The following is a 237374-nucleotide window of genomic DNA, read 5'->3' as shown; positions in this document are numbered from 1 at the left end:
GCTCCAGCTCATCGAGGTCGTATCATTAGGGAACGGCTGCAGGAGACTGGGGTACCTCAGATGGAGTGGCCTGCACTTTCTCAGACCTGAATCCCATAGAAAGCCTATGGGATCAGCTGAGTCGCCGTGTAGAGGCTCGGAGCTCTGTACCCCAGAACCTCAATGTCCTGAGGGCCGCCCTTCAAGAAGAGTGGGATGCCATGCCTCAGCAGACAATAAGTCGACTTGTGAACAGCATGAGACGTCGCTGTCAAGCTGTAATTGATGCTCAAGGGCACATGACAAGTTATTGACACTGACATTTTTTGTTGTGGTATACCCACCACTGTTGTTGGCTTTTGTTTCAAGAAATTGTTTGAGATGAGGAAATCACCAGTGTATGCTTCTACTTAAATGCCCTACTTTCATGATATAATATCACTGTAGCGTGAACTTTTTACATTTTCCATAAATTTCACCCAAAAGCCAAATATCCCTAACTTTTCGTGAGTAGTGTATATAATTTAAGTTATTATTTGTATCTATTGTGCCTTATATGTTAAGAGGTCATTATCTCTATATTTCATATACCATAATTCATATTTACAATCTGTATATTTCATATTATTATATTTTTTACTGTATATAGTCTTTATTGTATATATCTTTGCATTTACTATATTTAATGTATCTGCTTTATATCGTACAGTGTGCTTTTTTATGTTTCCATTGATGCTGCTGCAACATAATAATTTCCCAGTTTGGGATCAATAAAGTAAATCTATCTATCTATCTATCTATCTATCTATCTATCTATCTATCTATCTATCTATCTATTCCTTACTGTTTGTAAATTATTCATTTTTCAAAAAACAAACAAAAACAAACAAACAAACAAAGCATTACTTTCAATGTCCAGGATTTTTTCCCCTTTACATTCTGGGCATTTGTATGGATTTTAAAGGCATGTTTTCACCAAGTGCTCATCACGTTAACATTTACTCTTTATTTACGTCAACACATAAACTGGACAACAGAAAGGGAACTGCATGCGGCTCCTCAGCCCCCCTGCAGTGGCTCCTTGTAGCTTTGACATGGAAATAACTAACAGATATTTTTATTTAATTTGTGTTGCATGGTGGACAGTTTTCTTATGTTTCTTATGTTTGAGATAGAGGTGAGACTGTGACACTGAAATAAAAGAATATGCATCACATCCTGCTACATCTATGATCCAGCACCTTTCCCTGTAGGCGGCTCATCTGGACTTTCCGACCATGGATAAATCCTACAAAGAGAAAAGTCTCAGAGGAAAATAGAGTTTATTTCTGCGTAGACAGATTACAGATTTATTGGCTCTCACCACCAATGATGCTGGCTTACCTGCTTGATATGTGGCGTCATAATTAAAAACAAACGGCTTTATGTTTTATTTACTTGAAAGTGTGCAACATTTTATTTTATTAATTTTCCACAAACATGGGGTGGACTCACATAATTTATTTCAATGTTGGCTGACACACGGCAGTGTAATTTTTCTCCTCCTCATGAGAGTGGTGTTGGTGTTTTCCTTTGGTAGAACGGATAAAAATTGCAATAAAATGCCAACAGTTTTCTCTTTTGTCATTCTGTAATTTCCTAAATGCAACAAACTGTAGGTTTTGTATATACAGCATAATTATCTGTAAAACTTCATAAGCTGTGTTATCTAATAAGCTTTGCAGCTGCAGAAAAGTTTTATTGTGTGATGTAATATTATTCTGGCACTAGTTTTACATCATGTTACTCTATGTTATGTTTGTTATATTGTAAATATTGAAAAGGAATAAACAGAATTTTCCCCAAAAACTTCCTTCCAGCAGATGGTACAAAAGTGTGTCCTCCACTGTGGGATCCTCTGCCCCTCAGGAAGCGACGGGGCTGATGGGAAATGCAGTTTTGATGTGGAGAAAGGCTAACTAAACTAAACACTGACGACAGCACTGCTGGGCTTACAGGCAGCACACCCAGCTAGTGACTTTTAATTTGATAATGCTGTATTGATGTTTATAAATGACAGGTCTGAACAGCTGCTTGCTCCTTAAGCTGCTGAGCCAAAGTGAACAACTGATTTTTAATGTTGACCTGATAAATCAGCTCATCAGGATATCAGTCTAATGGAAGCTTTTTTTAACAAAACATTCACTGTATGCACTTTTAAAATGGCTCCCATGATGGCAGCATTGTGATTAGTGTGTGTGTGTGTGTGTGTGTGTGTGATGATGATTTTTAGATGGCCATGTTGACCCTGAATTATTAATTTGTCTGTACGGAGGCATTTTTAAAATTATTATTATTATACTCAAGATAGAGGAAACATCGGCAAGAATCCTATATATGGTAGTGTTGCTTATTCAAACAAATTACATTTCAGCCATTTTTCATTGTCTATTGTTTAAAAAAAAGAAAAAGAAAAGTGTAAAATCACAAGAAGTCCTAATATTGAATGGCAATAAATTTTGTGTATTATATCAGAAGCTCCCAATGCTAATTTTAATGATTAAGACATGAAATGATGTGGCTAGAAACAAATAACAGGATAACAATTTTAATAAATCATCATTACAATGACAAATGACAAACGTGAGCAAACTTCCCTTTGACTCCCTAGCGCTGCAGCACTGCGTCACACACACACACTGACACGGCAGCACATTTAAGATGAATTAGGCTTTTTTTTTTTTTCCTCTTCCTGTGTGAGTTCATGCAGGGGAAAAAGGCCCATTAGCCTTCCCACTTCAGGCAGGGCGGGTCTGATTTCAAGACAGCGTTATTACCACAAAGAGCTGCTGATGGAAAACACTTGGCCCGCTCCAATGAGCCATTTCCATAAACATTTACGCTGGAGTTGGAGCAAGAAAAAAAAAAAAAGATGAAGCCATTATTTCAGTGTTTGCAGAGAAAATATGAGATGGGATGAAGGGAAATATGATGCAAATCGCAGGAAAAGCTCGGTGGCTCACGGATTGGATCGCAGCGCTCAAACACAAACACCACGCAAGCTGTAATCTCGCTGAGACCTGACAGGGCCGCCACTGCATCAGGAGGGACGCTGCTCCTCAGGAATGTGCTGCCTTTTGTCAGCTGCACATGAAGCACTCGCTCCGTTCCTGGGCTTTCTCATTTCCATCAAAATCTGCAGAGGAAGCCCTCCAGCCGCAGCGAATTTCAACCGCAGGTGGAGAGTAACTGAGTGCATTTTGAGTTTCTGTCGCTGAGTACTTGAGTATTTCCATTTCGTGCAACTTTCTGCTTTTTCCTGCACCACATTTCAGAGGGAAATCTTGTATTTTTTTCATGTTCTACCTTGCAGAAGAAGCTTGTCCATGCAAAACATCACGTGTGCTGTATTGTTGAGCAGTTAAACATTTAAATACTTTTTGCAGGTTAATGCATCAATAATTTAACTCTCTTAAAGGAACCATTCTTTCACATTTCACACTGCAATACATTTTACTGAGAGTACTGCTGTGCTTTTGCAATACATTTACTTTGACTGCAGTATTTTTCCACTATCGCATTGCTACTCATGTTAAAGATTTGAGTACTTTCTCCATTTCTTTTCTTTTTTTTTTTTTTTTAATATAGTTGTGGTTCTGTTTTGGTGAGGTGGAAGGGAGAATATGTCAAACATTTCATTGCAAAACAACTGCAAACGGCAGCCGCTCAGGGCAAAGACCAAATAAAAACATGCCAAGTGCAGAGATGAACAAAACCACCCCGGTGAGAGTGTTTTGTCAGAGGAATCCCTCTCATCACTTGGTTTTCCTGCAAATGGCAGCCTTGTGAAAGAGGCAGAGGGCCCTCATCTGGCCGAGTCCTGCCATTAGAACCAGAGTGACGCCTCCAGGCTGCAGCTCTGTGGCGCCCAGCGAGCCACGTTTCTCATGTTTTCTCGGCCATCATGCAGACGTTTCATTGCTGCAGGCCCTTACACCAAAAGATTCACTTTAAAAAAAAAAAAAAAAACCTCTGGACATAAAAAGAAATGAGAGCAGCCAATGAGTTAAGTCAACTTTAATATATGCATATGAGATATAATTAATACTGGAAGAAGAGTGTGCCCTGGTGTCTATCTGGATGCATACATACAATTATACATTTTGCACGATACATCCATAAAACATACAACAGTAAAATGCACCTGTTAAACTTAGCTGAGGTGCCTTCTTGTCTTTTTCTTGTTTTTACTTTCTCTGCCGGTGTCTGTCCTTCTGTAATTTCCCTGTATTGCTTTATAATTTGCCCACCTGTCTGGCACCTGTTGCCCACCTGTCTGGCCATGAAGGGCTCTCCTCTCTCTCTCTGCTCCCTCTCAAGATTTCTTCCATTTTCCCCACTTCCATCTGTGGGTTTTTGGGGGAATTTTTTTTTTTTTTTTTTTTTTTGGTGGTTGTTGTTATTGACCCCTGAGAGGGTGAGGTCAGGGGCGTCGTCCAGTTTTGTTTGTTGTGGGCCGGTAAAGCCCTCTGAGCCTGCACACACAGTGATTTCAGGCTTTAAATAAACTTGAAACTATAAATAATCCATTAACATACATTTTTATAGACTTACAGGTATATAATCACCATGTGTTAATGTTTTTGACCTCCACGTCACGATTCTTTGCTTGTTTTTACAGGCGTTGCTTTGCTTTTATTGCTTTGTGCACACACACACACACACAAACACACACTTATGTTTCTTAACAAGGGCTGTTGCCTCTTTCCATTGGCTTACAATGGAGGAGAAAAAAAAACAATTTCTGAGCATAAATTACCCACAAAAAAGCTGCAACACATGCCAAAGCACTCAAGCAACACTTATTCAATGCACTGCTAAGAGATCCAGGGGTTGATTTAGTTTTAATGGAGCAGGTTCGTGTTCCCAGAAGCCGGAGGAAGAGGCTCATCCACTGGGAGCTCAGTACAGTGAGCGTTTTACTCCCAACACGTATGTAAAATGATCAATAGATGGCTAGTCAAAGAAGAGATTTTGCTGCACGGCTCCAATTCAAACTGATCTGTAGTTTCCGTGCCAACAAAGACGCTCGCTAAATGCATAACGTTCACTCCTCCCGCCTCTGATTAGCTGATCCCTTCAGCCTGCACATGAAAAGCTCAGCAGGAATTCACACGGCATAATAGATCAATTTGTGTCTCCAAGGTTATGATGTGGCCTCTGGGCTCGGAGAATGTCTTCACATCTGAGCCCTTTTGAGTCTGTTTCTTCCCATTGTGCCGCAGGAAGAAAGACCCTCCGGCCTTTATTGGGCTTTATCTCCGCCAGGCGGCAGCCTGGAGGGGATCACGTGTTCAGCCGTGTGTATCTCTCCACACATGCATGCATCTGCCTGTGTGTGTGTGTGTGTGTGTGTGTGTGTCTGTGTGAGTATCTGTCACTGTGTGTGTGTGTGTGTGTGTGTGTGTGTCTGTGTCTGTGTGAGTATCTGTCACTGTGTGTGTGTGTGTGTGTGTGTGTGTGTGTGTATATCTGTCTGCAGCTCATCTCTCACACCACTGGGTCCATAAGCCTAGTATTTTTTTGTGTTTTGGTTATGATATATGACATATCACCTCTGCCACAACTGGACTGAAAGATAAGAGTGGGCAATTTTATGGGAATTTTGTATTTTGCTATTTTGCACTTATTTTAACTTATTTTATCCCGTGTCTATTTCAATACCAATGTGCATTGCTGTCTAAGTGGAAGTGTGGTTGTTTTTATGTTTTGATGAGCTAATGGATATTTGAATTTCCCTTCGGGGGTTAATAAAGTTTCATCTATCTATCTATCTATCTATCTATCTATCTATCTATCTGTCTGTCTGTCTGTCTATCTATGACAGTGATTCAAAACCTTTGACAAACCTGTTTCACACTCCTCACTCCTCTGAACCAGCCGGTAAGGGCTGTAAGTGATCAACAGCTGCTTCAGTTTGGAATCTTTTTTTTTCTCATTTCTTTCCTCCAGGGACAACCGATCATGTTTCGTTGCCACAAATTCAAACGCGGTCACAATCGTATTTTCTTGCCAGAGATTCCAAAGTTAACGTACATCACGGGGCATGTTAGTGTCTTTTGTTGGCATTTTATCTTTGAAATTGATGTTTTACGTTTTAGGTTTTAGATTTTAGATTTTAGTTTTTTTTGGTTTTTTTTTTAGAATTTCTCCTGTCCAGATTTGCATGGCAGGGTAAGACAGCTGTGGCCTGTATTCATTCATTTGACAACATTTAATAATGTCGACCAGCTGCTCAAACGCCCTGGTCGGTTCACTTATAACTTATGGTGGCGTGATAACGTCCTCTGTCCCGCTGCTCCACCCGCACGCTGCCAGACCCACATTTTGCTTCTCACTCGTTCTCCTTCTTGCTCATGTTTTATAAACCAGCGTGACTCTGAATGTTTCTTTGTGGAAACGCTTTCGGCTGCCGCTGAGGTGAAGGGAAACTGTGCATGGTGTTGATTCTTGCTTTTTGGGGTTTTGTTTGTTTGTTTGTTTGTTTGTTTTTTGGGCTCACAACTCCAAAACCTGGAGAAGAAGTGAAAACGAGCAACTTAGTTCTTCTTTGTGGGCGAGGAGGCGAAGCTCAGCACAGAGGCCGCTGAGCTGCTGTAGGAAAAGGCTTATGTGACAATGCAGAGCCAAACTGAGTAATTAAAGCCATGATACTATTTTGTGTGCGTGCGCGCGTGCTTACACACACACACACACACACACACACACAGCAACAGGAACAATAACATAGATAGATAGATAGATAGATAGATAATGGGGCAAAATCAGTTTGGCCTCTTTATATTTGACTGGAAATTTGGACAGTAAGTATGATTTCAAATATCCAATACCTCACAATTTAATCTGTCATGGTCAAATTAATATTATCTCACAGTGCTGCCCCCTGCTGGTCCAAAAACTGGATAAGTTTCAACTACCATTCGCTGCATCCTACAGCTTGGGGGCGCTACTGCACATCAGGGAGGAGTTAAGATTTGAGACCACAATAATTTATATTGGATGACGACCATCAGGCTGCTTTTTGTTTCTCGTCCTGTCTGCTTCATGAACTCTGCTGTAAAGGACATTTTTTTATTTGCATTTTAAGACACCATGTTTCTTTCAGATCAGGCTGAAATCTGTGTGTACCATGTTCAAAGAAACAGACAGCAGTGGAGCCCATAGCAAAAATACCATTCATCTGATTATTCATCTGATCTCAGACATTTAATATTAGAGAACATAAATAATCACGTCTGTAAATAAGCCTGTTGTGTCTCGTGAACCCTGCTTTTTGTCACACCACTTGGTTTTCAGGTTTATTGCTTTGTTTGTTTTGCTGTCAAGCCATTTGGCACGTTTTATACATTTCCTGTGAAATCATCGAAACGATAAAAAGCATTTTTGATCCCCTTTTGCCCAAATTGTCACGGAAATCCAAGGCAACAGCAGCGGCTTTTATCACCCAGATCGTTTCACCGCAGCTAAAAACACTCAGTTACAAACCCAAACACCCTGTAATAGGATCGATGGTGAATCTCCTCACGGTGGCTAATTGAAAAGGCCAGTTTGCTGCATGGATGCTCTAAAACACTCTTGGCAGAGGTAAAGCGGTTTAATTGAGCTAAATTTATCTCAATTAAGGCGCTCACTTAAAAGCGAGAGACGGCAGTGGCGGCGTGCTCGGTGAGCCGGGGTGGCGGCGGGTCCTTACCTGCCCATTAGCACCCGAACACAGAGGGAGAGCCGGCGCAGAAAGCATTTTAATAACAAACAGTTCCCCCCCGTTAGCCTCTCACTGGAGTGGGACTCAATTATTGTTAATGGAAGTTTGCCACACATTTTAAATGCGAACCCTCGTGCGCTGCAGCTGAGCTGGCGTGCACGCAGGCCGCAGCTTCGGCTAGGAAAACATTTCTCAAAGCTGCGAGGAATCTTTCTGGCTCGGTTAAGGCTCATTTATGCTTCCTTCACACACGAAAACGAATACGTCCATCTCTAACGAGGTAACCGTCACTGCCCACACGCTTCCATTTCTCCTTTACATCGGCATGGATGTTAAGCTATAAATCCACTAGAGGGCAGTGAAGAGTCAAAAGTGTCTGTCCACCAACATGGCGGCGGTGGAGGAGGTCGTAATCATGGACTTGAGGGAAAAGCAGAGGCGGCGCTGTCGATGCTGGTGTGTCTGTGAGGTCATTAAACACATCACCACAGGAAGACGCACTATTCTTTTCTCTAATAATAATAATAATAATAATAATAATAAAACTTTATTTGTATAGCACCTTTCATACAAGAATTGCAGCTCAAAGTGCTTCACAATAGAAAGCATTAAATAAAACATTAAAAAGAATAAAACACAGCACAGGGTGGAATTAAAAAAAAAGAAAATGCTAAAAATTTAAATAAGATTTGAAATAAAACAAAAGATGCAAATAAAACAATAAAAGACAACAGTGTGGAATAAAATAGGAGCTAGTTAAAGGCTAAAGTGAAAAGTGGGTCTTTAATCTTCTTTTAAAGATGTCTAGTGACATCTTTAAAAGAAGATATCGTTCTTTAAAATTTCTTCTTCACGTCTCGCTCATTAACCGCTCTCTCTTGAACTATCCACTGCGCTGCCCCCGTGATTTCCGGTGCGTTTCGTGTGTATCCGTAAGCTTCCTGAAAACGTGCACAAATATGAAGAAAATGAGCGCAGAGAGCCGACAGAGGGCTTCATCCATATCTGGATGTGCATTTAACACAGAGTCTGCACAAGCCACACTTATTCAAACACAGGGCAGCAGAAAACGTGGAGCTGAAACTCTCAAGCACTGCAAACGTCTATTGCAAAGTAACACAATTCAGGTAGGGGCACGCTAAATCAAAATTTCTCATAAAGCAGCTGACCCTAACCCTGCTGACGATGAAGAAGACACAAGTTCACTTGTTAATAAAGAGCAATATTGGCAAATTTTAAACAGAATCTGGTAGAATCAATTAGTATCGTCTTCACAACGTAAAATAAATGCCAACCAGCACTTTGCCTGTAAATTGAATACAGCACATGTTAATTAGTCTGACAACAACAAAACAACACTGGGGCTTTAATATAATAAGAGACAAACTGAATCTGCCACCATTGCAGGACAGTTATGACCATTTATAAGAGAAACAAGAAAATACTGGCAGACCTTCATTTTGTAATCCAATCATTGTGGTGTTAAAAATCCAAGAAATTCAGATTTTACAAAAATTTAAATCCAGCACCTTGTGGTGCATTTGTACCCCGACAAATGCCTTGGGGACTAATTATGGGATCAGTTGCAAATGTGCCATAATAACATCTCTATTTACGGTTTATTCTCATGTTTTATAAAATTATAACTCACTGCTATCACTGACGGAAACACTTTTCTGTAATGTAAGAGTGGACAATTCATTTTGAAGCTCTGTTTTATGAGTATGAGCTGCTGATTTTCTATGTCTTGTTATCTGGTTTTCACTGTTGTCATTTTGGATTTTCAGTTTTTTTCCTTGCCCTTTTTCCTCCTTTCTGCATGGTGACGGGGAGGTTGCTGGTTTGGATCCTCAGTCTAGCTGGGAAAATGTGTGAGGGAGGTGAGGTGCCCTTGAGCAAGACGCTGAACCCCCCAACAGTTCAGTGTGAAATTACATCTAACCAACCCATCGCTTTAAGTATGAGGGGTTTTTTTTTCTTACTCAATTGACTTATTTTATAAAAGGAAGAGTTTAAAAGATTCTCATTCCAGTTGAAAAATGTCGTAGAGTTGAGTGTGTTTAACCCTTTTTGCCCTTTTTGCATTTTGCCAGAACCAATTTCCCTGCTCTCTCTTTCCATAGCCTCGCAGCTGAATACCTCTGATTTCTTTATTTAAACTCCAGTTTCTCTCCGTCAGTGTGAGAAAAAAATAAAAATAAGGCAAACCACCAAAAGCACTAAGTGATGAAAAATGATTTAGAAATGGCAGCAATTTACCCAACATGCCATCACCAACATTTTCCCAAACAGCAGAACTGCTTGTGACATTAAAGTGTAATACAGATTTGGTGGAAAGGGAGAGGCTACTTGAAACGAGAGCACTCATAAAAATCCAGAAAATATATAAAATGTTGGCTATACTTAATGTTTCTCTGGGCTCGGCCTCGGCCCCTCAGCTCCGCTCAAGGAAAATCTGAACGCTTCAGCTCACCGACACATTTTGGACAATTCTCTGCTTCCAGCTCTGTGGGACCAGTTTGGGGAAGGAAGGCCCTTTCCTGTCCCAGCATGACTGAGCACCAGTGCACAGAGCAGCTCCATAAAGGCATTTTTCTTTCATAGGCATTTCTTAGGCAGATTTTGGAGTGTGTTTCCCACAGACACACTCCAAAATCTGGTAGAAAGCCTCCCAGAAGAGTAGAAGCTGTTGATGGCTGCAAAGGGCCCAACTCCATGTTAATGCCTATGGATTTAGAATGGGAGGTCAGAAAAGCTCAACGTGGAGGTGGACCAATAATTTTGTCCATATAGTGTATCAGTAGAAAGATGGAAAATATATACATGTACAGACACATACACAAAGTGACAGTACACAGGCCTGCATACACCCTTTCATATGCCCATACATAAGGATACACACAACACATCACATTCTTTCTTTCTACATCCTGCTGTCAGGACTTGTTGAGCCATGCTGCCCCCTTCTGGCAAGCCGCTGCAGCAGCACCTGGTCCCAGGCCCCTCTGCATGGGGGTTAAAGGTCATGAGTCCAAATCCCAAGTTTGTATGAGAGGGATATTGAGCGAGCGAGTCCTTTTCAGCCACATCGTCTTCATGAAGCAGTCGACAGGAGGCGAAGAAGCCGCAGACTCTCCCGGTTTGTTTGAGGAGAAGCTTAAAGCGGAGAAATCACTCGGGATTAAAAAGCAGCGCTGCCGGTCAAGTGGAGGCAGTCAAACAGCAGCGTGAGCTTGTCTGTCTGCTGCCAGCGATGAGCTTGACCCGGGATCACACTGAAAAAAAAAAAAAAAAAAAAAAAAATGTGCACAGGTTGTAGCAGTCAGAGCAGAACAGGCCCTCTGCATGTTTACTCTGCAAATTCAGATTCAGTCAAAAATCAATAAATAAAGTTGCAAAATGCTCTGTCTCACAGGAAAGAAAAAGAAAAAAAAGAAAGAAATAAAAAGCCTTTATGTCATAATATGTGCAGCAGATCTCAGTCGACCGCAATGTTTAAATCTATTCTATCAAAATAAGAAAATAAAGAAATTATTTTTGAGTTTACTTATTACTATTATTATTATTATTATTATTGTTATATTTTTGTTTTTTATTTTTATGATTTTTTTATTTACTTATTTAGGCAGTGGAGTGTCCTGGACATTTTTATTTTTATTTTGGTTGATCTTCATACAGATTTACACAGACTGAAACCAGTGGTTCAATTAATCAATTCAACTGATCAATTAGTCCAGTGACTAAAATGATGAAAATCAATCTAATAATAATAATTTTGATAACAGAATAAATATTTTAGTCATTTATCTCGTAAAATTCTGTATGATTTAATTAAGCAGTTTTGGGCTCTGCTAACATGTGATGGGCATTTAACATTATCTCTGTTATTTGATAAACGACATGATGAATGAATTTAAAAACGAATTGATAATTTAACGAACAGTGAAGATAATCATTAGTTGCGGTCCTAGTTGATTTGTTGTGACTCAGCTGTTTGTTGGTTCTTCGCTCTGGGTCCAAACTGGGCCTGTTTCTGCCAGATTGTCCCGCTTTGCTCTTCATCCTGATGACTTTAATTGTGTGACAAGCCAAGTCTCCTCCTCCAGAAAGTGGAGCTGTGCTGGAAAACGAAACGGCAGCTGCTGCCAGGCAGCTAATGTCGGCTTTCTCTGCTGATTTCTACAAGCTTTAGAGGGATTTTCACTTACAGGACCACACCAGTGATTTTGAACGTTTGGCCTGTTTTACTTCAATTGAATCACTTTTTACATCACAACAAGTCATTTTGCAAATCATGTGTGGGACTTAAAGAGCATATTGCAGGTTAATTTTTTTTACAAAATTTATACTTAACATTGTGTGAATATGACCATGTGAAAGGTTAATGCAGGATTTCATATGTTTTACAAGATATTAGGGCACGTATTCAGAGGAAAAAGTGGCCGTTTTGAGCAAAGTGCCTAAAAACGCTCTTTTTTTCAACATCGCGTCATATGACGTAACAAGAGGGAGTCGGTCTCCTCAGCTCTGCTCCAGCTCAGTGCGCAGTGGTAGGTGGTTGTGAGTCTGAGCGGTCTTAGTCTAATGAGTTGGTCTGTTTTCAGTAGTTTTACATAGCATTTATTTATCATCATCATGGTAAATTATTGTGTTTGTGCTGGCTGCACAAACTCCAACCTGTCAGGACGTTGGCTCCACCGTTTTCGAGGAGAGAAATTCAGTGCGACCATAAATGACAGCAAAACACAGTAGACGCTCACACTGAGCCTAAATGAAACAAGTTCACATAAATTAGGTAAATAACATAAATAAACAGGCCCTATTGCATTTTACTGTCATTTATGATTAAGCTGAGTTTCTCTCCTCTCCTCTGTTTGACCGCGGGCAGAGCAGAGCGCTCCGTGTGTGTCCACTGAGCGAAGCAGAGCAGAGACAGTGAACCGGGTTGGGTTGACAACTACACTCGTTACTTTACTGTAAAGGGCTGCTCACACAGGGCAGTCACATTACCTAAAGCGATCGCCCCGGGAATGCACGTCATCACGTTGAAATACGACAACAGGCATGGTCCGATGTCATCATAAATCAATATAGTTCAAATACATTCATCATGTCTTCTTTTTAGCTAAAAGACGTTTCTGTTCCTTTTAATCAGACATGGGATGTTTATTTACCTTGACAGTTTCGGAGGTAACTTCCTCCTTCTTCAGAAAGCGTCCGACTGACAGGCGGAGCGGCACCTGTCAGATCCGGCAGACCGGGTGCCGCGGACCGGGGGAGCTCGGTGCCGGAGCGGCATGTCAGCTGGCTGCTACTTTAAACCGGGTGGTGGCTCACACCGGCCGGCCCACCTGATGCCAGCCAGCACCGCACACACCGGGTCAGGTCTGCCGGATCTGACAGGTGCGCGGCGCACACAGACTGCCATATATACCTTTCATCATAAATCAACTTTTGTTTATACGCGGCTGCAGCAGCACGACAGCGACAGACGACAAGGCGGGGCTTTAAAATCAGTTTATCGTTTATCAGGAAGCTGTTTATCTCTCTCTCTCCTGCGGTTACGGTAAAGCGCTATACGACGCCGTGTGGAGTTATAAGATGCAGTGTGAAATACGACTGATAGAAGCTCATTAGTTTCCGTTATAGGTAAGTATCAATACTCCTGCTGGTATTAGACGATCATTACTAGTTATAGCCTGATACGTGATAGCAAACTTTACAGTGTTGTGATGTGAACACAGTGTTAGATAACACTTGCTAACGTTCATAGATAAATGCTTATATATCTACAAGCTAACCCTGGTCACCTGCCCAGTCCTCCGCTGGTTCTCCTCGCAGCACAAGCTCTTTGACGCCTAACAGGCTTGTAATTATAAGGCTGTGGCCCATCATATTGATATGAATACACATTCACAGCCTCTTCAGTGTCACAACTAGCATTAAGATCCATTATATTCCTGTTGTTCAAACTGACCGCACTCCCTCTTCCTACGTCACTTCCGGTTTAGCTTTTTCAGATGCGGAAGTAAAATTCTGCCACAAAAACAACTCCAGAGGTCACTGTAGAATATATATATGCATATTTCAATGAAAATTCAGTTCCCACATCATTTTCCTACACATTGATTCACTGGGGTCTCCAACCTGCAATATGCTCTTTAAAGATTTCATAACATGTAATCAAAATCCCTCCATTTTCAAATGTGAGTTTTTGGTTGAAACAGCCGCCTTGTAATGTTCTGCTTCTGCGGCTAACAAAGCCCTCAACACTCATAAGAACTGATAATTGGCTCTGTGAAGCAAACGTTTCCCCGGGGACTATTTTCCCTGGCGGAGGGAGCGCTTTTATCACTCTGCCCCCAGTTTCAAAAAGTCCTGAAAACACAACAGTGGAGGACTTCATTTTGATTTGAAAACTGGAGTGAAGAAAGTCTGAAGTCTCTGAAAGTTCATTTTCATATCGTAGTGGAATGAATGGAAACCAACAGCTGGAGAAAAGGGAGGAGAAATGATCTGGCAGCTCTAAAACATCACTGCTCACTTCGGGAGAAGATCAGTATAAACATTATGCAGATATTATGATAAACATGCAGAATCACTGTGATGGTCCTTTAACTTGCATATAATAAAGTCCAGTCTGCACAAACTCACTTCCCCCCATCAGATTCTATCATACGTAACATTATCAGACCCAGAATAAATCTTTGATCCATCTTATGATCAGGAATCTGAACATTTATTAAAGGACAAGTTCGCTATTTTGGAATGTAGGCCCTGTTTACAGATTATCTGGCATCACCCTCTGATGTAGAGAGCAGCATTTCACCGTCACTTCAGTATTGATCCTGATATCAGAGTGCTTCAGCATTGATCCTGATATCAGAGTGCTTCAGCATTGATCCTGATATTGACGTGCTGCAGGTTCCCACTTGGCTGCAACAGCGGTCAATGGGGCAATCGTACATGACTTTGAAAAACTTTGATAGGGTTACTTTTCTGAAACAGGACGATCGGTGTATGCTCTCACAGAGTCCTCCTGCAAAAAAGGCATCGCAAACTGAGCATTTTGCCAACAGTTATGGGCTTGGACAGTCGTGCTCTTTTGGGACTTGTTTTGCCTGTTTCACATAGGACTGTGCCGGCTGGGCAGGGTCTAGCTACAGCGCGGAAGGTTACACTTTGAAAAGGCAGCGCGTGGTTTGTTAAATAAAGTAATTTCGTTCCACACAGAGCAGCTTTGTTGATTTAATGATCAGTTTGTGAAGCGTTTTTCAGGAGATCTGCCACGTGTTGGCAGGTCGGTGGAGCAGGAGGATCCAAATGCGCACAGAGGCAGGCCACGCTGAAGAAAACAAGGATTTAATAGCAAACTGGCAAAGACTGAACTGGACACAAGACTTAAAGACGCCAGGGCTGCGTTCCAAATCGCACACTTCTACTTTTTACTTTTAGCATGTACTGCAGCTGCCCTTACAAAGTATGTAGTGTAGTATGCAGTATGCATGTGTATGCATACTAGTGGGACATACTACATACGTTCTCCCTGAACTCCGCCCCTCTTGCTCACTTCCGCCGCCGTCCGTAGCGCCACGTGTCGTGTTGTCTTCCGTGTTTATGTGGGCGTGGCCTGTACACGCAGCTCAGACACGTGACGTAACTTCCACTGCGCAAAGGATTGTGGGTCAGAATGGCCAGAGCAGCATGCTGAAATCCATACTGCGAAATCTGACCAGATGTAGTAGAACATCCTGGTACTCTTGGCATACTGCATCTGACATACTATGTATTGGGACATACTAGTTCTTTTTCTTGCATACTAAATAGTATGGTAGTATGGGTGTTGGAACGCAGGGCAGAGACTAATGAGGAAACAAACACACCTGGGGACGGGGCTGGAACACAAGACTGGAGAACACAGGGGACCGGCAGAGGGAAACACTGGAGAGGGAACAGACCAATCAGGGCTGATTACACAGACTGAGGACAGGTGTGGGAAGCTGGGAAGGGCAAACAAGACTGACGCAGGGCTCAGGAAAATACACCAAAACACAAAGAGAACTGTGGGAGAAACAAACAGCCGAGTCCAAACCACAAAAACATGAGGAGAGCATTCTGCCTGCACACTGGGCGATGCAATTACTGCCCCTTTGGTCCGGCCTCGGTTTGGATGGAGGAAAACCAGCACATTGCTCTCTGCTGCTTTAGTCGCCCCCACACACAGACCGACAAATGTGCAATAAACCGGCCTTTAAGGTAGTTTTACTGCACCTTGGCCTCACATGTGATCTCACTGAGCTGCCTGCACATGTGCACCGGTGAACTTACCAAGCTTTCCTCTGGGTCCCGCTTTGTGGCAGCAGAGAAGCATGTTTTTTTTCTTTCTGTGACAATAGTTCATTCTGCGGGGCCTTCAGCTGCAGCGGGCTGGCCTTGCCACACAAAAGAGGCATTTTGAGCTGCTTTTAAACCCATTCCATCAGGTCGGCATGGCACACTGAACTGGAGAAATATCTAAATAACAGGCTTCCTTACATTTATCAACGTGACAAGTGTTTTCAAAGTTTTCTGTTTGCATGCTTTGTGCGTTTTAGCTCACATAAAGCCACTTTGGAGTACTGTGTGTGTGTGTGTGTGTGTGTGTGTGTGTGTGTGCCATAGGGAGCCAGTGTGATGTTGCGCATAAAAACCCCAAAGTCTCCAAACTTGCAGAAGTTCTCCGGGCCGCAGAAAGCTCTAATGACTGCTCCGAGGCCCCCGTGTTATTGCAGCGGCCCTCCGCCACATGCTGCGACATTCAAACGGAGCCCCGCGTCATTAGCCCCGGAGCCTTTGGCTGGCACATGAAAGTCGGCTGATCAGTGATGCGGGGCGGCCGCGGCCGACCCCCCTCCACGGGGGGCCGCATCCCCGCCGGAGGACATGCATAAGCTAACAGCCGCCGTGGCTTCTCTTGCTCCCGGTTTAACAGCCAAATCAGAGGCTGTTTAGCGGCTGACTCGAGAACGACGTGGGCTTGGCTCGTTAGAAGAAACACTGAGAGGGGGCGGCTTTAACGACGGCCGAGGCTCCGACCCTGCGCCGCACACCGCCTCATTACGCAGCCGGAGGGACGCGGCCGGGGGGATGAAAGGTGGCGGGGAGGAGAAGTCGGTAATGAGGAAAAGGGCAGTTTGTAAAAGGAGGATTTGTGTGATCCTCCTCAGCAGCTTTCCTCCGTCTGCCTGTCACTGCGACTCTGCGGCAGGAGGAGGAGGAGGAGGAGGAGGATGAAGGTCAGAGTCACCTGTGCCGGGCTGGAGAGGATTTCAGCCTCCACCGGCGGTGGGGTTTCACACACACACTCCAAAAATAGAAATCATTTTCTTTGTGCGACTGTGCATCTAAGACGACACACGTTTTTCTCCCCTTTTCTTTTTTTCCTGAACATATCTTGTGCTGAAAACAAATGTAAGAGGAGACGCAGATGTGGTAATGATCATGCTTGTGGAAGCTTTCTCTCTCTCTCCACTAAATATAAATAGCCTTCTCTCTCTCTCTCTCTCTCTCTCTCTCTCTCTCTCTCTCTCTCTCTCTCTCTCTCTCTCTCTCTGTGTGTGTGTGTGTGTGTGTGTGTGTGTGTGTGTTTGTGAAAATATGAAATATGAATATATTGTTTGTATTTTTCACATGCAAGTCCCAAGTGGTCTGCTCATGGTTTTCCTCAGATTTTTCTTCTTGTCATGGGGAAACTCTCCTCTGAAACCCAGACTAAATCAATTCTTTAGGGACACTTTCAGCTACTGACATTATGATTAATTCAGAAAACTTTTATTGAAGAATGGAATGAACAACTAAAAATGTTGTCCCCCACCTTGAGTGATGCGACACCCACTACCACGTCCCATTTCAGCCAAGGGGAGCTAAATTTGTGACTGTCTTAGCCCATGAACATCTTCACATCAAATTTGGTGGAAGCCCGGGCGTTTGGAAGTGACGCCTCTGTGTGATGGACAAACAGGCAAGATTCATTGTCCACCCCATAAAAAAATTAAAGGTTGGCTATGCAAAACAGAGGGTAGACAGAGGACAGGACTGTTTATGCTCAGCTGGAAAACAAATAGTGGAATAAATTCATCAAGGAGTCAGGCCTCGGGTGAGAACCATGTTCATTCAGCCATCACATTTTGAGCTTATTCCACTTAATTTGTCAGCTGAGTCTAGTGCATCCCGATTTAAATACAATTTTAACATTTTTAGTGCACCTTTAAACATCTAAAAAGAAATGTCAAAAGTCCTGACAGGGTTTCCACGCTGTTTTTCTGTAGCTGCAGTCAGAGAGGAACCTCCCGGAAGACACAGTTTAACAAAAAAGCAAATATCAGCCGGATATTTCAGTACAAACTCAGCATAATTATTTTAAAGGATCCATGCGCAAGGTTTTTGTTAACTGGCAAGACGTTCTGTAAACCACCTTGCATTTTTGTTTTAGACTCCAGATCGTCCTGAGCTCCACTATCCGATATAAAGATGAACGTCGAGCATGTGAAGCCGTCGCTGTGAAGGAACAGGAGTCTCTTTCTGACTCAAACGCCTCAAACAGTCGGCGGTGGGACCTGGATGACAGGCATCACCCGTGCAGACTTTGTGTGTTTTCAGTTCAGAAATGACGGAGCTGTTTCAAAGCCTCGTGTCAGCGGCCTCACTGTCAAAAGTTCAATAATGAATAAAAGTCATTTTTCTACTGTTTCCTTCTGTACGGTGGATGAAGACTGGGACTCTTCAGAGAGAGACTAAAAGATCCAAAACTGGGAAACTCACAGATTTCATCCTCAGCCAATCCCTGTCTGACATCCATGTAACTCACTGGAGCTGCAAGTTGCATTTAAACAGTTTGTTTGTAAAGCTGGAGGGAGTGACAGTGATCTGGTTGCAGGAGCATCACCTCAGATAATAATCTCAGCTCTGCTTTGGAAGGACAGCAGCAGCAACAAACAGGGTCAACTGGAAAAAATAAATTACCTCCAACAACAACGTTAACACAGTAAAAAGTGTGTGGTGTGTAGTACTACTGCTGTGAGGTTTTGTCCATGCAGCAGTAGCACTATTTTATCAGCAGCTCATAAAACCATGTATGTCAAAAAATATCCGCACTGTGCCTTTAAGTTATGGAGCAGAAGACAATGCTTCATGTTGCATTAGAAAATTTGTTTTCTTCTCTTGTTAATGTTGATTTTAATCTGCAGCTCGCATGGCTAGCAGCTCCTCTTTTCCCACTATGTCTAATTTCTACATTTTTTTTATTCAATTTTTTTTCTCCTAAAATAACAATGAATGAAGTTGAACCACCTTCTGATTCTGATTAGAGCAGCTCCGATTCCTCAGGATCTGATTTTCCAGCATAAAAAATCTGTTTGGTGCAGAGGGGAACCGAAAAAAAAAAAAAGAAAAACATGTGACTGCGCCCGTCCGATCTGAGTCACATGGGAGGGAAAAATGTGGAGATGGAAAACTCTGAGCTTCACTGTGAGCGGATCAAAAACACCCAACTGTAAGAACTTCACATCAGAAATCACAAATACTTTACTGATCCCCAAGGAGGAAATGGGTCTGCTGCAGTTACTCAAATTCTCAAAAAAACAAAACAAAACAAAAAAACTGTCTATCTATATGAAAGCATAAATAAAAGAGTAACAAATAGACAAGGAAAATAAGAAATAGCAAAATGTGCATTAGAAATTCATGAAAAAAATCCTACAATAATACACAGATATAATAATAGGTATAATGAACCAGATCGAACTAATGTGAATTTTAGAATATGTGTAATAATATACCTATATACACCATATATGTGCTAGTGAATTATTATAAAGTCCTACAAGTATAAATTATTGCACAGTTTAACAGTTAAAAAGTTAAACAGTGTGCAGTTAAGATGCAGTTTGTTAACTATCTGACTCTCCAACAGGAAGCATCACACAGTCTGATGTGTGATCTGAGTGTGTTTATCTCTCTTTGATGAAGGAGACAAAATGTGGCCCACAAGTCTTTGCCCAAATACGTTATTTAGGCTGCGCTGCATTTTCTCTGTGAGGAAAATCCATCATCGTCATCATCGTCCCTGTCATTTATGAAGCTGCTGTCTAAAACCACATTTCTCTCTTAAATGGGACTGAATCCACTGAATTCTGCCACTTTCCAACCTCACATCATTATCTTGCGAACACGAAGCTAACACCGCAACGAGCGTGAAATACGTCTTCACCCAATAAATTTACCACTAGAGGACAACAGTACACTGCAAAAACGCAAAATCTTACCAAGATTATTTGTCTTATTTCAAGTCAAAATGTCTTATTACTAGTCAAAATATCTCATTACACTGAAAATAAGACATGATCACCTCAGAAGTAAACTGTTTTTAGACAATTTTCACTTGTTTCAAGTGAAAATTTGCTTGTTTCATTGGCAAAATTTGCTTCTTGTTTCTAGCTAATTTTCACTTATTTCAAGTGAATTTTCACTTTTTCCACTGGCAAATTTTGCCAATGAAACAAGCAAATTTTCACTTGTTTCAAGTGAAAATTCACTTGAAACAAGTGAAAATTGTCTAAAAACAAGTTACTTCTGAGGTGATCATGTCTTATTTTAAGTGTAATGAGATATTTTGACTAGTAATAAGACATTTTTGACTTGAAATAAGACAAATAATCTTGGTAAGATTTTGCGTTTTTGCAGTGTATGAAGAGGAGAGTCACGGCCACGGCTCAGTGCGAGCAGTTTGTTCCTCAAAACCTCTCCGATCATAGTCACGTTCTAAAAACACATGAAATATTATTTATTTTTTCACACGACAAACAAACGCTCATAAATTATTTTTCAGGAATTGGAAAATTAGCTACGTTTGTTTCTACATTTTTTAATCCAGAAGTCTCGCAGATGCTCACCAACGAGAGATTCGCCACGTCTTCTGAGACTTATTAAAGCCACTAGTTGGTCCATGTGCTTTAGCTTTTCATCTGAAATCTCAGATCATACGTGACGGGGGGAAGAGAGAGAAAATCATAATTGGGCTGCGGTGTGAATGTCTCTAAACACTACAGAGGAGCTGATGAGACGAAAGGCGGCTCTCTCCGGTGGAAGAGCTTCACAGTGAAATGAAATCGGTGTGTCGTGGCGGCGGCGGCGGCGGCGGCGACGGCGGCGAGGCCGTACACACCGCGGCCAAACATCACCAAAGAAGAAGCATCACTCCTGAACTTGTTGTTCACAAAGGTTTCAAAAGAGGAGAACTCACATTTCCTCTGAGGAAAGAGGCGTCAGAAGAAGAGCACGTAGGCCTGAGCCAGTCTCTAATCACCTCTGGTGGACGAAGACGCCGCACACACACACACACAACCACACACACACAAAGCACTGAGGATGGTCTTCTTGTGTTTCACATCAAAAGCTGTTATTTCAAATCCACAACATCCGCTTTGGGCCGCCGCGCTTGCCATCTAATTTGTCACAAAAGGGAACTGAGCTGCTTAGTTGTGTGCGTATAGCCGCCTCCCAGGGGGCACTGGGGCAGACCACCAACGCGCTCGGCCACCATGCTGCGTCAACCCGGCAAAACAAAAGCACAAAGCCGCGGCGCCGGGTGCTTTGTAGCTCCGCTTTAATGTGCGACTGGCCGCCCGGCCGCCGCGCTGACGGCAAACTGCACAGAGACGAGCGCCGCTTGGAGTTTGCTGTCCTGATCAGCCAATCACCGAAGAGCCACGTTCTCCACATTATTAAAAACCAGCGAAATCTACAGGATCCATTCTGTGAAAGTGAGATTTTGTTAACAAGCTGCTGTCTTTTAACCCCCAGCAGACTGATTTCCCCCATGATTTCCTCTTTAAACTCATTTTAAAGTTAAAAAAAGAGAGAAAAACATGTTTGTGCACTGTAAAGTCTCAGTAATCCTCTGTAGCTGCTCGTTCCAGGATGCAAGTGATATTGAAGCCATGCCACGCTCAGTGTCAGTGAAATATTCAAACTCAACTCTGTTTTTAATGGCTGCAGCCGTGCATCAGATGAGACGAGATGCACATTTGATACACATTTCCCGTGTAGCTCAGCTTCACAGATTTCTCTGGATCTTGACTTGAGTTCTGTGAGCTGAATAAAGCTTTGCACTGACTCTAACGTGTGTGTAAAGACAGACAGACAGCAGCAGGGCAGGTGGGGAGGCAGTTCAGCGCTGCATGTCGTGTGAAATCCCCGGTCAAAGAGCATCTCTCAGTCGCCTTATGTTTCATTTAACATGAAAATGAATTTAGAGAAGTGTTCGGTTGAGATTTACAACGGTGTACCAGGGCCACAGGGTAAAATTCAAAGAAAAAAACTTGGAATACTTGAGATTAAAGCTGTAAATTTACTAGAAAAACCTTGCAAGTTTATAAGAAAAAAAATTCAAGTACTCTGAGATTATAAAGTCACAAACTTATGAGGAATAAAAAAGTGAAAACCAGTTTGTTCTCCTCCTGTGGGATCCAGTCTGAAGGAAATCCTGCTGGTTTGAGTCCAGAACCCCAACCTCCTCCTCAGCATGTGGACTCTGAAGAGACGTTGCTGTGACTTGGGCCGATTCAGAAGAAAACAATCTGCTGATTCTGGGCTCAGATCAGCAGGATCTCCTTGTTCCTGAATCCCATGTCAGAGTAGAATCTGCTGAGGGGATCAGCTGCAGGCCTGAGACACGGCCAGCAGCAGCAGCAGAGGCAGAGTTTACTCATAAATTTACACCTTTAGTCTCTGTGTTGAGTTTTTTTCTTTGAGTAATTTTTTTTCTGGCCCCACACGCCCTCGTAAAGATTGCACTGCTTAAGTAAGAGAAGTTTTCTTCCCTTGAGTGGCAAAGTTTTTGGAAAGTCAGATGGAAAAATTAAGTATCGCCAGCGACTCAAGTTGCCTTTGGCTTCAACGCTGAAGGAAGAAACATCTTTAATGGAACCGTCACTAAAAAAAAAACAGTGAAACAAAAGCAGAATCCTTAAGGCAGACACTTAAAATAGAGACGGGGACAGATAACAACACTCGCCGACATGGCTTTCCCAGTTTCGCTCCAGTAAACGAGCTCCTCGTGAACCCAGCTGACTTCAGTTTGCTGTGTAATTGGAGAGAGCGAACAAACTAAACAAACTAAATACATAAATGGAAGGTTTTTTTTTTTCCTTTCTGTGGTTTTGGCTAGTGAAAACAAACTGTAGGTGACTGCACACTCTTATTATTTTATTTTTTTAGCCAGTAATTGTGCTGTGAGCCGCCGTGTGCTCTCAGGCCAGGCTGAGTGCTGGTTTTCATGCCACCGGCAGAGCGATCATTCAAAGTGTGACTCTCCTCCCGGTTTTACTCTCCAACGCCGCGGCAAAGCACCGCACAGAGAGGGCAGGGTGGATCCTAAACCTCATGTTTTTCCTGCGTTTTGGCCTTCACACTGCAAAAACTCAAAATCTTACCAAGATTATTTGTCTTATTTCAAGTCAAAATATCTCATTGGCAAAATTTGTTTCTTGTTTCTAGCTAATTTTCACTTATTTCAAGTGAATTTTCACTTTTTCCACTGGCAAATTTTGCCAATGAAACAAGCAAATTTTCACTTGAAAGAAAATTGTCAAAAATTTTGAAAATTGTCTAAATTTTTTATTTATTTTTTATTTTTTTGCAGTGTTTGCACATGCAAAAACGGGGCCTTTCAAAAAATGTGTGGGGATTGAACCTGCGACCTTTTGCATGACAGGATGGTCTGTTCACCCGTGGCCGAAAAAAAGTGTTTAAATTTGAAGATGCCGCTCACACAGCCCGGGTGTGTGTTTGTTTGAGTATCACAGCTCAACAGGAGCCAGATGCATAAAACTCATAAAACACACAAAGCCAGAAACATGCACACACACACACACACACACACACACATGTTCGATTCTTTTGGTCATAGTTATAAAGCCATGCATGCCTCTATCTTATAAGCCTCAGTTTTTGTGTAATCGTTGGCACGTGCACGAGCCTCATGCACGCTCCCACAATCAGCCCACACATGGAGGTGGACACGCCCCTAATGAGCTCGTTTCATCTAAATCCCAGTTGCTGCTCATTTATTTATTTATTTTTTCGACATGGTGACTAAAAGCACAGCGAGCTCCTTTAACAGCCGAAGCCTCCATCACTGTCACTCCACACAGCTCAGCCTGTTTACAGCTCATCATAATCAATATTAACTGATGAGCCAATAAATCAATCCACCCATCAGTCACATCTGGATTATGTGTCACACACTGCAATACACACATTAACACTCAGAAATGTAATAATAATTAAAAAAAAAGAAAAGAAAAATGGGCTTGTGCAAAATTATAGATGCACTGTAATATAGTATAGTAATATAGTAGTATATAAGTAGTATATATATGTTCTCTTCCTGCTCTCGACGAAGGCGGACGCTTTTTCTCTAGCTCCCTCCTGCCCTTATCTACCCTGCTTTGCTCTCTGTCTTGTGCTGTCTCAGTCAGCTCTTCTCGGAGCCTCTCTCTGCATTCCTCTCCGAAAATCCACAACCAGCCATGATTGAAGGTTTGAGCCGAGCCACCAACACTCAGACTCATGCGTTGCTGGAATCAATTCGCGAATTGATTCGCAAGCAGGAAGAAATTCCTGGTCTTATACGCCAGTTGGGTGACAACTAGGAGAAGTTGGGAGCTCGTCTCTGAGGTTTGTGCCATATTTTGGACTATTCGGAATCACTGAGAGTACCACAGAGACTTAAGGCTGATGGAAATTGCAGAGTCAGTCTAACCCAAACAATCACCCTATCTACAATTCGGCGCCCATGCGACCTTGGAAGGCCGCTATCTTCGCTTTTCTCCTGGAGGGTTATGCAGACAGCTGCTCTCCCCCGTACCCTCTCCCATCACCTTCCTGGGAGTTTCAACTCTGTACAGACCCGCAAGGCCATCTCCTGGGTAACGACTGGGGTTGTCATCTTATCAGTCGCCAGAGACAGTGCTGTGTCTGTACAGCGAAGAAGCTCTTGGACTTACATCCCTGGAACTCAACGCCTTCGTTGGCCCCTGCCCCCTCTCCCTCCCGTCCTGGTGGCAGGTGGGCGGGGCAGTCGCGCCAAGTGGCAGCGGAGCCCCACGTCTGTGCTGGGACATCCCCCCCCTCCCCAATCCCTTCTTTCTCCACATGTGCATTGTCTCGAGTCATGTTGTAATGTTCTTGCATGTGCTTATTTGTGCTGGGGTGTTTTTTTCCAAATGCCATGTTGTACTCCCTTTTGGAGCCCAGTTTGACATTTGACCTTTTTTTCTCCCTTCCTTCCCTAATGTACCCCTTTCTCATCTGCCAAAACGGAGGCGCCACGTGGCTGCTGCCGAAGTTCTCCTGGTCCTGTAAACCCCTGTATTGTCATGTCTTTTGTGTTTTTCTTGGACGGGATGTAACTTAAAGAAATTTCGTTATACAGTTTTCTGTTATAATGACAAATAAAGGCATTCTGATTCTGATTCTGATAATGTGATATTACACTTTTATATCATACTTAGTGATAATAATAATAATTACAATGATAATAATAACAACAACAACAACAACCACAACAACAACAACAACAATAATAATAATAATAATAGTGTCAATAATGCCACTTCTCCAGCAGCCTGCAGCCAAAACTCTGTGTGTGCAGATGTGAAGTCTGAAGGAAGCTCATTCACACCACACCTTATTGTTTTTTTTTTTTTTTTTTTAAATAAATACTGATTTCTGCACAGAAAACAGCGTCTGCATGTTTCTGTTAATGCATGTGTCCCCTGGCCTCAGAGCACCGAGGCTGGAGCAGGACAGCAGCTGCAACTGAAGACTCAATCAAACAGCGACGAGTTATTATATAGTTTTGTATTTTTAACTAGTTTTTATTTTGTTTTTAATTTTTGTTTTGAGTTCAGTTTAGTGTCAGTTCAGTCTCCACAGTGGGTTCTCTGGTCCCAGCTGAGTTCTTCTTGTGTGAAAATGTTGAGTTGGAGTTGAGTTGTTCTTGCTGTCAGTGTCAGTGGGAGTCAGTTGTTTTATTCTATTTCTAACAGGCACTGACTTTGTGAAGGCAGTGACTCCCAGTCCTGTCCACATCCCAGTCTCAGTAACCAGCAGCACCAACACAAACTCATGCTAAAGATATTTTCTCTGCCCTTTTATTTTATTTCTGCTCCATTTGTAAGAACACAAAATCATTTCAGTTACTTTTATTTATTCATTTCTACCTCTAAAGTCTATTTTTTATTTTTATTTTGGTAAGCCTAAGTGTTTTTTTCCACACTTAGTTCCAGTTTTTATTTTAGTTTCAGGGAAATATAATAACTTTGGTTTGCTTCACTCTTATGCGTGAAAATAACTTTTTAATCTCCAGTGAAGACGCTCATTTAAGTGGAGAAATCAACCTGTCGGCCTCTCTCTGCTTGAAACAGACTTTGTGATGTTTTCTACACCCAAATGACAATTTAAAAAAAAAAAAAAAAAACATCTTAATGAAAAATTGCACCATTAAATCTTTGAGTGTCGACAGCACAGCTTAAGGTTTCTCCAGATCCTGCAGGCTGACAGACACCAGGCTCGGTTATTAGGAAGAGGGGGGCGAAAAGAAGAAGAAGAAGAAGAAGAGGAAGAGGAAGAGAGAAGGATGCAGCCTGGGTGTTTCAGCCGGAGCTGCAATTAAACTCCGTCTGTGTGAAGTCGACTCCATCAAAGGCCTGTTGCCACGCCCCCCTCCCCTCCCTCCGGCCCCCCTCCGGCTTTCTTCGTGGCGGCGGCCGTGACCGAGCGAAGGTCACCGCTAATCCTTCAGGGAGTTCCCGCATTGTGTCTCCACAGCTGATGTGTGTGTGTGTGTGTGTGTGTGTGTGTGTGTGTGTGTGTGTGTGTGTGTGTGTGTGTGTGTGTGTGGGAGGCGGTGGGGTCAGAGGCGCTGAAAGGCCGCGGCTTAGTTAAACATCTATTAGTGCAAAGCTGTGAACCCCCCCCTTCCTGTGTTTGTGTGTTGGGTGGAAACTCGTCTCCTGAAGCTGTTCATCATCGGAGGTATGATCACATCTGAGGCGTTGAGGTGTGTATCTCCGAGCCTGAAGGAGGAGGCGGCGGCTCGGTGTCTCCCTTCAGGACATGAGGGCGTCCTTTGGGGATTGAACCTGCGACCTTTTGCATGACAGGACGGTTTGTGCGCCCGTGGCCGAGCCTGTGATCACGGCTGAAACACACGTGTGTTACAGCAGAAAGCAGCTCCATGGGGTTTTCTGTTGAGCGGGCGTCACCTCACATCGACACACATCAGTGTTTTGCATCGTTTCTATTTAGCTGCATGCAGGTGAGGATGTGTTAACGTCCCTGTAACCTCTGAAACCTGGAACCGACGTCACATTTCTTGTGATTTCACCTTGAACACATTCACCTGATCTGCATCAACAACATGGGAAAAGCTGACGAGCAGCCGAACAAGAAAATTACCTGAAAATTAGAAGAAGTAAAAACAGTTACCAGAAAAATAACCGCACACGTTACCCCAAACAAATAAAAGTCCCAAAAAATTACAAAAATGTTAATAAATTACTAGAAATTACTAGAAGTTCAGAGAGTGAAACCTTTCAAAATAAAAGCCCTAATAACCACAGGCTCCTGGGTTTCAAAGGGTTAAGAATGATCTGTATTCATACAAAGTTGCAAGAAATTTTTTTAAAATGTAAAACAGAAGAATGAAGACGTGCAAGACGTGTAAATCAGAAAGCTTCACAGTTGGTTTAAGATTTATTTTTCCACTTTGACGGAGCCAGGCTAACGACTCCCATAGACTTCAAGTCTTTATGCTAAGCTAACAGGAAATGCTACCCACAGGGACTGAACCACTGGACATACAGAGGAGAAAATGGTGTCCAACATCTGTGATTTTGCCCAAAATGTTGGAATATTCTTCTAAGGGAGGCAACTTTATTTGTGTGTAACTCCTTTGTTTTGGAGTGATGTTGTAAAACCATCCAATGAAAAGCAAGAACTGGGTTTGCATCATCATTTGTGAAGTTCAGAATGAGCCAGGTGGCATAAATCAACAGTCTGAGTTTCATTTGCACTGAAGTGGTGACTGCAAAATAATCACTAATCATCATGATGGGTCTTTATCGGTTTTTATTATGGTTTTCATTCCGATCCAGGTGTGGTCAGTGCTCAGTCCTGCTGTGGGCGCGGCTGAACCACCAGCTCAGGGAAGCCCGTTTTGACGTCCATCTCTCTGGTGAACTGCAGGTCGGCCGCCTCGCCCACCACAACCTCCGCCGTGGTGAAAACCTCCAGGTCGCCCAGCACGTGCCCCCCCACCGTCCTGCCCTCCTTGTCGGCCAGGCAGATGTGGAGGTGGGCCTCCGGGTTCAGCGTGCCCACCAGGGACACGATCTCAAAGCGGCCGTCCAGGTGGATCACCTGACAGAGAGGGGTCAAGGGACAAAGTGAGGTTTATATTACCTTATCGGCTAAAGCGGCTAGATATTTTTGTCCAAACCCGTCACAGGAGGGGGGCATAGAAACCGAGCCCGACCTGAACCTGAGATTTGCTTGTCCTCCATCGCTGGCTTCCATTTACCACCTGAAATAGCCGACGTGTTGCCTTCAGTGTCGTAAAGGAAGTTGCCCAGAACAGACAGCAGCTCCGTCACTTTTCACTAAAATAACACCGATGTGACCGAACCCAAACACAATTTCTAAATTTTTGTCCAAACCCAGACCCACCTGTCAGGTCCCGACGGGCTTGGGTCGGGTATCCATGCTCTTATTATAGACTCCAGCAAAAACACAGACCGTAAAACTAATTACTGCAGGTTGTCAGTCAACACCAGTGAGATCATGTCTGCATTAAGGCAAAGCCCCACATTCACTCAAAGAAATCTGAAAACACTGTGTTCATGGCAAATTTTTTGAAAAGTTCACCAGCCACACCAAAAGGCCAAAGGTGTTCGTACTTCTGTAACAGACCTGTGCAGAACACTTACAGCGTTTACAAAAAGTTCTGTCCACTTCAATCTGGATGGAAGAGCGAAATAAGAATTGCATTTTCAGATTTCTCCTGATGTGCGTGGGCTTGGCCTGAGCCAGGTAAATCTGAAAACACCTGGATTTCTGTTTTGTTCACTTTACATAACATGAACTCACCTGTTTGATCACGAGGCAGTTTTTTTTTTAAATCATTTATTTTGTTTTGTTTATTCATGAGGGCGACGCCCAGTACCTCATTTGTGTTGGTCGCCGTGGCGTTGGCCAGCCGCAGCGTTGCCTTGGTAACGCTGCCCACGCAGGTGATGATGAAGGGCGCTCGCAGCCGCCGCTCCTGCACCAGGGCCTGCAGCGAGGTGAGCAGCTCCCGACCCGGACCGAACCGGACCGCGTGGACCCGCAGGGACGACCCGGCACCGGACTGGCAGGAGAAGAGAAGCCATTTTTACATTTAATTTAACTTCTGTAATCGTTTTCTTTTGATCATGTATTCCATCATTACAGTTCATTTTTTGTTTTATTCATATTCATAACATTTTATCTTATTCGTTATTCAGTAGTTGGTTTTCCTGTCACTGTCATTTCACATTCTTGTTAACATGTGAGGAAACTGCTCCGTTTAGTCTGACTGATGTTTTAACCCCTTTGATAAAGATTTGATCCAACTACAGGCGATGGAAAGAAGGTTGAAAAGAAGGCTGACATTTATTTACCATTTATTTATTTATAGTACTTATTGCAGGCCTTTTAAAGTATCTTTTTCTGATGTCTGTTATCTTTAATCTGTGGATACGGCTGGATGTGAATTTCCCTCAGGATGAATAAGGTATCTATCTATCTATCTATCTATCTATCTATCTATCTGTTGATATGTTTTGGTTCATTTAAATTTCTTTGCACCAAATTAATTCAAACCACAGCAAATGGACTTCAGGTGTGAAAACGCCCTCAGTCTTGATTCATATGTGATGTTAGCATTAATGAAAGTTTGCTTGTTCTTGTTCTGGCACAAACGAATCGGTCTGGGCCTTGAAAACGTTTCAGCGGAGCCCCGACATTTCAAACCGCTCTGAGCGCTGAAAACAACATCGTCTCCGTACGAGTCGGTGATAATTACAGCCCGGCTGCACCGAACTGGAGGCCATCAGAGAGGCGGATGATGAAGAGAAAGATGAAGGTGAGGTTAAAAGAGAGAGAGGGTGTGTGTGTGTGTTGCATCTTTGCTTGTTGCTTAGTCTGCATACTTTTCTCTTTGTTTCCTCTCAGGCGTGCATCACCTCTTGTTTTGATTTTTTTCTCCTACAACCGCCTCATTTCTTTGTTTTATCACTGTGCATGTAAACTGAACTGAGACAGAGATCAGTCGCCACCAGGAAATACCTGGCGAGCGTTGAAAAATAATCATCTTTGTTTATAAGGCACTTTTAAACACAGGCCTTAAAGGCATGAAAGAGTGCAAACATCCAACAATGAACTTTCATAACAGTCAATCTCATCGCTCCACTATACGGCAATGCCTTCGCCCTACAAACAACAGTCAAGTTTGACTCTTTAATAGTCAGTTTAATAGGCTTGAAACGGCTTGAAAGAGATCATTGTTTTTGACGCAGATCACCGCCAAAACTTTTGCAATTGTTCCTTGCGCCAAAGTTGATCCGTCCACCAAACTATCATAGTTTTTGATAAATGCTGCTGACAGACAAACTAACCACCAGGGGCAGAGGTACCCAACATCAGCAGACACAAAAACAGGGAGAGGTATTCAAGTTTGACAAAAGTCTAAACAGGTCAGAGAAGCAGAAGAGAAACAGTAGAGCAGTGATCCCCAACCCAGTCCTCAAGATTCCTCTGTCCTGTCCTGCAGGTTTTGGTTTCAGCTCTGCTCTTGCACACCTGACCCAATTAAGGCCCATGCACCTTCATGCACGCCCTGTTCAGGTAGATCTGTTTCAGCCAATCAGCATGAAGCCCTTAAATGGACGATCAGTTGTGAAAGAGTCGAGCTGAGATCTTCAGGACTGGGTTGGGGACCCCTGCAGTAGAGCGAAGACCTCCACCAGGGTCACAGCTGGATGTTGTGGCCCTGACTGGGATAAACCACGCCCCCTTTTCTGCAACGCTGTTGTGATAGGACACGCCCCTTTTGGTGGGCTAAAGTTCAGTGCTGCATTGACTTGGCCCAACCCCCTTGATGCAGATCAGCACTAAAATTTACTAGAATCTTGCGGTTTTTCAACACAACATGCAACTTTTGCGTCTTGAGACAGGAAGTGCTTCATTAGCCCCGCCCTCCTCCTCCTCCACAGTTCCCGCCCCAGCACCTGTCAGTGATGATGATGTCATCAATCCTGACGCCGTAAAGCCGCCATGGCTGATCTGACGCTGATATTCGCCGTGTCCCTGAACCTTTAGCTTTACTCTTCTTTCTTTTCTTACTGCTCCCTCACTGTTGTTGTTATTGTGACGTTGTGCTCGCTGGCCACGCCCACATGACACGCCCACAGGAAATTGCTTACTCTCCACAAAGCACTAAAGCAACTAAAAAAAAAAACAAAAACAATTTCAGGTAAACAGGAGCACGTAGGCCTGGGCACACAGATGGATGATTTGTTTACTGGCATTTTAATGTAAAATTTCTGAAAGTGAAATGAAAGTTGCATATAGGTTTTAAAAACGCACGTTATGTGTGTAAATGTACTGAGAAGTAACTCAAGTGTGTGTGTGTGTGTGTGTGTGTGTGTGTGTAAAAGATATGAAACCACAGTGCAGTTCACAGAGGAGAACCAGAGGGGCGGGAGGGGAGAGGGGGGGTGTGGGTGGTCCATTCAGATCCCTAACAGGATCACGATGCTTAACTAAATACCAGCCTGACCCCTCACCCTGCGGGGGGGCGATGGGGGGGTGGGGGCACGTGATCCAACATTACATACTAATGAGGCTCACAGCGGCTTCACACTGCTCTTTATTCCAGAGGTTTACAAAGAGCTTTCAAAAACAGCGGCGGGGAGGAAAACTGTCGCCCAGACAGCGAAATGCTCCCTGAACGTTCGTATGAGCGTTCTTTTGACAGCTGAGTATTAGCACATTTAACGATTCATTTCACGTAACTGAGTAGAATAAACAGAGAGGAATTAAGCTGTGCAAAATGAATCTTTAAATGCTGTAGTCTCAACCAAAGGCTCCCACTGACACTCGATGAACATTTTGATGATTTATACATACAAAAATAACTAAATAACTAACTTGATGTCCTTAAGCTCATTGCAGAAAATAAAATCTCCATCTTAACAAGCTGTTTAGTCTCATATTGAATCTTAAATTCTTGAAATCTTTCTGCCAGCAGGATGAGATAATCCCTCGTGCCTCATCATTGGCTCGTCAGTGATCCGGCATGTATCTTTCCCCGGGGCTGAAACCCTCTGCTACCATGGGTGTCCAGGTATCCAGCATGAACTCACTGCACTCAGTCACTGCAATCGAAACTCAGAGTTTTAACTCAAATTGGCCCAAATGACCTCAGACAACAGCGGTCAGCGACACTTCAAAATGACTTGACACTGTCCTGGGTGCTGGAAAGCAACGTACAGTCTCTGGTCCGCTGGAATGTCTTCACAGTTTGGTGATCTCAAGTTCAGCCGTGTCCGCCAGCTACATATCTGGCTCAAAGGTAGCTAGAACTCTGAGTTTTTATCCTTAACAAAAGGCGTTCCACAGGGCTCCGTTTTAGATCCAGTTGTTTTTTTTTTATTATGTACATCAATAATGTTGTTTAATCTTTGTCAAACTGTCAGGCCCACCTGTACGCCGATGACACAGCACTGTATTATATTCCTCATTCTGTACATCTAACAGTAAAAAACAGTTCCTTCAACATCCTGCAAGCTGCCTTTACAGACTGGTTTTGACTGCTGATAAAACAAAATTGATGCTTTTCTCCACAGCCAGAGCTATAGGCCGTACTAACTGTAATATCTCTACCATGAACGGACTTCTGATTGAGAGAGTCACATTTTACAAATGGTTGGCTATTTCACAGACCTAAAATCAACTTTCTGTCCGCCTCCACTCTTTAACGTCCAGACTTTGTCTTTCACTTCCCCAAGATTTATTACCAGTGATGTCTTTGGCACATATCATTGTATTTTACATGACATGGTTGGGTGGTCTTCTCTCAGTGAGAGATATGATACTCACTGGTATCCTTTATCTATCAAGCCCTGACCGGAAAACCACAGTATTTCCTCACAGAATTCCTGACTGGCTCCTGCTTCATGTTGCATGGGTTAGGATTAAGGTCTGTTTTTAATTTTAGTGCAGCTGACTCGTGCGACAAAATACAGCATATCCTTAAAATCAATATTCTTATACATTTTGGCCGTTCTAGAAATTTGAAATTTGATCTTAAATTTCTCAACCTTGACTTGTAATTGTTGTACTTGTGTTGCACAACTATACTTTATTTTACATTTTAATTATTTCAATTTACCTGCCAAATTGTCCTTCCTTATCAGAAAGTTTCAATGGTTTTTATCAGCTAACTGTGTTATGGCCTTTTTCTGTTTATATGTCTCTTTGTTGCTGTTTTTTCTCTTTTATCTTTTGTAACTGACTTGATGTAATTTTCAAGGACAGTCGACCCTCTATGATCTCTATCTAAATAAAGGTATAAATAAAGGCTGAATGAATGAATGAATAAATTTTACATTGCCATTAAGACTGAGGTGATTGTGTAACTAAGTAAAAAAAAAAAAATGCCATGTATGTTTTATATAATCAAGATGATTATTCAGATATATATAATCTATATGTATGGGTCATTTTTAATAAATCAGACTAGATCAAATACAAAATATTTTCCTCTCTGAAATATTTTTTCCAGTCCAGGCTGCAGTTCATGTTGGCTTGTTCAAACTGCAGATTCTGTGGCTTTTTACTTTGCTGAACTTTGGTAGCTTTGATTAGCGAAAAGATATGCAAATACAATTTTTTTTATTTTTTATTTTCTTGATCACTGGTGTACAATCAATGTCTTCCTCAGTGAAGGCAAAAGAAAAATCTGAGGTTGAACTGTAACCGTCGAGCAAAAATCACTTCATGTCATTTATTTATCTCTTACATATAAATATCCCTACAATTAAACCTATTATCTACTTGTTTAGTTTATTATCTTCTGCTTTTTATGGCATCTTGCTTCTTGCCTCTAGTGTTTCCTCAGTTCTCTCGTTCTGCTGTAGAGGCTTATTTATAGTAGATTTATTCTGTTTGTGTGAAGCACCTTGTAAAAATTAACAGATTGATTGATTGATTTACTGATTGATATGATTCTAATATGATGTTTTCAGCTCATCAGAGAGAGCATTTTGACACATAAACACTTGGTGGAAATTAGTTTTTTAGTTTTTTCCAACCCATATTGTGAACTGCCACGTGCACAGCTGCATTAGTTACAGGTCAAAAAATGCATCATATCCCATAAATTTCAATGAGACACGTGAGATCTTTGAGTCAGCACAACATTAAACTCATTGAGCGTTAAATGAAATAACATTGAGATCACGCTGTCATCATTTCAAAGTCCTTATTAAAAGACTTCATCTGTGGTTTTGATGATATAAAATTAATTGGAGGTGAATGGCTGCTCTGCTGATGGACTTTGATTCATTATAAAGCAATAAAACAACAGTAAAAAAAATGTCATGAAAATGTTTTATTGTAGCTACTGAGATTATTTCCAGCTATGACTGTGATTAATCCCACTCTTAGAAATATCAAATGTCAAACATGAACACAACTTTAATTTTTCATCATGTAAAGCCCAAGATCCTGTGACATTAAATCTGGACGACAGAGGTTTGTTTTCTATAAACTGTGGGCCTCTAAAGACAAGAACTGAACTTTTCCTGTTATTTAAATACAGTGGATTTTTAAGCACAATACCAGATTGGTTGGAAGTCACTTTTCTACTTCTGAGAACCTGCTACTGGCATTAAACACATTTTTTTTCCTAAATTTAATTATTTTCATACCCTCAAAATTGCATATATTCAGTGCATTTGTAGAATTTTGATAGAAAAAGCCTCTGAAAAAGCTTTTAGAGCATCATGGGATACTTCAAACTCTCCAGAGAATCCCAGAACAAAAGAGTTTGACCTCAAATATCAAGTACCAAGTGACACTGAATACTGTATAATTTATTCCCATGTGCTATTTATTAGCCAGCAGTTTAATGATGAAAAGCATTTAACAGTCAGGCCCTGAAAAAGACTTTATTTCCCTCTAGGTAGAGAAGTTTAATGAGGTAAACACCCAATAATAAAATAAAATATATTCAATGTCATGACTGAACTACTTCATTTCTGTTACCTGGTCATACTGCAGAGAGAAGTGAATTAAACTGTCAATCAAAAGTTAATATTCACTTATATATAATATATATATATATATATATATATATATATATATTTACAGTACAGGCCAAAAGTTTGGACACACCTTCTCATTCAATGCGTTTTCTTTATTTTCATGACTATTTACATTGTAGATTCTAACTGAAGGAATCAAAACTATGAATGAACACACATGGAGTTATGTACTTAAAAAAAAAAGGTGAAATAACTGAAAACATGTTTTATATTCTAGTTTCTTCAAAATAGCCACCCTTTGCTCTGATTACTGCTTTGCACACTCTTGGCATTCTCTCGATGAGCTTCAAGAGGTAGTCACCTGAAATGGTTTTCCAACAGTCTTGAAGGAGTTCCCAGAGGTGTTTAGCACTTGTTGGCCCCTTTGCCTTCACTCTGCGGTCCAGCTCACCCCAAACCATCTCGATTGGGTTCAGGTCCGGTGACTGTGGAGGCCAGGTCATCTGCCGCAGCACTCCATCACTCTCCTTCTTGGTCAAATAGCCCTTACACAGCCTGGAGGTGTGTTTGGGCTCATTGTCCTGTTGAAAAATAAATGATGGTCCAACTAAACGCAAACCGGATGGGATGGCATGTCGCTGCAGGATGCTGTGGTAGCCATGCTGGTTCAGTGTGCCTTCAATTTTGAATAAATCCCCAACAGTGTCACCAGCAAAACACCCCAACACCATCACACCTCCTCCTCCATGCTTCACAGTGGGAACCAGGCATGTGGAATCCATCCGTTCACCTTTTCTGCGTCTCACAAAGACACGGCGGTTGGAACCAAAGATCTCAAATTTGGACTCATCAGACCAAAGCACAGATTTCCACTGGTCTAATGTCCATTCCTTGTGTTTCTTGGCCCAAACAAATCTCTTCTGCTTGTTGCCTCTCCTTAGCAGTGGTTTCCTAGCAGCTATTTGACCATGAAGGCCTGATTGGCGCAGTCTCCTCTTAACAGTTCTTCTAGAGATGAGTCTGCTGCTAGAACTCTGTGTGGCATTTATCTGGTCTCTGATCTGAGCTGCTGTTAACTTGTGATTTCTGAGGCTGGTGACTCGGATGAACTTGTCCTCAGAAGCAGAGGTGACTCTTGGTCTTCCTTTCCTGGGTCGGTCCTCATGTGTGCCAGTTTCATTGTAGCGCTTGATGGTTTTTGCGACTCCACTTGGGGACACATTTAAAGTTTTTTCAATTTTCCGGACTGACTGACCTTCATTTCTTAAAGTAATGATGGCCACTCGTTTTTCTTTAGTTAGCTGATTGGTTCTTGCCATAATATGAATTTTAACAGTTGTCCAATAGGGCTGTCGGCTGTGTAGTAACCTGACTTCTGCACAACACAACTGATGGTCCCAAACCCCATTGATAAAGCAAGAAATTCCACTAATTAACCCTGATAAGGCACACCTGTGAAGTGAAAACCATTTCAGGTGACTACCTATTGAAGCTCATCGAGAGAATGCCAAGAGTGTGCAAAGCAGTAATCAGAGCAAAGGGTGGCTATTTTGAAGAAACTAGAATATAAAGCATGTTTTCAGTTATTTCACCTTTTTTTGTTAAGTACATAACTCCACATGTGTTCATTCATAGTTTTGATGTCTTCAGTGAGAATCTACAATGTAAATAGTCATGAAAATAAAGAAAACACATTGAATGAGAAGGTGTGTCCAAGCTTTTGGCCTGTACTGTGTGTATATATATATATATATATATATATATATATATATCGTATATATATATATATATATATATATATATATTTGTATTTGTTTGTACTTTTCTATTTTTTTATACTGTATATTTGTTTTTGGAAAGGTGTCGTACAAATACAGTTTATGTTTTTGGTATTATTGACTGTCTGGACGGCTGTGGCTGTTTACCAGGCCTGGATTCAGCTGAGGGAACAAAGTTTGCCAGAAGTTGCATAACTCAGAATGAAGTTTTGTTTTGAAAGAAGTTGAGACTCACCATAATGCAGCAGCTTGAGGCTCCAGGGGAGAGAGCTGAGCTTCACCGAGCTGCTCGAGGGACGAAGCTGTGTGCAGGACTCACTCAGGGTTAAACATTTAACTGAATCGATCCTCTGAGTGGAAACACACACACACACACACACACACACACCCTCAGAGGCTGGTCGCAAACATTTCACTTCCTGTGGGAGTTTTCAGATGGAGGATGCAGTCTGGATTGCTGGTCTCATACTGCCACCTGCTGGTGGATTCAGAGATCAAACTCACTCTCACAAACAGTTGTAACTGTGTTCACAATTATGTTACTTTCAAAATAATGCGCTCTGATTACAGATGCTTGGGGAACATTAGTGGATTACTTTTGGAAAAACGTTAAAGTGGAAGAAAAACTCAGAGCTCTTCAAAGTCTGCATTAAAACTACAGGAGGAAAATGTGTGAAACTTTGTAATTTTAAAACTTTTTCTTAGCTGAAGTTTTATTTTTTTCCACTAAAACCAATGAGAGGATAGCTCGAAGCGAGTAGTCGATGTTACAGCAGTTCAGGTAATCCCTTAGATTATGTTAGTTTCAGTTTTGATGAAACTAATAAGTGTTACATGAATACTTATACAAACTATTCTTATTCTTATTCTCGTCAGCTGCTCACATTCACACCAACATTAACAAAACAGATGCCAAAAAAAAACACCAATAATGAGGACACAATAAGAACATTATAAAAACATGAATAGATACTAAAAACAAACAAATAAATAAAAAATAAATACAGTGCAATAGAGTGTAATTGGGCTCCTACCCTCCCTCAACATATGGTTATATACGCTGATGGGGTGTAGTATATGTATATGTATATGTATATGTATATGTATCAGCATGTGGGCTATATGTTTCCCCTAGGAAATATGTGATACCACAAGCCACCACTGGTTCTACAAGACACGTTGTAGGCTTACATAGCACTATTATTAAGATTATTATTAGTTTTGACAGTCAGGCATCTGGGCCTGGTTTCTCTGAAACCGGATTAAGTTCCACCTTCACTTGTTCTATTTTTAATTGCTCTTGAATTCTGTCTGCTGTGATGTTGGAGAGGAGCTTATGGAGAAAAACCTACACATCTGAATGTACTGTGCATTAAAGCAGTACTTATTGACTGCATTTTATCAAATCAATAAAACCTTTGAAATAAAGTCTCATGCCAACTGCAATTACAATTATTATAATAATTAATATAAATAAATAATATAATAACAATTATTAATATTATTAATATTATAGCTCAGTTTGAATTCTGTAATAATTCTGGACTTTAAAAAATATTTATTTGTTTATTTATTTATGTATTCATTCGATATTTATTCAATCATCTTCAATCATAAAAAAAAAAAAAAAACTCTGTGACTCTGTAAGTCACTGTGCTTAACCCTAGGTGGCGCTGTGGTTTAAATAATGCCCACATGGCTCTTCTCTGCGTCCAACCTGGATGAGGTGAAGCTCAACAGGGAACAGCCAGTCACTCCGTCCAAATCTGGATGTCCAGTCTCAGTTTTGGTCAGCTTTTTTAAATTTTAATTTAATTTAATTTAATTTTTCTGCCATTGTGCTGTAGCCCCCTCAAGCTTTGAGGTCACTGCTCTGTAGGCAGCCTCTGACCTCTGACCTCTCTGTGGAGAACCCTGACCCTAACATGGAACAATAAGGCATCACATTATTACATTTTGTTTTAGCAGTGTAATTTTGTCAAGGAAAATACTTTTACACTTATTATCACTGCTATTAGGCTGTTTTATTATTATTATTATTATCATCATCATCATTAGTAATACTAGTAGTAGAGGTACCAGTAGTGACTATTATTATTAGTAGTAGTATTTACAGCTGCTACTACTACTACTACTACTACTGTTATTGTCATTATTATTAGTAGTGGTAGCAGCAGCAGCAGCAGCAGCAGTAGTAGTACTAGTAGTAGTAGTAGCAATAGTAGTAGTAGTAGTAGTAGTAGTAGCAGCAGTAGCAGTAGTAGTAGTAGTAGTAGTAGTAGTAGCAGCAGTAGCAGTAGTAGTAGTAGTAGTAGTAGTAGTAGTAGTAGTAGTAGCAGTAGTGGTTGTAGCAGTAGTAGCAGTAGTGGTAATAGTAGTAGTAGTAGTAGTAGTAGTAGTAGTAGTAGCAGTAGTGGTTGTAGCAGTAGTGGTAATAGTAATAGTAGTAGTAGTAGTAGTAGTAGTAGTAGTAGTAGCAGTAGTGGTTGTAGCAGTAGTGGTAATAGTAATAGTAGTAGTAGTAGTAGTAGTAGCAGTAGTGGTAGTAGCAGTAGCAGTAGTAATAGCAGTAGTAGCAATAGTAGTAGCAGTAGTGGTGGTGGTGGTAGTAGTAGTAGTAGTAGTAGTAGTAGTAGTAGTAGTAGCAGTAGTGGTAGTAGTAGTAGTAGCAGTAGTAGTTGTAGTAGCAGTAGTGGTAGTAGCAGTAATAATAGTAGTAGTAGCAGCAGTAGTGGTAGTAGTAGTACTAGTAGTAGCAGTAGTAGCAGTAGTGGTAGTAGTAGTAGTAGCAGTAGTAGTCGTAGCAGCAGTAGTAGTAGCAGTAGTGGTAGTAGCTGTAGTAGTAGTAACAGTAGTACTAGTAGCAGTAGTGGTAGTAGTAGTAGTAGTAGTAGTAGTAGTAGTGGTAGTAGTAGTAGATGTAGTTGTAGTAGCAGTTGTAGTAGTAGTAGTAGCAGTAGTGGTAATAGTAGCAGTAATAGTAGCAGTAGTAGTAGTAGTAGTAGTAGCAGTTGTAGCAGTAGTAGTAGTAGTAGTAGTAGTAGCAACAGTAGTAGTACTAGCAGTAGTAATAGTAGTAGCAGTAGTAGTAGTAGTAGCACCAGCAGTAGTAGCTGTAGTAGTAGTAGCACCAGTAGTAGTAGTAGCACCAGTACTAGTAGTAGTAGTAGTAGTAATAGTAGTAGCAGTAGTAGTAGTAGTAGCACCAGCAGTAGTAGCTGTAGTAGTAGTAGCACCAGTAGTAGTAGTAGCACCAGTAGTAGTAGTAGTAGTAGTAGTAGTAGTAGCAGTAGTACTAGCACCAGTAGTAGTAATAGTGGTAGTAGCAGTAGTAGTAGTAGCACCAGTAGTAGTAGTAGTAGTAGTAGTAGTAGTAGTAGCAGTAGTAGTAGTAGTAGTAGTAGTAGCAGCAGTAGTAGTAGTAGTAGTAGCAGTAGCAGTAGCAGCAGTAGTAGTAGTAGCAGTAGTAGTAGTAGTAGTAGCAGTAGCAGTAGTAGTAGTAGTAGCAGTAGTAGTAGTAGTAGTAGTAGTAGTAGCAGCAGTAGTAGTAGTAGCAGCAGTAGTAGTAGTAGTAGCAGTAGTAGCAGCAGTAGTAGTAGTAGTAGTAGTAGTAGTAGTAGCAGCAGTAGTAGTAGTAGTAGTAGTAGTAGCAGCAGTAGTAGTAGTAGCAGTCGTAGTAGTAGTAGTAGTAGCACCAGTAGTAGTAGTAGTAGTAGTAGTAGTAGTAGTAGTAGTAGTAGTAGTAGCAGTAGTAGTAGTAGTAGCAGTAGTAGTAGTAGCAGTAGTAGCAGCAGTAGTAGTAGTAGTAGCAGTAGTAGTAGTAGTAGCAGTAGTAGCAGCAGTAGTAGTAGTAGTAGTAGTAGTAGTAGTAGTAGCAGTAGAATTAGGCCTAATGTTTGTTAAACAGTCAACATTAAACACACTAACATCATCTTACCAGCTCACAGAAATATGATTCATTTGTAGCAGAAAGGCATGAAAAACATGAATGGGAAGCTGCACACCATCCTTTTCTAACTGCTCTGTTAACTATCAGATATTATGACAGCCTGTAGAGGGTCAGCTGACCAAAACATGGAAGAAACATGGAATTAGAGGGTCGAGTCTGTATTGTTTTTTTTTTTTGTTTGTTTGTTTTGTTTTGTTTTTTTGCGTAATGCACCTTTAACAGAAAAGCATGACATAGCATTCCTTTTAACATCACTAGTAAGAGCTAACCTCAGTGTTTTGGCCGCCTAAACATGGACAGCACTGTGAAGATAGACTGGACCATAGATTGTGGCGTTGTATTACACACACACACACACACACACACACACACACACACACACACACAGGGGTCTGGTGTGGCAGATGGGCTCTGGCAGTGTGGTAGTTTGACCTCGCTGCTCTCTGCTCGCTGACACAAACAGTCGACGGAGCTTCAGGGAGGTTTAGATTCCCAAAATATTCAGCAGTGAAACAGTCACGATGGGGTGAAGCTCTGCTAATGCCAAGACAACATTCAAGATGACAGTCGGCGGGACGGGACGGCGTGAAGGGTCACGGAGCGACACACACGGCAGGAAAATGCACAGGCCTTTCGGCTGAATAAAAAGTGCGGCTTTAGCATCGCAAGTGCTTCCCTTGGCCTTTATTTTTCTGCACACACGCTCGCTTTACCTTCACCTGCCCCGTGTGAACATCTACAAAGGAAAGAGGGAACAGGCCTGAATACAACAACAGAGAGAGATGAAGGGAGAAAGAAAGAGAGATCTGGAGAGAGAGAAGCTGAAAAGAAAACACAAAAGGATAGAGAGAGTCTCCATCTTCTACTATAATCTCATCTTCAGTGTTAAAATCTCATTTTTCTTCAACCAAGGTACGAAAAATCTGCCAGTAGGATGAGATAATCCACTTGTTTCCACTGCAGCTTCACCTGTTTCAAGTTTTTTTCCTGAAACAATGCAGAATAAGGCAGATTTTTTTCATTTGGTTTAAGAAAAAACGAGCCTAACGCCAAATATGAGACTAAATGGCTTGTTAGGATGGCGATTTTTCCACTGCACAAAACCTGTTGGTGTTTACTACAAATAAAGAGAGAGAGAGAGAGAAATCAAAATCACAGAAAAAAGGGTTGCACTGGCGTTTTTAACTGACTCATTTATGCTGAGTCACTTTTAACGAGCCGCAGCAGCAGAATGAGCTTCAGATCCTGGTGCAGCAACATCACAAGCAACTAATAGGAAGGAGGTCAAAGGTCACAGGCCAATTAACACTTTAATAATCCCGCATGCCCAGAATGATTTTGTATTAAGGAGAGATGTGGAAGAAGGAATGCTGGAGGTATTTTTCCTGCTGCCACAAAACAAAACCGCAGACAAAGACCACAGTTGCTGATTTATTCTGGCAGAAACACAAACATGCACATATTTTACATTGATTTACTGAGAATGAAAAAAAATAAATAAATAAAAATAAAAATAAAATCCCGCTGCCTGGTCAAAAACCAGGCTTTGCTTTCTCTTGTTAGCAGCTGAAGCGTGTATTTTACATCAGCGTTTTGAGACAGGATGCAAATCGCGCTGCCAAAAAGATAAATCCGCAGACCGGCTGATTTATTTTGTCAGTATTTTTCCATGTAATAATGAGCAGATTAAATCAGAGGAGGTGCAGGCAGCGGCGGAGTCGGGGCTCCTGGGAGCGGACCGGGCCCTGCTCCACTGATTATGCCAAGTAGAGGTGCTTACATGTATTCCCACCGCGAAAGCCCTGATTACTATCAGGTTACAGCAGCCATGACAACACAGGAGGCTGCCGGGGACTTAAAGCAACAGGACTGACACTGAGCCCCGGCTCCTGCAGCATCTGCAGCCTCCACGCCCTCGGTTTGGTGCCTCGGACAGGATGGACATGTCTGGTTGTTTGTTTGACCACTCAGGAGGCGGAGCAGTCGCCTGGCGATCAGAGGGTTCCTGGTTCGATCCTGTCAAAGTGCCCTTGAGCAAGACACTGAACACCTGACTGCTCCTGATGGGCGGCTTGGCACATTGCATGGCGGCCTTTGCCTTCAGTGTGTGTGTGAATGTGTGGCAGACATTGTAAAGTCCTATAAGGGGTCGGTATCTATAGAAATGCAGTCCGTTTACCATTTATTTCTCTGATGTTGAAGGAACACTCCAACATTTTGGGCAAAATACCATTTTTACAACTTCCCCAGACTGAGACCAGATGTTGGACACCATCTTCACCTCTGTACGTCCAGTGGATCAGCTCCTGCGGGTAGCTTTTCATGTTAGCTTAGCATAAAGACTTGAAGTCTATGGGAGTTGTTAGCCTGGCTCCGCCAAAGCAAAACAAAAAAACAAAAACAAAAAATTATAGCAACCCCATAGCGGTCTTATTCACACAATCTATCGTGGGGATTTGAAATACATGTCTTGGAATTTATAAACCAAACGTGCCGTGTTAGGAGCAGCTGATTAGAGGTGGATCTTCCTCGACCTTCAGACGGAGAGATAAATGTGTTCAGAGGTTACAGCTCCACCATCTGACTTCTCCAAAAACCACTCTCATTTATTAAAAATAATTCCAAGACGTCTATTTCAAATCCACATGATCCACAGTGTAAATCAGACAGCTTCAGAGCTGCTGTAAGGATTATGTTTTCACTTTGACGGAGCCAGGCTAACGACTCCCATAGACTTCAAGTCTTTATGCTAAGCTAACGGGAAATGCTACCCACAGGAACCAAACTACTGAATGAACAGAGGTGAAAATGGTGCCCAACATCTGGTCTCAGTCTGGGCAAAATCCCCTTTTCTTCGACTTCCCCAAAGTGTTGGAGTAACAGCTGAATGTGCATCAGTCCACATTTCATTTTGCCTCCTTCTACCCATGATGCCTTGTGGATTTGACTGGTTGATTGTGGCTGGTTGGATTCTCTTGTTAGAAGACTGAGCAGTTGTCAGGTTCAGGTGACACTGCATTTATTCTGATATTAACCCGATTAAGACATTAACACTTGCAACCAGAAATGTGCACGTAAACAGCCTTTTCTTCTTACCTTAACTTAAATAAGGTGATAGTCAGAGTCAGCAACACTGGGATGAAGACATGTATTTACTGAAGGCTATTTTGGCCGTGATGTTTACACCTGTATCGTATCATGACAGCCTGTTTGAATTTTTGCAGCACTGATTGATCTGACTTCCTAATGGCTCGAGCTCTTTTAGTCTTTTATGGTGAATCTGTGAATCTCAGAGGTGGAAACACACCGCACGCTAAATATTTTCTGTGAAATGGTCACATGGTACTTAGCGCTTGGTAAAGCCCAGGCTAAATCAGGCTGCAGCATGTAAACAGGAATTTGAACTAATGGAGCGATTGTATTATAATTAGAATAAAACCTTGTTGTATTATTTAGTCTGTGTTAACGTGGTCAACAGTGAACGCAGCATTCTGGACTGTGAAACACTGCAGGTTGGCAGTGTATTTCTGCTCCAGCGCCACCATGAGGAGAATCCAAAAGTCATGCACACTTGGTGTTTAAATTGGTGGTCACTCAATCAATCAATCAGTTTGACAGAAAAAGCGCATATTGTACATTAATTTGCAATGCAATGAGCTTTACATAGAGAAAACAAACCCACAAAGAAAATAAAACAGACAAAAAGTACAGTGAAAAATTGGAAAAAAGTAGGAAAATAAAAATTGAAAAGGATATATGAAAGAAAGAAAAACGAAAGGAATTGAAAGTAATGCGACAAATGTGTGTGACAGTCACGAGCGCTGATCTCTGTGAATGTGTACAAGTCAACTTCTCATCTTTTTGTCATTTCTGGGTGTGGAAAACCAGAACTCTGTTTTCATGGGAAAGCCTGTTTTGGTGACCCTCCCATCCTGCTGTAACTGAAAATTGATCTGTTATGGCTGAGGGTCCGGGGGCGGGGCGGGGGGCGTCCGGGGGGGTCGGGCTCCTCCCATCACAGATGTCCAGAAGGATCAACAGTCAGTGTGAAGGTGGATCCTGACGGCCTGAAACGGCTCCGTGGAGACGCTGAGAGACGAACGTGAGTCAAAAAAAAAACTATGATCTGCACCAGCAAACCTTAAAATCACAATAAAACAGCATTCGAGAGCATCTAGTCTCTTATTTTGAAATATTTCTGGTGAAAAATCAGTGTCCAGGGATCATGTATATCACATATAGGTGTATGTTATGATATGGAAAATTAAGTCTTTTTCGCTCCACGGCCATCTGAGCACTTTCGTTTGACTTGTGAAACCATCTGGACTCCCAACCCGAGCGTCACTGGAAGCCACCAGACGGCTGCACCAATCAGCATCCTCGGAGCAGCTGTGGGCGTGGCTTCACGTGACAGCAACAGAGAATTAAAACCCAGGAACGACAGCAGCTCCTGGTGAAGGCATGGGGCCGGAATAACAGCATGCCATGCATATGAAAAATAGATAAAAACACAAAAAACACATGGATTTAATCTATTTGCATGTCATTATTTGATCTGTGATGATGTGTTTTTGTTTTTACAAATTATGACCGACAATGTAAAACAATAAAAGGAAAAAGAAAACAGAAAATGATTGCCGCACCATCAACAGTTCATGTTTTGAACTTTGACATTTGAATACTGGTCAGTTATATATTTTTATCCAATTAACTCTGAATAGTTTGAGAAATAATAAGAAAGAGTATTAACAATTTTCATTTGCAGATAGCTCATTATTCAGGAGTAAATTGTAATAGTTTTCCTGCTGCATTTTACAGCTTGGTTTTTAACTATGTGCTCTATTTATTGCAGGCTTTTAGGTTATTTCATTATTTATTATAGGGCCTATCTTAGCTATTACACTGCATAACGTTATTTATTCTGCACACCGCTGGACCTGGGTGACAAATTTCATTCCTTCATGCTTTTAATATGTAAATGACAATAAACTAAACTCAACACAACTTTTATTGTTTTGTCTGTTATTAAACAAAATGTTGAGATGAAGCCGACGCCCTTGTTTGAAGATATGCAGTAAAGAGCCTTTTAAATGTGGATTTTCCTGACAAAAACAGCAAAACAGCAACATGCTTTCTCATCCCAGCTGCTGTTTGTTTAGCTGCGTCACATGACGAGTTAACTAATGACAGACAGATGGCTGATCCAATCACACGCTATGTATTTATTGTTAATGCCCGTTGCTGCTAAGAGCTTCATCCTCGCTTCGTTTAAAACTCAAAATGCCACTTGCAGGAATCTGACTCCTGTTTTAACATGTAGATTTGAACGATGTCAGTTTACCCTCTGTTTGATGTGCAAAAAAGTGTTTAGGTTTCCAAACACAGGCCAGGAAACTCCCTTCAGCGGCGTGCTCGTTAGCTGTCCGTCCTGCGTGTCGCGTCACGACCAGCTCGTTAAACGCTAAACCGAAGCACCGAGATAACGCTGCAACCGTCTGACAGAGAACAGAAAACCTCAAAAATCCACTTTACTTTTGTGGCGAAGTTCCCCTTTAATTGGATTGGCCATTTAATCAGTCGTCTTGGCGTATGTGTGTGTGTTTATGTGAGTGTGTGTGCTTGTGTGTGTCCATGTGTGTGTGAACTAATTAGGACCAGCAATTACCCCAAACTGTGGCTGCGTCTCCTCCTGAGCAGGGTTGGTGTGTGTGTGTGTGTGTGTGTGTACATGTGTGTGAGTGTGTGTGTGTGTGTGTGTGTGTTGGGGGGACAATAGCATGTCTGTCAGTGCCAGCGCTGCCCATGCATGATGACAGATGCATGTGGACACGCCAGACAATGGCACGGCTGGCCAAGTGGGTGCCCGAGTATGACGAGGGTGAAGGGAGGGGTGTGTGTGTGTGTGTGTGTGTGTGTGTGTGTGTGTGTGTGTGTGTGTGTGTGTGAGTGTTGGGGGGTTGCAGGGCGGACAGCAGCTTGTGTCCGATGCAGAAGTGCAGGAGCGCTGCTGGCGGCTCAGGCATCGTTCCACGGCACCAGTGGGTCCCTGCTGCCTCCCCTCTCTGCCCCCCCCCAAACCCCTCGCCCCCCCTGCCTCGCCCCCCCCCCCAGCCCCAGCGCCCCTTGTGCCCCCCCACTCAGAGCTGTCAAACTCCCAGAAGCCCCTGCTGCAGCTCCCAGGGTCCAGTCTGCTAATGGAGACTGACGGAGGATCCAGAGCTTCATTATAACATCATCTGCATAACGAGGGAGTTCTGCCGCTGCCAGTACTGCTAATACTACATACTGCATAGTACTACTACTACTACCACTACTACTACTACTACTACTGCTACTGCTACTGTTATTACTCACAAATCACTAATAATACTACCACTACTACCACTGCTGCTGATAATAATAATACTACAAATAATACTATTACTGTTACCGCTAAAACTACTACTGATAATACTGCTGTTACTGCTACTAATACCACTACTACTACTGTTACTAGTACTATTACTTCTACTGCTAATACTAATAATATTATAAATACCACTACTGCTGTTACTGCTAATAATATGACTAATAATACTACTACTATTACTACTACTGTTAGTGCTATTGCTATTACCAATAATACTACTAATAATGCTACTATTCTTACTAGCACTGTTACTACTACTACTACTACTACTACTACTACTAGAATAGAATAGAATGCCTTTATTGTCATTGCACAAACTGTTCAAGGAAATTCAAATGCAAACAACACACTAGTACTAGTACTTCTAGCACTCATAGTACTAATGCTAGTACTACTACTGTTAGCCTACTATTACTGTTACCACTACTGTTACTTCTACTGTTACTACTATTGTTACTGCTACTGTTAACGCTAATAATAACACTAATAATACTACAACTGTTACAACTACTGCTGCTACTACTGTTACTTCAAATAAATAATAGTACTACTGTAACTACTACTTGTACTGTTAATAATGATACCACTAATAATGCTACTACTGCCACTACTAGTTTTACTAATAATAATGTCAATAATAATACTGCTACTGTTACTACTAATAATACTCCTGCTGTTACTCCTGCTGTTCCTGCTGTCACTGTTGCTGCAGTGCATCATGGTTGTTTCTGTTACAGGTTAAAACAGCAGCCTGACCGAAGCACATGGCCCTCGATCTTCTGTTGGCTGCACAAGGAGGGACTTATAAATGTTGTTCCTGTGTTTCAGATGCAACATCAGATGATTCATGACGCAGCACGAGGCGTTCAGGGGCTGCACAGGACCCAGGGCTTTGAACTTGGTAACCTTGCTAACTGCTTCGGGTCATGGGGATCCGGTTCGACTAAATTCTTGATCGTCCTCCTGGGATGTGCGCTCCTCCAGAATCCTTTTTGTGAATCTATCTGGTGGGTTTGATTAAATGTGTAGTTTGTAAGGCCACATGCTGCCCTCCACTGACTACAGAGAGCTCGGAGGAAATATAGATCCTTCCTGGGTATCCACTCGACGGGACACCTTTCGAAGAGGATTTGATGACATCGCCATGTTAGAAGAGGATGATGAAGATCCATAGCACCATGCCTCGTGGTGACCCTGCCTGAAGCTTCTCTACAGCACTACACCTCATTATATTACTATTATTTTGTTGACGTTTTTATTATGCCATATTGTGTTGCTATAATTAGTTTTATTTCTATATGTTGAGGTTTTTTTCTGCTACTCTGTATTACCTCACGGTGGTATTATTGTTGTTTTACTTGATGTAACATGTTAATCTGCTCTGACTCCGTGGAGAACATCTATGACGAATTGTGTCTTCAGTATTTGCGGTTAACCGCTGTGTGGCGTTCACTTACACTATTAAATAATGTTTTATGTCAGCCGATTTGCTTTTGATGTGCTGTGAGTGTGTGCTGCCTCACTTCTGACGGCGCCGCTGTCGCTCTGTAGGCAGTTTTGACCTTTGGGGGGGGGGGATTCTGTGAAGGAATTTCCCCTCACACGTGTGATCCATATGTACCACCTTTAGCGGTCAGGGTCGGGCGCTGTAGCTGTCGGTCACGTTCAGGTCCCCCCGGGCTGCTCTTCGTCTTCTGTACTGACACTGTAAGGAGCTGCACTGATGAGACGTACCTTCACCTCGTGCTGCCAGCGCCATAAGTCTGGGGTTCGCCAGACGAAGGGAGACAAGGCCAGGCAGACCGACGCCTTACGTGAACACCGAGCTCCTGACCTCCAGCACTCTTAGGTGAGGATATCTCCTTTAAATAAGGCATGCCGCTGAGCAACCCTCACAGTCGCAGCGAGCCAGGTGCAGCGGAAATGTCTTTTCTAGTTTCCAAGCGGCTCAGTTGTCATCTTCACGTTTTGGAGGCAGTCTTGAGGCAGCTGAAAGTGACTGAGCAGCAAACAGCAGCTCTGAGGTCAGTGCTGCAGGTCTCTCTGCTGTCTGAAGCTCATTATCAGACAGTGATGGTGGCCTCCATAGATAGATAGATAGATAGATAGATAGATAAGTATACTTTATTGATCCCAAACTGGGAAATTCACATGTTACAGCAGCATCATCAATAAAAACATAAAATAAAATTACAATTAAAATTAAAAGTATATACAATTAAAAGTACAATTACTATTAAAATTACAATAAAAATAAAAATAAAAATAAAAATAAAATAAAATAAAATAAAAAATAAAATAAAATAAAATAAAATAAAATAAAATAAAATAATAACATAAAATAATAGGGGGCGCCGGCGAGCGTCCGCTCTGCTTGTCCCACACACAGGGCAGGGACGCTGCTTCACCTCAGGGAGCTCAGATGGAGTCCTGATCTGCTCGGGAGCTTTCACTCGTCTCCTTCCTTCTTACCTGGAGAATCCTCCATTAGAACAGCAGCCCACCAAGGTGGGACACACCTGGCTGTTAGAGGGGATGGGAGACGGCCTCTGATTGGTTCACTGCATGTTACGCCCAAAACACAGCCAGGATTCATGAAGAGACTCAGGACAAGCCTTTAGAGCCAGGAGCCTGGAGCAGACAGACTTTAGTCCAGAGTTAAAACAGGAAAAGTGGACTTGGACACGCCCTGAATGCACCTGCACCACGCTCTGCAGACTGTGCACTGACATCATTAAAATAGAGTCCTGAGACTTGACCAGAACTTCACTCTTTTCCATCACAGTATATTAAACAAAACCAGTTATGCTAATACGTCCATCAGTTAAGCTATTTTGTGAATTAATTAGCAGCACACACACTCTGTGTCAACACACAGCAACTATCTTCACATCACACATGGGCGATGTTAGAGTAATATAATATAAAGTCTGTGCTGTAAAATAATAAGGAGTCATGTAGTTAAAGAAAATCAGTGTTTCCTTATCAATATGCAAATTCATGCAAATATAATCAGTTCTTCTACTGTGCAGGAGAAGGTTTCTATTCTGTGTTGTTCTCACTGCAAAACTGTCAGTAGTCACAAGTCATTTCATTTCGTCTTTAATCAAAATGAGGTAAAAAAAAAAAAAAAAAAAAAAAAAAATCTGCCAGTGGGATGAGATGATCTCACTTGTTTCCAGAGTTAATTGTTTCTTGAATTAAGTGTCATGATCTTGATCCCAGTGGCTGATCTGTCTGATTCTGCCTTGTTTCAACACATTTATACTTATTCCCCGAAAAAAAATCCTGAAACAGTTGAAACTGCATTGGAAACATGATGGATTATCTCATCCCACTGGCAGATTATTTACCGTGTTTGAAGAAAAACAAGATTTTAACAATGAAGTTGAGGAAAAATTACCTTTTAAGAAAGAGATTTTTTTTTTTTTTTGCTTTGGTTTCTTCCAAAACACTTTCATGTCTTCAAGCCAAACTCATAAAAATACATTTTGCATCAGCAGATATCCACGTCCAGTTCCCAGTGTTTTCATATCTACCAAAATGCTAATTTTATAATTATTTATTGCTGAAGGTTTGAGCGTTTTGTCTCAGAGGAGCGAAGGGAAGGACGGAGAAGCAGCGCTGGATCTTTCGCTGCGAAGCCGATCTTGACATACAGATTAATTGCTCCTTTTAATTTGCTAATTTAGATCTAATTCCATGTCGTAATAAGAAAAAGTTAACTCTGGAGGCTGATCCGTGCCAGCGCGTGTTGGATTAATAGCGAGCAGCAGGAGGACAAATCCCGGCCAAACGCGCTAACGAGCTCATTGACTGAAGTCCAACCTCGTTAAGAATGATTGTTTTGTGTTTTCATTTTTTTTTTTTTTTTTTATCAGAGCTCATTTTGACACTAAATGCTCTTTTTTTTTTTTTTTGCCTGTAGGTTTTTTTTGACAGACATCAGCTTCTTCTCTGACAGTTTTCACACGTATGAAATTAGCAGCTGATCATTTCTATATGCACAAAATAAAACGAGATCTTTGTTGATCTTTGTTTCCGTCAGACGTTTCTTCGCGTCGCGTGGTGGATCTCTGTGGAGTGTGTGTGGAGTGTGTGTGTTGGAGTGTGTGTGGAGTGTGTGTGTGGAGAGTGTGTGGAGTGTGTGTGGAGTGTGTTTGCAGCGTCAGAGGGTTTTGTCCGACCTGGTGCCAGCAGCATGTTGGAATGACATGTATGAACATGTTGATGCTGTGGGCAGCTGCATGTGTCAGGTGCCTCATGGGAAATATGCTCTGTGTGTGTGTGTGTGTGTGTGTGTGTGTGTGTGAACTCATTAGGATTCTGTATGATGAACATTACTGGAACCATGTGTGTGTGTATGAGCCAGTGTGCTTGAGTTTGAGCATGTGTGTGTGTGTGTGTGTATGTGTAAAAATGCATCCATGCATATGTATGTATGTACAAGCCTGTGTATCTGTGTGTGTGTGTGTGTGTGTGTGTGTGTGTGTGTGTGTACGTGCATATGAGTGTGTATATAACTGCATGCACGTTTGTATAGTATATAAATTCATGTTTGTTGTATGAGTTTTACTATGCATATGGTGTCTGTGTGTGTGTGTGTGTGTGTGTGTGTGTGTCCCCTGGTGCATGGAGCTCATTACTGTCTCCTCCGCCCTCTGGGTTGAACCTGGTGGAGCAAGACGATGCCAGGAAACAGAGAGTGAGAGAGAGAGAGAGAGAGAGAGAGGGAGAGAGAGAGACACAGACAGACAGAAAGAGAGAGAGAGAGGGAGAGAGAGAGAGAGAGAGAGAGAGAGAGAGAGAGAGAGAGAGAGAGAGAGAGAGAGAGAGAGAGAGCAACTAAAACTACCACTATTAACTGTCAGTACCTACAGCACAAACCAGTAATAAGTTATACCGTTTCACATTCAGAGGAATTAATTGTTTTTCCTAAATCTGTGATCATGTGACTCATTTTGCTCGACATTCTCAGAGTGATGGTACAAAACCTGATTAGCTCCAATTTAACTTCAATTTCAATTTTTAATTACCTTCCTCTTTATCGGCTCTTGGGTTGGGTTATTTATTGACTATAGGCACACGAGGTCACTTTATGGTCCATAGAGCAATGTATTCTATCTTTTTGTCATGTGTGTGATTTAGAGCTGTGTGTAGAGAATGTAAAGCACGGCTGTCCAAGACAAATTTCCCTCAGGGGACAGTCAAGTAAAGTGTTCCTGAATCCTGAATCCTGAATCCTGTACAGAAGAGGTGGAGTGAGAACTGAACCATCGCACTTAAACAGAAGCACTTTCACTTTGGACGTCTTGGTGTAAAAACGTGCTTCAGTGTCTGTAAAAAATGATTTAAAAAGTAGTGGCAGTAAAAGTTGTTGAGCTGTTTTTAGGAAAAAGAACAGCGCTCCATGTGATGAAGGAAGGATTTTACAGACCAAACCTGGTGGATGTGTTACATCTGCACACGGCAGCAAATACTACTACAAAAACAAGTTATTTAATCTGATCTTCAGTATTTTTCTTCAAAAAAGATAAAACATCTGCCAGCGGGATGAAATAATCCCACTTGTCTTTGATGCCAATCAGCTTGTTTCCTGAATTTTCTTATATCAAGTGTCATTTTCTATCTTATTCTGCCTTGTTTCAGTACTTTTACACTTGTTCCAAGAAAAAAAATCCTGAAACTGCATTGGAAAGAAGTGGGATTATCTCATCATCACTGACAGATTTTTTTTTTTTAACCTCGTTTTAAGAAAAATAAGATTTGCTCACTGCAGATGAGACTAAATAACTTGTTTCGGTGGATGTTTTATTGTGGCTGTCCTTGTGCTCGTTGCAGTGTTGTGACCGAGGCAAATTCCTGTACATTTGTCGTACTTTGCACATAAAGCGAGTCTGATTTTTGATGTTTCACTCGGTCCTTGGATTTTTTTTTTTTCCCAACGTGGAAAGAAGGACAGAGGATGCCATCTCTATTCTGATTAAAGACCCGGATTAAGGAGCGGCGACCTTTCTGTTATCACGGATTCATCTCTCACGCCGTCTGAAATCAATAGACAGCTCTATCAGCTCTCACTGCTGCAGCACCACATCCATCTCCTCTCACAGATCAATCCCCACAATCCTCTCCAGTCCTCAGCAGGAGTGCCTCGGGCTTTTAGGGTGAAATTATGTGCTAGTGCTGCTGCTGGTGGTGCTGCTGGTGGAGAGGAAGTAATATGTAGACTTCAGGGCTTTCTCATCATACCAAATTGCTGGTGGTATTGATGCCACTATTAGCACTCCTCCGGCAAAGATTTCACCATCAAAGCCTGTGGTCTGTGCGGCGCTGAGATGAGGCTCCTGGCAAGTGAGATTGGCTATGATAATAGGCCTTCCTTCTGCTGCTGTGAGCCCATTATAACCCAATGTGCTTCAACTGCCTCCTCTGTAGGTGCACTGGGGGGCTGGAGGGCACGCGCTGCAAAAAATGATCATCTTACAAATTCATCTTGTCCAGCATGGAGGTGGAATTTCCTCGTCCTGATGAAGAAAAACTTTATCGCAACAGCCGAGGAGGCCTTTAACTTCCTCGGATCATTAGATTTTTCACAGTTTTATATTTTTCTACATGTTCATAGCTTAATAATATAATATTGATGATAATTACTAGAGTATAATACAATATATATGTAATATGTAGGAACTCAAGGGGTAGGATCGGATAAGTTTTTAACTTCTTCCCACTCCCTTTTGAACATGTGCTGGCCATCTAGGAAATGGCATTGAATTTATTGATCTCTTTTGTACTTTTCTTCTGTTGCCCTGTTGTTACATTGTCTGTTGTCCTTTATACAACATGTTCAAAATAAATAAATAAATAAAAGAATGAATAATAAATTAGCGCTGCAAATAAAATTAATTATCTCACCTAAATTGTAAATGTGCCACTTATGTCGAGGAAAAAAATTGAAAGCTTGAAGTCATTCGTGACCATTTGAGGAAAATTAGAGTTACTCCATCTCTGTCCCGTGCACATGAAGGATTTCTATCTGAGGAATGAAAGTTTTCTTGCAAAGGATGAAAGCTTGAATTAACTTCAGCGCAATGAGACTTTATTGTACTGATTTGTGCCAGAAACAAATGAAATGATCTCACTGAACTGCTGCTGCTCTTTGTTGCTCTTATTTCACTTTCTTTTTTTTTTTTTTTAAACATCTTTCAGGTTTGGGTTTATTCCTCTCATGCTTATTCCATTTAACATTATTCCACTGACGTCCTGTGCACTTGAAGAATTTCCTCATAAAGAATATGAACTGCACTTACTGCATGGTAAGGTATGGAAGAGGAAATTAAGAAAAAAAAAAAAGAGATTAATGTCAGTAATCTTTAATGTAATAATGACTTCAATCTCAGAATTCTTTTTTCTTGACTTCCCTTCGGCCAACTTTTTCCTCAGAATTATGAATTCTGAGATTGAAATCAGAATTCTGACTTTAATGTCTCAATTCTGAGGTTAATCTCTGAACTCATCTTTTCTAAACAAGAACTCATCTTTTCTCATCCCCTTCCGTGGGAAAGTGTGCGACTTGATTGTTGAAAATGCTGGAAACGAGAAACAAATGAAGTGATCTCACCTGGCTGGCAGGGACGAACAGGCGACCCCAGATTTGCTGCAGCTCCGAGACTCAGTTGTTTAACTTACATGAAGGACATTTTTTGCAGCGGGAGGTCGGCTGGACTGGGTAAGAAAAGGGCCTCTAAAGATTGCAAAATATTCCTCCTTGCAACAGATGGCAGTCAAATGTTATTTTAAGTTGTTGTGATTTTGCTGAGACTTCTCTAAGTGAATAATGAACGGGCTCCATCGAGCACGCTTAGTGAAATACTTCTTCATGTGTTCATTTGATGCAGCTGCGGCCCACAGAGCAGCAGACCTACACGACTGGAGTGGGAGCAGATTGTAGATTTAGTCGAAGCAGGATAAAGAAAGTGGAGACGGGGTTTTCTATCAGTTTGGAGAATCTGTAACGCAAGGCGGCAGATCTAAAAATTTAAGAGGTGTCATCGGCGAAGATGATGAACCGACATGTTTGCATAAAGAGAATCCGCCACTCCAGAGAGCGCAGAGGAAGGACATGTGGAAAAAGTGAAATAAATAAGTAAGTAGGTGAGTAATACATCAGGGACAGAGAAGAGATAACTCTGATCACCTGTAAATAAATAAATAAAGCGTGTAAATGTGGTGTTAAAATCAATTAATTTCCACATGCATGCATTTTGCTTAACTATTCTTTTTTTTCTTTTCTTTTTTTCTAAATTCCTTTTTAACATATTTGGCACAGCAATTCTTTACTATTTATTTATTTATACTATTTTATTTATGTATTATTTTTAATGTTCTTGCTGTTTTACTTACTGTTTTATTTCTGTATCTCACTGTCAAGTCCAACACTTTAACTTTTTTTTTTTTTTTTTTTTTTTTTTTTTTACCATGTATTCTTCTTTTATCTCTGTTTGATTTTAGTTGTGTCTCAGTGTTTTGTATGGAGCTCGGCACCAGTGAAAATGAAAATGAGGGCTCTCCCTAAGTTTGTTTTCTGAGGTTTTAAAGAAATGAAATGGCATGAAATGAACTTTCTTCTCTCAGATCCAGCCGTCGGCTCGTGGCTTGTTGACTGACTGTGTGAGGTAAACGCTCAGGTGATGATGTGATCTGAGTTTTTCTCCAGCGTTGTTTGAGTTTAATTCATTAATTCACTGCACATTAAACAAAGGTACAAAAGTGAGTTGACTGATTAATACATTACCATTATTACTGTTGTTATTATTGCTATCATAGTTTGTATAGATATCACAAAAATATCATTATTGTGAATTATTGTGAAACATTATTTTGGTCATGATAATCGTATAATGAAAATCTGCCCTAGTCTACATATAGACGCAAAAATAAATGTCTAGAAAATAAAATGATCATGTGTTCATTCGTAACACGACACTAACATGAAACTAAACCTCTGAAGCGGCATTTTCTCAGGTCAAATTCCCCAGAGAGTAACCTTCCCTCTCCAAACAAGTCGGCCGTCTTTGGAAACTACAGAAGCCCCACGGGGTCACATGGAAGAAAAAAATCTGTGTGCAAATTTATACGCTTGACAAAATCTGTATGCACAAATTCATACAGCGCTCCCTTGGATTAACAAATCTGTACACCGTCAGATTGAAGTTAGAGAAACTGAAGTTTACAGGACAAAAATAATGTTCAGTACAGATTTGCACATAGATTTTTTTTTTTTTTTTTTTTTTAAAGAAATAATGCTTTCCTATCTATATTTTTTCCCTGATGTGTTTTACAAAAGACTCAATACAAGATGAAGAGACTTTTTTTTTTTTTTTTTGCAGTGTATGCTCCACACTGGCAGGAACAGAGCTGTATCTGGATGGCTGGACCATGAAGCTTTGCACCATGTCATTGCTTTTTATGGATTACCTTTAAACTTTTCAACATTTTTTTTCTTTTTAAACCGCACAAACGCACAACTTGAAATTGGAAGTAAAACATACTGCTGAAAGGATTTCTTTCTCTGCTCTGAAAACAGCATTATGCTCGTCTCGGCATGACCGCTTCATTTTAATTAATCCGCTAAACGCTGATACAAACAGAAAAACAGGGAGCGCGGGCGGCGTCTTTAAAACCTTGCTCACCGGCATACCTGCAGTAGCCCGGCCCCACACTGTACAGTTATGGCTTTTTGGGGTGTTGGTTTATGGGATGGGCGTGTTGTGCAGAGTCGCCCCCCACCCTCCTCCCCCCACCTTCCTGCCCCCTGTTACCCCCTTATCCCCATCCGACACCCGCCCCCCTCCCCTCTCTGCTTTCCCTACTGCCTGGCTTAAGCTAATCCCATTATCAGTGAGGCGGCCTGACGCTGATGTGGCCTGCTAACTGACCAGCTGCTCCCGAGTCTGGCCACCTCAGATACACTGCAAAAAATGTCCGTCTCAACAAGTCACTTGAGATAATAATAACAACAATAACCACCATGCAGAGAGCTTTATGTAAATATCCAACAACCTGAGTGACAACTTTGACCCTGAAATGATCTGGTGTTGCTGTAGGGAAGTCTGCTTTACACAGGAGGTGGTGCATTGAAAGATACAAAACATCTCTAAAATGCATTAAAAAAAAAAATAAATAAATAAATAGGTTATAACCTCTAACTATTTAAGCATATATAGCTTATAACTGCCAGTGTATACTGCTATATTGTATATACCCTGAATACACATCAAAACAGTATGAGGGTCATTCATAATGCCTGAGGGTGATTAGATTGAGAAGAAATACATAAATAGGGGAAAAAAAACATTTTTAGTTTTAAAGGGGCAATAGAGCGCTACATGTAGGTGATGAAGTATGTCAGATTTGCAGATTTCATACAGCAGTTTCACTTGTTTCTGAACAAATTCAAGCTTTTTCAGCTGTTGGATTGAAATAAGAGCAGCGATCTGCCCCAGTCCAACAGTTTTCTTACAGGTGCTCCGCGGCAGGATGTCCCGGTAGGAAGTGAGGTCGTCTCACTATCGGAGGGCTGGGATCCTGAAGTGCCGTTGAATACTTATAGGCGCACTTTGCAAAAATGCTGCACAGTTTAGTTGATGGAAAAGGCGGAATATAAACATGTAATGAACCAGGACAGTTGGTTTGACAACGAGACAAATTAGTTCCATGTTTCTGGTCAGGGGCTTCACTTTTTTTGCGTGATGCACCTTTAAAATCCGACCTCCTCCTGGCTGCACCGGCTGGCTGCACCGGCTGGCTGAGCGACGCTTTTTACCGGAGAGAAAAACAAACCAAAGAATAAACGTTGGAGCCATCATGTAGTTTTTTGTTTGTCTTATTTTATCGTCCTTTATCCATCTGAAACCCTCACTGTGTGTGTGTGTGTGTGTGTGTGTGTGTGTGTGTGCATGCAGGTCAGACACTGAGTGATGACAGTCAGGTGTGTGAGATGGTGGGCAGACAGGTTTCTGAGCGTCTCTGTGGGCAACATGAGAGTTTTTTTTTTTTTTTTCTCATGTTTGAGTTGATGAATGGAAACATTATTTTCTGGACAGGATATGGACAGTTGTGTTATACCTGTGCTCAGGTGGGCATCTTCATTCATCACTGTGAATGAACGGATCTCGAATCCAAAGACAGACCCCGGACACTGGGTTATTTTTAGCCCCAGAACAGGCATCAGAATGAGTTCACCTGTTCGCCCCTCAGTGGTTTATTTCAGTAGATGGTTTGTTTGATTGAAGTCACTACAATAAATAAATGTGTAATTGTGAAATTATTTTATACTGCACAGCGAGCGTTTGACAGATGGTGACACGCAGGCAGTGGCCGGGATCAATGCAACTCAAACAAGTTCAAAATTATGATATTGCAATAAAAATTCACATTAAAACAGCTTTGGGCACCGGTTTGAACTGGTATCAAAGAAAGGCTGCTGTGGGCGATTACAGAATGAATCTAAACTTTCAATTCGTTCAACTTTAAAACATGTGCGGTGTATTTTCTAACCACTTCTCTCAGCAAGAGCCTGATTTTGAGAGTGAATAAATGCATTTTCCGGGGGTGGATATTTTTTGCAGTGTGCTCTGGCTCGGAGGCCGCTCGCCCTGCCAGCCCATCAGCCTCGACACTGGGTCCGCAGCCTGCTAGCTAGGCCTGCTAGCCTGGGACGCCATGTGGTGTGGAACCCCGTGGAAACGCCGAGCTGGAGTTCCACAACGCAACACAATAATGCAGAGTCAGTCGGAGCGTCGCTAATCCAGCTTCCCAAACAATGCGAGGGGCCCCGGGGAGCCTGCTGGCTGCGAGGAAACCTCCGAGGGCAGGTAGCAGAGATTAGCGCGACCTGGAGAGGCTTCTTTGTTTTTTTGTTCTCGGCGGCAGACGAGCTCCTCTCCGCTCATCTTAATCATCGAGTCTCATCTGAAGCCATCAAATCTGAATTTCAGGATTCATCCGGGAGAGCGAGTGGAAACAAAATGTCAGCTGGATGTTGTTTGAGGATTTTATTTGGCAAAAGTGTCTTGGTAGAGGGATCAGTTAATGTCATCACTGAAATCCAATGCAATCATCTACCACACTTATTTATTCTTAAAAAACCACGACAATCAGATTGAATTCCTGACTAAAAGACATAAAAATATGCAGATTTTTGCATTTAACTATTAGTTTGGTGAAACTTTCCTGCCATTTTTAAGTTGCACTGAAATGCATGCACCACTCCTTCATCATCAGGAAACATCCGGCTGAATTCATGATTATGATCAGATTAAGAATAATAAGAATAAGAATCCTTTATTGTGACTGTTAACATCGTCACCAACATTACTGTGAAAATTGGTTTAGCAGCTCTACAGGCAGAGAAAGCAGACAACATAAATAAAAACAGTGTAATAACAACATATACAGTAGGATATCAGATGATTTCATGACTAAAAGACGTACAAATATGCAGATTTTTGCAGATAACTATTAGTTTGGTGAAACTTTCCTGCCATTTTTAAGTTGCACTGAAAAGCATGCACCACTCCTTCACTGCAAAAACGCAAAATCTTACCAAGATTATTTGTCTTATTTCAAGTCAAAAATGTCTTATTTCTAGTCAAAATATCTCATTACACTTAAAATAAGACATGATCACCTCAGAAGTAAATTGTTTTTAGACAATTTTAGACAAAATTTGCTTGTTTCATTGGCAAAATTTGCCAGTGGAAAAAGTGAAAATTCACTTGAAATAAGTGAAAATTAGCTAGAAACAAGAAACAAATTTTGCCAATGAAACAAGCAAATTTTCACTTGTTTCAAGCAAATTTTCACTTGAAACAAGAGACAATTGTCTAAAAAACAAGTTACTTCTGAGCTGATCATGTCTTATTTTAAGTGTAATGAGATATTTTGACTAGGAATAAGACATTTTTGACTTGAAATAAGACAAATAATCTTGGTAAGATTTTGAGTTTTTGCAGTGTTCATCATCAGGAAACATCCGGCTGAATTCATGATGACTTTTCCTAAACTTGCTGGACATTTTTACAGTAAAACAGCACAAGGAAACTTTCGTGAACCCCCATTCCGGCTCGGAAGTGATAACACAGAGGCCGTCTCTGTCTCCTATAGCACAGAAAAGCTTTTTTTTTTTTTTTTTTTGGTACATCAGGGAGTTTGTGTGCACCGGTGATGTCAGCCATCCGCTGGGTTCAGCTCTGAACCACCACTGATTAATAATTTATGGATCATCCCATTATGCCACTTTACACAGTTCAAAGGCTGCACATTTGCATCCCAATTTGTTCACTCTGGTATAAAGACACGCTCAGCCTTTTTGCATCAGTATTTCTCTTATAAATGGAATTTGGGACGGTCTGTCCTCACATCAGCGGATAAAGAAGATTAAAGTGCGGGCATCCTGCGTTCCCTCCCTTCTCCTCTCTCCTCTCACCTCCTCCTCCTCCTCCTCCTCCTCTTCCTCCCCCCTCTCTCTCTCTCTCTCTCTCTCTCTCTCCTTCAATCTCCAGCCCAGCCTGAGGGCTTTGATGTGCCTCATGATGCTTCTGAGGAAGGCAGACATGAAATACATTTGAGTTACATCCAGTATGAGGGTATCACACCGAGGGTTTTTTTTTTTTTTTTTTTTTATTCAGCTGATGAAAAGGGAGCAAAAGAAAAAGAAAAACAGACATGCAACTGCAATAGATACAAGACAGATGCTGCTTATGGAAATATATATATAAGTGTTTTACAATTAAAATCTTATATCTGTGACAGAATCAGCTGCTGGATGGGGAATTTAATCCTTTTCTGTTGCGCTGAATGTAAACTGAGCTCCATCTGAATGCCTAAAATGTAAAAATATAAATAAAACTGAGGTTGCAATTCAATTATTAGTTCCTCATCTGCCAATTAACATGTGAATTAAAGAATAAAACCAACATAGTGTGGAATAAACGTTCATTTTAATGATGGAGCCGTGCAACAAACATTACAAATAAACAACTAAACACTAAAACGACCAAAAATCTTATTTGCTTCTTGATCCTGTTGGCCTTCTCCTAAACTACCCAAAATCCATTTCTGTGCTCACCACACTGTATGGAAATGAAGGGATCTGAAACGAATTAAAATAAATATGGTCAAACTATTTCCAAAGATTAAAAAAAAAAAAAAAAGAAAAGAAACACCAACAGCAGCAGAGCAACAGGAGGTAAAGCAGAGAAAAGGTCCCAGCCTGAGCCGCATTTAAACGTCAGCACATATATCTCTCCCTTCGTCGTGCAGGTTGTCGCCACAAACCGCTATTGATTGCAGGCCTGACACATTTGTCCAAACTCCTTTATTTACTGCTTTTGGTTTTCAAGCTGTTTAGTGTGATAACGCATTAGCGGGGGACAAACAAAAGCCCGACGCAGGCATCGCTGCTGGCTCTGCCCTCGCTGCGCCCACTTGGTTTTTGTTTTTTTTGTTTTTTTTTTTCTCCTTTTTTTTTTTTCTGTGTGTGCATGTGTGTGCATGTGTGTGTGTGTGTGTGTGTGTGTGTGTGTGTGTGTGAATCCCTCCACATTGCCAGCAGTATCCGGGCAGATATGTACAGTGCCTGGCTGTCTCATTTCAATTGGCGTCCATCTGTTTTGTCTATCCATGAAAAGGTCTATTATGATCCTCTGCTCTTTGTACAAATGGACTACTAAGCGGATAGGGAACCCCCCACCCCACCCCACCCAGCACCCAGCACCCTGCCTCACCCCCCCACCCCCCCACCCCACACCCCCGACCCTCCTCCATGTGAAACATTAGCCCTGGATTCCAAGGAGCCCGTCCTTCCCGGAGTTTAATTATCCAGCGCCGGCGGAGGAGGGATCTTAATTTTAACGAGTTTTAAAATGCTCTGCCTTCAGATTCTCTACAAGCAAAGCCCCGAGTGTGTGTGTGTGTGTGCACCGTGTGTGTGTGTGTGTGTGTGTGTGTGTGCACCGTGTGTGTGTGTGTGTGTGCACCGTGTGTGTGTGTGTGTGTGTGTGTGTGTGTGTGTGTGTGAGGAGGCTGGCCGGCCAGGGCTCTTTATTAACCCTACAGTGACTAGCTAATGTGATTGAAGTGGAACCACCTGGCAGGGGGACACTGTACAGTCAGCTGCCACTGAAGGCCAGCGAATGGGGAGGACCAGGTGCTGCGCTCCAGCCTCTTAATTGTTGCCATGTAATAGCCTGCTTCACTGCACAGTACGGCTTGGGGCTAGGATTAACAAAAAAAAAAAAAAAAAAAAAAAAAAAAAAAGCTGTTGCTGCTAGCTAACACACAGAAGTCCATTTTCTTTCACTCTATAGCCTCCATTCCTCCCCCGACCCACACACACACACACACACACACACACACTCCTTCAGTGGTGATGAAAGAGAAGGGAAGGGACTCGGGGAGGGCAGCAGGGAGTGAGAGCTGGTTTTATTTGGTGGTTTCTCCGCTCGGGGTGGATATCTAAGGTGAGCAGCCACGGCGTCTGGGGCCTCGGACGCGTCTCCATCTGCTCGCCGACGACAACAAAGCTTGGAGGGCTGCTGGCCGGACAGAGGATCTGCCTTCAAACACACTCAGCACACACACACTCACACTGCAGAGAGCCTTGGCGGTGTGTGTGTGTGTGTGTGTGTGTGTGTGTGTGTGTGGTGGGGGGGCAGCGAGCTCATGGCTGTGAAGCTGCAGGTCTGAATCTCTGCAGGAGGAATCTGGGCTCAGGGAAAAATCAACCAATAACATGTTCCCCTCCTGTATGAACCACTGCCGAGGTGCCTGAGAGCAAGGCACTTCAGGTGTTAATAGATGGGGGCCTGTCGGAAATGGAGGCTGAATGTGTGGCATTTTGTGTTTCCCAACATTGAAAAAAAAAAAAAAAAAAACTCCATCTTAGCGAGGCGTGTAGTCTCATTCTCAGTCTTCAGGTCTTGTTTATTTCTTCGAACACGGAATGAGATACTGAGATAATCCCACTTTTTTTTTTTTTTTTCCAACGCTGATCAACTTGTTTCCAGAATTTTCTTGAATCAAGTGTCATTTTCCAGATCCTAGTGGACTGATCTGCCTTATTTCAACAGATTTATACTTTTTCCCCACTAAAAAAAAATCCAGTCAAATCAAGTGAAACTGCACTGGAAACAAGAAGGATTATCTCATTTTACTGGCAGATTTTTTTCAATCTTATTTGAGGAAAAAACAAGATTATAAGGCTGAAGATGAGACTGACAGACTTGCTGAGGAGTTAAAGCACTGAAATTGCTATTTCCACTCTGTAAAACTGATTTAAAATGGACGGAGGATAGATTCATGTTTCCACAGAATGAAGCTTCTCTGTTGTCGCTTTCATGAGACTTTGGGAGATTATCCTGCACACGCATCAACTTTGCATGCTTTTTTACTTTTTGTCTCTCAGTCTAGTTTCAAAGCATCACTTCCTGTCGCCCCCGGTGAACACGCTCGACAACAGAATTTAATCTTCTCAGTTGCAGCTGCAGCCCGACTCCCTGATTGAAGCCGATAAGATAAAAATTTTGGATTTTGACATAAAAATCCGTCCCTGTTTCCGTTATTTTGTCCACCCCCTGCATATCACACGTTTAAAGTGTAAGTCAGACAGTAAATACAACAAAAACAGCTGTGATGGTGTGTCAGATGGCTAATCCTAACTCTATTCTGATGTAGCTTTAGACCCGTCACTCTCTGCAAGGGTCAAAGTCTCAGCGCTCTGAAAACAGATGTAATAAAATCCTGAGCTCGGAGGGGATCGGGGGGGGGGGTTGGGGGGGGCGGCTGGTGCAGGGAGCCCTCCTCAGCCTCGCCGCCGCCGCGGCTGCCTGGTAACCGTCCACAGGGCCCGGCTCAGCCTCAGCTCCTCTGAGGACTGAGGCTGAGCCGTGCAGAGGAGCGGCGGTATCTGCAGGACGCCAGGCGTTATTATTATTATTATTATTCCACCGGCGTCTCAGCATGGCTCGCTGCAAAGAAATCTCCATCTGAACACGTCATTTGATCTCATATTCAGGGTTAAAATCATGTTTTGCTTCAAATAAAGTAACAATTCTGACAGTGGGATGAGATAATCCCACTCGTTTCCACTGGAGGTTCAGGGATTTTTCTGGGAACAAGTACAAACATGATGAACCAGGGCAGAAGAAGGCAGAATTATGCAGATCAGGTGCACGAGGATCAAGAAAATGACTCTAGATTAGTTTGTTTTCAGGGATGAAACGGTTTGTTAAGATGGAGATTTTCTTCGGTGCGCTCTGAAAAGCCTGAAATCCTCAAATGTAAAAAAGCCCGAGATGCAAAATGTGAATGAGAATGACTGAACGATATTTGTCCGTATCTTAAATGTAAGGATTGAGATTTTGCAGATTGGAGTTTCAGTCATGCAAATGTTTGTCAAAGGAAGAAATAATCTCACTGATTGAGTTAAACCTCAGTGGGCGGAGCCAAAGAGCCTCCGTTGGCTAAGTAATGGCCAAGTAATGTTAAAGGAAAACAGCGCTTTGGGCAAAATAGTCTTTTCTCGACTTCCCCAGACTGAGACCAGATGTTGGACACCATGTTGGTTCAGTTCCTATGGGTAGCATTTCCTGTTAGCTTAGCATAAAGATTTGAAGTCTATGGGAGTCGTTAGCCTGGCTCAGTCAAAGTGAAAAAACAAACCTTCCAGCAGCTCTGAAGTGTCGGAGTCACACAGAGGATCATGTGGATTTGTGATGCATGTCTTGGGATTTAAAAACAAAACAAAACAAAAGAGTTGTAACATCTTAGAAAAAGGGTATGAAAAAAAATGTGCAGCTGTTAGTCATACTAAAGTTAGTTAGCCTGGTTCAGTGGTTCTTAAATTCTTTTCAATAATATTCCCCTTTTTAAAATATTTTTTCAGCCAAGTTCCCCCCAACCAGTGCAAATAAATAAATAAATAAATAAATAAATAAATAAATAAATAATGACATGTGACACCTTCAGGAACCCCAGAGGAAGAACTGAAGATAAAATGTGCTTTATCAAACTTACATTTACATTTTTTTATTGAACCTATTATAGCATAGGCTAATTATTTTAGGATATTTTTGAAATTATCTTTTTTTTTTTTTTTTTTTTTTTAATCTCACATACTCCCTGCAGTTCTCCAATGTACCCCTAGGGGCACATGTACATTATGCCACCGGCCTAGTGGGCTGTGCTGCTGAAAAAAAGAAAAGAAAAAAAAAAGAAAGAAAAAAAAACATTATAATTAACATTTGTATTTATGAGTTATGTTTTGATCTTTGTTTAAGTTTGTTTAAGCTTGCTTAACTTAGCTAACTCCCGCTCTGAAAAACTGTCTTTAGCTCCGCCCACTGAGGTTTAACCCAACCAGTTTCTGCAGCTCTGCCTCGGAGAAGCTAAAACTGCAACCTGCTGAAATTTCCCAGCAGTCCAGACGTCACACGGCACACATGTGGCGTGATGGGGAACTCATTTCCTCACCTGTCCTGCACTGACGCAGATGAAAGCTTTTAATCAGAGGAAGAGCAAAACACGAGAGCAAGAATAAACCGGAGAAACGGAAGTTCAGCTCCTTGCACGTCCCGGCTTGTGCGTGACTTGTATTCGCGCGCGCTGACAAAATGAATGCATGATGAGTGGGAAGCCGCGCGGCTCCTGCTAATGCTCTGTGAGCCCGGTTCATCTCGCCGGTGCTCAGCTGCCTTTGAGGGGAATGTATCTATAAAACGTCTCGGGGAGCCGTCTATCCATTTGACAGCCCTCGGGAGAACAAAGGCTCAGCGCTAATGCAGCAGAGATCAACCGCCTGCTTTCTATTGAGCAAGGTGCCAAGACGCACAGGCTTTTAATGCTGAAGCACCCGCCGCCGGCCGCCAGGGACCGTCTTCAAAGCCTAATGCAAAGTGAGTCATCCACCAGCCGCCTCGTAATAAGTCCGCCTTTAATTCAGCCCCCTTTGGTTAATTATTTGCTATTGTGTTTTACCCATCTGAGCCTGTGTCAACAATCAAAAAATTAAATGAAGTTCGAAAGGCAGCTTTTGTGACGGGGCGGGGGGGGGGGCGGCCCCCTTAAAAAGCACAGCAGCCCCGGCAAAATGTGGGACGGCGCGGGGGTCGCGCAGCCATCTGTGACCCCGCGCCTCGCCAAGCGCCGGCGACGAGCAGGTCCCATATGGTCGACCCGGTCCGCCGGGTGTCACCCTCTTGTTGCTATTTTGTTGTTGTTATTTATTTACAGAAGCAGTCAGATGAGATGAGTGAGGGGAGCGCTTTGCCCCGGGTGCCAGGGGCGAGGAGGAGGAGGAGGCCCGCTGGAGGCGCGCTGGCACGGAGCGGCGCCGCGGCGACGGGAGCGGCGTCCAGCGGAGCGGCGGCCAGCGACGGGCCAGCCAGCGGACAGAGGGAGAGCAGGGCCGGGCCATCTGTGAGGCAGACGCGGTGGACGGCCCTCACTTGTGTCTTTTTGTCTCAGGCGGTGCCAGGATGTGATGTGTGGCCCCGCCCCCCGCCCCCGCCCCGCCCCCGCCCTGCACTCACTCTCTGCAGAAATGTGCATCTTAGCAAATCATCTCACATCGAGCTAAACCGCAAAATCTTCCTTCCCTGAAAACTACACTGCAAAAACTCAAAATCTTACCAAGATTATTTGTCTTATTTCAAGTCAAAAATGTCTTATTTCTAGTCAAAATATCTCATTACACTTAAAATAAGACATGATCACCTCAGAAGTAAATTGTTTTTAGACAATTTTCACTTGTTTCAAGTGAAAATTCGCTTGAAACAAGTGAAAATTTGCTTGTTTCATTGGCAAAATTTGCCAGTGGAAAAAGTGAAAATTCACTTGAAATAAGTGGAAATTAGCTAGAAACAAGAAACAAATTTTGCCAATGAAACAAGCAAATTTTCACTTGAAACAAGAGACAGTTGTCTAAAAACAAGTTCCTTCTGAGGTGATCATGTCTTATCTTAAATGTAATGAGATATTTTGACTAGTAATAAGACATTTTGACTTGAAATAAGACATTTTGACTTGAAATAAGACAAATAATCTTGGTAAGATTTTGAGTTTTTGCAGTGTATAAAGAAATAATCCAGCAGCAAGGGGAAATAACTCCAATCATTTTCTAGAAACGGCCCTTAAGTCTCATATTCAGTCTTAAAAATCTTGTCTTTCTTCAAACCGGTGAAAAAAATCTGCTGGTGCGACGAGATAATCCCACTTTTTTCACTGTTTATCGACTCGATAGCTGAATTTTCCGGAATCTAGTGTCATTCTCTTGGTCCCGGCGGCTGATCTGCCTCATTCTCACTCGTTTCAACACATTTTGTTTTTGTTCCCTTAAAAAAAATGAAACAAGTGAAACCGCATCAGAAACAAGTGGGATGATCTCATCCCACTGGCAGATTTTTTTTTTTCATTAGTTTAAAGAAAAACAAGATTTTAAGAGACTAAAACGCTAAAAAGAAAAAACTTAAAAAATTGGATGTACATTCAAAGAAATTCACGTCTGCTCTGAAGAAAAAACATCAACATGTCCGTCATTTATTTCTTCCACTTTTGGTCGCTGGCGGTGAAAAGAGCCCAGAGGAGTCGGTCAGGGTCTGTCATCTCTCTTCTGGTCAAAACACAGAGACAGTTCAAAGGTCAAACTAGAGAAGACTGACACTATTTTTTGTTAATTTTTTTTGCCAGCTGAAAAATTATTATTATTTTTTTTTGGCAGCCTTCATTTGAATTTCATTTAAGTTCAGCTGTCATCTTGTTCATATCTTGAAAAAAAAAAAAAAAAAAAAAATGTGACCAGCCTCAGCCTCAGCACCAGGGCCGGATCTACACAAATACTGATGAGGGGGCCAAAGGGGGGCATGGACATTTTATGGGGTGGCAGATAGATAGATAGACAGATAGATAGATAGATAGATAGATAGATAGATAGATAGATAGATAGATAGATAGATAGATAGATAGATAGATAGATAGATAGATAGATAGACAGATCACTTAAGCTAACAGTCAAACACCATAAACCGTCCAGAGCCTCCAGCTGGACTCAGCTCTGATTCCTCTAATTTGCTCGGAGAGTAAAAGTCAGACTGATCTGGTTCTGGTTGGATCTGTTGGTTCTGTTTCTGTCTCCGCTGAGATCCAGACAGAAAAATGAGAAATGGTTCCTGCCGCTGGTTCATCATATGACACATTCACTTGCACTCAGACAGCAGAGTTTCAGTCACCACCAGCGACCACATTCACACTTTGTTCCTATCAGACTGTCCAAACTGGGGTGGCACGGCCTGTTTTTGGGGTGGCACGGCCTGTTTGCCCCCCCCGGTAGATCCGCCCCTGCTCAGCTCGCCTCACACTGAATCAAACGGTTGGCCTCCAGAAAAGCCGCGGCCCTTCAGCCGGCACGCTGAACATGCCTGCAGTGGCGGCGTGGAGCTGCGTGTCTCCTCAGAAGGAGAGAGAGGCTGTGGACTGAGGGAACGTCCCCGAGGTTCAATTAGCCGCCTCCACAGGTCCTCCCAGCCTTCATTAGCTGCCTGCTGGAGCAGACGCTCCCTCCACGAGCTGTTGTGCTGCTGCATTGTGCCGAAGCTCGGGGAGATGCCTGCTCGCCTCTCGGCTCTCTAATGATCAGAGCAGAAAGCGTTCGCAGAGCTCGGAGGCCTTGTTGTTGTTGTGTGCTGTTATGTGGTTTGTTAGTCCGGCGGGGAGGCTCTCTCAGCCGCCTCGCCGCCGTCCTGCCCGCTCCGCTCGGCATGCCAACGTCTGCCATCAGAATGGAGGACGAGCCGGCCGGGTTTCAGCGTGCCCAGACAGGACAGACTAACACACACACACACACACACACACACACGTCAGTCTGCCCAGACTGTCACGTCGCCGCTCTCTCAAACAGCCGCCTGTTTTTCACGCCTCGGTGACGTAAAACACGGCGCTGCCATGTTTTCCTCTGCTGGACCGGCGGCTGTATCACGCGCTGTGCCTCGACACCGGCCCGTACAGGAAGTCTGTGCGGTGTCACATCGTTGGTTTGATGTAGTTTCATATCATAATGTGTGTGATATGAAGACATGATGACGTGTTGATGCGTTCTCTCACCACAACAAGCAGAGTCAGCCTCTAATGAGGACTTAAACCTGTTATTAGCAGAGCTGGGTGTCAGAATTTGTGACCTTCATGGCACCTTATGGCAGCCCGGGACTCTTCTGGGCGTCGGCCTTTGGGTGTGTAGCTCCCAGCCAATCACAGCGCAGCACGGTGCCAGATCCACAGCGTGACATCCAATAGGAAGATGTGAAAATGACAGTAAAAAGGAAATTGAATGAAGCGAAACGCCGAGCGGACAAAGATCCTTTTACAGCGAGAGAGAATCTGAGGTTGAGCTTTCACCTGCTGGAGACATTTTTTTTTTCCTAGGATGGTGATGTTACATACTGGACAGGTATTTCATTCCAGTGCAATACTTGGAAATGAAAACTCACATACGGCGGTTTGCTTAGCCAGCGAACAACCAACACATCCCACTCACTCTGCCTTTAATTCAGTGTTTAAATGTGTGATAAAGAACAACGCACCACCAACAGTAAGGGTTTGATTTTGTCAGCTTCAAAATATCCTCGTGCAAAACAGTGAATCTGCCTCTCCTGGTGCGTTTGTGTATCTCAGACGAACGAAAGAAAGAAAGTAACTCATATTTACAGCTAATGAACTGCTCAAACATCCCTCAAAAAAAAAAAAAAAAAAAGATAAAAATTGGTTTCACATTTGCAACTCCCAGAGAAAGGCTGAACTTGGTCTCTGAGCATCTCAGTTTTTCTCCAGTATGTGCATAATGAGGCACTTTGTGGACTCTGGATGCAAAAAAAAAAAAAAAAAAAATTATCCTAATTCTCACTGCCGCTGTATAATGTCATCCATGAGTAACACGGCACTGACAATCACATTTAGCAGTAATCAAGCCTCATCTCTGTTACAGCGCCGTCTTAATTTCCTTAACCCCTGATGCAGATGAAAATTTAATCTGCTCACTTATTTGGGTAATGGAGATGGAAATTGGATTATGCCATCTCCCAGCGCCGAGCCATCTGGGACGAGAGCCACGCAGGCTGTTTGTTACCTGACTTACTTTTCACCTCACTTTTTGTTTTTGTTTTTGTTGGGGAGCCGGGGAGTTTGGTGAAAACACCCAGTCGGTGTAAAAGTGTAGATTTGATTAATTAACGTGAAGTGATGCCGTCTTTTCAACCTGAGTTTGTCCACATGGCTGCAGCGTGTTTTATTATCATCTCTGTTCTGTGTCTTCATGTTTTATTTTTTTAAGGTTACAGCTCATTCAGTCTCATGTTCACTGCTCAAATCTGGTTTTTCTTCAAAATCTGCCCGTGGGATGAGATAATCCCCACTCAGTCTAACTCATCTGCAATGCTAAATGAACCTGTTCCCAGAATCTTCTTGGGGCAAGTGTCATTTTCTTGATCCTAGTGGCTGATATGACTTATTCTACCTTGTTTGGACAGATTAATACTTTTTTTTTTTTTTTTTTTTTTTACTATTTCCCAGAAAGAAATCCTGCAACTGCACTGGAAACTGGCAGTATTTATTTATTTATTTTTTTTTTTTAAAGAAAAGCAAGATTTTAAGGCTGAAGATGAGACTGAGTGAAGGGAATTAAAGCACCTAACAGTGTGTGAGGGTGCAAATTAGCGCTAAAATTGCTAGTTACATGCTATAATTGGATTTTAAATGGAGTGAAGAAATATTCCTAGAAACTGTAGAGACGCTTCTCTGTTATCGCTTTGGAAGATTATTCTGCACAAGCACACAAGAATCAGTTCTGTCTACCTGGACTTAATATCTAGGGAAGTCAAAATTGGTCATGTTTTATTTTTTCAAAGTAGCAAGTCTTTTAATCTCATCCTCAGTGTTCAAATCTTGTTTTTCAAAATCTGCCAGTGGAATGAGATAATCCCACTTATTTCTGGAATTTTCTCATTTTCTTGATCCTAGTGGGCCGAAATGCTTTATTCTGCCTTGTTTCAACACATTTATTCTTGATCCCAGAAAAAAATAAATAAATAAAAATCCTGAAACAAGTGAAACTGCACTGGAATTCTGTTGGATTATCTCATCCTACTGGTAGATTTTTTTTTTTTTTTTTTTTTTTTTAACCTTGTTTAAAGAGAAACAAGATTTTAAGTCAAAATAGGTGACAGAATATCTGGTTAGGATGGAAATTATTATTATTTTTTTTTTACAGTGTAATTTTAAAAAATGAAACTTGAAGACATACAGCCCGTCGTAGGGACTGAAACGTTTTGAGGACATTTGCCTGTCTAAGTGATTGTGAAGTCATTGATATTGATTATTGACTAACCACAGATATATTATGATCATCACTTCGCGTTATGTTGCTTGAAAAGTCGAGCAGGTCTAGACCCACATCCAGTGCCTGTTTAGCGCTCAGGACTCTGATTTTCCCTTTAGGTTTCCCTTAAGTAGCCTCAGTGTTAGAGAAAGGATTTTGACACTGAGGGAAATATCCAAAGCCAAGATGATGCTGTTTTAATGGCTGCAGAATCACATCACATAGAAAATATCTTCATGTCCTGTGCATCATTTTAGACACATCTCCCTGGGACTCATGTTTGGGAAACCTCAGGATCGCCGCTAGAATTTCAAAATAAAGGTCCTACTACAGGTTTGAACCATGCAGGATGTGTTTGTAGCGACTGGATCAGCAGGTGGCGGTTAAAGAAATGCGATGAAACTGATCTCCCCTAATTCCTTAATTCCATTATCGCCTCGGTCGCATTCCAGTTTCACTCCCGCTGCATTAGGACGGATTAATTAACATGAAGTGATGCCGTCTTTGTCCATATGGCTGCAGCGTGTTTTAATATCGCATCTGTGTCTCCATGTTTTATCTTTTAAGGTTACAGGTCATTCAGTCTCATCTTCAGAGTTCAAATCTTGTTTTTCTTCAAAATCTGCGGTGGGATGAGATAATCCCACTCGTTTCCAACGCTAATCAGCTCGTTTCTAAGTTTGTGCATCATTTTGTAGACGTTTCCGTGGACTCCAGTGGGACATGTTTGGGATCTTTGGAAACCTCAGGATCTCCACTAGAATTTGAAATTAAGTTCTTATTAAAGGTTTGAACCACGCAGGATGTAATTGCACCGTTTGGACCAGCAGGTGGCGATTAAAGAAACACGACGAGACGGATCTGTGTTAACTCCTCGGCTGTTCATTCTTCTTGTGCCGGTCAGGTGTGTTTCTCAGGGAGGAGGGGGTGTGTGCCGTGCCGTGCCGTGCCGTGCCGTGCCGTGCCGTGCCGTGCCGTGCCGTGCCGGTCGGTGGCAGCGTGCCACCAGCCGCCATCCGGCGCCCCCCGCGAACAGCTTCATATTTACAGGCCAATTATCTCTCTGAGGGAGGGTCGGCGTGACTGCAGGCCTCTCGAGCGCGTTTCAGGAAGGTCAGCGCAGCGGATGGGGGTTAATTAAGCAACCGTTGCTCAAGAGGCGGTCGAGTGTGCGGCGGCCCGTACTCTCCCCCATCAGAGGAATGTCTCGTTCCTCGAATTCAGGGACACACTGGCGGCGGCGGCGGCGGATCTTCGAGCGCGTTTGACCTCCTTCTGAGGCACTCGAGAAACGCCCTTGGTGCCATCTCCTCCTTGCACGCGAGCACTTCTGTTTACTCGCGTTGGCGGATAAAAAGCGCACTGAAAGGATTTCAGGAAGAAAAAAAAAAATAAAGAAGAAGAAGAAATAAACCAGGTTCAAGAAAACAGGACAAAAAAAATCACCAAATGCCAGGAGCTGCTCTTGATCGTTGTGGCTGAAAATGATGAAATGTAATAACCTGCTGTGGGCCGGGAGACGCTTGTTGTTGCTGTTGTTTTTATGTTGGGTTTTTTTTCCCCCTCACATCGTCTTTGAGGCGAAATTCTGCAGTGCTGCCTGCAGCTCCATTAGGCAATGAAACAAGCCGTCCCACTGCGGGGCGTGAGGGGGTTAATCCGTCAGCGGCTCCGCTTTGAAAGGCCTCAGCTGCCACCACCCAAACCCTTTGAAACCTCTGTCAGTTTAGAGGGACTTCAGATGACCCCCTTCCCCGCCGCCCTTATTGATTCGAGTCCGCAGCGAGGCCCTCCACAGCTCCCCCACCAACCGACACACACACACACACACACACACACCAAAACACACTGTCTCCAAAGAGCCTGAGCCCTCAAGCTACAACGCCGGGGCGCCGTAATGTTTCAATTACGGCTGCCTGTCATTGTCCGGGGGTGACAGGAGCAATCCATCTCCGACTGAACCGTTTGAGCCGCCCTCTTCTGCGGCTTCGGCCCCCCAAAAAAATCGTTATCCGAAGTCGTTAATCACATTTTGAGATATCACTTAGTGTCTCAGAAAACAGGGGGAGGACGGAGGATGTGGCCTGTTGGCATTTTTTGAACAAAATACGCAAATCACCGATCACGGATTGATTTTGCGTCACTTTATTATTCCCCTCTTGATTTCTAACATAAAGACAAATATGGTGTTGACAGGCCTGCAGACTCTGGCAACCGACACACGTCAGGTAAATAACAACCTTATTTGTCTTTATTTAAGAAATCATGAAATTAAATCACTAATAAACAGGTTTGCAGCGTTATCACAAGCTCCCTGCTCCGTGATGCTGCGTCTGACAAAAAAAACTTTCTCAAATCTTTTTTTTTTTTTACAGCCCTACTTTCTTGTCAAGTGTCAAACTGCTGCAGCAAAACCAAACAAACCAAAATGCAGAGATCTCAAAGCAATGTGACGTCAGAAGAAGCAGATACCAGGAGACAGATACTGAGCACGGATTGGTCGATTGCTCTGTCAGTCGTTAGTTTGCAAATGGTTTGTGGTGAGAGCAGGCGTAACTCAATATGCTCTTTAAACAGTGCGTATTAAAAAATGGATATTATGTAGTAAAACTCCAGTGAACTGCATTTCGCCGCTATGCACCTTAACTGCTCATGGAATAATTTGTCCAAAAACATGTAAAAATAGAAACAAACATATCCGCTGATGAATTTAACTTCATCGTGAAGATCGAGGTGGTGGAGGCACGTCTGCACTGCAAAAACTCTTACCAAGATTATTTGTCTTATTTCAAGTCAAAATGTCTTATTTCTAGTCAAAATATCTCATTACACTTAAAATAAGACATGATCACCTCAGAAGTAACTTGTTTTTAGACAAATTTCACTTGTTTAGAGCTAATTTTCACTTGTTTCAAGTGAAAATTCACTTGAAACAAGTGAAAATTTGTTTGTTTCATTGGCAAAATTTGCCAGTGGAACAAGTGAAAATTCACTTGAAACAAGTGAAAATTTGTTTGTTTCATTGGCAAAATTTGCCAGTGGAACAAGTGAAAATTCACTTGAAACAAGTGAAAATTGTCTAAAAACAAGTTACTTCTGAGGTGATCATGTCTTATTTTAAGTGTAATGAGATATTTTGACTAGAAATAAGACATTTTGACTTAAAATAAGACAAATAATCTTAGTAAGATTTTGAGTTTTTGCAGTGTGTGTGCGAAGAGCTGCCTTCCTGTTTTATTATGAAGTTTTGTAGATCGTGTCGTGTGTGTTGTACTTTTAATCTGGTGTGGTTTTGTGCGGCTGCTGCTTTGGCCAGGTCGCTCTTGTAGAAGAGAGTTTTAATCTCAGTGGGACTTCCTACTAAAATAAATTTTAAAATAAAATAAAATAAAATAAAATGTTGCGAGATGATGAAAACAAACGTGCAAAAAGAAAGTCATTTGAATTCACCTGTGGGTTTTCACATGCAGCTGTGGTGACACTTAATAATAATAACCATCAGTAATAAATGGTAAATAGTAATAAATTAAACTTTAGTTAACAGGTATTCACAACAAACAAACAATGAAAAGATACTTAATTTAATAATTTACCTATTACAGCATAAACTGCTTCTGATCAGTTTATTGTTGCACAGATTATAACATTTTATACACTATTTAAGAATTTGTTAACTATTACCAAATGATTTGTAACAAAGTGTTACAAATATCTGGTCCATATATCCATATAATATTTGTACAAATCATTTCTTAAAGGTTTACAAATCATTTGGTAACCAAACACTTGTTATGGTTTATAAACTGTTATTAATGTGTGCAACAATAAACTGCTAATAACTAGTTTACTGTGTGATGAGTAAACATTATGAATGATCATTTCATTGTTTGTTATGGTTATAATTATGGTTATTTTAACCCTTTGATGCATGAATTATGAAAGCCTGAGTCCAGATTTTTTTCTCATGTGTTTTTACTCTTCTTAGGGCATGAACACTTTTGTGATTCTCCATACTTCTTTAAGGATGCAGGACTGGTATTACCATGTCATGATACTGGTATTAATATGTTTTCAGCAACAAGAGCTGACAGTCTCTGCATAAACCTCAATGGGGGGGAGCAGCAGAGAGCACTCGAACAGCTGATATGCAATTCCACCATAGAAACCACTGCATTTAGGAGAAAATGACTTTAAACAGCTGTCCACTGTAGTGAGCGCTATGCGCCAGAGGGTTAAAGTGTTACTGTAACTTTGTTGACTGAAGCAAACGCACACACACTGGAGCTGCTGGAGGCTCAGGGTCTTGCTCAAGGACACTTCAGCAGGGACAGACACAGGAGAAGCTGAGAGCGGGTGGAGCTGCACCGTGTGGATCTGCTGGACACGAGGAATCAAAAACAAACAAACCCACCGGCTCACCGCTGCCTCGGTGAGGATCAGGCTTCAAACAGACGGACGGGACCCGACGCTCGCCTGACGGAGCGGCGGGCGTCACATCGTCTCCGTCCGGTCTCTGGGAGTTTGGAGAAAAATCTCACATATTTCCAAAAACACAAAAGACTCAATCCTGAAAAAAAAAACAAACAAACATCATTTTGTTGATCCAAGCTCTCACCGTGACCCTTACTGCACGTTAATGCCAGCACTCGTCTGTTAACACGGCTGCGTCTGAAACGGTGGACATGTTGGACGTGTCCACTCATAACAAACGTCTTCATTTAGGCAAATGTTCACAGATACATGGCACATGGTAACAGGCCTGATTTGGTGATGGGGCCCTGGTTGCCATGGCAGCTAAGCCCGTGATGCTCTGTTAGGACCCAAATTAACCCCGCGAAGCCCAAAGAGACCGATTATGAAGCCACCGAGGAGCGGACTCACGGAGCCACAGAGGAAACACACGACGGCAACAGGCTGCTGCTTTTCCTCTCCAAACCCTGCAGCTCAGAATCTAAGGATCATTTTCTCTCACATCAACGCCACAAGGCGACCGGTCAGCCACGGAGTTACAGTCATAAATAACCTACAATATGTTCATTTGCTTCTTCCCAACATGACACGCTTTCATTCAAATATTTATTGGCATTTTCATTCATATAGATCTACGTGAGAAACTCCTCTGCTGTCTCACTGTAATATTAGAGATATTCTGCTCTTCTTTGCTGCATCCTGGTGCATTTAGTTGCTGCAAAACCTCGGTTTCCTCGGTTTCCTCAAAGCACATTGACCTACCTCTATGCACATTTTATACACCCATGCACACGTTTTTTTTCTGTTGCACATTGCTTTTTGCACACTGGGTTGTACTTAGGTTATTCTGTTGTACTCAGATCTTGTTCTGTTATACTTAGATCTTATTCTTTATTTCTATTTTTTTATTCACTTAATTTGTAATCTGTGGATACTGCTGAAGAAAATGTGAATTTCCTGCGGGATGAATAAAGTATCTACCTACCTACCTACCTAAGTCCCTCCTCTCTCCTTGTTCTGTCGTTTGATAACTGCAAGGCCTTTTTTTTTTTTTTTTTTTTACCAAGGACTCTCATGAGAAATGACCATCAGCAGCTCAGAAAGTGGCCACTGTGAAAACGTCTCAGTGCCTCAGTTCATCAGCATCTGAAAAGCTGAAACGAACGACAGATCTCATGTTGAAAGAGCTGCATCCTGCTGCAGTTTAAAGGATCGGGCTGCTGTTTGTCAGCGGTGACGTCCATCATTTACAAAATCCCGGCGAGCTTTAGTGAGCAGGAACTCCCCCCTCGGCTCGGCTGCAGCTCCTCGCCAGCCGTCCTCGCCGTCCGGCAGGGCCAAACACATCACACACGTCCCCTTTTTTTGAGAGCAGGAAACTCACGGCGCAGCCAAACATGTCTGGAAACTGCAGCCGCACTGTGCTGCTGATAAGCCGACTGTGTTCCCAGGACTCTGGATTTTCCATCTTGTAAAGTTCAGACCTGCAGCAGCAGCAGTGTGAGCTCAGGAAGAACGAGAGCGGCGCAGAAGGAAGAACATGTGAATTTTCCTGCTCGGGCAAAACCAAAGAGAAGAGCATCGATTTTCACTGAGTTGACGCCGTGGAGGCCATGTTGGATTTTGATGCGATTTCATGCTCCACTCACTTGAACTGGGAATTTCTGTCTTGTAAATTTCAACAACGACAGTGTTCACAGTATCAGGATTGATAGATCATCTTTTCTTTGTTATTTCTTATAGAGGAAAAATCAGAGTTTCTTCTTCTTCTTCTCGTGGGCGTCACCGATCCTGAGTCGACACCGTGAACGCCATGTGGTCGCAGGAAACCCACAGGGCGCTCGAACACGTCTTGAAATCAGTTTCTGCCATCAATACAGTAAAATTTCACCTCAAAGTCTTTCTGAGTTTGGATGCAGTTCTTTACTGTAAGTTCACATTTGAATGTGTAGCTCACAGGAGAACCTTGTTCAAACTGACAGCTGTATTTTGTATTCTGCTGTCAGCTGTGTTACAGTACAGTAGAGCTGACTGAAGGAATCTACTCATTTGGCCATAAGTTGAGTTGTTTGAGGGAAATATTGGCTTTTGCTACTTGCTTTACAATATGTAACTACCGTATTTCACCAATTAATCGCCCGGCCGCAAATAGCCGCCGGGTTCTTATAAACGCCTGGGGTCTGCACGCATTTTGCGTATTAAACGCCCACCCGAATAACCGTCGGGGCGATTATTTGCATCATAATGAGGTAACCCAAAATAAGGCTACTCACCTTATTTTTGCAGAAGTAAACAGTTAGCCGCATAATAACAGTGCGGCACTTCCGTTTTCTGTCAAAATAAGAGCGCTAGCTAACGTTAGAACAAAAGGGTGTACCGTAATATTAAACCGACAGACTGAAAATATGTTGGACAGTAGCTGTCATCACGATAATGTCCTGGTGCAAACATAAATAAAGGCCTGCAGCGAATAGCCGCCTGGTTCTTTTAAACGCCCGAGGTCCAAGTCGATTTTGCATATTAAACGCCCGGGCGATTAATTGGTGAAATACGGTATGTAAACTGTCAAAAAAAAAAAATGACTGCAATACACACAGGAGAAAGTAAGGTTGAACCTGCTCAGACTGAAAAGGGTGTGTTGCATTTTGGTGTTGAGTATGAAGTGAGTGAGTGGATTAGTTGTATTGGTGGTGACAAAATGTGCTTTTGCTGCATGTTTGAAATGTTTTGTCATGGTAAGAGCCTTTTGCAAACAAAATGTGTTATTTTGGGCAGAGCGCCTCTCATCAGGCCTGTGGATCAGCTGTTTTGATATCATGGCGTCTGAGCGGACAGAGGAGGTGAAGCCACTGAGAAACCCTGAAGGAGCGCCACAATCCAAACTCTCACTTTAACATGTTCGGCGTTTTGGAATGAAGCCCTTGACTCGTCCGTCGCAGTGTGTCCCCACCCCGCCCGACCCAACACGACCCCCCCTACACACACACACGCGCGGCCTCGCCCAGTTGGATGTGGTTGGGGTGCCTGGGAGGCTCAGGTGCTGCTCTGCCCGGAGTTGCGGAGCCTCCTTTCAGCGATTCGTCACGCCTCCGTCGGGCTGCTGCGCCGCCACGTGCCAGCTCGGCGGCGGGGGGCCGGCGCTGGCCGCCAGACGGCCGCTCGGCCCGACAGCCTGCCGCTGTCACCCAGGGGCCCGGGAGTCACCGTCGGCCCTGGCAACCGGCCGGCCGCCCCGCCCCACTCAGGGACAAGAATAGGCGGCTCGGTCCTAAAGCCCCCCCCCCTCCTCCTCCTCCCTCCTCCTCCTCCCTCCTCCTCCCTCCTCCTCCTCCTCCTCCTCCTCCCTCCTCCTCCTCCTCCTCCTCCTCCTCCTCCTCTCTCTGCAGGCTATTCATTAGCTGCAGTCATCAGGAGGTTAGCACTGAATGAGACAAGTGGAGGGGTTTGAATGCACACACACACACACACACACACACACACACACATATACTCACACAGTCAGCATGCAGATATACATGCACTGTCAGCACACAAACGCACAGTGAGAATACAGATGCACACACACACACACACACGCATGCACATTCACAATCAGTGCACACACAAACACATACAGTGCACACACACACTCGTGGACACACACACACACACACTCACACACAATCAGCATGGATGCACCCACACAGATTTGAACAAACACAGATACAGCCGTCACCCATGCACATATGAAGACACACACACACACACACACACACACACACACACAGAGAGAGTGAGCAGGAGTGTGTAAGTGTGTGTGAGCGCTGAGGAAAGGCGAGTTGTGTGTTGAAGGTCACCGCAGCGTCGACAGCCGCACGCCTTGGCCACTTTCAATTTAATGTTGTTTTTTTTAACTTTTCTTTTTAAATCCATATTTCCGTTTCTCCACTCGTTCTTTATTCATCTTTTCCTTCCTTTTCTTCACTTCCCGCCCGCTGACGTCTCTTCTCTTTGCTCGATTCCTCGTCACGTCTCTAAAATCTTCTGCGTCATGTCGTGGCCGGCGGTCGACCTGCGGCCTGCTCGCTCGCTCGCCCACCCGCCCGCCCGCCCGCTCGCTCGCTCCTGACTCAGGGAAAAACATTCGTCACCACAGTAACCGTGACATCAGTGGATGATCCGCCGTGTGCTAAAAACAAGCCTGTGCACTTCCAGGAATGACAACGTGGTGCATTTCATATGAAGCGTTATGTCTGTGGAGTGTGTGTGTGTGTGTGTGTGTGTGTGTGTGTGTGTGTAGGCTGTATAGACATGTTAGTGTTAACAGCATATAATCATATTGAGAGTCCCTTTCAGCACTGAGATTATTTATTTGACAATACAACTCAACCTAGGTCTGGACTGTGTGTGTGTGTGTGTGTGTGTGTGTGTGTGTGTGTGTGTGTGTGTGTGTGTGTGTGTGTGTGTGTCCAGACCGGCAGACTGGCAGCAGCAGAGGGGATCCAGCTCCATTTGCATAATTATGCCCCTGCTTCCTGGAGTGGTGAGGAGAGGCTGCTGTGACCTCCGCTGACCTTTCTTCAGCTGGAGCTGCGAGCTGCAGAGGGACACACACACACACACACACACACACACACACACACTGCCTGTCTGTCTGTCTGTCTGTCCCTGGTCCTTTACATTGAGCAGGTTTTAGTTGTAGAGATGCTCTCGCTCTCACTGGCTGAGTTAAACTCCAGTGGGCGGAGCCAAACTGAAGCCCAGCATCATCTTGTCCTGTCCTGTGTGTGTGTGTGTGTGTGTGTGTGTGTGTGTGTACCGACTGCAGCACTGATGGACTGGCATCAGGGCGACGCTGCAAGGTGAAGCCTGATCTTAGGGCTGTTTATGCTTTAATTTTGAAAAGATTAGTAAATAAGCGGGCTTCTTCTTTTTTGCATTCAGAGGGAAAAAACATTTTAAGAGTCCACCCACGCTTATTCGTACTTTCAAATAAACAGATATTGAACTCGTAATCGCCTTCTGGTAAAGTTTAGACAGTTAAGGGAAGACAGCAGCTGAACAAAAAGAGATTGAGAACTGAACTGGAGCAAAAAGTCCCCAAACACAGATTAAAGGTGGGTGTCGAAAAACTGAAAAAAAAAAAAAAAAAAAAAAAAAGACCTAGAGCATTATGGCTGATGGTGGGAAAAAAAATACAAAACTAGAAAGAAAAGAAAACGTCATCGCACAATCCAGCATGCACTGTAAAAAAAGATTTGTATGAATCAGAGTAAAAACCTGTCAGATAACATCTAACATCTAACTACATCACTGTGGTAGATACATTAAAACAGCACATCACTTGAATTTTTACTGTCACAATGTGTAGAAAAAAACACTATTTTACTGTGAACATAAACATTTTGGGTAAACATAATGGGAAAACACCATAATTTGAAACACATGTGCTAAAATGAATGGTGTCATTCTGCTTCAATTACAGATTTTGCTCATGTGCACATTTAAATTGACAGTAGAAAACCTCTGACAGACCTAAAACTGTAAATATATAAAATAACAAACTGTAAACAGGTTGATATTATTTTAAAGAAAGTTACTGAGGCAACAGTTCTTTACTGTGAAATTTACGGCTCTCAAAACAGCGTAGAGTAATGTCGCGTACGCCACGGCTGCCAGCATTTTACTGTGAATTTCACATATTTATATATTTTTTCCCAGTGCACTCAGATGGTTTTCTCTGTTTATTAACTGACAGACTCAGCAGTGATCGTGCCTCTGTGACATGTGTAAGGTGATTATCATTTTTTTTTTTTTTTTTTTTTTTCAGGTTGAGGTTTAGGTTCTTTGATGGAAGAGTATATTTTATGACATTCATTTCCATTGATATATATATTTTTTTTACCTGTTGCTTCAGATCCTTCTGTGCCTTTCAAGTTTGCCAGCTGACGTTTTTTTGTTTTTTTTTTTGCCTGCTAACTTTTTTAACTGCGAACTCGCTAACTCACATGCTGACAGATAATGGCCTCTGGCTCCGCCCACTGAAACTTGACTCAGCCAATCAGCTCATCGCTGCCTCAGAGAAATGTTGACAGAACGTGAACATCAGTGTCACGTCCAAAAAGCTCGGACATCTGACATCTGGAGGAAATACAGGTTTCTGACCAAAGAAGAAAGAAGAAATATTGGGTAACCATGGCAACCTAAAGAAATTCCCACTTTAACGAGCCAGAGGGGGCGCTTGTGTGCTGCTAACTCGCAAACACAGTAAATACGATGTTTCCCACATGCACTTGAAGGCATCATAAAACTACAGTCAGTTACACCAAACTGAGTGTGACTTTCATCAAGACGAATTTAAGACTGAGGCATTTTTTATGCATCTGCAGGGAAATAAAAGACAACGCAGCAAATGAAACAAACGTGGAAGTAAATACGGCTGTAGCATCCTTCAAAATAAAAGTCTGTGAACGCGCTTGTCAACAGCAACGTTTGTAAAAACCTCTTAAAAGTGAATTTAAAACCCCCAAATGGATTCTTCCACCCAGGACCTTTCAGCGAATTCACATTTTTGGACACGTTTCACTCTTCTGTTTGATATTCTGTTCTTCCATTGATTATTGGTTTTCAAATTTCATTTTTCCTCAAGCAAGGCAGTTTTTCCGACGCTAATCGACTTGTTTCTGTAATTTCTTTGAATCGAGTGTCGTTTCCTTGGTCCTGGTGGGCTGATCTGCTTCCTCCAAGAAAAAAAAATCCTGAAACAAGTGAAACTGCATTAGAAAAACTAAACTACACAGCTACACAAGGCTAAAATTTCTGCAGTGCTGACTTTAAACGTATCCTGCTGCGCTCATCATGCCAGTTCACGTTGACTGGAGGATCGGCCAAATGCAAACGTGACGATGCAAACGGCTCAGATTCCTCCGCCTCGTGTTTATCCAGCGGCATCAGGACGTACACATCTCTGCATCGGCGCTGAACAGGCGCGCTTGTTTCGCGTCGGCCCGTATGAAGCGGGGTGTGCGCTCGCCACCGTCGGGTTTCCAATGGCGAGAGGCTTCACTCGGCTCATTAGAAATTCATTCTGAACAGCTTGTTATTATCTTGGCCTCTGGATGTGTGAATAGATTTACAAGCATTAGGGCCGGGGCATTGTGTGGGGCATGTGTGGAGGAGGTCCTGGCCCCTTTGTGTTCGCGAGGGCCCTGAAATCAGCTGCAACCCCCCCCCCCAACACACACACACACACACACACACACACACACACACCACAGCCCTGTGAACAAAAGCAGTCTGCTTACAGGGCACAGTGATGCTTTGCAGGTTTTTAGGAATTACAGAACAGGCGTGTGCTTGTTTTCCACAATAGCAAATACACCGGCGATTCCCCAATTTATATGCTGCACAGGCTTGTGTGTGTGTGTGTGTGTGTGTGTGTGTCGCCAGCAGTCATTTAAATGGTGAATAGATGCTGATATGCTGGCCTGCAGCGATGCTAACGCGCCGCTCCCACAAACAACCAAATGAAAGAAAAGTTGAGATGACACCCAGCTCTCTGCAGCTGCTCCCTGCCTCCATTTGGGAAATCATGGAAAAATGTTTCTGCCGTCAGTTGATAACTCCTCTTACATCGCAAAATATGTTCATTAGCTCGCAGTTTAGTGCTGCTGTCCGTGTTCAAATTGTTTTGTTTTTTCAAAATAAGGAGCAAAAATCTGCCAGTCCCATTTGCTTCCAATGCAGTTTGACTTTTTTCAGCACCAATATGTTGAAACATCAGTCTGTCTCTTTCATGTCTGCGTTTTGGCCTCCACTTGTTTCAGAAGATTCACAGAGGAAACAAATTATTTTTCTCAAATTTTGACAAAAATGATAATACTGTATATTTGCTGTCTGGTGTAGGATTCATTAGCTCTTATACTTTTTGTATGTCAGCAAGGCGATCAGGGCTTTACTTCAGTCCTGCCGTTCTGCAGCATCTGAGCTTGGAAATGTCGTCCGAGGTCCAGACAGCTTGACACAAAAAAAAAAAAAAAAAAAAAAAAAATCTCCATCTTGAAGTCATTCTGTCTCAGTTTCAGTGTTCAAATTGTGTTTTTCTTGCAAAGAGCTCAAAAATGTGCTGCTGGTATGAGATAATCCCACTTATTTCCGGTGCCATTTCACTTGGTTCAGTCATTTTTCCAGGAGTAAAAATTTGTTGTAACACAACAGAATAAGGCAGATCAGCCACTTGATTCAAGAAAAGTTGATTAGCGCTGGAAAGTCAGATTATCTCGTCCCACTGGCACATTTTTATCTACCTTGATGATGAGACTCGTTAACATGGAGATATTTTTTGCAGTGTACACAGAAACAACATATGAACTTTGTCCTGCATGTAGCATCAGATAAAGTAACATGAAAAAGAAACATGATTGTGAGCGTGACTGGGAATCAAACCTCTGACACCATGTCCACCTCTGGACGTCCACTGGTTCAGTTCCTATGGGGAGCATTTCCTGTTAGCTTAGCATAAAGACTTGAAGTCTATGGGAGTCATTAGCCTGGCTCAGTCAAAGTGAAAACGTAAACCTTCCAGCAGCACCAAATCTGTCTGAGTTACACAGCGGAGCATGTCTTTGAATTAAAAAAAAGAAAAAAAAGAAAAGAACAAAAGAGTTGTTTTAGCAGAAGTTAATTAGTGGTTGATCTTCCTCTACCTTCCACTGTGATAGGCGGAAGGATAAATCCACCAGCTAACCTCTCCTCAAACCACTCTCATTTAAAAAAAAAAAAAAAAAAATCCAAACATGCCTTCAGTGTCGTCACGTAAACTCCAGTGTGAAGGAATCTCCTCCGTCAGGCCTCGGTGGCGTGGAGACAGAACGTGTATAGTTTTAACACTGGTCCTCCACTACTCAGCACCTTAACTGCTTATTCATTATTTATATTATTTATATCTTAGTTAACATTCACTCATTCTGTTTTTAAATATTGCAACCATGTTATATATTTCATATTTACCATCTGTATATTCCATATTGTTAGATGTTTATGTTTTTTTTTACTGTATATAGTCTTTATTGTATATATTTTTGCATTTATTCTATTTAATTTTATTTTATGTTTCCATTGATGCTGTAACGTAAGAATTTCCCAGTTTGGGATCAATAAAGTACATCTATCTATCTATCTATCTATCTATCTATCTATCTATCTATCTATCTATCTCATGGATGTGGCTCCGCAGGCCTCATGTGACCTGCAGAGCTTCACTAAAACACCAATGTGACCAAACCTGAACATCATTTCTAAATTCCCCACACCGCTCTCCACGCTCTGACAGCCACCGCGAGAAACTCAAACTCCACCCACACTGTTTGATTGACAGCCGAGCGGCGCGGTGCAGAAACACCTCAGCAACGAGAGAGAGACTACATTTTTAAAAACTGTGTGTCGCATCTTTAACGGGACGTTAGCGGCCGCCTGCTGATGGAGGGTCAGCTGGAGGTCTGAGCACTGGGATCAGCACGAGCTTCAAGCTGCTCTTTAGGAAATCCTGCTCGGAGTGTGTGTGTGTGTGTGTGTGTGTTTGTGCCGGTGCCTCACGCCGCCCCGGCCTCCACTTGTTGACTCTCCACGCCACGCTCGCCTGCCTCTGACAGCAGCAGCTGCCGGCCTGGAAAAAGCCCTGCAGGTTTGTTTGACTTGCCGCGGCCCACAGAGAGCGGAGAGGCGGCCAGACCTTGTTTACTCTGCCTGCTCTCTTTTTTTTTTCTCTTTGTTTGAGTGTGTTGAAGATAAGAGGAGGCGCGTGCTCGGCAGCAGCTGAGAGACGGCGGCCATGATGCCGAGAAGGAGGAGGAGGAGGAGGAGGAGGAGGAAGGATCCAGACTGAAGTGAGAGCAGATCAGAAACCTGGAGGGAATCAGCCAATAAGCTCAAAGTAACCGTCTCCATTTACATCCCAGGAAATGACATTAGCAGGGATTTAATATCAGTGACGTTCAAGCAAAACTTTAGCAAACAGCGACGCCACTCGTCTAAAAATCTTTGAGAAAATTCAGACGATCCTGCCTCAAACTGGAAGATCTAATGTTGTTGCTTAAAATACTTCATACGCTGTCAGAAACTGAGCTGCAGCACAAGTTTATTTCTCCAATCTGCACAAATGTCCCGGCTATGAGGCTGATTATTGGAGCTCAAGGTGAATGTGAACTGTTCTCACAGCCGAAAAGGTCCATAAATGCACCGTTTCCTCTAAATATGAAGGAACAATATCAGAGGACAGAGTTTGTCGGGTCAAATACAATAAATGAATCAACTAATATGTAAATGAAGACCTAAATAAATGACTTAAATGAGGTAAAATACTAATTGAAGGTCGATTTTAACATGCAGGCTGTGGCTGAGCAGCATTTCAATGAAATTAGTTTTGTAGATTTGTGGATATGAAAAACAGAAAGTATATTTCTCCAGGTAATATTGTAGTTATAATACAGGAACCAGACTGGGCTCTATGAGGTAAAAACTACAAGGGGCCAGAAGCTGCACCTCAGAGGCCCCAGGGACAAGCCTCTGGACCCCTAAAGGTGCAATAAAGGGCTTTATTTTCTGAGAGTGTACCGCACCTTTCATATCTCCATAGTGTAAATAATGCAGTGTAATTGTGCATTTACACTGAGAAACAGTCAAATCAAAACCAACAGTGAAAGTGTTGAAGTGCACAGATTATGATGTAAAGTGTCCAGGCATGTACACACACACACACACACACACACACACACACACACACGCAGGGTGTAACGTTCCTCCCTGGCCTCGGCTAACAGCATCACACAGTAATGGATGCCTGATTAAACCTCACAAATCGAATAAAGCCGTGTTGCCTTCATGTCTGATAACATGAGAGCGGCGGCGGCTCGGGAGCACAGACGCCACCGAGCCGCGGCTGTGATGCAACACAGGAAGTGATGCGGCCGGCGGCGTGCGGTGGCCCCTCCCCCGGCTGCACAGGAAGTGATGCGCTTGACGTTTTCCGGCTGGTTTGGAAAGAAACAGAAGAAAAAGAAGAAGAAGAGCTGGGTTTGCGCACACGAGCAGCTGAACAGACAAAGAAAAGTGAAACTCAAACTCCATCCACAGGAAGTCCCACCCCTGCTGTTTGATTGACAGCTGATCTCTGGGATGCGACAGGGCGGAAACACCACAGTGATGAGCGCCTAGCAACAAAGATGGAGGCTCGGGCCGTTTTCCACCGCGGCGACACCAAACCTGTTCTCACTTCTTTGACACCAAAAAACAGGAGCTTTGCATTTCTGTTCTCCAGTTCCAGCTGCTTTTTCGTTCCAACGGGAGCTTTAAGGAATGAGGAGAAAGGAGGAGGAACTGTCACTGCATGTGAGGGAGCTGGGCTGCCCCTGAACAACGTGCAGCAGAAATAAAGCGGCATGGATTTTAAAAACCTTCAAATAAATAAACGTGTAACCATGACTTGTTTGCTTGTTTGTGGGTCATCACGAGAGCCGCTCCTGTTTCTCTGAGCTCGGCTGGAACAAAGGAAACAAAACGTTCCTGTTCTCGTTTTGGGCTTCCTCTTGTTTCTTGTTATGCATTTAGATGTAAATGCACAGCAGGCATTGTAATATGATGGTGATGTAAACTACACTTAGACATACTGTTAGTTAATGGGCTGTGACTCTAAATAACACTGGCTTCCTCCTCCCTGAACTTTTTTCAAATGGAAAAAAAAATATAAAATTCAGGGTAACACTTTACAATAAGAGTACAACAATTAGCGTTAGTTTACGTTAGTTAATGCCGTAATGGTTAATTAACTGTTAGTTAATGATTATTATGGCATTTACTAATGCTAATAATATCTACAATAACCCTTAAATAACATATAAATTAATACCTTAGCATGAACAGCATTAGTAAATGATTCTTAGACACATTAGTTAACGGTTAGTTACCTGTTACTTCATGTTTATTACCTGTTACTTCATGTTTATTACCTGTTACTTCATGTTTATTACCTGTAATCTCATGTTTATTACCTGTTACTTAACGTTTATTACCTGTTACTTCATGTTTATTACCTGTTACCTAATGTTAATTACCTGTTACTTCATGTTTATTACCTGTTACTTCGTTTATTACCTGTTACCTAATGTTTATTACCTGTTATTTAATATTTATTACAGCATTAACTAACGTTAATTGTTGTGCTCTTATTGTGAAGTGATACCTATTTGAGCTTATAGTCCAGACCCTGAGGTTTCCAAAGATCCCAACATGAGCTGCTGAATTCCAGGGAAAAGTGTCTGAACTGATGCATCAGACATGAAGATGTTTCCTGTCTGATGTGACTCTGCAGCCGTAAAACAGCAGCGTCTCGGCTCTGGATGTTTCCCTCAGGATCACAGAGATGGAGCTGCAATGAAGCTGCAAAAAACAGAAAGATAAACTGATATATAGATAGATTTTTTTTTTCCAAAAACTTTGAGAATCAGAGTGTGAAGCGTAAAGAAAAGGGCAAATTCAACCTAAATGAATACCTGATTGTGTTTTAGTGTTTTACCCTCACATGACACAACACAGCAGCCTGTTTTCCTTTCCACCCTCAGCTCCCTTTCTTTCTCTTAATGGCGTGCACTGTGCCTCTTCCATTATACAGTGTGTGTGTGTGTGTGTGTGTGTGTGTGTGTGTGTGTGTGTGTGTGCGCGCTTTATCTGCAGCTCTTATCGGCAGTCTGCTCTCCAGCTGGCTTACACCTGTCAGCCCCACCGGGAGGAGGGAGACACACACTGATGGCTTGGCTGTGTGTGTGTGTGTGTGTGTGTGTGTGGTGAAAGTGTTTTTAGTTTGCTGGTTGAATTGTGTGTGAGTGGGCGTGTGTGTGTGTGTGTGTGTATAACAGGGAGGCAGAAAGAGAAAGGGACAGGGAGAAAAGAAGTGTGTGTGTGATGCATGTGTATGTGTGTGTGTGTGTGTGTCAGAGAGACACAGAGGAGGACAGAGACAGAGAATGGGGGGGCGGAGGAGAGAAACTGAAGGAATGCTGAGGGGCTTTGTGCTGCTTGACCTGCAGGTGACCTCTGACCTCGCTGATACACTCCGTCCTGCACACACACACACACACACACACACACACTCACACACTGTGATTTAATAATTTGGAAAAGTGAATGCATCTCTTCATGAGACAGAAACAACCGACTCACCCTCACCTCTGTGACTGACCCCTTCCAGATTTTAATTTTTTTTTTTTTATTATTATTATTTTTTTTGTTGAGGTAATTAAACTCTCCCGGCCTCTCGCGGTGTTTTCTAAGTTTTCCTGCCGCCTCGAGTCGACCCGAGGCTCCGTCAGCAGCACCTGCTCTCCGACACAAAGAGCGACACACAACAGGATCAAACTCTTCACCGTGCAGCTTCACAGGTTAATGAGTCACGTGGAGGCTGATCAATAACCAGGGAGTTAAAGGGGAAGTCCGCCTCAGATCCTCTCGCACATCGGACACATTCCTGCAGCTGTTTGATGATGAAGCGGTGGTTTTTTTTTTTTTTTTTTTTTTTTTTTTAGCTTTTTTTCGCCTGCATCCACTTTAATTTCCCTACATTTCCCAGAATGCCCTCTGAGTGGAGTTGTGACCTGACATGTGCACCCTGCTAGAGTCTCCTTCCAGGAAGCCTTGATCAAGAGAAACACAAGCTCGTCCTATCGGGAAGTCGCTTTTTTTGTAGCCACGCCCCTTTATGCAAATACGCCTGTTTGGGCCTGATTGTTATGATGGCATGCAGATTCCGATTGTGTTTATTTATAGATCATTAATTAGACTTTACATAACAGGCGCTGTGAAAGCTGTGTGATGTGATCGGCTGCTGCTCTGGACTTTGACTTTCATTCGCTTTCCTCCTTTTCTTCCCTCGCTTCCTCCAACTTATACTTTCTGATGGGAGACACGCGACAGAGAAGGAGCAAGGAGGAAAGGTTGAACGCGATGAAAGTGTGCAGGTCATGTGGGTTTATAATCGCAGAAACGTTGCATTGAGTTTTCTCTCTCTGCTTCTTCTACGATGGATTTCTCCCTGCTGATTCCATACATTCATCTGAAGCAGCGGTTGATGCCAGATCATCACTATGAAAGTATTTTTTCCTCTTCTGTGGGTGCAAAATATTGTAGTCGTCACAACTCGGGAGACCTCGCTCAAATAAGCAGTGAACACTCTTGTTTCTCAGTTTGGTTTTTATTATTTGGACATTTAGCAAAATACTGCAGAAACATCCAAAGCGGTAAGAGCTAAGGGTTACAAAGAAACCAAAACCCGAAACAGAACAAAACAAAAAGAAAACAAAAAATGATTGCATTGAGTTATTATTCGACAGTGTTTGATAAAACTTCAGCTCATTGATTGCTATGTCACTTCAGCACACCATCCCCAGGAACTGAGTCCGTTCCATATAAGTTAAAGAAAGAAATTTTGGATACACCATGAAAAATACAGCAAACAGATCACAAGTCGATCACACAGAGCAATAACTTACACAAATAATTTAATAAATACATAAATAAATAGAAAATGGTCATAAGGAGTTAGATATATAGTGGTATTACAGTAGGCTTTGTAAAAAATAATAATAATATGATACCCAGCCAGTGATAAATAAGTGATCAAAAAACAATCAGTGTGTGAAACATTTCAGTTAAGGCAGTTTTACAGCAGTTGTACAGGAGTTTCTAATCCAAAGGCATTACCGGCTACACTAGTTTTTATCTTTTTTTTTTTTCATCCTTAGGCAAAAGCTAAATGTAATGTCCACAGATTCACAAGCTATATTAAAGCTAATCAAAGTGGTAAGATACGTTTCCAGGCCTGTGAATTCAAGGCAAGTTTGTTTACGGCTATAGGAATGTCCCTCTCTTAGGTCTAGAAGCTAATAGCACTTGTGCGGAGATGCTAGAAAAATAAATTAACAGTCTAACGCTTTAATGTCGATGTGAATGAGAGGATGATTCAAGTTCCCAGCAGGACTTTTAGGGGTTCTCACAGCCGCCCTGCTAGAAGTGTCCTTGAGCAAGGCACAGAGTCCCGAGCCTGACCTCTGCCCTCCCAGCAGAGGGTGAGGGTGGGGTGGGGGGGGTTAAGTGAGCTCAATTCAATATCACATTATCATTATTACATGATCAAAATGCCCCAGGAATTGCAATTTTAAAAAATATCCCCTTTAATAAGTCATTTAGCCTGACACAATATTTAAATATTCCTTTCCTTAAATCAAGTAGAGCTGGTGACACGTATCCACCTGCTTCCAGTGACGTTTCACTGGTTTCAGGAATTTTCCAGAAACTACCTTGTAATAAGGCAGAATAAGGCAGAACACTCCACTAGTGCCAAGAAAAATGATACTCGAATCTAGAAAATTCTTGAAACCAGTTAAAACAAGAACAGGTGGATTTTTTCCTCTCACTCAGAAAAATAAAACAAGACAAAGGTGTCAGGTTAATTCGTAACACAGTTACTTTGAATTGAAATTGAATCATCCCAATAGCAATTTTTTGTCGCACTTGACTTCAGAATAAAAAGTAAGATTTTTAAGAGCCGACACCAGACGTAATGACTTGTCATGGGATATTTCTGCGATGTAGCTCTAAAAGTTACAAACTGCGCACCGAGGCTCACTGTCCACCTCTGCACCCTGTTTTGTGACGGTGTGGAGGTGAAGCGGAGCTGGTTCAGGTCTCAGATCAGCAGGCAGGGCGCAGCGGCATCTGCAGCAGGATCACCTGCCTGTTCTCCGACGGGTGGCATTTGTTGATGTGCCTCGTTAGTCCCGGCGAGCTGTAGAAGATGGCGGGGCAGTATTTGCACGGGTAGACCTGCGAGGAGTGCAGGAGGCGGATGTGCCTCTCCTGACTGCCTCTGTTGGAAAAGTTCTCCCCGCAAACGGGACACAAGTGGCAGGTGGAGGAGCTCAGGTTTAACGGCGCCGCGCTTGGAGCTCCGTCGCCGGGCTGCGAGTCCTCGTCCTCGCCCGCTTTTGGAGAGGCGTGCTGCGACGCGATGTGCTTGCGCAGGTACGCTTGACGCTTAAACTTTTTCCCACAGTGATTACAATCGTACAGCCCTTCCTCTGAGCCCGACTCGGAGGGGCCGGGGCTGGGTGTGTCCCTGTCACTAGAATCCTTCGCTTCATCTAAGGCAGCCTTTTCAGACGCGGTCGCCTTATCGCTCTCCAAACCGGCATTTTGCGCACCTGACGCGCCGCTCTGGGGCTTCGGTTTGTGCCACCGCCGGTGAGAGGCGAGGTTTGCCGGGCAGCTAAAGACTTTATCACATTCAGGACACCTGTATTCAACGCGGACTATCCTGGAGCACTTGTGTTGCGCCAGGGCGAACGGATCTGCGTACGCCTCCCGGCACAGCTGACACACAAACTCGCCGAGCGCATTGTCCCCTCCCGGCGGCTGCGGTCTGGGGGCCTTCTGGTCGGCTGGCGCCTCTTTAATTTTGAGCCCGAGAACCGGAGACGTGGTGACATCGTCCTCAAAGTGCAGTTTCCGGATAGCTTTGGTTTTCTTGGACGATGGTTTGCCTTTGCGCTCATTGTCGCTGGCCGGCCGTTTGGTCCCGTTACCGGCGTGTGGGACCGCTGGTCCGGCGGTGGTACCGGTGCGGCTGCTGTTGCTGGTGCCGATTTTCAGGTCCACCGGGGCGAAGAGATGATCCAAAGCTGTGAGCGCTGCAGGTGTCGGGAAAGACTCCGCCGACACCGGTGAACCGAGGTTGAAGCGTCTCTCGAAATAGGAGCGGTCGTGCTCTTGGCTGACCGGCCGGGTGGGGCTGTACAGCGCCTGGTACACCGCCTCCGGGTTCCCAAATTGGACCGGCCTGGCGTCCTGCTCCGGAGCCGCGGCCGCCGCCTCGCAGGTGGGTGGCGGCGTCAGTGCGCGCCCCGGGATGGAGACGAGAGGGGCGGAGGACGGAGGCGCATCAGCCGGCGTCTGCTCCGTCTCCTCCTCATCGGATCGGACCCGGTAGGACACAGGATTGGTTTTTTTGTTCCTTTTCACCAAAAATCCCCTCGGCATATTTGCGCTGGACGGAGAGGAAAAGGCACTTTGGGCGACAGACACTACAGGGAGAAGAAATCCACTTTCAGACGCCCGCAGATAGACACATCTGATGCGCTTTTTTGTTTTGTTTTCTCCTGCTATTGATCCCTCGTTCTCTTCCCGAGGTGCTTTCACCACAACATAGCTGCACTCTTTTTAAGGCGACATGATGACATTGTTCCCGTCCCCCCTTGTTGCCTCATCCCCGACCAATCAGATGGAGCCGAGGTCCCCTGTGGATTTGGGAGTGGGTGTGGGAGGATGGAGAGGAGGGGAGGGGGTAATGTAGGGAGGATTTGCAGATTGCAAAGCAGATGTACCTGAGGGTTTTATTGTATTATTCCCCCTCCCCTGCCCTCCTCCTCCTCCTCGTCTCGACCCGGGCACACGCCAGGAGCCTCCTGCTTTTACGGTCTGATGAGTTTGTATAGAAATCTACACGTGCCTCGGCTTTATGTGTCTCCTTTGGGTGGGGGCTCTGATCTGTCCGAAAAGGAGACATCCGACATAACGACGTGTAAGTGGCTCCGAGTAATAATAATAATAAAAAAAAAAATCCAAAAAATAAAAAAGGAGCGTGTAAAATTGCAAAATGAAAAAATGCATCTGCCAGTTAAAGCCGAGACTGTTTGAGACATTTTTTTTTTTAAATCTCAAGTAGAATGAAATTTAAAACAATTTCACAACTGAAATGATGAAAATGAAGTCTGATTTGCCTCTGGATGAACAGCCGCAGCCAAATATCAGGATGTGAATTTAATAACCGACTTATAAAATGCTCCGTTTAACTGCATCCCCGCCCCTTTAAGCCTGTGAGATCATGCCATGTAATATATTTTAGGACTTTTTGGGGAATTAAGACGAGCAGAAAAACACACCGAGCTAAATTATTTCGGACCGGTCTACTGTGGCATGTGTGCGCTGTGACAGTTAACTCCGGACGTATGAATCAGTCATTTTACGCATACATAATTAATAGAGGAGGGTTCCCTGCTTTGCATTACAATGGCCGCGCTTGTGCAAGCTGTAGACCCGGTCGTGATTGAAAAGGAAATTGCACGGTATAAAAAAATAAAAAAAATCAGGGCCCCCAAAAGCAATCTGGCCCCCAGATACCACTGACGCGTGCTGTGCGTAATCAGTGCGCTTTTTCCACAACAAAACGTCTCCAAATGGGGCAAACCAAGATTATCTCTTCGTTAAAACACATCAAACCCAATTCCTGCGGGTCAAATCATAATATCCCGTCAGTCGGATATGAGTCTGTCTTGTATCATGTGAGGGATGACGAGCTGTCAAATGTCTCCCGATTTAATTCCAGTCTAGTCGCAAGTGGCGATGCGGCTGGGGTGGGATTTTAAATCAGTGATGTGTGTGTGTGTGTGTGTGTGTGTGTGTCTAAGAGGGCGAGTGTATTTTTAAAAGTCACATTTCTACAGCCTGTGGAGTGAAGTCAGCCCGCCTGGGTCGCACAGAGGCAGCTTTGTGTTTCATGTCTGTGCGTCTGTCTCATTGTTGACCCGAGGATGGACGGTATTGATTTGGTCAGATTTACATCTCATTTTTCAAAAACTATCGGTGGAAAAAAAAAAAAAAAAACACACACACAACCGGCAGTGACAGAGAAAGTGGACACATCCATTGTTATCGCCCACATGAAGGCGTCTCGCTCCTTCTCGTCTCTCTCCACACATTCGATCCACCGCTGGTGCCCAATAAGCTCCAGCTTTGGTGCTTTTATTTGATCTGAACTGATCCTGAGTCTGAATCTATACAGCTGCCAGCAGTCTCTTATGGGTTGGCTTATACTTCACCATGAAACTCGTTTTTAATCAGTAAAGAACTGGGCGCCACTGGTTTTTAAAAATGTAACAGCAACCCGAAAATAGGAAATATTATGTAACCCCTATTGCTAGAACACACCACAGAAGATCTAACAGTGATACCGTCCAACAGACCGAGTGACATGATGTGACTGTAAACTCATAATCGAGGGCCACAAACACACTGCACGGGATATTATTCGCAGCCTGTTATTGTAATTTCAAAAACTGCATGGCCGACCAGCTTGAAAAGCTATAATGCAAAGTTTTTATTATAATGCTGCATTTTAACCGTAAAGCACACTGCAAACATTGCATTACATTTAATTGTGCTGAATGAGCAATACAAATAAAAATTGGAAAATTCGCCTGTGCATCTGAAACCAGCTGACTTCTCCTCCTTATTTTTTTTTTAATTTATTTTTTTTTTCCAGTGCAGGACAGAATTTTTTTGGTTTCCAGTCCCACCAGTGATCCGGGCGTGCTGAGATGCCTCCGGTTGTTTATAGGTGCGGACATATGCGTGTGCAGGTTGTTGAGAGGCGTGTGCAGGGCGCACAGCTCAGCCCTCATTACCATACAGCTGTAACCCCCCCCCCCCTCCTCCCCTGCCCTCCCCTCTCCACCCCACCCCCTCCCCTACAGGCTCACAAATCCACTTTCATCTAAAGGAGCTATATAGGCCTGTGTGTTATCGGTCACGCTGCCAAGTCACTATTGTGAGAGTCTGTGCTCAGAAAACATGAGGTTACAGTTGGCTGGGGAGGGGAGGGGGGAGGGTGGGGGTGTTGTACCATGGATGTGTTGGGACTTGTCTAAATAACAGTATTCTATATTTAAAATGACTTAGTAAAATCTGCACAAATAAAAGCTTTGAGCCGGGGAGCGCATGTTCACTTACAGACATAAAGATTTTTTTTCTGTGGTGAAATTCAGTGATTATGCTGGTTTGGGTTGAGACAAAATGAAATCACAGTAAACCTGCTGCTGCTGTCACCACAGATCTCCAGCACAGGTTTTCCTCAGGAACACTGAAACAGAACTGAAGCACAGTGATGAATATGGGTGTAATATTTTATATATATGTGTTTATTTCAGAAAATTCCAAGGCCTTATTTAATTTGTCAAAATCCAGAACTTTCACCACATAACAACCAAACTGATCCATACACGTTAATAATCTTATATCTCTCCCATCTTTCACCAATATTCTACTTAATGTACTGAAACCAGTCACCAGTATGTGTTTGCATGACCCTGCCAACTGTTTACATTATATTTTACTGTTAGCTTTGTGTCTTTACTGTTTGCACTGCTTATTTCATCTACTATTTGTCTCTTCCCTGCTGCATTCTGACACTTAAGTTGCTGCAACGACTCCATTTCCCCGCAGAAATCAATAAAGTTCCACCTCATCATACACTGATCAATGTTGTCTTAATAACTGAGGCTTGAGGATCTTTTGAAAACACAGTTGCACACGTTTGTCAAACCACATGTAGACCACAATGGGACACCGAAGCTCTCCACTGAAACCGAATCGATGAATTTCTTTTAGTTTCGAAGTTCAGCCACTCGTTGAGGCTCTTTAAGATGGTAACTGTTAAATTCGTCTCTTTAGAAAAAATGTTTCCGCTGAGGTGTAACCCTTTACCTGCTGACTCTTCCACTGGCAAAACTGATGGGATTAAAATGAACAATAGCAGCCTCACAAAAGGTTGAGTCGTTTCTAATGTTTTTCAGTGTGAATCGATGAGATGCTAAAGACTTGTATGATGCACGGAGCTGGCTGGACTCACTCTTCAGGCAGAGTTTCTCAGCCTTGCTTCCAACATGGCCGCCAAGAGAATATATCTTCAAAAAGGCTGTCCGTGCATCACTGACACGAAATCACAACCTCTCTGAATGACTGAGTGAGAAAACACTCGTGGAGTTTTAATTCAACATGGAGAAACACTTAGGCTTTTCAACGCTGGTATCAAAGTTGACCAGTGGTGGATATTTGGTGGATTTTAATGTTTCTGGCTGCAGGCGGGGTCACTCTGCCCCGGCAGGGCGAACATGGGCAGCTGGCTCCTGTTGTACCTCAGGTAGTTCAGAGTGCTTTTCTTCAGAGCCGCCAGGCCGTCGCTCCTCTCAAACAGCCTCTGCAGGAACACGTCCGCACTCTCCTCGACGTCCACCTTCCCCTCCACCAGCTGCCGAATCTGCTCCGGCACGGAGACGCCGTCCTGCGAACAGACGGGACGCCGGGCTTTAAAAACTGCACGTCCACTGAGAACTCCTTTGGGCAAAGTTGAATCGTAGGCAACTGGACTTGTATTTGTCTTAGGAAGACGTTTCGCCTCTTATCCAAGGGCTTCATCAGTTCATGCGCAATGGTCTTTCTAGTCCGCACTAGTCTGACAAAGACAGTGGGGTAAGGGGGTCTTTGGATAAGAGGCGAAACGTCTTCCTAAGACAAATACAAGTCCAGTTGCCTACGATTCAACTTTGCCCAAAGAGAACGATGACCTGGATAAATGAGAATATCCATAGACATGTCCACTGAGAAACAACATGGATCTGAGTGACAGTCCCACAGCAACATGGGTTAAAAATAGCATGTCATCTAATTCTAAATCCAAGTGTTGAGAAGCAACACTTTGGCACACTCCTCCACCCGAGACACAAATAATGTGCGGTACATGTGCTGGACACTAGATCTGGCTGTCGTTTTGAACATGACGTCGCAAAATGTTCTTGTTTTTGAAGCTTAAATTGAAGAACCAACCTGCAGTTTTGCTGAAGCGACGATCTGCTGAATCTCCGGCTCGAAGTCGGGGAAGCGGTCGTGATAAATGGCCAGGCACCAGCTCTCCTTAAAGAAGCTGCAGACGAAGGACGGAGAAAACCAGTGAATCGCTCGCACCATGCACGCTACATGCAACACGTGACTCACAGGTAACGTGTTGCATGTAGTTTAATGTTAAGTTCAGTCAGGGAGAAAACCTGTGCCGCCCTTTTCTTTTCCTTAAACTACATTTGTCAATCAGAAACCAACCTGATTTTTCACAGGCTCTTTGTATCCAATCAGAGTCGGACTCATTCATATTGTTCTCACCTCGCTGTCTCTCACCATACAAGCGCTTTTAAATACAACAGTTTCAGTGCTGACTAGTTTAAAGCCGGATCTTTCTGACTCTCGGTGCAGCGGTTTGGTTTCAGGACGTTTGAATTATGTTTGCAGTAATTTGGTCTTCTCTTTTTTGCTCCTTTTGGAACTCTTAAAACAACTCACTTTACTTCCATAGTTTTGGAGAAGGCTGGCATGGCGCTGAGCTAGCCACCGCACCGCGTGTTATCCACCTTATTTCTAACGCAGCCGCTTTACGTTTTATTTTTCTTTTGACTGAGACCGCCGATCATTGGCTAGCTCACTGACTTTTCAGCGCAGCAGCTAACGCAACAGCTGATTGATTTGGATCGGATGTGTTCCCACAACATCGTCAAATAAGCGAATCAAGCTAGTTAGCAGGGAAGTGATCAAATGGAAGTGCGCCACCAAAAAACACTGATTACTGATTACTTCCATATTCCAAAATAAGGTGGATACTGACATACAAACTTCACCAGGGTTTGGATTGATTTGAGAATAATAACAATAATAATAATGGTAATAATAATAATAATTCAATTCTCAGTTAAAATGTTTGAAAAAATGAGCAATTGAGTGAATAAGTAAAATGTGAGAGAAACGGGCTAATTTCTGATGTTGAATAAAAGGCTGATGCTGACTAAACTTAAGGAAGCCTGTTACCAAGCACACAAAACCCATCCACTGATGCACACACACACACACACACACACACACACACACACACAGAAGCCCCACTAATTGTGGTCGTTGAATAACCTCCAACCGCAGCACGGTCAATCAATTATTTTAACGGTTGGTGATGCCCGGTCAGCCTCAACAATGACTTTAAGAGTCAGCTCACTGAGCAGCATGACGAGGCGCGGCGGGCCGGCCAGACTCGGGCAGGGCCCGGCAGCCGCTGCAGGGCGGCCCGGCCTTTGTCTCGCCCTCCGCCGCACAAAGACAGATTGGGGAGCTGCATAAACAGATTAGGAGCCGGGGGACAATAGCTGCCAGTGTCTGGGGGTCATTTGTGTTGAAACCTCAGAAGCAGGTCACCCGCTATTTCACAAACACACGCCGCAAAGTCACACTCCCAACACACAGACACCGCGCAGACAAAAAGCCACTTCGCCCTCCTAAATCGCCCCGGCCCGTCCGGCCCTCCTGTCCGTGTCACTTGACAGGACAGGGGTCACTCACTGAGGTTTTGGGCGGTGGCTGGTAATTCTGATAATTTAGTCGACCAGACACTTTGGCAGGTAACCTTTTTGGATTTTCTGATGATGTTTTTCTGTTTTAAGGATCAAAGTGGCTGCTGGTAAACTGGTGAAAGTGGTCGGCATATTTCCCCTCCTTCAAATAAATGTGGAGGTTCCCCAGCGCAGCAGAACTCTCTTCATGTTCTCTACATGTGTTGTTTGTTCCTTTATTCTTTATGTCTTACAATGACCTGATCAATAAAAGAGCTGATCTCACTTGTTCTGTGTTGTCCCACAGTCCTGATTATCTCACGCAGTTTATTCCCTCCCTGTTATCAGCAGAGTTATTTTTTAAGTTTTCTGCTTTGCTTTCCGTTGCATTTCAGCTTGAAGAAGTCAGTGCCATTTGACAACAGTATAAACTTCTTCCACAATTAAACAAATTAGAATACCCACCAGATACTCTTACATTGTTAGATATCATCCATCTCTGATGTTTAATACATTCCAGGTATGATTTTGTATTTAAGTGTTGTAATTTGCCTTTTTTTTATGAGCTGACTTCCTCTCAGCCCGCCTCATTGACCTGTACTTCAGTTAGAGATTTGCTGCATTTTCCTGAACGCCTTTCAACTCACGCCAGAGGAGGGGCATGAACTGTCTGTTGGGTGTAATGGCATGTAAATGGCTTGAAAGTGCAATCACTCGGCTGTGAATTAAATGGGGCTTTGATCACAGCTGTGAACTGTCTTGTTGCAGCGGTGCATTCTGGTCCGTGTGCTGCGGCTGTATGATTGTTGAACGTCGATGCAGAATGGAAGCTCTAGAAAAAAAAAGGCCTTGCTCTTTGATTGTGAGGCACTGACACCAAAACCTGCTGTTTCCCATTGATGTTTCAGATCACTGAAACCCTTTGGAAACAAAATGCTGCTGGAAACATCTGGATGTGACGTCACCTCGTCTACAATTGGTCAGAAGAAACACACACCAAACTACAGATTACATCCGCTAAAGACTGAATGCTTTTTTCCCCAAAATGAAAACAGAGCATTTTGGAAGTAAGTTCTCTTGGAGCACACTGCAGTCAGTGTCCTGGTGCCCCACCTGTACAGGTTGGTGATCAGGCCCTGGTCGTAGCGGGAGCACAGCTGGTTGAGCAGCTGCTGGTGTTTCCCGTACAGACACAGGTAATTAGATACGGGGAAGGGCTTCAGCGACAGGCAGGTGATCGCCTCCACCGTTTCATAGCGGTTGAGATGCAGACAGAAGTAGTTCCCCATCTCGACTCGCCCCGTCACAATGTGTGTGCCCTGCAGGAGGAATACGACTCATCAAACTGATATTCCCGGCACAGTTAAACCCAACTGTTTTCACGAGTGAATAAACCAGGGAAAGAAGGATGTGCTGAAGAGCACTTGGGTATGCTGACGGCATACTGCAACATTTTGGGCAAAACAGCCCTTTTCCAACTTCCCCAGACTGAGACAAGATGTTTGATACCATATTTACCTCTGTACATCCAGTGATTCAATTCCTATGGGTAGCATTTTGTGTGAGCTTAGCATAAAGACTTGAAGTCTATGGGAGTCGTTAGCCTGGCTCTGTGAAAGTGACAAAGTAAAGAGAACCTCTCTCTTTTCCATCACAGGCACAAACTGGGCTGTAACTTCCAGCTGCAACCTGGATGGAGGTTTGCACTCTGAAGACATGTGACCCTTAACCTGCAGTGGTACTGGCTTGCTCTGCATATGGAGCTATACAGGATATTAGATTAGATAAATCAGATTAGATTAGATAATACGGACTAGATTAAATGTAAAAATGTAATAATAATGATAATGATAACAATAAAAACCCAAATCACACGCTAATTATGCTGAGAAATGGCTGCATGCAATGCAAATGTGCTATGACCACAAACTACTACAATACAAGCATAATGCCTCTTCTGCTGCTGATGCTGCTGCTCCTGCAGGTGTTATACGAGAGCTGCCTCACTAACAGCTAAGCTCCCACTGCTACTACCTCTAATGATAAAAATAATAACTGGAAGCTACTCATGTCAGACAAACGTTAACAGGAAAATAACACCGTGTTAAACAGATGGAGTGCAGAGTTGTTGCTTTTGTTTTTTTTTTTTTTAAATCTGTCAACTCACCGCTGCTCACACTCCACTTGGTGCTCTTTTTAAAATCCATCTGTAATGTCAAAGAGGCTGCAGAGACGGGTAAACGCCGACAGATGTTTCTGACAGGAAAACTTACGTGTTTGACAAAAGCCGGTCCTACTGCTGGGCTCGGGACGGACGGCTTGCTAACGTGCAGGTAATTGTATCCTCCAGGCAGCTTCCCGCCTAACAACAGAGCGAAAACACGATGAGAAGACAGAAACAGTTTGTCTGAAAGCTGCTAATTAAAGATCACTTTGCAACAGTTAATGGGAATCCAGAGGTGAGTAAATAAGAAAATATCTGGTGTAAAATATGTACTGGAATCAACCCCGGGGCAAAATTGGCAAAAAAATCCAAATTAAACATCAGGTATGCATTGTTGTTGCCATGATACCACAGTGGAAAGGAAAGCCTGAGCAGTAACTTAGTTTCCAGGCGATAATATGGCATTTCTGCTTGCTCTGAGCAAAAAAAAAAAAAAAACTCCCCCTGAAAAGTTCATGTGTATTTCATCTGTCATAGAGAGGCGAGGCAGAGTGGCTTTTCTGTTTCTGTAACCTGTGGAATGGCCTTGGTTACTCTTTGAAAACCCAGAAACATAATCAAGCTTTGTCATGGGTTGTTACGGCATGAGTGGCCGCCACAATAGAATCGGCTGTGGGCGGGCGGGCGAAAGATTGGAAAACGTTCCAGTGTTCCACAACAGCGTGATGAAAAAATACTTTTACTGTAAATTCTTCCAGTTAGAGAAACATAAACAAGCCAAACGACGTGTGGAGCAATGAACAGAAAACTGCAAGAGCCATATGGAGGTAAACTGGTGCACGTAGGTTGCAGCTGTAATGTAAAATGCTCTTCTTCATATCTAAACAAATCCTCCCATTTCACATTCAGACTTAAATGACTGTGTTTGTATTTTAACTGGTTTGTGAATAAAACTGAAAACTGAAAGCGAGTGTCGAACCGCGCCGGCACATGCAAACCTGACGTGTGCAGGTGAATGTGAAGGTGTTTGTGATGAACCCAGTGAACATGTGAAGCTGAATGTGAATGACCCTCCTCATGCGTCTTTAATGATCACAGCTGAAGAGAGACAGGCTGTTGAACCCAAACTGTTCAGGTGCTGCTTCTCGACACATTTGTCTCTTCAAAGCCTCACACTTTCTCCAGACCTCATTTAACTTGACAAAATTCGGTCCATGTTCATTTTGATGTATTTTTTTTCTCATACGTCACTTATACATAAAATGACAGTGGGTGTGTGACTGTAAAAAATGTAGGTATATCTGTGTAACAATCAATTGAGCTGCATCGATGTATTGATTAAATGATCAGCGATCCAATATCATCTATGCAAAGTGAAAACGTCGATCGATTTTTAAGATAACATTACGCCTTTATTTTGAAATTCCCATGCCACTCCTATGTGATAGTTTCCACCCGAGCACACGTCCTTCCTTCAAACTCTGCAAAAGGCAGGTGGGTCACACAGCAGCTCACGAAACAAAATGAGGACATTTACTTCCCTCTTAGGAATAAATCAGTTTGGAAATATTTCTGATTTCAAAGATGAAACAGATTGACAAAAAAAAAAAAAAAAAAAAAAAAAAAAACATGCCATTTGCAAGCAATGCCATTATGAGATAAAATACTCATATTGTCATATTATAAATCCAAGGTGAAGAAGCATAGCTGTGCACTGTTTATGTCATAAGTTCTTTAAATTAACTGAACATTTGCACCTAACATGAATAATGTAGCACTTAACAATAATAATAACAGAACGTCTGTTTTTATTCTTTCTATTAAAAAGATTGATTTGTTTTTCAAAGGTCTATTTTCTATTTTCATTTAAAAGAATAAATTGTTTTTCATTTTTAATGTAAAGAAGAGCACAATTTTTTTTTTTTAAAATGATGTTTTACTTGCTTTTCGATTTAATAGAAATATAACTGACTGTGTGAAATGGGCACAAGATATCGTGTCGCATCGATCGTCACACTGAACTGAATGGAAACTAAGTCGTATCAGGGCAGACTTTGTGACATCGTCAATCATGTCTTGATGAAATTTGTGATTTACACTCCTAGTACATTAGCACTGCTGTCCCAGATATCCTCAAACATGTTCAACCCTGAAACTCATCAGATGTATCAGACATATGTTTCCACAGCTGATTTATTAAGTGAAACCAGACCTTGGATCTTGGCGTCTTTGTACACGGGGACGAGTCGATCCATGTCGAGTGGCGGGTCGGCGGCAGGCTCCAGCGTGGGGTCAAAGAAAGGCAGCAGCGCGTTGGCCAGGTCCCGGCCCACCTCCTTGGAGTTGAAGCTGGCGTGGCAACATCGGCCGGCGTAGTAGCGGCGCGAGAATTTGGTGAGCGGCCCGGCGGCACGAATGGCGGGGTCGTTGGTGCGGAAGGAGGCGTCGATGACCAGTCTGCCGTCGAACACCAAACAAGCGTCGTTGATGCTCTTGAAGGCGTCGTAGTCGACCCCTTCACAGGAGAGGTTGATAAAAACCTGAAGGGAGAGTGAATGAATCAGAGAATCAATGACTGTTCCTGTGGCTTCACAGACGGAATGACTTTAAAGTGCAACGTGGGTCATTTTGTGTTTCTCAGGATTAAGACATTAAACATTTTCACTACTTCCTACTAGTTAGTTTGTCACGGTTTTTGACGCTGTTTCACAAACAGGGGTTTTATCATGCATACTGACATAATACAAGGAAGACAAGACCTCCCCTACAGCCTGGTTTTATTTTACAATGTAAGAAAAAGCACATAAACCGACAAACAGAATACCCGAATGTCTGCAGCACGGTGAGGAAACAAGTCAAAATCGTTTTGTGCCTGGTAAACATGGCATAGGGTTTGCTTCCAGAGAGGGAAATTAACAGCAAACACCAGACCCAATCATTGCTGGCTGTCGCTTGTCAGTCTTTCAATGCTAGCAGCCACACTGGCGGCTAACCAGCCATTGTTGGGAGATCCTTTTCTATTGTTAATAAAACTGGCACCATAACTGGTGTAACCATCCAGCGATTTTGGAGGTCACCAGTCACCGTGGCCTGTGCACAAAAACATCATATTTCTGCCCCGGTTTGTTCACTAATGTGTCTTTTGAGCGACACTGATGACCGGATGCAGACTCACACCACACAGCAGGCGGAGCGGGTGACCGTCGGTGGTGAATGACACCGCCGTGAGCGGCTCAGGGGATTCTCCGTCGTTGATCTGGGCCAGCAGGCAGCCGCGGTGGACCTGGACCTCGGATTTCTCCAGGGCCTTTGCCACCGCCTTCTCCACGTTGGGGTCGCTGAAGCAGGAAGTGTTGGGTTCGGAGGGCGGCAGGACCAGATGGATACGAGACCCGCGGACTCCGAGGCCCAGCAAGGTCTCCACAGCAGTGTAGACATCGACGCTGCTGCCGTAGACTACGGCGTTACCTGGAGGCAGAGGCAGTGAACAAAGCTGATGCAAGAGACGCATACTCAACAGGATTTTACAGAAAGTACGGGATGCTGATCACTCCATTTCTTTATTTGGAAGTCCAGAGTGGATAATCAGCATATTAAAAGGTTTACAGATGTCTGGTCTTCATGACATTTGGAAAAAAAAAGATTTTAAATGAATGAAATGAATTTGCATCAGTCTTAAAGGACTGAAGAATGTAACACTATTGAGTTGTCAAAGGATTTGCATCTAATCTATTCATTTGGATGACTAATTGAGGATTTTCTTGTGTAACAGAACGTGGTCTTTTATGTTTCCTATTTTATTCTAATTTATGTCTTTTTAAAATAGATATATGGTGTTTTGCTATGAACTGAAGAGAATTCACAGCCTTGGTAGAAGATGGGAAAAGGTAAACAAGCTATCCAAGGCCATCACATCCCTAATCTATCAACTCAACTGAGCTGAAGGAAATGCTTTGATGACAACAATCTAGTGATGTAAATAAAAGCATCTTAATCTATCTTTTGATGCACACTGTTCCAACAGCCCTCTTGTCCTTCAGACGCTCCTAAAACGCTCCTAAATGAGCGTCTGAACCTAGCGTGTGTGCTCCACATCTTTAGGTAATTATACTAAATTGAAAGGACAAAGCTTGGGGCAGAAGGGCAAGGAACAGGGCCACTTCAAAAGTCTGTGTGACAAAGACACCATAAAATGCGTTTTAATACATGTGTAAATTCATAGCCGTCTGTTTTCATGTTTTTCATGAGTGTTGATGTTGAAAAAAGTCTGATTGTAATGGAGCTAATTTTATCCCCAGCTCAGCACAACCCAAAGCAAAATCTATACTTCCAGCCCTGTTCTCCTCTCTCATAACAATGAAGTGCTAGGCTAATGTAAATTTTAAAAATAATAATAATAATTTGGACAGTTGTGTAAAAGTAGAGTAGAGAAATCTCCATTTTCCCCAAGGGGCAATTTGTCTTTCAGCTGGCAGATAAAAAGCATACATAATAACATACAACATGTAAAAAAGAGAGTACATCAAAGTGCATCCTCCATGGCACAGAGCCTGCAACAACAAAATGAACAAATATTATAATTGTATAATTGTAGCACCATCATTTTGCACTGCCACCCCCATTATCCTCACTAATGTACCAACATACTCTACAGAAAGTTAAGCAGCGTGTTTATTCAAAAAATTCGCTTCAGAGATAAATTAACCCCTGGACGGGCTGGCTCTACCCAGAGGCATCCTGTGTCTGTACAGAGGGAAGCAGCAGCAGCTGCTTGTGGACTGCATGGCTGAGAATCAACAAATGCATTTACACACAGCCTTGCAAAGTGTTTCCTCCATATTCATTCAGTAGTGCAAGAAAATTACTAGCACTGTTAGAGAAAGTGTAGCAAAACCACATTTACCTCCAAAAGACAGACCTATAGCTCTAACTTTAGGAATACATGTTTTATTTTTAAAAATGTATAATGGTAACAGGTCTAAAAGACAAAACAAACAAACCATCATTTACACCAGAACAGGCCTAAAATTATTTCCCCATCGCTGCTTCATTAATTTACAGTGGAGACACTGAAAACTGCCCTGATTCTACCATCTAAATTCACAAACTGTTTCTGACAAACTCTCAAGGTAAATCTACAGTATAACATGTGGTATTTAGCTGTTCTATTCTGTAAGCTCTCTTCGCTTGTTAACTATTGATTATCACTGTTTGTTCAAATTGAGTTTTGTGTTGGTATGACAACTGGTGGCAAATATTCACACAAGAAGTGACAAGGAATGAACCTTCACACTTCAAAATTCGTTGCTTTCCACTGCAACGTGAGGTCACTTAAGTGCAATGTTGCCTCATGCAGCTTTAAGTGTAAATGTAATGTGAATGTAAATGGTAACAGATATGCAGCAGTGAAGTTGTGTCGGTATATGTATGTGATTTTCAGTGATGATGCTCCTCAGAGGAAGGAGCTTCAGCTTTTCCAGTTGTATCGCAGAGGTGCCTGGACGTGGGAGGGGCGTTTGGGTTTACCACTGAATTTACCACTAACTTATTAATTTATAACCATCGAAACTAAATGGGTAGAACTGGCGTGGGCCTTTGGTTCATGGCAAATCAGACTATTTTCTGGGTCACGTTGCCGTGGCAACAGTTGTACACATTCAACTGATGTCACGGTGTCGACAGAAGAGTTTGTTCACATCAGGAGAACTGATGCGTGGCTCATGGAAACATGTTCTGTTTTCATAAAACAATGAATAAGACAATTGTGACAAAAAACCTTGTGACTCTTGATTTTGATAAATAAAATAAAAGTAAAAAGGTTTTGGGAGGAGACATTATTCTTACTTACTTTGTTGACAATAACGCAGTTACAGTTTTTTTTGATTGCTTGAACTCATTTTACAAATGCTTTGCTCACTGTGCCAAAACTCTAAACACAGCGCAAATAAGACACAACACCTGGAAATAAACCATACACATTTATGGCAAACTGAAACTCAGTCATCAAAACTTAAAAATCCTTTGTCAAAATGCAACTCTGATAACAAAAGGATACACATTTCTATAATATGAACATACTTTCACAGCAGCAAGCAACACAATAACATACTTAACACAAAACACTGCAGTTTTTACTGCTTTTCATTTATTTCTTCAAAAGGAATTCTGCAAAGCTCAAAACAGAAATTAAGCATCTTTTCACAGTAACAGCTGTTTCCAAAATAACCAAAAAATAAAAATAAATAAGAAAGGTGTCAACTCTGTCAACTGTATACAGTATACAGTATATTGTACTTTACAGTACAGTTTTTTCAATCGCTTTTTCCAGTATAATGAAACTGGGATCCACTTTGTCATCATCTTCACCTCCAAACCACAGCACAAGTTTTCTTTTGCAAATGTGTTCATACCTTTTCATTGGATTCACACATTTTTCACACTCTTTTGCACCTGCATCTCTATGAAATCACTAGTGCACCTGCATCACTGCCCTTTCCACCAATCACCAATCAGTCAGTATGCACCTACAAAAAAAGAGCCTATAAATTGTATTCTGTATTTTTTCTGTGTAATACTGTATGTGAATTACAGTATTTCAGTTTTTCCATCAACACAGTAAAATTTCACTTCAAAGTCTTTCTGAGTTTGGATGCAGTTCTTTACTGTAAGTTCACATTTGAATGTGCAGCTCACAGGAGAACCTTGTTCAAACTGACAGCTGTATTTTGTATTCTGCTGTCAGCTGTGTTACAGCACAGTAGAGCTGATTGAAGGAATCTACTCATTTGGGCAGAAGTTGAGTTGTTTGAGGGAAATATTGGCTTTTGCTACTTGCTTTACAATATGTGACGATGTAAATCGTCAAAAAAAAATATGACTACCGTACACGCAGGAAAAAGTAAGGTTGAACCTGCTCAGACTGAAAAGGGTATGTTGCATTCTGGTGTTGAGTATGAAGTGAGTGAGTGAGTGGATTAGTTGTATTGGGCGGTGACAAAATGTCTTTTGCTGCATGTTTGAAATGTTTTGTCATGGTAAGAGCCTTTTGCAAACAAAATGTGTTATTTTGGGAAGAGAGCCTCTCATTAGGCCGATGGATTTACTGTTTTGAAACCAGGGTTTGTGAGTTGGCAAACATAAATAAACATACATACATAGTATGTAAAGCAAAAATAAAACAGTACAACAAAATCAAACTCCGTACAGCTACAAAATATCATCCACATCGCATACGATGTCTTCCTGTGCCTCTTTCTCTCACTGCCTCCACGCAAAGTACTCAACATGGCTGACCTGGGGTCTGTTTGTAGTGCTTAGGCCCTGACTGGTTGGTGTTCAGTTTTCTAAGTAAGTGCTTTCACGTGTGTGTCTCAGGTTTTCTTATAACCTGATGTGTTTTATATTTTGAACATAAGTGTTTTCCCAAATGTAACCACATGCTTTCATTTTTGAGCGAGGTGTCTTCTGTATGAAATAGTGTCTAGTGTTCAGGAGGAAGTGTGTTGCAGAATTGCAAACACAGTTTAAAGCAGCACTTGTGTCTAAGGTATGGCCACGCTGTGTTTAAGGTTTAGTTCCAATGACTTCAAGTTTTGTCACATTGGTTTAAGAGTATGTTCTTAGTGTGTAAGCAATCGAAAAAAACTGTAATTAGGATTAACTTAGCTCACATCTAATCAGCTAATAATAACAATAGCCTGAGATTAGCTTGTAATAACTGTTAAATAACTTTATCAACACACTGATGTTTTTAATTCATTTCGTGCGTTAACTTTAACTTTCCTCTTCGTTGCTGCTGTGCGCTGAAACACCTTGACAGAGAGATCCACCCAACAGCAGGTGCTTGTTCTGTCACCATGGAAGTTTAAATAAAGTTATTCAAACAAATGACGTGGTGACATCATCACGCTACAGCCGTTGCCATGGCAAAGTGAACCACCTGGACATACTCTGATCTGACGTGAACCAAATGTCCAGTCAGGGTCCACACCGTGTCCAGACTGAGCCCAGTGTGTGTGTTAGTGTGTGTGTTAGTGTGTGTGTTAGTGTGTGTGTTAGTGGAAGTGTTAGTGTGTGTGTTAGTGGAAGTGTTAGTGTGTGTGTTAGTTTGTGTGTTAGTGGGAGTGTTAGTTTGTGTGTTAGTGTGTGTGTTAGTGGGAGTGTTAGTGTGTGTGTTAGTGGGAGTGTTACTGAGTGTGTTAGTGTGTGTGTTAGTGTGTGTGTTAGTGGGAGTGTTAGTTTGTGTGTTAGTGTGTGTGTTAGTGGGAGTGTTAGTGTGTGTGTTAGTGTGAGTGTTAGTGTGTGTGGTAGTGTGAGTGTTAGTGTGTGTTAGTGTGTGTGTTAGTGGGAGTGTTAGTGTGTGTGTTAGTGTGAGTGTTAGTGTGTGTGTTAGTGTGTGTGTTAGTGGGAGTGTTAGTGTGTGTGTTAGTGGGAGTGTTAGTGTGTGTGTTAGTGTGTGTGTGTTAGTGTGTGTGTTATTGTGTGTGTTAGTGGGAGTGTTAGTGTGTGTGTTATTGTGTGTGTTAGTGGGAGTGTTAGTGTGTGTGTTATTGTGTGTGTTAGTGTGTGTGTTAGTGTGTGTGTTATTGTGTGTGTTAGTGTGTGTGTTAGTGTGTGTGTTAGTGTGTGTGTTAGTGTGTGTGTGTGTGTGTGTGTGTGTGTGTGTGTTAGTGTGTGTGTTAGTGTGTGTGTGCTGCTGCTGGTGTGTCTCTGTCCGTGGTGCTGAAAGCTGCTGTAGCTGCTGAGCCCTGCTCTCTGCTGCCTGAGCTGCTGCATTCACACGCCGTCACTTCATTCATTTACTATCACGCTTACTATCACTGGCAGAGCTTCCCCGGGATATAAATGCACAAGAGTCTAACATCAACAACATTTCAACATTTAATTTAACATTCAACAATTAACAAAAACATTGATTTACTTTTGAAAACTATCACCTGATGAGTTCCATTTTCCATTATATGGCAGCTTTTCTGGTGTTAATATGCAGTGATTTTTCTGAGGTGACTCTTTAAATGAACTGTGATGTGTGTGGACTCATGTAGGCCTCATAGACGCACATATGGTGTTGATGTTTACACTTCAAGAGTTAAATTAATACTCATGATTTTGCTGTGTGATATTACTGTTGCTTTGCTTGTACTAACATGAAACAGAGAACCGACGCACCCTGCTTGAGAGAGTGCTTTCTATTTTTAATTGCTTTAAACAGTGGGTACGATTTACTTTTTTATTTCTATTGGCAGTTACTATGCCTATTACCATTAAAGCCTGCCCTAACACATGAAATATGGAAATAAAATTACTCTACTCCAGTCCACTGTTAAAATTATAGTTTATTTTTTTTATGTCCCTTTTCAATTATTACTATTAATGCTGCAATGAACAAATGAAACCTGAAAAACAATGTGGTGCCTGCCTGAGTGTACCATCATAATTTGCATTCACTAATGGTTTCTTTTATGACTGGGATCTCCTTATTAGTATGTATAATAGCCTTACTCTAGATCACCGCGCAATTCCTTGAGAGAGCAGATTAATTTTGCTTAATGACCCCGTGTATTTTCCCCTCCGCTGAAAAGCCTGCCTCTCAGAAACTGATATTATTCTGGAAAATGGATAGAAGAGGACAACCTGATTCACAGGGATGAAAGATTTCTCTGCAGCTAATTAGGCGTTAATTATACAGGGGCACTTCATCGCTGACTAGCTGAATAATGACACACTACTGTGGATTAAATTTAGGTTACGTGTGTGTATGGGGGAGAGGAGGGGTTGTTTACATACCCTCCAGCCCCACGAAGCTGCTGCAGACCCAGCGACGGGCCGCCTCGCAGTCCTGCTGGTCGTTGAGGGTGAAGAGGTTGGACGGCACGAGGCCGGTGTACCTGCGGAGGCCAGGTGGAGGATGGAGCTCGCTGTTTGTGACGGGCTGGCTTACATCCACACCAGTGGGACAGGGGACCTATAGCAGCATGGTGAACACGAATTACACTGTATTTTATTTATATTGCACATTTCATCCAACCGTTTCACCAAAAGTGCTTTACGAACGTGGTTGAAAAACTTAATGAAAAAAAATAATCAGTGTTGAAGGAATAAGAGAAATAATAAACAGTGCACCACACAGTATAAATATATAAACATATAAACATGTAAGGATATACAGTATGGTTAAAAACACTGGAATATCAGATAAAATTAACAAAGCAGTTGAATGGTTTCATTTAAAAGTGCTAAATAATGTGGAGATATAAAATGAATTTTAGTGCAATCAAATTTACTTTATTAAACAACAAAGTCAAGCTCCTGTGAATTTATGGCCAAGGACTAAAGTGAGAATAAAGTAATTTCTTTTTTATTTGGCAGAGGTCTGAGGCTGGTACATTGATTTTTTTCAGCATGCTGGCTAACATTATTTTATATTAAAGGGCCATACACATGTACTTTTTAGCATTTTGATGTTTAATTGTTTCCCAGTGTAAACTTGCGTTGAATGCAGGCCTTTTACATTGCGTTGTGCCCTGCCTTTTTTAAAGTACGGCTGCAGAAACGCCTCCAATGTTGAATTCCTCCATCAGTTTTAAAACAACCAATCAATTACAACACAAAAGGGGTGGGACAAACGTTGAAAAGCAAATGGTCAAAAATGTCAGAGGAGAGATTAAACACAGAGGTGATCGTCTTTCCGACAAGTATTTTCCTCCTCTCCATGTCTTTAGTTTATATGTACTTTACAAACTGTATGTAAGCAGTAATGTTAGATGTTGCTAACCTGGTACTGCAGGCCCGTGCAGAGGACGAGGTGGTCGTAGGGAACCTTCCTGCTCCCGGACACCAGCACATGTTTGGCCTCCCTGTCGATGCCGAGCATCTTCCCCGTCACCACACTGACGCAGGAGCGCAGAGACAGCTGGGCCAAGTCGCTGCTGCTGTATGCATGACTGCAGGAGGCAGCCAAGAGCTCAGTTTGGCACAGTGCATGATAGGAATGGGACCAACTTTTATTTAATGGGACAGACATTTTATTTATTCCATCGCATCACAGATCTATCGAATAATGAAGCCTGTGTTGTGTATTGAGTCATACTGTATGATAAACATGTCACCCCTTCACCATTAAATGACAAACTCAGCATGTCAGCAATGCTTTATGTTAAAGCCAGTTTCCCTGCTCTTGGGTAAAAGCCATGTATCTGCCAGGAGTATGCTCATAAACCTGATTTTCTCCCTGCTAGCCTTTTTTAAGTTGTATGATGGGTTTTAACAGTTTCTGCTTCCTGTTATGGTTCTAATACACGCTGCACTGCAATATCTTTTCTTTGAATAGTTCGCTACGCTGAAAACCTGAATTCCAAATGTGAAGGATGCATTCTTTACTTTAGGACTAAATTAGGGCAATATGGACAAAATCAAATATCACAATAACTTCGACCAAATACCTTCATATCAGTATTTTGATCCTACTGAAGGCATGACTGTCCGTGCTTTCACAAATACACTTACATGCAAGAGAATTTTGATAAACAGTCATTAGTAATGTGGATATGGTGAGCAAGCAGGACCAACAGCTACAACAGAAAAATGCATCCCTTTACTGTAATGCAGCCTTTAAAACCAAGAGAAATCAATACTTAAATCATCATATCCCAAATCCCAGGCCAATTCTAGTCTCATGTCACAATATCCATATCATATCAACAAATTGTCCAGTCCTAGAGTAAAGTAGTCTTACTTTTACTATTATTCCACTACGAATGCATGGAAAAACAAATAAGCAGGCTACTTCAAAAAATCCACTTAGAGTTTAGTCATAGTAACGCTCTCATGGTGCATTGTCTGGGACGAGGCCTGATGACACGCTGTGTTGTCATCACATCAGATCTTGTCAATAGTAAATATTCATTCACCTTGTGGACAGAAACCCGACATTCTCATGGTTGTAGTCGCCCGGGAAACCGTTTGTTGAGATCAGGGTCAGGTTGTTGAATCTCAGGTGAGGGCTGTGGAGAATAAACAACGCTGCAAAGCATGAGCGCTAAGCCACAGAATACTCGGATTAACTTGTCCTTCAGAAGATTTTCCGGGGAAGGACGAGTTTAAGAGCTCCAGTAATTACACGTCTTCATGGAGAGTTTATCTAACTCAATTTAGGCGGACGAGAAAATGGAAAATATAAAACATCCGCCAGTTTATGGGCACAAGGAAAGAATCTGCAGGGAGGGGTGCCTGGGCTTTGACCACTGGACTCTTTAATATTGGTCGCTGGTAATGTTGGAGAGAGAGGAATCTAAGCTTATTGCTGTTGCTGCTGTCAAACTACATTACTCTGGATGCAAGCACAAGATGATAAGACAGCTCCTTTTCTGAACTATTCCCCGACAAATGGGAGGACTGGTTAGGGGCGGACACATCTGCAGGTACATTAAATGTTACTGAACGTGCAAATTGTCAATTCTTTGGTACTTTTCTCCCCATATATGAACATATATCACATATAAATGTATATGTTTGTTTTATACATCAGGGAGAAAAAACAACACTACCATTTCCAGTGTTCTCTGTATTCTGTCTTACTTGCAAAATAACTTTTTCCATTCAGAGATTTGGGAAAACAATATGAAATCAACAAATAGTCTTTCAAAGGCAAAAGTGCTGCTGAGACTATTTAAAACAAACATAAAAATATAGAATAGTATATCCATTAATTCATCAGCTCAGTGTGTGTTAATCAATCAATAACACTGAGCAAAGTATTGATGCCCTTAAGTTCTCTGTTTCCTCTCAGAGCACCGGTGAATCTGACAGATACAAATTACAAGTGAGGAGAAGTATCATTTAATATGAAACACAGCAAGAGACCGCAGAGCCTCTGACAGGAAGTTTGCAAATAGTAATGAAATGATTAGTTGATTGGTCGATTAATCGATTAGTTGATTGACAAAAAAATCAAAAATCAATTATAATGCTGATAGCTGTAGTCATTTGTCAAGTAAAAATATCAAATATTTGCGGGTTACAGCTTCTCAAATACTGAGATTCAGCTGTGATTCTTTGTTTTTTGTCGTTATTAAATGAAATCTTGGGGTTTGTGGCTGCTGATCAGATTGAGTGAGCAATTTTGCATCATCATCATCATCATCATCATCATCAATTAGTCAGGGAAAAAAAAAAATCAATGGATTGATTGACAGTGGAAATAATAGCAAGTTGCAGTGTTTGTTGCAATATGCCTGCACAGTCCAAAAGGCTGCTTGGGGGCGGCAGCAGCTCGGAGGTTGGAGCAGCAGGCTTGTGACCTGAAGGTCGCCGACTCAAATTCCCTGACCAGCTGGGAAAACGTGGGTGGAGAAAGTGAATGAGTAACTGCTCTTCCCTCCCTCAGCAGCTACCGTCAAGCTTTCTCTGAGCAGCACACAGCCGGGCTCTTCAGTGAAAACACACACTGGCCATACGAGCAAAATAAAACCTGCGGCGTGCGGAGAGGCTTATTCTCCTCAGAATATTAATGGAGACATGGCCTGCTGTCTCTGCACCAAACCCATCACAGATCACAGGCTTCACTTCCCTACTCTAAATTAAAAATGTAAAATAAAAAAAAATTTATTAAGTTCTGAGTAATGTTACATGCACGAGAAAAATCTTTTGCGATGGGAGTCCATGGGGTGATTTATTTGTGGGTCCTCGGCATGCAGAGCTCCCCTGCTACAGTTTACCTCGTGTGTTTACAGTCCGCAGTGTAAAACGTCTCTTGTGATGCAAATGACCTCTTTTGTCGGGGCCTAAAGGACATTGCATCGCTGATAACAGCAGCCACAGCTCCTGCGTTGTGTGAATAGCGGAGGCTGGACCTTGCGTGGCGTTTGGTCTTATCACGCCGAAGCCTCAGATCACCTACAGCTCTGCTCCTATCTCATCTCCCTGCTGGATGAATGCACGCCACGTCAGACGCTGATAGAAATGCATTCTGCAGCAGCACACACCACAATGCTGCTAAGATCTCACTGTGGCTGGTAAATGAGCCACACCGGCAGGTAACCATCCCTCATATGAGGACATTATTCTGTTGTAGAAATCTGGCTGGCTGGTAAAGAGGTGGAAGTGGAAGGTAAATTTGTGGAATATATCAATCGTGAATGTAAACATAAGAAATGATCCATTAAAATGCTAATCTTACATTTTTCATTTAGTCTCCATCTTCACTGCTAAATTCTCTTCCCTGTGGTGATTCTGTTCTCTTCACACTGATGACGTGACTTTTTTTTTCCCTTAGATTTTCTGTTGATGGGGTTTGAGTTTCTGTAGGTGGCGCTCTTTTCTGTGTCTGTTCAGCCATCATCTGTGTTTTTGAAATATTAAATGATGAATTTCAGGTTTGTAATGACAATCCTCAAGATTCCTGTTTTTTTTTTTTTTTTTCTTCACCCTGAGCTCGAGTGGGTCCCACAGTTGCCCACCGTATCTAATCAATCAGCACTTGCATAGTGTTCAGCATCACCACATCTAAAACGTGTGGTTAGCGCTCAACTGGTTTTGGCAATTATAAAGACACACATTTACCCAGTTCTGCCTCCTCTGCTTATTCCAAACAAGGCGAAAACATAAAAGGCATCACTTCCTGTGCAGAAGGAAAGAGCTACTGGACAACAGAAAAGACAAACAGAGAAAAGATGACTGGTTGCTCAATATGATCAAACAAAGATAAAGAAGGTGCTCTTGGAAACAGGGAAAACAGAGTGCGTAAAACAGAGGGCGGTCCAGGCACACGAAATGTGGCAACGAGGAAGGAAATATTATAAAAACCTTTATGGTGGTGGCTAAATCATTAAAAAATCCAACATGTTAGGACGACTGCAGGTCTTTGTCAGGGCTTCAGAGAAGATGACAACGGAAAAGATTTATGAATTGGATACAGGTTGCATCACGATTGTGCGACGAAAGGACAGCAAATGTGAAAATGTTGTAGACGATTGCTTTAACGTGAAATGTTATCCATTAGAACCAAGTCAAAACAATGTTTATCGAGAATCATTAACCAGCAGCTCTAAGCGGTGCGCCGCGAGTCACTTGATCCCTGATTTCGCTCTCAGTGCTTAGAAGTGAACACGCAAATAATAATAATAATAATCATGATAATCAGGCAATCGTTCCAGTCAAACTTTCCTTGTTAATCTGGGCCAGGAGGTGGATTTATGCCACAGCACCGAGGCATTAAGGCCCATTATTGGTGTCTGGATGTGACTAAATTACCAGGCGCTGGATTTGTGCTGTTATCAGGCGGTGACAGACGGCCACAGTGACCCTGCAGCCTGACCGAGGCGAGGAGAGGGCCGAGCCGCCCCGGAGCTCTTTATCCGTCTGACCCTGTCCCACTCGCTAATAGAGCGTGTGTGTGTATGTGTGGTGGGGGTGGTGGATTTGGAGGGGGGGGCTTAGCCGTTTGGGCAGGGCTGATAAGGGGGGCCCCAGCAGGCCTGACCCATCACTCACCCTCTCAATGCATCGCCGCCTCGCCATTAGTTCAGCGGACACTAACTGCCTCATTAGTCAACTCATTAGTGACAGCAAACACAGATCGCTGCAGCAGATCCCTGACGGGGGAAACAGTGGAGTGGCTAATTAAAGGGGGGCTAGCGCTGGCCCCTCTGAATGCCAGGCCTCAGACAGCTGTGTGCCCGCTGCCGTCCCGCCCAGCAGTGCCGTCATGCCAGCCCTGCCAGTCTGAGTCAGCTCTGCTTTCACTTCCACGAAAAAAAAAAAAAAAAAAGAAAAGGCCTATACGACGGCCGGTTGCCTGGCACTTATCGCCCCGCTCTGAATCGGCAGCCCTGCGCTTCTTATTATTTGCTGAAGCGGTTAATCTCACAAAGAAAGGATGAAGGCAAACATGCGGCACAGCCGACCCAGAGTCAAGTGACATTTCAAGGGATTGGATTCCTGGAATTACAAAAAAAGGATGATTAAGAAATAAAATAAACCAGAAAAAAAACTAAATCTGGACTTGGTGAAAATGTTACACCTGTGCTCTGTTCTTGAGCAGCAGATTTCTTTATTCCAGGACACTTTGGAACATTTTCTCTGTGATAAGCACAATCATGCTTAACCACATGATTTTAACCACAGGAGCCCCAGCTGTTTGCCATGACATGTGCATCAGCATGAGCGTTGTGCACATGTTAATTTAATCCCTTTTACAGAATGATTGCTCAGCATGCAACACTTTAAACTCCACTATCTGTTCTACATGGTCTTTGAGGAATACTTTTTGCACATTTTATGCCGTTTCTGTTTATGAATACTAGGAAACTAGGAGGCACACCTCCACCAAGACCATGCAGTTGTCAAGATTTGCCAGTTGTTGGATTTTCACCTAAAATGAATCACACATCCACTGCCACACTCCCCTTTGGCCAATTCACATGAAAAGTCAATCAGTTTTCATCCCTCATATAAAAATGCATGTAACATTTGAATGAAAGAAATGACTCATATTTCACATGGACTGGCCAAAGTGGGCGTGGCAGCGGGCGTGGCTTCTCATAAACAGGCATGTGACTTCAGAATGAATTCATCATGAAACTTGGTGGAGAGCTCGGTCATCTGGAAAGGAAGAACTAAGTCACTTTTCACACTGACTGGCTAAGAGGGGCTGTGACGGTGGGAGAGAGCAACTCCCACTTTTAATTTTCTTTGTTTCTTTCTTTATTTTTTCTCTGTCTTTTATTGCTTTTTATACACCAAAGTGTTGCTTAAACCTGATGAGTTCATGACTTGTTTTATTTATTTTATTTTATTTTTTTTTTTTTGCTGGCTTGGTGAAGCACCTGGATTCTGAAAAGTGCACAACAAATAAAGATCATTATAATTATTGTTTTTATATCTTGGCAGTTGCATATAGTGTTGGCAGAGGTTTGCACTCTGCTGCTGACTGCTCTCTTGTCTTGCTTTGTATTTACATACGTACGCTGTGTAACCTGCCCCTGGTAAAGGAGAGGAGGAGGGGAAAGGAAAGGTTGCGGGGGCGTTACTGGGAATAGAAACCATAATGTAATTCCTGGTTTTGAAATTACACTTGTTACTGAAAATTTTAATTGCATTAGTGACAGTAATGCGATGAGTTACCGCCTCACACTGACCACCATGTCCTGCCCAACTCTTCCTCTGCACTTGTCCTACATGGCAGTGACACTGATTCAGACTGTTTGACCTTCCTGGGCCGGAGGCACTGAAGGAGGACTGCATTACCTCCACACATGCCGCTGTAAAAGCCCAACCTGCTCACACACAGCTTCTTTGTAGTGGCACTGATTTGGTTTTGGTGCCACACTCGACCTCATTTTGGTTCCACTGCAGGTTGCAGCACAGGCTATTCCTGTTGGTCTCATTTATTATGATGAAAACACTTTGGCTGAGAATTCGGTGAATACTTATTGGGTATTTTGAATAATAATTTGTTTTAGTGTTACATTTTCTCTTGCTGTGGTTCCCAATCAACACCTGAACGGCTACAGAGAAAATCCTGACACATCGGTGGTCACTGCTGCTGTTTCTAAAAAAAAGTGGAATGAACTGTTGCTGCATGCAATCTACATTTTGGGTAAAAATCCCAGTGGAAATCACACTAAGAGGTAGACTCACCAGAATGCAAGCACCTCAAGGAAGGATAGACCTGTGTCCGACGCCCCCACCACCACAATCCTGGCGTTAACGGTGATCTTTGGCTCCATGGTTAACTTTCTGCTGATGAGGTTAAGTGCAAACGGTGCCTGCGAGCACAGACAGAGAGACATAGCCATAGTCAGATTCAATTATTTTAATGTCTCCAAAAATTTTGATGGAGTAATTCTGTGGATCACGGTACAATTTTCCAAGGTCTCAATCACAAAATGGCTGCTGCTTTTTATGAAAATTCATTAATTCATCAAGTGTATGCACCCTTAATTATTAAACCACTAAAAGCAATCCATAATGATGTGTCTAATTTTTTCCCATTTGAATTTCATTGAATAATGAGGGTCTGCAGCAGAGATGGGCATTCATCAAGGCACTTACTCTGCCTGCCTGAATTGAGTCGCAGCTTTCAGCCACAAAACCTTTACAGCGTGCAATATTTAAGCTGTGCTCCTGCCAAATGTTACAGCTCCAACATGTGGGCTAAATGAAACACGCTGAATGCCAATCATCTTTTTTTTTTTTTTCCGTTTACAAGTGGCGGCTAAAATCAGAATAAATTTCCCAAATGTCATAGCAGAAATTCCAATGGATTCGGAAAGTTGGAGAGAACAAAGCGGGTCGAGGTCGGGGCAGGTTGGCCCAGGAAAAAGAGGCGCAACATCACCATTTATATTATTTTTATGCATGAATCTTATCCAGAGCGACTGGCAGGGTTTAGTGAAAACACATCAGACGGTGAGGGAATTAAACCTGCAGAGCTACAGCGCGGTTTCTGCTAACCCGCGAGGTCACCGTGCTCCCGTGAAAATAAACTCCTATTTTTCCAATTCCCCCACCATCCTCCGTCTCTGGTCCACGCCCTGTGATCTCAGCATGCTAATTGCTCCTTCATCATCTATAATTAGGTAGATTGGCCCCACAATGCACCTTGTTGGATGGAAAATGGCATGAAGCATAAAAGGGAAAACCCAGGGGTGGAATTAACCTTTGTGTAATATTAAAATGATTTCCACAAGGGCCTCGCATGGCCAACATCTGTCATATACTTCACTGATGTACTGACACGGGGCTTCGACGGCAGCGAGAGAACAAGTGAGTGTGAGCTTATGTTATGTAACAAATGTAGGCGTGAATTACGATATCTAATAAAGGGCTTTTGAATTTGCTGGACTTGAAGAATTGAAGTCTAAGAGCATCTCTGTATCAGAAAACCGCAGAGACTCACACTACAGGAACACAAACACTATATTTTATCTATACTTTATATGCTACCTTAAAAAGAGGCCTATTTCTGAATTATGCTTTAATTTGTTTTGCACACTACTTTTAATTAGTTAATCTTGTGTTGTTTTATGTCAAATGTGACCTATGAGAGCCAGTCACATTCTGTGTATGTGCAGGCTTATGGGGTCAATACATTTGATTCTGATCAGGTTATATAATTAATATATACAATGATAAATGATGAATATACATTTTACAAGCTGGAGTTAAAGTGAATTTTGGGATCCATAAGCCTGTAGACAGAGGGGAAAGCACCGTCAAGGAAAGTAGTACCAAGACTAACATCCATTTTTTAGAATTTATCCTCCAGTTTTCTTGCTGAGGTCTCATCCCTGTGATGCACTTCCCAGAGATCACCTGTCAATCAAACAGTGTGTAGGCGGTACTTTATTTTCTCTTGATGGAGAGTGAATTTCTCTTTTCTTCATCTGCTCAGCCATGGCGGCTCTCGCTGCTCAGGCTAACTAACTACCCAGTTCTTCTTCTTCTGTTTATTTCAAAGCAGAAACATAAATCGCATCACTTCCTGTGCAGCAGGAAAGAGCGACCAGGCGCCGAGTGTTTAAAACAGACCGTGGAGAAAATCCATGAACTGGATCTCGGCTGGACTGCTGTGGTCCTAAATGGACTGATGACACAGAGCAGAAAAAAATTATATTTATTTCTATAATTATGTCACTGATTATTACTTTAAAGAGACAAGTTATCTGTCAAAATACAATTATTTTATCAAAACACTTTCGAACAACTTGAATAAACCAGCATCTCAGCTTTGTGTCATCTGGTCTTATTTTGACAACGGTTTGTTTGAAATTGTCACAGATTTTTTGCTAAATTGCATGAAACACATTAAATGCCCACTCATACACATCTGAATAATCTAAAACACGAGGTAATCGAGCGGACAAAGCTTTCTAAACTGCGTGTGGCGTGCAGCAGGTGCAGCCAGCCTTATCACGCTGGAGATGCCTCACCTTTCCTGAGCACAATGACCATGGCACCGTGTAATATGATCCTGTATTGACAGAGAGGGAACAGGTGCTTTAAATTTGATTAATCCGCCGCTGCGAGACCCAAGGCTTACATTAGGAGGCTGAGAGGCGCGCTCTTATCTGCGTGGCCGTCTGGAAATCATGGTTGCCGCGTTACAGAGCGAGGTGGCGGGTGTGGGGGTGTGTGGGGGAAGAGGCAAAATCTGATGGTGCGAAATGGCCACGCAGGTGTACAAGGTGGAGTGGCAAATATTTGACATATATGACGTTAAATTAAATCAAAACCGCATTCATTTCAACTGGGCATGAAAGATTTCTGACCAGAGCGTATGGTGCAAGGTGCAATTTAGCAATCACACAAGACAAGCAAATCAAGTGACGGCTGAAATCACACTTTTTGTTTGTCCGTCGGCCACAGAGGCCGGAGCATGCCACAACTCCCTGGTTACCTGCATTTGTAGGATAAAACAAAGTGCTTCACTGTCTGCAGGACTGGCAGGTAAAAAAGGCCAATCAGCCGCTGCAGTTATATCAACAATATTTCTTCAACCTGAAATCACTCTGATCAGAGATTCCAGTTGAACATGGAGGCCAAATGAACTGATCTGAGCAGTGGCGCCCCCATCAGGTCGTCCTGTAAAAACGAAACCTGGCTGGCTGGATTGGAGTTTTATTCTTGTAACAGGAAGCCTTCAAACTTCTCCAGCAGCTTCTAGCCTTTCAACCACGGAGCCGTTCAACAATCCTTTAAAGATTTAATCTTTACAACAGAAAAGTTGTTATCAGACACACAGTCCGGTTGTATTTTGTTGCCGTCGTGTTTCTGTCCCCACTGGAAACTCATCCCGTCACCTGATGTTCCCCCCACGTGGAGCAAACAGAGCAGAGAGAACAGATTTATTCCAACCAGAGAGAAACCATCAGATTAACAGTTGATGGTTCGTGGTTATTAGGTCCTGATATTTTCCTATAGAGCATATTTGCAAAGGTTTATACCAGCTCTTTCAACTCAGTTGAAAAATCCCTCTAATCGGGTCAGTCTCTTCTGATTGAGGTGGTTATAGGAGGCATTTTTATTCTAATTGGGCTGTTACTCTAATTTATAGTGGAATATTAGGGTCCTGTAAGTGGCTACTGACTTCTCAACTTGATCAAGAGTGAAATACTGAAAGAAAGTTTAATTGATTTAGTGATTTCAGAGACGTAGTAACAGCAGGTCCTTTCAGGTTCCAACAGTTTCAAGCTTCCTCCAAACCTTCTGGTTGATGATTTACGGTGAATGTCATGTCACTCTAGCTGTAGAAATTGGGTGTTTTTATGTATGTCGGGACATTACAACAATATATTTCCAAAAGTTTGCACAAATTTCAAACTTATCAAGACCTGGAAACGACCAAACTTTTTTCCATAAATAACAAAGCATTCCAGACCTGTGTAGGAACCCCACTTTGTACTTTCTCTTTCTGCTAATGCAATTACATACAAACACTTCACTTTATTTCCTTGCACAGTTAGCCAGAAGGACACAGAGCACTTACACAGAGAGAGGCTCATCACTGTTATTGAGGCAGTGCAGATAAAATGTCTGACCAGACCTGAGTCCCATGAGGCTGCAAATACACAGCATCTGGTTTAACCTGAACCAGCTGAGTGGAGTTACTGCATCCAGACAGTTTTCATAGGGGCAGTTGTCAATCTTGCTCTTTCTTGAAGATTAAATAAAATAAATAAAATAAAATCCTACAATGGTGATCTCAACAACAAGGAGGTACTTGTAGCCAAATGTAGGGACTGATAGATTAATTAATTTGCTGGTAAACATGAGGCTAAATGTATAATCACTGCGATCATATGCGTTAAATGTGAAAAAGCTGATCAGGAGCCACCAAAGCCCACAGGAAACAACAATCAGTCCTACACAGTGTGGCTGTTGCAGAGTCATAACAAACCACAAACACTACTTGTGCTTAAACTGCAAAGACTAAACACACTAAAACAAAATGTAGACATGTCTGGACAGTAAATCATCATCACTTTATGTTCTGATGCTTTTTCTACATCCTCCTCTACTTTTATGTGAACCTCGCTCTGTGATATTTCCCATAAGTGACTATAGAGAAAGGCTTGTCCCTTTTGATATAGCACCCTCTCCTGGCCAAATTAAAAGCCCTGCTTGATTCCCTCCCTCTTTCTGCAGCCCTCAGCTCATCTGCATTCCCTGGCAGGCTGCTCTCTGTCAGCCAGCTGCCGCTGTGCCCACCTGGTCCTTGGTGATCTGCCTGGATGGAGCGTTGATGCCAAGCTCCTCCAGCGGGTAGATGATCTGGCATCTTGGGCGGACAGGCACCGTGCAGTGGAGGACAGAAGTGAGAGAACGGGCACAGGAATTCTGTGTGGAGAGGAAGAGGATGCAGGTCAGGTGAAGTGACAGAGGGAGAAAAATCCCCATGCAGGCTGTGCAGCATGGAAGTGGGGCTCGGGAGGCAACTGGCAGGCCTCAACGTGATAATGAGCTCTGGTGAAGTGGTGGGATGATGCAAGGTTTACACCATCGACATGTTCTGCCAGCCACTGGGAAACACCACCAGATCCTCGGTTGGCAAAGCCCTGAGCTTCATCCACTCCCTGAATATGTCTAATTCTCTCCTCTGGTTAGCTTTTCCCATTATTCTATTTGCACCTCATCATCTCCCAATCTGGTACTTGTTTGTGAAAGGTAATTAGCAGAGGAAGTGGAGGCCTCTACACGGTGAGGAAATGTCTTATTATGGTGTGGAGAGGTGGAGCTGGCAGCGCTGGCGGCACCTGCTGCCCCGACCTCAGGGACAGCCGGCCTGCAGGGAGCTGCACTCTGCAAGAAGTGACTGTCTTAAAGCTGCAGCCGGAACCATTTTCATTACAAAAAAAAAATAATAATAATAATAATAATAAAAATACAGCAGCTCAGACCAAGTCACAAAGTGGAGCTGCAACAGAAAAGAGCTTCTATTACCTGCAAGATGTTGTAGATTCATCCTGTTTGCCCAAATTTACTTCTAACGCTGGTTATGTGAACTTCTCTGCCCACAGACAGTGACAAACAAGAAGTTACCAGGGAAATAGAAAAGTGCCTCTAAAACAGCAGAGAGTGATGGTTTTGTATGTGTGATGTGGGGTACCTGAGATATTGCTGCTTAAACTTGGGGACTTTTTGGCTGTTGCTGGTGCTGTGGTTGGCCAGTCAGTTTCATTTAGAAGATACTGGATATCAGTGTAAAAACGCATCATTCCCCAGTGGTTAATGAACTTTGACCCCACAGTGTCTGAGATGCTGGGATGGGATGGACGGCCAATCCCAATCCACAGTCCCTTCCTGATCTTTTTTGACACGGAACAACTATAGCCATAAATACTAAACAGTTTACTTCTATCCCAGCAGCACTTTTGTAGGGGCAGAACTGAAGTGATGGTCCTCGGTTCCACTCCCCAGGCAGCTATCGCTCCCTGGCTTTGCATGGCAGTAACAAAATTAGATTGTATGGAGATTAGATGCCAGGCTGGTAGGAGAACATGTGACCCAGGGGTGTAGATATCATTAATGTAGATAACACAGTTGGTCATCACAACATTAGAACTTTATGACAACACGAATCCATTTAAGACAGGATACAATAAGGATGAAAAATTACCTGGTCCTATAAGATACATGCAGTTGAAGAATGTATGACTATATCAGATGTAAGATCTTGTTACGATGGACATTTCTTGCAGTGTGTGCTCTGAGGAGCACTGGGCTAATGAATATGTGTTAGTGAGCAGACATGCACACACACACACACACACACACACACACACTGCAGCGGGCCTCTGCACTCACCTCCTGGCTGCTGAGTGGCGGGTACTCGCGGTGGTACAGGCAGGATTTGTGAGCCAGCCGCAGGGCTTCCTTCAGGAAGTGCTTGCTGTGGTGCTGGAAGACGGGGTTGAGGGCGAAGTGGCACAAGCGAGCGTGCTCCTCGTGGCGGTGATGGCTGAAGTAGATGAAGTTCTCGATGTTGTAGTGGGAGCGAATGTACTCGACATCCTGAGGAAGACAGATTGTCATACACTCAGTCTTCAGGAAATAAATTCCATGACTTCTCCAGAGGGAAATTTTCTTGATCAATGGTTGTCAGTGTCTATGTTCAAATGTTTTACTTTACTGAACAGCTTATCTGAGGGTCTGAGGCCTCAATGAAAAAGACACATTTTTCAGAAGGAAAGAGTGTAAATATGTAGAAAATCAATGCAAATGAACAAAAGTTGACACCCTTGTGGTAAAAAGAAAAAAAGTCCAGAAAATGTAATCACAAGAACTGATCCAAGCTGATTCACGATTTATTCTTGAACACAACCGAAGCACTTTGCTTTTAAATGTGAGTTCATCTGTTTTATCGTCTTAAAAGAATCTTAAATTCTGTTGTGATGTATTTTATTGTTTTCTCTTTATTGTTTAAAGAACTCATTGTGGGACACTTTGTAATGCTGGTTTTGTTAAGGGCTATTTTGATCCAAGTGGAGCCAAATTCACAAAATTCCACAATAAGGTCACTGGGGTTATGGACTTCCAGGGAATAAAAGGATTAATAATCCTTTAACAGTGCATAATCCAAAATTGCAGAGGGTTGATTTAAGCAAGGACATTTTCAGCTCAGCTGAGAAAAAACACGGAATCAGCATATAATTTGATGGTTGAGTCCACATGGCTCTCATCGCCTGACCAACTCACTGATGGATTACGTGCTTATCGCACATTTAGAATAGAAAAGAATAAATCTTTATTGTCCACCAGGGTGGAAAATTGTCTTTGGCTCATTTTGGCTGAATTTTATCAGTTGAGCCTAAAGCGTCCTCACTGCAATCAACTGGGGGCAATTTTTGCAACTTTATAAAGTATTCCGTTTATTTATTTATTTGGTAATTATTTGTTGGGTAAGACTCAACACAAGACATTTTCCATGGTGGTCATTTTTACAGTGAAGAAATATCATGGCTTTAATTCCTCATTGAAGGGTTAGTGTTTAATAGAGTCTAGCTCCTATTCAGCCGCACCCGCCCACTGTTTTCAGCTCTGCCTCACAGAGACCAGGGGAAACATGTGAGTACCTGCTCATCTCTAATGATCAGTATCCCCACAACTTGGCTCTGCACTTGGGCCACGAACGCCTGCAGTGGCGTCCCATCCTGAGAAACAAGACAATGAGAAAAAAAAAACACAATGCAGAGAAGGAGAAGAGCTGATTTGACTTAATGTGAGCTGAAAGCAGCCTCAGATCCTCACTCAGTCCGGTGCCATGAATACATATGAAGTGGCTCCACTCTCATCTGAGAAGTAATTATGTGGTTTGGAGCTGCAGCAGCGACAGCTGGGGTGTCAGTCAGAATAGAAAATCCGTTGAACTGAATTCTCACCAATCTGTTCCTTGGCATACGTGAGATTCCCCCTCACTACTCCGAGGCAATCAGGATGCTAACAGATGAAGTGACACCTTGACACTCCAGCACAATCAGGATTTCATTTGAAAAGTTTATACAATTTTTCCTTCCTGAGAACTTGTCTCTGTGTTAAAACTTCACTATGATATGAATGCTGTTCTAAGCCCAGACCTTTTACAATACCAGGTCTATTGTTTACATTAGATAGTGGCTCTATCAGTGTGATTCTTAATTTCATGTTTCTTTTAGCAGTTTTGGAGAAATTAGCGAGTTGTAATGGCCCAATCTGTCTTTACAAAGGAGGAAGAAGCAAACAAACACATTAACAAACAAAAAAGTAAATCATAAATTAATAAATGTTTTGGAGAAAGAAAGAAAGAAAGAAAGAAAGAAAGAAAGAAAGAAAGAAAGAAGTCTTGGGTGAGACAGTGTGTGTCAGTATGATTTTACATATACAAAAATAGGAAATAAACTGACCAGGGCAAACAAACAAACAAAGGACAAACATTAACAAAAAATCCATGCAAACAGTAAATACATACTTTGAATGAGACAAATGACAAAGCAAGAAAAAGAAAAGGAGAAAAAGACAGATGGTACGTTCATACAGCAAAAAAAACTCTTCAGTGTTAAAACTTGGTTCCAGTGCAGTTTCACTTGCTTCAGGATTTTTTTCTGGGATCAAGTCTAAATGTGTTGAAACAAGGCAGAATAAGGCAGATCAGCCATTAGGATCAAGAAAATGACACTTGATTCAAGAAAATTCTGCTGATTAGCGTTGGAAGCAAGAGGGATTATATTTCCTCCCTGGGCAGATGGATATTTTTCTGCAGTGTAAAGTGACCTCATGAGAAACCCTGTAGTGTGTTTTGGTAGTTTTGGCTGACCAGGTCTCTGCCTTCCTGGTAGAAGCGGTCCAGGCGGTCCAGCAGCGCCTCCTGCAGGTCCAGTCTCTCCATCAGAGCGCAGACAGCGGGCCGGTCTGCAGACGCCGCCCGCCTCACCTCCACGCTCCTGCAGGAACAACGGCACCATGACCGACGCTCTGCTCGCCCTCAAACGCCTCGCTGTGATGGACTCCAGAATCTGGATGTCCACCTCTCACTTCATGACTTTTCCCAGTCAATATGTCTAAACCACAGAGGATCCAGTTTGCATGTTTGCACTCTGTCTGTCAAGAACCTGAGCCTCCCATTAAAAGCACACTGACTCTTCACTCAAAGTGAGCAGACAAGCCACTTAGAAACTTTAGGCAATCTTTTCCCAGAATGAAATGATCAGATCACAGAAACATCAAAGAATTAAATTCATTAAAATATCATGTTCTTACTCATGTAGCTGCCTCCAAAATATCTAACTGCTAATTATATTGCACTTTGTGTATGTTGTATCATGTTAGGATTGTGCTTGCCTGATTATCATCACTTATGTGCTTATAATCTCTTATGAGCATCATTTCAACCTGAGGGTTACCAAAGCAACTGAACTTTGTTTTCATACTGTCTAGATCTATCAGTCTTTGATTATCTCTATAGGTCTTGGAGTATGAAACTGCATTTAAAGCCACAAGATGAAAGCCACCTTCAGGTGCTATGTGTAGCACTTTAATATTTTTAGCATTTTAATTATCTGCATATTACTTTTGAGACATTAACATAGCTACTAACAGATGAGAGTATCAGTGAGCAGCCTGTCATGTCTCCTCTGTGGGATCAGCCAGGGAACCTGCTGTGTTGCTTTACAGCACAAAACAGGAAGAGGGCGCTGTTCTTTCAGCGCAAACAGCTAAAGCTTTCAGAATTTCCGGAAGACGGTGGAAGGAGCGAAAGACCGATGGAAAAATCTCTTCCAACGTGTTGATGCTCCTCAGGGGAGAGGAGCGGGGACAGGAGGCTGATGGGAAATGTATGCCTTAATGTGGAGAAACACGGAGGCTGACAGTCGCCTACACCGTGATGTAACTGGTCTACAGTAATTATCAAAGTGTTCAAAATTTCACAGGTAATTTGGTAACAATAGAGACAAATGAGGCTCCTGTTGACCCACTTGAGCAGGCCTGAGCGGTGGAAGATGTAGAGCTCGTGGGCCACCGTGCTGCTGGGACGCGGCGCCACCCTGAGGAAACTCTGCAGCAGAGGAAACTCGAGCATCAGCTTCGGTATCGTGATGACGCAGAAGTCCCGGTCCTGACAGAGACAAGGACACTGGCCTCAACACACACCTCAGAGCAGGTTATGGAGATGCAGCAGGTCCTGTGCAAAATGTGTCACCAACTATTGTTTTTTGGTCACAACGTTTAAGTGTTTTAGGGTGGATTTTTCCTTCAATAGTGATTGGTTCATGTGTGCTGATTGCAGCTGGTGAATATGATAACCAGCTAGACTGTAATCCCTCTATAGCTCACGATAACAAATATTATAATTTACATAAACTAATAGCAGCTGTACAGCTATATTAAAGGTGCACGATGCAACATATTTGTCAGCTGAGTCTAAATGGTCCTCATTTTAAATGACCCTCAGCAACTTTGAACAGTGAACCTATATATGTGTACTCATACCCCATTCAGCTATTTTTCTGCATAGTTTTTGTGTTAATGATTTTCGTGCAATTTAAAAACTTTTCAAAAACCGTAAAAGATCGGCGCCACCTCTTCCTTAATTATCAGACTTTTCTGGTTTTCCCTCTGGAGTGTGCAGGAATCTGACTTACTCTCTTTCCTCCGTGGGTTAGGGCTAGGGTTTTCTTTTTTATTCAGGTAGCACGAGTCTGTGTATCATCAGTCTAGGGACATGGGAATATTGGTTGCATCTCTTATTTTGACTCTGTGACCTCTGACCTCTGAGTTCCCTTTGTTAATAAAACTGGTAATACGTGTATTTCAAATACTCATAATCCACAGTGTAAATCAGACAGCTCCAGTGCTGCTGTACAGTTTATTTTTTCACTTGGACTGAGCCAGGCTAACAACTCCTATAGCCTTCAAGTCTTTATGCTAAGCTAACAGGAAATGCTACCCATAGGAAGTGAACCACTGGAGGTACAGAGGTGAGGACGGTGTCCAACATCTGGTCTCAGTCTGGGGAAGTCGGAAAAAAAGGAGATTTTGCCCAAAATGTTGGATTATTCCTTTAATGGAAGTCACTCTGGACAAGAGCATCAGCAAAACGGCTAAAACTAAAATAAGACCGGAAATGCAATACTCACAGGGAAAAGTTTGAAGATGTGTGGGAGGAAGTCCGCTGATCTGGAAGAGAAGAGGGGAGGGAAGGTAAGTGAAAATATGTGCGTGCCAGCCTCACCAGCAAAGCCAACAGGCAGATCACCGCCGTGGAACAACTGGCCGAGCAATCTGCCCGCTGATTCCAGCTCAACTTCTCGCCTTCATCTCGCTGTCACTTTAAGCGCTGCTCTCATTAATAACATGCTCACTCTCGGCGGGGAGCGACTCGACTCCATATTCAGTAACAGCTGGGAAGTAAGGCGATGGTGAGAGGAGCCCAGCGGGAGCCAACTAACAGTCACTCTCCCTGCTTTTACACAGCATATGACCGCTCCGTCTCTGGATGTCTGCCACCGGCACGCTGAAAGGTTGCTCTCAAAAATTCACCACAGAAAAAAAATCAACTCATTAATTAAAAATAAGATTCTAATTAATTAATAAAAATAAAATTGAAAATTCATTGCATCCTGATCTGAACAGGTCATTTAATGTTATCTTCAAACAAAGTAAAAAATGTCTCTTATGAAAATAAAGTCTTTCTTCAGTCTTTATCTCTAAAATATAATCTGCAAAGGAGTTGTTTTGTCAGCTGTGGTCTCATTATACCTGGTGCCCCTAAAAAGTACTTTGATTAGCTTTCAATTTGTGATATTAACCCTTTATAGGGCACTCATTGAAATACTTTGAAATTAAAAAAAAAACACAACAACCCTAGACTGTTATTAGAGAACATGACAGGACTTTATTACTTCTTTAAAATTTTTCATTTTGTAATAGAAAATCAAAGCCATTGAGATTGGTCAAATGCCACAATCATGTGACCTGGGATGTAGAGCGATCTTTGCTGATTGGCTGGGTGAAGACCAAATGATTATTGAACGAACTGAGACAGGGGATGGGCCTGATATGTAAAATTTCTGAAATTACCAAAAATAGTCACTTGCCCTATAAAGGGTTAACCGTTTTGAAAAAAAGAAAAGAAATGAAAAAGATGAAATTGCTACCTATTTTATTAAACTTCTTTGTTGTATATTTCATTTTGACATTGAATTCTTCAAATCCACAGCAAAGCCACTAACTAATACAAAACAAAATCCAACAAATAGAGTTTGTTGCCTGTCTGGGTTCTCTCTCTCCTCTCTCTCTTCATGTCTATAAACCCTCGGCCGCCCACTCAGCCGGCCTCACCCTGACCTCACCTCATTTCATAGTTCTTGTCGATGCTGAACAGCTGAATGCAGAAGGCGTTGGGCTCGTCTGAACAGGCTCTGGGTGCAGCGGACTGTGTGTCGTCCTGCTGAGATCAGAGAGAGACACGTCTCAGCTCCGGTGGCAGATAAATGCCAGAGGACGGCAGAGGACAAGGTGTGACGGCTGCAGCTTCACCTGCTCTGTATCTTCACTCTGCACCTCGGAGTCTTCAGCGTCGCCTGCCTGCTGCACCGAGGCCTTCACACATGCATCAGTGCAATCTGTTAGAATGTGGCTGCACCGCACCTTTATGATATGATGCACTCATATACAACAAATACAGACCGACAGCTTTTAGGCGTCCTCCATGCTGTAATATTCAGCATTTTTCATGTATACTCATTTCTGTCCAAATGCAGATTGATATTTTTTGTATTTTGTTTATGATTTTCTTTTGTATATCCTCATAATATACATATTTTTCTTTCATTTTTCTTTGACTCAGTATGTTCTACTGCTGCTACTTTCCACCTCTTCTGAATGCTGAAATTTTTCAGTATTTTTCAAAATTTTCAGAAATTTTCATATTGTCTGTTGATTTGCTCATTGTTGCTCAGAATGTTGTACCGCTGAAAAAGCCGGTTGTGCACTGCAAAAAGTCAAATTTTGCCAATGAAACAAGCAAATTTTTACTTGTTTCAAGTGAAAATTTTCTTGAAACAAGTGAAAATTGTCTAAAGATAAGTTATTTCTGAGCTGATCATGTCTTATTTTAAGTGTAATGAGATATTTTGACAAGAAAGAAGACATTTTTACTTGAAATAAGACAAATAATCTTGGTAAGATTTTGACTTTTTGCAGTGTGTGTGTGTGTGTGTGTGTGTGTGTGTGTGTGTGTGTGTGTGGCTGACCTGCTCGGTCCCATCCTGCACACCGGGGCTCTGGGTTTGCCCGGCTGGCTCTCGTGCAGCAGGTTGGCTCTGCTCTGCTTGCTGTGGTTTGTACAGGCCGTCGAACACGCTGAGCTCAAAGCAGTCATTCAGCAGCTCCAGATTAACGTCGGCGCTCACGCTGATGTAGCCAACAGCGACTCCATCGCTCTGTGGAGACGAGGCGCTTCCGTTGGTGCCCAAATAAACACCGTCACTCGTTTGTGATCTCCGAACGCAGTGACATCAAAATGGAAAATTCTGCTGTTGTTTCATCTTTCATTCAAGTAAATAAAAGTCTGTTTTGCACCACATCGCCGTTTGATATAACACAGCACTGATCCAGGCTGCGTCCCGTTCACAAAGCTTTACTATTTGCTGTTCCAAACACTCATGGCCGATGTAGCGGCATCACAGGCTCTGTAACAGGATTTAATGGCTGTGTTTCCAGTCATTCCATCGTTGTCGTTCCAATAATGTCATTCCTGTCGCCTGTGCCCCTACATATACCACTGTGCTTCTAATGATCGCCCCCGACTGTTCAAAATAACACCAAACGAAATAATATTACATACAAACAATAAACATAAATGGCTCCTACACAGGAAGTGATGTGTTTTATGCTTCCAGTTTGCCCAGTAGAAGAAGAACCGGGTAGTTGGCACATGAGGCGATAGGGACCACGCCTGAACAGACAAAGATCCAAATCCAAAGAGAAATATTTGTCCTGCCCACACTGTTCAACTGATCGATAAGAGCTTCGCAACAAAGATGGAGACTAAATAAAACAAAACAAATCAATAAAAATAAAGGACAAGATCTTCAGGATTGCCTCTTTGACCTCTACGTCTGAGCTCAGCAGGATCCGACTGGACCTGATGCTTCTCGGTTCAGCCTGAAATTTATCAAATGCTCAGATTTGAGTTGTCTATAAATATTGTTTTTAGTAATTTATCATTTCAAAAACATTGGCAATTTCCTTCATTTGGTTTTGGCTCACATCCGCTGGGTTTGTGCTTGGATTTGAAATTTCTTGGCCTGGGCTCAGCCTGGGCTCGCGTTTCCCGGCTCGGTCCAAGCCGTGTGACTCCTGCCACAGAAAGCAGGAGTCCATATACTGTATCCATATCTACAGCACCTTTTATAAATCATCTTTCAGCAGAGGTAACACGCCCATGAAAAACTGTTTATTTCAAATGACATATTCTGTAGTTACCCAAATAATTTATGACGCTCTTTGGAAAAAAGGCAAACGAAAACCATCCAACCCTCTGGGGCAATGTTGCTCTGTTTGTTCTCTGAGTGCTGAACATATTTTAGACAAAGCCCCAAAATGCTACAGATGTCTGGACACAATATGTTCAGTGAGAGCATGTCTTGGCCACGTATCAGCTCTCATCTGCCATATGCTGCCATGAGCACATGTCAGCTTGACTTGCAGGGAGGAGAGAAAAGATCTGTCATCTCCCAGGTCCCGAGGGAACGCACCACAGCAGGATTTCTGACAATCAGGCGAAAGCATCTGCAACGCCGCTATTAAATTTTTAAATTGCCCAACAGCACATTAGAAACGACTGGGAACAAATGGAGTAACTCGCGTCAGAGCCGGCATCAGAGGGAGCCGGGCAGAGCCGCATCTTGATCTAATAAATGCTGTGCGTGACTTTTCTGAACTAATCGACTGAGATCAAAAATGCACCTGAAGGAAAAACAATGCATGTAAATATGCAAAGGGGTGAAAGTGGGAACAAACCTCACAGACAGCTGCGTGTTTGTCCTCGGCCGGGGCCTCGCTGAGCTCTGCCAGGAAGTGCAGCCGCTCCGTGTTTGACAGTTCTTTTGTCCGCTCTGCAAATATTTGTGTGAATTCGTCAAAATCCTCGACCCTGTAACATGAAACATAAACGAACATGAATGACCCACAAAGCCAGACGACCATCGTGCACCAAAATAAACACACACATTTTGTAATGATGCTTTATGCATTATGGATCAGGTCTTATCTGAAGGGAGTTTGTGGGTTTCTAACAATATAAGCAACCAAGAGTGAGGCTCACGGTGATTTAAAAGAAAAAAAAAAAAAAAAAAAAAAAAAGAGAGCATTCTAGATTCTAGATTCTAGATACTGTAAAAAATAAGTTACAGTTATCCTTGTGTCTGTACTTAAATAGTTTTTTTGTGTTCTTTTTGCAGTATTTTTGTGGGGTTTTTTTACTTCTATTTAAATATTTTTAATTAAACTTACATATTTGATATGTTTTTTTTTTTGTTTTTTTTTTTAAGTCTATGGTGGCATAGAACATTTTTTGAAATCATATCTGCTGCAGAGCACAACTTTTGTCTCCAAAATAAGAAACTGGTGAATCATAAAATACTGTATCTCAAACCCACTAAAACCTGTAAAAGTTAATATTAATCAACATTAAATGCCTAAATTTATGCCATGACAGTATTTTTTTATGCAAATGAAAACAATAATGCCTTTTATCATGAGTAAGAAGATGAAAGTGCAGAAAGACAAGAAAAAGTGAGGCGGAGAGATGGGGGTGTAAGGTTGCATGGTGCCCAATTTCCCCTCGAGGATCAATAAAGTATTTCTTATTGTGATGGATTTTTTAATAATGTTTTAGTGGAAACTTTGAGCTTCTCTCTGCCTGCTGTGAGAGTTTTAAAAAATTCAAAATGGTGGGTGTGATGAGCACAGAGAGGAGGGGAGGGGCTGGCTTTGTCTGTGTGTGTGTGTGTGTGTGTGTGTGTGTGTGTGTGTGTGTGTGTGTGTGTGTGTGTGTGTGTGTGTGTGTGTGTTTTTAATGGGACAGCGCTGTCATTTTTCATGGCCTTTGTTCTTGAACCACTGGAGGGTGAACTGAACCAGATTTACAGAAAGAAATACAGCACATCTGTGCTCAAACACTGACAATATCTGCAATTTCATTGTATTACACTGACAATAAAGGCTTCTCTCTGTCTATATGACTGCTGTTGGTGCTTTTCAGAACTTGCTATCACTCGTTTACAACAAAAAAAGCTGTTTTAGGGTCACTCCTTCATCTCTCAGTGATGCTTGAGCAGAATAACAGTAGCTCAGCTGCATATTTTGACACTTTTGCGGCCCCTGGTCCTTATATTGATTGTAGCTGGCAGAGAGATGGCAGGCAGGCTGTGGGCAGCGCTGTGACCAGGCAGGAAGGTGCTGCAGCAGGGAGCGGTGGGCACCTGGCTGGGCGGACGTGCAGCCTTGGACAGTACTTGTGTCTGCGGCAGACCAAAGCTGAGCACCGCGGGCCGGGATCGCTCAGGCACTCCATCGGCTCGAAAACCTCCTCCAGCGCCGGCTCTGCAAACACAACAGTCACAAGGCTGAATCTCTCCTGAAACGCATTTGCAAACAGATGATGGGCTGTACAGTGAACTCACAGCATTTTTTCATTCACCTAAGACGCTGATGTTTGGGCCGAGCAGGCAGATGTATTCCAGCTCTGTGACGGCGTTGAAGACAGCTCTGCGAGAACACGCATAAAACCAGGCTTGTTATACAGCACACCTCTTCCTAGCCTGGAGCGCACAGAGCTAGTGCTTTATTTTCTGTGTGTGTGTGTATATTCTCTCTGTTGCAGGCTTGTGTGCCATTTGGTAGATGCTTTTAACCAAAGTGCTTTACAGTAGCTACTATTTTTAGTCTGCTGACCCCAGCGGGATCTGAACCCCGGCAGTGCCACTTTCATCTTTTTACAGTCTACTGCTCCATTACAGCGCCCACCACACAGTGCATGACATACCACCACATACAGTCTAGTAAGTATTTTCATTCTGTATGAAATATGATTTCAGATACATTCTGCATCCTGAGAAAATACCACAAGACAGCTGCATATATTCAGCTCTGAGTGAATATTATTTCGCCCCCGTATCTCTCCATACCTCACTATCTCCTTTGCGCTTTCTGTGGCGAAGATGGGCTGAGCCACGAACAGGTGGAGGAAGAGCGTGTTCAGAGGCTGCAGGCCGGACAAAAACACAGTCACATTCAGCTCAGTCTCTGTCAGGCGTCGCTTCACTTTCATTTCATTTAATCTAAGACTCTCTTGGAATCCAAATGGAGAAATTCATGTCATTTTGGAGTTCAAAACTCTTTGGTGGCACTAAACTTCCACCAAACAGTGCGGGGCGAATGATGAATCCCCCATCTATCAGGGCTGAATGATATATTGTTATCTTAGCATAACCTAGATATGAACATGTGTGACATTAATATCTCAGAATGAAACAATTTGGATGACATCAAACTCAGGATTAGGGTTGGCCTGAGACAGTGATTGGTCTGTTCGGATCAGTAAAATATTTTGCTAAGCAACTGCAATTTCTAGGTCCATTTAGCATTAATATGCTGTTTCTTGTTGTTGTTTTTTATGAAGAATGCTAAATTTTTGCTGCTGCTACACTTAAAATTTCAAATAAGTGTGAATCCATAGTCATATTATACATCATATTGTTATTGAGATATTTGGTATCAATATCGAGGAATGAAATTTTGTCTGTATGGTGCAGCCGTACCATCTGAGTAGTGACTCAGAATAAACTGTGTACTCCAAATGAACAAACTGCAGCTCTTGTTTACATCTTCATTAATTAATCTGAAAGTGAGCCGACCTCCGACCGGGTTTCAATCCATAGTAGTTATTGAGACAACTATACAAGAGCAGGTGTTCGTGGTGTCGTCTGGAGTGATGAGCGATACACACCGTGCATTTTTCTGTGGAAAAGTGTTTGTGCAGGAAGGGCTCCCACTGAGCCTGGTCCACCATGTCTCCGATGGGGTGATCGAAGAAGGAAGCGTGGGCCAGGATCCTGTTCTTGTCGGTGGCCACAGTCACTGCCAGGTTGGCTTTCTCTCTGCAGGAACCAGAGGAACCACAGCGTCACGTTCTGCACGGAACAATTCATTCTTGGTTCTGCCACAGTGCTACATACTACAGCAGGTCCTGTAAGGCCAGGTAAGTTCATTTGTGCAGCACCGTTCACACACAGAGCATTTCAAAGTGCTTTGCAGAGGCACAGAAATACATCAAGAATAATAAAATATTTCGAAAACATGAAAAGTTTAAAAACAATAGAAGCAGAAGAATTAGCAAAAAAAAAAAAAATGACTTTATGATTAGAAGGTGGTAACATTTGTGGGGTTTTTTTAGACACAAAATTATGGAAATCCTGGAAGTCCCATTCTTGAGAGTTGATATGCACTGGGTGGTTTAGTTGCTGATGTAATAAATTATTTTGCTTCATTCAAAAACAGAGTGACCTTGTTTTTTCCATGACTTTCTGCATCACCTAAAGACTAATATCAAGCAAGACTTTCAGGACAGTCTATGAGGAGTTTTTTTTCACATGCCTGGACCCCTATATTTCCTACAGAGATCTCTGTCATCAGGCTTAATTAATTGAGCCATTAATTAGTTTGTTTCTTGCTAATTTAATCAATAAGAAATGAAATGAAAAATGTTTTCTCTCAGCAGGTTCATGTCTTCTCTGTGCTGTGTCTTAATATTCATGTTTGTCAATTGTGATTTGGCCTTTCTCCTGCTCGTGTCATTGTGCTCAGTGGCCCAGTGTCTCTTTCTCTTTAAGGGTAGGGGGTTTTAAGATTTGCTTCTCTTAAAATATTGTCTAAGAGTTTGCTGTACTGCTGTTTGGACCAGGCTTCAGAGGGATTTGCCTCTCTTGTTTACTACGCAATGGTTTGGTCCAGTTAAGAGGACCAGGAGGATAATATAAAGTCAAGTTGTCATTTAATGTGAGAGCCTGGCTGTTGCTAGTATATGCCAGTTATTTAATTGATTTTTTTTTATTTTTGTTTGCTCTTTGATAATTTTCCTGGGATTTTTGACACCTGGATTATTGCTCCATTCTTTTTTTGGCTGAACTACAAATCTGTTGATCGTCTACAAACTGTACAGCTGCCAGGCTTTTAACCAGAACCAGGAGACGTGATCACATCGCTCCTGTTTTAGCCTCCTTACCCCGGCTCCCAGTGTGTTTCAGAACAGATTTTATGGTTCTACTAAGTACTTTAAGGCTCTTCATGGCCTCTCTTCCAGCTACATCTCTGACCTCTTAGTACCATACACACCAGTACGTACCTTGAGATCTTTTGTCTGTCCCTGCGGGCCGTCTGAGAACTAAAGGAGACAGACAGTGTTTGCAGTTCAGGCCCTGAGACTCTGGAACGATCTGCTCGAGGAAATCCAGTCAGCTGAGGCAATAATTTCTTATAAATCACTTCTCAAATCATACTTCTAGAGCCTTTCCTGATTTTACTTGAGTTTTAATTTTCTTGGAACTATCTTTCGTACTTACCCTCTACTTATACTTTTTGTATATTGTTGTATATTGTATACAGGTTGTTCATTGTATATAGGAATGTCATATATTCTTTCTATTTTATCTTTATTTTTATTTTATTATTATTATTATTATTATTATTATTGTTATCGTTATAATTATTATTATTATTATTATTATTATTATTATTATTATTATTTTATTTTATTTTATTTATTTTTTTTACTTGCACAGTGCTGGAGTTGTTGCAATTACATTTCACTGCTGCTGTACCTGTACATTCATGCATGTGACGAATAAATCTTGAATCTTGAATCTTCTTTTTTTTAATACTCCTTGTTGTTTTTTGAAACCTGCTAACTGTGTGAAGCACCTTGTAATGACGATTTTGAAAGGTGCTCTGTAAATAAAGATTATTATTATTATTACTTTTGTTGCTCTCTTTTCTCTCCTCTGCCTCCTTAGCCATTCTTCCAGTCAACGTCATTTTCTTATAATCGCCTCCAGAGTTAGAAAGCCACACTGCAGTCTCACATCTCTGAAAGCACGGTTAATGTCAGCACTTACAGGAGATGGATGACATTGATCCTGCCAAACAGAGCCTCGGCTGCCGGGCTGATCAGGCTGCTGATGTGCTGAGCCTCGGCAGACTCTGTCCGCCTCACCGAAACCGCCTCCACTCTGCCACACGCCGAAGTTATCATCCTCATCCTGTTTATTTGTTTGCTTGTTTGTTTGTGGAAGGGGAGGGGATTCTGTCAGAGTAGTCCAGTCATTTTATGAAAAAACCTAGGACAAATTGCAAGAGAAGCAAACTCAACTGGTTTTGTATCCTCAGTTTGTCCTGAGTGAGGGGAAAAAAGTCCCAAGGAATCCCATTGGTGGAAAGTTTTGAAAATCACCTATTTATGACCACATATTACCAAAAAACACTGTTTTTAACACACAGGTGAAAGGGGTTCAACATTTTACTTTCAGATATCACTATAAAAATTCACAAGATGATTACACACACAAAGACAAGAAAAAAAGTCAATTACAAGTTCTTTGAATTATTCTGTTTACACATGCATATCACACATTATCTGATTTGATATGCGCTAATAAGGAATATGAGGAATAAATGCCAGAACAGATATTTAAACAGTGAATTAAAAGGTTACTATATATATAGTAACCTTTTAATTCTTTCCACCAATGGGATTTCTTGGGACTTTTTCCCCCTCACTCAGGACAAACTGAGGATCCAAAATCAGTTGAGTTTGTTTCTCTTGCAATTTGTCCTAGGTTGACCCCAATTTTGGCCTAAAATTACTGGACTAGAGGGCAAACAACAACAACAACAACAACAACAACAACAACAACAACAGAGAGCAGAGTAAAGCCCTTTGTAACGTCTCTAACTTGAACTTGAACAGCAACAAAACTCTTAGCTTGATTTCGGCTTCCCAACTCACCTGCTGAGTCTGAACCGTATAAAGTTATAAACTAAAACCAACGTAAATAAACTTTACAGCTCATACAGGCTGTTTCTATTTGTCTGGGTACAACTTTTGCTGCGTTTAATCGCATTTATTTAGTTATCTTGCGCTATAAAAACGTTAGCATAGCATATCTACCTGGCGTCGAGCGATGTGGGTAACCATGGTAACGGAACGCCAACCGACGTCAGGGGTTGAAGCAGGGTTGCCAAGTCCGCGTTTTTTCCGCCAAATTGGGCTACTTTTTAATCAGAATCAGAATCAGAATCAGAATGCCCTTTATTGTCATTTTACAATAGTAGAATGAAATTGCAGCAACTCCAATTTCAGTGCAGGAAAATATAACACAACAATACAAAATATAAAATATATAAAAATATACAGGTACCAGATTCACAGAATCATAACAGTATAAAAATAAAGTGCGTAGTGGTGAGGTACAGTGTAATGTATTGCATACAGGATAGACTGGATATAGACTGTACTGGTTACAGAGTGTTATTGAGGGAGATGATGGCTCTGGGGAAGAAACTGTTTTTTAGTCTGTTTGTCCGTGCCCTGATGCATCTGTATCGCCTCCCAGAAGGTAGCAGCTTAAGTGTTGCCGCGGGTAACAAATTTTGTCCGCGGGTTGGGCTTGGGCATACAGATGATGAATAATGCCTATGAATAAAGATTCATATTTTGAATGACTGATGAAACCTGCTGCCACGAGTTTGAGCCCAGCAGAGAGGTGCTGGCCTTGTTCAATACAGTTCTGTATGACAGGGGCCAGGGCGAGGGATCTCAACATGTCTAAAAAGAAACTGGACAGCGCTGTAAATAGTTCAAGTTCATGGAGTTTTTTTCCTGTTCTTTTTTTATGTTGGAGACAGCCAGCAGTTTAACAGGTGAGCTGAAATGATTTTCAATTGCCTTTGCCGGGGAAATTGCCTTTAATGTTTATGGTGTTATTTTATAGATATTACAGTGCATTTTGCAATTATAGAAATGCTGTTGGACTTTAAAAGCAACATATATGGATTTTTATGGGCATATTTTGAGTTCTGGTATTGGGCTGATTTTTGGGCCCTTTTTATACCTGGTTGGGCGGGTTTTGGGGGCTGGTTTTGAGTTGCTGTTTGGCTGCTTTCTGAATTCCCAGTACCGGGCGTCAGGTTCTGTCGACGGTCTTGGTCTCATGGTTTCACACTAACTCTGAACCTCGGTCGGAGCGTGTGTTCTTCAGGTTAGGCTATTTTCCACTGCTGCTTAACTGTTATTACTTCTGTTTAACTGTTAATACTTCTGTTGAAATTGTTCATATTCCTATCTTTTTATAATCCTTGTTCATAGTGTTATATTGCTTACTGCTATTTATCATGTGTATACTGTATATTTCTTCTAAATTTGCACATTGACCTACCTCTATGCACATTTTATACACCCATGCACACGTTTTTTTTCTGTTTTTTTTTTTTGTTGTTGCACATTGCTTTTTGCACACTGGGTTGTACTTAGGTTATTCTGTTGTACTCAGATCTTATTCTATTGTACTTAGATCTTATTCTTTATTTCTGTTTTTTTTTTATTTACTTAATCTGTAATCTGTGGATACTGCTGAAAAAAATGTGAATTTCCTGCGGGATGAATAAAGTATCTACCTACCTACCTACCCACCCACAGACCTGGCAACCCTGGGTTGAAGGGTTGCTCGCAAAGCACGCCGGGTACTGTCATGGTGGCTCGCACCGTGCCGCGGGTGTCATCACAACTTTAACTCACGGCGGCTTGTTTTTTTAGTTCAGTTTGTTAAATTAAAGCTTGTTTAACTGTAAGTACCGTTGAGTGTCCTCTCATATCCCGCCAGCAAGATGGCGTCCACGGCGGCAGGCAAACAGAGGATACCGAAGGTGGCCAAGGTAAGAACGACGAGGACTGCTAACGGAGCTAACTGAGGCTAGGCTAGGCTAGGCTAATGCTAACGAATACGGCGCTAAAGTTCGTGTGGCTCGTTTCTGAAGCTTTTATGATTATCTCGAGGCCAAGTTCCGAATAAACGCCAATAAAATGACATATAAAGCTGTTTAAGGATTATTTGGCAGGCGGACTAACTTTGTTTTCAGCCGGTTATAAATAGAAAACACGGAGGTTGTCAACGAGCGCTAGCATCGGCAGGAGAAGCTAACATTACCACACCATCACAGACTGGTGTTACTTTATAGTCCAGTCATTTTATGAAAAACCCTAGGACAAATTGCAAGAGAAGCAAACTCAACTGATTTTGTATCCTCAGTTTGTCCTGAGTGAGGGGGAAAAAAGTCCCAAGGAATCCCATTGGTGGAAAGTTTTGAAAATCACCTATTTATGACCACATATTACCAAAAAACACTGTTTTTAACACACAGGGGAAAGGGGTTCAACATTTTACTTTCAGATATCACTATAAAAATTCACAAGTTGATTACACACACAAAGACAAGAAAAAAAGTCAATTATAAGTTCTTTGAATTATTCTGTTTACACATGCATATCACACATTATCTGATGTGATATGCACTAATAAGGAATATAAGGAATAAATGCCAGAACAGATATTTAAACAGTGAATTAAAAGGTTACTATATAACAGTGAATTAAAAGGTTACTATATATATAGTAACCTTTTAATTCACTGAGATAATGTGTGACATGCATATAATGTGTGATATGCATGTGTAAACAGAATAATTCAAAGAACTTGTAATTGACTTTTTTCTTGTCTTTGTGTGTGTAATCAACTTGTGAATTTTTATAGAGATATCTGAAAGTAAAATTTGGAACCCTTTCCCCTGTGTGTTAAAAACAGTGTTTTTTGGTATTATATGGTCATAAATAGGTGATTTTCAAAACTTTCCACCAATGGGATTTCTTGGGACTTTTTTTTCCCTCACTCAGGACATACTGAGGATACAGAATCAGTTGAGTTTGTTTCTCTTGCAATTTGTCCTAGGTTGACCCCAATTTTGGCCTAAAATTACTGGACTATTAGAATAGAATAGAATAGAATAGAATAGAATAGAATAGAATAGAATGCCTTTATTGTCACTATACACATGTACAATGAGATTAAGAGCAGCTCCTTTTTAGTGCAAACATGTAATAATAAAGAACAAAAAAAATAAAATAAAATAAAAAAAGATAAATTACAATATAGATAAAAATAAGTAAAAATAAGTTATATATACAGCAAGTAGTTCTATATACAGTAAGGATTTAGTGGTGATATTGCACATTTTAATAGTGTTCACAGTAGGTGGTTGTGAGGTAGTCTTAGAGAGAGAGAGAGATTTATCCTTATTGATTTCCAGAAGGGGAAATTCAAAACAGCTAATACCAACGATTTGACGCAGTACAGATACAGTTGAAATTGGATTGAACTGAATTAAAGCCAGAAATACAATACAACGTAGGAAATGAAATAGCAATAGGACGCAGTTGACCTGTGTACATGTGTAGTGTCTGTGTGTTTACAGCAGGGGTGAGAAAAAAAAAAGATTCACTAAAGTATCTTGATTGCTTTTTTAAATATTATCACTGCATCGATTTAAATATCTAATTATCTCTCCAAAGTTAGGTTATATTTTGTTGAGGGAAAAACTAACATGGCTGTCTTCAGAGGGCTCCCTTGACCTCTGACCTCCAGCTGTGTGAATGAAAATGGGTTCTCTGGGCAGCCACGGCTCTCCCCTCTGCAGACATGCCCACCTTCTGCTAATCCCATGCAGTTTGGGCCCCAAAGCCTGCAGTCCACATGTGTTCTTGTGGCCTGTTGTAAAATGGTGTGTGTGTGCAGACTGGGGCCTAAACAGTCTTGGAGCTGCATCAGTTGGCTTTGACTGGAAAGCTGAGACTCTTGTGGATTCAATGAGCCACATTTGATTCCTGTGTGATGATGTTGGCCCCCATAGCAGCCATTTCACTGTAGTGAGACCAGTTTTTGAAACTTGGCATCTCTGTATAAACCTGTTGTGACCTTTATGCTATACGCAGCTTATGGAACTTTAAATTGAAAAACTGGAGGATTAATCAAAATCGTAAATCGTAATACTTGTAGAATTGCTATACATTTCGAATGGGCGCCCAAGTATTGTGATAGTATCGCAGCGGGAGATAAACATGTCTTCCCAGCTTTAGAATTAGTATATTATGTACATGTGCAATGGTTGTGTGTATGTTCTATATGTATAAGAGTCACCAAGCTGTGACCCAGCCACTGCAGGTTATGTATATAATTGTAGATTGTGCTTCTGAATGTCCTGTCTGCATTCACAGTTGGAGCAGTGTGTTACAGGATTTCTTGTCGTTTCAGGTGAAAAACAAAGCCCCGGCGGAGGTTCAGATCACCGCCGAGCAGCTGCTCAGGGAGGCCAAAGAGAGAGAGCTCGAGCTGCTGCCGCCTCCGCCCAAACAGAAGATCACCGATGAGGAAGAGCTCAATGACTACAAGCTGAAGAAGAGGAAGGTGAGTTGGCATTCACGGCTCCCGTGGTCTGATTTCACTCATCGCTCTAAAACTGATAGTAGAGTCTTCCCAGTGCTGTCTTGACTTGTGCATCTCAGTTATTCTTGAGGCATTTGTAGAGAAGACCAAGACTACCTCAATCCTTCATTTTCATCTTTTCAGCATCATTTACTTAAGTTTTGAACTCCAACCTGATCAGTTTTTAAGTTTTGTATCCCACTTTGTCACTTTGTTTGCTCTCAGGGGTTCGAGGACAACATAAGAAAGAATCGAACTGTCATTAGCAATTGGATTAAGTACGCACAATGGGAGGAAAGCCTGAAGGAGGTCCAGAGGTATGTTTTTTTCATCTTATTGTAACTATGGGAAGTTGCTGCTGTGAGATCAAAGCATTTTACTGCCAGAAATTCAGCTTTTCAGGAATAGTTTTGTTTCTGAATGAGGATCATGTGGTTTTTTTTTTGTTTTTTGTTTTTTTTTAAATGTTGTCATTATGGATGGAATGGAATTCCACCTAAATAAAACGTTATAGGAGTTTTTCTTGTACAGCAACAAGATGTTTTTGAACTGTTAACCTTTCGTGCGCTCGTCATTCCAGGGCTCGTTCTATTTACGAGCGCGCGTTGGACGTCGATCACCGAAACATCACGCTGTGGCTCAAGTACGCAGAGATGGAGATGAAGAACCGGCAGGTGAACCACGCCCGCAACATCTGGGACAGAGCCATCACCATCCTCCCTCGAGTCAACCAGTTCTGGTAGGACTTACACTTTGTTACCTGGTGGGGAAGATTCACAGGCAGCAGCAGAGACACACTCGCATATAAAGCAGAGTTAATGTCTGAGCTGAGTCACGAAAGACAGAGAGCGGTGCTGAAACGGCTTAATTTTCATTTGATTTGATCTTTATTTTTTTTTTCAAACAGATCCAACAAATAGATCACTAAATGTAAGATGCAAAATCTCACTAAACAGCACACCGAACAGTTGATATTCAGAAAATACAAACGATGCGTCCAAGAAGAGGCAGAAGGAGGCAAACAGCTGATATCAGATCATTCTATATAAAAATAAAATAAAATAAAAGCTTCCAGCAAACATATAACACAAATATTGTAGACAAAAAATAGAAAAAAATATACATATTCACACATTTTTTCCTACTTTTCGAGCTCCTCTGTTTTATACTTTCCCTCTTAAATCATACCCCCATTGATTGTTGCTTGGCAATGCATTATTTATTTCCTTAAACATGACTTGGGCGTTTTTTTTTTTTTTTTTTTTTAAATTTAACTAAATCCATGAAGTTCAGTGTATGTGACTTTAAAAAGAAAAGGTTGGTATTCTCTCGATATCCGGCATGATTTACTGTCCTTATAGCTCTTTTTTGCAATGTGCATATCATTTGTAGGTTACTTTTATAAGTGTTCCCCCAAATGTCTGCAGAATAAGACACATATGAAACAATAAGAGCGCGGTACAGAGTGTGTAGTGATGAGTGTGAATTAGAATTTGGATTATTGACCAGTTCCAGCTTCAATAAGTCAGTAATGCTACGATCGTCTCCCTTTTTTCTGTTCATAATGATATTACTAGTTTGTTTGTTTTTTTGTTGTTTTTTTTTTTGGCTGCTGGTCAGACTAAGGAAGCTTGTGTGCTCTAAATGATTGAACTGATCACTTGAAAAAACAAAACAAAACAGTAGTTTCACAAACAATGAAAATAGCCATTAATATTTGCAGTCCGAATACACAATCACAGAAGTCCATACATACAATTCAGTGTTAATGTCATTTGGAAGGTCCTACATGATATTGCGGTGGGCTGCCAGAAATAAACATATGAGTTGGAAATATTCATCAACACATAAGGGAAATACTTCAGTGTATTCACTACATTATTACATTATTCAAACATGAGTGTTAACGCTGAGTTTTTGTCCCTCGGCAGGTACAAGTACAGCTACATGGAGGAGATGCTGGGGAACGTGGCGGGCTGCCGGCAGGTGTTTGAGCGCTGGATGGAGTGGGAGCCGGAGGAACAGGCCTGGCACTCCTACATCAACTTCGAGCTGCGCTACAAGGAAGTGGACAAAGCCCGCAGCATATACGAGCGCTATATCCTTCTGTTGGTGCTGCTGATGTGTTCCATGTTGGGAAAGGAAGAGACATCTGTTTAGCTTTAGCTGGTCATTTATCCAGTAAAAAACACTTTCTGAATTTTCTTCATCTTCCTTTTCTCTGCTTATATCCTTATAGAATTAATACTTTGTTTTTTTTCTGCTGACATTACTTTGGGCTCATTACTTTATGCACCAAATGGTTGGACAGGTTAATCAAATATATAAACTAAAGATGAATTGAAATATTAAATAATCATTGTTCGCACTCCTAAACCTCCTTAACTCCACTGCACTTGTGATTGTTCACCCTGAAGTGAAGAACTGGATCAAGTACGCTCGCTTCGAGGAGAAACACGGCTACATCGCTCACGGCAGGAAGGTCTTTGAGAGAGCGGTGGAGTTCTTCGGTGAAGATCATGTGGATGAAAACCTTTTTGTGGCCTTCGCCCGGTTTGAGGAGACACAGAAAGAGGTTTGGCTGCTTTTTTACAGGAATTTACATGCTTTGTGGTTTAAACTGCACACTCCCAACTCCCTATTCTGAAAAAGGAGACGAAAAATAAAATGAACAAAATTCTCTGCATATTAAATCAGTTACTAATTGGTTGACACAGGATACAGCCTTTGTCTTTTTGTTTTTTGTCTCAGAAATATCGATACAACTGCTTCAGCAAATACTGCAGTAATTGTGTTTTTTGGATAGGAACATTTTTCCTTCTTTGCAGCAAACCAAACCTTGTTCCCTGACCTTCATTTTACTAAACGCTCCTCCTGTCACAGTTTGAACGAGTTCGAGTCATCTACAAGTACGCCCTGGACCGAATCCCCAAGCAGCAGGCTCAGGAGCTTTTCAAGAACTACACCGTGTTTGAGAAGAAGTTTGGAGACCGGCGGGGAATCGAGGACGTCATCGTCAGCAAGAGAAGATTCCAGTACGAGGAAGAAGTCAAGGTATTTACCGCTCTCTCAGATCATCATCAGTGATTTGAGAAACTTCAGGAGGTGGGATAAATGTTCATGAGCAGGTGTGGAGGTCTGTTTTTAAGCCCCAAGTTGTTTTCTCAGCTGAAATTGATGTAAGAAAACAAACCAAAGTACACAGTAATGATTTTCAAATGGAGAATATGTCTGAAAGAGGTTTGGAAACAACCAGTCACTAATGAACATCAATAGGTTCCCTTTCTTTTCCCTTTCTCTACAGTTAGATCTAAAAAAAAAAAAAAAAGTTCCTGTTCTTGTTTGGATTATCAGAATCAGAATCAGAATGCCCTTTATTGTCATTTTACAGAGAGTAGAATGAAATTGCAGCAACTCCATTTCAGTGCAAGACAATATAACAACAATACAAAATATAAAATATATAAGAATATACGAAGGTACCAGATTCACAGAATCATAACAGTATAAAAGTAAAAAAAAAAATAAAGTGCATAATAGTAAGGAGGAATGTACAGTGTGGAGTACAAATATGAGTGCAGATATAAGTGGACATGAATACTTGCTATACTTACTAATATATGTTTAATGCAGTTATTTCTTGACTCTTTTTTTTCTTCAGGCGAATCCACACAATTACGACGCCTGGTTCGATTACCTCCGCCTGGTGGAGAGCGACGCCGACCCGGACACCGTGAGAGAAGTTTATGAGAGAGCCATCGCCAACATGCCGCCCATCCAGGAGAAGAGACACTGGAGGCGATACATCTACCTCTGGATCAACTACGCCTTGTACGAAGAGCTGGAAGTTAAGGTTGGTTTCATGAAATTTACCCTTTTTTTTTTTTTTCTTTTTTTTTTAAAATCAGCTGCTACTGCCATTGGGAGCTGCCAGCATCCAGAGCTGCAAAGCACATCTGGAAAAGACAATAGAGATCTGAGGCACAGAGCTTCAGGATAAGAGCCCTGCAGGGAAATATAAAGCGATTCCCTTCCCTTCTTGTTGGTAAAGACGTGACAAGTTTTTGGATGTGAACCATGAAAGTGAGGGTGAAATTCAATTCCGCTAATCAGAAACATAATCAAATGCAGACTGGACTGGTTTCCTGTCAGTCTCTTCAATCTGACCTGCTCACTGTCAGCTTCATTTCCCCACAGGAACAATTAAAATTTGATTGCATCTCTGTAAAAAAAACAAAAAAAAAAAACTGTGCTAACTGTGTGGAACATAATTGACATGTTTTTGATTTTTTTCTTCGCTGGCAGGATCCCGAGAGAACCAGACAGGTGTACCAAGCGTGCCTCGATCTGATTCCTCACAAAAAGGTAACTTAGGTTTTTACGTTTCCATTTTCTATCCTGATATAATGAGCGCTTCCTACTTTACATGCAGCACTTGTTGCTCTGTCAGTGGTACTACTGAGCAAATCTCAACCAAATCGAAAGCAGAGGATATGCTTGATTTATATTTTGGAAGCTGTTTTGCTGTAATTCCTCGATCATAATCATATTTTTGTCTTTTCACTCAGTTCACGTTTGCAAAGATGTGGCTGCTCTATGGCCAGTTTGAAATCCGCCAGAAGAATCTGCAAGCAGCCAGGAGAGGCCTGGTGAGATCTTACACAGCTTTCTAGTTTTTTAATCAGCATTTCTGCTTTCCTTGTGTGCATACATGGACGAGAGGGCAAAACCTGGACATGGAAAAATAACAGGGAAGCTGGAAATTAATACTCGGGTGCAGTACATACTCTTGGATTCATAGGAAGCCATGTTGTCTTATATGTAGTTATTCTGCCTCCACTATCCAGAGAGCATAACATATCAAAATTAATTGCTGTCTAATGTCAGCAGGCATTAAGACGACTGGTAGCATCATTCGCCCACCCCGAATCTATACCTGGGTGATTTGTCTGTGTCTGTAACTTCCACTCACAAATAGGGACAATATGCTAATCTCCTGATTTTATACTATTACTACACCGATTGGAAATGTATTGCAATTTGATCTTATGATTTATTGCAGTTTTTGTTTTTTGAATTCTCCTCTAGTTTGTGTCTGTAAAGTTTGATGAGGCTGATTCTCCTAGAGGTCACTAGAGGTCATTTTCTCCAGCGACGTCCAGTTGGACAAAATGCTCTCACTAAAGTGAAACAGCTGCTATGGGGGCCAACATCATCACACAGGAATCACATGTGGCTCATTGAATCCACAAGATTGTTTTTCCCCTCCACCCCTACTCACAAGCCGCTCTCTCCGTTCCCAGGGCTCGGCCATCGGTAAATGTCCAAAGAACAAACTGTTCAAGGGCTACATCGAGCTGGAGCTGCAGCTCCGCGAGTTTGACCGATGCAGGAAGCTGTACGAGAAATACCTGGAGTTCGGGCCGGAGAACTGCACCACCTGGATCAAGTTTGCCGAGCTGGAGACGATCCTGGGAGACATCGACAGAGCGCGGGCCATCTTCGAACTCGCCATCGGACAGCCCAGGCTCGATATGCCCGAGGTACGCTTTAAAACTCCAGCTAGCACAGTGACCTTTTCCTCATCTTACATGTGAAGAGTTCATTTGCAAAAACAGATAAAAGCCATTCTTAAAATGAATACACCTTTTTCACTGATACTGCTTGGAGTACACACACACATATACACACACACACACACACAAAGCATGATTTAGGATAATAAACATTATGCCAGGCAAAATAAACATATAAAAAATAGAAATAAATATAAAGTAAATTTTAATAAAATTCAAAAAATTTCAAAAATTTTAATAAATTGAAATGGAGATATCTGTTTTTGCAAATTAACTCTTCATGTGCACACAACATAAGGACGGTCTTCCCGTTATATTGTATTAGCCAACTGATATTCCAATACGATAAAGGATTTTATACAAACTGGCTGCCTGGGAGGTAGACTTGAGAAAAGTGTGTGTGTGCATCAAAAAGTAAACAGAAAATTAACACTGCAATGCAATGAACACCACAGATTGAGTTAAAGGGAAGAGAGGTGAAGGGGAGTTTTTTTTTTTTTATCCTTTTTTAACCCTGTCTTCTACATCTACATCTCCGCTTAATAATCAGATTTAGTAGGTGAAATCAGTAAGATGGTTGTTTCGTCCACCCAAATATACAAGGCTGCTCTGTTTCATTAAAAAAAAAATGTGGTCACAGTCATTTATCATCCGTAAGGTTTTCTTTGTAATCAGTGATTTGGAATAATGACATGTTAGTGTGAGCATGACTGTGCTTGTGGTTCAGGTGCTGTGGAAGTCCTACATCGACTTTGAGATCGAGCAGGAGGAGTTCGGCAACACCAGGGAGCTTTACAGGCGGCTGCTGCAGCGCACGCAGCACGTCAAGGTGAGACCCGCAGCTCAGCTCTGTCCTCATGAACCACGTGGAAGGGTTGAGGAAAATAATATTAAAATCTGTCATTCAGCAACAAAAAATGCCGCTAGAAAATAAATACCAGCAAGTAGGAGACTGATGGGGTGATGGCTATATTCTATATTCCTTGTTTATAATGTTTATATTGCTTTTTGCTATTTATTATCTGTTTATACTGTTTATAATGTAAATTCTGCTTCATATTTTGCTATCCACTTTGCTGCTATAATGCTTGAAATTTCCCCACTGTGGGACTAATAAAGGAATATCTTATCTTATGGCTAATTTTTTTCTGAAGACTTGATGGTAAGCTCTGTCCTCTCCTGGTCTCCTGCAGGTCTGGATCAGCTACGCCAAGTTCGAGCTGTCCGTCGACAGTGCGGAGCGGCTGCAGAAGTGCCGGCAGATCTACGAGGAGGCCAACAAGAGCCTGAGGAGCTGCGAGGAGAAGGAGGAGCGCCTGATGATGCTCGAGTCCTGGAGGGACTTTGAGAAGGAGTTTGGCTCGGACGGCTCGAGGGAGCGCGTCAGGAAGCTGCTGCCGGAGAAGGTGAAGAAGAGGAGGAAGCTCACAGCGGAGGACGGGGTAAGGAACGCACCGCTGCATGCTGTCCTGTGGAAATGTAAATTCAGACTTTCACATCTTGTCTTTAGTTGTAAGCGGGGCTGCGATCCAACGAGTAACATAATGAGACTGACACAGCACTGTTTTCCATTTATCAATTAAAATACTCAACTGATAATAATCACATGACAATTTCCACCACCATCACTTTGTTACTTCCTGTAAAAACACAACCTATGGTGCTATATTTGCAGCTGTAATGACCCACTCGTTGCATCAATACATTGATTTTGCATCGATCTGCTAAAGGAAGTAAATAGCATGAATCACTCTGACTTCAGCCTCAAGTAATAAGAGCAGGTTTTACTTAAATCATTCAATTTTCTTAAAAAAAAAAAAAAAAAAAAAAAAAAAAAAGACATTTTGGAGCTGTAACAGAGCACTATAAATTACAAATGTTTTTTGTCATCTTTTGAGCTCATGTTTAAGTAATTCTGTTCTCTGAAATGATTTCATGTTTCATTATTGCCTGCATCTAATTTGATATGAAATTTCACTAGAAGTCCTGCATCAAATTGACTGAAATCGTGCTTTCCAAACTCAAAACTTAACTGTTCCGAAAAAGAAAATTGAAGTTCTAACAACTCAATCTTGAATCAACCCAAAGATTCACACCTGTATATTAACAAACGGTATATTTATTATCTGGATCTCATCAGTGCTAACTGTGTTTTTCCTCCTCGCAGTCGGACGCAGGCTGGGAGGAATACTTCGACTACATCTTTCCTGAGGACGCCGCCAACCAGCCCAACCTCAAGCTGCTGGCCATGGCCAAGATGTGGAAGAGGCAGCAGGTTCAGGAGGAGCACGAGAACGATCCGGAAAGCGAATCATCGGCTCAGGAAGCGACGGCGGCTTCCGACAAACCCGACGCCTCTCCTGAGGAAACGGCGGAGAACACGAACGGCTCGGACACGGCCGGTGACACGGAGCCGGCACAGGACACGTACGACGACCGAGACGACGACGACGAGAGCAGCAGCAGCAGCAGCAGTGAGAGCGACAGCAACGATGAAGATGATGATGATGGTGATGAGCAAAAGGCCAAGAAGAGGAGGAGCGACGATGAGAAGGAAGAAGATTAGATTTACTTTGTATCTTGTGGAAACATTTCCCGTTCAGGGACTTCATGGATTGCATTTCTACTTGCCTTTTTTTTTTTATACAAAACCAGCAGAACACGGCTCATGAGCAGTCTTTATTCAACGTCTGTGTGTTTCCTTAATTTCTTTGTAAATACATCTCTCACACACGTCAAACTTGCCTCGTCATGTTTTCTTAAGCAAATGTCGAGTCAGGATTTACCAGCGGTGACACTGGTTAAAGGATTTGTCTGTTCAGTAAATTAAAAATTAAACATTTTTACACTTGGATCAGTGGCTCTCTGATTTATAGGCATTTTAAAAGTCAAAGCTGGTTCTATGAATATTAAATCCTGTTAGATTGTTCAGCTATTTACAAGTAGACCTATACGACCTCCAACAGGTTTGTAATTACATATTTCACACATGATTTTTTTTGAGCAGCGAGCGTCAGAGAGCCACCGTCTATTGTTATTCGATGTCCTCTGGTCTGACGGGATGCGGCAGCGGGATGATGGACTTCTTCTCTGTGTCTCGGGACAGAGCTTTCCTCATGTCTGCAGGGGACAAAAAGACGACAAGAATTATCTTTTGCATAACTATTTTCAAAACTCTGACCGTAAGAGCGGTGTCAGGTGTTTCTTCCTCTGCCGGGTTTGCAGTGCAAGGCCTTCATTCTAAGTGTTTTTAATTTTAGAGCTGTAATGTTTGTGCTCTTGATTCCTGAAAGAGAAATTCCTCTTCTCCTGTCCTGCTGCTCAGGGAGGCCCCCTACAGGCCACCTGCAGAATGGTTTTCTCAAATAGATCTAATGTTTTTCAGCTTTGGGGTACAGATCATTTAAAATGCTGCAGGCAATATGTTTTAGGATTTATGTTTGAAATACACTGCTGTAATGAGCTGTTTGCAGTATTTTTAAATTGGGCACAAATCATTTTTGTCATTTCCCAAATTGCTCCTTTTTTTATTTTTCCAGTTCATCATTTTTACAGTTAAAGGAATACTCCAACGTTTTAGACAAAATGCCAAAAGACAAGATGTTGGATGCTCAACAGCTTCAGAGCTGCAGTAAGATTTATTTTTTCCCCACTTTCACAGAGCCAGGCTAATGACTCCCATAGAGGTCAAGTCTTTATGCTAAGCTAACAGGAAATGCTACCCATAGGAACCCAACTACTGGATGTCCAGAGGTGGAAATGGTGTCCAACATCTGGTCTCAGTCTGGGGGAAATCAGAGAAAAGGGGAGTTTGCCCAAAACGTTAGAGTATTTTTCAGGTTTGTACTGAAGTTTTTCAGCCACAGTTCAGTTTGGCTGAATGAAAAATTCAAATCTTTCTTTTTAATTTAGACATAAACCAACATTTCAGCACAAAGCTAAGTGGGACGTCTTCTGCCAGCGTTCTCTGAAGGCTTTGCAGCAGCACAGAGCCTTTGTATGCAGCTCGTGGGAATGAGATGTTATTCATTTATTAATCAAAAGCAGCGCTGGATCGTGTTCTACATTATGAATGTGTTCGCTGCAGTTTCACAACACGCCGGGACAGGATTCACAGATACGAGCCAGACAGACATTCATCACAGCTCACCGTAGGCGTCTTCGTCCGGCTCCCCGTTGCTGGCCGAGTAATACTCGATCACGGTCCGGTAGACGCTGTAGCCCAGCTGCTTGTACATGTTCACCGCCACCTGGTTGGAGACGCGCACGAAGAGATCCACGAAGAACCCGCCCTTCCTGCATGACGCCACAGGGACAGCACATCGATGAGGAAACATAAAAAAATTTAAAAATTATCCACAAGTAACAATAATAACCTTGAATTTGTGTAGCACCTTCCAAAACATAATTACAAAGTGCTTGACAACAGCAAAATAAAAAGGCAGAATCCAACACAATTTTAATAAAATACAAGTACTGAAAGTACTAAAAGTATAAAAGTAAGAAAATTAAGTATACAATAAGAAAAGGAATAAAAAACAATAATTACTGGACATGCACGGTGGGGAATTAAGTAAAAATCAATTTAGGCTCATATGGGATTAAAACATCATTGATGTACTCAACTGGGCCTTTAAAGTACCGATTAAAATCTTAAAATCAGTTGTAAAATAATCTGAATTATATTTCCAAGCTATGGTCTGGGGTATTGGGTTATGTCATACTGTGATGTGGTGTAAATGTTGTCTTTTCCTGCTTTTAAAGGCTAAATTACAGTAAAGGGATGCAATTCTCTGAACTTACTTGACAATTCAAGCTGTGCCATTATCATATCCACATTATTAATGATTGTTCATCAAAAATTAGTGTTTAAAAATCTCCTGACAGCACCAACAGTCACCCCTACAACACTGTGACAATATAGATCCTGAGGGATGGAGCCAAAGATCTGCACTGTTTAATCCGCCAGTGTGACTTCGACAGTGTTTATGATGATCATTTATGGTTTGAGGGAATTTCATAACCTCTGAGCCACAAACTTTAAAGGTATTTAATTGATTTCTGAACAGGCTGCTTGTTGTAAAAGCACATCCTCAGACATTAACCTGGTTCATGATCCAAAGTCACATTCACACTTAAATAACGCTCAATTCTGAACTTATTCTAGGACGTGATCTATAGGAAAAACATTAACTGACACAGATACAGAGAAACACTCTAACAATAACATCCGTTTTTACTAGGGATGCCAGTAGTGGCTTTAAAATAAAATATCAACATCGGCCTGAAATGAAAATTTCTGCCGATACGACGGGTCAGTCATAATGTGACGCTTTAATTCTGCCTAAAAGCTCAGAGGAAATACTGTTTAACTGATATCCACACCTGATAACGTCGGATGAATGTTAATGTTTTGTTTGAAAGAAAATGTTACCTAAAAATAACTATCGCATGTTTTGACCCTAAGCTGAAGTAGTTTTCTTATTTTGCCCATTTTTATAAAGGGTTATGTATTTTGTGAATTTGAAAAGTATTGTATTTTATATCTGCACCTGCCAGTGGTCCTTCACAATAAGAGTACGCTTAAGAAAATGTTAATTCTACAACAGGGGAGACTTGATGTTCTTTGCAGTTAGTTCGGGAAAAAAGTACGTGCATATCATCAATATCGGCCAAAAAAGTTGGAAAATGACGTCATATTGGATATCGACAAAAAAAAAAAAAAAAAAAAAAAAAAAAAAAGAATATTGTGCATCCCTAATTTTTTACCAATGCTGCTTCTTGTTTCAACACATTTTGTTTCTAAGCTTGAAGTGAAACATGTAGATGATACAACATTAATTTATAATTTTAAAATGCTGAAATCTGAACATTCAAATTCAAGTCACACGTGGGCTGCAAGGTTCAGGATCTGACTGTGGTGTGTGATCTAGATAGCAAATCAAAAATGCAACTTGGAGCAGCTTTTTGCAGTTTACACTGATTAGGAGACGCCATATTTGAGTCACGCCGGGTGAGGGGAAAAAAAAAATCCATCAGCTGTGATGTGAGCGGAGCTGCAGCCTCTCTCCGGCCCAGCAGGTACGAACCTCTCGGAGATCTCCTCCAGCATCTCCATGAGCTTGGCGGCCAGGCCGAGCCTTCTGAACTCAGGAGCGACGGACAGAGCCGTGACGTGGCCGTGCCACTCCTCCCGAGCCACGGATCCCTCCGCCTTCCCCATGACTGCCAGAGGGAGAGAGTAAACAACACGCTCAGCGTCTGGACGAGTGTCTCCAGGTGAGTTTGGTGCGACCGGCTGTGTTCAGACTGCAGGCGAATAGGATTTGTTTCTCTAATCAGATCTTTAAGACAGACTGTCCTCACTCTTATTTGCAGATCAAAATGTGTGCGCCCAGACATCACCGACCTGTCTGCACGGGCTGCTATGAAATGGTAACGACGTGGGAATCAGACACTTTGAAATCCTATTTGAGCGTCCAGAGCGTCTGAAATGAGATGCATCTGTACAAATCTGATTGGAGTTGCATTTCAAACCTCCACCAGATGTGGTTTCAATCTGTTCTGCAAAAAAAAAAAAAAAAAAATCGCATTACATGTGTTTTTTTGTTGTCCAAACTTTCTAAAATCAATCTGGATACAATCTGGTTGTGACAAAAAACAGATCTGGCCCTGCAGTCTGAACAAGGCCTTAGAAACACAGAGGAAGAATGTGTGTGGTACAAATCAGCGCCTTTATGTAAAATAAAGACGGAATGAAACCCCGGAGCCTCAGCAGGAGGTGGCAGAGCAGACACACGACTTCTCACCTGCAGAGGGCCAACTTCAGAGACGGGTTTGAGATTCAGTCTGAAATTCTGCGGTAATTCTTTCATAAAAATAATAAAGAAATATTTAATTAATTGCAGCAATACTCACTGTAGCCCATCAGTTCACCACCAGGCGCCTCGGCTACTATGAAGTACTCGGGCCAGTGGGCGAGGTACTGCAGGTAAAATGGGATTCCATACTGGCAGACAGGGATTAAGGAAACCCTCATGGAAAACAACAGGCATGTTAACCCGGCCAGGCTTTCTTATGGATTCGTTTCTTTATGTGGAAAACACACAGCAGGGCATGAAAACAAAGGTTGTACTGTAACATTACATCAAGTGTCATCACTTCTAGAATCACCATTTTTCCTCTTCGATTTTACCAGAACAAGATGAAAGCGATAGCACAGGAATTTTGCTCAAACAGTGAGAACACAGGAAATAACAGAAGAATACTAACTGTTATATTTTTCTTCTCAAAGTAAAGGCTGTGGTCATTCTTCTACAATACACGAATACAAAATAGCCAATGCAATCTTTGTTAATCAATTTACATGTGAAAATGTAATTTTTTTTTTCTTCTTAAACCACCATCACAGCAGTGTTGCCTCTACAACATGTGACACACAGCTTTGTCAGTGCATTTCAGTGTATTCCATCTACTATCTGTATATTTCATTTTCCATATTTATTATTTCATCGGTATATCTTACATTTCAACACTTAAACACCTCATATTCTTAGGCTACTTTATTGTATATACTTAGCCCTCATTGTCTTTAGAGTATATATATTTTGCATATTTAGTCTCTATTGTATATACTTTTAATTTTAATGGTAATTTTTTTTTTCTTATGTTTTTATGTTTTTATTGATGATGCTGCTGTAACGTGTGAATTTCCCAGTTTGGGATCAATAAAGTCTACCTATCTATCTATTTTATGCCAATCAACCGGTGAACTTGATTGCTTTCCTCCTACATAATTAAAAACACGTTAATTAGACACTATCACAAGATGAAGCGTGAGAAAAAGGATACCGTTTCTGTCAAAGGGTCGAGGTTTCTGTTGGAGAAGAAAAGAAACAACAATTAGCTGTGGATCAAAACTGCCAACTGAGCTTGACCAGTGTGACTGCATCTCTAACCCAGACCAAACTCCATTAAAAAAAATGGTGCTTTCATGTTCAGATACTCGCTGACAAACACACACACACGGTAGAAAATGACAGAATATTTTGACCGAATCGTTGGCATCTACCGATAAAGTCGGCACACATGTGGCCGACCAAACAACACTTTTTGACGACTAAAAACGATTTAACACTGCTCGCTACCCTTCCCGTAACGCGCGACCCACCACCAGCGAAACGCCGTAAGAATGCGGGATTTATCAAGTCAAGAGTCAATAAACGTTGAGATTTCACTAAAGTTACGCATGCATGTCAGAAGAAATGTATGCCGAATCTTCTACTATCAGTTAAAGATTCACAAATTGTTTTAAGAAATATTTTCTTAAGTTTGTTTCTTCGTCGGCAATCACTTCTTTTAAAAAAACTGTCATTCTGTAAACGGACTCTGGCGCACGCAGCTCTCCAGACTGAGCGGAAGCGCACTCTCGGCTAAACGGGCCAGCCTGCTAACGCCGCTGCACATCACAAACCAGAGCGCCTGGAGGATATGTTACGACAAGCAAACACAAAACAAAGGTGTTGAATTAAAATAGGAGGGTAAAACTGACAGGATTTCACTCACATGTTGTTGAATTTAAACAAATCGTCGCACGTGAAGGCTCGTAATGTTGTCATCTCGGCTGGCGGCTCTGTCCTTTCACCCCACAGAGGAAAAGCAGAAACTGGATTAAAACAATAGGGGGAAGACAGAGACGGGCGCCCCCTGCCGCTCAGGAGGTGCAGTACTGGTGCAGGGGAACGGGTGCTTACTCTCCATTTATGTTATATGACGGTTTGCAGTATTATGAATGTTTTTTCCCTGTTTATTTAATCTAAACATATTATGTTTCCTACTGGAACTAATGTATCACAGTGTTACAGATAAAATTGATTTGGCTTTGAATGATAAAACCTTCAATTTGTCGCCATCTGCTGCTGATGTCAGGAACAGCACCTCCGGTCCAGCCTGGATATTTACAAGCTTACACGAACGGCATTAAAATGAAATTAAATGTAATAAAGAGCGTTACTTATTTTCAACTTGATAAATCTAACATTCAATTCATTGTACACCCATTGAGTCTATAGAGTGAATTTCATAAACATAAATACGGAAAGACAAAACTCACCCCACCCCAATTTTTTTTTGTTTTGTTTTGTTTTGTTCTGTTCTGTTGTTTTGTTTTGTTTTGTTTTTTAAGTGAATAAATGAAGACTACAACTTAAGCGCATAATTTTTCTTCTCTCATGATTTTGTATTAATGGTGTTTATTTTGCCTAATTATTTTCTAAAAAAAAAAAAGGATTCTAATTTTAATTTATTTACATCACCATTACGTTGTGTGTGCATTTTTGAATGTGTTTTCAATAAAGATTTAAATAAATACCTCATTGATTCATTAACCCCATTTTTGTCACTTTTTTTGTACTGAATGGTTCAGTCCCCTTTCTCTCACACACTCTCATGCTGTTGGTATTAGAAAAGGTGTAATTTGAGAATAATGCTTTAAAGGTTTTTTCCCCAGTATAAACTCTTTTTGTTGTCATTGGATCAGAGTAGGCATTTGTTGAATGTGCAGTTTTTGATTTTCACTTTTTTGTTCACCTTTTTTGAAGAAAAAAACAACAACAAGATTTTAACCCTTTAAACCTGTGAGGAGTCCATGTGTGATTCACCTGAACTGACCTGCGACTGGAAATGGAAAACAAGTTCAGTGGAGGTTCCTTCACTCCTCACAGGTAAAACTACAGGTGTGTTTTCTTCTGTGAGGATAAAAACGCTCTATAAATATACTGGTTGTCAACACAGCGCTCTCACCCACGGGTCCTCCTGGAAAAACCCTCCCCGGGGTGACCTGTGCTCCTGTGCTCGCTGTAAACTGACACTGGGGGAGTTTCTCAGGTGATATCCGGTGTGGCTGCTGGCCGAGCGGCTGCATGCAGGCAGCGGCAGGCGTGGTTACCTGCCCAGGTGTCTGAGCGGGTCCGAGGGCCGGCGCTGACACCAGCTGACCCAGCAGACCCAGTGGAGAGCACAGCAGCATCAGTGCAGCGCCCCGTCCTGCAAATGGAGTGGCTCCAGGCCTGGGGGCTCTTTGGACTTTTAGTTTTCGCCGCCGCCCAGAACAGCACAGACAGGTATGAGCCGACACCTGGACAGGACGGGCCTGCAGGTCCAAATGATTCAGTTTCCTCCTGACTCTGCTTTATCAAAACTGAGTTATTCACCTTATTCGTCACTTTATGCTTGTGTGCATATTTTTTGAAATCCCTTTGCAGTTGAATATGTTAAAAAAAAAAAAAAAAAATCAGTTTTGTCAGCTGGAGGGTGAAATCTGTGATGTTCAGTGCCTCAGAGCTGCTCTCCAGCCAGATCAAACCTCACGAATTTCCTTATTTTATCATTAAAACAATGACAGAACTTTTAATATCTTTATGTTCAAAGTATCACATGCTTTCTGAGATATGAAAACTGAGAAAACTGATTTTATGTAACAGGCTAGTGAGTGTACTTTTGATTTTTCAACACCAAAATTTAATCCCAGGGTTTGGATTTTCTCCTTTGTTGGATTTTTGCTCATGATAACAAAGTTTTTAAGCCATTTTTAGTCTTGCTGATGTCACATTAAGAAAGTTCATTTGGTTTATGGTGACAAATGTTTTCCATCAGCGTTCCACTGATTTATAGCAGCCGACTCATTTAGCACCGGACCCTTTTGCATCCTTTCCCACATCTTTTTCTTTTTCTTTCTTCTAACTTTTTAAGCATCTTGTTATTGACCGATGACATCTATGATTTCATATTTACATGATTATACATAATCACGTAACAGTATTACTGTGCCTTACATAGTGAAACTGATACAGCTCTGGATCCTGGGAGTGGCCACAGGAGACAAAACACACACACACACACACACACACACACACACACACACACACATTTTTTTGCGGTCATGATGTACAACATGAGAACATGAGACCTCATTTCTGTGTTTTCATGCAGTCAAGTGCACCAAGTACATCATGCTCACACACATGTCACACACATAATATCCTGATCTGGGTCATTGTGTGTGTGTGTGTGTGTGTGTGTGTGTGTGTGTGTGTGTGTGTGTGTGTGTGTGTGTGTGTGTGTGTGCAGTTTTGTAATTTATGCAAACAAAAGAGTTAGCCCAGGCGTGCGACTTAACACTTTTTTTGTTCAGTTCAGTTCACCAGAGTTCAAGTTTCTGAACCTTTACCTGAATGTTTACCATAACCATAACCTAATCCTAATCCTAATCCTAACCATAACCTAACACTAACCTTAACCTAATCCTAATCCTAATCCTAACCTTAACCTAACACTAACCTTAACCTAATCCTAATCCTAACTTTAACCTAACACTAACCTTAACCTAATCCTAATCCTAACCATAACCTTAACCTTAACCTTAACCTAACCTTAACCTAGTCCTAACCTTAACCTAACACTAACCTTAACCTAATCTTAATCATAACTTTAGCCTAATCCTAATCCTAATCCTAATCCTAACCTTAACCTAACACTAACCTAATCCTAACCCCAGGTTCCCAGATTTGGTTGCTTGATGGGCGTGGTCGGTCCAGATGATTGACAGCTGCTCTCGCCTATAACAACGCAAAAACACTTCCTAGCTGCACCTGATTGGACGATGGCATCACCAGTGGGCCGTCCTCTCCCGGATTTCAAACCAGGTCAACATGGGGGCTCTTTACGAAACTTTTCTTTGATATTGCGACAACAGTCCATCGAAATGCTTCCCATTTATTGTCTATGGAGGCAGCTGTGTGACGCATTCTGGTACCGCTGCATTTCAAGAGGTGAGGCTCCACGTCGGCGTCTCCTCATTTGCATAAAGGTCAGGCGACTTTACGCAAATTACGAGCCTCCGGTGCAACTCGCCACCTCTGGAAAACTCCAGAGAAACTCTTAAACGAACCGTCGTCGATCTGAACCGCAGACAGATTCAGCAGCTGCGGGGTTTATTTGGGAAAACGCATTTTGGTGAACTGTTTCCATAAGGAAAGTTTTGAAAAGAGCTGCCATGTTGGTCTGGTTTGAAATCCAGGAGAGGACGGCCCACTGGTGAAGCCTTCATCCAATCAGGTGCAGCTGTCAATCATCAGCTTTGATTTGGTATAATAAGTAAAAATTGTTAAGTTTTATCTCAAGTAGAAACTGGATATGAGATCTAGATGATTCAGTCTGCAGACAGGAGGACGTTACATTGTGGAGAAAAAAAATTGTCCTAAAAAGTTGGTGTTAAAAAGTGGGATTAGGTAATCCCACTTGTTTCCAATGCAAATTCACTTGTTTAATTTTTTTATCTGGGAACAAGTATAAATGTGTTGAAACGAGGCAGAATAAGGCAGATCAGCCACTGGGATCAAGAGAATGACACTTGTTTCAAGAAAATTCCGGAAACAAGTGGGATTATCTCATCCCACTGGCAGATTTGAACGCTGAAGATGGGATTTAAATGACAGGTTGAGATGGATTTTTTTCTTCCAGTGAAGCAGTTAACAGGCTTTCGCTTAATCTCTTTCTATATATTTTGTGCTGTTAATATCCATTTGTGTCCTTTTCATACAGAATGCATGTTTTATATATCCAGTTACCACGTGTGTGTGTGTGTGTGTGTGTGTGTGTGTGTGTGACGGCAGGACACACTTTTTTTAACCACATAATTTCAGTTCCTGCTGCTTGTTGTTGTTGTCAGGCCCGACCCCCGGCCCTCCTATCTGTTGCTGGGCCCCCGGTCCCTCCGGCCTGGAGTCCCAGTCGCGGTGTCCGTCACTGTCCTGTCCGCCTCGCCGGTCACCGTGCTCGCTCAGATCGTCCACGGCAACAGCAGCATCGCTTCAAACTCAACCACCATCGATGGAGGTAAACCCTTTGTTTGTCCCAGCATGCCTTTCAGAGGAAAACGCCAACAACAAACTGCTGTGACGACCACATTGTTGTTAAAACTGATTAATCTACTTTATTGCTTTGAGGTATTGTTTATTTCATGTAATTTTTTACTGTAAAATGTCTTTGAGTACTAGCCAAAGTAAAATAAAAATAAAATGTATGACTATTATTACCATAAAGGCTGAAAAGATCCAATTTTTGCTGTCAATTTGTGTGTTTGAAGGTTCAACCGAGCTGCTGGTGCTGCCACCTGTAAGTACATCATCATTCATGTTTTAGGACACAGATATTGTACAATATGAACACCTGGTTATGGATTTTAACATTAAAATCCATTGGTATCACTTTATAATAACCATCATTCATAAATGGTAAATTGATAGTTAATTAAATTTTAATAATTATTTTACAGTTAACAAGCAATGAGATGATACTTAATAAGGTTTACTTAATACACAGTAAAGTATATTATCTGCTTATTGTTGCACACATTATAACATTTTATATACTATTGTTAAGCATTTGTTAATTTAGTGATTTGTAAACCCATAACAAATTATTTGTTAAAAATGAACAAATGTTACATGGGCAGATCTAGCAGATATTTAATAGCACTTAGTTTGTAAAGTGTCCATAAACATTATTTTCATAGCTATCATAAAGTTGCAACTGCTGATTATGGTAATTAGTTAATGAATTTTGCCACAAGTCAACAAACCATTAGAAGTTGGAAATTTTAAACAGCATAAATAAAAAATAAACTTTATAAAAGTCATTCAGATAATGTTTAAAGATGACCTATAAATATATTTATCAACTATTTACCAAGTTTTATTATCATCTGCAGCAACTTTATAATTAACAAAGAGTTGTACGTCATTCTGTAATCACTGAGAAATACTAATATTGTGTATGAAATGTTATTATGTGTGCAACAGTAAACTGTTAATAAGTAGTTTACTATGTAATAATACTATGTAATAATTGTTAACTAAAGTTTAATTAACTATTAATTTACCATTTATGAATGATTTCTAATGTTATTGTAAAGTTTTAGCAGCATGTCTTAACAGCTTGTTAGGATCTATGTTTTTTTTTTTTTTTTTCCCCTATGTAATCCACTTTAATATTGTTTATCAGTCGTCATTTGCTCCATTTGACCTCGGCAGGTCCTCGGCAGCAAGTCGAGCTACTGGAGGCCATACATGCTGGAGGTCAAAGGTTACGTGGCGGGCATCGAGGTTTTCTCCAACTCAACACGGCTGCGCTTCAACCCCAAAGGCCTGTCCACCTTCATCCAAACAGACAAGCTGAACTACCGGCCCGGACAGGAAGTGAAGATCCGCGCCGTGTCCATCCACCCGGACGGGAAACCACAAACGAGCCCGGCCGACATCATCATTAAAGTGAGTTATCTTATCGTTATGCTGCAAATTAAACCCCAGGTATCTCCTCAAGAAAAATCAACAACTACAGTATCAGTCAGTCAATCAATGAGCCAATTAATCAGTCAGACGTAACGTTTGCTATCCAGAACGGAATGAAGTGATTTAACCTCTTCTCAAATAGTGTCTTCCTCTCTCCTATTATACTTACTTACCTACTTACATGCTCAAAAAGTAAAATACTATCGCTTTCAGGTGAGTACTGTTTGGTAAAAGTTTATCATTATTTTTATTCTGATTATTATTTTGCTATTGGACTGAGGTGAACACCGACAGGCTGCTGGAACCTGATGTGGGCGTTTGAGGAAAGATGCAGTCAGCAGAGCCGGGATTAACTGTTAATAATCCTTTCGTTTTTTTTTTGTTTGTTTGTTTGTTTGTTTGTTTGTTTTTTTGAATAAATATCCCATATGAGCCAGGATCCTCGGGGGAACATGATCAGACAGTGGCTCAATCTGGACAGCGTTCTCGGCGTTGTCTCCAAGCGGCTCCAGCTGTCTGAAAACCCGCCACTCGGAAAATGGACCATCGTTACCACAGTCAACGTGAGTTTTCGACACTTGAATCAGCCATTCTGCAAAATACAAAATCCTATATAGCGACATCTCTCTTAAGTCCTTTTTGTCCACCATGGTTGTTTATTAGGATGTCACACAGTATATACACACTTGTCTTGAATTTCCTCTAAATCTGGATTAAATCTTCTCAGATATGCACAGCATGCAGCGTAAAGGACAAGCACACTGACATTTTCTCAGCTAGGATCAGTTCCCTTGCATAAGTAACACCATTATTCTCTACCTGCAGAAAGGTCATTCAAAAAGCTTCTTCAGTTCTGTAACTAAACATACTGAAGGTCATGCAGGAAGTCCACGTGTTTTGACTGACCACCTCTAGATTTTGCGGTGTGTTGATGACTGAAAAACCTTCACTGACTTCTTTGAAAATGAGTCTTTGTTTCACAGGGCATTTCCAGTGAGAAGCACTTCAACGTGGCTCATTACGGTACATATGATTTATCTGGTCTCCATGGTGTAATACAGTCTGTTAAGTCTGGTGTTCAAATTTTATGCCGTTGCTGTGCAGAAAGTCAGTGTTGAATCATCCCTGACCGGTGAGGTTGAAGTTCATGACCTGTTTGTTTGGTTCCAGAGTTGCCAAAGTTTAAGGTTGTGATCGAGGCACCCGCCGTCCTGTATTATGAGGACAGTCTGCACGGCTCTGTCACAGCTAAGTGAGTCGTTCATAACATGCTACACACTTACAGAAATCTAATCTTTAACACAGTTATCTATCCAAAAAAGTTTAATAAGTTTAATAAGCATGTTGTTGTTCAGCAATGCCCTGCTGCTCATTCACACAGTGCTACAGACTCAGACATAGCTTCTATCACAGTTTTTTCCTTTGTAATTTTTATGCATCTTGTGATGTTGGATCAAACCTGAGGCGTTAGAAAAGAGTTAACTGAAATGTGTCATAATCCCTAGGTATGTGTACGGCAAACCTGTCCAGGGACGCGTGAATATATCATTCATCCATATTTTCCACGGAATGAGACGAGTTTTCCATGAGGATAAAATGGTATGTCACCTCAGTTCAGGACCATGGCTATAATTTGGAAATAAACTTGCATAGATGATAATGATGTGTTTTAACTATCTTCAACACCAAAAATCATTTAAGGGAAGGATTTAGTTGTGATACACGGTGTTTATCTCCCTGAATCTGTACTCAATAATCTTGCACACATCCATCATAAATAACAAATGCATGCATTTTGTGTTACACCTTTCCACGTGTGCTTCCATGTAGATCGATGGCACCACAGATTTTACGCTTGATGTTCCCGACTTCCGTGACATGAAAAAACGATTTGCAGAGTTTGATGACGAGTACAGGAGCCCTCAGTTTTTAATCATTGATGCTAACGTTACTGAATACCTAACAGGTAAACAGTTTTTTATTCCATAATATCCAGACTAAGCCTCACATGCTTCTGAGTCGTTGTATAGTGACTTGTTAAAGTCCCACTCAGAGATTTATTTGGTTATATGGATTTTGAGTGATTACATGTAGTTTTTTAAGGTTGACTACTAATTGCATAGCGAAATATACAGGTCCGTTTTTACCTCAGTGCTTTCAAATATTTGCAAAGTAAAGAAATGTGTTATTGCCTCAGAATGTATGGAAAGTCCATGTTAAACTCAGTCCTCTTATCAAAAAACTTAATCATTGTGAAAGTGTAAAAATGGTTTTAGTTGAAAAAAATCAATAATAGCAGTATGGGGGTGCTACAGGTTTTCCATACAATAAATATGGGTTTAGAGGGTGGAAAGTTGTTGTTGTTATTGAATGATTGACGTTGCTTGTTGGTGCCCACTGTGAATGCATTCTCATTTTTCAGGTCTCACATATTCCAGTGTGACAAAGGTATCTCTAGCTGGAGAACGATATCAAGTTGCCTTTGATGATTATTCCAAAATATTAAGGCCCTCTTTGAACTTTACTGCTAAGGTGAGGCTCGCAATATTTCTGACTATCAAAATCATGTCATTTCATTCTTTTTTTTTTTTTTAAAGTTGCAATCTTAAAAATGCAAATTCAGAGAGGCAGGCTTATCATTATTCTGTACTCCCTCAAATCAGTGTCAGAGATGAATCTGCTTTTGTGTTTGAGAGTTCATTTATGCTTTGCCACCATTGCTAAGGGATAACACACAATTTCGTGATAAGAATCCCATTATTCCTCTTTTACAATAAATGCATAGGATTTTTATTTGGTGGAATTGATGCAGAGACATCGACAACCAACAGCATGTACTGAAGTGCGGTGTGGGAAGAACAGGGCCATTTAACAATGGACAGCGTATATATCAGAGATTCAGTTTTACTGTAGAAATCTATAATACCTAAAACATTAAATATAACATATACTATCACTGTTTGCTTGATTTTGCAGCTGAAAATATCCACATTCAACAACCAACCACTGTCACCAGAGGACCAGGGAAAGACGGTTAGAGTTTCAGTGACGCAGTACAAGCAAATTCCTTGGCTTGTAAACTGGGGCATCTCTGGAGGAATTGTACCCCGTTTTTCACAAATGCCAGGTCCTTCTGGGTTCAACTTTACCCCACCAGAGGAATTACCGGTAGAAGAGGTGTTCTTGTTTCCGGTTCCCACGGACGGAGTCATACCGCTTTTCTTGCAGCTCTTGAACGAAACTGAAATACTCACCATTGAAGTAAGGATAACTGAAAATTAGCACTGAAAGGTTTTTATTGCCATGTGAAATTGTGTCTGCATAAGAAAGGAAGAAAATATGGCATTTTTCATGGACAATTTTACTGTGATGCAGCGTGGACAGTGAAAATATTAGAGGACCTAGTACAGATCCATGTGGAACGCCAAAATGGATCTTAAAGAGTTACTTTACTCATAACGCATTGTTTGCATTACGTTCTCACCCTCTGCTGCCTGTAACCCCTTACAAATAAAGCTTTACTCACAAGTCTTCATGATATACTTATATTCCAGCTGGCAAGCTGTCAGGAGAGTGCCTACGTCCCCCAAAATGCAGTGTTGCAATGTTGAAATATGCCATTTCCACATGTTGAATAATCACCAAAAGTTAATCACACCCCGCCACACCCTCTTTGTTCAATTAGTACGAAAAGTGAATCAGTTCTTCCTTGCCACAAGACCAACCTTTCCACACAGTATCATGATGTTGCATTATGTGCGTTTACCATGCTTACATCCAAGGTTACCATGAAGGCTTACGAGTGAAATTTTCCTTGTCAGGGTTCCAAGGCAACACATTGCGAGTACTTGATACAAATATAATGAATTTTGGGTGAAGTTACCCTTTAAAGCTGTAGACGTGTTAACCACCAGGAGAGAGAAAACATGGGATCTTTTAGATGACAGTGAGGTTTTCTGTGAGAAGTGCATTAGTATCAAGAGACAACAGTAAAGTTTATGTTATATGTGTCTTTGTTTGTTTGTTTGTTTTTGACTCCCAGGCTTCATTTGAGGATAGCCAAAAGACACTAAATCTCTACAGCAGCTATACCTCCCCCAGTAAATCCTACCTGGAGATTCAGAGACCCATTTCATCTCCACAGGTAAATATGAGGAACAAAATGTCAGAAACAAATACATCAGTCTATGTTATCAGTTAGTCTAAATGATGTATGTGTGTAGTTTGTGTTTTATCTAATCATATTAGCTGACGAATCCTTCTCTTCCTTAAGGTTGGTTTACCTCTCCAGTTGGAAATTCAGAGCAACTTTCAGCTATCTGATATCCACTACATGGTAAGTACCTTGACGTGGCAGACAGAAAAGATATCTGATCATATTTTATGCTTGATTCATTTACATTTTTGCATTTTACATTTTATTTATTGAGATCAGGCTCTCATTTATAGTAACTTAGAATGAGTGCAACAGTGGAATAAGCTTCCTACATTAAAAAAAAGAAAAAAAAATCCAAGGTGTATGCTTGTAGCACCCTGGCAATATGTCTGTGACTGTAGAGGGATCATATCGTAGTAAAGTTCTCAGAAAATGAATTATTTAAAAGTTAAAATGAAAAATAAGTTCTTTGAGCAGTTATTGAGTAGAGAAGAAGAGATATGACTCAGCTGGGATTCAGTGTTGCAAAAGGTTTCTTGCTATGAAACATTTTTAGATATCAGCCATCAAGAGCTCTCTAGTACACTGATTTATGAACTTTGGAAAATGCCTGATGTTTCAATTTCTTGTGTCTGTGTGTAAAGGTGAAGTCCAGAGGTCAGATCATTTCTGCTGGGAAAAGCAATCTTCCATTAATCCTGGTCCCGGACAGCTCCTGGGCTCCTGAGGTCTGCATTGTAGTCTACTGTGTACATTCAAATGGAGAAGTCATCAATGATGCCATACAGCTGCCCATCACCTGGCTCTTACAAAACCAGGTGATTGTCTTCCGTTGTCTTAAAGGAACACGCCAACGTTTTGGGTAAAATCCCCCTTTTCCTGACTTCCCCAGACTGAGACCAGATGTTGGACACCATTTTCTCCTTTGTATGTCCAGTGTTTCAGTTCCTGTGGGTAGCATTTCATGTTAGCTTAGCATAAAGACTTTAAGTCTATGGGAGTCGTTAGCCTGGTTCCATCCTGATATTTGTAAAGATATATAAGATATGTACAGGAATGTAATGGTGAATGGTATATGATGGTTTCTAATGGTTTATAAAGGTGTTGGTGCTGGTATGCAATAGGCTGTGATGATGTATGATTGTGTCTCTTGGTATGTAATTGTATGTGATTGGAATAAAATGTTATATCATGGTATATGATAGTATATTATGGTGACTGGGGTTTATAATGGTGTGTGATGGTGTCTTGGGGTTTATAATGGTGTGTGATGGTATGTGATGGTGTCTGGGGGTTTATAATGGTGTATGATGGTGTCTGGGGATCTATAATGGTATATGATGGTATATGATGGTGTCTGGGGGTTTATAATGGTGTTTGATGGTATATGATGGTGTCTGGGGGTTTATAATGGTGTATGATGGTGTCTGGGAATCTATGATGGTATATGATGGTGTCTGGGGTTTTTTAATGGTGTTTGATGGTATATTATGGTGTCCCGGGGGTTTATAATGGTATATGATGGTGTCTGGGGATCTATAATGCTATATGATGGTATATAACTGTGTCTGCTGGTTTAGCGGAGTCTGATGGTTTGTGATGGCGTCTGGTAGGTGTCTTTGAGCTGGAGCGAGGCCGACAGGAAGCCAGCGGAGCCAGTGTCTCTGAGGGTGTCGGTGGCGGAGCCCGGCTCTCTGGTGGGGATCCTGGTGGTGGACAAGGCCGCCCGTTTGAACGGCTCACACAACGACATCACCAAGGAAACGGTAAGAAAGACGCCTGTTCCTATAGCGGACGAACAATGTGCAGCAATGATATTAGCAGGTGTTGGAGACTCTGACACAGAGTTAGGGCCGACGGCTGGAGTGAAATGTCTTACCCTGACTCAGTGACCTACATCTGGCTCTTGCTGTCATGATGCTGTGGCAAAACGGAATAAAAGGAGTATTAACCCAGATCAGTGAGTCCAGTGACCAAGAAATGTGTAAAATGATCTGAGTACTTCCTGTGAAAGCCACAAGAACTGAGTTTGTGACCGCAGTGGTTTGTGTTACAGTTCATCAGGTTCCTCTCACAGGCAAAAATGGGATTCTTATAGCTACTTACCATTACAGGATTCACATATTCTCATCTGAGTGTAGCATGTAGTGATCAAGGTTATTAATGTTAACGAAAACGAACAAAACATTTTAGTTAACTTTAGTTGAAATGAGGCTTCACACAAAAAGATAACTCATTGAAATTGCATCGAGTGTTTACAAAATGAAAAATTAAACTAAAACTATAGAGAAAACTTAACTTATCATCTCTATCAGTTTATCTGGAGGTTCATCTGTCCTAACTGAATACATTTTAAAAATCATATGATACAATATACTGAGTTTTTACTATGCAATATTTTTGAGCTTGTCCTGAGAAATACCCAAAACTAAACTAAAACTGAACATTTTCAAAATGTAAAAACTAATCGAAATTAGCAAACCGGCTTTAAAAACTAATTCAAACTAAACTCCATTTGACTCCATTGGATCCTGTCCTTTAGACCAGAACCAGAGCTTTACGGCTCGCGATGTCGTTGTTCTGTCCTGAATAGATCTTTTCTTGTGGTGAATAAAAATCTCATATGCGCGTCGCTTTGGATAAAAGCATCTGTAAACTGAAATTGAAAATGCAAAACTATAGGAACCTTGGCTCAGATGATTAGATTGTCGTGTTGTGTCCGTCGGCCTGTAGGTGGTAGAAACATGATGTGTGTGTGCAGCAGATTTACAGATAAAACCACACGCAAACATCACAAGAAACACACAAGTTTCAGCTCACTTCCAGCGCTCGTCCCTGCAGCCTTGAGTATTGAACACACACACTGCAGGTATGTGTGCTTGTGGACTTCACATAAACACTGCTGGGACCAGGAACTGAACCGATTACAACTTCAAAAGCGGCTTAATCAACAACACTGGCGACCCTCCGCTGAGCTGTGCTCAAGGTGATTTGGTTGTGTGTTTCTTGAACTGCAGAGGTCATATCATGTGTTTACCATTTAAAACAATCCATTCCTGTGATTTGTGAATGACAGGACTCTCCAAGTTAACCCTCCCTGAGTTAATGGACTGCATAACTGCACACTATTTAGCTATTTAGCCGTGCAATAACATAAATACCTGCAGAACTTTCCTGTAATTCAATAGTGCACTGGTGTATGATGTATAAAGGTAAAGATGTATTTCTGTATTTATTGGTGTAATGTTATTGTAGAATTAATGTATTTTTTACATAATGCACATACATTTTTTTTTTCAAATTTATAATGCACATGTATATTTTTTCCCTTTCTATTTCTTTTTATTGGACTTATGCTTATATATGTTTTTCTCTTGTGAGTTTGAGCGGTTGCAACTGATCCGGTTTCCCCTCGGGGATCTGCAAAGCATTTCAGATTCTCATTTTCCGTGTCAGTGTTGTATAGTTTTTCAGCGTCTTGCCCACCACCCACACACACTTTTTTGAAGTTATAATATCAGGTGTGCCTCCGAAACCCGATCTTCTGTCCCACCTCAGGTATCAGTTAGATGTAAACTGAGGCACCATAATCCGCCTGTTCCCACTTTGGCCATACAGGTTTTAACAATACGTGCCCCTTTTTTGTTGTTTCAGGCTGTTTTGTGTGTCTTTGTAGGCGGTAACAGTAGTGCGCTCTGAGGATGCTGCTGCTCTTTTCACAGGTGCTGGAGGAGATCGCCGGGTATAACCGTGACAAACCCATTAGGCAACAAATGGGAGATCCATACTCCATCTTCATGGTAACCTTTTTTTTTTCTTTTTTTTTTTCCGCAATGACAGACATGATGGTTGGATCACAAATATTGTGTTGATTTCCTGTTTATCAGGAGGAGGACAGTCCCCCTCAAATCACAGCAGAGTATTCTCTCTTGCTTAAAACTGAACTTTCTTCCCTGCTTTCACTTTGCTGCCACACTTGGCTTTTCTTATCACACAATATCTATATTATAAATGATATTACACTTTGCCTGGTGCGCAATATTGGAGGTACTATGAGTTAACTACAATGGCTAAATTACATGCACAGAGTAAAGGCCCATTCATACCCTTTTTTCGTCCGTCCGTCTGTCCTATACGTGTATACCCTTCATACCTCCATACGTCTTTTGTGTTGGGGTGCGCGTTAACACAACACTGTGTTAACACGCAGGAAGTCCTTATTGTATTTGCTCTGCAAACATAAAAAACAAACAAAACAAAACAAAAAAAAACAAAGCATCAGTGAAACGTGAGGCCACTAAACCTCAGCCGCCCCTTCAATGGGGAGTTCCGGTGTTTGGTGCTGCCAATGCGGGAAATGGATAACAAGCGGCATTTCCAGTATTTCAGGATGTCCGCTCCAACTTTTGACAAGTTGCAACACCTCGCCCCATTTTTTAAAGCCTTTGCAGATCTTCTTTGTGACTCTGGTGATTTGGTGACAATCTGGACTATAAACTCAATACTGCCTCCACGATTTCCGGTGGTATTGCTCCGTTTCATCCGTAATTGTAATCGTAATCGTAATCGTAAGCTCCCCCGCATCGTGCAAAATGACGGACGAAATGCTCCGTCCATCGCTGTTTCCGTCTTCCGTCTCCATAATTTTCCAAAGTTAAAACTTTTTTTTTCCTAATCAGCTGCTGGTATGCTTGTAGTTTTACTGCAGTTTAGGGTTAGGGTTAGACATCAAGGGTCGACATCAAAATAATATTCTGTTAGCTGATCTATGGTCATGTAAACATCAAAGATCTTAAAACCCCAAAACAACACTGCCTAGCCTCGCTTGGGGTGAAGGCCGAGAAGCTTGTATGTAATTCGCTGACTTACTGCTGAGTTTTTTCAGAGATAAGAAAGTGGAGCCTCCTAGTGGTGACAACGAAACATTGGATTTACAGAGTCCAGACCTGGTTGTTGTATTTCAGCGTGAAATGTATGATCATTTTAAAAAAACCTTTAAACTTCTCTTGACTAGACTTTAAAATAAAGTTTCACCTTAAAGGAATATTCCAATGTTTCTGGCAAAACCCCGTTTTCCCGACGTCCCCAGACTGAGACCAGATGTACGTCCAGTGGTTCAGTTCCTATGGGTAGCATTTCCCGTTAGCTTAGCATAAAGAATTGAAGCCTATGGGAGTCATTAGCCTGGCTCTGTCAAAGTAAAGAAATAATAACCCTTCCAGCAGCTCTGAAGCTGTCTGATTCACACAGTGGATCATGTGGATTCTGGAATAGCTGGTTAAAAGTTGAATTCTTCTTGCATGCATTTAACTGCCATTCAGGAGCTGATCAATGAACTCAGTGCAAACCCTTTATGATAGAGACACCAGCCAAATGTATAAAGCATAGAGGCAATGTACGTATTTATCTTTTTTTGTGTGTGTGCCTTTGTCCAGACGTGTGATCTTGTGGTGCTGACTGACACCAGTTTATCCGTCCAGAGGAAAAATCCCATGATGCCACAGCCTGAGTTTCGTAAGTCTTAAGAATCAGCTGAGTGAGAGTCTGATCCTTCGCAGTCACTGAGTGTTTGGCCTGGCAGCTCAGGGCTCGTATCGCTAAAGCTCCTGTTCCCCACAGCAGGGGAGGGAGTCCAGCTCCTCGCCATGACCGCTGAGTCGGACACGGAGCAGCAGGAGGAGCCGCGGGAACGCTGGAACTTTCCGGAGACGTGGCTGTGGCTGGACACCAACACAGGGTGAAGGACGAGTAAAACATGTCCCATTTCAATCAAGTATCTGCTTTTAACACTGACCTTGTTTTCAGTAGCATTAACATCAGAAGTCGTGTTTCCTGCCGTCTCCCGCAGTAACTCGAGCGCGGCGGTGATGAGTCTGACCGTGCCGGACAGCATCACCACCTGGAGCGCCACCGCCTTCGTCGTGTCAGAGAGCCTCGGGCTCGGCGTCGTGGAAACGCCTGCAGAGGTAACGCGACGCCGCCCGACTCACCTGCTTTCATCTGTCGCTCTACTGTTATAGCGTGATCTGAGTGTTTTGCATGCTATTCACTATTCTCATTCTGTACACTATAAAACTAACAAACATACTTCATTCATTAATTAATTCATTCATTCACTTTGCAAGCCACTTAGGGGAGAGTGGGGTAAGTAGTGCCAATTTTTACTTAAAGTGCCTTTAAAGCGAGGGGATTACAGTAATGCCTCCAACTAAAATATGCACATATAGTTTAAGATTTTGTGCATCCCTGGGAACAATCACTTTGGATCTTATATAAACTCTTTGAGAAATATAGCTTTTGAAAAAAAAGTGGTTTTGTGGCACAACTTGCCCCCGGTGTGGGGTAAATTGTGCCATTAGAGAGAATACACTGGGGTAAATTGTGCCATTGATAATTGAAGTAAAACAGATCATTTTAATCTCACAAATGATAATGCTATATAAAAGCAAAACAAATTCAATACAAAATTATTTATTTAACATGTATTTATTATTTTAACAAGATCACAGGCCACTGGCACAATTTACCCCAGGCCCTTTGGCACAAATTACCCCAAGCCCACCATTTTGAAAAAAATGCATCCCCCAGCTGTTTTGAGCTAACATCATGCTAACTGTGTAGACTCATGGTGTAGCTTACTAAAGTACTAAAACCTGTGTGAACTGTTTTCAAAGTTTTCTATAATTGTTCAAACACAGCAATCAAAAAACCTTGATCATAGAAAATTTACTTTGGAGGGCAAAAAAAATTTTTTTGAACTGAAATGTGCTTTCCTCTCAAGGCATGTGTCTCCCTTCTTTGCAGGATGAGTGAAATGGATGCCTCTTCAAAACTATGTGGTCACATGACCAACTTCTTCTATGGTTTTCTAGATAACAGGGGTGGCACTACTTGCCCCTTGGCACAAATTACCCCACTCTCCCCTATCCTAATCAGGGTCACAGCGCACAAACAAAATATTTTGACTGACAAACATGCTTTTAAATCAAAATATTTGCTATTTTATTTTAGAGATTTAATTGAAATATTTGCATTAAACTGTTATCAACTATGTGTAATAAGGAAAATAATGCTAAATGGATAAATTAATGATTAATTATAAATTATGATACATTAAGTACAGGTGACTGGTAAACCTGTCTGCTGTGTATTTGCTGCATTTCTCTTCTGCTTGATGTAATTCTACATTCTGTGTTATTTTCATGAGCGAACATGCAGGTTCTCATTGAAATTCATTGAGTTTGAAATAATAAATTAGAAAGCACATGTTTCAACATCGAGTCATGTTGGGCAATATTGGCAAACGAATAATCCAGCCCCCATGAAGGTCTCATTTGAACGAATGTGTTGCATATTTCCATGCTCAAAGGAACAAAAATAACCATAAACATTTATAATGCACTGACATCAGAATGAAATAAGTCTATTCTAATTACGTTTGCAAGGCTATCTGAGGATTTACTTGATAACTATAAATAATCAGTTAACTGTAGAAAATTAGTCAGCCCATACTACATATTACACACAAAATGCAAAGAAAAAAAAACAAAAAAAAAACATGGGTGCATTCACATTGATTTGCTTTAACTTGCTTAAGGTGCATTTGCTCTTTCCTGCAAGTCTCTCGTGTTCTGTCATTGTAGGAGTGTGGGAAGATACCTGCCTTCAAAATAAAAGCCCAAACCAATGTCCACAAATGAAAAAATAGGTATCTGCAATTCCAAACCAGAGGTAGCCAATGCAAACTGTCAATTTAAAATGTCATTTACAACTACAGCCACTACCAGCACCACTACAGCTACTCTCACTGCTTTTAATGCTTCTGTTTAATAACACGTCTGCAGGATCTCTGTCCATGCAGGCTTCTTCTGCGTAGCGTCCAGAGAGACACCCGTGGTGGTGATGAGGAGCTGAATAAGCGACCTGACGTGACCTCACTCTGTGTTCCCAGCTCACCGTGTTCCAGGATTTCTTTCTGTCCTTGAATCTCCCGGCCTACATCGTCCGCGGAGAGGAGCTGGTGCTGGAAGTCCTGCTGTTCAACTACCTGCCGCAGGACCTGGAGGTCAGACAACATCCTCACCTCAGACTGCATGACTAGCAGGAGCAGCCCACGTATTTAGTGTTGCAACCTCTGACTTAATATTAATACACACGGTATACTCTGACTGGGATGACTGGGAACCTTGAGCAGCAGTGGTTGGGTGCAGCGTTTTGAGCTCAAAATGTGATTTCAGGGTCATGTCCTGCCCAGTATCGAGGCACAGCGTGCAGTAAAGCCGCCGGTCCACCAGAGGGCAGCGCGTCAGTCAGTGTGACGATATGTGTCGCCGATGCGTGAAAACGTGTTTTTGGAAATTTGCTCTGATGTTTTCGGAGATGCCAAACAGCTCTTGAGCGAGCCACGGTACAAAATAAGCACACTCCCTGTTGTTTACAAAATAAAACTCGGTAAATACATTCTAACCCAGAATGGTGGCGCCGCTGCCGGTCGGTGTCACAGCTGTCCACCATCGTACAGTCTGAAGTGATGCAATGCATTCTGGGGAGGTTGAGTATAACCAGTGCGCTCCTAGTTAACATCCGGGCGTTTCTCACGTCACAAAATCCACAAACTGTGCAGCTGGAACGCCATGGCGACTAACTAACACAGCACTGACCCTGTTTTCTGCAGTGGACCAGCAGCTCTATTTCACGCTGCGGCAGGATATCAGGTGGTAATGTTGGCGAGCACTCACCTGATCCATGCTGGGAAAAGGTGTGAAGCTCACCAGTGACATACCTGTTCCCACCCACATCCTTCTACTCATATTTAACTATCTTTTGTTGCATATTACATAATCTGTAAGAGCTCTTATGCTTTTTTTTTTTTTTTTTTTTTTACAAGCAAAATCCCTCCAAAAAGGACTCCTCTAATCCGACCCAAAGGACTATTTCCTGAGCGAGTTAACATGCTAACCTCTAAAAATACTTAGTTAAGGTTAGGAGGAGGTCATTGTTAGGGTTGGGGAAAGGTTTGTTATATGGTTATGGTTAGGAAAAGGTCATGGTTGAGGTTACGAAGCATTAGATACGGTTAGCTGGCTAATAATAGCAAACGTTTGCTATAACCAAGTGATTTTTATCCCTAAACTTAACCTTTTCCTAACCTTACCCAAGTAGCTTGGTGGCTAAAGTCAAAAAAACTGATGTGATATACAAGATATTTTGATTAGAAACATATTTGCGATACGTCAGAAACAAACGTAATCTATGTCAAAATACTTGCCCTCTAACCATAAAATTAAGAATGCAGTTTAGCTGAATGGGAACATTCAACATTCACTGGAGACATGCTGTTATATTAATTGGTTGAGTTTAACAGTGTGTCGTCGTGAATACATGCAGCGGGTCGGATTACCTGCTCAGATTACTGTTCTGCAGTCTGGGATAGTGGGACGAGCTTGTGAGATTGAGGGATTATTCACAGAATAATACAGGTTGTAGGTGTTGTGTTGCTATAATCTTGCACAGCATCAGAGGTTTTAGCGTTTTCCGCTGATCGCCGTGACAAAAACATATCAGTGTTTCCTGCGGCTCATTAATCTGACAAAGACTCCTCTCAGGACCTCCACTGGATAAAAGGTTTTTTGTTTTAAAGATCTAAGAAAGAGGACTGTCATTCTTACAATGTGTAATGTGCTAGAAGCAATTTGTCGTCTGGATATTTGCACCAAAAAACAACAACAAAAAAAAAACCATCCGTCTCTTGTTTCCTGCTGCATTCTTTGTCTTTTCCCACCCCGATAACGTGATCTGGGTGGGTTCCTCTCTCCGTCTGTTCTTTCTCAGGTCATGGTGATTGTTGCTGAGAGTGACACCTTCCAGTTCGTCTTCCCGGACAATGAGGCGCTCTCCATGGCCAGCGTGCGCCGGCTCTCCGTGCCGAGCCAGGGCGCCGCGTCCGTCCTCATTCCCATAAAGCCGCTGGTCCTCGGAGAGATTCCCGTCTCTGTGAAAGCCGTGTCGTCTGCGGCCTCCGACGCCGTCCGCAGGGCGGTGCTCGTCAAGGTGCTGTGGAAACCACACAGGCGACTTTACTTTATAACAGTGAGGGAGAAACGATGAGGGTTAAAATGTGAGTTCACCTCCCAAAAGAGAAAAGAGTCACCATTTCACAAACGGGACGCCTGCTGGTGCAGGACATCTCCTGCTCTTTAATTAGAACAAACACAGTGCTTTTTAAAGGATAATTAATCAGTAAAGGACTATTGTAACTATTAACTTATAACTTATAACTTTAACTGTAGGTGCTGGTGGGTATTTAGGACGAGGCGCCACAAGTGAAAGTGGAAATATTGGCAGAATTGGGAAATTTTGAGATATTATGTTTAGTTGTGTGACAAAAAAAGCAGTTTTCTTGTCATTTTTTTCATAAAAGCACTTCTTAAAACTTGTGGATAGGGCTAATTTCGTTTCGTAGGATATATGACATGATAAAAAAAAAATGAAATTCAAAAAGTTACTAATCTCTGCTTGTCATCTGTTTATCACAATGAAAAGCAGCCTGTTTTCGATCCACTGAGAAAGAGTATACACAGATTTTTCTTAAACAAATTGTTAGGTAATTATATTATTAATAACAAAAGTATGTGTTTTATAAACACATACTTATATTGATTTTTATTTTTGAAACAGGGACAAGGTACAATAGACATTAACCCAAAAGGGAGAGATGCACTGTACAAGGTTATAGCTATAAAGCTAATTTCCACCCATAGTCCCGTGACAAATAATCATTAAAATAGAGTGAACTAGTAGACTATCAATTATAATTACTTACAAAAGTAATACAAAAAGTTAATATAGAGGATACACCCATCATTTAAGGATGCCTACCCCCCAGACCCTCAAAACCACAATTTTACCCCCCATATAAAAGCATATAAAATGTAATTGTAATAGAATGAGAGGATTTTTTTTTCCTGTTCTGACTTTAATCTCAGAATTTCTGTGTTCTTACTCGTAAATTTGTGACTTAATAATCACAGAATTTTCTCCTGTTTTTCTCCTAAATGACCTCAGACTCCGTATGTCCTGATACGCCGTCGCAGGAAACGCATCCCAGAATGTAAACACATGACATCATTGTAATGCTACAATAAGTAATGCTCGTTTTTTTTTTTTTCTCCCCCTGCAGTCTAAATCATTCCCCACACCACATCAACAAATTATGTCATTGATGCTTAACGTTAGCTAAAATAAGCTGAAATATTAAACAAAGCAGTCGGTGCTGGCGTTGGCCCGGGTCTGCAGCAGCGTTCGCTCATCTCTCTGGAAGCAGAAGCTGTGAATCACTCCTGACCGGACCCCGAGGTGGTGGGTGATGTGGGCTGCCTGCCGGGCGTCCAGCTGAGCCTCGGCGGCCTGCGGGACGTGAGAAAGGGTCGGCCGTGAAGAGTGAACCTGTCATCTTTTGTTTACCGCCTCCCAAACAAATCTGCAGCATCTTACACAGGAATTTCCTCAAAATCAAACCGGGCCTCGTCCGCCACTCCGCAATCCGTAACCCCAGGAAATCTTGATCTCGTTGTACAGCTCTCGCCTTTCCCAGAAGTATTACTCATCACTTTTGTTTGTGTGTGTGTGTGTGTGTGACTGTGTTCATTTCTCATCGCTGTTGATTTTACAGCCCGAGGGAGTGGAGCAGTGGTTTTCGACCTCTTTGTTCCTGGAGCTCGCCCCCCCTGAGACGAGCCTTTCCAGAGACATCACGTTCACCTTCCCGGCAGATGTGGTGGCAGGCAGCGAGAGAGCTCACGTGACCGCCGTCGGTATGTAAACACATGGAGCGAAGCCTTGAGTCACGACCTGGCACATGCTCATGCCGTTACAGCTATCATTTGCTTTCGATCACCTGCCGCTTTTCGCCTCGTCCCGTAAAATATCTCAGAGCCGCGCAAACAAACTAAACAATAGAAAAGAGGAGCAGAGCTGCTGGAAATCAGTTTTCAAGGCAGCACGGTGAAGTAAAAGTTAAAACTAAAGGTTAAAACCCAGAAATCTCCATCTTAACAAGTCATTTAATCTCATATTCTGTGTTCAAATCTTGTTTTTCTTCAAATATGGTAACAAATCCACAAGTGGGATGAGATAATCCCACTTGTTTCCAGTGCTTATCAACTTCTTTCCTTATTATTATTATTTTTTTAATCAAGTGTCATTTTCCTGATACTAACAGGCTGATCTGCCTTGTTTCAACACATTTATACTTGTTCCCAGACAAAAAAAAAATATATATATATGAAACTGCATTGGAAACAAGTGGGATTATCTCATTCCACTGGCACATTTTTTAAGAAAGAAAGAAAGAAAGAAAGGAAAAAAAGATTTATCACTGAATATGACACTACAGGACTTTACAGTGTATGTGCAAGACAACATGGAGCGCAACACGTGGAGGCAGTAATTACCCATGTACTGAAGTCCAGACACCGAACATGAAACACACATGTGCAAAAAAACCACAGAGTGCAATAAGTCGAGATGGTACTTTTCCATGTAATAAGGTGCAGACACTGAACATTGGACACATGTGTGCAGGACAACATGCAGCGCAATAAACTGAGGTCATACTTTTCCATAAACCGAGGTGCAGACACTGAATATGGAAGATATTTATCCTGATTCCACAGCGAGATGCGGCGCTTTGCGGCTTGTGGTCTTGTCGAGGTGGGGCAGCAGGTGACGGGAGTTGTTAAGTTCACACGATCGGCGGCCAAATTCCCGTCCGCAGGCTTATTCATCGCTTGCCACGGAGCTTTCACAGCATTCCCAGAGACAAAAGTTGTTAGGTGGTGAACTCCAGGTGAATGCAAGGAGCTGTCGGGGTCAAAAAGCTGATCCGCTAGAGAAGAGGAGCCAAGGATTTAAGTTAAAATGCCTTTTTTTTTGGTTAGAGGTATTTCAAAGTTAAAATCATGCGACCAACTTTAAGGAGAACGCCGCCTGGTTTCGACCCACGCTGGGTTTTCCTCAGGGCGACGCTGGAGAGAGGAGGCGATGTGTGGCCAGGACAAACTACAGCACCAGCATGTCACACACCTGAAAACACACACACACACACCAAGTCACGACTCAAGTCTGCTTCTTCATTAAGCCGTAGATAAACCAAAGCTTCAGATGTAAAAATCCAAAAAGTCTCTCTCTGACTTTGTTTATTGAGACGATCACCCCTGATAGACGGATCGATAGACCCGATGGCGCTCAGAAGGCTGTCGTTGCCGTTATGGCGCTTATGAAAATAGCGTGCTGCAGGATGATCTACGCCGTTCGTTCTCCTGGCAGATTTATGTTCTGCTGCTCCACCTTTTAAACGCCTCACGGTGCACCTGATGTGAAAACACTCACATGGGGAAAATGTTTTTTATATCCCTGTCTTTTTTTCTTTTTTTTTTTTTTTTTTTGCACTCACATCATTAAATGTTGACAAGCTCTCAAACACCACGCTCCCAGACATATACTGGTTTTTCAATGGTTCTTCACAGTGCTCTCTGGTTCTACAAAGAACCATCACCAGCTGAGGAACCTCAGACAGATAATGTCCTTTGATGGTGCGTGGAGCAGCTACCAGACAGCAGGAAGAGACACTGGGATGGACAGGAAGTGCAACAATGTCACTTTACAATGTCAGAAGATTTTGAACAGATTTAGATTTTGTGATCCACACGATTCCCATGCCAAAAAACAAAAGTAAAATACACCCAACGTGTGTGTGATGTGTGTTTTTTCCCGCTCATGTGGCAGGCGGTCAGGCTGCTGTTTGGAAACTCGTCTGTAGTTCAGGTAGCCGTCGTGATAAACTTTACAGAAGAGGCTCAAACCACATCCTGGAAAATCACAGTCTGTGTTAAAGAGAGAGAGAAAAAAAAGCCTTTCCACATTTTCTCCCTTCTTTTTAGTCACATATTTAGACTTAAAGCACATAATGCACATCTATCTATCTATCTATCTATTTTTTTTTTTTTTTTTTCAAATTTGTAAGGCACATATTTTTGTATTTCATATTTCCTCTATTTTCTTATAATTCAATTCTTCTCTTGAGAATTGAGCTGCTGCAGCTGCCAGTTTCCCCTTGGGGATGAAGGGCTAAAGGGGGATAAAGTATTTCTGATTCTGATTCAGATTTTTATTCTCTGTCATACACACTCGTTCTGAAATAGAAATACTATAATCTATCTGTTCCCCCAATGCAACGGCTTTAACCTCTGCACTCACTACCATTGTTGGGAATTTTACTTTTGAAGTGTAACAGGTGACAGATCACATGAAACATCGTCAGTGCGTTTTGCTGTGTTGGGTTTTTTTCGTGATGCGAAGCCGAACTTCTGAGTGTTAGCGTTGGTCGGCTGTGGTCCACGATGAAAACACCAGCGTTTCTCCTCACATGTTTTCACAAGAAGATCGAGAGCTTTACCACACGAGGCTCATACTAAATGCAGTCTGCATTCCAGGAAACACTTATCGCTTTTGTCCACAGGGGGCGCCAAACTCACAACACAAAGCCAAAGTTCCTCATAGTGTGTTCAGACCAAACGAGTTTTTAAGTTGGTGCAGTTCAACATTTAAAGTCAACGCAAAGACTAGACATATATTCGCGATGGGCGACTTGAATTTCCACAACGTAAATGACATGAACACATGAAATTTGCCTCATTTTTGTGCAAGTTTAAATTTCTCGCTTTGGGCTGAAAATTGGTGGCCACATTAGCCCGAGTCTGTGACGCATAAACACGCGTTTGGTCTGAACATGCCAGTACAGTCGCCCTCTAGTGTTCAAATCTGATACCTTCACCTCACATCGTACAATTCAGGTCACAGCCAGGCAACTTTACTCTGCTCTGTCAATCAAATTACAATGATTGTTGCCTATTGATCCTTCATCGATTAATATTAATTACCATCCCTGCTTGGTACTGCGGCAGATACTGTAGCAGAGGATGAGGCTTCATAACATGAGAGCTTCTCCTCTCACAGTCATTGTCTTTTTTTAATAAAATTGCTTTTTAACTCCTCTGTAAATGTTTGTATCTCTAAATCTTCCATCTTGAGTTAAGTGCAACAATAAAACGTCCGTCACCTCATTCATCAGCCTCCCAGCGTGACGGGACGGGAAGGGATGGGATGGGATGTGGTTGTTGTTGCTTCAGCACGTCTGAATGTGCAGGTTGGCTCAGCTCTGTTTGTTTGTCACCCTCTGGTAAACATTTGCTCACCCCCCTCCTGTTTCGTCTGGTCTGTTTCGTCTGGTTTCCGCGGTGATGAAGGTGACATCCTGGCTCCGTCCATCGCCGGCCTGGGCTCGCTGGTCCGGATGCCTTACGGCTGCGGGGAGCAGAATATGATCAACTTTGCTCCGAACATCTACGTCCTCCGGTACCTGACGGCCACGGGACAGGCCGACGCCGCGACCGCCGAGCGAGCCAAAGCCTTCATGGTGACAGGTACGTTCACACGGAGAGAGACTGATAGTAAAAAAAAAAAGAAAAGGAAAATGTACAAACCAGTCATTTGAATCAGTCTGTATGTCAAGGTATCTAAAGGTATATTTGTGTCTGTAAATTCACAATATTTATATTTATATGGATATTTATAATAATATCTAAAATCTTTTTTTTTTTTCTTTTTGGTAATTAATTAATAAGATTTTTTTTTTGTGTGTCCCCATGAAATGACCTCACATGACCTCTACGTCCTGTAAAACAGAGCGTTTTAAACAGTGACGTCATCCTGCTCCAGTGGCTGTAAATTAAAATTTGGACCAATAAAACCTTCACAAATCTTTAAACATCCTCTCTTATACACCTGTCCCTTCAAAATAAAATAGTATTTCTCTCCCAAGTATATCAAATCAAGAAAGTAAGAGTCCATTTCAAGCTGTCTTTACTTATTTATTTATTTTATTTTATTTTATTTTTTTTTATTATTAATTAATTGATAAACATGAAAAGTAAGTAAAAAAAGCTACACCAGTGTGTCCTTGGGCACATGGATGTGTGGCAAATGAAAAAAATGAAACAATGTATAAGAATGTAATTCCTAGTTTCCTAGTTTTGTGATTCTTTTTTTTCAGTTGCAGTCAGATTAATGTAATCTGATTATCTGAATCTGATGACAGATAACGATGAATCCTACTCGTTCTGCCTTTAATTTGAACTTGGAAAGTCGACTCGCTAACCGAGCTAACTTACTGATGAGGTTACACATTTTTGGAATTTTTTTCCGTCAATCATCAGTAACCTTAATGGTTAATCTGCTGGCTGGCAGGATTAACATGATGGTTGGTTGTGAGGATTGTGTTTGATCTGTCACCACCAGCCGACGATACATCATTGAAATCAGAGGATTTTAGTCAGATTAATGTAATCTGATTATCTGAATCTGATGACGGCAGCAGCTGAAATCTGCTGATTCTTTGGTCTTATTATTTTTTTTTTAATATATTTTGAAGTTGATCTATTTTGTGGAAGAGGTGTGTGTGTATGAGAATATCACCTGTCTTTACTCGGAGGGTGAGACAGGTGTTTTTAAAGAGCCTGTCTTGGTCCTCTCCAGGTTATGAGCGACAGCTGTCCTTCCAGAGAGCGGACGGCTCCTTCAGCGCGTTCGGAGACAGCGATCCGTCCGGAAGCTCTTGGTACGGGAGCATCACTTGTGATAACTCTGGCTTTTGTGTGTTTGGTTTGGAGCGCTTCCTTGACGTTTTGATTTTTTTTAAGCTGCAGCCTTGCAGTAAAGCTACAGCAGTTTGGTGCTTTATGGTCGTTCTGAAATGTACTGCAGCTCAGGATGATTGAGGATATTCATTATTTTTTTTGCAAGTAAATGCAGTTTCATTAAAGCAGAATTACAGTCTAAAACACAGTGACACTGTTTAAAACCTTAGAGTGGTGATATACACTGTCTCTAGTGCCATTTTTTAAAAGTTGATGGCCAACAGTGAATTACGTCACTGAGAGATGTTATCACACAGCTACAGTGGAGTTTAAAAGGAACAAAATTAAACAATCTGACAAAAGTGTTAAACAAAAATGAAAGAGTAAGGGCTACAACATCAGAACAAACAGTGAAACTTCTGAATACAGAAATAAGACAACCGCAGCTCCGATACTTCACACTGACTCACCACAGGCTGAGGGGCAGCGTCCTTTCAGCCTGAGGGTTTACCTGCTTTATAAATATAGAAGAGCGTATCAGCCACACCTGGTCGCTTTAGCCGTCTCTCCACTGCTGATAGCCCCATTGTCTTGCTTTCTAACCTGCACATCACATGTCCCCACGGCTGCCAGCTCTCTCACTATATAGCATCCTCATTTCGTCAAACAGCGGCAATTTGGCGTTGGACGTCCTCTGTCCAGACAGCGAGCAGAGCCCTCATGTCCTCATTTGACCAGGACTGCTGCTTGTCTGGCCCATAGGGATTCTCTGGACCATCAGCAGCTGGAAACTGGCTCCGAAAAAAACAGAAAGGGAATATAACCAGCCTTGACAGTTTTTTGAGACAGTGGACAGTCGGCTAATGAGACCTGGGCATTTCCATCCAAGATGTCATTCTGCTGCCTCTTCCAAACACTCAGTACAATAAGCACTAAGACTTCACACACAGCCTATCAGGACAGTGTGAGGTGTAATACTGATTGCAGACAGTAAAACACATGATGATGGAGATGATGATGATGATGATGTTCTCCGCAGGCTCTCTGCCTTCGTGCTGCGCTGTTTCCTTCAGGCCAGGAGCTTCGTCTTCATCCAGCAGGAGGTGGTGCAGCGAGCCGCTGCGTGGCTGGCAGCCCAGCAGGGGGCAGACGGGAGCTTCGAGGAGCCCGGCCGGGTCATTCACACGGCGCTGCAGGGCGGCCTGGACGGCCCCGTGGCCCTCACGGCCTACGTGCTCATCGCTCTGCTGGAGGACAGCAGCATCAAGGTGGGAGTCAACACAACATCACACAATCTAGCAATCAATCAATTAGACTTTATTTATATAGCACTTTCCATACAAATACATGTAACACAAGGCGCTTCACACATTAAAACAATAAAACCCACCCCGACTGCACCCGCTTAAAAATCTAAGATCTAAGGAAAAGCCAACATAAATATCATCAATTGGCAATGAGGAAACAGCAGGGGCAGGATGATTTAACCAATAAGAAAAGAATAAAACTCAAAATAGCAAAAAATGAAAGTTGTAGGATGTGAAAAGGAGAAAATTAACAACTAAACAAACAGACAAATAAATAAAGAAATGACTCAATAAAAACTTCACACAGTAGATAAAAATAAATGAGTGGTTAAGAGTGCAAGATAAAATAATAAAAAAACTAAAAGAGACAAAATCTGTAGAAGTGAGAAAAACCAGTAATATACAATGTAGGGCTTTAAAACAAAACAATTGAGAAAATAAAAGGATACACCAAAATGGAAAACAGGCTAAAATACATAAATATATAACTAAAATTCAGTTAAAAGCCAGACTAAAAAGGTAGGTCTTGCTTTTAAGAACATCACACAGCAACATCAGCCAATAATATTTAGGATTGCATATGACATTTTTTCATCTAAAGTGGAAAAGCTGCGTTAAATGAAACCTCGGGTGGAGAGAGGTCACTTTTTTGAGCTGTATTTTGTCTAGCACCTGACCCGCTGTGGTCATTTCTTCTGTGTTTGGAAACGAGATATTTTCCCACCTACCCCGTTAGTGCAGCCTGTCCCAGCATAATCCTCAGGCCTCCGGGATGAACAGCTTCACTGAGAACTATTTTCTTCCAAAGAGCTGTCAAGCTGCATCTATTCACCTCTAATTCATACATATTGGGGCAGGATAGACACTTCAGCTGGAAATAGTTCCCATTGAAACTCTTCCCCCCCCAGGGCTGTGAGTTATGTCGGGTATCTGTGTCGTTATTGTTGGAAAGAGCTGCTGCTGTTGAGTTTTTCCACATGTAAATTGGATGATTTGAGCGCCGAAAAACAAAACAATCCCCATCCGAAGCCATTGTTCCATGGTGAAGGAGTGGAAACCTTGCCAAATCACACCGAAACTACAACGATGGATGGATGGATGGACTGCACTAAAGTGAGGAGGGAAAATATACTCTCACCGGCAACTTTATCAGGACCCTCTTTCACCTTCAGATCCGCCTTAATTCTTGGTGGCAGGGATTCAACAAGGTGCTGGAAAAGTTCCTCAGAGATTTTGGTCCATACTGACCCGACAGCATCATGCAGCTGCTGCAGATTTGTCCCAAAGCTGCTCTGCTGGACTGAGATCTGCTGACTGGAGGCCATGTGAGTCCAGTGAATTCACTGTCATGGTCAAGAAACCAGTTTGAGATGATCTGAGCTTTGGGACGTGGTGAGTCAGAAGATGGTCCACTGTGGTCATGAAGGAATGGACGTGGTCAGCAGCAGCACTCAGGCCGGCTGAGGCGATTAAACGAAGCTCAGTTAGTGCTGAGAAAATTTCCTCCACACCGTCACAGCAGCAGCAGCCTGAACCCTGACCCTAGTATCCGTGATTAAATAAAATATACCAAAAAATCTCCATAGAATATTATAGAACATTCACCTTTGAACCTTAGCATAGACTGTATGTATGATGAAACATATCTGCAAAATATATCTGTAGAATAGAATATGTATATATAGAGCAGATGTATAATCATATTACAAACAATCATATAAATAAGAGAATCGTCAGCAAAGCCTTTTTAACTCAGCACCAAAATTATGGAATTCTCCACCCAAGGTTATAAGAGATGCAGACTCTGTTGAACATTTTTAAACCACAACTGAAAATTTATTTATTCAACATTGCTTTTAACTGTCTCACTTCCTGTTTTATTGTTTTGTTCTGTTCTTTTACATGTTTGTAGTTTTTATGTCCTTTTTTTACATTTTTATGTCTTCCTTTGTTTCGACATACTTTGCTGTTTCTATATCTTATTTTATTTTATCTCCATCTTTTATATATCTTATTGACATTTGTTTTACTGCCTATACTCTTTGGTTTTCAAATGATTGCTTGGTTTTATCACAGAAATTTGGACTTGTTTTAAACTGCTTGTTTTATTCTCTTGTTTTTTAGCTTTGTTGCAAAGCGCTTTGAGCTACAGCCCCTGTATGAAATGTGCTATATAAATAAAGCATTATTATTATTATGTATAATTTATAACATCATTTCCTTGTGACCGTCCCTGTTGCCCAGTGCTGAGTGGCAGGGAGGTCAGGCTTGGTCCGGCCTTGAAGTTAAAGTTGTATCATTTGTCTGTAAAATATGTTGTAGCTTTTCTCCTTGCACATTTAAGTAAGGAAATAAAATCTCACAGTTTATGCCTTTTCATTATGAGGACAACTAAGTAAGGTGTTCTCAAACCAACACACAGGACGGTCTAAATCAAATACGCTGCAGGCTCAAGAGTCAAGTAGGTTGTGGAATTTCTGGAAAGTCTATTCCAGACAGAGAAAGTCAGGGAGACATGGAATATCATGAGATTTTGCCAGCCTCAGCTTTAAAACATAAGCAAGTCGTTATTTATCAATCTAAACATTTAATTATGGTGGTCATGTTATGTTCACTTCCCCCACAGAATATAATGTAAAAGAATAATATGCTTTTTAACAAAACCTCCAAATCTGAAATGGGTTTAAATTTTTGATCAATGAAAAATTTGTTCTATATTTATAAAAGTAACATTTTAACCATGGAAAGTCATAGAAAAGTCAGGGAATTTCACATTTATCATAGACTGGGAACCCCCTGTGTGCCAGTGGACATTTGTTTTGTTTTGTTTTGTTTTGTTTTATTAGTAATTTAAGATGCATTTCTGGGAGTTACAGGGCAGTGCTGCACTCATATGCCACTTTTCCAGATAATCGAGTCCTGAAGACGGCCGTTAAACAAACATACATCTAAACCGTTAGCTGCATCTTTTCAGATGAGAGAATCGGTCAGTGTTTGGTGGAGGCAGAGGCTCTGCCGAGTATCTTCTGGTTTTCTGTTTAACTTCGCTGTGTCCAGCTGCAGCGGTCCACTTTCCCCACAGGGATCAATAGAGTTTCCTAACGAGCATTATAAAAACAAGAGGAGGGAAGGCTGGAAAAAGTAATGTGGCTGCAGATGGCAACAAAACAACAACAACAACAACAAGAGTCTAGCAGACGTTTTCAGGTCAAATTTGGACGTCCAGAAATGGTGCCTCATTATGGACGGATCTCATAAATGAAGCCTCCTCGGTGTTTGCCATCCACGTTCAGTGTATTGTATGTGTGTGTGTGTGTGTGTGTGTGTGTGTGTGTGTGTGTGTGTGTGTGTGTGTGTGTGTGTGTGTGTGTGTGTGTGTGTGTGTCCGTCCGTCAGGACCGGTATGCGAGCCAGGTGTCGGAGGCCCTGATGTTCCTGGAGACCCGGCTGGCTCTGAGCATCTCCAGCAACTACAGCCTCAGTCTGCTCAGCTATGCCCTGGCTCTGGCCGGCAGCTCCAGCGCCAACGCAGCAGTGAGCGAGCTGATTGGACGAGCAGACGTGAGAGGTAACGCAATAGGGGTGGGAGGGGTGTGGGTGTGTGTGTGTGTGTGTGTGCGAGATACATCGTCTTTGGTGGTTAAGTCGAATCATCGGACCACCAAAGGCCAACCACAAAATAACTAATAAAGAAAAACACATGTCATTTTGTCTCGTATTCAGAGTTCAAATCTTGTTTTTCTTGCCCGTGGGATGAGATAATCCCACTCGTTTCCAATGCAGATTATCAGGATTTTTTTTTTTTCTGGGAACAAACATAAATGTGTTGAAACAAGGCAGAATAAGGCAGATCTGCGACGGCGTAAAAAATTATGGCGGGTGGGTACTTACCCAAGGAAAAATTTCATAAACGTACAGGACAAAAACTCACAAATTTATGAGAAAAAAATGAAAATTCTGTGATTGTAAAGTCATAAATTTCTGAATGAGTTTTTAAGTTGGAATATGACCTCCCTTCCTTTGGGTGTCATTTTTTTCCCTCCCTGTAGTGGCCCTAACTCATTCCCATCTCTATGAATGTTTAGTTGTCACCACTAGGTGGCTCCACTGTTCTGACAAAAAGTAAGTCAGTAAGTCAGTGAGTGACACACCGGTTTCTAGGCCTTTCCATTCTGATAGTGACACTTGATTCAAGAAATTTAATGAGACATGTAGATTAGTATCGAGGGATTATCTCATCCCACTTGCAGGTAGAAAGTTTGCATCCTCATTGGATTTGTTTAAAGTAAAGGCACACTATGTAGAATTTAGACTTTAGACTCCACTGACAAAAAAATGGACAAAACACAAAATTTGAGGGTTAAGTCTACATGGTTCCCTTTGTCTGACTCGCTGATAAATTATATGCCTAATCCATGTTTTTTGTGTTTTGTTTTTTTTTTTCACATTAACCAGCCCTCAGTTTTGCACCGCACAGCTTGAAGGCAGTCAGTTCATGGAAAATGTTTTATTTCTCTGATCTTGGCTTCAGGCACTGTTAGCAAACTGGTTTTTAAAGTTTCCTTTTTCGCAGAGTTGAGCATCCTGGATTCACGGGAGACTTTCCCTCATCACTTCTCTGAGTGTCTGGATGCCTCTGCTCTCTGGTGTGCACTTCTGCTCTAAAATCTGAAAGCAAGACACTATTATTCTTCTGTCATTCTGATATATTGCAATCTTGGAATTGTTGCTGTGAGGCCACACAGTCGTCTGATGCAGATGGTGAGAAAATGACTGCTGGGGTGAAAGTGTAACTAAGCACAAGTATTGACATGAGCTTATTGCACCAACAATGCTCACTAAATCCTTCTTATTTGAGAAATGCTGCCCAGTGCATCCCAGATGACATCTTCAAATGTCTGTCTTTTGTTTCTCAAAATGTTTGTGTCCAAAAAAGTGACAAGAGGAACTCTTCAATGAATCCAAGACATCAAACTTTTCCTTTTCTCGTCTTTTGGCTCCAGTCATTTAGGATGAACTAGTTTTAGAACAGTTTTTTTGAAAACTCTTAAACTGTAAAACTAGCGAGAGTTTCCCTCTTTACTCCTCTAATCATCTGGACGCCTCCGAGAGGGCAAATCTTAAAATGATTCCATGGCACTCGGCTCTTGGAAAATCTTTCATTTCTGCTCTCTTGACCACAGTCATAGCAAGCTAGTTTTAAACCAGATGTTTCTGGAAGAGTTGCCTTGGATTCATTGAAGAAACGGCCTCTGTGCGTTTTTGAATGTCCCTAAGCCTCCGTCCTCCAGTGAGTTCCTCTGCTTGGTCGATAAATCATACAAATGAGGCCGTGGCTGTATCTCTGACCCCTGTCCTCGGTGCAGACGGCGTGCCGTTCTGGTCGTCCCTGGACGCCGGCCTGTCGGCGTCGTGGCAGCCTCGCTCGGCAGACATCGAGATGGCGTCCTACGTGCTGCTGGCGCTGCACGAGCTGGGCAACATCACGGCGAACCTCGGCCTCGTCAAGTGGCTGAGCCGGCAGCGGAACGACCTGGGAGGATACGGCAGCACACAGGTCAGATGGTCGTGAAGGACAGAAGAAGAATGCACGCTCGAACCGGCACACGGCATGTGATACAGCTGATTTAGGCATCCCAGACAGCCACTGATTTTCAAGATGGGAGTCAAAATGGTCACATTAGGGCTCGGGAATAAGCTGATTACAGCAACTGATTCAAATTTATGTTTTAAATGGATTGAACATTATAAAAGCAGCTGACCAGCCTGTCCATTCATGTCACGCTGCATTCATGTGTTGCCTTCTTTGCTTTGGACAGTCCCGTACACACAATGTAAAGCAAAACACTACAACCTTCAATCTTACAAGTCAATCAGCGTTCTTTCGTCTCTTTTCCTGACTCACAGCGCTCTGCCATACCATAGCAATCCAACCCGGCCCTGCACGTGTAGAACAAGCCAGAAGGAGGCAGTCAGAACAGAAACTTAGCCAGGCCGCTCGGAGGAGTCGGAGCCAGAACATTTTCAAACAAAAGAAAAAAAAAAAAAAAACTAGCAACACTGAGGAAAATCCCGGTGGTGAGGGCGAGACTGATGTTGTGTTCATTCCGATAAAAACCTTTTCAGGTTTTAAACCCGACGATGATGCACAAGGACTCATAATTTGCTTGCATAATTTACAAAATTTTTTACTTGAGCATCTTGGAGTGCAATCGATATTTTTGTTGAAAGAATAAGAATCTTATCAGAGAATTGTGACCTCAGTTGTTAGAGAGAAAAAGCAAGAATCGTGCAGCCCTAGTTCACACACTAATGTAATTTAGCAACAGTGTGAGGTTATAACACATCAGGGCTGCCCCTGGCAGATTGGGGCCCTAAGCGGCATTTTATTTGGAGGCCCCCACTCCCCCGGCCGAATCAAAAATTACCAGATTTTTGGCGTGACACTTCCCGCCAACCACACAATCCCAGATGTACAATAGGAATAAAATGACGGCACAAAGACATTCCATTAAACTTGACAAACTATATCAGTAAGAACAAAGTACTGTAAGTGGAATAAGCAGTACTGTATGCGTCAGCTAAAAAAACATAACCTCAAACTAGAATAAATAAATAAATCTGAGTCACAAATAGTCATCAATTAAAAAAAAAAAAATTCAACAAAAGAAAAAAAAAGTACCTTCAACCTGACAAATATCTGAAAGCAGGTCAGTGAACTAAACAAGCATGTGTGTTATGAATTAAATAAATTCAATTCAAATAGCCTTAAATTGATCTTCTTTATTGATGCAATTTTAAGAAAGTTTAAGAAAGCCATAAACTTAAACTAATATGCGACCACCAACTGGTCACTTTACCACTCCTTTGTCACAGAGGTGAATGCAGACAAATGCATTAGCAAGACATTCAAGAAATGGTAAGAGGGCTGCTGGAAAATGTCACCTCCAGGCCTCATTTTAGACAGAGACTTACAGTCGTCTCTCTTCTGTCTCATTATGAGGAGCAGCTAAGGTGTTTATGCAGCGCCACAAAGTTTAACATTTATTTCAACAACATACCCACTCTTCCTCTTGTTTTGATTTTTTTCCCTCTTAGTTGCTCCAGATTCAAAATGCCTCTTAGAAGCCATCTCTCTCCTCACCTGCAGCAGTGTCGGTGCATCTGACCACTGATTGGTCAGTGGCATACCGCAGGCGACGCGCGCGCCACGCCCGCGGGCAAAATGAGGCCCCCCGTTGATCGTGAGGCCCTACGCAGCTGCGTGTTCAGCGTGTAGGGTGGGGCAGCCCTGTAACACATGACAGTCCCGTTCCAGACATCGTGGCCCTGCTGTCCAATCCTCTGACAGGGGACCGCTGTGAGTCTCTGTCCCCGTCCTGCAGCTCCTCTGTGGGTCAGTCTCAGTGGGACATCCGGGTCTGGGTCAGAGAACAGCTGCTCATTCACACCACCAGTAAAGTTTTAAAGGGATGGCTTCTCACCTTGTTATGATGTGGTAAAAAAACAATGAATGCCACTCGATTCTCAAAAAATGGACTCAGAAATGCCTCAGGAGTTCATCATAACCCAAAAAATAACAACACTTTGCTCTATTGTTTATGTTTTTATGTACATTTGACATCATAACATTACATCATTACATTGCATTATTGGCCTTGGCAGCAACCTGAGGGGTTAACATGAACAGCTCCCATTTCAGTCTGCCTTTAAAATGTAATATGAGCTCATGCATGTGTTATGCCGAGGGAAGACAGGACTGTGTTTAACTGGTTGAATGTTTTGTAATGTTAAGACAAAGTGGGTTTGAATAAGAGAGCGTCCCAGTCAGGAAAAGCAGCCTGTTTTCAGTTTGACCGCCGTGCGTTTTGCGACGTCGCCCAAAACCTTCAGAAGCCTCAAACCCACAGAGGAGCATGAAATCCTTCAGCTGAGGTTACAAAATGAAAAATGAACCGACCGTGGAATCACATAGTTCTCACATGACAGCAGCGATGTGTTATTCTGAATCCCGCGGCGGAAATCTGACTTTCCACGATGCACATTAACGTCAAGCTGAACAAAGCTGATCCCGGCCCGGCGGAGAAATTTCCAATCTGTCACTTGAACGCACCGTCATGTCTGCGTTTTGTGTCGCATCAGGAGACTGTGGCCGTCTGGGCATGTGGTGACTAAGTAATGACCTTCAACACACACACACACACACACACACACACACACAGAGTTGTAAATAGCAAAAAGCTCTTGAGTGAGTGTCAAAGGGAGTCAAGCGACTGCACACACACACACACACACACACACACAGATTTCCTCTTTGCTTTGCTTTCATTCACAACACAGCCTTTCCTGCGTCTCCAAGTGAGAAACTGGCAGCTCAGATTTCCCTCAGTCTCGTGTCCCTGAAGTAGAGTGGATTCAGGCAAAAATTTTGAAATTATGCTCAGGTTCGGTCACGGCAGCTTTATTTTAGTGAACCTCTAGAGTAAAGTAAATAAAAAATGATGGCTCTGCTGTCTGTTCTGGGCACCTTCCTGTTCAAATTATTAGGATTTGGATTTGGGGAAAAAGAGCATGTGATTTTTTTTTTTTTTCAATCGTTGGATTTTAACCAAAGAAATATAAAATGACTGAAATTCCTGCTGATTAAAGCTATATTTATTTATAAGGAACACCACCCTGTGTGCATGGTCATCATCAGCTGTTTGTTGTGAACTGCTAGTTTGAATTGGAGAACTTCAGAGCCAATCAGCTGCAGGGGGTGTTTCTCTTATTCAAGTCGGGTTAGAAATGTATGTCAATATATTACACTACTCACAAAAAGTTAGGGATATTCAGCTTTCGGGTGAAATTTCAGGATGAACCTAAAATGCATTCTAACCTTTACAGGTGAACTTAATGTGACCTTCTGTAAACTTTTGAATGCACATGTCCAAATGTTCAGTGTTTCAGTACTTTTTGCACAAGTTGCTGTTCTCTAACAAGGAGTTTAACGGCAAAATTCACATCAGGTGTTTGATGCTCCAGCTCATCGAGGTCGTATCATTAGGGAACGGCTGCTGGAGACTGGGGTACCTCAAATGGAGTGGCCTGCACTTTCTCAGACCTGAATCCCATAGAAAACCTATGGGATCAACTGAGTCGCCGTGTAGAGGCTCGGAGCTCTGTACCCCAGAACCTCAATGTCCTGAGGGCCGCCCTTCAAGAAGAGTGGGATGCCATGCCTCAGCAGACAATAAGTCGACTTGTGAACAGCATGAGACGTCGCTGTCAAGCTGTAATTGATGCTCAAGGGCACATGACAAGTTATTGACACTGACATTTTTTGTTGTGGTATACCCACCACTGTTGTTGGCTTTTGTTTCAAGAAATTGTTTGAGATGAGGAAATCACCAGTGTATGCTTCTACTTAAATGCTCTACTTTCATGATATAATATCACTGTAGCATGAACTTTTTACATTTTCCATAAATTTCACCCAAAAGCCAAATATCCCTAACTTTTTGTGAGTAGTGTATATAAAGCCAGACTTGTAGAGAAAATGTTCATAAGGGTAATTTATTCATCAGACAGCCATGATTTGTTAGATTTTGAATACGGGTTGAGGTTCAGGTGCGTCCTTAGTTTGGACACAAAAGCATGCCTGTTGGGTTCCGGTCTTGGATCAGGTTTGGAGAAAAATCCCCTGAACGTTTCGGGGACAGTCGTTCTGTGTGAACAGTCCAGGTGTCTGACTGTGGCCTCCGTTCCCCCCGGCAGGACACGGTGGTGGCTCTGCAGGCGCTGTCCACGGCCGCCTCCATCGCCCAGCCCCCTGACCTCGACCTCACCATCACTGTGAGCCAAAACTCCTCCTCCTCCTCCTCCTCCTCCTCCTTCCACATCCACTGGACCAACCGGCTGCTTCAGCAGAACCTGCAGGTACGCTGGGATGGTCTCACCTGGGTTTGACTGGGAGGAGATTAAAGTCCCTAAACTGATCGAGTGAGTTAGAGCTTTCTGATTGGTTGTTTAACCCCACATTTCTCAAACGAGGGTACCCCTAGTGGTACACAGAGGTACTACAGGTGGTTCATGAGAGAAATCTGAAACTGGAAAAATGTGAGAATAAATTCTGAATATGTGAGAGACAATAATAATAAAACATGAAACGGAACTACAATAGCAGGACTATGAATATTTCTTATTTTAAATGCCTGAACCAGTGACTTACTGAAATGTTTTGGCCACAGAGTTAAAAATAAATCTGCTCAGGAGGCACTGATTCTAGCTCTTTCATTTCTTATTTGTAATGTTAGATTCTTTACAAGGTGGGTTATCGTGTGATAGCTGTTGGTTTTCTGTTGCAGCTTCTAAGCAAAATGTTCTAGTAATGTTGTAGAGCCACTGGTTTAGCCTGAGTGAATTTCTATATATTACTTGTTTCAGGGATTTTTTTTCTGGGAACAGTTATTAATCTGTTGAAACGAGGCAGAATAAGGCAGATCAGCCCACTAGGATCAAGAAAATGAGATTTGATTTAAAGAAAAGTTGGAAACAACTGGGATTATCTCATCCGAGCTTCAGATTGGTGAATAATTTCATTTTTGGCACCTTCTGTCTGATTTACCTCTCAGATTGACGTGGAGGAAGAGCTGAACCTGCGGCTCTCTGCAGAGGGAAAAGGCTTCGCCCTGATTCAGGTACGAGGCGTGAAGTCCTCATGTCTCATGTTAGCCAAGTTTTTTCTCAGGATGGCAAAGTCATTTTTACAATTTGAGTGGACATTTTGGCTTTTTGGTTCAGTAAAGTGTTATGGTTAGGGGTTTTTGACATAACCTAGTTTATAGCTAACGTTATGGACAGGTGGTAGAGAATGAATGCAAATTAATTAGTTCATCCCTTCGCCATCCTAGAAAAAAAAAGGTCACCTCATATTCGGCACTGTGGGGAAAGTCTCTAAAAGCAGCGCCTCCTGCTGGTGTCTCTTGGCTTTAATTTCTTGAGACAAGTTAATAAAGTGATAAAGCAACAAAATGAAAGTAACAAAACAATTTGATTAGTATTCATGTGTGATATCAAATTATATAATTATCCTGAAACTAAGTGGAAGAGTTGGCTGCATGTTAGTGCTACAACATTGAATTGATTATTTAATTAGTGTGTTGACAGAAAATAATTGAATATCATTTCGATAACTGATCGGCAGCTTTTGCCATCTATTAAGTAAATGCCAAACATTGTCTGACATTGTCAATATCATTATAAAAAAAAAATTTGGCCGCTATTCAGACGAAGGAAGACATTTGAGGACTCTGATCACTTCCCATGAGCATCTGTCATTGTTTTGCACACGTTAAAGTTTAAAAGCAATAATCAATATATCAATCAACAAAGAAACTAATCAGTTGCAGCTCTGATGCGAGGAGCTCACCTTTCCCTCTTTTCATTTTCCCTGTTTTCCTCTCAGCTCAACGTCTTTTACAACGTCGACGCCCGGCGCCTGTCCAGGAGACGACGAGACGCCGCCGAGCACGAAGCCTTTGACCTGCAGGTGGCGCTGTCCGACACGAAGATGCACTCGGCCCGGCTGCTCATCTGCACCAGGTGGCTCCCAGCACACCTGCACCGGGCGGCCGAGCCAATCCTGACGCACAACTTTCTTTATACAGCGTCTTCAAACAGCGCCATAAAACGTTTTACAAACAATAAAACAAGATAAATAAAAGACGTAAGGCAGAATAATGAATAAAAACCAGTAAAAAAAAACAAAACAATAAAAATACCAGATGTGAATTGCAAAGAGGAACACCTGAAAAAAAAGACAAATTCAATAAGAACAGAAAAAGAAAAAATATTCTGCTGGTTTCCTGTAAGAAATCATCTAATTCTATACTTACATTTTTGTACGATTTTAAAATTTTATATGCATTTTTATATGCATTTGTATTTTGTATTTTTTTTTTTAATTTAACATTTATAATTGGCTAATTTTTTATGTTTTATTTTTAGACATTATTTTTTATTCATTTGTTTGTTTTAATGAGATGGAAAAAAAAATCTGTTTTTTAAAAGCTGCTAGAAAAATAGTTGTTCATCACTATCATTGCTGTTATCATTACTATTATTATTATTATTATGATTAATACCTTTATTATATTATTATTGTCAGTGTGTGTGTGTGTGTGTGTGTGTGTGTGTGTATTTCCCAGTTTTGGGATGAGTGCTTCCTGGTGTTCCTGCTGAGATAAAAACATGTTGGAGCTTCTCTGACCTGAGTGATTTTGAAATCAGTCACATGATGTTTGGGTTTGGTTTGGTTTCGGCCTGCAGGCTGTTGCCGGCGTCGGGTCTGTATGCAACAGGCATGGCGGTCCTGGAGGTGGGACTCCTCAGCGGCTTCGGCCTGGCTCAGGACGGCGTCCGGACCGGTGACGTGATCAAGAGGGTGGAGACGCCGCCGAGGAAAGTCGTCCTGTACCTGGACTCAGTAAGACTCAGATCCACATGATCCACCGTGAGAATCAGACGCCTCAGAGCTGTTGGAGGGTTTATTTTTACACTTTGACTGAGCCAGGCTAACGACTCCCATAGACTTCAAGTCTTTATGCTAAGCTAACAGGAAATGCTACCCATAGGAACTGAACCACTTGACGTACAGAGGAAAAAATGGTGTCCAATATCTGGGAAAAGGGGTATTATGCTCAAAATGTTGGAGTATTCCTTTAATAGAAAACTACACCTACTTGCAGAGTAAAAATAACTCTCTTCAGGTCGTATCAGTTGACGTCTCATGTTTTCAATCTACTCTGTGTTTCATACAAAAACATAAAAAGGAGCAACATCTGAAAAAATTCTCAGGATAATTTGCATACTATTTTTTTTTTCTTTCCCTTCTGTCTTCTGTAATCATCTTGCAGCACCCAAAAACTATCTCATGACCCCCTGAGGGGCCCGACCCCCAGGTTGAGAACCGCCGCTTTACTCCACAGTGTCTGAAACAGGGAGATCCAGTGTGGGGGACACTTTGTGTTATTATAATCAACTGGACAATTTTTGACATCGATATATCAATATCAGATCATTTATGTTTAAATAATCCAACTGATGTTCATCACATTGAACTGAAGCACTGATTTTAACTAAAATATTAACTTAAAATTTGCAGTTCAAACATGCTTGGTGTCATTAATCAAGACATCAGACATGGTTATTGTAATTTTACAATATTATGTAATTTCATGATGATATGAACCCATTTAAAGACATACAAAACATACTAAACTATATATATGTGTCTAATCTGCTGCTCTCATGTGAAAACCTCTTAACTCCAGCTTATATAATCTTAATATTTTCACTTCAGCTGAAGGATTTCATGGTTTCTTTATTGGCTGAGAAGCTCTGGTGAGCCTCTGGCTTCTGAAACCTTTTCAAACCCTGATTTTCCCACACGAGCCACAGCTTCACTGTTTCTGTTGGCACCACAGTTTAAGGTTATTTGGTTTGATTTGAGACCCGAGTGAAACGCTTTCAGTCCCAGAGCCCAAACACTACATATTTCCAATTACAAAACAAAAAAACAAAAACATATTGTCAGGTTGACCTCACCCAGAGTTGAGAAAACACATCGTCTGCCCTTGGAAAGCGACCGAACACACTCCGCTCCTCTTCCTCACATTCATACACTCACATTTTATTCACATGTTTTTTGGGGTTTTTGTTTTTTTTTGTTTTTCAGGCCTGGGCCGCGACCCAACAACAACCAGTTCTTCCCCTGCTGGTCACTGAGCGGGCGTCCCGGGACACTTTGTGGTTTTTAATTTGCCGAGAAGCGTCACAGTAGTTTTTCTCAGCTCTCTGCTCTGCGCTCTGTGGGTTTGAACCGACGACCTTTCAGCCACGAGCCGTCATTTTATCATTTTTACCCATGAACCCCTGTGGCTCTCCAGCTGCATTTACATGAACAAAAATATTCCACTGAAAATCAGACTAAAAAAGCCTCAATCAGAGGGATTTTTCAGTCGGGTTGAGAGGGCTGCTGTCACCTTTTCTAATCCCTCAGCTGCAGTGTTGGTGATGCAGGACAGTGGTTCTCAATGTGGGGTCCAGGGACCCCCCAAGGGTCCTTGCGGGGCTTCCAAGGGGTCCTCAGCAAAATGAGGAATAGTTTAATTTCACTTTAATTCAGCTCACTAGGGATTATTATTATTAACATTTTCCTCTTTCTGGTTTAATCATACCACGATTTGTCAGTGTTCAAGTATGACACAACGTAACCTTTTGAAACCTGTGCAAGTTCATTTGATTTTTTCCAAAAACATGGGGGGGAGGAATGGTGATGAGCATTTTAGACAAAAAAAAAAATACTGGAATATTAGCAAAATTTAGTAAATAAAGCAGAAACTACCTGAAAATTACACTGAAAAAAAAAACAAGCAAACTATAATGACTGAAGATCAGTGATGTTCAGACGTTCACAAGCTTTTAATACTGAACACAAACCACAACATCTGTTGATATGAGAAGCTCTAAAGGCAAAGTCACTCCAGCGGCTTCTTGAAAATCAGCTTGGATGAGGCCGAAACCCCCAATGTATGAATCTGCTTTTTTTTTAACTGTTCGCATTGAATCAGTTTTTGCAAACTGGCTAAAATGTAAAATGTAAATGTTTTTGCAGGTGACGCGGGAGAAGATGTGTGTGCGGCTTCCTCTGGTGATGGAGCACAAAGTGGCCAAAGTCCAGGATGCAGCTGTTGTCATCTATGATTATTATGAACCGCGTAAGACTGCACCTCAGTTATCTTTATTTATACAGAGTTTCAGGAAATACTACTACTACCAGTTCACACTACTGCCAACACTGCAGTTTATACTGTTGCCATTACTAGTGCTGTTATTACTAATACTATACTACCACCACCACTGCTACCACTTTCACTACTACTGTTACTGCAAAAACTGTGACTTCTGCAACTATTACTGCTACTACTACTACTGCAAGTACCTTTATTCATGCATCTACAAATTACTGCTACTGCTACTGAACAACACACAGAAAAATAAAGGTGCTTACTGGAACCAAAAATGGTTCTTCAGAGAGATGCCACAGAAGAACTGTTTTTGGTTCCACAAAGAACCTTTTAGTCAGAGGTTCTTTTCAAGGTCTACACATTACTTTAGACAGACCAGCTTACAAAAACACCTCCTTCCACACATGAGGAACATAGACATTTGACCTTTCCTTTAAAAACTTTTCCCCTCAGGGAGGAGGACGGAGAAGACATACAAGTCGTCCTGGAGGCGAAACATGAGCAGCTGTTCGTTCTGCGGCGACGGCTGCGGTCAGTGCCGAGCAAGAGACGACTTCCTGTACGCGAGCGGCGGCCCGTCGCAGCGTCACTTCCTGCCGTCCTGTTTACTCTCCACTCTGCTGCTCCTCCTCTTCACCGTGTAAATGAGATCGACAGAGGCTAGATCGGCTTTGTAGTTGTACGTACTAATGTAAAGTTCAGCATGTTGTGGATTTGACGGTACAGTTTCAGCGAGCCCAGTGGTTGTGTTTACATGCATGGAGTAAAACCGGTCAAACTAGAACTACAGAAAGCTCCACTCTCAGGCAAAATCCAACAAATGAAGAAAGAAATGTTTCTGGTTTCTGCAAGTTCAGCTTCAGTTTTTGTGTAATTTTGCAGCATTCACCTGGTAGAAGTGAAAAAATCCAAGATGGAGGAGGCAATAATTCTTCTTTGAGTCCCCACGACAGAAGGCTGACATGACCTGGATGACCGGGAATCTTCACAGACACACGCAGTGATTGTAAATAATAAGAAAATGTTAACGTTCCTCCAGTCACATTCCTTTTCTCAATCCATCGAGGCAAAAACATAAATCTGACCGCTCCATAAATCAGTTACCAGCCACAGTCAGGAAACAACATTTCACTGGTGCGTTGCTGCTGTAATTTGATGTGTTTCCAGATAAAACGGGCTGTCGGGATGGGAGATAATGCAGGGAGGGATTGTTTTAAAAGTGTCTGAGTTAAATGAGAAGGAAAAACTGCCTGCATTTCTGAGTATGTGACCATTCCTGTTATTGGGAGGAGGAAGTGGAAGTTAAACAGACTGGAAGTAGATGAAGGATTTGAAAAATGTTGCAGAGATTTTTGACAGCGGGAGTACAGGAATTGTATTGGTTGAAATTTTATGTTTGCCAAGTTTTACGGCTGTGGAGGGAAGGTAAAGGCGATACTGGGGACATTATCACTGTGTCCTCAAGGATTTCTCAGTTTTGTGAAGTGTTTTCATGATCCTTTGATTCCCTGCAGTCTCCCTGACCCCGGCAGTGATCAGTTCGGCCCTCTTTGACGGATACCCAGCAGGTGGTTCCGCTTTTTTAGAGCTGCATCTAAAGCCTTGTCAGACTCCAGGCAAAGTAGACTTGTTTCTCAAAGCAGATCTGTAAGACAGACTCTTACTCACAAGTGATCAGATTGGATTTGTGTGTCCAGACATCAACAACCTATCTGTAATAGGCGTCAATAACTACGTACGCTGATGATGCAGCTTTCTAACACAGAAGCAGGAGAAATGTCCAGAAGCTTCTCTCTCCCAAAGTGCCAGCAGTACGTGAGCAGGGATTCTGCTCAGCCGCTCTGATGCACATCCCTCACTCAGGATTTGACATTGCTGTGATGTGACAGACAGTTTGAAATCCAGTCGAAGTGTCCAGAGCGTCCGGACTGAAACGCATCTGCAGAAATCCGACTGGAATCGCATTTCAAACCTCCTCCAAATGTGGTCTGTGTCTGTTTTGCAAAAATCACATTTCATAAATATGGACACAATCTGGACATGATGAAAAAAAAAAAGAAACAAAAAAAAAAAAAACAGATTCGGGCTGGCAGTCTGAACAAGGCCAAACTGTAACACTGTGCAACTCTGAGTTTCCACATCCTGAAACCTGGAAGTGGAAGCAGGCGGAGATTTGATTTGTTTGGAGGGGAAGTGAGCCAGGTAACTGAAGCAGGTGGGTCATATTTGCAGGGTGAGCTAATTCTGATCCAGCTGTGATGTTTACAGTTCTCCCTGCATGTAAACACAGCCGGGGTGAGTCACATGGGCCTGAAGATGATGATCTATCTATGGAAATGAAAAAGTGATTCGGTGATGATGTTATCCTAGATGTTTTTAAATCATGCACTGTGTTTAATGAAGTATGTAAATGAAGTCTAATTTCTTCTTGTAACCAAATGATAGAGAAGGGAATTATAGGTCACTGCTTTTCTTGCAATGGATCATGGGAAATGTTAAAAATTTATAGCTGAGCTGATCTGACACATAAAGAACATTTTATACAAAACTGTTATTTATTTTTTCTGTTTATTTTTTATTGTGCCTTTCACCTTGGATTGTTTAAAAATATAATGATGAGGTACAATAAGGTACTGTAGTGGAGAATTATAAAATATGTAGCATGAGCGTTCACCACTGCATTGAGTTTAAAGCAGATTGTTGAGGATCTAAAGTCGCCCAAATGTCCTTGAAAAGGTCAAAGGGCATCCAAAAGATTATTTACATTTTACTGGCATGGTTATGTCTTTAAAAAGACAATTATTCCACACACCTGAAATGTAAAACCCGTTGCTGTACAAAGTAAAATAAAAACCATGCGACAATAAAGACGTAAAAAGATTAAGAAGAGAAAAAAAGGAAAAAGGATAACAGTTGTAATAGAATAAGTTGACACTGATAAAAGCAAACCAGAGATATAAAAGCACAGAGCGGCAAATGGCGTTTTCATTAACCAGCTGTAAGTGAAATCCTTTATGCTGTGTGTATTTATTCTGCTTGGCCTCCTTGACAGGTGAGCACCAAGTGGTTGTAGTAAAGGGCAGCTGAGCCGGCGAGCGGTGAGGAAGGTGACAGGAAGTGCAGGTGACATCATGGAGACACACCGTGATGTCACATTTGTTTGTCCGAGCGAGTCGCAGTGTAAACTCAAAAAGCTCCAGAAACAGCAACACACACTGTAGCTCTGTGTTAAATTAGCTGTCTCAGATGAAGCTCTGTGTGTGTGTGTGTGTGTATCTGCTTGGGGTCGCTGATGCAGTGCAGACTCTTAAGCCTTTGGATCTGCAGCTCGTCCAAACAGAGGACAGAGTGTGACACCAAACCAGCCGCCCTCACCCTCTCCAGGCTGGTTCACCTGACTAATTAGAGGAGAAAACACACACCGTCCAAACACAGCTACTGCACAAAAATAAGTAAAATAAAAACATTTATCACCGAGATACAATCGTGATGACTGCACTTGAAGACGTTCATGCAAAAACTGTAAAAAACCAACATTTTAGTCTGCAATACCACTTGTACCTGTATTGAAGATGAGTGCTTATACTGAAGAAACATAAATTACAACTACAATTACAATTAGGGATGCTTTTATACAAAGTGACGTACATATGAGATGTTTATACACCAACAAACAAAGATCCATAACGACATCAAGTGCCATAAATCTCTGGTTCTGGTCCAAAGGACAGAGGAGTTACAAGGCAGAGCAGAGAGGGAGTATATGGAGTGCATAAAGTGCAGAGAGGAAGGAAGATTTTTTTTTTTTCCGTTTGATGAGCAGGTGTTCCCTGAAGATCTGGGTTTTTAGCCCTCTCTTAGAGACTGAGAGGGACTCTGCTGATTGAATGGAGTTTGATGGCTCGTTCCACCACCGAGGAGCCACAGAGGAGAAGAGTCCAGCTGCTGATTCAGGGCCTCGTTGTGCTGGAGGCTCCAGGCGTCGCTCCATGGAGGAGCACAGAGGGACAGAGGGGGCATAAACCCAGAAGAGGGAGTCCAGGTAGGCAGGAGCAGGTTTGGTGGCTGCTCTGTCGGCGAGGGTCAGGGACTTGAATTTGATGCGAGCAGCAGCTGGGAGCCGGTGGAGGGATAGGAACATTCCTGAACTCTCGCTGTGACCCACTGAAGTCACCCTGTGGTCCCTGAAGGGGGTCCCGACCCGCGGGTTGAGAGCCAGCTGGTTCAGAGTGCAGCAGCGGCTCTCCGGCCCGCAGCCCTCCGGCCCCTCCAGGCAAAACGTCAGGCCCAATGTGAGGCAGCACTAAATAACCAAGAGTGAAGATTTACTCAGTGAGGCCTGTTAACCTCGACCGGCCGGATCAGCCATGTCGACGTGTGTGTGTGTGTGTGTGTGTGTGTGTGTGTGTGTGTGTGTGTGTGTGTGTGCAGGCAGCAGCATGAGCAGTGCTTTAAGGCCTCTCATAAATCTGCATACGAAGAGCAGGGAGGCTGGCCGGCCTCTGAGCTGTGGCAGTGCAGTAAATCTGCCTGAAAATCAAAGTGACTGAGGCGTAAACGTGCAGGGCGGAGTCAGCTTTATCTACGCAGCGCGTTTCATACGACAGGAGCATGAAATGTGCCTCAATCCATCAATGTTCACCCAGTGTGCTGCAGGTTAAAAACCAAAATACAGGTAAAGATCATACATGACATGAAGGTAATTACATACATAGAACCATAGAAGATAAGTTAAAAACATAAGTCAACTCAACTTTATTTACAAAGCACCTTTTAATACAAACATGCCGCCCAAAGTGCTTCAAAGATTAAAAGAGCACAAAAATAAAATAAAATAAACCCAAAGTAAATAAATATGAAACCCAGTGATTAAACTGAAAAGCTAAGGCTGTTATGTTACTCCAAAATAAAAGCCTGGTTGCAAAGATAGGTCTTTAGTTTCCTTTTAAAGCTACAATAAAGAGAGAAGAATTATCTTATTATTTTAATTAGTATTATTCATAGAAAATGAATGGGTAGAAAAAAAATTCTCATAAATTTGTATTTTTTTTCTCCTAAATTTATGACTTTAATCTTGGAGTTTTCCTCAAAATATTATTTGACGGTGTGCTGGGACCATTGTAGGGGAACAAAAAGGAAAATTACGGAGCCGCGGGGAAAAAAATTCAAGAAAAAATTCAGAATTTTCAAGATTAAAGTTGTAAATTTACGACTTGGATATTCTATGAAATTAAAGTGGTAAAACTCACAAATTTATGATGAAATTTATGATATGAAATTTTTAAGTTTTTTTTAATCCTCACATAAATTTGTGAAGCTTTCTTATAAATGTTCAACTTTAATTTCAGCGCCTTTTTCTTGGAATATAATGAATATAATCCCCCCCACCCTCCACCCACACCATAACTTTTTTTTTTTTTTTTTTTTTCACTACAGTGGCCCTAATATGCCGTCATACTTTGGACCTAATTTAAAGCTTGAAAATAAAGATTTGTCTTTTCTTTTCTTTTTGAAGAGGGCACTGTTGCGGGTCTCAGTTCAGGAGGTCCGGGTTAGGGTTAGGGTCCGGAGAGCGTCTCGACTTCACAGTTGCTCTGATGACGGACAGCTTGAACTTTCTGGAGAGGCTCGTGTTTATGGCCTCGGCTGAAGGAGCGGCTCGCGGCGCTGAGGAGCTCGGACCTGTGTGCTGCAGGGAGCGGCAGGTGGGATCTACAGCTCTCGTTTTTTTTTTTTTCTTTTTCTTTCCCAGCTCTTCAGACGGCTGCGTGTTGGCCAGACGCTCTGCCTCACCACACTCGACCTCTGTTTGCAGCGCAGGACGACTTTTCTCACGCAAAAAAAAACAAAAAAAAACAAACACTTGACTGTGTGATGGTGAGGAGGATGACTCAGCGTGAGTCATGCGCCTCCGTGTTGCTATCAGTAGAATCAGTAAACTGTGTAATCTGTGTAATCTCAACAAAACGAGCTGCAGCTCATCTTGCGGTGTGGCCTGGCTCAGCTGCAGGTTCACTGCTGCAGAAACCCAGCTTCACCTGCAGGATCAGGGTCCACTGGAATCTAATCTAATCTAATCTAGTCAGGTTTCTCTAATTAGTACACCAGTACACCCACCTCATCATCTGTTCACAACACAATGGCAGTGCAATACGCTAATATGTTTTTCTCAGATGTTTAATTCAATTCAGTTTACTCATATTAACACATTGCTGTAAGGAAGATGCATTTCCAAATAATCTATTTTTTTTTCTCATGACTTTTCCTTATTTAACAGGGACATGTGGGTAAACATAAAATTAACATATTGCAGTGTTGTAGCGTTGTAGTGTTTGTTTGGGGTCTCTTTGACCGCCACGCTGTTTTAGCTGTATAATAAGAAATATCAACATTTTACACACATGTGCTTTAGTTGATTTGGACACTGAGGAACTAGAACATGACCTTAATAATCTTGAAAAAAAACTTCCCTGTGCTTTGGAGCCCTCACCTGACAAAACACACCTGTAGCAGTGTGAGAACTGACAGTTCATGTGACATTTGGGAGGAAAAAACATGATTCCCACATGAATTTCAATGTATAAGGAAGGGGTTATGTTTTATTTAAAGAGCTATTGAGTTAGTCTACAAGAAACATTAAGCATCTGATGTTAACTTCGATATCAGTTTTTATTATAATCATTTTCTGGAGGTTTAAATTACTGGGGTCAAGTTGATCTTCACTGATCAAAAACAAAAAACAAAACAAACAAAAAAAAAAGGTAAATTTGAAGGTAACAGCAGAATTAACCTCTATGTGCAAAGGAACTTGGGTCATTAACAATCCAACATCTTGTGCTATAAAGCCACAACACCAGCAGTAAATGTGCATCGGCCTGAACCAAAAAAACCCCACAGATGAGCTGAAAACCTCGTCTGTGCGAATGCAGCCGGTGGGTCTGCAGAACCACGCCGCCGAGAGCAGATCCCACGGAAATCCCACAAAGTGCAGAGATCAAACACAGCACATCGGACAGGCACGCTCATTGCTCAGCCCTAAAAGCGTGTATCCAGATCTTGTAAGAATATAAACAAGGCCGCAGAGGCAAAATATTTCCTCTAAAAGAGCTCCTAACTCCAAGCAAACACAGGCCCCTCAATACATCATCTGTCAGCGAGCGGGCCAGCACCATATGCACGGTCCGCTCAGCCGACACGTGCGCCGCAGACCACACCGCTCATTCTCATGGACATCAAACAATGCAAGAATGTCACAATTATACAGCGCCGGCGCTACCATATTTCAAGAGCGAGATTTTTTTCTGGACCAAGCAGATGAGTCTTTACAACAGCTGCCGCCATCTGGGTCCAGTTAGGCGCACCAACGCCGCGCCACAGGCCGTGTTGGTGTTGGACAAAAATCTAACGATACGCTCACAGGGCAGGAAAACAAAATCTGCGTCTTTACGGGGCCTTTTAATTCACGTAAACAGATTTTAGAGGGTCATTTTCAGTGTTTTGCGGGTTGACTCGATCATCTAAAACTCTAATAACCACCTGCCATCATGGAGAGTGAAAGTGGCTGCACACAGGTGATGTTTAAAGGAATAGTCCAATGTTTTTCTGACTTGCCCAGACTTAGTCCAGATGTTGGACACCATTTTCACCTCTGTACCCCCAGTGGTTCAGTTCCTATGGGTAGCATTTCACGTTAGCTTAGCATAAAGACTTGAAGTCTATAGGAGTCGTTAGCCTGACTCCGTCACAGTGAATAAATAATCCATACAGCAGCTCTCATTCATGCAAATTTAATGGCACTGCAAGGTTGAGAAGGATTTTTTTTTAACCCCAAATAAGTTGGAGCCACTTCTTTCTTTCTTGTTAGACCAATAGCATCAACGTCAGCTTTTTTCTGATTTTATTGGTTACTTTAATGCTGCGTTCATGAGAAATGGGAATTCAGAACTTCCCACCTACCCCTCTCCTCATGCCAAGTTGTTAAGACTGAAACAAAATGGATATCTGCAGTAAATATATCACATTTTCATGAATGGAAACATTATCCAGGGTTTACTGACTTGCCATGTGGTTTTACCTTTAACTGATACACCAACTATTTGTTTGTTTCCAGTAACTTCTGTGTAGAAAATCTTTGCATCACATACATATACGTTCAACAGTGTGGAGGAAACAAGGGCGAAAGGACATGTTACAGTTCAGTGGACAGTATTTCTGTAGCGCTTTTCTGTAATTATAACTCAAGAGAAAAAGGTGAGCTCTGTTGTGCGAGTGTGTCAGACAACAGTACAGAGAATGTTGAAGGGCCTCTCAGGTTTTTCAGATTCCCACCTAAGAAACACAAACTTGCTCCTTCAGGCTGCCCACCGCAAACCAGCAGCTCTCCTGAGCAGCGTTAAGATAGCTCTGTGTGTACTGTGTAGATTTTTCAGTGGTTGCTATGGTGTTTCTAAGTGGTTACTAAAACTTTTGTAGGTGGTTATTGGGATGTTTCTATGTGGTTGCTAGGGTGGTTCTACATGATTGCTTGGGTGTTTCTAGATAGTTTCTAGGATGTTTCTAGGTGGCTGCTCATGTGTTTCTAGGTGGCTGCTCATGTGTTTCGAGGTGGTTACTAGGATGTTTATCACATCAGAAACATCAGATTTTCCATACCACTATCTTTAACTGTACATCTTTGAACATTAGAGGTACGACCATTGATAAAGACCACAGAAATAACCAAACTTGCAGATCTCACAAGCCTCCCCAGTTCAAATGAACCAACAGTTTTTCTACCTGGAAGTGATTATTGTTGTTAGCACAACGTCACAGTGATTAAAAACCTCAGTTAGCAATGTCCTGCCTGGTTTTTATTTATTTATTTTATCCAGTGCGTGTCTTCACAGTCATAGAGTTGAAAGTCTGATCCAGAGCCTGACACAGGCTGGTATTTCCAGCTCTCATTGTTCACCAGAAACATCGACATGTCTGTTTCGGTTACACGACATCTCTGGGCTGTAAATCAGAGCTCTGAGAAAGCCTCAAGCCTCTGACGAGGAATTACAAGTTCTTGTGGATTTCTGACTTCTCGCAAGTCAGAAACTTCTCAGTTCCCTCTTCTCGTGAAAGGGCCGCTACATTCCTCTCGCTCAGCTGATTCAAAGGGCGACTCTGATATTCACGCACTGTGATTGCTAATGGAGCGTACTACAAACGCAGCGCATAGGCTTCACATCTACAAAGCTGTGACACGCTTGTTCTTCCTCTCAGCCTGTATTCATGTCCTTTCTTGTCTGCAAAGTGTTTTGTGCCAAACCTCCATGTTCAAAGCGCTGTGTGCTGTGCTATAAATTTGTCTTGACCAAAAATAGCGATTAGACGATAGCTGAACAAACTGTAACTGGCAGAATATAATTGCACTGGGATCAAAAGCTTTTTTTTTTTTTTTTGGAATAGGCACAGGGATTAAGAAACACGCTATCAGTTTTAAATTGTTCACATTTGCAGGAGAGACAGAACAGTTTGCCAAAATGGGTGATATTTCCTCCCCTGGTGCCAAGAAGAAATGATGCGGAACAGATAGTTCAGATTTTAATCCTTACCTTCTTGCAAAGGAAAGTTCATGTGCAGGGTCTCCTCTTTAGGGGACAAAAACACACATTTGTGGTACTTTTCTGATGCTGATGAAGACTTACCAACCACAACACTGCGTCTGTGGAGGATTTGCACCAGCGGTCATATTGCAGAGTAATTTAACCTGACGTCCACCCAGCACCATGTGTTAAAAGGTCACATAAATGAAAATATATTTTTCCCATGTTTTTGAAAAGCTTGATTCCAAAATGAGATAATTTGATAAAGCTCTGCTCTTGCAAAACGTTAAATCTGCAGGGAAGTCAGTTGTTTGCAAAGGATAACACCTAGACACACTGGATTGTTTGTATTTTGGAAATGCTGAATTCTGAATTCTTATGGAAATGCATGTTTTTGCCCACAAAAATGTATACTGAATGTATATAGGAGTGGATGTATCTTCTGAGCTCAGGTCTGCCAGTAGGTGGTAGACTTGCTCAAGACAAAGATGTTGGTTTGAATCTCACTGAAGGACAACTTTCCATGACACAAAGGTAACGACGGGAAACTTTTTATAGAGGCTTTCACATGGCCTGCGTAAGTTAAACTGTGTGAGAATCAAGCCTCTCTGGCTGCCACTGTTAATGGAAGGCAGATGGACCTGGCGCACAGGCTGCAAGCTAATGAGGGAAATATGGAATCAGTGTAGGTTTCACACAACCATGCAGGCTAGATGCTGATTGTATATTATGATCTGTCGCTGTCACACCATCCAGTTATTTATGTGTACAGTGAAGAGGAGACATGCTAATTCAATTATTGAGATGCTCAGTTAATACAGCTTGGCACATGTTTCAAAAGATAGTTACTCTGTGCATTAAATACCCATGTGCAGAGGAACAAATAAAAAATGCATATTAAAAATGATGCAACACAAATATGACAACAAAACTTGGAGAACACTCACAGTGGAGAGAAGTTTATATAGTAATACTACAGGAGAAAGGAAATATACCACTAAGCGTGACGGTGTACACAATGTGCATACACAATAATCTCACTGCTGAGCAACACACACACCGACACACACACTGTAAGTCCCTGTAGGTACATTATAACAATATTCCAGGGATTTTTTTTTTTTTTGCAAGTGTTTCTCTTGACACTGAAAAAGGAAAATCACATTCACGTGGTAATATGGAAACATGCTGATGTTCTCCGTAAAACGAGCTGCTTTTTACGGCCCACTTTGCAGTTTCACTGTCGATTTAACTAAGCCACATTCAAAAGGCAGAGCTCCATAAACTGGCCGCTGGAGAAGATGAGGTCAAGGCGAAGCCATACGTTACATAAGCAGGAATTGGACGTGCATGGCCTTGACAAGGATGATGGAAGACAACACACACAGAGAATGTAGGACAAGTTCAGTTCCTCCCTTCATCCATAAAGAGAGACACACACAAGACACACAAGTTGGCGGTGCAGTTTTGCTGAAACTACATTTATCCAGGAAAGGACGCCTGGGCACCACCTTACCTCACATTCACACTACTTCCATTACTCACCAGTGCTACATCTGGTGTTTCTCCCTCTACTGCTGCTGCTACAGCCTCTGCTATTTCAACTAGGTCACTACTACTCCTTCTATTTCTATTACAATTCCTACTACTACTTATTAATAACACATCTCATACACCCACCCATTAAACCCTGGTACATAACCAATAATATCCTAGTAACCACCTAGAAACACCCTAGTCACCACATAGAAACATCCTCCTCCTTAGCAACCATGCAGAAACATCCTAGCAACCACATAGATACATCTTCGTAACCACCTATAAACTTCTTAGTAACCATCTAGAAAAACCCTACCAGCCATGTAGAAACAACCTGACTACCTAGCAACAACCCAGAAAAATCATAGTAGCACCCAGAAACACTCAAGCAAAAATATTGAAAGACCCTAGTAACCCCATTGAAACACCCTAGCAACCATGCAGAAAGATCCTAGCAACCACATAGAAACATCTGGGTAATCACCTAGAAACGTCTTAATAACCATATAGAAACACCCTACCAGCCACCTAGCAACACCCTAGCAACCATGTAGAAACACCATGGCAAACACAGAGAAACAGCCTAACAATGACATAGAAACACCTTACCAGCCATGTAGAAACACCTCAGCAACCACCTAAAAACACCCTGGCAACCATGTAGAAACCCCCTAGCAACCACCTAAAAATGCTCTGGCAGCCATGTAGAAACACCATGGCAAAAACCTAAAAACACCCTGGCAACCATGTAGAAACACCACAGCAAAAACCTAGAGACATCCTTGCATCCACCCAGAAACACCCTAGTAACCACCTAACAACCAATGAACTTTGCAGTCATTTAAGTCTTAGTGCATGTTTGGTAACACATTGTGTTATTATAGCTGGTTCACATATTTTTCTTCAGGAAATGTATTTTCTAGTTTATAAATGTCATTTTTTTTTTAAAACTCTGTCCATTGGCATAAGTCTAAATGATGAATGGATACTGGTACAAAATAACGGTGATGTTGACTCCACTGCTACAGTTACTGTATACAACCAGCTCATTTTGTTGACGTGTGCTTGGTTCTGGACTCTCTTGTTTACATGTTGTGGTTGTTGTGTGTTTTATCTGCTGGCTGCCAGACAAATTGACCCTTGAGGACAATAAAGATTTCTCTGCTCCCATTTACACTGGCAGCTGCCCAGTGCAACCACAGCATTCATCTAACGGAGCATTTCCAATAGGGCAAATTTCTAGTATTATTTTGTTGTCTTTGATGTTAAAAATCTTGTTTTTCTTCAAACAAGGTAAAAAAAATCCACCAGTGGGCTGTGATAATCACACTTGTCTCCAATGCTGATCAACTTGTTTCCACAATTTTCTTGAATCCATCGTCATTTTCTTGATACTAGTGAGCTGATCTGCCTTTTTTGAACACATTTATGCTTGTTCCCAGAAATATTCCTTAAACGAGTCAAAGTGCATTGTAAGTAAGTGGGATTATCTCATCCCGCTGGCAGGAATTTTCACTTCTTTTAAGAAAAACAAGATTTTTACGACTCAATATGAGCCGAAATGACTTGTTACAGTGGAGATTTTTTTTTTTTTCAGCGCAGCAGCAGATATTACAATGAGAACCATACAGGGTCAGAAATGTTTTCCCCCCAACATGATGTTTATCTGATTAAATCAACAACAATGAAGCAAAGCGAATTTAACACACTTTTTCCCTGAGTGAATCTGACAATTCTAAATTGCCCCAATGTGGTAAACCGGGACGCCAAAGCAGACTAAAACCAACAAAGTGATTTATTTTCAAGTTCTGTTGAACCCGGGTCTTAATCAGACCACCAGACCCAGGGATTGCACGCTTTAACAACATTGTGCTAATGATCCATTTTTGGCACCGCGGCTGCAAAGGTTACCTCGTTTATCACTGCTGGAGGAAAGACAGAGTCAAACTGCAATGCTCAATTAACATCAATACAAAGTCCAGCTGACAGCAGCGAGGGTATATTCAGCGATGTGCTCGTTACGTGTTGGCCGCCGCTTTGAGTTTCAGGCCGCAGAATTGGATCCATAACCTCAGACACCCGACTGGCTATTTACTTTGGGTGTTGGGTTACAGGACTGAGCTGCTGCAGCCAAACAGCGACTCTCCACGGCCCGGTGTGGCGTCAGACAGACAGAATAAGACCCGGGTTACATAGCGCTTCCTGTCAAAGTGTCATCACACCTCCAGTTTGTTATCTTTGGTCTGAACCAGGATGAAAAGTCATTTAGGGTCACACTCCAGGCCGCCAAATACATCAGCGGGCCAACGTTATCAGCAGATATTGAGTCATCACAGATATATCAGTATTGACATTTATATTGGCCGCCATGCAAAAAGCAGACGGTAAATATGAGAGTAAAAAGCTCTTGAAGTAATTAAAAAATGTTCAGTAGACTCCATTGTTTCATATATCGCTATTGGGATTTTTTTTTTTTTTTATTTTGCTCCTTATTGGATCCAAAATTCCAGTATCGGTCACGCACCGGTTCACATCCAGAGCTTGTAAACGAAAGTCGCATGGACTCGTTTATTGGACAGATTTGGCCGCTCATCATCTCGCCAAGTCGGAGGTTTGGTTTTAGTTTTGGTGATGATGGAGTGAGGAGTCGAAATAAATCAGATCCCTTTGTCTTTAGTTAAGCATGAAGGTTTTTATCTCTGCTTGTTTCTGTAATTTACCTTCTCTGGTGTTCATGCGAGGAACAGATGAAGAAATAGCTAAATATAATCATCAGTGCACACTTTATTTAGTTATGTACTGTACGGCTTTTGAAGTTGCAGAAAAGAGCTGGCTGTGCGATCTCAACATCTGTGTCTTTCTACCTTCTGCCTTTGTGCTTTGGGCTTGTTTCCTGTAACTGCTTTGGATTCTGTCGTCATTCCTATAAACTCTCGTTTTCAGGCATCTCGTTGTAGTTATGGCATTGTTTTCTTCTGGCCAAATGAACCTGAACTGAAGGACTAAACACTCCAGAGTTTGAATAAACCCCTCCAAACATGCTTGGTGTGAGAGATCCCGTGTTGTTTGTTTTAATCTGCTTTAATCTGCTAGGAAGGTTATTCATATTCCCGAATACATGCTAAACACTAGCACTGATCCCTGCATGCTGTTTGTGCAGCCGCCTGTCATGTTTACAACACAAACTGGTCATTTTGAAACGGATACCCTAATATTCCTCTGTAAGTGTTAACCTTGAAGACCTTGATGACATGGACTCTTACTTTCTTGATTTGATGTGTTTCCTGTTGAAACAGGAAGTTTGGACAGGACATGGTGATACCATAATCAAATTAACACATTTGGTTAGTGTACATTATATCAACTCACAAAACAACTAAAATATAATTTGACAAGTTTCTCGACCGCGCTGTGAGGCCTCATGTCTTTGCAAATAAAGTATGAACTGGCAGCTGTGATCCTCTCTGCTCTGTTAGGGTTGTGATTCTGTTTTTGTGGCGAAAAGCCTCACAGCCGACTGATTTCCTCCTCCTCATCTTTATCTTCTACCATGAGAATTTCAAAATAAAGGTAGCATGTTCTGGGGCAACCCTTGTACCTCACCGGATAAGAGAACATACCACTTGTTAAGGCTGAGTTCTGATCGCAGCGTCCTGGATTCAAATCCGACCTCAGTCCCTTTGCTGCAGGTCATTCCTTCTCTTTCTCCCCTGCCTTTCCTGTTCCTGCCAAAAAATAACCTTAAAATAAAGGTGGCATGATCTGAAAGATGATGATGGTCGCATTTTGCATTGATCCTATTGCATCGCTGAGCGTTCAATCGATGGATCGAACAGTAGCCAAGTTTTTCCAGGTTTCTGAAATCAGGATATTATGTTTACATGTGCGAACACAAAAACGGGACACCTCAAAAACCCGATCATAACCGGGACACAGTCATTTATGATGCCACAAATTGCACAATGCACAAGCCTCTTCCCTTCGGCAGGGGGGTGGCTCTGAAAATAACCGCCGCAGTGACAGATTTGGCACCAAACACCAATCTGTAAAGTCAAAGTGGAGCTTCCAAGAGCATTAAAAGCGAAAGAAAAGCCGTTTTCAGGCGCAGAGGGTCTTTAAGGCGTCGCTGTGCATCGTGTTATACAACGTGCAGCGCCAACCAAACAATCTGACTCCCAGAGACGCATTCCACTCATAGTGATAATCCCCATAAAACACAGCCAGCGATGCTTTATTGATTGTTATAGCAGCTGTTGAGTAACTGCAGAGATAATTAGTGATGATGTTTCTTGTTATTTGCATGTAAACCGCTTTGTAGTAAACTTTGCAGATAGCATACAAGCACTGGAAGACGAAGAAAGAGGAAACTTGGCTGACCCACGAATTGAAGCACCCAGAGTCAAAGGGTATTATTATGATGCTACAAAAAACACCACGTTAATCCTTCTCATTTATATTGCATGTAACATTTATGATCTCGGTGTAATTGGAGTGTGTGTCTTGTGTGGAAAAACAGACCGGAGGCTCTTTCATGTTCCCTGAGAGCATCTGACCAACAACCACAGTTAATGTGAAATGTGGCAGCAGTTTGTTGATGGAACTTGTTCCTCAAGATCGTGCCCAAAGAAAAGCTTGGAACGCACAAAACAACAGCTTTAAGATGGAGGAGGCATAAACACGCGAGAAGTGTTTCAATGTGCTAAGCCACCTTGGACATGATGCGCTCAGGCTGGATGGAGAGGTTAATGATTTAGCCAGCGGGGTTATGGCTGTGAAAATTAAACATAATGCTGCATGAGCAAGAAAATGAGGTGAACCCAGCAGTTTTTTCCAATGGTACAAAAAAAAAAAAAAAAAAAACGTGGTTACCTGAGTCTAAAATGTCCGTCTCAAGAAGCAGCACTGTTGCTTTGCTGATAATTTACTTCAATACAAGGTGTAAAAAATCTGCTTTAGTAAAAGAAAAAAAAAGTGCGATTAAAAATGAAGTGTGAGTAGAAGTTTCTAGAAAAGAGAACAGTATCCCATGTCCCTAACAGTCATATAATTGTGATTATTTTGAATGCTGCAGTTGTGAAACACTGTAGAATGGACAGTTCTGCAGTTGTGATAGGCATTTTTTTCCTTTGCGACACAATGTTCAGATTAAGTTATTGATCAGAAACTGGGCTCAGCGGCAGAATTTCACATTTAGGATCTACTTTGTTTAGGATAAAATAAAAGCAGGCCTTTTTCAATTTGGACATTTTTGATTTTTATCTTGAATCAACTGTGTAACTCTGCTGGCTGGCATTATATTCCCATCCTGAATGTGACCAGAGTCCATGCTTCCCTCAGTAATCTATGACCTTAATTCGACTTCTGAGGCATGAACGGCAACAAAAGGCCTGTAATCGACACAGAATAAAGTCACATTTTCACGATAATTTTAAGTCAGCTGGCAAACTGGAGCAGCGCGGCGATCCAGCAGGAACATCTAGTGAAGAGGTGCTCCATCACATGCTAAATACTAGAATAACAACACTGCTTTGTCATTTCCTTCTTTGCCCTGTGAACAATGGAAAGTGAGTTTGGAAAGCCGGTATTGATCAACAGCCCTGTCAGCCCGCTGCAGATAAATTATGGTCATTTGCTGCGATGGCGCTGTCAAAAGAAATACGTATTGCCTGGGTTAAAATAGCAGAGGTTTCATTGTGTGGGGCAGACGGGCGATAACAGCTTCCAAACCTGTGATAAACCTCACATGGAAAGATCTTCAGCTTGGCCGGGGCCCAGGCATGATGTCACGAGGGCCCTTGTGTTTTTGACAAACAACCAAACATGAGTCGAGCCTGGCTCGCGCTGACGCTGCGTCGGCCTGGCAGGAGCCGCTCGTCTCATCATGAAGAGTCATGGAAAGTCCGCCTGGTCGTCTTCCCGCTGCTCGCTCTGCTTTTAAACGAGCTTACTCATAACGCAGTCTGGGGCTGCTTCAAAGAAACCCACCAGGGCCAAGCACGTCGCTGCAACTCGCTTTCTTTTTTTCTTTTTTTTTCCACCCCACGCTGCACTCCCGCTGCCAGGCTCTGCCAGGCGAGCGGCACAAGAACATATCACTGCAAAATCTCCACGTTAACAACTCATTTGTCCTGATCGTCAGCGTTCAAATCTTGTTTTTCTTCAAATGAGGTCAAAACTCTGGCAGCGGGATGAGCTAATCCCTCTTGTTTCCAACGCTAATCAACTCGTTCCCAGAATTTCCTTGAATCCGGTGCCATTTTCTCGATCCTAGTGGACTGATCTGCTTCATTCTGCCTTGTTTCAACACATTTCTACTTGTTCCTAGAAAAATTCCTGAAACAAGTGCAATGTAAATAAGGAGACTTATCTCATCCCTCTGGAAACAAATACCCTGTTAGAGGAACAACAGCTTTTACAGCTAAACATGAGTCTAAATGAGTTGTTAAATTGGATATTGTTTGCAGCATCACACTAAGAAATATATTGTTTGTTGAAATATTTAATAAAAAGGGGATTATTGGGTTGGGGATGTTTTCCACTGACATTCCACAGCTTTGACTTGGAGTAAACATTTGTGTTTCCTGCCAGATAAATACCTCTGGCTAAATTCACTGACTGAAGATTAAAATGTAACTGAAGAAGGGATTCAAGTGTAAACTATTGATTTTACCACAACACAAAATTTAATTTTTATAATATATTTCAGGGTTGCTGAGTATAAACAATTCAGTCATTACGTGGAGAGACTTCAAAACTAGCTTTCTAAACCATACACCACACACACACACACACACACACACACACTCCCCCAATCCAATCACACACAGCAAAGCAATCGTTAAAAGTGGAACAGGAGCTGGAAACGAGGAAACGCTTTTGTATCTGAGGAAACACCAGAAGCACGATTTAAAAAAAAAAATCAAAGTGAAGATAAAAGAAATCAGATCAATCAGTCAATAAAACTCTAAACAGGCAGATGGTAAATTGTTAAAAGGAAAACGGTCAAGAGAATTCCAATAAATAGCTGAGTTAATAATAATAAAAAAAATTCTTGGGATAAAATTAAATACCAATTGACAGTAAAAACATAAAATGCATAAACATAATACTTCAATAAATGAGTGCATAAATCAATCAATCAATAAATAGATAAAATTTAAATAAAGTTTAAGTAAAAGCCTGACCAAAAAGGTAGGTCTTAAGTTTGCTTTTAAAAATATCAGAAATGTCCACTGAAGACAGTTGTGGTTAACACCAATGCAGGCAGAGAAATGAGAGGGTGATTTATGAGAGGAGACAGAAAAATCCACAGAGCACCATCTATTTATAGATGGTTATAACCAGGTTATAGCCAGGTTATAACCATCTATAACCAGATATAACCAGCTATAACCAGCTTTAACCATCTGTAACCAGCTATAACCAGCTTTAACCATCTGTAACCAGCTTTAATCAGCTTTAATCATCTACAACCACCTTTAAAATCTATAACCAGCTTTAACATCTATAACCAGTTATAACCATTTAAAACCAGCTTTAACCATCTGTAACATCATAACCAGCTTTACACAGCTGTAACCAGCTTTAACCATCTGTAACCAGCTTTAACATCTATAACCAGCTTTAACCATCTATAACCAGCTTTAACCAGCTTTAAGCATGTACAACCAGCTTTAACCAGCTTTAACCGTCTATAACCAGCTTTGACCAGTTTTAACCATCTATAACCAGCTTTAACCAGCTTTAACCTGTTTTAACCATCTTAAACCATCTGTAACCAGCTTTAAAAATTTATAACCAGCTTTAACCATCTATAACGAGCTTTAACCAGCTTTAACTAGTTTTAACCATCTATAAGCAGCTTTAACTAGCTTTAACATCTATAACCATCTTTAACTAGTTTTAGCCATCTGTAACCATCTATAACCAGCTTTCACCATCTATAACCAGCTTTAACCATCTGTAACCAGTTTTAACCATCTGTAACCAGCTTTAACCATCTGTAACCAGTTTTAACCATCTGTAACCAGCTTTAACCATCTGTAACCAGCTTTAACATCTATAACCAGCTTTAACCAGTTTTAACATCTATAACCAGCTTTAACCATCTATACAGCTTTAACCAGCTTTAAGCATGTACAACCAGCTTTAACCAGCTTTAACAGTCTATAACCAGCTTTGACCATTTTTAACCATCTATAACCAGCTTTAACCAGCTTTAACCATCTGTGACCATCAATAACCAGCTTTAACCAGTTTTAACCATCTGTAACCATCTGTAACCAGCTTTAACCATCTATAACCAGCTTTAACCAGTTTTAACCATCTGTAACCAGCTTTAACCATCTATAACCAGCTTTAACCAGCTTTAACCAGTTTTAACCATCTGTAACCATCTGTAACCAGCTTTAAACATCTATAACCAGCTTTAACTAGTTTTAACCATCTGTAACCATATGTAACCAGCTTTTACCAGCTATAACCAGTTTTAACCAGCTTTCACCATCTATAACCAGCTTTAACCACTTTTATCCATCTATAACCAGCTTTAACCACTTTTATCCATCTGTAACCAGCTTTAACCAGTTTTAACCATCTGTAACCAGCTTTAACATCTATAGCCAGCTTTAACCATCTATAACCAGCTTTAACTAGTTTTAACCATCTGTAACCAGCTTTAACCATCTATAACCAGCTTTAACCAGCTTTAACTAGTTTTAACCATCTGTAACCAGCTTTTACCAGCTATAACCAGTTTTAACCAGCTTTAACCAGCTTTCACCATCTATAACCAGCTTTAACCACTTTTATCCATTTGTAACCAGCTTTAACCATCTATAACCAGCTTTAACCAGTTTTAACCATCTGTAACCAGCTTTAACATCTATAATCAGCTTTAACCAGCTATAACCAGCTTTAACCATCTATAACCATCTATAACCAGTTTTAACCAGCTTTAACCAGTTTTAACCATCCGTAACCAGCTTTAACCATCTATAACCAGCTATAACGAGCTTTAACATCTATAACCAGCTTTATCCAGCTTCAACCATCTATAACCATCTATAACCAGTTTTAACCAGCTTTAACCAGTTTTAACCATCCATAACCAGCTTTAACATCTATAACCAGCTTTAGCCAGCTATAATCAGCTTTAACCAGCTTTAACCATCTATAACCAGCTTTAACCAGCTATAACCAGCTTTAACCAGAGGGCAGAGGGCTGAGGCCGCTGCCCGCTGTCAGCCGTCAGCGCAGGAGTGATGAAGGCTGGCCTGTCTGCTGTAAGTCATCCTCCTCTGGGTTTGTGAAGGAGAGTTATGATCTCTGAGAGCCTGGAGGACCCTCAGGAGCTGCTTCCAGATCTGTGTTAGCCGCTGGGGGAAAAAAATGCATCATCATATAAGTTCAGCAGTCAGAGGAGAGAGCAGTGGGTCAGCAGGTAGAGTACTGCAAAATAAAACAACAACAACAACAACAACAACAACAACAACAACAAAAACACGCATATCAAGAAAATTATTGTTGATTAGCACTAAAAAAAATCAATCTATGCTGCAGAGGAGAAGCACTTTAATGTACTTTTTTGAGTTGGGAATAAGAGCCTTTCTGCTGTTTTCAACAACTGTTTAATTTAAGAGATGGACATTATAATTTAAGGTTATATTTTGAAACATGTAAAGTGAACACTAATGTAAAATACAGTTTTGAGAGTTAGATTCTGGTACGGCCTCAGTGAGGAGCTGAGATTGTGTCGCTCTCTGTTGAGTTTCAAAAAAACCTTAAAGTGTAAAATTTTTAAGGATTATAATTTAGAGTAAATTTTCTTTTCATATTTCTCTCTGTTGTGATGCTGGACATGGTAATGTTGTGTGTAATGGATCGGTGTGTAATATCAGTGTGTAATATTTTGTTCTATATTCACACAAAGTGATAAGTACCGTTCCTTATGATGTATGATCGGAAAGTTCATTCATTCATTCATTCACTTTACTTGTGCATATTCTGAGTGTTTCACTGGGCTGCATTTGAAATCCAGGACAAAAAAACTACACAACTTTGCAGAAATAGCATTATCACTGCATCAAAACACAAACTGTGACTGACCTCTGCATCAGCCCTGTTCAGGCGTGCAGATCAAATGTTAAAAACGACTAACTGTAACATCAAATGCTCAAAATTAACCACAATGTCCTCATGAAAGTGTCAGGGCTTTCAAATTGGCCATCATCGTTCGAGGCAAAAATAAGTCGCATATCAGCATTTACACTTGCAGCCAACGCGGTGGAGCTGCGTTAGTGTTTGCACCAATGCAAAGGGGAGCAGGATAAAGAGTGACACATTGATAGCCTGTATACTATTAGACAGGTAGGTGCTGGTGGGCCTTATATGATTGGCTTATGCAAATAACGCCTGTTTGGAAATTTGCTCTGATATTTTCGGAGATGCCAAACAACTCTTGAGCTAGCCATGGTACAAAATAAGCAAAATTGTTTGCAAAATAAAAGCTTTATTCACAAATAACTCGTTGAATACATTATAACCAAGGGTGTTGCTTTTATTTTGAAGGCAGGACGTGTGGTGTCTTTCCCAGTGACTTGCAGCTAACTGGCCACAGTGACTTCCTGTATGATCAGTAGGTGAGCAGGCGGTTCACAGCACAGCCTGCAACATCAAGTCCAGTTTCTGCTGCTATCTGAGTTTGTGTTTATAACCAGTAACTTTACCTCAACTTTCAGTCCCGTGGTGAGGCGTGCGTCACATTCAGGTGTTTATACACTCATGTGAACACAGCGGGGTCGTGACAGAGTGTTTTATGGGGAGCAGACAACCCAAACAATCAGGCAGGAGATAAATCTGTGTCTTGTAACTCGCAGGTCGATCGCTGGTGCTTCACACAGAACAGGTCAAAACAGGACAGAGATACCAGATAAAGGGCGAGTGTGTGTATGTATGTGTGTGTGTGTGTGTGTGTGTTGGAACAGCACAGGGAGTGTGGGGGCGTTGTTTGTGTAAAGAGGCGAGAGTTGGATTTTGCAACCATATTTTTTTTTTCTATGAATATCAACCTGGCTGCCTCACACATTTTTTCCAGGCGTCTTATTATAACCCGGCGAGAGATAAGCCGTGGCTGGGAAACTGGGTCACGGCAACGGGAAAGAATCAGATTCAGATGCCGTTACAATAAATTAGAGATACATCTTAATCAGCACAGACGGCCCATTGGAAGGAATTCCCACATATGTCGACTATTTACATTTAATGATCTGCCAATATTTGCGGTTCACGGTCTCGCAGGCCAAAGCGCGAGAGTGTGAGCGCCGCGTTTGACCTCCAGAGGTGTGAACACATGAACACGCTGAATCCATTCCTGTCCGCCATCTGAATCCCAGCGTCTGAGCGCTTATGGAGCGTCTCCAAGCTCAAAAAGCTAAAGATTGGCAGAGAGCGCGAGGCGGCCGGCTGTAAGTCATCCTCCGTCCGCGATGAAGACGGACACGTTATGGTCTCCGGGAGTGACGGGCCAATCAGGAGCTGTTTGGCCGCTGCAGCATCATGAGTGTGAATCAGTGTGCAGTGTGTGTGTGTGTCTGTGAGTTTGTGTCTGTGTGCAAAAGCATGCAGCACGCTTAGCAACATGTTCATTGCAGAAATGTCCATAATAACAACAAAAAAAAAAGCTGTCACAACCACTGTTTGTGAGGATAATCAACTTGTTTCCTGCATTTTCTTGGATCAGGTGTCATTTCCTCAGTACTAGTTCACTGATCTGCATTATTCTGCACTGCTTCAGCATATTAATCCTAAAATTACTGAAACTACAGTCTTGATAAGTGATGATCTCATCCTATAGATTTTTCTCAAGTTTTTCATTTTGAATTTCGGGCTAAGATGATTTTTTTTTTTCTTTCTTTTTTTTTTTTTGCTGCATATGAGGACTACAATTCTGCTTAACAATGCTTGATGATGATATTAGTATTATTATTATTATTTCTTAACATATCATCATTGACAATAATTTTTTTTAGCAGTCTGTATATACTGTATACATTCCCCATGTTTATATCCATATCCGATATTTATTCCAATGTCTTTGCACTCTGCTCCACAGCACTGTTGTCTTCTACTCCACTTTTTCCATTAGTTGGTAGTTGTTTTGGTGAGTTTGCATCCTTTTTATTTACTGTAGATAGCAGTAAAATGTTTGTTTACTGTGCTTGCATGTCTAACTCTGTGTAAGTACTCTCAATTCCTCGTATGTGCGTACATACTTGGCAAAAAAAGCTGATTCTGATTCTGATTGCATCCTCATACATGAAGTGAAGGTAGAAAAAAGCAATTAGACCCTGAAAAACCCTGTGTCGGAGTATTTGACAAGTAAAAGCTGCTCATCTTGTGGTTAAAATATGAAGCTGCTCAAACGCCGTGAATGTTTGTCTCTGGGTCGGGCCTTTTCTGATGATTTCGAGAAGCACAGTCCAGCCTCGAGTCGGGATAACAGAAATCATGTACCTGCTTTCATCGGCTCGGCCTCCCTCCGACGTGCGAGCCAGCTTTCTATGAAGCCGCTCGCTCTTGTTAAACAGCACAACATGCACTTACATCAGATCCCGCGGACTGGTAAAAGGCTGAATTGTGTTTATGACATTACTTCAGGACAAATTATCTCTTCTATTCGTCAAATTCTTTGCCGCTGCCAGACGTCGGAAACTGCCGGAGAGCCGAAGTTAAAGCCAGATTCCTATTAGCGGAAGAGCTGGCGTTTATATTCAGCCGGAGCCCAGCATGGGCCGATGCAGTCAGCTGCCACAGACTTACTAAATCACCAATTAGAGTAATGAGAAGCAGGCAGCGATGTTGATTTCCAGAGTCACGTGTCGCCACCATGCATGTGAGTGTGAAAACCAGCGGACCAACATGGAAAAAGTGATGTGCTAAAATTTTTGACGGATCGATTTGATGCAGCTCATCTCTTGTCGTCCCGACGCAAAACGCGGAGAAAACCAGAGAAAATGATCCAAATGGAAGCTGCTGGCGGGAGATTTTGCTCTTTAAGATGAAATGACCGCAGAAACAAACACAATAAACAGGTCGATAAAATTAATTTTGTTCTAATTGACATCGGTACCAGTGATGGTGCGTTCGGGGACGATCCGATTTTTTGGAACGAGTCTTTAATCCGGTCGATGGGAACCGAGTCGTGGATAAGAACCGCTCTTTCTATCGCTGTGGCCGAATTTGACAACCTGCTCTAAGCCACTCCCTTTAGCTAACCATAAACTTAACCTTAACCAACCTAAAACAATGGGGGCAATGAGTGGCAGCAAGCACTGGCCAATCAGAGGCAGAGTAGGGGCGAGTATTACCAGACTCCAGGTGAGAGCCTCGGAGGTGGACGACGAGTTTCGAGAATATTGAAAATAAAGAAATGAAAGAAAATGAACCGAACTCCAAAATGCAGCAGCATCTGGATGCACTTCAGCAAGGATGATGAAGCAGAGGGTAATATTTGCAAATCAAAAATATAATTTAAGCCAGTTTCCTCTTAAAAAGCTCTATTTGCCATCACTAATTGGTTCTGGTACAACTGCTGGTGCTGAAATCCTGGCGAGGCTGCAGTGGACGGTTTGGATAATCATAACACAAACTATAAAAACCTTGTTGACTAGTGAATAATTGCTATAATAATTTATTTGAAATTGGCGTGTGAGTCCATGTGGCTGCATATTAAATGGTAAAAGGAGAGGAAAACCCGAGTATCATTCATATCATTAGTAGATTATCAGCAGGAGTTTATTTGTTTATTAGTGATAATTACACCAATGAAAACGGCAAAAACACAATAAAATAAGGTAAAATAAAACTAAAATAAAGTAATGAAGGAACAAAGCGGTTCTTCATGCTAACACGCCAACACGTTGAGTGATAGTCACTAACTCACACCATCCAAAATAAGAAGACTGACTTTTCAGTAATAAAAAAAAAAAATGTTTTTGGATGTATTATATGGCCTGAAGATTTGTAAATTTTAAAAATATAAATGGTATTTCACTCAATGTAGCTGATGTAACTAGGTCTATTTTTGTGAGCAACCACGTATTCATCCGCTGCGGAGGGATTTGTTGCTGCACACAGTCTTCACTTCACGAAAACAGGAAAAATAGTCCCTTTTTAAAACGACTGCTTGTTTTTGTGTCGTATTTAGCTACATGCAGAAAACTGCATATTATTGTTATAGCATATTATTTATCATTCACCTAGCTGCTATACGGTCTCATTAGCTAATTTTTTAGCTAATGCTAGTGACCTGTTAGCACTCACTCATGACTGTCCTTGCTAAAGTATTAAAATAGAGCTTAGTAGCTATCAGTCAATATTGTGTGTGCTAATGTGTTAGCATGGAGCCTGTTTTCACTCAGCATAGTGCATGCTATAGTGCTAGCATGCCTACTATCACTCAGTGTTGTGTATGCTAAATTGTTAGCATGAAGCACTGAATTTACATACTAGCAAGAGAAAAAGCTGCACTACAAAGGAAACAGCAGTGACATTTTGTGAAGGTCAAAAATCAAGGTGAAAAATTAATGTTACAGTTAATCTTAATACAAAAAACCCACCAAAATAACAAAAAAACAAAAAAACAAACAAACAAACAAAAAAAAACAATAGCTTGCATGCCTACTATTAGAGTTCTCATCGGGCCTGAAAATTAAGACCCGACCCGACCCGGGCTCGACTGGGCCAGCCCGAGGCCCGACCCGACCCGACTAATTAGCCGAACTTTAGGCCCGACAGCCCCATAAAGCCCGAAAAAAAAAAAAATCGCCAAATTCGCCATTATTTAGCAGAGCCGGTCGGCCGCGGCACCGGCCAGCATCAGGCAGCTCACCTGTTATATCCGGCAGACCTGACGGGTGGGCGCGGTATCGGACGGTGCCGAGGCCGGCCCGCCTGATACCGACTGATGGTGCCGCGGCATGTGCGGGTCAATAGGGTAGTCTAGAAAACTGGCGATTTTTTTTTTTCTCGTGCGCCCCCAAGTAGATTGCGCCCCCAGTTGCACTGCCCATAGCAGAAACCGTCCCTGCTGCCGAGTCTGCCAGCACAGCGGGATGCTGCTGCAACACTCTCTCACTTGTTTGCGCTGCGCTCGCACAGCTGGTTGTCTGTCTGTCACTGAAAGTTTAGCCTCCAAATCCAATCCAGTCTCTCACTCTCTCCACCAGTCACATAAAAATGAAACGTCATAATCAATAACACAACACATAATTCTATTTTTTTATTTAAAAAAAAAAAAAAAAAAAAAAATCCCCCACAGAACCCGAAGCCCGACCCGACCCGCCCAATTCACGTAAATTTTAGGCCCGACCCGACCCGAAAATGTCGGGTCGGGTCGGGTCGCGTCGGGTTCGGGCAGAATATGAGAACTCTACCTACTATCACTCAGTGTTGTGTGTGCTAGCATGTTAGCATGCAGCACTGAATTTCTCATGTTTTCCAAAAGTCAGAAATCAAGGCTCAAGTTTCAGGTTACATTTAATTTAATAAAAAGTTTGAATGGCAGCTGCTACTGAACAATATACAGTCGATGCTATCCTCTTCTGTGAGGCCAGGAGACGGTGATGAAATTATTTCCCTCTTTATCTCTCCTCCTCTTCCATGGAAAACTGAAGGTAACTGACTTTAGATAGATGTACTTTATTAACCCCAAACTGGGAAATTCTTGAAGTTTGGGATTAATAAAGTACATCTATCTAATCTTTATCTCAGACTCTGCAGCTTCAGCGTTCACGCTCGTCTCACTTTAGGTGTTAAAATGAGTTACAGCGAGCTCAGACACGTCGTATCAGCGTTAGACCACTTTGGCAGAGGATGTGTTTTTTTTCCCTGTAAGGCTGATTTATTCACATATATATCTCCTTCCATTTGCAAAAATCAGTCTATCCATATATCTTACCAAACACCACTTACTTTTTGATGGACGGTGAGCAACATGACCAGTTTTGCAGCTTCATCACATCAAATGATTAAAAACAGATTATTTTTTTTTACAGATTATTTGTCTATGAAGCATCTTTTTATTGAACCTCTTCCAACGTGAAGTAATTTTTGGCTTGTTAAATTAAATTTCCCCGATGACCCAGCCTCAGAAACAGGAGCCTCTATATTTCATGAACTGATTCTTTAGCTGATTTTTTCTGTTGCTGTTGTTATTTATTAGTACATTTTGTTGCTTTTGGTACCTTTTTTTGTACATTTTATTGTTTTTAATGCATTATTATTGGATTAAATTTTTTTTGTTCATGCATATACTTTTGTATTATGTGATGTTTTGTGTATCCAGGGCGATCTCAAAAAAAGAGTTTGCTCTCAGCGGTCATCGCTGATTAAATAAAAATATGATGATGATGATGATGATGATGATGACCTCTGTGCTACTGATTGCTCATGACATTCCCAAGCCTGCAGGCCCACCTTACATTATTAAATTACATCACATGAAAAAGATTTTATAATGTAAGAACCATTCATGTCAGAAATCACTTTTTTTTTTTTTTTTTTTTTTTTTTGTGGAAAACAGCTCTGACAAGTGAACAGTGCAGTTTGGGCCAAAAACAGCATTTTCACATTTTATTTGCCAAAGTCTGCGCTCGTCCTCAGAGTCCCGGCGTGGAGAGAGGTGAGGAGGCTGAAACGTGAAAGGAACACACAAACAACATTTGTTTGTCACTGTTTCTCCATTATTTGTACAAGCTTCTCCAAACAGTGAAAACCACAGCTGCAAGAGGAACATGGAGCAGCAGGTCTCATTTTTTATTTTCCTCTTGGTGTTGATGAATCTCAGCGAGTCCAGCAGAGTCCAGGCTTCCTCTGCTCAGAGACTAAAAACACGCAGCAAGTGGCTGAACGACACCAGAAATATCAGAGATGACACATTATATGCCCCTTTTCCACCAAAAAACACCTGGTGCTGGTTCGGTGCTGGTGCTAGAGCCAGTGCTCACAACAATAAACATGGACAACCCACCGTAGCCTAGCACCAGTTTGGAACCAGTTTGGCCGGTGCTTGGGTGGTGGAAAACCAAAAAACTGGTGCTAAGTCATAATTATGGAGCTGGGTAAGAGCGGAGAAAAAATCAGAGGGAAAAAAAAAACCCAAAACTTGAGCAAATTTCTGAAATTAAAGTTGTAAATTTACAAAAAACAAACAAGCAAACAAACAAAAACTTCCGATTTAATGAGAAAATGAAAAATTTAAAATTTAAAAATTCAAGAAAACTTCTGAAAAAATAGTTTCTCTTTTTTCTTTCTTTTTTTGTTTTATGTCAAGGAACCCACAGGAGATTTTTTTTTTTTTTTTTTTTTTTTTTTTTGCATCCATTGTACTTTTCATTGCTTTGGAGGGAAAGGTTGATTTTTCTTTTTAATCCTATGACGGTATATTAGGGCCACTGTAGGAGGAAAAAAATTAGGAAGCCGGTGGAGGGGGAGACGAGAAAGAGAGAATTTTCAAGATTAAAGTGGTAGAAAAATTGTTTTCTTATACTTTTATTCTTACACTTACAAAGGCTCTGACTGGGTCCCACAGAAGAACAAAGTAGTTTCACAGTTTTTTTCTCCTTAATTTGTGACTTTATAATCTCACAATATTTAAGTTTTTTCTCATAAACATGTTAGATATTCTCTGAGATTAGAGTGGTAAATTTATGAGAAAAACCAAGTTTTCTCTGATGAATTTACAACTTTTTCCTTCTTTTCTTTATTCCTTCTTCCTAAATCCCATCGTAGAAGAAAAACTAGTTCTCTGAGTTTGTTTCTCGCAAATTTGAGACTTTATAACTTTTTTCTCATGTTTTTCTCTCAGAATATTACCCCTCCTTCCCCAGCTTTGTTTCCACCCCTACAATGGCTGCAATACACCATCATATCTATCTATCTATCTAATTTATCTATCCACACCTTTCTATTACATTCAGCATTTGACTCAAAACATGTCAGCTCTTTTTTCTTGCACCCAGCTCAGTCTCATATACTTCTTACTGGCACTAGTGAATTCCCTCACTTTTCCTAATCATGAAGACACCAGAGACTCGTCTGATTGCAGCAACACGACGTCATTATGGGCCTGAAACTGGAGGCCGCGAGGCGTTCGGAGGCATCTGAGGCTCAGGTCAGAAAAGGACACAGAAACACAGGAACTCAGCATGAGGCGATGTGGAAGTCAGCGCCTCGTCTGAGCAACACGCAGTCAGACCAGTTACCTTTCATTGGGAATTTGTGACCTTTTAAAAAACTAATTGAAACAGCACATTGTGCAAATGGTATCAATAAACTGCCATGTGTCTCTTTATTGTCCTTATTTATTTTTTTTTTCATTTATTTGACAGAGAATAGCTGGAGGAACCTTGGCAGGGAGTTGACCTTCAAAGCAGGAGAGCAGCTCGTGAAAAAAGACCAGCTAATCCAACACAGCGCATCTGATACGTGGCGTTCTGATACACACATCGCCTCCTCGATCGGCTCATCGAAGGGCGTCGTGCTGCTTTTGGACAAACGCCACGTAACTGTGATTTCATGACACCCCTCGAACTTGTTAAATCCAAATGGAGTCATGCTGAAAATACACAGGCGTCAATGAGAAAAACAGCAGGGTTCGCTTCGTTCCTGAGAAAAACGTCTTTAGTTTTTATTTATTGTTTTGGTTGCATGTATGTGTTTCTCGTCAGGAGGACATCCATCCATCCATCCGGCCGGCGGTGGTGGATGGGGTGTAAATCTGACAGGCGACGTGTGAATATCGGGGGAAAAGGCGGCGGCGGCGGCGAGGTGATCCGCGTGTTTGACTTTGAAGTGAATATTGCTCGACGCTCTCGAGGTTGATTTACGGCGCGAGCTACCACATGTCACACACGCAGGAGATCTGAGAGGATTTACGGCAGCAGGCTTTGGGTTTCTCCTTCAGCTTGTGTTAGGAGTTTCTTTTTTTTGTGATTTTGAACTGGTGCAGGGGACATGACTTACATGGACACGGTCAGCCGGCAACATTTACATTACATATCATCATATCATCTGTGATGCTCAGCGTGTTCATGATGAAGTGCTCTACTTTGCTTTTTGGTGAACCCACTTCAGTCAAAATAGCTCATTTTTCTCTTTTTCTCTGTGACTTCTGCTGCCATGAAGTCCTCTTCTCCAAACACATCTGTGTTAAATGGAGTGAGACCACAGGCCCTGAATCCTTCCACCACTTTTGCCAGACCATCAGCTTGACTGTAGGTTTCACCAAAAAGACCTGCAACCTCACAGATGACAGTCCTCCTCCCAGGGTTTTTAGTCCTCCCTCCATCAGGCTCCTGAACAAGGTCCTGTCAAGGGGCTGCACTTTATGTCTGCAGTGGTTTGGCAGAGAAGATCTCTCACCACATTAACAGCCTCCAGGTTTAATATGAGTGGTGCCCATCAGGTGTGAGGATGTGTGGATCCTTCTTGCAGGAGCTTCAGACTCTTCCAGAGTTAAAGCCTCTTTCTGTGCTTGTCGTGCTCCCTGCTCGATGCCACCACAGGCCGGGGTTTCCACAGCTTGGTGGGACATACCTTGTTCATCCTCCGGAGAACGTTTTCATAAACATCAAAGAATTCACCCACTTTCACTTTATTTAAACCCCAAGGCTGGTGGCCTGTGGGGTGCAGACTGAAAGCCATGGATTTCTCTTCATGAAACCAGCCTCCAGCAACATGTTGTCGTTACTAAATGAGTGTTGGAGCTCCGTTCTTCCAGCCAGGTCGTGGGACAGTTTCTCCACATCACAGGATGTTGGCCCAAACAGAGGCTCCCTCTGTGGCTCGGATGTGGCACTCGGAGGAGACAGACACTTACCAAGCTGAACATGGCCTGACATCTTCACCTTCAAAGAGTTTTTGTTGATGCGCTGAATTTCCGAGACACCGATTTCAACAGCCTGCTCTGCACAGCCTCATTTACAATGCAAAATATTTTTTTTTTCTTTGACAGACTTCAAACAAAATAGTCTGAGCATGAAAGTATGGCGTGTACACGACACATCAGCCTGAAGCAGCTGTTCAGCCTGTAATCCTGGCAAATTTGTTTATATGAAAAAGAAAAAAACATGCAAAAATGAAAATAGCCTGGAGAAGTGGCTGCACTGTTTACAGAAACAAGGTGCTGCTGATGCAGCAGATGGATCATAGATCCACAGTGCAAAGAGCAACAACAGAGACTAAAGGGATGGAGCTGCAGCACGGAGGCCAACAGGGAAGGGACTGTTTCAATGAAGCCATTAAACCAAACCAAAAAAAAGTGTCTGACAGTAATAAAGTGATGCAGTGAACATTATGACTGTTATTAATGTGTCAGCAGTGATCAGAGGTCTTCTGCACCATGAACAAGGTTATTATAGTCAACTAAAACTAGAGGAAAAACTAAAAGTAGGTGTGTAAAAACATAATTAGCTGAAACAGAAATAAAATCTGCACTTTAGGAAAAACTAAGTGAAACGATGTTGTGTACTGACAAAAACTAACTAAAATACAATAAAAACCTATAGAAAATACATTCAAAAAGAGAAAACTGAAACCAACAAACCCACTCTTAAACAAAAACGAATGAAAAATACAAAACCATGATGACTCTGCACCCGAACGTGAACCCCTGTCTGTGCATCCTGACATCATAACCATGAACATCCATAAACATCCATAAGCAGGAACACACTCCACAGGCCTCAAACTGTGTGTGTGTGTGTGTGTGTGTGACGCAGCACATACACCTGGGCTGGTCACACACGGCTGAGCGCTGGAAGTGTGACGCTCTCGGTTTGAGCTGCAGGAGCAGGTTTTGTCCTGAAGTAACATCCACTGGTTCATAAATCTGAGTTCAGCGAGCCGGCCGGCTTCCCGCGTGTTTCTGGACGGGCTTCGGCTGATTTGTGACGTCTGGGCGCGGCGGCCGGCCTCCACCAGATACCCGCTTTCACTCTGGGCTCCGACGTGCGCGTGAGGAATCCTCAGACAGAATCCTGGAGCGGCTTTGTGGTTTTTCCGACGAGGTTGAGCGTCTGATTCCCCGTTACATGAGGTGCCACATACCGCCGGTTGCCAGGTTCGACAGAATTATGTGCTCTGAGGAATTTCCGCTCGACGGCTCACCTCAAACATCTGAGCCGCACATGAGGAGGTTCTTTCAGAGCCGGACGAAGGATTCAGCAGATAGCCTCGGCGTGGACACGCAGCACGCTGCCGCCACAGAAACCGCAGCCGCCCTCCACCCGCCGGCCGCCGGCGCTGACGAGGAACGACTGCTAATCCCCACCACGAAGCCAAATATCCACATGAAGAAGAAAATATCAAAATCAATCAAAAATATCAAAGAGAAAACAGCCTGCCATGACTCAGCGGTGAGAAAATGAGAACTGGAGGCAGCAAAGTAATTTTAGGGCCTGTTCACATTAAGGCCGTTTGCTCCGTGTCGTGCTAAAGCTAAACTTATTGACCTTGACAGTTTCGGAGGTAACTTCCTCCTTCAGAAAGCGTCCAGCTGACAACCGAGCGGCTCCTGTCAGATCCGGCACACCTGACCTGACCGGGTGGCCGTGCACACAGACTGCTGTACTTTCATTATGAACCGACTTTTGTTTATACGCGGTTGCAGCAGCACAACGGACAGCGACACAGACAACATGGATGATTATTGATTGCGCAATTCACCGGTATTCGCGCTGCGTGCATTAAACAATTTTGCAGAGGCAGGAGGAAAGTTGCATGATTTACGTCCGCGCACTGCGTGCGTGACCGTGCATGTGCTCGTGTATGCGCCCGTGCCACGCTGAAGCACACCCCTTCCAACCGTGCCAGAGCGGGGGAAGTGTAGCTACTGTATTCAAGCACAGAACGGAGCTTCACACTGGTCAAATAATCCAGATTTTAGGGTCAAACGTGCTCGGGCACAGAACAAACTTAGGAATGCACTGCAAAAACTCAAAATCTTACCAAGATTATTTGTCTTATTTCAAGTCAAAATGTCTCATTACACTTAAAATAAGACATGATCACCTCAGACGTAACTTGTTTTTAGACAACTGTCTCTTGTTTCAAGTGAATTTTCACCTTTTCCACTGGCAAATTTTGCCAATGAAACAAACAAATTTTCAAGTGAAAATTCGGAGGACCCGGACTTTGAACGACGCGTCCTCCCCGTCATCCAAATGGGACGGTCTAGCCTTCGGAGTATTTCCTGGTCGCGTAACCGCCGTTACCATGACAACAAACTCCAGAGACAGAAAGATAACGTTTCTTTCCATCAGACAAGACAGAATAGTAAAGAAAGGGGTTTCGGTTTAACATATATGGTGTTGGATGTTCAAATGAGTAAAAACCCAATATTTTATAATGTGAAATCTGAATACTTATGTATATACTATACTAGATATACTAGATGCCCCCGTGGCCATTTCAGTTAACTTTTTTAGACTGAGCAGCAGCACGCAAAGCATCTTGGGATACGGGAGCCCGAGAAGGATAGTCGCGGTGCATCGTCCGAATCGGCCACCAACGGCTGGAAAGGAGGACGACTTTGAAGTGCGAATTTGAAGGATCCTTGGACTTTGGATGATTTGGCACAGGCCTTCTCGCTGTGTCGTGACGTAACTGGCCTTCAAATGCCGACTTCGAAGGATGCAGACCCTGAACTGGGACACAGCTTGGGATTCCAGCTGCAGCGACTGGGGACGTTATCGCTCTTTCCATCGTCACCGAACAGAACAGAGAAGCAGAATCCACACTGTGATGTTGAAAACGATCGACAAGGACAAATCTAAGCTACGGCGATAAATTTCCTGGGGCGTTTACACGACGAGCGACTGAAATAGCCCAGGAGTGTGTGGTGTGATAGCAAGAATGTAGAAAAACCCACACACACGCCTGATAAATCTGACGTCACATGAAACCAGCGGCGGACACATGAATGGGACGGTGACAGACGCTGGCAGATTCCCTCAAACATGAGCCAGTTTGGCCTCGTCTCTCCTGATCTGATCTTCTCCGGCTTTTGGAAGAAAGGAAACATTTAAAAGTGCAGAAGTTATTTCCCATATTTTAAATAAGAAGATTTTTGTGAGTAAATTAAGGTCATAAATGTGTCAAGCAAAAAAAAAAAGGAACTGCAGAGACTTGAAACTGTAAGACACACAGAGAAAGATCATTTGTGTGTGTGTGTGTGTGTGTGTGTGTGTTTTCCAGTTATTTTAATGCTCCAGGTTTTATATAAAAGTCTTCTGAGATAATCCTTCACTTCTCGTCGACCAGCCGCCTGATCTCATGTTGGGAAAACGCTCAGATGCGGTCATGCGGCTCGGCAAATGATTTTAGCAGCCCACCTGCAGCACATGGCCGACACATCATCCCCTGTAACGTCCGACGTGTCCCTCAGATCAAAGTCCCGATGCGACGCGGCGCTTCACAAACAGCCCGAGCGCCGAGAGCGAGGCCGACGCCCGCTCGGCTTGACTTCAGCGAACGCGGCTGATAAAGCGATTCTCAGAAAGCTGTCGACACGAATTCAGTGGAAACTCGTCACATAAAAGTCTCTGCTTTATGGGAAGTTGACAGGAAAATCTGCTGGAGTCCAGAGTGAAGTTTTTTAGGAAGTTTTTTTTTTTTGTCCTGTTTTCAGCAGGACGGACGTGGAACATGAAAACGTTGGAGTCTGAGTCTCTATTTCAAGTAAAAATGTCTTATTTCTAGTCAAAATGTCTCATTACACTTAAAATAAGACATGATCAGCTCAGAAATAACTTGTTTTTAGACAATTTTCACTTGTTTCAAGTGGAAAATTTACTTGAAACAAGTTAAAATTTGCTAGAAACAAGAAACATATTCTGCCAATGGAACAAGCAAATTTTTACTGCAGTGTGTTCAGGAATCCTCGTTTCCTCAGGGCTTCTCAAACCTTTTTGGCCCAGGACGGGTCCACATTTTCCGGGGACCCCCTGACACTCACAACACCGATAAGCTTAACACTTAAAACCACATTTGTGCTCTCAGCTGGTTGATGAGCAGCGTTATAGTGCGTGGCCTCATCTCAGCAGCGGAGGAGCTTTGAGTGTTTGTTGTTTGTTGAGTTGTTGTTGTTTGTTTGTTGTTTGTTGTTGTTGTTATTTGTGAAGCCGTGCGAGCGCCTCGGAGGTGCCATACCAGATTGCCTGATGTGTAATCACATGAGTAAGCTCCCCAAATCAATCATGGGAGACACTTAAAAACGAACACAGTGTTTATTTCACAATTTAATGCCACCCCAAAAAGTAAAAAAAAAAAAATAAATAATAATAATAATAATAATAATAATAATAACAATAAAAATAATAATATTAAAAAATACATTTCCGTGAATTTTTTCAGAGACCCCACTTTGAGAACCGTGGCCTTATATTTTCAAAAACCTGTGTGTGTGTGTGTGTGTGTGCAGTGAAGGCTGTTAGATACTTGGATAAGGGCTGAAATGTCTTCTAGTCATCTAACTAAGTCCAGTTGACCTGACTCAGCTTCCATGAGCTGCCTGTGACCTGGATGAGTGACGTCCAACAGGAACATATGAAACTTTCTGGGCGCAGGAAAAAAACAAATGGTGAGCGCTGAGGGAGAGGAGGAGGAGGAGGAGGAAGAGGAGGAGGAAGAGCAACCTGTTTTCTGTTTTCTGTTGGACAGGGAGGAGCCTGCAGGGTAAGGTTTTTTTTTCCTAGGACAGGAAAGTTACATCTCGGGCCGGATGTTTCACTCCATAGCCAT

General features: G+C 42.0%; 6 protein-coding genes and 1 long non-coding RNA gene across 7 annotated transcripts; 3 read left to right on the top strand and 4 right to left on the bottom strand.

The window, feature by feature from the left end:
• Nucleotides 1-27878: 27878 nt before the first annotated feature.
• Nucleotides 27879-37290, bottom strand: LOC115356269 (bifunctional protein GlmU-like). The gene is made up of 3 exons (XM_030047369.1): nucleotides 37129-37290; nucleotides 28989-29174; nucleotides 27879-28186 (listed from the first exon to the last, which is right to left on the bottom strand). Exons 1-3 carry the CDS (start codon nucleotides 37129-37131, stop codon nucleotides 27935-27937), a joined length of 441 nt encoding a protein of 146 aa, XP_029903229.1. The 5' UTR covers nucleotides 37132-37290; the 3' UTR covers nucleotides 27879-27934.
• Nucleotides 37291-43256: 5966 nt separating this feature from the next.
• LOC115356270 (uncharacterized) lies at nucleotides 43257-58269 on the top strand. Its single transcript, XR_003927945.1, has 3 exons — nucleotides 43257-43332; nucleotides 52414-52416; nucleotides 58259-58269. It is a non-coding gene; the product is annotated as an uncharacterized LOC115356270 (long non-coding RNA).
• A 33568-nt stretch (nucleotides 58270-91837) lies between these two features.
• insm1a (insulinoma-associated 1a) lies at nucleotides 91838-93324 on the bottom strand. The gene has a single exon (XM_030047385.1). The coding sequence runs from the start codon at nucleotides 93201-93203 to the stop codon at nucleotides 91860-91862; it is 1344 nt and encodes a 447-aa protein (XP_029903245.1). The 5' UTR covers nucleotides 93204-93324; the 3' UTR covers nucleotides 91838-91859.
• Nucleotides 93325-97062: 3738 nt separating this feature from the next.
• Nucleotides 97063-139320, bottom strand: cfap61 (cilia and flagella associated protein 61). Its single transcript, XM_030047807.1, has 26 exons — nucleotides 139178-139320; nucleotides 137014-137164; nucleotides 136193-136269; nucleotides 135706-135773; nucleotides 135488-135608; nucleotides 134025-134157; nucleotides 132254-132442; nucleotides 131538-131600; nucleotides 131351-131448; nucleotides 130136-130175; nucleotides 128975-129114; nucleotides 127816-127942; nucleotides 126599-126676; nucleotides 125331-125537; nucleotides 123735-123863; nucleotides 119163-119290; nucleotides 113435-113527; nucleotides 112300-112468; nucleotides 111312-111489; nucleotides 104701-104993; nucleotides 103738-104065; nucleotides 101674-101723; nucleotides 100807-100839; nucleotides 100475-100680; nucleotides 97824-97920; nucleotides 97063-97281 (listed from the first exon to the last, which is right to left on the bottom strand). Exons 1-26 carry the CDS (start codon nucleotides 139318-139320, stop codon nucleotides 97063-97065), a joined length of 3558 nt encoding a protein of 1185 aa, XP_029903667.1.
• A 2445-nt stretch (nucleotides 139321-141765) lies between these two features.
• crnkl1 (crooked neck pre-mRNA splicing factor 1) lies at nucleotides 141766-153022 on the top strand. The gene is made up of 14 exons (XM_030047219.1): nucleotides 141766-141992; nucleotides 144422-144574; nucleotides 144818-144909; nucleotides 145173-145331; nucleotides 146524-146690; nucleotides 146989-147167; nucleotides 147476-147646; nucleotides 148254-148445; nucleotides 148898-148957; nucleotides 149161-149241; nucleotides 149896-150135; nucleotides 150896-150997; nucleotides 151362-151610; nucleotides 152336-153022. The coding sequence occupies exons 1-14, from the start codon at nucleotides 141945-141947 to the stop codon at nucleotides 152732-152734; spliced, it is 2292 nt and encodes a 763-aa protein (XP_029903079.1). The 5' UTR covers nucleotides 141766-141944; the 3' UTR covers nucleotides 152735-153022.
• Nucleotides 152835-158864, bottom strand: naa20 (N-alpha-acetyltransferase 20, NatB catalytic subunit). Its single transcript, XM_030047220.1, has 6 exons — nucleotides 158734-158864; nucleotides 158020-158044; nucleotides 157087-157177; nucleotides 156258-156393; nucleotides 154319-154464; nucleotides 152835-153288 (listed from the first exon to the last, which is right to left on the bottom strand). Exons 1-6 carry the CDS (start codon nucleotides 158784-158786, stop codon nucleotides 153203-153205), a joined length of 537 nt encoding a protein of 178 aa, XP_029903080.1. The 5' UTR covers nucleotides 158787-158864; the 3' UTR covers nucleotides 152835-153202.
• A 985-nt stretch (nucleotides 158865-159849) lies between these two features.
• Nucleotides 159850-202106, top strand: cd109 (CD109 molecule). The gene is made up of 34 exons (XM_030047806.1): nucleotides 159850-159890; nucleotides 160095-160289; nucleotides 162896-163062; nucleotides 163313-163341; nucleotides 164259-164495; nucleotides 164954-165079; nucleotides 165500-165539; nucleotides 165687-165768; nucleotides 166022-166115; nucleotides 166347-166482; nucleotides 166939-167048; nucleotides 167493-167777; nucleotides 168559-168660; nucleotides 168790-168852; nucleotides 169317-169490; nucleotides 170286-170438; nucleotides 172395-172472; nucleotides 174108-174186; nucleotides 174292-174409; nucleotides 174521-174638; nucleotides 176624-176737; nucleotides 178504-178722; nucleotides 180344-180485; nucleotides 183978-184154; nucleotides 185266-185347; nucleotides 186406-186634; nucleotides 190070-190241; nucleotides 192040-192230; nucleotides 196430-196591; nucleotides 197287-197352; nucleotides 198120-198256; nucleotides 198983-199139; nucleotides 201330-201432; nucleotides 201916-202106. Exons 1-34 carry the CDS (start codon nucleotides 159850-159852, stop codon nucleotides 202104-202106), a joined length of 4569 nt encoding a protein of 1522 aa, XP_029903666.1.
• The last annotated feature ends 35268 nt before the right edge of the window (nucleotides 202107-237374 follow it).

This window comes from Myripristis murdjan, chromosome 24 (assembly GCF_902150065.1).
Source record: "Myripristis murdjan chromosome 24, fMyrMur1.1, whole genome shotgun sequence".
Lineage (NCBI taxonomy): Eukaryota > Metazoa > Chordata > Actinopteri > Holocentriformes > Holocentridae > Myripristis > Myripristis murdjan.
Note: the sequence above shows the minus strand (reverse complement) of the source record. Positions and strands in the feature narration are given on the sequence as shown.

Excerpts from the sequence above, each read along its gene's own strand:
- LOC115356269 (XM_030047369.1), bottom strand. Across the intron at positions 28,187-28,988 it reads CGGCGACCAACACAAATGAG|GTGATCCACCTGGACGGCCG; the intron begins GTACTGGGCGTC and ends CCTCTCTGTCAG.
- insm1a (XM_030047385.1), bottom strand. The coding sequence starts at position 93,203 with ATGCCGAGGGGATTTTTGGTGAAAAGGAACAAAAAAACCAATCCTGTG.
- cfap61 (XM_030047807.1), bottom strand. The coding sequence starts at position 139,320 with ATGAGGATGATAACTTCGGCGTGTGGCAGAGTGGAGGCGGTTTCGGTG. Across the intron at positions 131,449-131,537 it reads AGAGTGAAGATACAGAGCAG|CAGGACGACACACAGTCCGC; the intron begins GTGAAGCTGCAG and ends CTCTGATCTCAG. Across the intron at positions 100,840-101,673 it reads TGCACGTTAGCAAGCCGTCC|TTGGAAAAGGGCTGTTTTGC; the intron begins GTCCCGAGCCCA and ends AGTCTGGGGAAG.
- crnkl1 (XM_030047219.1), top strand. The coding sequence starts at position 141,945 with ATGGCGTCCACGGCGGCAGGCAAACAGAGGATACCGAAGGTGGCCAAG. Across the intron at positions 147,647-148,253 it reads AGTACGAGGAAGAAGTCAAG|GCGAATCCACACAATTACGA; the intron begins GTATTTACCGCT and ends TTTTTTCTTCAG. Across the intron at positions 149,242-149,895 it reads AAGCAGCCAGGAGAGGCCTG|GGCTCGGCCATCGGTAAATG; the intron begins GTGAGATCTTAC and ends CTCCGTTCCCAG.
- naa20 (XM_030047220.1), bottom strand. The coding sequence starts at position 158,786 with ATGACAACATTACGAGCCTTCACGTGCGACGATTTGTTTAAATTCAAC. Across the intron at positions 158,045-158,733 it reads TTGTTTAAATTCAACAACAT|AAACCTCGACCCTTTGACAG; the intron begins GTGAGTGAAATC and ends CTTCTCCAACAG. Across the intron at positions 153,289-154,318 it reads GCCGGACGAAGACGCCTACG|ACATGAGGAAAGCTCTGTCC; the intron begins GTGAGCTGTGAT and ends TGTCCCCTGCAG.
- cd109 (XM_030047806.1), top strand. The coding sequence starts at position 159,850 with ATGGAAAACAAGTTCAGTGGAGGTTCCTTCACTCCTCACAG. Across the intron at positions 165,769-166,021 it reads CACGGCTCTGTCACAGCTAA|GTATGTGTACGGCAAACCTG; the intron begins GTGAGTCGTTCA and ends CATAATCCCTAG. Across the intron at positions 170,439-172,394 it reads ACGACATCACCAAGGAAACG|GTGCTGGAGGAGATCGCCGG; the intron begins GTAAGAAAGACG and ends CTCTTTTCACAG.